Source organism: Cimex lectularius, unplaced genomic scaffold (assembly GCF_000648675.2).
Source record: "Cimex lectularius strain Harlan isolate CLEC.00 unplaced genomic scaffold, Clec_2.1 scaffold388, whole genome shotgun sequence".
Classification (NCBI taxonomy): domain Eukaryota; kingdom Metazoa; phylum Arthropoda; class Insecta; order Hemiptera; family Cimicidae; genus Cimex; species Cimex lectularius.
In genome coordinates this window covers 56,893-267,813 of record NW_019394187.1, presented here as the reverse complement: position 1 = coordinate 267,813, position 210,921 = coordinate 56,893, and the positions used below count along the sequence as shown (strand labels likewise).

At 34.3% G+C, this 210,921-nt stretch overlaps 10 protein-coding genes, 1 long non-coding RNA gene and 2 other non-coding genes across 31 annotated transcripts; 6 read left to right on the top strand and 7 right to left on the bottom strand.

Moving 5' to 3' along the window:
• The first annotated feature begins 12,537 nt into the window (after positions 1-12,537).
• Positions 12,538-100,201, top strand: LOC106669296 (kazrin). Of its 12 annotated transcripts, none has more exons than XM_024230044.1 (20): positions 12,538-12,619; positions 60,607-60,725; positions 72,100-72,232; positions 77,928-78,173; positions 78,300-78,500; positions 86,188-86,327; positions 86,475-86,624; positions 86,771-86,866; positions 87,751-87,925; positions 90,958-91,048; positions 91,106-91,296; positions 91,355-91,566; positions 91,629-91,817; positions 91,877-92,035; positions 92,094-92,217; positions 93,473-93,617; positions 98,456-98,609; positions 99,030-99,053; positions 99,143-99,166; positions 99,242-100,201. In XM_024230044.1, the coding sequence occupies exons 2-20, from the start codon at positions 60,699-60,701 to the stop codon at positions 99,473-99,475; spliced, it is 2,715 nt and encodes a 904-aa protein (XP_024085812.1). In that variant the 5' UTR covers positions 12,538-12,619; positions 60,607-60,698; the 3' UTR covers positions 99,476-100,201. The 12 variants fall into 12 exon arrangements, with proteins under 12 accessions (XP_024085812.1, XP_024085820.1, XP_024085811.1 ...); XM_024230052.1 differs by having other exon boundaries at positions 77,907-78,173; positions 86,188-86,315; positions 90,958-91,021; XM_024230043.1 differs by having other exon boundaries at positions 77,907-78,173; positions 86,188-86,315.
• Positions 46,280-54,346, top strand: LOC112128210 (coiled-coil domain-containing protein 77-like). Of its 2 annotated transcripts, none has more exons than XM_024230055.1 (2): positions 46,280-46,655; positions 53,020-54,346. In XM_024230055.1, exon 2 carries the CDS (start codon positions 53,023-53,025, stop codon positions 54,172-54,174), a length of 1,152 nt encoding a protein of 383 aa, XP_024085823.1. In that variant the 5' UTR covers positions 46,280-46,655; positions 53,020-53,022; the 3' UTR covers positions 54,175-54,346. The 2 variants fall into 2 exon arrangements, with proteins under 2 accessions (XP_024085823.1, XP_024085822.1); XM_024230054.1 differs by lacking the exon at positions 46,280-46,655 and adding an exon at positions 52,435-52,520.
• LOC106669297 (peroxisomal N(1)-acetyl-spermine/spermidine oxidase-like) lies at positions 81,409-83,391 on the bottom strand. Its single transcript, XM_014398668.1, has 3 exons — positions 83,277-83,391; positions 82,833-83,057; positions 81,409-82,772 (listed from the first exon to the last, which is right to left on the bottom strand). The coding sequence occupies exons 1-3, from the start codon at positions 83,330-83,332 to the stop codon at positions 81,437-81,439; spliced, it is 1,617 nt and encodes a 538-aa protein (XP_014254154.1). The 5' UTR covers positions 83,333-83,391; the 3' UTR covers positions 81,409-81,436.
• Positions 100,202-100,421: 220 nt separating the features above from the next.
• On the bottom strand, positions 100,422-105,983 carry LOC106669282. Of its 2 annotated transcripts, none has more exons than XM_024230056.1 (3): positions 105,954-105,983; positions 101,025-101,364; positions 100,422-100,969 (listed from the first exon to the last, which is right to left on the bottom strand). In XM_024230056.1, exons 2-3 carry the CDS (start codon positions 101,362-101,364, stop codon positions 100,659-100,661), a joined length of 651 nt encoding a protein of 216 aa, XP_024085824.1. In that variant the 5' UTR covers positions 105,954-105,983; the 3' UTR covers positions 100,422-100,658. The 2 variants fall into 2 exon arrangements, with proteins under 2 accessions (XP_024085824.1, XP_014254112.1); XM_014398626.2 differs by lacking the exon at positions 105,954-105,983 and adding an exon at positions 103,204-103,796.
• Positions 105,984-110,099: 4,116 nt separating this feature from the next.
• LOC112128209 lies at positions 110,100-138,697 on the top strand. Its single transcript, XR_002910895.1, has 4 exons — positions 110,100-110,249; positions 115,526-115,616; positions 115,712-115,838; positions 138,615-138,697. It is a non-coding gene; the product is annotated as an uncharacterized LOC112128209 (long non-coding RNA).
• LOC106669337 (putative leucine-rich repeat-containing protein DDB_G0290503) lies at positions 116,952-121,643 on the bottom strand. The gene is made up of 15 exons (XM_014398750.2): positions 121,451-121,643; positions 121,252-121,373; positions 121,097-121,180; positions 120,864-120,998; positions 120,683-120,811; positions 120,564-120,611; positions 120,234-120,497; positions 118,403-118,486; positions 118,259-118,336; positions 118,099-118,200; positions 117,929-118,030; positions 117,761-117,874; positions 117,604-117,696; positions 117,364-117,456; positions 116,952-117,296 (listed from the first exon to the last, which is right to left on the bottom strand). Exons 1-15 carry the CDS (start codon positions 121,470-121,472, stop codon positions 117,063-117,065), a joined length of 1,704 nt encoding a protein of 567 aa, XP_014254236.1. The 5' UTR covers positions 121,473-121,643; the 3' UTR covers positions 116,952-117,062.
• LOC106669338 lies at positions 128,267-139,667 on the bottom strand. Its single transcript, XM_014398751.2, has 3 exons — positions 138,621-139,667; positions 128,803-129,112; positions 128,267-128,701 (listed from the first exon to the last, which is right to left on the bottom strand). The coding sequence occupies exons 1-3, from the start codon at positions 138,768-138,770 to the stop codon at positions 128,364-128,366; spliced, it is 798 nt and encodes a 265-aa protein (XP_014254237.1). The 5' UTR covers positions 138,771-139,667; the 3' UTR covers positions 128,267-128,363.
• A 3,597-nt stretch (positions 139,668-143,264) lies between these two features.
• On the top strand, positions 143,265-143,336 carry Trnap-ugg. The gene has a single exon. It is a non-coding gene; the product is annotated as a tRNA-Pro (tRNA).
• Positions 143,337-149,009: 5,673 nt separating this feature from the next.
• On the top strand, positions 149,010-155,122 carry LOC106669330. 4 transcript variants are annotated; one of them, XM_014398738.2, is made up of 7 exons: positions 149,010-149,159; positions 154,197-154,269; positions 154,326-154,402; positions 154,460-154,566; positions 154,614-154,772; positions 154,827-154,930; positions 154,985-155,122. In XM_014398738.2, exons 2-7 carry the CDS (start codon positions 154,203-154,205, stop codon positions 155,056-155,058), a joined length of 588 nt encoding a protein of 195 aa, XP_014254224.1. In that variant the 5' UTR covers positions 149,010-149,159; positions 154,197-154,202; the 3' UTR covers positions 155,059-155,122. The 4 variants fall into 4 exon arrangements, 3 of the variants coding, with proteins under 3 accessions (XP_014254224.1, XP_014254223.1, XP_014254221.1); XM_014398737.2 differs by lacking the exon at positions 149,010-149,159 and adding an exon at positions 150,069-150,306; XM_014398735.2 differs by lacking the exon at positions 149,010-149,159 and adding an exon at positions 152,568-152,755.
• A 51-nt stretch (positions 155,123-155,173) lies between these two features.
• LOC106669331 lies at positions 155,174-162,924 on the top strand. 3 transcript variants are annotated; one of them, XR_001340921.1, is made up of 12 exons: positions 155,174-155,365; positions 157,153-157,225; positions 157,295-157,371; positions 157,431-157,537; positions 157,592-157,839; positions 157,910-157,987; positions 161,507-161,630; positions 161,711-161,783; positions 161,843-161,919; positions 161,975-162,081; positions 162,144-162,364; positions 162,438-162,602. XR_001340921.1 is itself a non-coding variant. In XM_014398739.2 (7 exons), exons 1-6 carry the CDS (start codon positions 160,009-160,011, stop codon positions 162,524-162,526), a joined length of 663 nt encoding a protein of 220 aa, XP_014254225.1. In that variant the 5' UTR covers positions 158,767-160,008; the 3' UTR covers positions 162,527-162,630; positions 162,699-162,924. The 3 variants fall into 3 exon arrangements, 1 of the variants encoding a protein (XP_014254225.1); XR_001340920.1 differs by lacking the exons at positions 155,174-155,365; positions 161,507-161,630 and having other exon boundaries at positions 156,771-157,225; XM_014398739.2 differs by lacking the exons at positions 155,174-155,365; positions 157,153-157,225; positions 157,295-157,371; ... (2 more) ...; positions 157,910-157,987; positions 161,507-161,630 and adding exons at positions 158,767-160,104; positions 162,699-162,924 and having other exon boundaries at positions 162,438-162,630.
• Positions 162,925-176,014: 13,090 nt separating this feature from the next.
• Positions 176,015-184,870, bottom strand: LOC106669275. Its single transcript, XM_014398618.2, has 3 exons — positions 184,810-184,870; positions 179,532-179,624; positions 176,015-176,415 (listed from the first exon to the last, which is right to left on the bottom strand). Exons 1-3 carry the CDS (start codon positions 184,862-184,864, stop codon positions 176,099-176,101), a joined length of 465 nt encoding a protein of 154 aa, XP_014254104.1. The 5' UTR covers positions 184,865-184,870; the 3' UTR covers positions 176,015-176,098.
• A 2,838-nt stretch (positions 184,871-187,708) lies between these two features.
• Positions 187,709-187,780, bottom strand: Trnap-ugg. Its single transcript has one exon. It is a non-coding gene; the product is annotated as a tRNA-Pro (tRNA).
• A 1,835-nt stretch (positions 187,781-189,615) lies between these two features.
• On the bottom strand, positions 189,616-190,701 carry LOC106669281. Its single transcript, XM_014398625.2, has 3 exons — positions 190,269-190,701; positions 189,986-190,200; positions 189,616-189,926 (listed from the first exon to the last, which is right to left on the bottom strand). Exons 1-3 carry the CDS (start codon positions 190,663-190,665, stop codon positions 189,783-189,785), a joined length of 756 nt encoding a protein of 251 aa, XP_014254111.1. The 5' UTR covers positions 190,666-190,701; the 3' UTR covers positions 189,616-189,782.
• Positions 190,702-210,921: the final 20,220 nt, after the last annotated feature.

Here is a 210,921-nt window from a genome sequence, read left to right as displayed (position 1 = left end):
ACTCAGAAAAGAATATACACATAAGATAGATAAGAAGAAAATGCGAGAAGTTTTATATGTGAGGCGCCGGCGATGACCCAGGTAGTTAGCCGGGGGGGGGGAATAAAAAAATTAAAAAAAATAAAAAAATAATAACAATTAAATAGTTAATTTAATTATTTAGACGTTTAATATTATTTATGTACATATTTAAAATTGGAGGTAGATCAAAATCTGTTCTATTATTAATGCATTTCTCACCATGTTCAATTTTACATTTTTTAATTTCATATTTTTCAAACCAAACTAGGTCTCTCCCTTTGATGAAACTATGTAACACTGTTGGATTTAAATTTGAATTGAAATTATGTTTTGTTTCATTTAGATGGTCTTTAAATTCCGAAAATTTGCTCGATTTAGGCAAGTGTTCTTTTACTCTCGTTTTTATTTCTCTACTGCTTTGTCCTATATATTTAATATCACAATCAATACGTATGAGTTGGTAAACCCCGCTTTTTGCCAAGTTGTCTACCTTGTCTTTAGGTTTTGAGAGGATGTTTTTAGGCGAACCCGTACTTCTAAAAGCTATTCTAAAACCTTGTTTAAAAATTTTACTAACTTTTTCCGATATTTGCGATAAAGGAAATAGTATAGTTATCATTGAACATCAAAATTACGTTTCTAAAGTTGAGGAATTCCTAAATAATAACGAGGGTAAAGAAATAGAAAAACATCCCACCTTAAAACTAAAAACTCGAGTTCAAACAGCCATAAAAAATAGTGATTTTGTTTTTCTCAGATGGCCAATATGCCGTTAAAAAACTAATACCAATGAACCCGAAAGCCCCAATGTTATACGGTACAGTCAAAATTCAAAAGGAAAACAAATCTATAAGACCAGTGTCCTTTTATAATTTCCCTTGCCATAAACTTGCAAGTACAATTGACAAAATAATTAAAACTCACGCCAATATCAAACCTACATTCGGTATGAACAAATTGTTCTACTAACATAACACTAATTGTTGTTTCTGTTACTAACATAACACCATGGACTTTATTTTAGTATTGGCTCTTTAGAAGACAAATTGAAAATAATGTTTCTCTACTGAAGAATAATAGAATAGCACTTCATAATTGATTAAATCGAACTAACTTTACTCGTATTGCGTTTGACCACGCTACATCATGACCATGCCTCATGATTTCCAAGATGAGGATTCGGGCGGGTGTTGTCACGCAGGTCTATGCCGGATAGATATCCCACAAAAATATACAGCGAGAACGGGCGGGCCGTGGACTATCAAGATCGTCAGTTTGTTAAATAATAATTATCGTTTTGAATATTTCTTTATTTTCCCCCATTTTGTTGTTTTAAACATACAACAGTTATAAATTGTTTAATTATACTTATAGTATTTTTTTTCTTGATATATACCAAAATTACATGCATTTTCCAATTTGTTTTAACATTTTTTTTATCTGATCGCCTCGCTTGATACTGAAAAATTCAGTATTTTTGCACATTGCAGAGCATGTCCTTTCCATACGTTGAAGTGATCTGAAACTTTCATTTCGCCATGGAATAAAAATAGGTATGGACTAATAAACCCTTTTTGCCCATTCAGCCACTTTTGGGAGCCTAGGGTTTTGCAAATAAAAAAACGCACACATCTAAAAAACAAGTCTAGATACGTTATTTTACAATATTTTTCAGCTATAATGAACGGTTTATCCAATTTGTCTAGAAAAAAAAAACCCTGTTCAAACACAGAAATACTTTTGACAAAAACACAGCGAGAATAAGAGAACCAGGAAAATCCGTAATCTGTTCATTTGACAAAGTTCAAAATTACACTCATTCTTATCTATAATTCTATACTACAGGACACTTTATTATTGGCTTCTTCTTTTTTTTCAAAAAATTGTAACTAATTAATGATTTACCAGGGCTGAAATAACTGCAGTTTCTCCGTTTACGATCATTTTAGTCGGTCGTTAGTCAGACACATTTTGGCTTCTCGCCGTTTACAGCTGTCAGTCTGGGTCATACTCAGGGCGATGTTCCCGTAACAAAAACTGCGAGGATGGGTATACCAAAACGACTAAAACCGAACCACAATCGGAACTAGAATTAGCACAGATCATTACCTTGTTTTTAATAGCCCATTTACACTACCAAGAAATGGTGCTTATTTTTAAAGATAGAATCCGTATTGTGTATATGGACACTGATTCGATATTTTATGAAATACACAGTAAATATTTTTTTTAAATAAATGGTAAAAATTCTGATACTTCTGATTATGAAATTACTCATCCACTTTATTCTACAGAAAACATGAAACAAATTGGGAAATTTAAAAACGAAGCTGGAGGAATACTTATTTTAGAATTTGCAGTATTTTGTTCAAAGATGTACGCTTAAAAGCATACATATTATAACAACGAAGACGAAAAAGATCAATAGTATTTCGAAAATGTCCGTGGATCGAAACATCTCATTCCAATATATCTAAGATCTCTTTATTAATCATTTCAACTTAGTAAGAAAATCCGATTTATTTGATCTTTTATTAGCATGAGGTATTTATTGAAGAAATAAAGAAATTACCATTGAGTCCACAGGATGATAAAAGGTGTCAAATAGAAAATTCACTAGAAAAATTACCCCATGATTACTAATCGATGTACGACATTTAATCGAGTAAATTAATAATCAGCTGGTATTTTTATAAGTGAAATTATTAAGGCTTTATATTTGTATTTGATATAATTTTCATTTATTTTGTTATATATATATATTTTTTTTAATAAATTCATGTACAGTACCATTGGCGAGTTGGTAAAATCTTTCACTCCTCAGAAAAAATTGAAAATATTGGAGAATATAACGAACTTCCTCAACATTCTTCTGTGAGATTTTTTCTAAACCGTTGCTTGAACAAGTGAGTGATGAAATAAAAACTCACGATGGAATAAAAATGGCTTTAGGCTTTCTGGAGAAAGTTGGTGAGAATCCATCAAAGTACGTTATGAAATTTTTAAATAACGACCTAGTAGCGTTGAATGAAATTTAAGGGATACGTTACGATGGAAAGCAATCTACAATAGGAGATAGTATAGTAGTCACTATGGAAGATAATGGATTAGAAATTGATGAAGATCGGTATATCACAACACATGGTCTAATGTAATTTTTATTCATGAAAAACCCGAACTTGACGCTTTTAGATGCTGACCATAGTAAACATAATATAAAAATACACTAGCACATACAAACGCTCACAGAAAAGTATATATTATAGTAGCAGCGTAGAAATAAATATCATAAAACATCCAGTGACTACTGGTATCCTCTGTTCATATACGAGACTTGGAGACGAAAGCCCTCGGAACCGTATAAGAAAACACAGAAGAAACGTGGGCTACAGATTTCAATAAACTGATAGAAAGATTAAAAATTTTATTAAGAAATCGAGACAAAAATAGTAAATTGGAAATTGAATATGTCGAAGCAAATCTTCGATATGCTCGAAAAATAAAATAAAACTGTCAATTCATCTTGTTTTATATTGACCGTTTCATCATTGCTGAGCATATAACAAACATGTCAGGAGTAAAACAGCAAGTCTTAAAAGAAATTCGTAGATCTGCGAGAAAAAATTTCAAAAGGCCTAAAATTTGCAAATTATAATTAAAAAATATAATTAAAAAAAGTGAAAAGAGGTTGAAATAACTGAGACGTTCGGGAAAATAATGCGCTCTTCGCATGTTCGTGTACCACGAAATTGGCAAACCAACCAAGGTAAAAAGTTTTACTACAAAGAAGCAAATTCTGTCTTAAAAAATTTGGTAAAAATCACTATTCGACCTATACTAATGGGTTAGCATCTATAGTCAACGAGCTATTAGAACTTTAAAAACAAGTGTTTTGGAAAAAAAATACCCTCCAAGGATCTTACAACAGGTTACACTGTAAAAATTTTAACTCTTTGAATGTAATCATAAAATCACCGTACTATCGGAAATGAACCAACATCGGTGAAGCCTGGTAAAATCGAAACACATTATGAAATATTTTCGTTTCAAAATATAATTAAAAAGATGTGTAGTATTTAGTAACCGTTAATTAATAATTATTTGGACATCGTGAGATGCAGTCTTATGTGATGTAGGTTTAGAAAAACATTTTCTTGTTGTGCCAATGTTCCGATCTTTATTTAGATCATCGTCAGGGCTGAAAGATTGTGTTTATGTGTAGACACATACTTTGAGCCCTGAAGATGATCTAAATAAAAGATCGAAACGTTGGTACAATAAAGAAAATGTTTTTGTAAACCAACATCACACAAGACCGCATTTCTCGATCTCTAAATAAATATTAAAAAAGTTAACAAAATTCAGAATTGATGATTACGTGAGAATATCGAAATACAGAGGATAATTTAGTAAAGGTTATACTCCGTCATGACCACTGAAATTTTTAAGTTTATTATTTTTTTTTAACCTGTTATATATTCATTGATGGATTCAAATGGGTTGTTTCATGTTTTGGAAGGTCATAACGGAACGCTTGGAAAAGTTATATGACAATTTATTTTTATTTTTTCTGTTTGCGAGTACTCTTGGAATACTATGCTGCTAAATCTTTTTTAAAAAGATAGTTCCTACAAACAGCAAGTTGTTTTGCAATGATCCGGATTTGGAGCTTTTAGAATTTTGCAATTCATGTCGAGAGACGTGGGTGTAGAACTCTTTCAAACTGATGATGAGCTAAAAGCTCGAAATCCGGATCGTTGCAAAACAACTTACTGTGAACAGAAACTATCTTTTTAAAAAGGATTGAACACCGCACTCACTCCATCATTCATCATTTCTACTATGCTGCTATGCTGAATTCAGAGATTCGAACCCGCGACCCTTATAGCGATGCGCTGCCGTGTCACAATCTCTGTTTAACAATGCCCTACAAAGATGGCAATAGGTCCAATCGCATAGGCATTAAAACATAGGCGATAATCAATAATTTTAAATGTAGTTTCTTTTACTAAATCGGCCTTTTTTAATGCTTTTGCTTTTTACTTTTCGCCTAAATTTTTGATTAGGACCTGTTCTCGTAAAAACAAAATATAATAATTCCTACGTTAGGAGATGTTGTACCAGCTGTCACCTAGGTAACTAAGCTACTAACTATGATGTTTGTCATTCTTCGAACATCATGGTTATATTATGAATCTTCTTATACAACTATATAATATATTTTTAATGAATTTCAGTAAATTGGAACTGTCAGTGTTTTTAAAACACAAGGTTAGCTGTTTAGAATGATCACATAGCTCAGACATTGTCACAGAAACAAGCGATAATAGACGGACATAGTAAAGCAATGAGTGTCGATCACTTCAACATAATCCAGTCATCAAATCTCATGTCATTTCATCTTACGTCGAAAAATCCGTTCCGCTCTTGTTTGACGCGTTAGTAAGATGAGGAAAAAAAATCCCACAACAGAAGGAAATTTCTCTCGAGATGAGCTCGGGAATTTTTACGACCGGTTTGACCCAGTGGCGGCCCATTGTCGGACCATAGGAGCGCAGAATATGGGCCGTATCTTCTGAGTGCAACGGTACTAAAACGCCGCGTAACCGCCCGGCCGCTCTCCTTTTTGCCCATGCCTTTTTTTCACCAGGGCGGATTGAATAGTTGCGAGACGGCCAAGTAAATTACCCCTGGCCCGAACCAATTTAACGGGCCGTGATAAATGGCCACGCACAAGAGGTAGCTGTTTCATTGTTCAAATACCATAATAAAACAATGTTGTACAATAAAAATGTTCTCATGCATCGCACAGGCGGCCTAATCGAAAAGATATTTTCATATTCCATCCAAATTTTTTGACGCTTGTGCTTTGTTGCCGGTTTGACAGCCGGGGAACGTATTGATACCCGTTGATACGGGCCGGACGAATTTATCAACGCTTCCGCCTTTTCCGGAACATCTAGGAGTTTTTTTCTGTCTCTCCTCCCACAGAGGCTAGGGAATACTAAAGATTCTATGATTTCGTCCTCAACCCACGCCCTTTATTGTTGGTATTCATTCCGTACAAGCCGGTATAATTACCCGGCCAAAGCTCACCCTCATCAAACGACCTGGATTTTTTTCTCCTTCGGAAGGGATTTAACCTGCAAAAAAACTAAATAATTGGATTTCCGGCTCCGAAATGCGACTTATCGCCGATGGAACGATATTTTTTAACTTGATAAATTATTAAAAATTGAACTTTGAAACTTTATGTTACGATCTGTCAAGAGATAGAAAAACACAATTGTTTTTCTAATTTATTATATTATATAATTAATAATATATACCATCAAGTTAATTTAAATAATATTATCATCATATATGATTTAATCATCATTAGAACCAAAAAATTCGTTATAAAACTGTTTCCTGCGGTTCACCTGCGAAAGGACAAAGTTCGAAACTAGTACTTAATAGGTTTAAATTTTACGGTCAATCTATCTATAAAAATTAAACTTTTTGTAATTCTAAACGTAACAGCTTTAAATAGCAAGCCATTAATCTACCATTATTTGAATTGACTATTTGTAATATTTATGTTAACCTTCGTTTAAAGTTGTTTTAATCTGTTACATTTAATAATTTTACAAACCAGTTAGCATTTGGAGAGGACTCTGTTCGTACTTTTGAACAATATATTCTGTAGCTGCCAGTTGTTCGTGTTATTCAAATTGTTAAACTTAAACGAATTTTCTACTTGCGTATTTTCGCCTCTGAAGAAGAGACTTGAAACGTCAGGATATGAAGTGAATAGTTTTGGTCTTCTTCTCCACCTCGCTCCTAACCGAATCAAACTCCAAATAATTATAAATTCACGGTCAACCTGAACAGACTTAATATATAGCCTTCCAGGTGCAGATTGATAAAGTAAACTGAGTGAGAGAAGACTTACAGAACAGATCCTCAGTACTCTTTCATTTAAGAAATTTATAATGAGAATGATTATATATNATATATATATATAGAGAGAGAGAGAGAGAGAGAGAGAGAGAGTAAGAGAGACAGACAGGCAGATTAAACGAGAAAAAAGGAAAATTGGAGAGAAATACAAAGAGAAGGAAAAAAGTGAGGATGTCATAGGAAAGAGTTTGAGGTGAGCTTGAGAAAGTGAAATAAAAGACGAGAAACAAAGTAAGGTAGAAAAACAAAGAAAGGAGAGAGAGCGAAAAAGAGAGAGGATAGAGAGAGAAAAAAGATACAGACAGACAGACCAAAAGAAAAACAAACACTGAAATTGAAGAGAAATAGAAAGAAAAGGAGTGAAAGAGAAGGTGAGGATGTCATAAGAAAGAGTTTGAGAAGGGCTTAACAAAAGTGAAAGAAGATATAAGAAATAATGAGGGGGAAAACAGAGAAAAGAAAGAGAAGAAGCAGAAAAAAAGCCAAACTGGACGGCCAAGCGCAGAGAGATACATAAAGAAACGTTAGGGATCAAAGGAATACGGAAGAGAGTGTAAATAGTGGGTGAGTTCTTATGTTCTACTCATTAAATTACATTTAATATTACTGACATTGTTTAAGTAATATTATGAAAAGAGTCTTAGCTTTATATACTGAAGTTAGTTTACACAACGTATTTGATTAATTGTAATTTAGGAAAATGTAATTAGCAAATGTCTGTATTTCCGTAAGAATATGATTCAACAAATGTTATTTATTGACTTTATTCATTCTATTTGATAATATAAAGTTTTATTTTAAAAAACGTAGTACTTTTGATTGTATAAAAGTCTGCAATATTTATATTGAATCATCAAAAATAAAATTCTAAACTATGATAATTTGGAGGTCGTGAGATGCGGTCTGGTGTGACGTAGGTTTTATAAAAACATTTTCTTTATCGTGCCAACGTTTCGATCTTTATTGAGATCATCTTCAGGGCTCAAAGTGTTTGTTTTCCGTGTAGATGTGTCATAATTGTCTGTCGTGTTGAGAGTGCCAAACAAACAGTAGCAATCAGCAAAAAAGAGTACAAGGAAAAAATTAACAAAATTATCAACGACACAAACACATACAGCACAATCAAATCAGACGCTACCCCTTCTCTCATCAAATAGACAAACAAAATCCTTCAAGAAACACTTAAACAAAAAGAAATTGACATATACATCTACAAATCACTTAAAAAAATTCTCCAACGCCCCCGAAACTATATGGATCTATAAAAACACATAAACCTGAACACACTCTAAAACCAACAAAATGACAAAATACCTAACCAACATATTCGACTACATCACAGATAACGTCAAAGATTCATTTCATTTCATTGACAAAATTAATAATATTCACATCCCCTCACACCACTCTCTCATATCCCTAGAAGTTTCATCATCGTTCACTAACATTCCAATAGACATAACACTGAACATTGTTAAAGATAAATGGCCCAACATAACACCATACACAAGTCTATCAAAAAAATTCGTTCATAACAATGGTTCGACACTGCTGTATTAAGATATTTTACATATAACAATCAATTGTACAAACAACTATTTGGCATAGCCACGGGTAGGAACCTAGGCCCGATGCTTGCAGACATAATTATGAAACATCTATTAAACAATTATACCACAACTTCCTTTCACATTACCCTTCTTCAATAAATACATAGACGATATATTGACAGCAGTTCCCATAGATCAAATTCAAACTACATTAGATACATTTAATAGCTTCCATCCACGCCTACAATTTACACATTAAATAGAAAACAACAACAACAATACCATTTTTAGATACACTCGTAATAAAACAACCTGATGGCACATTAATCACAGATTGGTATCAAAAACCAAGAAACACAGATCGCTACCTCAACATTACATCACACCATCTTCTTCATACAATAATAAACACGCCAAAGGGCTACTTCAGAGAATTATTACTCTAGGCCGTGAATCATTTCACCACAAGAGCATAATAATATACAAACATATCCTACAAGATGATCACTACCCTAAACACATAATCAACAGAATAATCAACAACTACAACTAACACGAACACCATACACTATTACTAATAATACTACATCAAATCTATCAAATACAGACAAACCAACCTTTCCATGCCATTCATTCACGACCTATCACATAAATTAAACACGTCTCTCTCTTCTCATAACTTTAAAATGGCTTTCAAAATCTATAAAACAATTCACACACTTTTTTCCAAAATTAAAGATCTCACACCAGTAACAAATAAATCTGACGTAATTTATAAAATCATTTGTTTAAAATGTACGGCAACTTACATCGGTATAAAAAATTACACGGAAAACAAACACTTTGAGCCCTGAAGATGATCTCAATAAAGATCGAAACGTTGGCACGATAAAGAAATTGTTTTTTCGACGACCTACGTCACTCCAGACCGCATCTCACGACCTCCAAATAATCATCATGTAATGGTCACAAAACACCTCACATTCTAAACTATAACATTTTCAATAAGTTAGGTTCAACTTGTCCAGCGATGCTTCTTTAAACGTTTTAAGTATGATAGATGCTTTTAGCGAAGAAATAATACGATCTAGTTTATAAAGGGGAAAACTTGTCAAATATCTTTCAGTATATTTTTCGATCACAATATTTATTTTATAAACCAAATATATTTATTTGATGGAGACTTTCAGACAAAAACTAACATCCCGACTAAAAAACAACCAGAGTTATGATAAAATAGGTGGGATAACATTGGTATTGAACAATGAAAGTTGAAAGATAAAATAACCTTTTATGAAAACAGTCAAACATCTAGGTAAGTTTCGTCAAATCTTTTATAAAAAATCTAGATCAAACCAGAACAAATCGTATACACTTATATTTTAAATCTAAATGGAATGCATATTTTCCCGTTTTAATCCCTAATTCGTATCGAATTTTTAGATCAATAGAGGTTTTCCATTGGTATAGAATTTCAGCCTATGGTCCATCATAGCGACACGTTTTGAAGCAAGGCAAACATAGCATATCATGCAAAACATTATCGCTCCAACCGACATCGTTTCAGATGGTTTAAATTAGGACAATATTCCTGTTTTTACCACGTTCTGGCTAATAAACAGTGACGTTTCACACCCTATGCTTTTCCTTTAGCCTTATTACCGAACATAGTTTTCTTCAAATTTCTTTAAGCAGCAAACGAGCATTACAAGACAGGGAGTTCCTCTTTTAGACAATATCTAAAAATTGATTATGAACTCCTTGTCATACAAATTGAATTTTCATCTTCAATAAAATACAAGATTGAAATATTAAAGAGCTATCATAAAATATTGTTAGTTACTTTTTTTCTTATAAAAATGAACGGGTTTGAAATTCGGAACAAATTGAGAAGTGTAAACAAGTCAGACAGACGCAAACCAGGGAGCATAGACAGACCAGAATGAAAAGTGACGACCAAATTACAGGTTCATCATTTTTAATTTTGAATATCTGTATAATAAACCTAATTCAGCCATTTTATAATAAACATTAATATGTCTAACTGGCTGTGTATAATGACGATCACATATCGGACCCTAGCTTGGTGGTCAAATCTCTAGAAAAGAAGACAAGAACGTCAGCAATGGTGTGGCACTAGGATGGTCACCGATGCAAACATCGATCCAGGGAACGTCATTTGAATGTGCAAACAGGCTTTTAGGAAAAAAAGAAACAAACCTAACATAAAGCCACCATAAATGTTTACAATAGTGTGTGACAAAATAAAAACTTTGGCTGACTCTTGTTTACGATTGTGTCTGACAAAATAAATACTGACCTTTCCAAATAAAATAGAAATAAAAATGTAAAAATAAAAGATGTTTGGAAAAATAAAAACACCGAGGTTGTTTTAGGGTATCATTATGGTTTCTAGATGGATCCAAAATAGAACAGAAAGGAAGAAGGTCTACGTATAACCTAGGGAAACCTCTAGGCCTAACATCATCAATTTTCCAGTCTGAGATCCATGTAATGGAACTCAGTACTAATTTTATTCTCAAAAAAGGACTGAAATGTTCACAGATTTTAGTTCGAAAATCTCAAGCAGCCAAACAGCGCTGAAGGCCTAAGTCTCTTTGATCACTCCAATCGGAATGCCTGACCGTAACTCCTGAAAAACAGGTAACTTTGGCAGGCCCTTCAAATAACAATATAAACAAGAGATCGAAAAATAAATACCACGAGGTAGGGCTATAAGGGCTATACTATGGTACACAGATGAATCCAAAATGGAACATGGACTTTCGGCTAGAGTTAAAGATTCATGTTTTAACCTAGCGGAATTTCTAGGCTCCAGACTGAGATCTATGGAATAGAATCTGCACTCTTGTGAACGAGAACTGATAGCCAAGCACTAAGCAGCAGTGAAGGCCAGACACCACCTTCGATTCAAGCTGGTTTTGTAAAACGCTTAACATTTCTAACGGCTTCTGGGAAAAACAACAACCCGGTAACCCTGATAGAGGTACACGAGTGAAAAGACAACGAACATGCTGGAAAACAAGCAAAAGCACGTACAGAGCTTCCCGCCCGCTGGCAACCCCAGCCTGCTTAAATCGGAACGAAACAAATAGATGGAGAAATAAATAATAATTTCAAATATTTTTCTTAGTGATTTTGTATTTTGTTTCGTTAGGATTAAAATAAAAACACAAATGTAAATAATCGAATTGTAATTGTTCTTTCTATTGGTAGAGTTAGATTTACAGTACGATTAACATTTCATGAAATACCAAAGATTTTATGGAATAAAGTTGTAAAAAGTGGAAGTAAACTGAATGAAAATGTCTCGGATACAGATGAAATTCAGTTATTGTACAATACGACGTTTTAGCCCAATTTGGCATGTAGTATATCCTCCTGAAGTATTGATGTCTTTCATGGGAAACCCAGATTATATCTTATTTTCACGTTACTTAACTTTTCATCCCAAAATCAACAATTAAACAATATTTCTGGAAGTATTGTCAGTAAAATATTTCCTTTTTTAGTGATTTACTTTTAAACCTTCTTTTATAATTATAAAATTGAAATAAATTATTTAAAAAATTGTATTTGTTCATTTGTAGTAAAAACCCAACTTTTGGATGGATTTAATATAATAATTATGCATTAACTTTTGATTATAGACGGGAAAAGTAATGTTGTCGATGATGTTTTCATCGCGATCCATCTGGATAAGCTGGATTTAATGGAATGGGATTTTTCCCCATTTATTACCGAACGTTCCGAAGAGAATATCCGTCATTCTCGAAAAACTGATTAACCGTCGACAAATCCTTTTGTACAGGATGATCCCTGGATTAGTACGTACGCTCTTTTATCTAAAACATTATCGATCCGAGTGACGACCAATGGTAGCAAGTGTGACTAAGGGTCACGACGTGGGGGAGAGTCGTACTTAAAGCGAGGACGCGAAGAGGGGAGCCCAGCTCCTCCATATGTCAAAAACGCGTAAACCAGGACGAAAACTCTTTTGTGTCGGAAGACCACGTGAGTTGTACAGTGCTGTGATTTGTGATTCGAAGGGTCTAACACCAGTGACTTTCCCAAGTGGTTCTCAGGTTAGATCGACATTCAGGTTCTTTTCCCTCCTCCTGAGATAACTTGTTTTTAGTCCTTTTTGAAAAATAACAACCTTATTCAACGAATCATCCCTTTTTTATTTGTTTTGTATAAGGGGAAAACAGTATGTTTCAAAAGTTTTTTCTTTTCTTTTAATCAAGTAAAATGGAGACAAATGGGCCGAGACAGCGTTAATGGGACCGAATTGCCAAGTCAGAGATTACAACCGAGAAGTCGTCCTCTAGCCTTTAAAAGTTTTTCTTTTTTTCCCGGAATAATTTGATATTAACGATGATGCTCGACTCGCAAAACAACGACTCCCCCGCTTTAAAGTCTACCGGCTGCAATTTGTCCGAAGGGAAAAAGTTTGGAAATGTCAGTTTTCAGATTGTCCTATTGTTAGTCATGCGACCGTTTCAAATCATTTTCTTTTATCCGGAACAGCATATTGTTTAACTGGTTTGGTAATTAATAACACGTGAAGTATATTATTGTTGTCAGTTTTATGAGTATGACTTCAAATTCCAGACCAACACCAGAACTGATTTTAACTAATGAATTTATTATCTCCGATAGCTTAAACTAAATTTTGAAACAGATTGAACTCATCCTACGACGTTTGTTAACTATAACAAATAACTGTTTAATTAACAGAAAGTTTAACATTTTAACCCTGGTTTTAAATGGACATAGTGTTTAATTAAGCTTAAATTATAATTGCTCGGGCTAAACCTAAATGTTACGTTGACATTTAAACTAGGTAAGGTCTCACCTCAGACATTTATATTTTTATTTTATACATTACATTATAAGAAAATAGAAGCACGCATCGAGGTTGATTTGAGGTAAAGAAAGAGTAAAATGTTCATACAACTTTCCGTCATGTTTATTTATTTTCTAACCCTTTTGAATATTTTCTTTCGGCCATTCCCAAAACCGAGTTTAAAAAAGATAAACATTAAAATTTTCTTTAAATCTCTTTTGGCAGAACAGGATTTTCCGAAAAATCAATAAACCTAAGTAACGTCAATTAAGTCTACAAGTCCCCGAGGGTAAATTGTTCATTCATTATGACAGCAAGGATTTAAAGCCTTTTAGAAACCCCTTAATCTCAAGTATATCAATTAAGTCCGCGATACCCCACGTTTATTACCCGTTATGGAAAATAAATCTGTACCGAAGAGACACAAGCAAAATAAAAATAATCAGCCCGGATGAATTAATTAAAACTCGCCAACGCTTTTATAAATCGTTTGACGCCTCCGGACAACATTCCAGAGTCAACGACATACAAACCCATAAAGTTACGTTACGGTATTTATTAATTCATTCAACTAACGGTTATTCGACTATGCCATGTTTAAATTAATAATTAAACCAATCATTCTTCACGTATCATGTTTACACAAAAAATTGGTCAGAAATTATTAATCCTTTACATCTTAAAAAGAAAAACGTTTTTACTATGTATTATCAAATCACTTCTCCACAAGAATATTCTTTTGATCCTGTCAGTTAAATTCGATGTTTGAAGGAGCCTTTTTAGTATTTCCCCTGTCTTTGCCCTGCAGAGAGTGCCCCTAGGCGCTTTTATAAAATACCGTTTATAAAAGCCTTTAAGCACTTATTTTTTAAGCATTACGCCTTGTCACTGTCAATAATCTTCGTTTTGTTTTTATATTGTAAAAATTCCTTTTAGAATCGGGATTTTTACAATAACTTGAAACATAATTAAAAGTGCTACGTTATTAAAATAATATAAAATAGTTCAATATTTGTATAACATTTGTATTTCTTTTTTAATCAATAATTGAGAACTATTTATAGGACCATGTTACCTATTCACAGAAAGAAAATCTTGTTAATGAAATAAATATGTAAGTGGTACAGTTGGGATTTGGTATATGTAGTATCGTTCACTTTTAGCAACGCATCTTCGTGATGTTAACCCCGTCCGTTGTTGCAACGGAATTGTAAAATGAGGAGATGAGTCTATAAAGAAATTCCTTTCACATAAGCCCGTCGGTGATGGCAAAAGCTGCGAACTTGACCCCAGGGGACTTGGTCTTGACTTTCTATGCCCGTGGGTGAAGCTCAGCAAAGAAGGGTGAGGGTAATGTATCTAAATATCAAACATGCACGGCCTAATTCTTCACACACACAAACTTAGCATATAGAAAAACATTAAAAATGCAAATTGTAATGACCCCTTGTCTTAATTTTCACGTAGGCTTTTTATGTATTTAAGGTGGTACATGGTTTTCCCAGATTAAAAATTAGTGCCATGAAATTTCGGGCTATAGTTTTGGTGTTTCTTACCTTGATGGATTTGCAACTCGCCATGCTTACTCAGTTTGAAGACTTTTATCTTTTTTATTATCTATATTATGCACCATTTATCAACTGTCAGTCATCAACTCTGTATTGCAATAAGAATCGATTTTTACAATTTTCATGGCGTAAATCAACCGTCAACGGGAAAAAATTCAGTCTCAAAGTTTTTTTTTCATTTTTTTCACATTTCTCTTAAACTCGTCATCATAACGATATGATTCTGTTTCTATTTGGTAGAGAAATAATAAGCAAACAATCATACATAAAAAGTATAAAAAAAGAGAATGAGCTGACAAATGCATTTCTTTAATGTGTAAATTTTGAGACAATGTTACCGAAAAATTGAAACTTTTTGGCCTGTTTTTGGCTAGAGAATAGCTGAAGTGCAGTACACTTTTAAACTTTTAATGCTTAAACACAATGTACAGACTGTCCTGAATGAAAATTAAATGGGTATAAAATTAAAAATTTGATTGGAGTAGCCAAAATTCATCAGTTGAGCGATCGCTACTCTTCATAAAAAAATTTCAATTCAATCCTGAAATTCCTGAACCTTATATAACTTCTCCTTTAACAGTGAACTATTTTTCAAACATAATTAGCTAATGTTATAAAAATAGGACATTTGGATTTGATAGGTTATATATCTTTTAAGACCATGTAAACCTTTTTTTTTCTTTTTTTTCGTTTTAGGTTGGTACCAAACATTATCGATTCATTATTTTTAAAAACCACTATTTATCAGAAGAAAAACCAAACCAATAAAGATTGGTTATAATAGATCAAATAGGTTTTGCGAAAATTGAAACGAATAATGCTTTGACCGCTCTTGGAACAACTAAATGACTTTGAAAATACTCAAATGCTGTACAGTTTTAGATTGGGATGCTACAACAAAATTTACAAATCTTCCTGAAAAATAAATGTTTATCAAATTTAAAATCTATGGATTAGAAGTGGAGCAAAAATAGCTGTTCGTTCGAAGAACGGTCGCTAGCCCCTTAATGAAATTTCAATTAATCCCGAAATTGTACAGGTCACCTCATACAACTTCATTCCTTTTAAAAGACACTATTTTTGAGAACAATGAGCTAGATTTTATGAAAATAATACATTTCTTAAATTTTGTAATACTTTTTGTTGTATATGTAAATTGATTTTAACGAACCAAATAGATTTTCAGAAAATCGAACCGAAAAATAGTTTTGATACCTGGTTGAATAACTAAATGGCCTTTAAAAAATGCTGAAATGCAGTACTATTTTAAATTTTGATGCTTCAGTATAATGGACCTAATATAAATAAATATTTAGTAAATTTAAAATCAATTGAGGCGTGGGGTTTAAAAAAACTAAGCATTCATCCGAAAAACAGCCAATGAAATTTTAATTCACTCCTGAAATATGCAGTCACCTCTCACAACTCTGGCTTCTAAAAATGCACTATTTTTCAAGAAAAATCAGCTAGGTTTGATAAAAATAAGAGACAAAAGACGAATACATGATGAAAATGATTATTTGTAATTAAATAGTAAATTATTTGATCCTCATTAGGCAGAATAATTTTTGATCATATACGTTGTTGAAACTTCAGTTCTAATCATTGCTTAAGTTATGTCAACTAGTCAAGGAGATCATTTTAATTTAAACTGACGTTCTACTGTACGTTTTGCCTGAATGTGTGTCTTCCTTTTTAAATTGATAGTATTTTTAAAGTTGAATCATATTCAACTAACTTCCTGTTGATGTTTCTAGAGTAGATGTTGTATAGTGTCAGTAGTTTAGTCGGAGCGAATCAACTCAGCGTATTATCCTTTTAGTCAGAAATAAGACCACTTTCACTTTTCATCAAGCATTAAATTATTATTAAATTATCACTTTATATTGGCGTTTTTTGCTTTCGACGATTGTTAGTCAAACATTAATTATACCTTTCCGAACAGAAGCTGTAGTATTACGAAATTGTGCAAATTAGGCATGTAAAGATAAAAAAATGGCAAAGAGGCCGTTTTAAATAATTGAAGTCGTGCAAGCCATCACGTCGGGAAGAGTTTTCGAGAGGACGTTCATCGATTCTGGGGTTAAAGGAGTTCACCCGATTCGAGGATTGGGAGGCAAAGGTAGGCTCCAAATTCAAGCATACAGGCACTTTTCCGCTCAGGAATAACGGTATAATTTACGGTAGCGAGGGAGGGAAATGCTCTTAACGAGCTTGGCGTGGTAACGATGTCAGCCGAGTATTATCAACCGTGAGAAGGGGATTCTCCGTTGAGGTAATGACTTTAAAGAAAGGGCTTTGTAAGAACTTCAAGCCGATCCTGACAAAAGGCTGGGAAACTGCGTTTTCAAATCCCGCTAATTACATTATTAATGACCAACTAATGATGGAATGATAATGGCTTAAGAAGGTTCCAATATGACAGTCACGACTTGTATGCTGTACCAATAATTGATACTTTAAACACAGAAACCTCGTTTTCAGTGCCTTCTCATGGACTGAAACTTCTTTTGTTTTTTAATTGTGTATTCAGAAAGACATGATTTAACAAAATCCTTGATTTTCCTCGCCATCTTTCTCTATCTCTCCCTCGCACTCTTTCTATCTATTTATCTATTTATATATCTGACTATCGGTTTATCTATTAATGAACTTCTCCCACGCCCTCTCACACTCTCTCCCTCTCTCTCTCTTTATCACTCTATCACTCTGTATCATCTGTGCATTTATTTAACAATATTTTTCTATCAGTATCTCTCTACCAAACAATCCTCCCCTATATTTATCTTTTTCTTCTGTTATCACAAATTTTCAGTCTCGTTCAATTTCTCCCTTTTTTCTCTTCTTCTCCCCCTCTATATCTCTTTTTTACTCTACCCTTCTCTCTCTTACTCTCTCTCTCTCTCTCTCTCTCTCTCTCTCTCTCTCACTCTCTCTCTCTCTATCTATCTATCTATCTATCTATCTATCTATCTATCTATCTATCTATCCATCTCTCTCTCTATCTATCTATCCATATCTCTCTCTCTCTTTCTCTATCTATCTATCCATCTCTCTCTCTCTCTCTCTCTATNTATTATATCCATCCATCTCTCTATCTATCTATCCATCGCTCTCTATCTATCTATCCATCTCTCTCTATCTATCTTTCTAATATATCTTTCTAATATATCTATCTAGCTAATATATCTGTCTATCTAATATATCTTTCTAATATATCTATCTAGCTAATATATCTATCTATCTAATATATCTGTATAATCTATCTATCCATCCATCTAATCTATCTGTGTATCTATCCATCTGTCCATCTGTCTACCTGTCTATCTATCGACCTGTCTACCTACCTTATTTACCTACCTACCTGTCTACTTATGTATCTATCTTTCTATCTATCTCTATCTCTATCTTTGTCTATCTATCTATCACTTCCGTTATATCAGAGTCTCTCTTTTTCCTCTTCTATTTTTCTGTCTCACTTTCTCCTTCTTTCTCTGTTTCTCTTCTCTCGCTCTTTCTCTCTCTTTCTTTCTTCTCGCTCTTTTGCTCTCATTCTTTCTCTCTCTCTCTTTTTCTCTCTCTCTCTCACACTTTCCCTTCTCTCTCTCACTCTTTCTATCTCTCTCTCTCTCTCTCTCTCTCTCTCTCTCTCTCACTTTCCCTTCTCTCTCTCACTCTTTTCAACTTAAATTTGAGAGATATTTTAAATAAAACGATATTCATTCAATAGTTTTTCTAATGGAGACTTTCTGTTTTAATAGCATCTCTCCCTTGTGATCCATTTTTCTTTTTCTTTTTTTTACCTAAGATAAACACATTATATTTGTCCTTTTCTTTATCTCCCTCATTTTTTTCTCTTTTCGTTAATATAACGTTTTGCTAATTTATATTTTGGAATGGGGACCAACATTATTAAAGAAAGACGGATAGAAGTGAATTGCTCGCATCAAGGAGAAAGTCTTGAGGAAACCTAGTTAAATAACAAAAGGCATTGGTTATCCGCATGGATAGCAGAATCTGCAACAAAAGGTTCGTTCTGCCTTTGTGGTCTACAGAGGACAAACCCATGTTGCAAAAGGTAGCACGGAAATTGCTCATCAACCAATGTAAAAATAATGGGATGTAGATATTAAAGTAGACAGTCAAGAGGCAATTCGCTGCCAATAAAATACAAAGAGCCATACGCCACTGGTGAAACAGATCAGACGTCTCTGAGTTGAAATCCACTCCCAGATTTCTTTGCTCACTCAGGACAAGAAGAAAATGAACAGACCACTAGCCAAACCAAAGCATACTTGTACAGGTTTAACAAGTTCAACACCTGTTTCATGCCTGGCAATAGTTTCACTCAAAACAGTATAAATTTGGATGAAGACAGAGCTGCTGTTCAAGTCGGTGGTATCTCGTAGCAACAGTGGCGTCAACAATCACGACCACACGCGCTCTCCACAACTTTTTCAATTTTAACGAATAATCAGAATATATATATTTATCTCTCCTTTTAACAGAACATAAATAGATTGATAGAAAAATATTTATATTCGTTTTTGTGAATAATCCACTGATACTAATTTTTTTCATGATTAAACAATCGTTGCTATTCGCTTTTGGTCTTGTTTAGTTTTTTCCTTATTTTCAGGACCGTATGAATTTGTACAATAAAAGGTCATTGTTTGCCCGAGTGGATTGACAATGATCAATGTGAGAAACAAATAACGAAAATTAATTAACCTGCAATTTCGCTCTCACCCCCTCCCCATGGGAATTATCGTTTAATCCTGATTTTAATCTGGGCTAAGTTGTTGATTTAGTCGTCCGCCGATTTTGTCTGTCCCGCAATTTTGTAGTACAGCCTGAACAGCCAGATTGGCCAACCGGTCGCAAATAAAATAAAACGATGGCCAATTGGCAAATGGAATAATTGGAGGGCTCGACAAACGGGTTGCTTCCGTTTTAGCCAATTGATTCCTCCAGTCGGGTCAGCAAACCATTTGGATTTTAATTCGTGAGGTTAGGACGTAACTCGTACGATTAAAAGTATATTAAAAATAAAATAAAATTGTAAATATAAAACTGAGAGATAAATGCATTGATTATTTCACAGATCGTTTTTAAAGTATGGTTACAACTTGTAAACATTCGTGACATTCTGGTGTCAGATAGGACGATTCGTCTTTTAATATATACATGATCTAATTGATCACATAATGATGATCTCTCTCTCTTTTACATGGACCATCTATTTACACTTCTCATGTCGACACGCTTTCTTGTCCGTGCCGAACAAAACCACCATTGTTGATCGCAGCGCATGTTATCAATTAACAAAATTAACAATTAAAGTTCAATTACACAGACTCGAATGAGCCTTTGGATCATAACATAAATCAAATGTTTAATTGTGACTAGAAAAAAAACGGATTTTAATCTATGGTAAATACGCTCATAGAAATTAAACAAAATTAGGAAACGTTGCTGTTATTTAAATTATTTTAATTCTTTATATGTATATAGTGATAATAAGAAAGCAAAGAAAAGTGTAATTGATATAGAGATGTAGTCTATAAAGAGGGAAAGAAAGAAAGGGGGAGAGAGAAAAGAGAGAGAAATCTCTATAGAGGGGGAGAATAAGTAACAGATAAGGAAAAAGGGAGAAATTGAAAGAAAAAAGGAAAAGAGAGACTGGGATATAACAGAAGAATAAAAGAAACAGGAAGGGGGTTGTTTGGTAGAGAGGAACTGATACAGAAAGACTATTACATAAAATAGATAGAAATAATTGAATAGAGAGAGAGAGAAAGTTGGAGAATGAAACATGATATTTATGACCTTTCTTATTTTTGACTGTTGGTTTTTAAATCATCGATTATTTTTAAAACAGCTACAATTAACCTGCGTAGAAAAAACTATTGCATATGATTGAACAGGATCTCTGTAGATAGCACATAACAAAATTATCCTTGGCTAAATGTGAAATTTTTATGATTCACGACGGTTCATTGAGAACCAGGTTACACCAGAGAGAAAAAAAAGTTTGCTGTTTAAGATATGATTAATTTGAGAAAAGTAGGGAAACCTCGGCTAACAAGAAGTTAACAATTGACAAAGGAAGTTTTTTCTTCTCGATTTACTAATTTGCGATAGTTGTGTATCTTTTTAATGTTTAAAACCGCCACGTTTTGTCGATTTGGCATTCTATTGGGTTGTTTCACATGAAATGTCCGTTTCAAAGGTAAAGATTTTTTAAATAAAATTCCTACATAATAACAAAATACTTTTATTCAAAGTATTTGCCTTCATTTTTTCATTTTCCCAATGAATGACCAACTTTTTTATGCCGGAACTGAAGAATGAAGAGCTATGAAAAGAAACAAATTCTGATAACGCTTTTTGACTTGAACATGATTTTCAAAAATTTTTCCTTTGACGATGTTGTCTAAATTCTTAAACACGTGAAAATCTGTTTGAGACAAATCTGGAGAATAAGGTAGATGCTGAATAACATCGTAGCTAAGCTCTTTCAATTTGTTTACGGTATGTTTTGAAACATGCGGCCTGGCGTTGTCGTGAAGGAGTTATAGGACCTTTGCGATTTACCAATGCAGGTTGCTTTTTAAGTAATTTTTTATATTCCGTCAATTTCTTTGCAGTACGATGTAGAGTTAATGATCTCACCTCAAAAAGGCAAAAAGGAGTAATGAATAATTCCAGCCATGGACCACCATCAATTTTTTGGGTGTAAATTTGGTTTTGGCATGTGTCCTCAATCCTCATTCTTGTGTCGTCGATGTTTAACCACTGCCCTGACCGACGATCCATATTTCAACCCAATTAAATTATTCTTTCATCGAATTTTCTCTTAAGAAAAGGCGGGCGAGCAACGAAACGCATGTCTCAAGGCAAGCTTTGGGGAGCTCATCATTATAAACAAAAGTGGAGGGTTAATAACTACTTAATTATAATATGTAAACAATTGGCTGTAAACAACAGAAAACCGCTATCCTCTCTAATTTTTTGAAACTATTAACGGACGTTTCATGTGAAACAACCCAATAATTTGCTTAACATATAATCATAATATTATCCAAGGTTCAATGTTTTTATTTGTAAGACTCAATGCAATATGTGCCAACGCTGATTTTATTCAGGTGCCGTGGTATTTCGCATCTCTAATCGAGATTGCATCCGATCATCCGACGGGGTGGCGCAGGAGTTCCCAATGGCCGATACCCCCTTTTGAATACAAATACCACAGAACGGAAGCGTTCACGCTACACTTGATTATCTACCATCGAGTTCCGGGTTCGTGAGCCGAATCCGGTATTTATCCCCGGACCGATTTCAAGTGGCACCGACAGCACGTTTCGGATTATCCCACCTAACGGAAAAGGTCTCAACGTTAATCTCCGACATATACGGATTAGCATAATACCGGCGAGGCATCTTAAAGAGGTGGCGGAACGTGGGAATAAACAAAACGTAGGGGTCAAGGCCTAACCTACAAAAACCCAACGCCGAGAGATAGCCCACCCTCTTTGCTCAACTCCTACCTCAAACAAAAACCCCTTAGTCTATCTTTATCTAAATATTTCCTTTCTGCACTTGTGAACAGTTAATAAGAAGGTAGACTGGTAAACAGTGCTCTCTTGGCAGGTCAAACACCAAGAAAACCTTTTAAGAAAAACGTCTAGGATTACTGTCATAATTTAATCCAATGTTCTTCCTATTATTTCATACAAAAAAAATACCTTGTCGATTCCCCAACAATAATGTTGTCTTAAGTTAAGAAAAAAAAAAGTAAAGATTAAACACTTCCATTACATATTACAATTTGTATATGAGGCACGATCGTTGCAGGATTACAAGGCAAAGACTTGAGCAGACAATTTCGTTTCTAATCTGATCTAAAATTTTCCTTCTTTTTCTTTTTTTTCGCGCGTATTTTGTTTTAGACTGAAGTCATTTGAGCGTCTCGATCTGGTTTCTGACTCTCTGCTTTTAAATGTGTATCACGTCAATATCCTAAAATGCTAGCCTCTCGTTTGTATTTCAGGTTGTCAAATACACATTCACTGGTCACATTACCTCCCCCAAAGTACTCAAAATAGTGGCCTGTTTGGGAATAATTTGATAATATGCTTGTTTTTTATATTGATTTTCGAGAAAGTCGAGCTCATGCTGTGTAAATCTCACTTTTAAAAGCTGTCCAATTCGCCCTTAATTATGTCGCCCGCTGGACACTCCTTACATGGCACTTGGGACTTTATAAATCAAATTTGACCCAGATTCGGCAAGTAATGGTTCGGAATAAAATTTTGTATATATTTTTATTTTATTTCTATTTTTATCCCTTCACTTTGTAAATTTTTTTTAAATAAATGTTCTGGATAAAGGCTACAAATGGGCGTAAGCTCAAGCGCCAAAATTAAATTTTGTGTTTTTGCTTTTAAAATAGCTTAACCTTCATCCACTACTAGGTTAAGAACTTCCAATAACTAAACTTTTTTACTGCTACACCCTAATTCAACGTCTCCTAAGGAAAATATTAATTGTTAGAAAAGATTCACATTCTTGCAATATAACAACGGACAAAATTGGAGTTATGTTTTTTGGGACAAACCTGAACCACTGCTCATGTAAGATAAAATCGAATTAATATTCTACTTTGACAAATATAAGCTAATAAAGTGACTAGTAAAAAACTTAAACAGTAGTTTGAAATAATTTTTAACACGATTTTATACACTTATGCCTACAACGTGAACAATTATTTTTGATGTTAACTTGTAACTAAGTGTAGTTACTCAATTGACAAAAAAATTTAACACAAAGCATTAATTAATTATATTGTTTTAAAGTAAAGGTACGAGGCCAATGTTCGTTTGAAGGGTCAACAGAATTGACCGGTACAGCATTTATAATGGCCAATCGTACTTACGTGTTCTCACTTTCCAACCTTTGTAGCAACTATACTACACTGCAGAGCTCACGCCTCACAGCAGGTGAGAAATGTCTGAATAATGTTGACCCCCCCCCCCCACTGACTGATCTTCTGGATGTAAGTACAGACTTGCTAGTAGCGCTGCTGTCAATCAAGAACCCCTGTTTAAAACAACCCGTGATTCAAATTTTTTTCCTTTCCCTCGTCGCATTCAATTACAGCAATGGGGCAATGTCTTGTTTATCTGGTTACTGGGACACTGCGAAATTTTAGGGAATGAAAGCCGCAGACATCGTTGAAGGTGTCCATTTGCATTTGTTTTACCTTTCCATTTGCAATTTTTACCGAAATGATTGCTCATAGGAAGCCACGGCAAAAGGCATGGAACGAAATAAACACTAACAAACTAAGGGAAATAAAACCGTATTGTATAATGAAATACTTATTGTGAGCGACTAAATAGGAAGAAACAATATTGATGTCTGAGAATAGGGCACTGTACGCCCACCCATAAATATCTGATGGTTGCAGAAACGCCTCCTCTTTACGAAATATGTAGGGAGTGTCTCTACTAGAAGTGACACACTGCCTGGCCAACCAATTGTCGGAGATTCTTGGGGACAAATTTCCGAATAGAGACAATCTTCTTACGCCACTGGAATATTGCTCAAAATTACTCTAGCCAGCTGATTTAGCTTCTGGTGGCGTGGTGGCGGGGGGAGTTCGGCGGAGCGCGCCTCTCTGGGAGCCTCGAGCATCCGAAGGACCCCAGATTTGGAGGGGTGTAGACGTTGGCAGTGGCATGCACACCAACACGTAAAAACAAATATGATAAATTTTGGAGTAAAGAGTTCGCCTCCTTGTCCCGACCCGGGGCTATTCGGCCACCCTGCCGTGGGGCTTACTGATTTCTAAGTGTTAAGGCGAAATATACCCGTTGAGGTTGATCTGCTTTCTATTAAAAAAGTAAAGGTTCGCAATATATTTCCTGTACTTTTTCCATAATTATTTTTGCATATTTTTCTAATTCTGCGCAATGTTATACTTGTCCGTACATCAATTTGCAATTTCAATAGCAATTAAAGATTAGTGGTTCCTCCAATAATAGTTTAATATTTTTATGTACCGTCTAGAACTGGTATGGCTGAAGTTTAATTTTCTATCTTTTATTTTAATAAAATTCTTTACATGATTTCTATGATTTATTTTATTATATGTATTTTTTCATATCACGGCTAACACTATCAGAATTTATTGAATCTTAACATCATTGATGATTGTTAAATTTTATTATTATTCTTGTCGTGACTGATCTGCTAATTTTACTGTTTTATATGACCAATATCATGGTAAAATTTGGCTTGAACTAGCCCTGTTCGCGGATCTCACTGTGCTCAACACATCATCATGAAGGGAGAGTGCCTAGTTAACCGATTGAGCAGGCAACGGAGAGGACTGTCGTTTACGAGGTGGAAAATAAGCGGGAGCAAGTCTGAGGAGTAAGTCTGAAGCCATACTCTTCAGGAAAAGACATCCAACTGTAGACTTTAATGTTGAAAAAATTAACTGGTTTCCCTCAAGAAGGAACCTCGGCGATCGGCTAGATGAAAATGTTTAATATCAATCAAAGAGGAAAAAAGCATATAAAATACTTTTTCCACGTCTGTGTCGAGAGTTCCAATTTCATAACAAGTTGCTCATCTACAAAATCATAGTATGGCTAGTGTTGACATATGCGTGCGCTGCCTGAGGCTTAACTTGTAATTATAACAAGCTGCAAACAACTCAAAATAAGTTCCTAAGGTTATGCACTAACAGCCCTTTATCAACCAATATAGATGTACACCACACAAACTCCGGAATGCAATTTCTGCGCGATTTCATAGATGCCAATTGTCAAAATTTTTATGATAGATGTCCTGGTAACGCCATAAGATTAGTTCAAGATATCGAACCAAACTCAAAACCCTATGAAACCTATATATTAACGCCTAACTTATTTATTTCATTTATATATTTATTTTATTTGTTGTATATTATTTATTCATGTATTTATGTACCTATTTATTCTAAGTCTTGATGTAAATATATGAATATGTGTGTTTGCATATATACACACACATATACAGGGTGAATTGCTACTCGTGCTACAAACTTCTCCAGTAGATTCTTCACCCTAAAATGAACAAAAAAGTTCATATTGTCCATGGTCCGATTCTCAACCATTTCAGAGTAATTTCGCTTTTTATCGATTTTGAAAGATATCACGTCCTGGCGTCGGAAAATCGTGATATCTTTTAATCTAAACATTTCTCTGAAAATCTAATAGCACCGTTGAAATTCCCGTTAATTTTTCAATAAGAAGATGACGGTGGCAAAATGTTTGGGCTAATTTTTTGTGTTTTATTTCAGCCAGAACTACAAAAAGAGTGGAAAATTGTGTAAATCGGAAAGTGTATAAAGTAATCCAGAGTTTCTAATTTTAGTCTCAGAAGGCAGCAAATTTGAGGAAAACTACCTGATTTAATAACGCTTCCAACGCACTCGTCATTTTCTTATTTAGTGGTTGTGAGACCAAGATGTTGATGACAAAAAGAGAAAAAATGGTGGTTCAAGGATTGCTAATGTTTGAGAGTGACTTGCTACTCGTGCTACAAACTTCACCAGTAGATTCTTGACCCTAAAATGAACAAAAAAGTTCATATTGACCATGGTCCGATTCTCAACCATTTCAGAGTAATTTCGCTTTTTATCGATTTTGAAAGATATCACGTCCTGGCGTCGGAAAATCGTGATATCTTTTAATCTAAACATTTCTCTTAAAATCTATAAGCACCGTTGAAATCCCCGTTAATTTTTCAATAAGAAGATGAAGGTGGCAAAACGTTTGGGTCTTTCTTCCTTGACCTTCTAGCTGTTTGTAAACTTCTTAAGCATTACATACTAAATGGGCATTAAATTAAATTAAAAAATTTCAATGGAATTATGATTTTGATTCTCTCTAAAAATTAACGGGGATTTCAACGGTGCTTATAGATTTTAAGAGAAATGTTTAGATTAAAAGATATCACGATTTTCCGACGCCAGGACGTGATATCTTTCAAAATCGATAAAAAGCGAAATTACTCTGAAATGGTTGAGAATCGGACCATGGACAATATGAACTTTTTTGTTCATTTTAGGGTGAAGAATCTACTGGAGAAGTTTGTAGCACGAGTAGCAATTCACCCTGTATATATATATTGCCAAGGTTGCCAATTGTCCATATTGCCAGGTTTTTGTTTGTTTTTTTAATTAAGAAAGATATTTTATACGAGCCGGAATAAGTGAAAATCTAAAGGGTTAAGGGTTAATTTGGAGGGTTGGGTTGTATATCCCAGCCAAAGCCCAACAATTTTTTGCAATTATCCAACGTCGGTCGTTTTTAGTCAATTGCCGCCGTTAATAGCGATAATTTTATGCAGTATAACCTGGATAAAACAGTAGTAATAACGAAGAGGTTTTTCTTAAAGCACTTCCTAACAAACCTCCCTAAATACACAACTTTACCTCCTTGGTATGAAATCCAGCTTTTGTACTGATGGGTCCCACTAGAACGGTGGTCCGTTGCGGTTTCTCCGAGATTTTCTTTTTCACAACATGTAGTGAAGGGTCCCCGATAAGAATCGTTTTAAAAAATGGGTAGTTTACATCGCGTTTTAGGAGGGGATCGCAGATAGAGAAGGGTTAAAAATGTGGCAGAGGAACCTGTCCAGCTAGTCTCAGATATCTTGCAATACTTATATGAGATACGTTAAGTGTTGGTAAGGTGTGATTTATTGTTGCAAAAGCTTGAATTTGATCATTATCGGAGGTTGATGCCCGACCAGAGGACTTAAAAAAAGCCGAAGGTCGTCGGTTCGAATCAATCAAAACCTTTCAAAAGAGATTAATAAATTGAAAGAAGTTATTTGGTCAACCGGTCTACGAAATATAAAGGATTTAAACAAAATTCACTATATGTCTATAAAATCAAATTTTTCTTTTCTGAACAGATCAAACTACTTACAAATGCTTTCTCCTAAATCGCCATTGCCATACAAATTGTCTAAGCGGTTTTTACTTTGCCATTGCGATATATTGTATTTTTACTTTGCGAAATCATTAAATTCAAAAATGCACTCTTATTTCCTCCGTTTTCAATTAAAACACCCTATAAAAGATGAGATACCAGATCTGGAACGAAACTGACGAATAAAAACCTTAACTAATTCCTTTCCTTTTCAGAGTATGTAAACAATTAAGACTAAATAAACATTGCTTCAAACCCCAAAAGGAATAAAATCGAATTACTGTAAAATTATTTTGTGTGTCTGACAATGGCCGTTATTCCTCATGTAATATCAGTATTTAACCCTTTAATTGCGGGTATAAATAATTTTCCTACCACTTCTTCATTACTGCAATGCTTTTAATGTCGTTCCGATAGTGTGAATTTTAAATTTCGACTTTTTCCGCCGGGTAATGTCAAAAACCGAACTTCCTGGTGTCAACCTCTACAGTAGTTTCTCATTGGCCTTGGAAAAGTAAACACATGGAAGGGGCGCTTATTGTTTACCCTCGGCCCTTTTCCCCCTTGGGTTAATATTAAATTTTTCCCAACCGAAAGAGTCATGATGAAACGGAACTGCAATCCAGTCTTAATGTTATTCGTTGCGCTAGGTTGCACACTGATGGAAATATGGCGCAGTGCTTTATTTACATATAGATGAGGTGGACCAAATTGGTGCCTCATAGGCCTCCGTATCCATGATTAATAGCAGCCAAATGAGAAGAGGATGGTTTCAACAATTTTACGTGTGTCTGCGTGACGGATCGTCTCCAAAAATCGCGTTGTATGCATAAAGTACAATCAGTACGTTCTTCACAGGCATTTTGGATAATGAATCAATGAAATATTTACTCAAATATTCTGTTAACCTGCCACGGCCCACGATTAAATGGTGTCTATTTATGTAGCCTCGCACAGACTCAATTTGATTAAAAGTCAGTAACTACTGCTAAGTCTGTCTCATGGCCTCGTATTCTTAGTTGTAACATTCTCTAGTCGAAACGAAATGATCCATCCAGGGGAAAAAGAGCGTCATAGATCTGAAATTGAATCTCAACCTAGTCGCAGAAAAAGAAAAAAAATCACTGGTGACTTATCCCGTTTGATCGGCAGGTCACGATTGACTATGTATATCACGACTTCACGGGTTGAGTCACTTTCTGAAAAACATTCCCAAGAAGTTTAACAAACACAATATTGGCTCAATTTGGTTATTAGCCACAAAATAATTTTACAAAACCTTCAGATTCAAATTTTTGTTTTATCTTCTTATTATAATAGCGTGGCACCTTATTAATAAAATTGCATTTACATTTACCACGAGTTACCATAAAGTAAAGGTTAATCTGAGAGAAAGAGAGAGGGAAAAAGGAGAGTGAGATAAAACCAGAGACCGTAGACAAAGAAAGGAAGTGTCACAAAAGAGCCACAAAGAAGTAGAAGAAGAGAGATGGAGAGAGTGAGAATGAAGATGCAGGCAAAAGAAGTCTGATTTTTTAATCTTTCTTAATTATAATAGCGTGGCATTCATAAATTACAATCACATTTGATGACGTACTACTTTAATGTAAAGGTTAAACTAGGTTCAGAGAGAGAGAGAGAGAGAGAGAGAGAGAGAGAGAGAGAGAGAGATTTTATTTTTTTAATTGCTTTGTGTTTTCCATATCAGCCGGAAAACGTTCTTGTGCTAGTTGTGTAAAAATGGGGGGGGGGAGACTGTGATAGCAAGATCCAGGGGAAACAGTGGAAATCGAGCCAACGACTTATGGGGTCTACGAGCCGAGTCACGCTCACCACTCGGTAACCGCATGTGCACGTTTTGTATTTTGTGTATAAATTTAGTCAATAAAACAAAAACGAATAAAATGCCTTCCATTCCATACAGGTATTGAACATTAAAATGCATGACATAAAATTAATCATTCGATTTTTTGTTTTTTATATGTTAAAAGATGTCACGACGTCCTGACCATTCCTGTCGAACCTATTATTCATATTTTATGTTGTCTTTCCTATAAAGCCACTCTGTAAGAAACGTCTGAAACAGGTCTTCACGTCCGCACAAACGTGAGGGCTCGCTTGAGCCTTGAAAGACGTAGGTAATAAACCGCGTTTGATAACCCCTTTTGCTCAGAAGGAGCGGATCGCACCGAGAAAGGAAATTTATGCTAATCGCTACTCAACATATCGGCTTAAATCTGAGGCTCGGTGATTCGTCGTAAAAAATTGATAAGCCCGCAAATAATAATAAATCGGGTTGACAAATTCGGAGTACTGGCGTAAATCTATTATTCAGTGAAGGAAAGCCGCGGTGGAAATCCTGACTTGTTCTCCATTACATGGAATTCTTAAACATTTATTCGTGTGAATTATTCGCCCTGGGACTGCCATGGATTAAAACATCTCCCTACCATTTACGCATTTCCCATCCCTGTACCTTTTCCCATTACTCTGAATAAATAAATTTTTATTGTATAGCTCCCATACCAATAAAAAGCCCATTTGAAATCATGCGGAATTTATCACAGATTCTCCAGAGATAAACTGTTCTAACTAAGAGCAGCTATAAATTTATGCAAACAAAATTCTTAAAATAATAAGTACGTATTGCAAGTGTGATAAAAAAAAACGGTTTTTCACAAGGTCATACTACTAACACTAATGTGATGTTCGATCGAAAGGTTGGTGTGAAACTTTTGGTATCTGGAACGGATCAATTCGTCGATAAAAGGAATGTTGAGATCGTTGTGGATAGTGAAGTTGACGTATTAAAGAGCTTAGACGGTTTGTCTGAGGACCTTGGAATGGAAGGATTGGATGCGCTGGATGTTGGATGGATTGGCCGAACGCCACAGCTCCACTCCGGACGTCGGAAAGTGGTCGTAGTAAAGTCTTGGCGTACAACACAGATTTCGAACTTAAAAGTGTTTGCAGATCTCCAAGTCTTCTGTTAAGTTTGTTCAGTTGTTGTCTCCTAAGTCTTGTGTGAGGATTGGACGTAAGCTTTCTCTCTAGGTATAGACCCATTAGACTTGCAAGGAAATCGGTATCTCTTTGTTGATAATGTATAGAGGAAGAAACTCTTGTTTTTTAGTGTGAATGTACACTGTACTTTTTATTCATTCTCTCTTGTCCGCCATTTTTGAACCAGGCATTCTTGGATGTTGGACGTAGGATTCGACTTAGAAGACAAAATTGCGATATCGACCTCGTAGGTGGTGATGATGTTATTAGGGTGTATTATCAGTATAAATAACATATCGGACGGAACCAAGAATGCTGCTGTGCGGGAAGCCAAATATTATGTACGATTATTTCGTGTTTTACTTACTGTTTCAAAATATACGAATATAAATAAATCTCTATATGTATCTAACTACCTAATTCTTTTTCTCTTTCTCTTTCGCACTATTTCATTAATCAAAACAGTTGAGAATTGTCCAAAATTAGCTACAAGGCTTGAGAGTATCCACCTCATTTTTTACAATAACTCTATCTCAATCTGTCTGACTGTCTGTCTCTGTCTGTCTCTGTCTGTCTCTCTCTCTCTCTCTCTCTCTCTCTCTCTCTCTCTCTCTCTCTCTCTCTCTCTCTCTCTCTCTCTCTCTCTCTCTCTCTCTCTCTCTCTCTCTNCCCACCCTCTCTCTCTCCCACTCCCCTCCCTCCTTCCTCCCTCTCGCTCTCGTTCTACGTTTTCAAATAATCAACTAACTTTACACACACAAAACTGTATTTATAGTATATCTCTATCAATATACTAGATAGTATTCAATTCAATACAATGAAATAAAATCAATTTCAATATACATATCATGTTATTACATTGATTACAAAAATATCATTGTGTCATTAAATCATCGCAAACGAATGTTCTGTTAGTTCGTTATATTCACTTGAAGGCAATAATTCATGCTGTGTTGGTATTCCAGTTTCGTACGTTAATCAATCCATATTAACATTTGTTTCATATCAGAATATTCAGCAATCTACATTTGTTTACATTTACAGCCTGATTTCCTTAAATTAAATCTGAGATGAACGGTTCATTGAAACAAATTATTTTGTTATTTATCATTTCTTTTGAATCAAACTTAACAGAATGAGACCATTCAACGACTGAGTAATTAATTAGTATGAAATAATTTCTTCTTGAGTTAGATTTTATTTTTGCTTTCTACGTCACTTCTAAACTGTTAAAATTGCAGAAATATAGTTAAATTCTAATATTATATTTGTGTATTGTTTGGGAGATAAAGAAATTAATAAAGGAAAGAGAGAAAGAGTGAGAGAGAGAGAGAGAGAGAGAGAGAGAGAGAGAGAGAGAGAGACAGACAGACAGATTGAGATAGAGTTATTGTAAAAAATGAGGCGGATACTCGCATTTTTATTCTCTAGCTCTGTAGCTAATTTTGGAAAATTCGCAACTGTTTTGATGAATGAAATAGTGCGAAAGAGAAAGAGAAAGCGAAAAAGAACTAGGTAGTTAGATACATATAGAGAAATATAGATAGAGGGAATAAAAGAATGTAACAAAGAAAATAAAAACAATAAGATGGATAGCTCTATTTATACACTCAAAATAATTTTTTTGAAACATTTTTAATTCAATTTTTCAACTATTGTAGCAAGAGAAACAGTGCGCAAGAAAGAAAAAGAGAGAACTATAGATAGAATGTGAATGAAAGAGATAGTAAAACATGAAATAAATATTTTTTACACTCCAACTAATTTTTTTAATATTTTGGTATTTTATTCAATTTTTCAACTATTTTAGTGAGTGAAAAATGTGAAAAAGAAAAGACAAAGAGGGGAGAGAGAGAGAGAATGATTGAAAAATATGTGATGGATATTTGTATTTTTATTCAGCGCTTTAAGCTCAATCTAATTTTTTGTCAAATTCTCAACAGTTTTAGTGAATGAAATAGTGTGAAACATATGAGAGAGAGAGAGAGAGAGAGAGAGAGAGAGAGAGAGAGAGTAACTTTTTTACTCTCTATTTGTTAAATTTTCCCTCAATTTTTCAACTATTTTAGTAATAAATGGATGTAATTCGAAAAGATCTAAATCCTGCAAAATCCAATCCATCCAATCGAAAATGCTAAGAAAACTATCCCTTCTACGTTTTAAATCTAGCAATCCACAATTACTTCCAAACGATTTTATTTTTATTTATATATTGTATTGGCAGAGAGTGATTTATTACATTTTTATGGTTTGTTTATTTGTGTTTCTTGACTTTTCGATTTTCCTCATTTGCTTGTTTAGAAGTATTTGGCATATTTGTGCTTTTATCTTGTTTTGAACTTGATAAAATGTTATTATTTAAACTTCTATCTAATAGATGTCTTGTAAAAACATATAAATATATTTTATATTTCACAGTAAGCAATTATCTGCAAAACTCTTAAGTAGTAGATAGGTTATCCCGTTTTTAGAGTTTCGTGTTGGAATTGATTCCCCTGTTCAAAGAGTTTGAATTCAAAACCCTTAATTTGCCGAAGCCTTTTGATCAAAAGCGGCCGTGGATGCCGGTCGTGAATTGCCGGTTTCTCCGTTTGTTATCGGTCGTTATTTATCCATGGCGATGGTAGTGGGAGCCGTGAAGAGAAAATAACCATCGTGTCAAATTCTGACATGATGACCGTTAATAATGCGTCACGTGTCACGTTTTCCGGACGCCCATTCCGGATCCGGCAGACCATACGGACGAGCCGTGTCTGATTCGAAAATATTTTTATCTTAATTTAATCTCAAACAAAATAACGTTTCATTTAAATGGCTGTTTAGGAAGTGTTCATAAACTGAGCATGAACCGAATTTTAGCTCGCTTGTTCAACGGTTCTTAAAAATCATGATTTTACGAACCCATTGTACCTTTTTACCTCCCGGAGAGATAATTTTCAAACGCCTCATTCACGACGGTTATTAAAGAGATGGGTTGTAGCAATCTTCGTAAATGGGCAGTGAAAAACCTCTTTCATTGACATTTCTTAAAATAACTAAGGAGTTTCTTTTTTCACGGCCTCAATCTGGCTTTTAGCTTACATTTATATAAAATGGAGAAAAATAATTTTAAACTTCTGAAGCTGTTGGACACATTTTTAAAAATTCACGAATTGGAACTACAAGCTTAAGTTTTATTTAACTTTGACAATTATGTTGTGTAAATAAGGATTAATGACTATTTATATGTGTTACTTGAATGATCCAACACATCGTAGTTATGTAGAAAAATTGAAACAGAGAAAGATAACCATAAAAAAGAGGAAGAGAGAGATGGACAGAAAGATTTGGCGCAGAATTTGGCCGAAAGGTTTGAAGGAGAAAGATCAATCATAAATAGACAGGCACGTAAAGGGACAGTGAGAGATATACATAGATACACAGCAGAGAAGAAAGATCAATCGATGTATCGATAGATAATCATAGAAAACGCGGAGGAGAGAGGTCTATCAATGAACCGAAAGATATACTCAAAGAAAATTAATAAAGAATAGCCAGATAGAAAACAATACAGACAGATAAGTGTGTGTGTGTGTGTGTGTGTGAGAGAGAGAGAGAGAGAGAGAGAGAGAGAGAGAGAGAGAAAGTGAGAGAGGAAACTAACAGAAATACAGACAGACCGACAGTCAGATATAAAAAGGACAGAAAGATAGGTATAAAAAAGAGGAGGACAGATCAATGGATTGATAGATATACACAGGCACTTTTTAAAAATTGATTACTTTAGCTCTAAGTTTAGCTTTTATTCAACTTTGTCAATGATGTTATGTAGATAAAACATTGATTACTATGTATGTAAGTTAATTGAGACAACCAATAATTTTAGTTACATACTAAGATTGAAATATGGAAAGATATTCATAAAAAAAGAAAGAGTCTTTGGATGGATAGATAAAAGTAAAGAGAAAAAGATAGAAAAGAGGCGAAGTCATTATGCTTTTTTACTTAACCGATCGTATATTGTACGTTTGTTTGATTATGCGTACTCCTTCCATATTAGATTTTTTCATCACTTAATTGCCTATTTGTTCACTTCTTCGTATGAGTAAGTAGGAAGGAAATAGGAAAAGTATAAAAGGACATAAATAGCAACACAGAGCGATAGATAGAAAGAGAAATAGTCATAAAGTCAGAAAACAGGAATAAATCGTACCCATTTCATGTTGTATTTTTACAATGATAAATGGAGTACAATTTTTTAATTTTCTGAGTCTATTGAGTCTGCATGTGGCTGTTTGTATTTTTGTTGTTTTTAAATAGATTTTTCAAAATATATTTTTTTAACGTACAAATGCACAATTAGGAAGAAAAGACTCAGTTCCTTCGCCGGTCTTTGAAGAAGTATATCTCCTTCCTCATATCTTTAAAACTTTAATTAACAATTTAAAAATTCAACTAATTTGAACATAAAATTTGTTAAACCTTTCATTTAATGAAATTAAAAATGAATAACTAATTTTTTCTCTAATCTCAAAGCGTATTTAATATATAATTATTACTGAAGGCTGTCAATATTATATGCGAAACAACTGTAATATCGGAACAAACAATATTTGCTAAATAGAAAATTATCAGAAATAGAATCGAGTATCACGAGAATACGACAACACTGTGTTCATTGTATTATTTTAATTATTGTTTATTAATCAGCATATCAATCTTTGATTTAATACAGTCATAATAAAAAGAACTAAAAGGATGACTAGCACGTACTTTCTTCGCGTACGTTTTCGTATTAATTTCAATCTTTTTTTTTCTTTTGTTAGATGCTTGATAGTTTAAGCTCTTTAAGCTTTAAGATCTCCATATTCATAATATAATGAATTTAAGCTTAATTTATTTAATAATATCTTAAATGAAGAGGATAAGCACCCGGATTATTGAATTATTTGATGTTGGCCTTTAAATCCGATGGAAATATTTAATTTTATGAAGAAAACCGTTTGTGTCGTTGAAGGGGTCGAACTTATCCAGCTTTCTGAACGGATGTAAATCCTGGCATGGCAATCTCCAAACTCGATATGGACCCCCGTCCAAACTGCCGCGTAAGTTTCATCGTTCCTTTATGAAAAATGCATCCCCCCGAATTTCCAATTCAGCCGTGGCTCAACTTTCCTGCAAGAAACTTCCGCGATAAACCTTCCGTTATAAATAATAATGTAATGTAGAAAAATCAATGAAATTTAACCTGCAACTGAATTATCGCCTTCGTTATTACCTGAGCAAACGTTCTGCCTGACGTGCCAGGACAAATGGCTTTTCCACCCCCATCGGCGGCACCACTTCACGAGACATTTCACCGGCCGGAGTTTACCGTTTGTAAATTATGTTAATTCAACCGGCGACCGAACATCGTAGGCTGTTATTTGATGATTATTTTTCACGGAACAAGTTTTTTTTTATATATATATATTGTGGTACGGGGGCTCACTTGGTTCTTTTGTATTTAAACGTAGAATTTCTTCCGAGTTTTGAAAGTCGCGGAGTGGATAATCCCTGAGGTTTTGTACGATTTCAGTTCTAGCAGGGCTTTCAACCTTTAATTACAGCATACGGCCCAATTTGCAATGCTAATCGTGAGAACTGGATTAGCACGGATGTGAGGATTCGAAAAGTCCAGGCCTTCAGCAAACTCCCAGCAGCTCCAAATGGCCTAATTTCAATACATTAGATATTTCAGCAGTTATTTAAACCACCGAAAAAACAAATATAAAATTTTATAGCTCCTTATTTTCCATAGTCATAAATGAAAAACGATAAAAACAGGTTTGATAAAATCATATATTTATTTATATATGTATCAGCAAGCAAACCTGAAGTAATAAAATATACTAGAATACTATCAACCATAAAATAATATTTTGTTTTCTGTTGGTATCTGCGGAGAATCGAAGCTGTATTATAACCGTTAATCCTTTCATATTCTCATCTAAACCAGGATGTTCGGACAAACTACAGCTAATAAGCAGTTTCTTTACAAATCTTACTAACCTTTTAAAATAGTCTTCATTGTAAATTCTCACATAAAAGGTGCTCAGAACAAGAGTTATTTGATTAGCTTTAGCGCGGCAATTTTTACCTTATGAAATATTCATCAAAGGTGAAACTTCAAAAAAGTTCACTCTTCGGACGCGAACTTATTGTAAAAATTGCCATGAGTAATTTTAACAGAATTTTCTTTATCGTACGAAAACGTATTTGCTCTATGGTTATATCGAGTAAAGCGTTTTGTAATTTAAAAAAAAGTGTTTATGTGTTAAATCGGGAAGAAAACATTTTTTGGCAAGTCCATAAGTTATTTGATTATTACGTCATAAAAAATTAAAAGACGGCAAAAGTGCAAAACCAAAATTATACACGAAATACCTAAATATTCCTGAAAAGTCATTAAAGTTTTAAAACCTTACGAATCCAACCTAATTTATCGAAAATATCTGATGTTCAAAATTTAAAACTTATTCCTAACACTTTTTTATAATCCATTTTTTTCGTAATACGTAGTTATTTTGGACTCAGATTTTTATTTTAATCCATATTATTAACAAAACAATTTTAATTCATAGAAGTGATTTTTTCTTAGAATCAAAATTACTATCGCCTGCGGCTTAAAAAAAGGAAAAATGTTTGATTGGCTTGAGAATCCCGATTTTTGGCCAATAGAATTATAACTTGAAATTCAGTTTTTTAGTTTTACACTGTAATTCACTCTTCTAATTTGGTTCTTTGGTTAGTCAAAGTTTGTATTATAAACTGAACTTAAATTTTCTCTTTGGATCAGTTTGGGATCACCGATTTCAATGAAACTATTTTGGTGATACTACGTCGGAAAACGTGTGTTATTGAAAAAAAATTTTAAAGTAATTAAACTTAAAATTAAACAAAAAAACCACAAATACATTTTTTTAAACCAACTGATTTTCATACATTTCAACAGAAAAAGGAAAACATGTAGAATTATATTAAAAGGCCTACACTTCTCCTCCCCACCCCCTGGATTAATAGTTGAAGAATTAAACAACAAAGAGTACGCAGTAGTTAATTGCATTAACGCTCTATCACGCTTTAAACTACCATTAATCATGTTTTTTGTTTGTGAATGGTCATATAGCACAAAACGTAATGGTTTTTATGTGATTTATCTAGCGTGGAAGAATTTCGCCATTCCGGTCTCCTCCACAAAAATGAAAATGCTATTGAAGCAATAGGACATTCTTCAGAAGCACAAGGCCGAAAGCCGGGAAATGCCCCTTCCGGAAGGGGTTCGATAACCCCCGAAGGACGCCGTGGGCGGCTTAACTGTTGCACCCCCGACGACCGCCGATTGGGGGAGCGGGTGAAAAAAGGTAAATCGATCCCGGGGTGGGGTTGCATGGTGCTTCCCATGGTTTTTCAGAACTTAACTCCAGGGTTCTCTCTTCGAACAATCGCAAACAACTGTTCCAAATATCTCACTAACTAACACCCTTGCCCACCCCCAACCGTCCGAACAATGTAACAAGAACAAAAACGTTCTATAAAAAAAGTACGTATCATAACACCGAATTTAACCCTCAAAACATTCTACTAAACAAACGTATTATTTTTTTTAAATGTATCATTTAAGTGATTAACTGTCTCGTTTCGCTTATCTAGTGTTCCTATCCTCGCTGTTTTTACCTTATGGCTCTTTTCGCCATCAGCAGTGCTGTTGTTTGCTCAAATGGACTAATAAGACTGAAAAGACTGCTTGTGTTGAAAATAAGAATAGCTTCACGTATTGCCGAAACCATCAAGATGATTCGAACATGTCCATCGCGTCGCATGCTTCAACAAATCAACACACGATTTATTTATTTACAAGAAATGGCATATAACTTTTTTTCTAAAACCCATGTTTAAGAACTAACCTAAAAACAATAATTATTCAGAAATCGTGATATGTGGTCTGATGTGATGTAGGGTTCAGAAAAACATCTTCTTTATCGTGCCAACGTTTCAATCTTTTTTGAGATCATCTTTAGGGCCTGAGATTTACAAACTAAAAACAATTGTGACAAAAGTACTTAAGATTAATATAAATTCGAAAAATTAAGTTATCTCATTGGTTCAATTATTTTTTAATTAACCATCACGATCAATGGAAGCATCCGGTAACCTGACAACGCAAATAATTATAATTAAATATAAAAGGCCATACTAATTACACAGTCCAAAACTAATTGGAGTTGTGGATGAGCTTTAATCTCGTGACAGTTCAATATTAATGCATCCCTTTTGCTTTAATCAACAATTGAACTAAACTGCTCAAAAATTAATTCGGATATTTGAATACACAAACCAAAAGCAAACAAGAAAGAAGATTATTTATTTTGTGTGGTGATTAGTGACCGTTAATCGATAATTATTCAGAAATCGTGAGATGCGGTCTGGTGTGATGTAGGTTTCAGAAAAACATTTTCGTTATCGTGCCAGCGTTTCGATCTTTATTGAGATCATCTTCAGGGCCTGGGATTTACAAACATTGTTTACATTTAACAATTACATTTAGGATGTGAAAAGGTGAATTTATACAATGCAAAATATATTTTTTATATTCAATCAAAGTATTTCTACTCACTCAAAGTGTTTGTTTTCTGTGTAATTGTGCCATTCTTGCGTGTCGTGTTGAGAGTACAAAAAACAGCAAAATCTCACTGGCACAATAAACAACAATAACAATTATGCAAACACATGTTTATAAATCCCAGGCCCTGAAGATGATCTCAATAAAGATCGAAACGTTGGCACGATAAAGAAAATGTTTTTCTGAAACCTTCATCACACCAGACCGCATCTCACGATTTCTGAATAATTATTTATTTTATAAGCAAACATTTTTCTCGTCTTTTCTCCATTTTAATCCAGTTGTTTTCTCTTTAACTATGGAAAGACGTCATCTTGAAACAGAAGTTCGCAATATCATTGCGACAATGGGACATCTAGGACATCGGCAAGTGGATATCGCAGTGGCAGTTGCCGTTTCTCAGATTGTGGTCCCCCGGGCTTTAGTCCGATTCCGAGGGACTGGATGTGTCAATAGGAGGCCTAGTAGTGGATCTCAGCGCATTACGACGCTAAGCTCCCTTAGAAGGGTCAGAAATATTATCATTGCTGCAAGATGGAACCCTTTCCATAGTGCCCGCCAGATACTAGATAAAGTACAAGATGTTTTGGCAAGGCCTTTATCAACAGAAACGATTTGTAATCGCTTGTAGGAAGTTGGTCTCAGATCGTACGCCTCTTTCAGTCGATGTTCAGCAACATCCCGCCACCAGAAACTCTGGAGCATATGGAACAGCGAGCGCCTAGAAGAAAACACCAATTGGAATGTTGTTATGTTTACTGATGAGTCGTCTGTCCATATAGTGATAGCAGGTGCCCACGAGTCTACCGAGAACATGGGATGCAATGCCCCATTCGTGCTCCCTTCAGTGCAATTTGAAGGAGGCGGTTTAATGTTCTGAGCTGGGATTTGGAGAACTAACTGGACTTCATATTTTTGAAAGCAACCACACCGCGTCCGTTATGTCCGAGAAATTATCGAAGAATACATTCCTCAAACCAGGGATCTCGTTGGCATGGATTTTCGATTTCTGGATTATAATGCCAGACCCGAAAGAGGCAGAGTTGTTCATCAATGTTTAGAAAACCTGGGAATTTCCCATCCGCCCCCTCGCCCATTGCCTTCAGACCTCAGTCCCATTGAGCACATGTGGAATGTGCAGAGAAGGCTTTTCGATCACTGTCCGCAGCCAGTTGACCTGCAAATTCCTTATGAAATGAGTGACAACCATATTAACAGTATGCCTAACAGGTGCACAGAACATTATACACGGTATTAATTGTTTAAAAAAATTATTGTGTTCTAAAAACAAAATTTTATTTTGTTATTTTTCAAAATCCCTTAATTAAATTTTTCTTCAGTAAAAAATAAAATAATGTCTATTAAAGTTTAATGCAATTTATAATAAAAATAATATAAAAATGCTAGGGAAAGTAAATACTACAAAATTGGCAATATCCCTATTATTTTTTAGCAGTGTATTTTGACTAAAAAGCCCTTTATTCATATAATAGTAATACAATAATTAAAAAACAGGAATAAATTTTATATGTAATTTAAAATGGGATTTTTGCATGCGTTTGGCCTTCCAAATTAAGAATTTTAAAAGGATAAATAAAAGCTTTGGATGGCAATAAGATGGATTAGTTAATGAATGAATGTTTGGAGTCAGAGCTTTATAGAACTCAGAAGGGATAAGCTAACCTAAGGTAGAAGGTTTGGATTTAGGGCGTGAAATGACCTTAGCCGCTAAAACGCCCTTAAAAATTAATAATAATAATATCCACCGTGGTCATTACCTACTGCCACAATTATCGAAGATCTGGCCTTATTGAACAAACGAGAAACACCTTCTCTGATGATCAAAGCAGAATTCTTGCGAATTTTAAATAACTATCCCAATTATAACGTTTTTTATACCGATGGATCTAAAAATGAAATTGGTGAAGGGTGTGGGATATTTGCTGATGGGTATAACCTCAGCTGGTCTCTATCGAATGAGGCTAGCGTATACACAGCTGAACTTCACGCAATCAGAAGATACTTGAGCATTATAAAGGAATCGCAAGGAATTTGTAATGCCATTATTTGCTCTGTTCGAAAAGTGGTCTCGAAGCAATCAAAAATAATTTCTCGGTTGACCCATACATCTTAGAAATTCACAAATATCTCTACGAAATCAGAACACTCAACAAACATGTGGTATTCGTTTGGGTTCCTAGTCAAGTCGGCATTTCTCGAAATGAAACATCTGATCAACAGGCAAGGAACGCTGCAAACCATCCATAAAGAACAGATCAATTTCCTCTTCGCCCAGATGATACAGTCGTTTATGTTAAAAACATTATCAAACGAAAGTGGGCGGCAAGATGGAATGTCTGTAGAGATAGTATGAAAGAAATTAAGCCAGTTGTTCATAAATGGCCAACTGAGGAACTTGAGAGAAAATAACTTGTGATTCTCTCTAGATTGCGAATAGGTCACATCAGGCTAATCCATAATAGGCTTTTAATAGGTAACAACCTTCCAACTTGTCCTCGATGTGTGCGAAGTGGAGTACGTTTCATTCTGACAGTAAAACATATTTTGGTCGACTGTCCCACTTTGCAACCCTTTAGTGATTTACAGGAGTTACTGGGTCCCCAGTGTTTCTTTCGAAGAGCACTTTTCAGTTTTCTCACATTTATTGGGATTTCTAATGAGATTTAGGCCTTTTCCCAAATTGTTATACCATTCAACGTTTGACTGCTAATGTTTGAATGAACGTTGTGCGTGCAAGATTTCTTTTTTGCAGAAATTTTTGAGGCTGCCGGAGCGGAAAAATGAAATGGAAGAAAATACAAATTGCGGGGTAATAAAAAAAAAGTGCTATTGTGTTTTGTTTCTTATTATTGTTATGTAGAATTAGTTTATTTATCATATTTGAATGGAAGAATAAAAGGATAAGGATGAGCCTATACTCATGCTGAGACTGTTGCTAGTCTGACTCCATTATTATTAGCCATATAAGCCTATGGGAAATGTTTAAATTTTGGAACAAAAATTCAGAATTCTAATTTTTAAAAAATAAAAAATAAATAAATAAATAAAAAATTTTATATGTAATTTAAAATGTGATTTTTGCATACATTTGCCTTCCAAATTAAGAATTTTAAGAGGATAAATTAAAGTTTGGATGGAATTAGGATAAATTAGTTTACGAGTGAATGTTTGGAGTCAGAGCTTTAAGATCGGGATATAGCTAAACTAAGATAGAAGGTTTGGGATGTTAGGGTGTGAAATTACCTTAGCCGTTAAAACGCCCTTAAAAATTAATAATAGTAATAATGACAGAATTCAATAAAATATATAAATAAATAATTGTATACTCTACAAAATAATATAAACCGCTGATTATAAAACAAAAGTACATATTTTCCTGAAATAAAATAAATAACTAAATAGAAACTAATATAATATATTAGTTAAATGCCAATAAAATAGATTCAGTAAAAGAAATAGATTGTGCAGTCGATGGGTTGATATTTAAATTTCAATTTCTCTCGTGTCGGGCTAATTATTCGCAGGGGAAGTTAATACGTGTATTGACCTCGTTAGCGCCCATCATGACAGAACAGCGAGAGTGAATTTCGTTCCAGTAGAATCAAAATTGATATTTGTTGGTTTTCAAGGGAAATTGTTTATTTACTCGAAAGGGGCAGATATCAACGAAATTAGAATGGTTGTAGAAAACGTTAGATGATGTTCGTGGTCGCATCCGTTTAAAAACGTTCACTACGGACCAAAACTCTCCACTATCATTAGCAGTTCTGAATCGATACTTATTACTTATATTCACTAATTTCGTGGTCCGCTTGACCAATTAAATCATTACAATTAATTAAGGTTTTTAGTTGAGATGAAAAAAAGTTAATGGCATGAGCGGGATTCGAACCCACGATCTTCGGCTAGATACACCGCTGCTCGACCACTTGAGCTATCGTGACCTCGATCCACTCGGACATCAACTTCTTATCTCAACCCCACCTTATGAGTTTTCCCTCCCTTTTGCCATTTTTCAAATGTCGTGTAATCGGTTTGGATTCTCGACGACAATTGAAATGGCCACGGAGAGCTTTAGTGAAGTGTACTTCATATTAATTCTTTTTTTCATCTCAACTAAAAGCCTTAATTAATTGTAATGATTTAATTGATCAAGCGGACCACGAAATTTGTGAATTTAAAGAATTGCCATTAACTTTTTTTCATCTCAACTAAAAACCTTAATTAATTGTACTTATTACAATAAAGATAAACAGGCATGGTGCGTACTGGGATTCCATTTATTTCGACATCAATGATACTGTGATCGTCTAACTTAGACGTTTTCATGATCCTGTTATGGCATTTTTTTGAAACCTATAAGGACACCGCCCTTTGTTCTGCCAAAGCCAGATCTTCTCGCCGGCACCCAACACAGATTAAAACCTAAAAAGAAATCTACTAAAGGATTCAAAAAATTTCTTCCGTAACATGAGTTTCTATTTAAAAAAAAAATTAGTTGCAAAAAAACGCTCATATCCTTCTTACTATTAAGATTATTAAGATATCTTACATTATATGATAAAAAACTAAACTCTTTAACATTAGAATAATTGTACAATTGGTATGAATGCTTTCGGCAGGCCTGCCTTTGTCATTCGCTCTAAGCTTGATTTGGAGATTTCTGAAGATCTTGAAGCGCCGAACGTCCCTGAGTGCGATGATCACCTCGTCCATCTCGGTGTTTTGGGTTCGATGAAATTTGCTCCAAAAGACTTGTGATATCCATTCCCAAAACTTCACCTAACTTGTCCAATCCTGGTACGTTTGTATGTAAGGCCGATAATGTAAGGCCCAGTGAAAACGGCAACCATTTATGTGTAATGAGTCTTTTCTCAGAGTGCAGATACTGTCCGGTTTCATTTGCTTAATGTTCCTTCGTAGCTGTATAAGTTTCCTTATTTCAATGCGTGTGATATAGCAAAGATCTGCTGATATTCTCCATTTCGTGCCTTTTAGTCTAGAGGCACATTTAAATATTTCCCATTTATCCGATGTACGTCAAAGATTGACCAGTAAAGGACCCGGAAAAGTATTCGTGCGGCCTAAAGGCTTCACAGCCGCAATCTCAAAGGATTTTGACAGCTGTAAAACTTCCGCCAAAAAAGTGCGAACAACTTCTTCAAGGTTGTCATCGCTTTTATAAGAGATACAGAAACAAATTAAATTATTTCTTCGGTTAAAATTATTCAAAGCTTCCAGCTGTCTTTCATGCCTTCTATCCACTTCAGTTTGGCGGGCTACTTCGTTCCTCAGCTTCATTTTTTTTTTTTTCGACGTTTTGATTTCTTCAAACATTTTATCAATGTTCTTCTTTAATGTGTTCAAGTCCTGTTTTGTAGGTAAGCATGAGAACTTTTCATCTATCATTACGAACCAAGTCATTACCACGATCACTTACTGACGAGGCAGCCGGTAGAGACATCTTTGAAGCTTTTACACAGGAATGAAAATCCGGGCTTGACGATCCAGGCGAAATCTTGGGTGTTTGGAGGATTTAGGCGTCGTTTGCATTACGTGTTTTGTAGATGTATTGGAGCAGAAATTGTGTTATGCAGTAACGGTAGTCTATCTGGACTATATTTGGAGATTTGAATGTTGACATACAGAAGTCAGCTGAAACCTCCTACCTCCTGGTCTTATCCAAAGACAGGTTGCTTGTTGTTTGTTTTGTTTTTGCTGGCACAGCCCTGAACCCGGGATGTTATCAGACTGACCCTTGTACCTGTTCCACAGTTGGCACGGCAAAGATACAAGTTCAAGAAATTGAATAATTTCACAATTAAAGGACTTACTGTGGGTAATAAAGTAATCCACTCCGGTTAGAGAGGAGTTTATAGGGCGAACCTCTGCTAATTTTGCTCACAGAGATCAATTTTTTCCGCTAGAAAATGCCAAAGCCAACAGAGAGCACATTAACATGTCCGCACACGACGGCACCGTTCCACCACTCACCCCTTTATTCATGCAATTGTATCATTAGTAAATTAATACAATCACAATTATTTTTGCGGCATATAATGAATAAGCAATGACGAAAGCCATGACTTAATAAATTAAACATACTAAATTAAGTTATTAAATGCTTTATATCCTTAAAATGCTTTTTTTTATATACTTAGAATTTTGTAAATCACGTGTGACTTATTTTAATATTTTGCCTAGCCTTTTTATTTGTAAATGTGCAATTCTTAAAGAAATATCGGAATTAAATAAAGACGAACGATATGACAATATATTAAAGAAATTAATAATTGTACCTTAAAATGCTTTCACCTCTTTTACACTTAGAATCCTAGGAATCATTTGTGAGTTACTTCAAAATTGTGCTTACCTTTTTTCCTTAAGTGTGTAACGTGTAAAGAAATATCTGAGAACGTCAAAGGCAACGATTAAAAGAAATTAATTATTATGCCTTGGCTAATGTGGTAGCAGAAAGCAAGAATATTCCTTTTAATGCCTTTAACTTTTTATACTTACCCTTATCTTTACTTAGAAATAAGGGAATCAACTGTGATTTATTTAAGTATTCGAACCCGAATTTTTGATTTTATTGTAGTTTAATTTTAATTTTTAAAAAGGATAATAGAAAGAATTAAGTATGCATTTAAAAAACTGTAGATAATGCGCCTGGAATATTATTACACACCCTGACCTGCTCATTACTTTCTCATCCCGTATCGAAAAATTCTCCAGTTATCTCCAGCCAGGAAATGAATAATCCGTTTGCGTATAATTTAATTCGCGTATTTCCGACCGCCCGGAGGTGAAGTGCGTGCAAGCATTTCTGTCAGAGGTAGCATCCGGTTTCAGGAACAAACGACGAAAGTCAAAATTCGGCCGTTCTCTTTTACCGTTCTTGGAGGGTTTCATAGTTTTCAATCTGCATATGAATGAGGTCCACGAATATAAAGACACGGCCCGGCCGCTGGGAGGAAGCTTTGTTTCAACACTTCCACCGGCCATCAAAAAGGCTTTCATCCATGCCTGCTTTTATCTATTCGAAAGGTAAACTTTTATCCTGTATCAATAGAGTAGAATAATTGCAAAGTCGCCGTTTGCTCTCCGACTCCTTTCAGCAACCCCAACTGAGAACCGAAGTTTTCCTGGTTTGGGTTAAGAGGAAATACGGGAGAAAATTATAAATATCGACCCGTGGAAAGGAATCACCCACGCCTTTTATGTCAGAGGCAGTACCTACGAAATGACACCCGTTTTCCCTTCGGGATATCACGTTAGTCAATATGAAAATTTGACATCGGTCTTTCATCTTCTTCATAAACACCAATTTCTTTTTTACATCTCCGAAAATTTAGCAAGTGAAACGCCAACATTTCTCGTCGGACATAAAACTAACATGTCTACATCTTAAATATAATTCCTTTCTCGTATAATCTGGTCACGTTCGTGGTTCAATTCATCGCCCCCTTGGTATTTTTCTGATCCTCGAAACTAAAAAGGGACCTACAGGAACTTGAAAGGAGCAGAAGTAACCCTGATACTGGGGAAAGCTTCCCCGCCCTGAAAAACTTGATGGAAAGATAGTAAAGTTGAGATAAAGAAAAACTACACTTATAGTTTGAAGTAAAGAAAGTTGGATAGAAAACTCTGACATTTTTCTTTTTTTGATTGTGATAACTTTATTAATCAATTATATACATATCGCATTCCAACAAGAAATGTGTCACAACTCAAAAAAAGAAAATTTCATTGGAGAGACAATTTTTTCATTTATGTGTTAAGTTCATGAACATAATTCCTTTCTTGTACAATCTGGTATAATTACGGTTGTTGGCAATAAAAACTGTCATGATCCACCAATTTTTGACTTGCGTTTTTCTAAGACTTAAGCGATAACAAAAAAAATTTAAAATCCAGTAGTACTACCCTAATAAACTACACCTTTTTGAATTGTGACACTTTTCTTGCATATATTGGCCCTCAGTAATTTAAGTTAGTTTGTGTGCTGTAACGATAATGTTAGTCAATGAACGACTGTAAGAGTATTAATTTTTTTGTGATTGTAACAGGCAACATAGAAACATAACAAACGAGCATAAATATCCATGTAGTAAGTTTTACTAAGATTATTTTTGACTCAAATGTGCTTTCCTTCTGGACTCAGGGCTAATTAGTTATTTAAAATACAAAAATAATTTTTGGAATAAAGGTTTTATTCATTAATAAAAATATTATAATTAAGACATTTCAAAAATCGTTGAAACTGTAAAATAATTCTAATTAATTATTCTTCTTTTTATCTAAGGTTTTTAGCTTAGATGAAAAATTAGTGAACGAGCGGGATTCGAGCCCACCTTCGGCTCACGATAGCTCAAGTAGCAAGAGCATCGGCGTACAGCCGAAGGTCGTAGGTTCGAATCTCGCTCGTGACACTAAGTTTTCATCTCAACCAAAAACCTTACATAAAAAGAATAATTAATTGGAATAAATAATACGGTCGGTTATGACCACTAAGCAAATGTGAATTAATCTATAAAATAATGTTTTCGATTTCGACGAGTTAAAAGACAATATTGTTAAAAAAATTATGAAAAACAATATTATAATTAAGAATGTTATTAAAATGAAAGAAATGAAACTAAAATAATTCACGAATACTCAAGATCAAGGAATGGTCTTCAAGAAAAAAGCAAGTTAATTTGTTAATGCCAAACGTTCGACCTATTTTAAGGTCATCATCAGGCCATTAATGTCACATTATGAAAAACATATTTGTACAATTGTTTTTCATAATGTGAAAATTTGACTCCGGTAAAGCATAAAATCTTTCACTAGAGAAGAAGAAACCGATGTAATTCGAAATGTGCCACTTTTCCTGATGCTTTAAACTCACACTGATGCTTTAAAGCTTAACACAGAACTGAGATATGCCACTTTTCGTGAATGGTGACTGTACGTTCTCGCCAGTACAAAAGTGACACAGAAGTGCTGTAGCACCACACACCGTAACCACTGAACTACGTTGAAAAGGTTGGCTCTGGGAAAAAATTTACAAGCTTCGTACCATTCATTTCGCCTTCTCCACACTCTTTCTCGCCCATCTGGAGATCGTAGAGCAAATCTACACTCATCTGTAGAAAGTACAGCAGACCAATCGTCCCCAGACCAATGGTTGTGTTATCGAGCAATGCGAGCCGTGCAAATCCGTGCGTTCTGGTCCATTCGGGTCCTCTTACGGGGCAAAAAGCCATCAGTCGATACTGATTTAATCTTCTTCGAGCACTGCGTTCAGACATTTAGACACCTTGAACTTCCTGGAGCTGATGAACTGCTTGAACAACAGTAAGGTGCCGATTTCGCAAAATTCTCAAAGTCAAAAAAACGGTCATCCTGTGGTTCTGTCCAGACCGGGCCTTCTATGGTGGAACCCTGTTTCTCAAAAACGTTTAGCAGTTTCGTAGGGAACTCCGATGGCATTAGCCGCATACCTGATGGAACGTCCATCACCAATAAGTGCCACATCACGCGCAACATCCTCAGCACTGAGTGGCATTTTTAAGTTTAATTGATATTCCCAGTTTAAAACATAGCATAAACAAATATTTATTGATAAAAACAATGAGACAAATTAAGCGCAGAAATTTCTTGTATCGAGAAAATGAAAAAAATCAGTTGGGTGGAATTTTTTGCCAGTCAGTGTGTATATATATAATCCATTTATAATAAATATACGTATATATATATATATACATATTTATTCAGTTTCCCTCTCTCGCTTTCTCTCTCATTCACTCACTTTATTTATCTATCTCTCTTTTACATTATTTTACTTAATAAAATAGTTGAAAAAATAATTGTATAGCTTGTTCTCTTCACCCACACTCTTTCACTCACTTCCTTAATTTTCCGTGTCAGTCTATCGCTCGCTCTCTCTCTTTCTCTCTCTCTCTCTCTCTCTCTCTCTCTCTCTCTCTCTCTCTCTCTCTCTCACACACACACACACACACACGCACACACATTCGATCATTTTTAAAAACATAGTTCCTACTGACAGTAAGCAACTACACATTCGTTCCATCTTCTCTTTCTATGCCGCTGTCTCTTTATTTATTTATTTCTCTCTCAATATATTTTATTATTTAAATTGACGTGTAGTTGGTAAATTTACATTTTGGTTTATTTTTTATTTATTTGTTCGAATTTTTACAAGCTCAGCTTAATTGAATAGTTGAATATAGTCGGAAAATGGAAATGCCAGGTTTTATAACAAACCATATAACAAAAAGGTCCACCCTTTCAAAAGAACGATTTAAGTTGATAATTATCGAAAAGCTTTTCTATTTAAAAGGCCCCTCTCCTCGGACGTAAAGGAGCTCATACGTGAAATTCGCTATCTGAGATCGGCCGAAGAAAGGGTCTGAGATAGGGGCATAAAGGAGGATATCACATACGTCAGGTATTGTGTTCCTGTGAGATAGGGCCCGGCCGAGGAGACAGTTTCGTACCCGGATCGATGCGACGGGACGGACTTTCCATTCCGACCATGCGGCCTTCCAATTAGGCAGAGATAGGGCTTTGAATGAAAATCGTGTAAGCAGGGGAAACCGGATGTTTTCTCGGGGATTGTAGCACAAAAAGTAGAGATGGAAGGGTAAAAAACGAAAAACACGTTTATTTGAACAGATCACGAATCTTTGGCTCAGTTAGAAATCGAATATACTCAACGCTTTAAATACTTTTCTCAAGAGGGACAAAAGCCCTGGAGGTTTGACTTAAAGTATTATTGCTTTGTACGAAAAAAAGTCCATCTAATCCAACAGGACACGGGCCTTTTCTTTCAACCAATCCCTTAAACTGTTGACAAACAGCTTGAAAGATAAAAGGTTTTAAAACAATATTCTATTTACTTTGTTATATCTATCATTTAAACATTACGTTGAAAACATCGGTGTGTTTGTTTTGATAATACTGAAAAAATATTCTTAGTATTATTTGATATTATTGTTTTGATACATTAGACGAAACATATAAACATTGTGACAATATCCAAATTTTATATAAATTTTTAGGATAAGGAATGGATAAAATTAAAAATACAATACACATTTAACTAAAATGATTAATTAAGAAAGTAAATTAAAGAAAAATCCGTCTGTTGTCTTCAAAGGGAGCTTTATCTACGAATAATAAAAGTTTCAAAACTAATTAAATCCACCCCCACCCCGGCTCTTTTTTTTCTTCGTCTAATTAATTAAACATTTCTTTTGCAATATGCATATCCGTTGCGTCTAGGTTTTTGAAACGTGGCAATTAACATCAAAGACACAGGGCTGAATCTGTTTTAAAAGGGAATAAATTAACTTCATTATTTACAAGCCTGGGACGTCACAGTCTAAAATGCACAACAGCAGAGCTTTCTCATTTATTAAATCCGCGCGACCGCGGATAGATGGAAAAAACCGCTCCTGTATTAATTGCCGATGTGATAAATGTAGAATAACAAAAGCCCTGTGGCTTTTTTTTCTTTTTTTTTTTAATGTTTGAACTATTTTTGTATCAAGAACCGAGAACGTGGAAAAGTTTCTGAAAAAAAAGAACGGGTTTTTCACCTAGACAAAACAGATTACCTCTGATCAGCTTATCTTCGTTGTTCTTATCGGAAAAGCTTTGCCAATGAGAGCCGAAGAGAAAATGAAAGGATCGGAGCTGATGAAAAGACCATACTTCAGATAAGCTTTCTACAATCGTTATTGCAACAATAAAGAAGAACAAGCTTCACTTTAAGTTCATAATATTTGTTATAAATTAAGGTGTTATATTATTGAATAAAAACATTGTTTTAACTAATCCCAAAACCACCTTATTAGGAAACATTTTGTCAAACATGACCAACTGTCTTTCCCAAATAATCACAACAGTGAAATCTGTACAAATTATCTTCAAAAATCCCAAAGATGTCCGATTTCAAAGTTAAAGAAAAGATGATGGTCTATATATTTGGAAATAAACTGTGAACAATAAGTAAATGTCGAACAAGTTTTGTGTCTCCCTGTTTATACCCTTAACCACCGTGGCCGCAGAATAGTTATGAGGCCATGATATTCGTATTTACCACCTTAGCGTCACGGCTTAAATCTTAGCCTTGCCCGTAAAAATTAAAATAAAAAATATTATTTAAAAGAAATTTTTAAAAAAGTACCTGAACCCTCGTCCGCGACACCCAACCGGTACTCATCTTTGACAGAAATTGCAGTATTTTGCTCTTTTTATATGCCAATTCTGTATTTTATATGCTAATCGTGCCATTAGTTACCTCTAACTAATTTTATTCGAGATGATGTATTATTTTTCCATGAGAAACGTTCATTTTGTATTACCGCGTCAATTTGTGTCAAGGCATAGAGTTTATCTACATTATATATTTACCGGTAGCTAGCCGAACTATTGACAGTTCGTTCTGACTATACAGGATCAATCCAAACTTCTCCCCCAAAGCTTTATTTACGCCTTCTCAAAGGAATAATTTAATCCGAATCCTTCTTTGAGAGAAATCCCAACGAGGCTGCCCGGCGAAGCAATCGTCGTCCCAATTGCAACCTAATTTTACTTTTCCACTATCCCGGACCTTCCCCCGGGCTATTTTTTTTCCTACAGTTAGGTTGTACCCTTTGGGATGAAAGGCTGGAGCGGTCGAGTGATTAGGCTGCAGGAGGTTTTCCTATTTCTTTTGTTTTTTGGTTTAATTTTTGTTTTCTCAAAATACAAGCAATTGATAGACCTAAATGCAATATAAATGATATGTATGTCCGAGTAGAACAAAAAAAACTAAAAACTACAATATTCCTTTTAACATTGAAGTGTGCTTAATGTTGAGACTGAATGACACCACGAAACTTAGAAGACGATTTGAATGTGAGAATATTGCAAACTTTTCACTTTTTGTTTTATGATGTCATGAAATATCTTACTGGCTTGGTTGGTAATGGTCAGTGTGATACCATGATGCCATCTTGAAAATTTATTTATATCATACGTTAAAAAAAAAGTCCAAAAGTCCTGACTCCTTGAAAAGTTATACGATACAAAATATATTACATACATATTTTAAAAAATAAAACTACGTAATACCTTTTTAACAATGAAGTGTTAGTGTTTTATGTTGTGCTGATAGCTTCTTAATTTGAAGGCAATTACACATTTTGCATTTTTATTTTTACCATGATGTACACTACTTCAACGTGCTTTGGAAGATTTTTCAATGGACATCAGTACACTTCTAGAATCAAGCGCTTCTTCTTCCTGCCAGTATTACCTGGCGCACTCCATATTGTCTATTTTGCAATTTATTTTGCACCAGATCTCAACACTTTCTGGAATGCTGAATAATAAAGGAGAATACGATATTTTGCAGGTGATGGCGCGTTGGGTCGATCACTCGGCGCCGACAAATCGCCTGTTGGAATTTTACCAGGGCAAAGTCAGAGAGATGAGGTCTAAATACACGGACCTTTTGCGATTTGTGAACGAAGCTAAAGATCTCGTCGTGAAGAATGCGGACCAGGAGGTGGAATCGATCCACGCGATCAGGTCGACGAGCAAGCTGCAAGATTCGCTCAGCGAACTTCAGAGATACCTCTACAAAGAGAGGGAGACCGTCTTGAGGCTGACTTCTGAGATCGACAGACTCAAGGTGGAAAGAGCGGACGACAAGAGGAAAATCGCGTTTCTCCTCGATCATTGCGGTCTCAAAGAGGCCCAGTTGTATATAAACCCTCTGGACAGACTCGCTAGTCCACTCCAGCGAAGGCAAAAGCCAAAAGTACGATTCAACGACGTCCGCGCCCTCAAAAACAAACTTGCCGAATTTAAACAGTCCGAATACGAGATACTCAACATGAGGATTAAAGCTTTAGAAACCGAGCTGAAGGAGCAAACTGAGCTGCTTCAAGATGAAATATGCATCCTGGAAAATGATTTAGATTTAAAGTCCAAAGAATGGTTAGCCACGAGGCAGCTCCTTGAGCAGAAAGCTTCATGTTTGAACTGTCGCCTTCAGAACGTCCAATTAAGAAAGCTCGACGGGATATCAGAATTTTTTCAGGACTTGGACAAAGAGAGGACAAGAGAAATAAAACTCATGGAGGAAAACGACCGGCTTACTCGATGCGTGAATATCTGCAAGGAACTGCTCGGTGACCAGTTCCCCGGAGACAATAATTGCAAACCTCAAAGGCGAAAGGATGAGACGAGCCTACTTAAAGAACAACTCGTTCAAAAAGACCGACTTATCAGGAGTTTCCAGGGGCAAATCGCTGATTTCGAGACCAGGCTCAATCAAGTGCGGAAAACGCTGGAAGCGGAGCGCGAGACCTGCCAGAAGGTAAAGGAACGCGCTGCCTCAAAGGAGGAACAACTGGCAAAGAAACTCGAAGAGGAGAGAACGAGGAGGATTCTGGATGGAGAGGGTTTTAGAAACGATATAAAGCTCCTACGTTCAAAACTTCAAAGCATCGAAAGGAAATTCAGGCACGAGAGGATAAGAAGAGGGATCAAGGATAACGATTGATGTTGTTTGTTATTTCCTTCTGACCGACTCTGTTTGTTTAATCAGTGCAAATCTTATATATAAAGATTGTTTTTAAACTGTTTCACGTATAACTAGTCACAAGTTGTTTAGAGACAGAAGTATATTTTATATTTTATCTATTGTGTGAATAAACGATACGGTTCTCGTTGAATTAATTTGTTCCTTTCCTTTATCGGTTTATTAAATGAAAGAAACTGTGCCAAAATAAATTACTAATCATGTATAAACTAAAATTAAATTTATTTCGTTTTACTATAGTTGCTCATTCACTTCGACTAGTATTTTGTTTGTTTAAAAGGGGGTTTAAAACAGGGGAGTTACATCAACCACAACGAAACACTCGTAATAAAAATCATTAATATGTTCTGAATCGGAGAAAAATTGAGTGATTTCTACATGGGAGTCTGAGGTGTGATGAACCTGTACTTTTGTCCTTCTTCAATGCTGAGTGCTACTAATTAACATAGGTAGACATACTAAAATGATAGGAAACGACAAAGCTACCGAAAAATTGTCAATGGTTTTTTTACGTACGTGTTGGTGATCAGATAAATTAATATTCAGAAATATAAAGTCTTTATTAAATTAAATTGATTTTAAAAATTGACTCAAATCCATAATAGCATTTAAAAAATATAGTTTGACTAACCTTGGTCTTCCTGGCCCGCTCGTTCTCGCTGTTTTTCTACTTAATGTTATTATATTTTTTCTTTAATTTGATCAAGATATAAACTATCTCAACTTTCAATTTACGTTTTATGATCGTATTTATGAGCAGGGTATCGCTTAGTGGGAATTTTAGGAACTGTACAAAATAATCGAACCCCTAACAAAAACGGACAGTGGTCTGCGGTGTGATGAACCTGAAGTTTGGTCATTTTTCTCTTCTTCTTCAGTACCACGTCTGCGCCAAACCAGCAACGGAAACCAGACCAAAATGACTGAAATAGAATTGTCAATGTTATTTTTATTTAAATCGGTCTTAATGATCAGATAACTAATTAAATAACCCCACAGAAATTTAAGGACTTTTTTAACTTTGATTGATTTTAAAGATGCATATGGAAAAAATAGATCGAACTGGCTAGCATCAGACTGTAAAATGTTATTATACGTTTTATTCCATCAATATACAAATTATCTCAACTTCATGTTTTATTGCCCTATTTAACAACAGAGGGAGTCGCAAAATGGGCCTGATAGAGGTATTTTAGGAAATAAAATAATTACCGAAAAAACAGACAATAAAAGGGCTGCATTACCAATATTTCAATTTTGAGCTCATAATTCAAGAAATGTTATTATTTATTATTATTTTATTGGGCTATAAATGAACCTTTCCGGTTCCATTTTAATTTTTTGTTTTTCATGTAGGATCAAATAATAAATCCATAAGCTATTACAATTTTGCAATATAGAAATATTTCAATTGTTCGGCTCCCTTTTTGCATTTACAATCACGTTTTCATAGAACTACGTGGATTGATCATGTTTAAAAATATATTTACAATATCTGACGTTTAATTAATACATATTTTATGATTTTCCGGAAATATTTTACTTATTTTTCTCTAGGACTAACTTTAATTAAAAAATATTAAACAAATCTGCCCATAAATTTTTTTATTAAAGAAATATTTCAGCTTCAAATAATTAATGGTTTATACAACAGTTTTGTTAAAAGTTTGAGGTTTATTAAAGGAAATTAGTCCAAAATGTTCCGCACAAAATATAACAAATAGCTCGGTGGAACTAGTAAGTAGCCTAGTGGGGTAGACTTAAACTAAAATTATTCATATATATTATGAAGGAATTTTGATACCAAATTGAAAAACATACTATAAACTAAATATGCAAGGTTTGTTGAGATAACAAAGGTAAATGTTTGCTCTTACAAATTTCAAAAGGTAGCAAAACAAAAATAATTCAAGGCAGGGGTCCCGTAGCAAGTGAACTGGAGAGCGTGAAAAACTTTGTGTGTTTTATATGTATGTACCTTCTAGTTCTTTTAATAGCAGTTTGACTACCTGTGGTAACAACGAGAAGTTAGTTAAGAAAAAAGGAGGAAAAATATGAGAGCCCGTGAGAATATGGGTGAAAGTATGAAAAAGCAGAATATTGCGTTTAATGAACAATGGAACGGCGATACTACTAGATGTTGATCGGTTCGTGCATAATTACATAGTCAATCAATTTATTAAAAAATAATTAATTAATTGAATTTTTTGAATATTCATGATTATGATTTGTTTGTTTCTTAATTTTTTTATGGGTCCTTTCAGATTTGGGAAATTTTATTTAATTAAGTTTGGGCTTTTCATTTAGTCATTTACCCTGCTATTTAATGCTTTTTTTAAGATTATGAAAGTTTATAAAAAGTTGAAATATTAATCTTAACAGTGCAGTCATGTGAACTAGATTAATATTTCGGGACAATCTTTTCTTCATTTTTCTACCCTGATTATTCAAAAATTATAATTACTATGTGCTAAATTTTTATAAAGGTGATTAAACTTCTGAATGTTCAAATTTTATGATATATGCAAACTAAGTTTTTTATGGGACATCTGGCTTCCACTGAATGTAACCTAAAGCAGAATTGTACTTACGGAAAGTTTGTAACTTCGTTTTCACCGGCGGCTCTGGTCCGCCTGTGATCCTTCGGGAAAGGGTGGTTTAACATAAATTAAATGCAGTTATTTCATTTTCGCACATTAGGTATGTAAAGCGGTTTGATTCAAAACGATGTTATAAACTGATTGAAAAGTTTACATGTTGAATGAATTTTAAAGCAATCCACTTGTCAATATAGTGGTATTTTATTGTGTAATCTGAATTTACATTTTGTACAAAAATTTAATTCGAATGTTGACGAATGCGATATCAGATTTTTACAGAATGCGACCTAAAGAAGCTTGTATTTTTTATTGTCTTATTTACCTGAATTTTCAGATTTTTAGTAATTACGTTGTCTTAAGCCAAATATTAAAATTGGAAGTTATTGATTCAAAAATCGATAAAAAATATATTTGGATCTAGAGAACGAGAAAATTGGCATCGTGACATAGTTTCAAACTTTCAACGTATTCTTATAGATATGAACAGAAAAAAATGAAAATGTTTTCTTTTAAAAATGTCCGCATCGGACCAGATGTGTAATAAAAATGAAAAACAGGAAGGACGTGACTGGAAGTCGGCCGAGGTCCGTCTAAGCCCAAAGGAAAGAAACAAATCCATTTTTCACACATGTCATCTGTTCGAAATTCACATCTTCTCGGCTCCTATCGGTCCTCCCTGCATACTCCACATCTGAAAGAGTGCAACACGAATCCACTGCCAATCGGTGTTATTCGCCGAACAAAATCCGACGATTACAAGCCATCAAAATTCATTTATTCTTGCGCCCTTTCCTCCCCTAAGCCCATAATGCAAATAAACTTAGGCCCACCGCGCTAATACTTCACGCCTCTTCATTTTTGCATTATAGGTTTAACAACAAAAAAACTCAGGAAAAGCTTCTGGAAGAGCTATTGAAAAATAATTCATCACGTCGAAAGTCCCAGGACAAGAAGGGCGAAAGACCCACGGCATTACCAATACTGCTTCTCAGAGTTTATCCTTAAACTGCGAAGTTCCCTTACATTTTTACTTAACTGTATTTAAACGATTAAATCGCATTGAAAATAATGAATTGCTAAATTATGGATTTTTGGCCTGAAATGTTATTGTAATTAAATGAAAAACATATTCAACGGTTTTTCTTATAGAAAATTTTTGAATATTTCAATTTTTAAGTATTTTTGTGTCTACGTATTTTTCTGATTTTATTTAATTCGTTTCTCATTTGCTATCGTATTTTCGCGGAATCACGTAGATTGATCGTGTGTAAAAATATAATTACAATGTTAAAACTCTTGTTTTATCATCTGACGATTAATAACACTGTTTCATTATTTTCGGGAAATATTTTAGTCTAAATCTCCGATGATTCCCACAAAGATTTACATTATTTTTTGTTCTAGTTGAAACCCAGATCATGTGTGGTTTTATAAATTTAATTTCCTTGTCAAAAGAAATTTCAAACTGCCTAAAATATTCCTATATTTTATGCCTTTTCTATAATGATTTTCTTTATTCGACTTAATTTAAAACTTTACTAAGGTTGATGTACACTTATGTAAGGTTCTGTTTTATTACATCGTACATCCAAAATATCAAACTATTTTTAGAAAACAATTGAGTTAAAATAGAAGTAGTTTTGTAATGTTTATATTTATTAGAAGTAATGCCTAACGGGGGCTTTATTCCAACTACTTTTTGAAAAGAATAAGGTTTGTTTAAGTTATGTCTCTTAGATCCTTTTTCAAACAGTCCAAGATGTTTTAAATATTTTGGTACGATAAATGAAAAGATACTGTTAATCCCAGGCCCTCTGAGAGAGGATGATCTCAATAAAGACCGAAACGTTGGCAAAATAAAGAAAATGTTTTTTCTAAAACCTACGTCACACCAGACCGCATCTCACGATTTCTAAATAATTGTTAAGGTGTGGTGTTTAATGACCATTAGTCAATGATTAATTATTATTTGGATATCGTGAAATGCGGTCTGGTGTGACGTAGGCTGTAGAAAAAACATTTTCTTTATTTTGCCAACGTTTCGGTCTTTATTGAGATCGTCTTCAGAGCTCAAAGTGTGTTGAGAGTAATACGACAGACAAGAATGACACATCTACCCAGAAAACAAACACTTTGAGCCCTGAAGATGATCTCAATCAAGATCGAAACGTTGGCACGATAAAGAAAATGTTTTTCTGAAACCTACATCACACCATACCGTATCTCACGATCTCCAAATAATCATCTACTAACGGTCACTAATCACACCACACATACTGTTAAAATGTGGCTTTTATTCTTTCTTCAGTTTATTATTTTTTTAAATTAACTATTATAGTTTTTTCTATTTCTGTTAAAAGAACTGTCTAAATTTGACTTTATTCCTATGATGGATGACTAGCATTTAAAGTCATCCATCATAGGAATAAAGGTTTATCATATATTCCAAAATGTCTTCTTTATTAAAAAAAAAAAAAAATTCTGTTCATGCTTTATTCATTGACTTGATTCCCATTTCCTCTAGCAATGAATCTTTTCCCTCATGTACGTATACCCGGTGAAAATTTAAAAAATGATATATAAAACTACTAACGGTCACTAATCACACCACACATACTGTTAAAATGTGGCTTTTATTCTTTCTTCAGTTTATTTTTTTTTTTAATTAACTATTATAGTTTTTTCTATTTCTGTTAAAAGAACTGTCTAAATTTGACTTTATTCCTATGATGGATGACTTTAAATGCTGAAGGTTTATCATATATTCCAAAATGTCTTCTTTATTAAAAAAAAAAATTCTGTTCATGCTTTATTCATTGACTTGATTCCCATTTCCTCTAGCAATGAATCTTTTCCCTCATGTACGTATACCCGGTGAAAATTTAAAAAATGATATATAAAACTTTATAATAAAGATTTATTTAAAAAATAATTATTTACAGGTTAAAAATACAAAATGATTAACAGATTTGTAAACATAACCTTTATATTTTAAGGCTTGGTACTATATTTAAAGGAGTAAGCTCAGACTATCGAGGAAAAGTAAGCTTACTTGCTATGATAATCCGTTACACCTTTGCTTGTACAGACGACACTAAGCCCAAAAGAACTTACTCTCGCGACCTTTTTTTTTCCTCCACCCTCTCATCTCATCTCTTCTTAATCTTCTCACATAACAAAATCCAATAATCCTAGTTTCTAACACTTCTCAATTCAATTAACCCAGAATAGTTTAGATTCGTTTATTAATTTTCATCAAGTGCTACTACTTTTAATAGTTTTATTATATGTTTTGTCAAACGTTTCCTGAGGGAAATCTTCAGAATAGAATATTCTTGTTATTAAGTTAGAGAGGAAAAGAACTTGATGATTTTGAAATTATTCATTTTTCTTCATCCCCTTGTATACCAACTCTTTATTTACTCTTTATTATACATTATAATATACTTTAGTACAAAGGTTTTACGAGATGTAAGAGGATAATTACAAATTGGGGAGAAGTTTTTTTTATTATAATTATCTACCATATTTTAAATTTATATTTTATTCTCAATATGGTTCTATTGACATGGGGATTCTTATGTCGAATATTTTAAGGTGTCTTTCTATAATAAACTTTTAAGCTTTTTAAAAAATTGAGTGGATTTTGGGATAGAGAAAGTATGGACGTGAATAAGTGAAAAATACCACAAGATATCACAAATTTATCACAGGAAATTTTTTTTACTAGGATTATTGTTATGTACAACTTATTCACGATTTCTAATGTTATTTCTTTTGTTTTTTATTACAGCTCTCTCCACTCTAAAAGAGCTAAGAACTCACATCTCAGAAGCTACTGAGAATGGCCTGCAGAACGAAGGCGTCAACTCCTCCGTGGCTTTGATGAAACGCCTCCTTGTAGATGCACAGGTAGGCTGGAAGAAGGATAAATATTAGATAGTTATAGTTAGATAGATAGAATGACGGAGACAGACATTCAAACCAGAGCGAAAAAAGGGGCCTGTATATTATACAGGGAAAAAATAAGAGAGGGTGCAAGTGAGAAACAGGAGACATAGACACAAAGATTGAAACCAAAAATATACATACACATACAGTCATATAGAGGCCCAAAGAGAATATAGCAGCCAGGTGAAGAGAATGACAGAGAGAGGTAGATGGAAAGAAAGACAGAGAAACAAAGAGTCAAAAAGAAAGAGGTGATGAGAGAGTGACAAACAGTCAGATAGACTGACGGACAGATGGACACACACAGAGACAGAGACAGACGGTGAGAAAAAAAACGGAGAGCTGTAAGCATAGACAATTAAGAGGTAGGTAGAGAACGAAGTGGAAAACAAGCGAGATTCAGAACGAAGATAGACTGTAAAATAGACAGTATTCTACATTCAGATACACATAAACAAAGAAAGAAAATTTCAGGGCCATGAGAGAGAATGACAGGAAGAGAAAGAGAGAGAAACAGACAGATAAAATATAATATTATACGGTTTAATGTGTGGTGGTTAGTGTCCGTTAGTCGATCATTATTCGGAAAACGTGAGATGCGGTCTGGTGTGATGTTGGTTTCAGAAAAACATTTTCTTTAACGTGCCAACGTTTTGATCTTTATTGATATCATCATCAGGGCTTGGGATTTACAATCATTTTTTAAAAATAACAAATACATGTAGGATATGGAAAAAAGTGAATTTATACAATGCAGAAAACATATATTTGTTATATTTAAACAATGTTTGTAAATCCCAGGCCCTGAAGATGATTTCAATAAAGATCGAAACATTGGCACGATAAAGAAAATGCTTTTCTGAAACCTACATCACACCAGACCGCATTTCACGATTTCCGAATAATCATACGGTTTAATATTTTATTGTTCTGTTATCAATTTGCAATATGCGATTCTGTATGCAACTTAACTGTTTTTGCATTGTTTGTTTCTATTATTTTTAAATTATCGTTGTTCCAATTATTTGAACTCTTGACTGAATCACCTCCCGTGTCGGTTTTCAAAATCTCATAAGCGATAAGAAACGAAAAAGCAATTCTTGTTTATGGCCCGGCTTTCTCCACCGTATGAGGATGCAATTATCCAGTTTCCACGAAGGGGTCACCAGAACCGGAGGATTATGGAATTTTAATAGGGTCGAACGGGCGGTAATGGAATTCCGGACGGTTACAGTTTTCCACTGAGGCCGACACGTGTGCTGCCTGTTTAGCAAGTGAATTTAGTAATAATGCAGACAGCATTTTAAGCATTTGCCTGCCTTGATGAATTTTAATAAAGGGTATAGGAGAGTTTATCGATTGATTTCAATTATTGAAAGCTAATTAACACTGCGAGTTGAATTTTTTGTTTCTCTATTGTTCTGTTTTATTTTATTTACTTACTGTTTCGGCCTTACTTTGTATTGCTTTGTTTTTATGTGCCTACCAGTTTTATTAATTTTTTTAAATTAATTTATTTATTCTTTACATATATTTTTTTATTTAAATAATTTAAAGGCTGAAACCTTATTGGTCATTAAGCCTTGAGTCTGTGCAAGTTAACGGCGCAGCCCGGCCCCCTCAGAGCGAGGCCCCCGCAGACCAGTGGCAGCCCCAGGCCAAGAAAGAACGGAACCCCACGGATCTCTCGCAACTGATGCTTTTAGTCTTAATATTGCGCGCAGGACTTTATCGAGGAGGGGTCGGTGTCTAGTCACCATCGACACCTCCTCTAAGTTCGCTGGAGATTCCTTGACCTCAGAGTCCGGGGAGGCACCCCTCAATCCAGCCCAAGACCGACCAGCACCCGAGGCTCCGCACGGGCGTCGCCAGAAGTCAGCCGCACCACACCGCCAACATGGGGAACCAGCAAAGGAAACAAGAGTTGAGGGGATGGGATATCAGATTTTATCAATTAGTTGGATGTCTGTTAAGAAGTTAAAAATTTTGTTTATTGATGTTGAGTTGTTGCTTAGTATGGATTGGAGGTCTTTGGGAATCTGATGGAGGGATCTTTTAGAAGTGTATAAAGGACAATCTATTAGGATGTGGGATATTGTGATGGTAGTTTTACAGAGGACATATAGGTTTAGGAGTTCTTTCAAGTAGGAATCTATGGGTGAGTCGGGAGTGGCCAATTCGAAGGCGGGTTAGGAGGGTTTCTTCTTTTCGGGAGGGTCTGGAAGAGGATTCCCATTTCATTACATCTTTCTTTATTGCGAGGAGCTTGTTTCCTGTGCAGGCACCCCACTCACACTTCCATGCCCTCCAGATGAGCCGCCTAAAGTGACGGCAGAGGTCACTGAAGGGGACACCTCCGTGAGGAATACCACTCAAGGCTGCCTTTCTCGCCATACGGTCTGCCTTCTCATTTTCAGTTATTCCAGCGTGGCCTGGGATCCATTTGAATATTACTTCTACACGTATGTCTTTATATTGTTTTAACTTTGCAAGAATATTGTAGATGTCTGGGTTTAGGGAGAATGTGTTTTTTAGTGTGGTGAGTGCTGAAAGAGAGTCAGAACAGATAATTAGGGTGGTACGGGGCACATTAATGATATTAATTGCTTTGAGTATGGCTAGGAGTTCAGCAGTATAACTAGAGCAATGGTGATGTAGGCGGAAACGATATACTTGTGACTCACAGACAACAGCAGATCCAGTTCCATCCTCAGACCTGGATCCGTCAGTGAAAACAAAAACTGCTTCTGAATGTGTAGATTTGAACATTAGAAATTCATTCTTAAATATATACAGTGGGGTACGATCCTTATTGTAAGATGAGATTGAATAGCAAATGGAAAGAGTGGGGAGGGTCCACGGGGGAATGGGGGATGTATGCGATTTTTGGACGTGAGGGACCTCAATTTTGTAATTTGTTAGGAGTATGTGGATTCTTAGTGGGAAGGAAAAACGTGGGATGTGCCAGTCAGGAAAGTTTGGAAGAGGGCGCCCATTTGTAAAAGAGGAATGGAGAGGGTGATGGGGGTGGATAGGATTTTGGCAAAATAGAAGAGGTCAGACATACAGCGTCTATGTTTTAGTGGGAGTTCACCTGAGTCAACGTGTATGCTGTTTACAGGGCTAGTACGAAAGGCACCAATAGCCATTCTCAGGCCTTGGTTTTGAATTGGATTGACGATTTCAAGTGTTTTTTCACTTGCTGACCCATATGCGATCGATCCGTACTCAATCTTAGATTGTATAAGAGTTTTGTATAGCCTCAACAAGCTATTTCTGTCTGCTCCCCAACGGGTGGAAGTTAATAGACGGAAGAGATTCAGTGATGTTTGACATGATTGCTTTATATTTTTAAGATGAAGTTTCCAATTTAAATGCTTATCAAACATCAAACCAAGGTAGCGAACAGAGTCTGTGTACCGTATAACTGCATTATGCATTTTAAGATTGGGGAGAAAAGAGGGTTGTCTTTTGGAGAAAAGTACAGCGACCGTTTTAGCTTCAGAGGCTTTGAAACCGTTATTACCGAGCCAACTACTTATTGAGGACAGAGTAGATTGAATTTGTTGTTGAAGTATGGCTATATTTTTGTGTTTGCAGTATATTACAAGATCGTCGGCATATAAAAGAGCTTGCACAGGTGGATCAATTGAAGTAAGGATTTGATTAAAACATATACTGAAAAGCATAGCACTTAGGACACATCCCTGAGGCACACCGTTTTCTTGGGAGAATTCATCAGACATGGCGTTACCACAACGAACCTGAAAACTTCTATTACCCAGAAAGTTGGATATAAAGGTCAGAATGTGACCAGAGACACCGAGACGGATTAAAGAGTCGAGAATTAGTCGTCGCCAAGTGCGGTCAAATGCATTCTCGATATCAAGAAAAACAGCAAGAACTTTTTCTTTGTTGCGGAAGGCCTCCATTATATATGTATCCAAGATAACAAGGTTGTCAATGGTGCTTCGATTTCTTCGAAATCCACTCTGACAAGTTGGTAACAGCAAGTGAGATTCGAGATACCAGTTAAGTCTTTGGGCTAGTATTTTTTCAAGAAGTTTACTCAGAGAGCATGTAAGAGCAATATGTCGATAGCTTGAGGCTAAGAGAGGGGGTTTGTTTTTCTTTAGGATTGGTATGTTTACTGCTTTGCCCCCGATTTTTGGAAATTTATCTTTTAGAAAAATCTCATTGAAAATGTTAAGTATAACTTTTTGATTATTTGTTGAAAGGTTTTGTATCATTCCTACACTGATGTTATCAGGTCCAGGGGCAGTGTCTTTTCTCGAGGACAGAGCAAGAGAGAATTCAGAGAGGGTGAAAGGGAAGTTCAAAGGATCGTTGTCATCAAGGTTTGCAGGAAGTAGAGGGGTAGATTCTTTTGATGATTTTGTATTCTGAAATTTTGGGTCGAAGTTAGAGGTTAGTGTAGAGTCGTGAAGCGACTTTGCAAGGAGGTTTGAAATTTCTTTGGGGTTAGTTATAAAATTATTGCCTGACTGGAGGACGGAAACAGGAGGGGAGTAACCATGTCCCATGATTCTTTTAACAGTGGACCAGAATTCTTTGATGGGTGTGTGCCGATTTACCTTTGTGAGAAAATTAGCCCACGATTGTTTTTTGCTAGTTGTGATTATGCGATTGGCTTGTTTTTTGGCAGAGGAATAGATTTCAAAGTTGGTTGTGGAAGGATTCCGGAGAAATTTTCTCAAGGTTCTTTTACGTTCATATACAGCTTGAGCACATTCAGCAGTCCACCATGGTACTGGTTGTTTAAGGGAGTGGTTGTGTTTGGATTTAGGGGTGGAAATTTCTGCAGCTTTTAGGATCCTACTGTTCAAATTCTCAATTAAGTCATCAATATTTGTTTCTTCTGGTACCAGGTCATCAAGTTGGACATTGTTTTGAAATTTTTCCCAGTCAGCTTTATGGAGTTGCCAGTAGCAAGGTCTAGGGTAAAAATTAGTTTTTAGAGAGGATTTGATAAGGATGGGGAAATGATCACTGCCATGGGAGTCAGTGAGAGCATACCAACTGAGGAAAGGTTGAAGGGTGGGGCTGATGATGGTGAGGTCAATATTTGAAAATTTGCCTGAGCGTGCACAAAAATGTGTGGGGGAGTTGGTATTTAGAATGTTAAGGTTATTCCGGTCAATAAAGGTTTCAAGGTTACGCCCATTGTGATTGGTGTGGTCTCCATACCAAAGGAAATTGTGTGCGTTGAAATCTCCAAGCAAATATACTGGTGAGGGGTGTTGGTATAAGAGATTTTCCATTTCATCAATTGTAAGCTTATGGTGTGGGGGGATGTAGATGGAGCATATAGTGAAGGGTTTTGGGGATAGAATTCTAGCTGCAACGACTTGAAGGGGGGTGGACAATGACAAGGTTTGTTGGACAAGGGAGTTTTTAATTAAAAGGCAAACACCACCACAGGCAATTTGACCTGAGGTACAATCTTTTCGAGCTATTTGATAGTTACGTATTGTAAAATTATCACTGACTTTTAGGTGAGTTTCTTGAATACTAGCAACATATGGGTCGAATTTATTGATTAAGAGTTGTAGGTCGTTACGGTGAAAATTTATACCATTTATATTCCATTGTTCATAGTGGTTAATTATAATTAGAGAAGGGGGATTTTGATATACAGGGTTAAACTTAGTTAAATTAGTTACGGAAAGCGTTTGTTTGTTTCAGTTTTAGGTGTTTTGACTTTGGCTTTGGGAGAGGTACTGGAGGAGTTTGAGCCTTGTGAAAAAGGGCGTTTGGAGCTAATTTTGTCTAAGTTTAGAGATGATTTGGATTTATTTGTGAGTGTGGGCATTGTTTTTGAGATGTTCTTATTACTGTTGGAGACAGGAAGAGTTGTATTTTGGGAGGGGAAACAAGTAGATGGTGTATTTGAACTGGAGGGGATAGATATCATGAGTTCATTTTGTGGGGGAGTAGGTTGAATTTGTGATGGTGGGCATGTGAGGCACTTTCCTGCAAGGAAATGAACAAGTTTTGTAAGCTTGGCTATCTCTTCTGTAAGGGACTCAATTTTATGATTTTGTGAGGTGAGGGTTGAGGAATGGGTAGGTGAGGGCAGAGAGGTTGAAGGATTGATGGAAGATGGAGGAGTGCTAGTGTGATGGGGTGACGCTGGTGGATTTGGTGTGGAGGCTGAGCCTACTTGAGAATAAAGTGGCATATTTAATCTTTCCTGTGGAGAAATACGCTGTTTGTACAGAGTTTCAGCTTGCTTGAAAGACACTTTTTCGCTTTTTCTTATACTTTCTATTTTCTTTTCAGCAATATATACCGGGCACTGTCTAGTGAAGGCAGGATGAGAACCAGAGCAGTTTATGCAATGTGGTGGGTTTGGGCAACTAGATGTTTCGTGACTCATTTCACCACAGTTTCCTCAGTTTTTCGTCTTGCAGTATTTGCTCATGTGTCGATATCTATAGCAGGAGTAGCATTGCATTGGATTAGGTGTGAAGGGGCGTACTTTGATTTGTAGAAAATCGAGATTTACTTTTTCTGGAATATCAGGTCTTTGAAAGGTGAGAAATAAAGTTGGGTTGGGGGCAGTGTCTATTCACGCTTTTCTTCAGTCTTTCGACTTTTACCACGCCTTGGGATTCTAGTTCAGTTTGAATCTCTGTCTCAGAACAGTTTACCAGTTCAGGAACGAACACGACACCTTTTGAGAAATTTAGAGATCGATGGAGAGTAAAAATTTTGTTCGAATTTTCATATGTTTTGATGGTTTGTAGGTTTAGGTAATCATTTTCATTGTTAATATCAAGGAGGATAGATCCATTTCGGAGAAATTTCATGGAGACTTTTGGAGCATAACTCTTTATAAATCTACAGGCTTTAAAAGGACTGAAATTATTAAAGGAACATCCTCGTTCCGACTCCAGTGACATAACTAGAAATTTCCTGCACCATTTTCCTGGTATTTTTAATTTAGAAGTAGGGTCAGGTGGTTTAGCGGTGAGTGATAAATCCATTTCAGGCATGGGCAGCATTATGAAGTAAAATTTAGCTTTAGAGTGTATAAAATATAATGAACAAAAGGGATACTACGAAAGGAGAAGGAAGAAAAAGAGAAAGAAAGATAAAAAATAAAATAGAAACGGGTACTCCCTGAGAGAAAAATAGATGTAGATTAGATAGTTGAGTTAATCCTTTGTGGAAGAGAAAACAATATGATGTTGACTGTTCGAAGGTTTAGACACAACTGACATATTTTTTAAATTTCCACATTGTTATTATGATACCAGTTACAAATCAAACAGATGGTTTTAATCCATGCCTTTTTGTAGTAGTTTTTTGTCATTTGTTGTAAATAAAAGTATTTACCTATCTATAATAGAAAATAGTGAACATATTTATAAAAAATATAATAATTCTTATGTTCTTAATAATCTTAAAACTAGTGAATTTAATAAGTTTAAATGAAGTATACTTCACTAAAGCTCTCCGTGGCCACTTCATTTGTCGCCGAGAATCAAATAGATTACACGACATTTGAAAAATGGCAAAAAGAAGGAAAAATGTTTTAAAAAAGTGGGGTTGAGATGGAAAGTTAGCGTCCGAGAGGGTCGAGGTCACGATAGCTCAAGTGGTAGAGTAGCGGCTATCAAGCCGAAAGTCGTGGGTTCGAATCCCGCTCGTGACACTGACTTTTTTATCTCAACTAAAAACTTTAAAAAGAAAACAAAAATGTGACAATAATAAAGATTTTAAACAAGTAAATTTTTGATGAGGCCCCGACAGTAAAACCAGGCACCAATTTTACTAGATGCAGGCTAGGTTTGTTTTGATAAGGGACTCGATTTTTCTGAGATTTCTGCGCTATCCAGATAAAAAGTGCGAATCTCTGACTAGATTGTATAATTAAAGGTGAGGTTCTTTTAATGTCAACCCTCCAACCTAGTTTCTAACGATCCAAATGGAACACGCAGGGGCACGGCTACGATACACGTACCCATGAAGCTACTTTTCTTTCGAACCTGTCTCCTCTTCAGAAAATAACCTTTGATTTATTGAAATAAACACCCAGGTAACACTGGTCAAAATATAAATATTTCTCAGAATAAAGCGACATTATCGGCAAGCAAGACCACATGATAATGTATTAGGATGTTAATAATAGCCACCAACTCTGAGACCCAAATTTAAAATCTTAGGCAAATAATCGAAAAAAATTTATGTGAAAAGAAGAGATAAGAAGAAACCAATCTGAAATACCCATCTTTCCCCACATTGCTGATTTTTTTTTTTCGTTAAAACACATTATTATATTAATTACATTATTATATAAAAGATACCAATATGATGTTTTATAGTCTACACAGTCAAAAACTGCCTATGAGTTTTAATAAAATGAGCAACCAACCCTGAATCCCGAATCTAAAAACTAGGTAAATCAAAAAGAACAGTGAAAACGAGAAGGGGACTAAGAATACTCCCCTCCGTAAGGCCAGATGCCGCGTGAAACCAATCTGAAATACCCAATTTTCCCTACACTGAAGAAAAGCTCTTTTTATAATTTTTTATAAGACCGCTTTATTACATTAAATTGGAAGAGGTACCGATGGTACAAAGGTTTATAACGAGAGCATTTCAGTCTACACAAGGAAAAACAATGAATTTTAATAAAAAGAGCAACATCCGTGAGACCCAAATCTAAAAAATTCGGCAAATCAGAAAAAAAACAGACAAGAGAAGGAGGCTAAAAACTACACCCCTCTGTAAGGACAAATAGTACATGAAACAAATTTGAAATACCTGCCTTCCCCCCATCGAAAAAAAAGTTTTTAAAAAAACACTTTATTATAACTAATAATTTAGAAGAACCACGGAATTTCTATCTGTTCAATCAAAAGCTGTTGATGAGTTTTAATAAAACTAGAAACCAACTCTGATACTCGAATCTAAAAATAGGTCAATCCAAAAGAAATATTGCAAAGAGAATTCGACCCTCCGAAGACCGTATACCAGAAACCAATGTGATATACCTTCTTTCTCCAAAGTGATAAAAAACCTTTTTCGTCAACATTATTTTTTTTAATTTGGAAGAGATCCTAGTGATATAAAGTTTAAGAATCAGGGCTTTTTTGTCTATACGATCAAAAGCAGTGTATGAGAGTTTCACTATAAGTGTCACCAACATTGAGTCCAAATCTAAAAATAGGTAAATCAAAAAGAATAATGGTAAAGAGAATGGGATTAAGAGTACACGCCACCGTAAGACCACACAAACCAGAAACCAATCTGAAATACTTTTTTCCCTATACTGATGAAAAATGTTTTTCTTAAACATTATTTTTATTCTTCCAATTAATTATTCTTTTTAAGGTTTTTGGTTGACGAAAAATTATTTATTTTATTTATTGCTTAATTTTATTAATTTGGAAGAGATGCTAATGTTACAAAGTTTAAAAATCAGGTCATTTTCGTCTATACAAGCAAAATCGATATATGAGAGTTTCAATAAAAGTGCCACCGACCTTGAATCCGAATCTAACAAATAAGGCCAATCAGAAAGAAAAACAAAAGAAATAGGGACTAAGAAAACACCCCTGCCTAACGCCAGATGACACGTGACCAATCTGAAATATCCGTCTTCCCGCGCTGATAAAATGCTTTTTGCGTATATAAGTGGGAAGTTTATGGGCCGACAAACAGCTGAGTTCATCGCCGGCCCTCTACGTGTTTTCCTTCTTTTTCTTTTCTTTCGCGCATATTTTGTTTTAAACTGCAGCCATTTGAGCTTCTCGATCTGCTTACTGACTCTGAGATTTCAAATATATATTACGTTGGTATCCTAGAATGCTAGTCTCTCGTTTGAACCTCAGGTTATCAAATACAGAAAAGAAACAAAACATATAATACATATATATACATCACCACAAACATAGATGTCTGGTCACATTCTCTCCCCCAGAGTACTCCATTCACGCTAATAAATTACTTTTAATCTCCAGACGTCATACACTCACCCCAGAGTACTCTGATATTCCTCGAGGCGGGGTTATAAGCAACCCCGTCCTTTAACGCTAATAAATTACATTCATTCCGATAAATTAACACAAACACATCACCACAAACATAGATGTCTGGTCACATTCATTCCCCCCAGAGTACTCGATATTCCTCGGGGCGGGGTTATAAGCAATCCCTTCCTTTCACGCTAATAAATTACTTTTACTCTCCAGACGTCATATACTCACTCCAGAGTACTTGATATTCCTCGGGGCGGGGTTATAAGCAACCCCTTCCTTTCACGCTAATAAATTACATTCATTCCGATAAATTAACATAAACGCAACACTCCATAGAAACATACAAGTCTGGCCACATTCACTCCCCCAGAGTACTCAATATTCCTCGGGGCGGGGTTGAACCCTCTCAACTCTTGCTAATAACTTACTTTTACTCTCCAGACGTCATACACTCACCCCAGTTTTTACCTATAAACACTTCATTATATTAATTAATTTGGAAGAGAAGGGGATTATAAAATTTTATAATGGGGTCTTTCTGTCATAAACCAATACAGTTTTACTATCCTATTTAATGACATAAAAAGGTTTTTTTTATTCTGCAATCTTGATTCAGTTTGTAGCTTTACTCAAATAAGATGTGCAAAAGCAGGACTGACATGAAACAGTATTATAAATTTATAAAACTTTACACAATGAACTTTACGCAATATATGCTTAATTTGTATAATTTGTGCCAAAGTTTCGTATCGAAGTGGTAAATCAATAGAATAACAAATAGCATAGATATGATTGAAAGCTGTGCCATTAAAAGGCCCGTCTTTTATTTTTATCTTCAATATCCAAAATTGAACCGATATGTGATAAATATTGGACTTATTGAGTATATTAGTTATATTCAATACCTTATACATACACAAAATCAAACAGTGTCTTTTATTATGGTCCAAACAAGCTCTTTTGTTCATAACATTACAAAAGCTTTTTAATTGATTGTTCTTACAATGTAAATTCGTTGTTTGGTAAAAACAATCAATCAAAAGCAAACAATAATACATCGTTAAATATGAATAAGTCAAAAGTTAGTATGTAAACAATGTTTTATTTGGTCCTGCTCGTTCTTGTTCATACAATTTGGCCACTGAGGTCAGAACAATCTTCCCCCTCTTCAGCCTGACACGTTTTGGTTAATATGATTAATGTGATTCTTGGTCAGAGATACGTTGACAGTACTTATTCTACAGAAGTTGTGTCGTTATTTTAGCAACGCAAGATCGATTGTTTCTAGGTTCTATTTAATAAATTTGTATTTGTGTGTTCAACAGGACAAATTGAGGGGTATGGCGGAAGATACGACGAGAGGAGAAGAAGTGGCTGTACCTCCTTTCACGACAACTCACCGGCCGATCCCCGAGGTCCCTGCAAGAAAAATGCAGCTCACCGTGGCCCAGTCGGAAAGTGAGTATAGTCTTTCGAATTTAATATCCTCCCCTATTTCTACTCGTCCAAGTTTTAATGGGATTTTATGAAAAGGCGATGTAGCCAGCAGATGCGGGGCAATTTACTGCCTTTAACTTTTTTTAATATGGGCCGTTGGGATTATATATTTTCATGATAAAATAACGTCAGGGGTTACGAGAGGGATCTCCGCAAGGTTTTTTTTAAACCCTGCATGACTAAGTACAATGTTATCTATTAAGCCATTATTTTAAATACAATAAGTACTACTTTGCTACGTGCAATACTTAAAACACTTGTGTAACAAAAACCCAGTTTATTTTTCTATATATTCTCTATGTACAAAATATCAACAACAACAACATTACTATGTTTCATCTTGTTTTCCCTTAGCACTAGCCAACTTTTTTATGACAAAAGTTACGCCTGAAATATAAGCACAAAATCTAAACATAGGATTAAACGTGCCATCATTTGTCAAATTACAAACATTGGCATAGACAATTAATTAAGGTTTTTAGTTGAGATAAAAAAGTCAATGGCACGAGCGGGATTCGAACCCACGATCTTCGGCTTGATACGCCGCTGCTCTACCACTTGAGCTATCGTGACCTCGATCCACTCGAACACCAACTTCCCATCTCAACCGCATCTTTTGGATTTTCCCTCCTTTTTGCCATTTTTTTTTTTATCTCAACTAAAAAGCTTAATTAATTGTTATATATTAATTGGTCAAGCGGACCACGAAATTAGTGAATTGGCATAGACTTTTGAAATAAATTAGGCTTTCGACATAACAAGTTTGGAGTTCAAATTTAATTACTTATTGAACGTTATATGTACGAAATGTCAAATAATTTTTAGAATATCTTCTATTTTTTTTTTTTTCAATCTGGCCCGATATAAATTGAGTGCTCGTTGATTTTGTATTTATTTATCTTTTCTCCAGTTTCTCATACAATTAAACAAATCTGGCCTTTTCTGATTCGTCTATGTTGTTCTGGTCTATTCAAAACACTGTCCTTTCAAAAGGGTTACACTGACAGAGAAATATCGTGATTATATTCAGATGGTGTCAGGAATGTAAGCAGGACTAGGCAAAATGCTTACTCCTTCAATTCCTTCATTCGCTTTTTTTTTCGGACAATAAAATAGTTTTCCAATTAACTCCACGTCTTTTTTACAGCCGTTGTAAACCTTAGAATCAATAGGTCAGCCATCTGGAACAACACTTTTTACCAAACTCGCGATTACCATCTTAATCATTTTACTTCTTTGAATTGTAGTTTATTTTTCAATTTAATTTAATTTTTTTTTTGGGGGGGGGGGGGACAAATCAATCGATGCTGGAATATACACACTCGGACATTCCCACACGCACATGAAAATTGACCCAACTCAACAACAACAAAATTTTACAGGAATAATTTTTTTAGCCAGAAAAAATTATTGTTTTTAGACAGATGGACGTTTACTTTTTTTGACTTAGGTATTAAGTACACGCCATTCCGGTTGTTGGAAATAAAAACTGAAATGATCGATCAATATTGCCATTCCCTTGTCTAAATCTTAAGTGAAAACACAATACTTTAAAAATCCAGCAATACTACCAAAAAAACTACGGCTTTTTGAGTTGTGACACTTATCTTGCGTATATTGGCTCTCAGTAATTTAAGTTGGTTTGCTCTAACGATAATGGTGGTGAATGAATGACTGTAAGTTTATAATTTTCTTGATGATAGTAACAGACGACATACAAATATCCGTTAAGAAAAAAATATTTGTATAATTGATTTGAAAAACAATTGTTTTTCATAATTTGAAATTAGTACTGCTATGCTCTCACGATGAAGAGAAAAACGCAGCAAAAGTACTAGGAATGCTGTTAGGTTCAATTAAGGACATCCAATCTTCTTTTTTCGCATAAAATATAATTGTGATAATACAGTATTTACAATATTTCGATTTTCTGTAACAATTTTGCCTGCAACTTGTAAGCTGAGCATTCATGCTTACCAGATTTGTTAGTGACATTTGAAAATCCAAAACTATGAGCACTATAGGTCATACTTTTCTTCTCATTGTCGGTTATGAAAGTGCGACGAGAAGACCCAATATCCCGTTTTGCCCTAAAGCCAATGAAGTGGAATTTGAAAACTGACAAACTTCATTAACATTATTATTGATGGCAGCTTCCTTCTTGGTTTTCAGCGAACTTTTTGTCCACGTGATGTAAAAGTCATTTTTACAAATATTTTTTTTCTTAATAAGGCAGCAGCCACAATGAGGGTTATATTTGCCTTGAATCTGTACTGGGTGGGCCCTGTGGGGGCGGCCCGATCGAGGACCCAGGCAGCACGGAGGGACACAGGGGGCATACGGACAGCATTCTCAAGGATTAGGTATTCAACATTCATAATTTTACTTTATCTCTCTTGAGTACCTTCTATTGACGATGTGCATGGGCTCTGTGACATCCACATCGCCCCCAGGTCTGGGGCTTGCATTGTCGCCCAGAAGTCCTCACACACACACACACCACGTCCAACCACACCACCCGCACCAAACCCGAGCGCCAGCCGCCCCGCCACAGGTCCCACTTCTTTATTTTACCCCTTAAGTCAGATTTCAACTTTTCTTTCGAATCCTGTCTCCTCTTCAGAAAATAACCTTTGATTTGTTGAAATAAACACCCAGGTAACACTGGTCACAGTAATTCGCTAAAACATAAATATTTCTCAGAATAAAGCGACATTATCGGCAAGCAAGACCACATGATCAATGTGTATTAGGATGTTAATAATAGCCACCAACCCTGAGACCCAAATCTAAAATCTTAGGCAAATACAGATTTTACCAATCAGTTCTGTTTCCCTTAAAAATTGAAATAATCTTGACATTGTTTTTTCCCCTGTAGTTTAGCAATTCGGGTAGAGAAGCAAGCACCCTTCTATATATCTTACACTATAACAGTGTGTGCTTGACTATGATTAAACTCCACATGTTAAGCACATAGGCGGAGGTTCGCGTGCCATCAAGTACCCATGAGTAATCCGCGTATGCCCTATCCTGAGTCTCGCAAGTACACATTCTTCTTTTCGTGACATTCTAGCTGAGGTGGTCCATAGTGCAATGTACGCTTTTATGGTTCTTAGCTTGTTTTCTCCAATATTAAGCCATTCTAGTTGCCATTTTTCTTTTGTTTTGGCCCTCACATGAGTAATAAAGTCTTCTTGCGGCACCTCACTTATTTGATGGCCGTCTCTCTGGGCACTTTTTGCCGCTTTGTCCGCCTCAACATTTCCGGATATCTTGTAGTGCCCTGGTATACACATGACAGTGACTTGTACATTTTTGCAGTAAAGGTCTTTTATGGCAGAGTGAATTTCATGTACGATGGGGTTCAGGCTAAAAATATATTTTAAAGCATATACTGCCGAAAGAGAATAAGTACAAAGGATCAGATGATTTCTTGTCAAAGCTGTTATGTTCAGGCATTTATTGATCGCTAGGAGTTCTACACTACATAAGTAGTCGTGAGAGTACGAAAGAATATTTCCTACTGCCTAACACGAATGCGGCAATCCCTTCTGCGCTCTTGGATCCATCTGTGTAAGCGAAGGTTGCATTTTTGAAATAGTTTTTGATTTTAGGAACTCTTGTTGATAGGTGTAAGGATAGGTGTTCACTTTTATGAATTTCTAGAATCTGAAACAAAATTTGTTCTGTAACGTTCAGGGAGGGAGTGACGAGACGCTTGAATGCTGTATTTTTGGGATCTATATTCCTAAAGATTGCAGGGTCAGGGATACTCGCACAGAATAGAGTTTTCGCTTCTGAGTAAGGAGAACTTCATTAGACAACATATTATCCCCGGGAAATAGATCTCTGAGTGGGTGCGATTTATTAGATATGATTTTTGCAAAGAACTTTAGATCCAGGAATGTGCGCCGATGTTTGAGAGGGGGTTCTGCTTCTGCGCTTAAGCTATCAGCTGGACTGGAACGAAAGGCACCGGTAGCAACTTTTTCTATAATTTTATTTGAGCTAATACAGAAAAGTAGCGCGCTTAACACACTTCCATGTGGGACACCGTTTTCTTGCACAAAGTTGTCTGACAGTATGTTACCACGCGAAAGGACCTATTGCTCAGAAAATTTGATAGGAATGCTGGCATGTGGCCATCAATCCCAAATCTTTTTAGTTTAACTAATATCAAATGTCTCCAGGTCTTGTCAAAAACGTTTTCGAGGTCATGAAATATCGCTAATAGTTGTTCTCCATTGTTAAACGCACTAAGGATTGCTGTTTCTAGTTGAACTAGGTTATCACAAGCTCTTCGACCTTTCCTAAATCCACTTTGCCAGGGGGGTAGCAAATTTTTGTATTCTAGAAACCATTGTAATCTGTTAGATACCACTTTTTCCATCAACTTACACATTGAACATGTTAAAGAAATTAATCTATAACTTTTAACGTCGTGTTCGGTCTTTGCCTTTTGAGTTTGGGGATCGCGATCGCATTTGACCGGAGTTCAGGGAAGATCTCATTCGTGAAGAGCTTGTTAATACTTTTTAAGATTATTTCACGGTCTTTGGCCTCAAATTCTTAATCAGATGTTATCGATCAGATTGAGATACAGATGTTATCGGGATCAGGCGCAGTGTCTTTTCTCGAGTTTAGGGCAATGTCAAATTCTGTTTGTGTGAAAAGAAGATTTAAAGGAAGGGGTGTATTTGAGTCTATTGGAATTGGTGTCCTCTCGGTTTTTATTTTAATAGCTCTAAAACTGGAAGTGTAATTTGATGTTGATGAAATTTCGTACTGATGTTGTCTAAGTTTGTTACAGATTTGTTTTGGATCTGTTACAAAGTCATTATTGATTTTAAGGCAAGATACTGGAGGGGAGATGCCGAGCCCTTTAATCTTTCCGATTGTGTTTCAAAAAATAGTTACTGGAGTGATAGAGTTAGTATTTTGAAGGAAATTATGCCATTACTGCTTTTTCCTTTCTTTGATTATGTATCGAGCTCGAATTTTTGCTGTGTTACAGCTTTCCGGGTTGTGATTTGATGGATGGCGTAGGAATTTGATTAAGGCTTTTTTACGATTTTTAACAGCTTCTTGACATTTTTTCGTTTAACTATAATTAATTTTTTATTAACTTTTATTAAGTTTAATTATAACACAATAATAAGTTATTACCGAGCAATGTAAAATGCTTCACTAAACAAGAAGAAAATTGATCTAACTAGAAATGTGCCATTTTTCCTGATAAATACTTACACCGATGCTATTAGGCTGGACATCGAACTATGATATGACACTTTTCACGAATGGAGACAGTGTTCCCGCCAATTCAAAAGTGACCCATGGTGCTGTCTAGAGATATCATTTATCCTGTAGCATCACACACCCGAATACTTTTTTTAAAATAATAATAATAATAATAATCCGGTTTTTGGAATTTTTCGACTTGTATCTCTATTTTTGTGGGTCTACGATTTGAGTAATCAATCTGATATAATTCTAGCCACAACAGTGTTTTAAGACTCTGGTGCTGGTGGATAATCCGGTTTTTCGGCATTAAGCAACACGTCAAAGACCAATTAATTTATTTTCTAAATATGTTAACACGACGATCAAAATGACTTTAAAGTATGTTATCGCCAAGTTGCCAAATTGACTTTTCCAGAGCATAATTCCGTGGTGCCGCCCGAGGGTGACGGAGCGGGTCAGGATAATCCGAAAAGTTCCGAACCCAAGGAAGAGGAACAACAACAACCGCCCAACAGCGTCCATTTGCCCCCGAGGCCGGATTCAAAAAGGCCGACTTCCCTAGCCAAGAGGAGAGAATCCGGTGACGTCCCTCCGGAACCGGAAGTGAGGATTAAAAGGCCACCATCACCGACAGCGGGGCCAAGTCACAAATCGGACTTCGGTAAGTCACAAATCTCGTGATTAAACGTTCTACATGGATTGGATATATTTCACTAACCTCCTATTTAAATACATTTAACATTTAATCTATTTCATTGATTATTTGTTCGTTTTGCCTTTCTTTCAGTACAAGAGTTGGAAAACCTGTCTGGAAATGCCGGCACTCGGCTCAGGCTGGAAAACGAAAAGCTAAAACGCGAAGTTTCCGAGCTTAAAAAGCTCGTCTCCGCCTCCGGGGCAATCGTAGGCACCGCCAACGAAATCGAAGGCCCCTCGAAGATCACCCAGCTCGAGGAAGAGCTTGCCCAAGCCAAAGAGACCATATCTAGTAAGTATAGTAGTAAGACGCTGAATAGTTCATTCTTTTTAGTTATCTGGGGAAAGGGCACGCACCAATCGAATCCAAGTTCGTTCAAGAGAAGATTGTTCTGTAAATATCACAAATATGTATCTTACTAGATGCATTTATTTCTTTATAACTTATAAATAAAACAAAAATTAAATAATTACGAAGAAGGCACTAACCGGATAAGTTATGATTGCATGTTCAGCAGGAATTGCGTTTTTCTTGTATGCTAGCAACTTTAAAACGCATTTTTGTAAATTGTAGTTAAAATGCTATAAAATTAAAATTTGCTATGTCTGACTGAAATGCGAGAAGTTCTATTGAATTTAGAATTTGAATCGGAAAAAGTAGCACAACTCTTAATTGATAAACAGCCTTTCAAAAAAATAATAATAATAATAATAATAATAAAGTTGTGTACGCTCAAGCAGCAAATTTAGCTTCACCCAATATGTCAATTTAATACAGCTAAGCAGCAAAATTGTCATATCTAAACCGCAAATTTAGCCACTCCCAATCAACAAATTTAGCCACATTCAATCAGCAAAATCGCCCGTACCTAAACAATAGTTTAGCTACACCGTACTAGTACATTTAATTACAGCCAATCTGCAAAATTTGGTGCCTCACCCAAGCAAATTAGGTCATAACTCACGACTAAAAGCAATAATCACACCCAATGAGTAAATTTGGTCACGACCAACCAGCAAGCATTGCCACATTCGAAATGAGTAGGCCATAAGAGTAGACTTTTCCTCAACCAATCATCAAATTTATCCACGGCCAACGTACAATTTTCGTCAAGACCAACCGTCAAACATAGACACGACCAACTAGCAACTTAATCCATGGCTAACGAGCAAATTTGATCACTGTTCACGACCAACTAGTAAATGTAATCACACCCGATGAGTAAATTTGGTCACGACCAACCAGCAAGCATTGCCACACTCGAGCAAAATAATGGGTATGCCATAGGAGGAGGCTTGCCCTCACCCAATCATCAAAATAATCCACGGCCAACGTGCAATTTTGATCAAGACCAACTACCACATAAATTCATGGCTACCAAGCAAATTTGATCATGCCCCTCGACCATCCAGCATATTTAGTCACGATCAATCAGAAAAAATGTGCCCGCTATAAGAGCAAACTTTCCCACCCCCAATCAACAAATTTGACCACTACGAACCAGAAAACTTGGCACACACAAACAACAAACTTAGTAATATAAACCGCAAATTCATCCACGCCCAACCAGCAAATTCATGTCCAAGCAGAGAAATTTGTCATAATCACTTAGTTTCATGGACTGTATCCTACAGGTATCCTAAAATTTATAAATACTACTACGATTTTTTGACGTAAATCGGCATCCAAAGTTAAATATCCTTTAAGGACAAATAATAGCACATATTTTTTTGGAAATTATTGTTTCTTATTAACTAACAGTAGTTCGAAACAACATCTGCGGGAAATATGTTTACTACAGCAATAAACTATTATAATTTCTAGATTATTTTCCTGAATTAAGACGGATTTTATGAGACCCACTGTTTCTAAACAACCCCATTACATGACAGTATCCATTAAAAGTACTTTTTGGGGCTCGCATTTGTTAAAAAAAATGATACCATTCGCAACGTGAAAATTAAAAATTCAGACTTGCTACGACGAGGGTTGGAAATACAACGCGTTATTAGGGCAATTCCGAAACACTGTGTCCGTTTTCTCTTCGGCCGTTATCAACAAATGTCACCAAGCCTCTCTTCTCGACCCCATTTGGTGAAAATGGTGTAAGTCCGGGTTAGCTTAAGCCGACGAAAACGACCGGATGGCCTTGCAGAACGTCTATATCCGCGGGTTAACCCCCCAACATCACATTAAATGATAAATTCCAAGTACTTTTCTCAAAATGCAATATTGAAACCCATTTATAGCCGTAAACGCAGACGGGGATGGTAATAACTGAAAACTTCCAGGACTTGTAAGATTTGTAACTGCTGTGCCTATGAGGTTTAATAGACCTCGAGGGTTTCGAGGAAGACCAGAAATAAACTGCTGATCCTTCTGATATATCTGGCCTAGCCGTTCTTTCCAAATCATCCCCTTCAGATCGATACTACTCTTACTCCTTTAAGTATTTCAACTTTATTATATTCGGAAAAACACTCTTCGGACAATCGTTAAATACCTTACAAACCCATTTTATCTGTGATGAAACCCTTGAATATAGGAGCCCAAACTGGATCTTCTAATGATAAGTTATCTTATTTTAAAGTTAAACAGTTGTCATTTGGGTTGTTTATCTTTAATCTATCATATCCCAGATTTGGTCAAAGTAAAGTTGATTTCTTTCAAAACACTTAAATCAAAATCTAATGTTACATTTCTGCAAGATTTTAGTATTTAATAACTTCTTAAACTGGCTGCTATTACTCACGTAAAACATAGTTATCTATTAAATTAACTAACCTATTAAGACTACAGGTATTGCACAACTTTACTTCCTTGGGGTGTGTACGTTCCAGTCTGTTGCCTTAGAAACTGTTGCCATTAATCCCGATCAACCCTTGATAATCACATAATAAGACGTTATAAGGGGTTGGAAGTCCCTAAGAGACTCATTCTGACCAGAATCATCTTTTCCCCTCCACTCGGTCATTAAACATTAGAAACATTTTCTCCTGATCGTTGTGAATTTTCTGCCTTCCCTCACTCACCACCTTTGCCGTTTTTACTACAGTTTGCATAGTACTTTATATATATNATATATATATATTACCATACTTTAACTATAACTTCATAAATGAGTATAATCCATGGTAAAGCGTTAACTGTTGCTCTCATTTTGTATATGCACGAAAAACATAATAAAAATAAAGAGATGTAAGAATAATGGATAACGAGACAATTTATTACAACATACAATGACCGCACGTTTTCGATGAGAGTGTGATGGGCGGACGACCGCAAAAACGTTTCGTCAGTGTGACTATCGTGTCTGCTTCCCGGATTCCGCTGAGTCTCGCTCCATGCACCGTCCCGTGGTTTCCGTAGACAGTCGCCTCTCCTGCGAAGAAGAGGGTCGGAGCCGCGTTCGTACCGATCTCCGGGAGAGGAGTGCTCAAATCTTTGAAGTGCTTCGGAAATGTGTCTTTGGTCATGTAGCTCTTCGCTCCCATGAAGAGGGGGTTGTAGCTCCAGGCAGACTTGACTACCGCCTTCGGCGCGGGAATGGAAACGTTTCCGGTTATATTTCTCATCAGACAAGTCAGCTGTTCAGTGACCTCCTGATCCGACGCCGATTCTAAATACGTGGCTTCTGTCCCGCCTATTTCGAGCATCAAAGTGTTTCCCGGGCAAGGAGCCTCTTCTATCATACCTAAAGAATGGATCCATTGGGTCCTATCCTTCATTTCTTCCGGCGACCAGGCAGGTCTGATGATGCCTTCTCCTTCCACCCAGAACGGCTGCTCGTACTGGAGAAACACTTTGTTGGCATGGCCGTACCCTATAGCTTCTATCGCCTGGCTTTTTTTCTTCGGTATCGGCGGTATCAACAATTGGGAGTGGTTTTCTTTCAAAACGCCTAATGAGACTGTAAGTATGATGTAATCGCCTGAAACGACTGTGCCATCCGTCAAAATGACTTGCGCCCTTGGATCTGTTCCCGTGTACCATCTGACCTTTTTAACGGGCTTGCCAAGCTTGAGAGCTTCTTTCGGTATGTTCGCCATTAACGGTTTAAGTATGCCGGAGAAACCTGACTTGACGCAAACATCGCCACCCACGATCTGGTGGATATGGTTCAGACTCCCAAGAGTGATGTCGCTCAAATCCGCGGCGAACTTCGACTTGAGATCGTTCGTCAGTCCTAAGATAACCCTTTGTGAATAATTCTGCTCATAACGTGTCAATTTTTTCATCTGGTCCATTATCGCCTTTTTGAAGAAATCCCAGAACGTGATGTTAATGTATTCGATCTGCTTTGAGGAGTACAAGAAGGCCTTTTGACTGATGTTGTCGAAGATCCTCTTGGCTTTTTCGTAAACAAAGCTGTCAATAGCTTTGCCATCGGAGGTGTAGAAAAAGCCGCGATTAGGTTCCCTCGGTTTAACAGGCTGCTTAATGAGCCCTTCCTGCGCAGCGATGTTAAATATAGGGTTGCCTATCGTGCTACCGTAAATCCACTGCGCTCCCAGGTCGATATAGCATCCGCCTAAATTGTCCGTGTGAATTCTCCCTCCCGGGCTGAAACGAAACAGTTTATTTACACATTACGAGCAAATTTGACTTATTACAACTGCTTACCGGCTCAAGCCATCGACGATCGTGATATCGGTCAGACCGCATTGCAGAAGCCTTTGCGCTGCAGACAGGCCGGCGACTCCGGCGCCGACTATGACGATTTTCGGCTGGTTTCCTATTTCACCAACATGACAGGAATCGAAAACGCCGCATGGAGGTTCGTTCCTCTTCACTTCATAAGTGCAGATGCTCTTCCGGACCTTGCTAGATGAAAATTTTCGCAGCACGCTGAAATACGTAGGCGATGATTATTCGTTGAATTAGTGCTAACAAAGAGGCTTTAGGCCTTGGGTCAACTCGTAACCGCCGTAAATGGCGAATACGCGTGAATATTGATGTTAACTTCATTCACCGCAGTGATGAACCACACTCCGGATGCGGGTGTTACCGGGATTTTAATTAATCAACCCTCCGGGCTTAATACGACATAATTTTTTCCTTACTCACCATTTTCTCTTCTTTTCTATTCGTAAAAGGTGGATTCGAATTCCATTTAAAAACATTTCACAAAAATTTACATTATTAAAGTTGTAATTGTTAGAAAAAAAAACAGCTGTGCAGGTGAAAACAATTCAAATTGAAGAACGTTTCTCTAACAAACAACGTCAGTGTTTCGTTTTGTACTTCAGTTTGTTATTAGCAATAAATTAGTTAATAATATAAAAAATACCAATGCTTTAACAAAGTCATATAATGTTGCTAGGCTTTAAATCTCCCAATACTTATAAGTTCTGTAGGCTTATAGCAACACTGGAGAAGAGTAACTGTGCACAGTTCATCTAATTGTTAATTGTAACCAAATAAATAAGTGTTTAATGTTGTATATTACATTTTTAAATTAATTTTTTATTCAAAGCGACTACAGTCCAATAATATTTAGTCCTTAAACAACTCTGTTCTAATGCTGAATTTCTTCTCCTGTTTGGTCACCTTACCTTGTCCGACAAAAACATTCTTTATAAACGTTCAAATCCTTTAAATTCATCTCTTTTAAAGATTCCTTACAATCCAGTCAATATTTCCCATATTTACACCTTCGTTAAAATCTCGTCACGTTCATTTTGATTTTGTCTTTATTTATAAACTAATAAATAATTGAAACGATTGTCCTTTAATACTTCCTCGCATAAATTTTCTTGTTCCTCTCCATAATCAAAGACTTTCTGACGTTTTCTTCATTCCTCATAATTATCATCTTCATTCCAGTATCGACCCTCCTAAAAAGAGTTCATATCCTTATTGAGAAGTTTATTTAGAAATCGTGAGATGCGGTCTGGTGTGATGTAGGTTTCAGAAAAACATTTTCTTTATCGTGCCAATGTTTCGATCTTTATTGAGATCATCTTCAGGGCCTGGGATTTACAAACATTGTTTACATATAACAATTACATTGTGGATGTGGAAAAGTGAATTTATACAATGCAAAATATATTTTTTTATATATTCAATCAAAGTATTTCTACTCACTCAAAGTGTTTGTCTTGTGTGTAATTGTGCCATTCTTGCGTGTCGTGTTGAGGGTGCCAGTGAGATTTTGCTATTTATTGAGAAGTTTCCGCAAATAGTAACTCATTTTTTTAAGATCATTAGATAATATCTTACACTAGCTATTCGAAATAATTTAATGTTTATTTATTTTTAATTATTGTTATAATAGAAAGTTGTAGTTTTATCATTGCTTACAGAATATAAGATTTTTTCTGATTGCTTATATATAAAGTGGAAGGTTTATGGGCCGACAAACAGCTGAGGTCATCGCCGGCCCTCCGCGTGTATTCCTTCTATTTCCTGTCTTTCTCGCGTATTTTATATTGAACTGCAGCCATTTGAGCATCTCAATCTGGTTAATGACTCTCTGCTTTTACTTGTATATTACGTCGTTATTTTAAAATGCTAGCCTCTTGTTAGTACCTCAGGTTGTCAATTTAAAAATAGATACACAACATACAATACATAACATATATATCGCTACAACATAGAAGTCTGGTCACTTTCACTCCCCCAGAGTACTTGATATTCCTCGGGGCGGGGTTAAACCCAATCCATTCGCGCTAATAACTTACTTTTACTCTCCAGACGTCACACATTCACCCTAGAGTACTCGATATTCCTCGGGGCGGGGTAGATAACCCCTTCCTTTCATGCTTAAATTACATTCATTCCAACAGAGTAAAATATAAACAACATACAATACTAACATAAAAGTCTGGTCACATTCACTCCCCCAGGGTACTCGATATTTTTCGGGGCGGGGCCGAACCCACTCCATTCGCGCTAACTTACTTTTACTCCCCAGACATCACACACTCACCCCAGAGTACTCGATATTCCTCGGGGCGGGGTAAATAACCCCCCGCAAATAAATTACATTCATCCTAGTGTATTAACATAAACATCACACAAACACGACACCAAAACTTCAGACACAACACAAGCACAGCACAAACACACATAAACTATATACATTTGAAAATCCCTATAGCCCTGAGGTACCGGTACAGCGATTTGTGCCCGCTGCCGTGCCCCAAGACTACGCACAGGTCCGATGATATTCCAAAATAATGCCTATAAACGTCGAGCCTTCTACAATTGAAAAGGTGCTCGACTGTTACGCTATCCTTGCATAATGGGCACCTTTGCGGTCGCTTTCCTGCTAGAAGGTGCCCGGGCGTAATTCTTGTATGACCTATGCGTAGTCTTGTCAGTATGACCTTTTCCCTTTTTGACCCATTTTCCGTGAACCAGGGACCGACGTCTTTCTTTACCTGCCACAGTTTGGCAGGGTTATTCCTATTGCTTATAATACATAATAAATTAATTCCTATGTTTATTTTTATACTTTATAAGTAGGTCTTTAATTAAGAGTTTTTGTTTAGCATTTTTTCAATTGGGCAATTAAATCTCTCACCTCATTTTCTTTTTTATCTATTTCTTCTTTATTGTATAATTTAAAAATACATGTATGTACAAATGTACATTTTAAATTTGTGTTTTTTCATTTGGAAAAATTTGTATTTCTAATTGCAAAATGTCTTGTATGTTTTTAGGAGAACATTTGCCCATTTAAAAGAATTGATTAATTAAAATTAAACAACTAGACACATTTTTTCTTCGAGAAAATTTATATTCAAATGTACTCACAGTTTACAGTTTAATATTTAATAGTTTTTATTGTGACAATTCCGCTCATTCTCTCAGTTACATATTTCACCATTACAAATTCTCATTGTCTCTTTTTTATAAAAGGGGTACAAAAAAATGGCAAAGAAATTAATTGCAGCTTTTATTTTTACGACAAAACAAATTAATCTATGAATTATCTGACTTTTTTTTACATTGTTTTGCTTCATTTTTACAGCCTTGAAGACAGACAGAAAAAAGCTGAAAGCTGAGAAGTTCGATCTGCTGAATCAGATGAAGCAGCTGTATGCTACTCTCGAGGACAAGGAGAAGGAGCTGAGAGATTTCATTCGAACCTTTGAACAGGTATTCAAGCAGGTATTTACATTTAAGACATACTGTTTTGCACATGTTCATCATGTACACCGCTCATCTGCACTAATACCACATACATAAGTATCAGCCATTAAATGTCATTGTGTATTTTCTAGTTACAAAAAATGCTATTGTAGATCTTTGTTTCAGCGAATGCGAGAGAGCGAGGAGAGCCTGACACAAGAGCGTGCAGAAAGAGAAAGAGAGAGATGGAGTTTACTGCGCCATGCAAGAGACGAGGCAGAAAGAAGTTTGAATCTAGCTGCCCAGCTAGATCTAAAGCAGAGGGAACTGTTAGATGTGAGTTATAAATTTATTCAATTAGGCTTGACGTTCTTTGGAAAAAGTTTTGTAAAAAAATTTTAATATAAATTACATACAATATTTTGACAAAAAAAACGAACACTGTGGAATTGCGTGTGGTTGTTTATGTTATGTGTATACAGTGTGCAAGTACACTTTGCCCGGGGGTCACTGATGATGGAAGATCACCAGAAAACGGTTTACCACGAAGGGACCTCCCAAGCAGAGACCATTACAATGTGAGTAAATATGCAAAAAAACCAAAAACTTTTGTCTGGTGTCGCCTTGCCCAGTATTTTGCCCGTTTGTTGTATTTTTGTTTTTCCTATTTAATCCACAGTTTTGATTTTACAGTCTTATTACAAATTTGAAAAGTGGTTTAGTTTATGACAAATTGCACTTGTGTTCCACCCGCTGATGAAAATGGAAGATTAATTTTTGTTTGTTTTTCCTTCTTGGTCAAACCGCCATCATCAGTGTTCCATTGTTGGTTGAGTGTGCAGTTTTATTTTTAATGTAGAGTTATTTGTTTAAAATTAGCTTAGTTGTAGTTTTTACGTAAAATTTCTTTAATGGAATGCTAATAATTGTTAGATGTGTAGTTTTTTTAGAAAGTCCTGTGAAAGTTATAATTTTAGCAGCTCCACTCTTTAAAATATAATTTTTTTTCACAATTATATTAAAAGAAAAAATTAATTTTATATTAAAATTTTGTTAGTCTTTTTTTTAAACTTATTCTTAATTACTGTTGAGGAGTGTAATATATGGAACACATTTATAAATTTTTTTTTTTAATTGCCTAGTTGTTTATGCAAACCTGTAAATATTTCCTGGTATAACAACCGTTCAAATGAACTAATTAACATTTAAACCAGAGATTTAGAAATTTAATTCAATGTTAGGTCAAAAATTCTTTTATGATTAATATAGTGCTAGCGTTTTGTTATTTAAAGGTAATTAAAATTAATATTGAATGTATTTATTATCAGCCAGACTTTGTACTTGCATTCTCTTCTGGCACTTTGCACTTATGCTGTTAATTATTGATTTATTCACTGTCACATTCTGTTTTGTATTAGACATATCCAGTTCTGCTTTTAGTGAAACGTTACGTTATTTATAGGCGAGGCGGCAGTTGTCATCAGGCGGGTGTCTGTCTGATCAAGAGAGTATCAGTGCCGGTTGGCGAGGAGTCAATGGAGGACCAGGGGACAGGACATCAGGAAGCGTCGATTCCGGGCTGCGCGGTTCCTCTGACCGTCAGTCGACAACGAATCTCAGCGATTCGACAACCGATGGTGAAGTCCCTTCTTTTATAATTCACCTTTTCTTATTTTCCTGTAAATTCATAAAAATGTATAAATGGTACATTTATATGTGGATATTTAATTTTCCAATTTGCATTTTATTAACTGTTCAATACAATTATAGTTTAATTATTGATTTTTTAATTTACAATTTTGTTATTCTCATAATCAAAATTTTTTTCTGCCTTTAACCAACTCATGTCATTATTTTTTCATTTGATTCTAGTAGTAAATCAACTCTTAAGCTCTTTTCATTTGGTTTTATTTTTATAAAATGTTTAGCAATAGTTTGCACATAATCAAGCTTATAAGTATACTAATTTTAGCAATTTATAAAGCATTTTTCTCATTTCTTTTGACACTTCTCAACATCTTTTGCTTTCACTTCTTACATCACCATCCACCAGCACAGTTTTATTTTCGTTTTCAATTTGTTTAACTTAATTTTGATTCAATGTGCAATTCTCAATCTGAACAGTTACTATAAATAATAATTTGTTTATGTACAATAGGTATCTCAGAGTCAGTACAGGTATTAACAAAAAGCAAAGGGATGTAGTGAAGTTTATCGCATTTGCCTGTAGTTTTGAAAATATTTTATAAAAAGAAATTCACAGATTTACTACAGTACAATAAGATGATAGAATTTGAAGATAAAATATTTTAATTGGTAATGGAATAATGTTTAAAAATAAATAAAAAACTTTCTTCTTCAAGTAATGTCTACCATTTCATTTTTCATGTTCAGTGCTCAGTTAGATAACTTGACGAATAGTTTCAAAGAGGAAAATTGGATATTTTGTAAATGCGTCTTTTCTCTCTTTTTCTTCCTATGCCACTTGTAATGGATGTTTTTGTTATATTTCATACAAAAAGAGAAACCAGGTTGTCTGATATTCCACCAAAAATAAAACCCACATCCGTAAATGTTTCAAAATAATCTTCTAATTTTATTCAGATGTCTATAAATAAATTATGGGTTCAATTCTTGTAATTCTCACTTTTTGCCTAAACAAATATTTGATTTATTGATTTATATAAGCTCCAGTCCAGGGTCACAACCTCGATCTTATCTGTCCTGTCACTGAAGTTAGGCTCCAGGGGCTGTCAACAGCTGGGTCATTTCAGCCCCAAAGCGCATGCTGTTTTAACTTAGGCACTCTCAAATTCATTCATAAATGTTTTCCTATTTGCATACCATTCACTCAACCCGGGTGGAGCAGAACCCAGTATTACTCAACCTTTACACATAATTTGGATACTCTCCAAAGCCCTCTCACACTAAACCATCACGCATATAAATACATTCCCTTTTAATATTTACAAAACAAGATAATTATCAATAGTAGATGCAATAAAACAGCCCTATTTTCTCCAAAAATCAGAATAGGGGACCCAAATACTCACTGTCATACTTAAACAAAGTCTCGTATTGGGTGACATTCCTACCACCCTTCCTAGCATCCTACATGCTCACTATATGGACCAAAGAATGGACCTTTCAATTAAATGGGATGCATTAAGTTACCTTTTCCTACATGCCGAACATATACACTGGCTTTGGCCCAAAAGTAAGTGTCCTTGTATCAACCTCACATAGGCTATTCTCAATTGGGTGAGGATTATCTCTTTTCTACAGTTCAGATCTTCCTAACTATATTTATTTATATCAATACCAACAACAACCAGCAAAAGAAGACATTAATAAATAATAAAATAAAATATGAACAAGATTTGTTTAGCATCGTCACTAGCTGGACTGAAGTGGATGAGTGGTTAGCGTATCTGACTCATATTTGCCAGGCTAGCAGTTCTGGGTGCGAATCCTGTCATAGCCCATGTCTTTTTAATTAATAATAATATAAAGTATTAAATATTAAGTTAGAAAAATGGTTTAACCTTTCAACCGTGACACCATTTTTTGAGGGTCATTGGACGTTAAGCCCTCCGTACGACAAGAATTACTTTACATAAATCAGCAAAAAAATATAAATTGTAATTTATTTCTGGACATCTTGATATTATTACAAATAGTATATATGATTTTTTTCATAGACAGGTATGACAGTAAGCCATTATAGTGTTAGTATAATATTATTTATATTGAGTCTTTAGAAAAAAAAAACTTTTAATTTACATCATTGCTGATTTCCCCCTCAACTTCGTATGTTATATCAGAGAATCATAATCAAAATTTTCTAAAAATCTAGGTGTTAAGAAAAAATTGAATTGTAGAAATAGAAAGAAAAAATTAAGAAAATTAGACGAGTATATGAAAAAATGTTTTAGGAACACCTACTATCACAATAGAAGGTATTCATGTGGACTATGATTCAGTGTCTCTAGTTTCATCACTTACAACTCCACACATGTACAAATGTGAGTTGGTTGTGATGCAACAACAATTCTGTTTTATTAAAATTACTTACACCCTTTGTACAAGTGATATTGTTTTGATTTGTTTTAATTTTGTTTATTTTGCATTTTTATTATTGCAACATCACACATTGAAATTCATTTTTAGTACGATTCAAGAAACGGTTTTTTTTGTTTTTTTTCAAGACCGTGTCAGCTGAAAATATTTAGATGCAGAAGTTTTGTTACATAGATATTTTTTGTATATTATTTGCAAAATTATATTATTTATATTTGTAATCTATTTATACACCTAGCATGAATGTACAAAAAACAAACGCATGAATTTAAACTGCATGTAATATTATTTTTTAAAAATTAATTGACACCAAATTGTTATAATTTTAATGCACCTATTGAAAAGAGCTGACCTTAAATTTGTTTTTAGATTAGAAATTATATTGAACTTCAAGTCAAATTAGAAATGTATAAATAGTTCATTAAATTTATTTAAAAAAATTATTTAAATCTTAAATAGTCCATTTTTTTACATTGTCTTTATATACATTTTGACTGCATATGAATGGGCTAATTATTTGAAAATATATATTTAATTAATGTTTTTCTTTAATTGTTTTAATTTTTTTATTGTTTTTTGTTTTGTTTAGTAACAACTCCAAAAGAGAGCAGTAGCCCATCCCTTTCGCCTCTCAACGCTCATTCATTTTCAAGGTCTTTGGACAATTCTACTCTGTCAAGGTATCATTGAAATTAAACAATTTAAAACTAAAATGTCCTTATTCGTTGATGCACCAGGTCTGTTGAACAACTCAGCTCTCCTCAGCTGGAGGTCGAGCCTTTACGTAGAGGCAAGTTGAGAGGTAGTGGTGGTAGCACGCCATCAAGTGCCACGACGGCAAGAACTGGCGGAAGCACTTGGGGCAGCATCAGTCGAGTATTTGCCAGGAGTAGGCACAAGAAACATCCAAACCCTAATAACCAAGAAGGTATTTTGAAAAAGTGATCCATTTAATAAATGGATTGTTGATGTTTTTTCTGCTTCAGCACCACTTCCGGAAACACCAAGTGAATCCTGCAACCGTAGCTGGTCGCCTTTGACCGAAGAAGGCTACGCCGAAAAGCTAAGACTGCTCCGAGAGGCCAGCGCCATTCCAATGGAAAGGTGGAGAGCACCTACAGTACTCGCTTGGCTTGAAATAGCTTTAGGGATGCCACAGTATGGTCCGAAATGCACACAAAATATTAAATCCGGAAAGGTATAAAGAAAAACTATAATTTATTAATAATTAAAGATATTAATATTGATTTTATTGAACAGGTATTGCTTGAATTAAGTGATGGAGAGTTGGAAATAGGACTAGGTGTACAGCATCCCATGCACAGAAAGAAATTAAGACTTGCTATTGAGGAGCATAGAAATCCCGGTATGATGAGGTATCCATGCATCGGACAGTTAGGTCATACATGGGTATCTAGTGAATGGCTTCCAGATTTAGGTCTACCACAGGTAAATAGATTTTAAAAATTCACTTCTTTCACTCAAATTTATTCAATTTGTGTTTACAGTATTCTGAGAATTTCGCTACTAACTTAGTCGATGCAAGAATGCTCGATCATCTTAGTAAAAAGGAACTTGAAAAATTTCTAGGCGTAACAAGAAAATTTCACCAGGCGTCAATCGTACACGGCATACATCTTTTACGTATGATGAAATATGACAGACAGGTACATTTAAAGTTATATAAGTACTGAACTTTTTACATCATTGTCACCTTATCTCCAGGCACTTGCTGTCCGAAGGCATCAATGCGAAAATGTAGATGCTGATCCTCTCGTTTGGACCAACCAAAGGTTTATTAGATGGGCTAGGAACATAGATCTTGGCGAATATGCTGATAATTTAAAAGGTAAGGATGTTCAAATATCTTTTCTTCTTATTTCTTTTGCAGAAGTCTGATCCCAACCAAAAGAACTCGATGTTATTATACTTTGCAAAGTGAGCTCCTCCTCCTCTCTTGGCCTATCAGAAGAGTCGTTCAGATTCATCCTGAATCTGACGGCATTATGAGAGTAGTCACTGTAAGCCTCCGAGCTGGCACCTACGCGTGTCCATTGCGCACTCTCTTTTCCCTTCCTCCCACTGAACAATTTCCTTCCCTACCTCCTTTATGTAAATATTGTATATATCACTTAGATGAACGTTTTAATTTATTAAATTCACTATTTTTCGTCGTCCGCTTGACCAATTAATATCTTTCAATTAATTAAGGTTTTTAGTTGAGATAAAAGTCAGTGTCACTAGCGAGATTCGAACCCACGACCTTCAGGTTGATACGCTGCTACTCTACCACTTGAGCTATCGTGACTTCCGGAAATCTGACTTTTTCGTCTCAACTAAAAACCTTAATTAATTGAAAGGTTTTAATTTATTCCCCTCCATTTCATATCCTCATGGCTTTCCATTCCTTTGTATTCTTGATTTTTCATTTAAAAAAATTTCTAAAAATTGGTGAGCAGGACGTTTAGGCCAAGAAACATTTTCTTTTGTAATCAATAAGTCCTTTCGGAATCTTGTTCATTTTCTTCCCTAATCCCAATTTGCCCATCATGTCCCCTTTTTCTTACCTTTTTTAGTTGTGTTATGGTTAAAGCCTAAGCACCACTCTTCTCACATTTCTCTCAAATTAGTTCAAAACTGTGTAAAACCGGTCTTTTGTCCTTTATCTGGACCAACTGTGGGATTTTACAATTGGGAGAAGGTGGACTCAGGTCGAAACTCTATCATCACCCTATCGTCTGCTCGCAGTGATGCCTCGGGGAATCCACTCAACACATATTATAAATACAAGCATTACCTATTATAAATAAATAATTACCTGTTAAAACTATTATATATAATTATTTTATAATTATCTTGTAGGATATTAAGTAAAATATTGATTTTATTATCCTGGGAATCATGAAACTTTTTGTTGTCATGGTGCGGTTGTTAATTTGTGGCATGTGTAACTTGTATATAATATTTAATTTTAGTAAATTGTCCAACTTGATTAAAATGTACTTAATCTTCTATTTAGCTTCAATCAGTGCAGTAGAACGTAAAAAAAAATCTTTTAACCATTCTTAATTTTATTGATTTTACTCATATATCTTTTTATCTAGATTCGGGCGTTCATGGAGCACTGGTCGTACTGGAGCCATCGCTCAATGGTGACACAATGGCGACTGCGCTTGGAATCCCGCCATCGCGAAATATGATCAGGAGACACCTTGCAGCTGAACTCGAAGCTCTTGTTCTTCCTGCCAGGTAAATATGAATAGTTGTTCTTGTAGACACACTAACGACAACATTTTGAACTTTGCGGTGGTGGAGTTTGGTGAAAATTTTTTTGCATAAGTTTGTGAACTTTTGTTTTGCCAGTTTTCTTGAACTCTAACTACACATTTTTTTTTTTCTTTTTATGCTCAATATATACAGATTTTCACGATCTGTTTAACTCAACTCTGTTATTACAGTTTGGTATTGATTTTGATTTTCCACATAAATTGTTTAGATAAAAATTCCAATCTTTGTATTCTGATTGTAAGGGGAAAAATTGTTTAAAAAAAAAAAGAGATATCATGGAACTAATAACTACAAATATTCACTTTACATACAGTATTCAACTTCAATATGAGATTCAGCATGCTCACGAAGGAAATCGATATTAATATTCTGTTTTATGGAATTGCAGACACGAGCTTCTTGCCAATCTTTGAGCCTCAAGGTAGATAGCAGATTAGCCATTTTTTTTTTGTTAGCTATCTCACCAACACAAACACTGACCAACTAAATGAAACACATTTTATATAAAAATCATATCATTGATATGTTCAACAATGATTTGCGGGAAAAAAATTAAAAATAAAATTAATTTTCATGTTTATAATATTCATAAATTTTTGATGTGGTCTACTACTTTTTACGATTACACTTTAAAGTAATTAATTTTTTGGACAAAAATCTAAAACGATTTGTTTTTTCTTTTTATTTTAAATGTTAGGTAATTTTTTTCATATTAAATAGTAAAAGAATCATTGTGCTCTCTAACTGTTTAGATCTGTCTATATGGTTGTTATATGGCTAATAAAGTAAGGTAGTTTAAATTCCTTGGAAACTGTCCAAAAGTGTCCTCGTAGATATGTATAATATATATTTATTGTAACCCTGCCAAAAATAAAAGGAAAAAACTTAATCAAGCCGATGACTCCTTTCCAAGTTGTTTGCTTTTATCAATTAGAGAGAGAAAAAATTAAAGTTAAAAATGTAATTAATGTGCATATTTAATATTATAATATATGAAACGTTTTTAAAATATAGCAACCATATAACAATTTTTAGGAGGCTGTATGTCTTTCTCTAATAAAATAAATGTTCATGTAGTGATAGCTTATTTGTATATATTCCAGAATATGATTTGTAAATAAGAAGTTTTTAAAAAAGTATATGTACAGGATCTTATGTAGATAGGTTGTGGAATACTTCTGTCTATTTTTATGAAAACACAATATTATCATTTTTATACAAAAAAAGTATAATTAGCATTATTTTCTGATATTTTCTATTTGTACAATTATATTTGCATTTTTTTATGTGCCAGAAAGAACGGTAATCAAAATTAATTTGATTAATAACTAAATTAGGTCAGGATATATTTTTTAATGATAGTATGCAACTGAAGTTAATCATTGGAACTCAAACTAAATTAGGTCTTCCAATTTTCAGACTTCGAAACATTTGTCACTGGCATGTTTTTCATTGATAATTTTCTTAATTTTTATCATTTACATAAATTTAAAAATAGCTTGGATAGCTTTTTAATTGTTCTATTGATTTTTCTATTTTAAATATGCCGTTCATTTCTATTTAAAAAAAAGAAAAAATACCTATGAATAACAGAGCATATGATCACAACACATTCATTTTTAAATTTATTATATACCTTATCGATTATTTATAATATTTAAGAACACACTTAAAAATTCTTACCTCCTCAAAAAAAGATTAAAGAGATTTGGCTGAGAATAAACACAATAAAATTCTTACATTCTATTATTCGGTTGCAAAATAAGTCCATAGCATTTTTTAATGGTGAATTCAATGAAAATTTCCAGCATTTGTAATTAAATTTAATCATCACTACACATGCCATGCAATTGGCATGGTTTTTGTGCAATGAACTCCTCAAAGTGTTTTTGACAATCCTCAAGAAATGTCAAAGTTTTTCTCATTAATAGAGTTTTGCAGAGCCTGAAATTAGTAAAAATAGGAAGGGGCAATATCAGACAAATACAGTGAGTGGGGTAACTCAACCCAGCCAAGCTACATCAATTTCTGGTGCATCGGTAAAGACATCAGTAGGGGATGAGCGTCATCCTCCCCTTGTTATTAGCCAATACAGGCCATTTTTGTTCAATTGCAGATTTTAACCTTTCTGTGTGCAGTTTAGAGTAAAATTAATGATTTGGTTGGGCAGAAGAAGCTAATAATAAAACTAATAAAACACCAATTTCCAATCTTACAAAATGCTCAACATTATCTTCTTAGGAAGTAATCCGTCTTTTATTTGCGGGATTTTTCCCAGGACTTTCCTCTGATCTTGTAAAAGACCCACTTTTATACCTATTTATCAAACTTTTAAAAGATGGGTCATTGAGTTTTAGGAGGGAATCACATTCCAATAAAATCCTCTCAGGCAACATGTGAGGAATTCATTTATCACTCTGACAAACATATTCAACATTCTCAGATGTGGTGAAACGTTTCTATGAGATCTGTTAAGAGTCTCTGCACTGTCTCACATCATTTAGTGTGGGTAATGTGGATCAAAAGCTTGAATTTGGTCATCATCAATCATCAGTGGTTGAATACCAGCCAGAGCACATTGCATCTTCTAAATTCAAATTTCTGTTTCTGAACCAGACAAACCATTTACGAACATAATACATAAATATAATACATTTTTCTAGCAGTATAAGCTATGTTTTCCCTTGCGGTAATAAAAAAAAAACCCAATAAATGACAAAAATGCACTATTTTCCTCCATTTTAAATTAGCAAAACACCTTGTAAAAAAGACAAGATCTCAAATAGATTAAAAAAACCTCAACTTTCAGAATGTGTAAAGCAATAACACGTAAATAACAATTGCTTCAAAAACACAAGAGGAATAAAATCTAATTATTGAAAAAGTTTATGGACTTATTTCAGAAGCCCCAATAAAAAATTAGTGTGTCAAAAGTTAAATGTTTACATTTGTTTTACTCAATTCCTCTTCAAATAAAAATAAGACAGTTATAAAACATCTAAATTACTTCCGCATGTAAAGCTTTGACAGAAAAAGTTAAACTATCAAAAGAATATCATTCGACTGTTGAAATGAGTAATAACATCTATTTATTTTCATATTTGACCACGTTTGCTTGTTATAAAATCTTTAAAAACATATTTCAGTTTTAAATGTTTATGTTATTTTATACCTAATTATTTGTACATGATTTACACTAAATGCTTGACAAGTGCATTCATGTCAGGGAACATTTAAGTTTTCAAGTTCCACATTATTTATTTATTTTATTTTTATGGTAAAGCTTAGTCTTATTTTAGATTTTTTTTTTTCATTTTTATTATGTAATTAAAGTTGTGCTACTGTAGCCAAACATTTGAAAGTATATTAGTTTACTCGTATTATATTTATTTGCTGACAGATTTGATTGGCCATAGTTTTATCTTAGACAAAAATCAAATACATTTAGGAAAATCACCTATAAAATTGGTGCAGAAAAAAATTAACGAAAAATATGTATTAGTGAGTATGAGTTAGTCTTGATGGCACGCTCAATTATAAGGCAACTGGTAACAATAACTTTTTAAAAAATTAAGAATGAAACTAATAGCAAACGAAAGTTGAAATCTTTACTATATCTTTTCCTTGATATTTAGAGTTATTTTTTTATAATTGGTAGAAAAAAAGTTTGTACTTTCAAGCAGTCATAGAAAATAAATATTTTTTATAAGATACTATAACGAACTTGTGCGTCTTGCCTATTCTGTAACCTATCTACATTATCCAAAAGCCAAATATATTTATAACGTTTTTGAATTATCGATCACTGTTTTAAAAATGAGAAAAACAAAAGGATTACTGTACAATAATGTAATTATAAGAGGAATTAAAGAGATATTACTGTGGGATAGGTGTTGTTTATTGGAATGCTACTACCATCATACATCATAAAAACACACACAAAACAACAGAACCACTTAGATGTGCTGCATTCTTGTGCTATTTTCATAATTAATGTTTTACCATGTAGAATGGAAGTAGTGGAGTAGTATAGATAGTTTTTTATAACACACAAGCACCTTTTATTATACAACGAAACACACAATTGCTTGTTTTCATTCACAGACAGAAAAGAGCTAGATTTTCTAAAAATAATTTCCCCCTCATACTGTATTATCGTACATATGATCTGCATCATGTTTTGCACGTCTAACTGAGAATTTTCTCGCATGAATATTTTTCAAACTATCATTTCTATCAGAATAGCACTTTTTCAGCACCAACTTGATTATGTTGGCTTGTTGTGTTTATGTTGCTATGAGATTTTAGCTCTTATAAACATCACTTTCTTTCTCTTTGGCACTTATGCCAATTGTTTACGCGGAAGTTTTCTTTTCATTATACCACAATGTTTTCACTTTCATTATTTATTTAAAATAACACGCTTGGACTAAAAACACTGACACAGTCTCATCCAATTAATTTCCCCCAATCTATGATGAATGTTTTAAACAATATAGTTTCTTTTATATATATTTTAGTTATAACAATAATTGTTTAGACTTAGAATTGAAAATTTTCTACGTGCAATCTTTGCTTGATCAATGTTTGTTTGTTTTACTTAGCACTTTTTCTTTTACTTACTTAAAAGTAACTTAAAATATATATTTACTTAAAATATATATATATTTTTTTATTTTTTTTATTTTTTAAAGGAAACTTTCATTTTAATTTATCCTCCTTAGTTCTTTTTATGTCCAGCGTGTCAGAAATTTTACAGCTTCAAATTTTTTTTGAAAAATGAATTTGTGTTGCTTTTGATGGCAAATTAGGGCTGGTTTTGAGGGAGGGTATCGAGGTAGAAGGGCCGGAGGATCTTTGGGAAGGAACGTAGGTCGGATCCAATCCAGGGCCCTTCCCCCACCGCCAATCCAAGAGCAGTCCCCTGACAAAGACAGGCGTCCCAGCTTTAGGGTAAGTGATTAATTTATATATTATAATCCATCCTTATACTGCTTATGCAAAATCGATTTAATAATTAAAATTAATTTATTAACTTTCTCATTTGTACACTGAATTACACAAAAACACACAACATCAAGAATCAATTTAGTCAGAATAAATCATTCAATCCAAAGAAATTTTAAGTAAACTACAATTTTTATGCATAAAATACTTTAACTAAAAATAGTGCATAAACTTAATAATGATTTTATAAGCTGAAGAACTTTTTTTTCTAATTATTGTCTGTTTAATAGTTTTAAAATATATGTTGCCTGTTTGTGTAGTTAGAATATTTTGTAAACATAACTGCCCTTCAAAACAAATCAAACAACACAAGCTAAGTTTTATTAATGCCGTTAATTGTGCCATGCTTACACTATGGATTTGTAGACTTACAGCACAGTTCGTAAAAAGGTAAATTTTATAAGTTAAAAAATGTCTTAAGCTTATAAAGTTAAAGAAAAAATTCTTAATCAACTTTTTTTTTAAATTATATTTTTTAGTTCTCGTCTTGGAGAAGCTCTCAAGTGTGTATCATTTCAATAAATCAAAACAAGTAAATAAGTAGGTGGAATTTTAAATTAACATGTGTAATCTTCCAGGGTTCTTTGTCGAGAGCATTTGGTCTTAAGTCGAGATCGATTAACCACTATGGCGAGATTTCATCCCCTGTTCATGAAGCCATTTCTCCGACTTCAAGCGAAAGTAGCGGGACATTTGGCAGTCAGAGGCCTGAATCGCCGCAGAGCGCTATTGTACGCAGAAGGCCTACACATAGACACAGACGGGTCAAATCGATCGGAGACATTGATGCTATAACAGTAACCCCTGTTTAAACTTATAAGTAAAAAAGTATTAATTTTCCTAATCTCATTTGCTTTTTCTTCTTATACATATCAGTCTAAGAAATCATTAAAATTCAGAAATTATAGGTCAATTTAAAAAAATTCAATAATTGTTTACTACTGTCTAATAAATGATTTGAAATTACTTATCTATGTATGTTTTCTTTTCTTTTTTTAAACTTAGATTTAAGTATTGAAAGTTGTAAAAAATAATATCTGTATAAATATCATTTTAAATAGGCTTGCGAATTGCTTGCTGTTAAAAGTATGATACCTCTGAGTAGAGGTCGATTTCAATGTATTACGAAAATCCAATAATTTATTAAATGTGTAATGTTTGTGGCTCGTAAAGCATTCCTCTTTCCTAAAATGTAAAACTTGAGTGTGATAAGGTAATTTTTTCCCCATTTTAACTTTGACGAGGTATGTACCTGGTATTATGTCTTCATAATATGCGACGTGCAATATGGCTAGGAAATAAATTATTACAATGATATTATACTTGTATTTATTTGGACGTGTAACTACAATTTTTGAAAAGACATGATGGTTGCTTATTATGTTTTTATTTCCCTTTTTGTTATCACTACTATCCATTTGTTTCATTTTTAAATTTTTTGTTGTATTATTTTTCTTTTGTGATATTTTTGTATAAAAAAGTGTTGAATTAGTTGTTTCATACCTGAAAAAATAAACATTTATTTTGTGTCAATTCGACATGACATTGTTTTTTAATTAATTAACCCTTCAACCAACTATACGCTCGATATTCTATTGAAATTACTGCTTCAGAAAAGGATGAAGAAATTAATAAACTACACATAAACTTTATTATCTATTAATAAATTACTATTCATAATAAATAACATGTTCAAGGCCGACTAGTATTACATTTATTCTAGTTTTTAAATAAATATTTAATAAATAAAGACTGGAATCAATTTGTACATAAAATTAGGCGTTGCAGTACAAAAATAAATTTTTAGTAATATAATTTATAAAATAACCTTTCATGAATTACTGTTGAAATTTGATGAATTAAACAAAATTAATGAAAGAATAAATAACAAAGTGAACAGAAAAAAACCACCAATAGACATCATCTTTGAGGTTAACTAAATGTACAAACATTTTGTATTGCCTTATTATTTCCTTATTGAAACAAAAATAGTTTTTAGGAATGAGGTGTGGCTTTTACTATATAACCATCTGTGAAACCCTGCGCCCAGTGTCTGTTTGTGTATTCATCATGGGGCATTGTGTGCGTAATAATTTCGTAAGTTGTTTTTGCATTGCTGCCAGCTGCAGCCCCGCTGTCTCCTCCATTCGCCTTGTTTGTCATCATAGTTAAAGCAAGAGAAAGCAGAGATACCAAAATGGCTTTCCCTGCCATCGCAGATATAGTAGACATTGTCAGAGCGAGGAGTGTACCAGCAGAAATCATACCGCCCATGAGAAGTGCATGGTTGATCTTTTTCTTCCTTCCTGCATAAAAATTCACTTATAAATTATAAAACAAAACTTTATACATGTATTATACCTCTTCCGAAATCATCTTCATATTTTTCTACGCCACTGACAAATGTGTGACCAATGTTGTTCACTCTCTCGGCTACTGCTTTGTCCATCACGTTTACCCGAATAGCAATAGAGTTCATAAAAGCATCAAGACCTTTGATGAGGTACCTATCCAAAACCGGTTCAGCAGCTTCTAATGGCAGTTTTCCTCCAGGCTCTTTGGTTTCAAATCCTCCAAATTCAAGTGTTAGACCAGGCAGCAGTTTGTATTTTCTTGCAACGCTTAAACCTGGCACAAGAGCTGCAAGATCTAACTTTAAGCATGTTATCGAATATTCTTTCCTGCATTGCATGTCCATCATCTGTAAAAGTTAACAATCATCAACTATAATTAATGATGATGATAATTATGAAGAGGAAACTAGGAAGCAGGGTTTGTGTTCCCCAGGCACTACAGCCTTCTGGCTTATTGTACCTTCCTAGCTCCCTAGTTTAGTGCAATCGACTCAATCCTTCTTCTCTAAAGTATTAGGTCATCGATTGTTGATGCTACAATTTCATTCCCTTGGTTTTTTTCTGTATGCTAGGTTAAATCTCCATTGAGCCGTTGCTTCGCATTCAAAGATGAAATGGGTGGCTGTTTCCTCCTCCTAATTACTTAATCTATAGATGAGATCTTCTTTATATATGTCCGTGTTATGTAGATGTTCTCTCTCTCCAGCAAAAATCTTGCATTGTTTGTAGCCTAACTCGTCCCTAACCCTACCTAACCTATTCTTAACCCTAACATAATTTAATCCAACTTAGCCCAATCCATGCACATTCCACAATAGCAAAATTATAGATGCAAAAATTGTGTATATTCATACCAAAAAGGCATCCTTCATCATTGTTAAAATGAGACATTTACATTTAAAGACTTGAAACAAAATAATCTTTGTTCACATGATGAAACTAATTCTAATACTCAAAAGAGTGAGATTGAGACATACTCAAAAACTTTGACAGGAAATGAATGAAACCAACACCTCATCTACACATCATTAGTACAACCATTCTAGACATTGTATGGTTCAACCATGTATTCCAACCTACCAAATTTCCAGGCCAAAATCTTTCAAGCCATTGCCCAAACTCCCTACTTCAAATCCAACCTTAATGTCCACAAAGACCTCCAAATGCCACCAAAACCACAAGAAGTGGATACAAAACCATAGCCCTCATTCCAACCCCCTAATCCAGCACCTTTCTTCCCAAACCCTCCCTAACAATCCAGTGCAGTTGCAAACAAATAAATCAGTATTATTTAATACAATTCTATGAATGTGGTTTTGTTAATTCAGAAAGGATACGCATTCTAAGATTTTTTATTGAAATCCCGATCGGTCATTGAAAATAACAAACTGTGAGTAAGAATTATTTTTTAAAGTAGTTGAACATCATACTCTTTTATCATTTCTAACCTTATCGCTTGTACTTTTTAAGCTTTTAAACTGATTTATTTGTTAAAATGAGTCCTTGTTAGGTAAATTTCACATTGGATTCTCTACACCGCCTACATCGGACAATGTATGTAATGTATATTCAGAGATGTAAATTTAAAATTGAATTTCCATTGAAAATGGATAATCAATATTTAAAAATAGAGCTCCATACCCTTTGCCAAATTAAGGATTAATATAAATATTTTTATCCCAAATGTAGTTGAGATAGTACTTTTACATTCCTTAATTATGACTTCATTAATTAACATTAAAGTTTCTGATTTAAATTAGAGAAAGAAAAGTATATAAAGTACATTGTCAAAAATAGAATGGAGTTGTGAAAAATTGTGTGTTGTCTATTGTAAGAATGAAATTTTTTAAACATGATGATCAAATAAATCCATTTCCGAGGATGACATGTATGCATTTTAATTGTTATTTGCTTTAGTTCAATTTGTTCAAACTGGCGATAATATTTGACCAAATTTTAACTGTCTTTTTTCAAATAGTTCAAAATTAATGGTTAATTAATCAATAAAATAAAAATCAATGAAGTGTTTGTTTTGTTTTTATGTTTGCTTATTTTATTAATTTTTAATCAATTATAGTTTATATAGTCTTATGGTATCTTTCTGGCGTTAATGCTATCTTTTTTTAACTTATTATTTAAATGTGTTGTAGATTTATGCATTCATACATTTAAGGGGGGAAACTTACCCTTTTAACGTCCACAGGCGATGTTGTGGTTTTGGTGTCGTTAGATTCGACCAATCCATTGGCTTCTGGTAGGTGGACGATTTTCCAAGCGAGGAGGACCACGAGAACCGAACAGGAAAACATCTCTGATCGGGTGGAAAAGGCGTCGGGAAACTTATAGTTGGTCGATTATCCATGGTCCCTCCCGCCAAGAGCACCCCTCGGGATAGCCGGGAGAGAGTAATCTGGAAGAATGACATCCCCGGGTGTTGAAAAACAAAATCGTTCCGGCCATCGGGAGAGATACCCCTTCTTAGGGTGCTCGCGGGTAATTTCACTGTTTTTCACGTCTGCTACTGGCCGGCCTATATTAGCGATTCGCCTACATTTTCCCTTTCCTTGATCATGACCCGTGCATTTTTTTCCTAGCTATTTGCTCTTTTTTTCATGTTTTTCTAATTTTAAGAATAGAAAAGCGTTGTATACGTGAATGAGGTGGCCTATTTCACCCACGCTGGATTTTCCGCTCAAAAACATTTAATAGAATTTGCCTTTTTCACATTGTTGATATTTTCATTTTTTTATATTGAATACTTATTATTTTGACAAATAGAATATCTATAATTTTGAAAACTATCCAAATTATTTTTTAAAAAAAGTTTTTTCTTGAGGCAAAATTTTTGAAACATTTAACAAGGGGAGGCAACCGATGTGGGGTCACATATTTCCATTAAATTTAATTAGCGACATTAACGAATGGATGGACCACCTATTGTAATAAAACTTTTTTTGATAATATAGATCCAAAAATATTAGGCACGTATGCCCGTGTACATGTTCGACGGCTGTATGAACCGAGGAAAATATTGTTTTAAGTAATTTACAAAACTTTTAAAACAAGTTTTTCTGCCTTTGTTGTGCACTTCGATGTTTTATCATACAACATTCAATTTGTTTTATTACGAATGATACGAAAATAGAATGTTCGATTTTAATCAGTGGCATTGGATATATGAAAAGTCGCCAACACAAAAATGAGATTTCAATAATTAGGCCAAATTTTTCATTTTAAAAAATGAGATTCGTTTTAAGCACCCATTAAAGACCTTAAATACGAAAAGAAAAAGCAATAAAAACTTAAATTGTGAGATTTCCTCTTGTGATCTGCGGAGATATCTTCTTGGGTCTCTGGTGAGCCAAGGCTCAACAAAAAGTAGCTACTCAATCACTAGGCAGAATACAAAGATTAGCAAACCCATGTATCACAGGAGCAATGAGAAAAACCGTTGCAAGTGTACTAGAAATGCTAAACCTACCTCCGCAAAGAGAGGCTAGGAAAAGCTCCTTTAGGCTCCAAAAACGATCAAATTGGATAGAAACTAAACAATTCAGGCACACAACCATAATTAATAAAATCAGACACCCATCCTTAGAAATGGGGACTGACTATATGATCCAGGAATTTGCAACATACTAATAAAGTCTCAACGGACTATAAAGGAGAAGAAGAACTCAGGGGAGCATCAGATACAATGAATGATACGGTACAAAGATGGCCCCAAAACAAACGAAGGAACTGGATCGGGTGTTTTCTGCACAAGCCAAAATATGAACAATCAAACCGCTTAGGGAAGTACACGTCGGTCTTTCAAGCAGAAATACATGCATCAACGCTTGTGCCCTAGAAATTCTTAAAAGCGGTTACACTGGCAAAAAAAATCCTCAGAAGATCTCATAGCCAAGCAGATAGCATGTAAAAAAATCACATCAAAATTAGTCAGTGAATGATTTCAAAATCTCCAAAACCTGGGGAAACACAACATCCTGATGATATCTTGGGTGCCAGGGCACAAAGGAAATTTTGAGTAACGAAAAAGCACACACACTGGCCAGAGGATCTGCAAGACCATAGACAGGCCCCGAATCTATACTTGGGACAACAAAAACAAATACAGAATCCTCTATCGCAGAATGGATCCAAGTAAAACAAAAGGAGAAATGATTAAACTCTAGCGGCGCTAGACTCAGTAAACTTAAGTTAAAACAACCCTCTCACCAAGACTGGCAAACTCACTGTTGCTTAGACTTTAGACGAGTCGGTTTGATCAGTTGAATATAGTTTTTTTTCTAGTCTTGTCTTTCTATGTGTAGTAAATATAAATGTTCCAATTTAACATGGATACCTTGTTGGTCTGAACATACACCATTTTTGCGTACATAATTTTGTTACTGTGGAATGCACATGGGTTGGGTTAAGTTAGGGTTAGGGTTAGATTAAGTTATGTTAAGGGTAAGAATGGGCTAGATAGGGTTAGGGACGAGTTAGGCTACAAACAATACAAAATTTTTGCTGGAGCTGAGGAAATGTGAAGCAAAATTTAAAAAAAATCTTATTAAAGACAGTTATTCAGAAATCGTGAGATGCGGTCTGGTGTGATGTAGGTTTCAGAAAAACATTTTCTTTATCGTGCCAACGTTTCGATCTTTATTGAGATCATNTGATTCCTTTTTAAAAACTTTATTTGCGAAATACAGTTGACAAAGAATAATTAAGTTTACCAATTACAATGATGTGACTTCACTGGTTTCTAGGCAAGGAATGTTCTTACATTTTAAATTATAAACAATTACGTTTCCCTGGTGGGAGAGAGTGCTGATTGCAATTCTGAGAATGCCACCTGCATCTTAGCATTGCAATCTGATAATATCCGATAACTTATATATGTATTTATATTTTTTTTTATATATTCAATCAAAGTATTTCTACTTACTCAAAGTGTTTGACTTCTGTGTAATTGTGTCATTCTTGCGTGTCGTGTTGAGAGTGCCAGTGAGATATTTCAGTTTTGGGTATTTATACTTTGGATTTTTCATTTTTTTTTCGACCAACGTAGTGTGAAATCAGAGAGTCAGTAACCAGATCGAGACGCTCAAATGGTTGCAGTTTAAAATAAAATATGAGCGAAAGAAGAGAAAAATAAGGAAAACACGCAGAGGGCCGGCGATGACCTCAGCTGTTTGTCGGCCTATAAACTTCCCACTTTATTATTATTAGTAGTAGTAGTACTAGTATTTACTCTAGTGTTATTATTAGTATTATATAATTTCTTTTTACTAATATTAATTATTATATATTATTTTTATTATAATTATCTTATCTTAATACTTGTACGTATTTCTATAAATATATCTGTAATAATAGAATTCAATCTATCTGCAAGGGATGTATTACATATTATATATAAATAAATAAAAAATAAATAACTACATATAATGTAGTTTTCTTTTTCTTGTTAGCTATGTAACTATACAAATATTTTTTCTTAAACGGTGATTAAAAGTAAAACAAAATAATTGTACATAATGCACATACACATTGTACACAATGTGTGGTGATTAGTGACCGTTAATCGATAATTATTCAGAAATCGTGAGATGCGGTCTGGTAGGTTTCAGAAAAACATTTTCTTTATCGTGCCAACGTTTCGATCTTTATTGAGATCATCTTCAGTGCTCAAAGTGTTTGTCTTCTGTGTGATTGTGCCATTCTTGCGTGTCGTTCACTCTCAAGCTGACTATGTAGAAGCTGACTATGTAAGTGGTTAAACTCACCAAATTCTTTTCTTTCTCTCAATATTGGGTGTACCCAATATTTTTGTTTATTTCTTTCCCTCCGTTTGTATGTAAAGTAAGAATTTTCGAGCAGCAACAAGACTTCTACATCCATTTGGGCTGTGTCGTGAACTGACGAAAATCGGCTACAGTGGAAGACGGCGTTCGGCCATATTGCCGGTCTTCTGTTAGGACAAATAGTTCGGCTGTTGAACGGCCGAACTCGGTCGGCCGTACACGGTTCCAGTGGACGGCCTACCTTAAACTAGCATACAGAAAAAACCAAGGGAATGAAATTGTAGCATCAACAATCGATGACCTAATACTTCAGAGAAGAAGGATTGAGTCGATTGCACTAAACTAGGGAGCTAGGAAGGTACAATAAGCCAGAAGACAGTAGCGCCTGAGGAGCACAAACCTCGCTTCCTAGTATCCTCATCACCATCACATTGATGATTATCCTGATTCTGATTATATATCCTGATCCTGTCTGATTATCCTCGCTGATTTTGTTAATTGGATGCGTTTCGGTATTTCGTTCAGGGTTGAGTTTGGCTGATTTAAGCACGCTATAAATAAAAAATTAGACATCCTTAGGCTGTATCCTTCCGAGGATCCTTTTGTCTGGCCTCCTGCTGTTACACTGAAAAATTCATAACTCCTCTGGATTTCATCCTAATTCGACGATGTTACAACCGTTGGAAAGGTGGATTGTTATACTTTCAGGCCATGTCAACGACGTTTATAATTTACGTCATTATAAGTGAGAAAAATAAGGATGAAGTCAACAAAAAGGCATACCAACGTGCGTCTTTAGGGGTGGTCTGCAACATAAAAACAATAAAACATATAAACAAATGTAAAAAATACGCCAAACTATTTATATCTTTAATTATAATTTATTTACGGAGACGACATTAATGCCATTTCATGTAGTTGCCAAAGTTCTAAACCCATGTAAAGATTTCGGTAGATCTGTGAAGTCGGTTCAAAGTTATCTTCAATTAGCTACCTCAACAACACTTAGATTTTATGTCATGACGGAGGCCAAAAGTTAGGCCATTACGTGCAGTTCATAGGGTCCTTAACCCCTCTAAAGTTTCTAATGGATCGTTAGAGACGTTTCAAAGTAATCACGATTTTTGTGATTTTAGAAAAGAAAAATCGTCGGCGTTGAGAACACATAATAAATAAGTCTAGCATTTTTCCCCACAAAGATTTGTATTCAGGGGTTTTAGGGATGCAAAAGGCAATTATCAATTTTGTATCTTCCTAAAAAGAATATGTTAACCTACTTTTCTACATTGCTCGGTCACAAAATAATTATTTATTTTACTTAGTTCGATTCAAAAACACCTGGATACAAATTTTGGAAATTATTTTCTCATTTATAATGATATCAAATCTAAATTAAATAAAAAAATCTAATTGTTGATACAGGCTGAAAGTAGACTAGAAAGTAGTACTAAGCATTACAATGTTTGAAAAATGGCAAAAGGAGGGAAAACTCATAAGGTGGGGTTGAGATGTGGAGTTGATGTCCGAGTGGATCGAGGTCACGATGGCTCAGGTGGTAGAGCAGCAGCGTATCTAGCCGAAGGTCGTGGGTTCGAATCCCTCTCGTGCCATTAACTTTTTTTCATCTCAACTAAAAACCTTAATTAATTGTTTGTAAAAACGTTGAATTTAGAAAATTCAGGATTTATAAATTTTTAAGTGAAAAGCCAGGAAAAAAATTGCTACCGGCCGATCTAGCCCTAACTTGCTACATTGCAAAAACTCCCGAAATGTTTTATTTTGTATCCAAGATTCTAATTTATTTACTGAGACTGAGTTTACCATTATGTGTATTTTATAAAGACCTAAAGCCCTGTGAAGTTTCTTCTGGATTAATACGAAATTTTATCAGCTTCTATTAAATATATAAATAGTCAATTAATTATACACAATTTTTTTTCGAAATGAAAAATCCGTGTCACAGGCGGGATTCGAACCCACGACTTTTTGCTCAATACGCCGCTGCTCTACCACTTGAGCTACCGTGACTTCGATCGCCCATGCCACAAACTTCTCATTTCGACTACCCGATTTTATTCTAATTGTAAGCAAATCGCGGCTTCATATAGAAACACTTTTTATTAACGATTGTACTAGATTAGCGGGACTGTGTACGATTCACAGGTGTGATTCTAGATTAATACTAAATTTTATCAGCTTCTATTAAATATATAAATACTCAATTAATTATACACAATTTTTTCGAAATGAAAAATCCGTGTCACAGGCGGGATTTCTTGTGGATTGTTAAGAGTTATTTCAAAGTTATCACTATTTTTGTGATTTAAAAAAAAATTGAAAGAAATTTGGTAGGATAAAAACTGGATCAAAATAATCATTTTTTTTATTTTCCTGAAAATTTGGTGTACAGAAAACGAATACTCTTTGTTTCTTATTTAAAAAAGTGATGTAACCTACTTTGATATGTCGCTCGGTCATAAAATTATTATATATTTTATTTCAATATATAGGATGAATTTCGCAATGCTTCCAATTTAAAAAAAAAAATCACAAACATGGTTATAATGTTGAAACTCCACCGATCTGCAGGAAAATTTACAGGGGTTTAGAACCCTACAAATTACAGGTAATGGTATAAATTTGGACACCATAATAAAATTAGAATTCGAGATATGAAATAAAACGAGATAGTATTGTTCACTTCAATCTTATTTTTCTCACTATAATGACGTAAAATCTAAACGTTATTGAGTTGAAAGTATAGAAATTAATAATTTAAAGAAGTTTAATTTAGATAAAATTCAAGAGTTATATTGTTAAGTGGAAAGTGCTACATTGCTATTTTTGTTTGCTATAAAAATTCGTATACAAGGGCGATAAAGAGTGCTGAAAATAAATCCGAATTGTAACTAAGGTGCTCATCGATATCTTAAAAATATAAATTCGCTAATTTTTTGTCTGTTTTCAACACATTTTCCTTAGGGACATTGAATCTTAAAATACTTTCACCAGGTTTATTTATGACCAAAGCGACCCTGTTTATTTGAATTTTTTGTCAGTTCGATTGTTTGTTTTCTTTCCAGAAGCCATTGTTAGCCAATGCGCTTTTGAATAAGATAGAGTTCTTTCTTTTTGACCGTTTCCGGCTGAGTTGAGAAAACGGAACGATTTTAATTCCATTTGTCACGGTTTTTAGTGAAAGTGGTGCGGCGGATACGAAATCAATGATGTCCTTCGATGGGGAACATCTCATTATCTTCGCGTTATCATCAAAATCATCCGGTGGAACGTTTGCCATTGATACAAAAGATTGATTAAATTAATGAGACAGCACATTCCCGATAGCGAAATTCGACCGAGCTGATATAGCGGAACCTTCATGTCCTCCAGACCTATCGTCAGTCGGCAAACTACCTCATAGACACAAAAATTGACCGGTCAGTCGTAATAACCGAATTTATTTCAAACCTGTAAAACGTCTATGTTGATTTGTACTACTTTGATGCGCCCATACTTCCTGTTTTGGTTTGTTAGACGCATTTTATCTTCTCGTTATATTCAGAGCTGAATCTGTATAGCCTACAGTGGGTTTACGAACATGAATGACATAATAACACGAATATAAAACACGAAGATGGCGAAAAACCAAGTTTTTTAACGTTTCATAATTGATCTTTGTCTAACAAAAATTTAAAAAAGTGTAAATTGCTAAGGAAAATGAGAAATGAAAAACAAAGACGGACAGATAAAATTTGTTTTAATTAGGATTTTAATTAATATTTCAATATCACGTATTTCTTCCACTTGCCTTAATTGCATCTCGAAAACGCTTCGGCATGCTTTCTACCAGTCTGGAAATGGCTTTTTGCTGGAGGTTAGCCCATTCTTAACGAAGTGTCCATTCAAGATCGTGGAGTGTATCAGTAAGTGACGGACGTGCTCTTATTCTCTTTTGAGGTTATCCCATAAATTTTCGACGGTGTTCAAGTCTTGAGAACGGGCTGGCCAGCTAAGACCCTGAGAATAGGGTTGTCGCTAATTTCATCGAGGATAGGCAACGCATGATGTTCCAAAATTTCATCCACATAGAGAGTGGCCGTAAAAGACCCTCCTCGAACAACAACCAACTCTGCGTGACTCTCCATAGCATAAAAAAATATTTATTGGCAAAAATAAGGAGACAAATTAAGGGCAAAATTTTCTTTTATCGAAAAAATAAAATAAAATATTCATACATACACACTATATGGCCACCAACAATAATGACCTAATAAAAGAAAAGCGCGCTTTCGAAACGCTAAAGGCAATAAGCCAAGCTATTGTAAACTAGGCACCTATTTATTTATTTATTTGTTTAATTATTTATTTATTTATAGCGATAAATTGTAAGATAGGTACACAGTAGACGAATTAAGTAAGGTAGGTTAATAGTGCTTTGTTCTTTTTTTAGATTTTTAAAATTCGGGCTGTTTACTCCTTATTTATTAAGGCTTTAATCAATTATATGTAGTACAATCAATATGTGAATATTTAATTGTCAAAGGAGTAACCAGCAAGGGGAGACCTTTTAGAATAGGAACAAATAATCAGCAAGAAATACAAGAATTTGCCCTTACCCTTACCTTCCTTGGGCCTCCTTCCCTCACAGAGTGAGACCGAAGGAAGGCGTTAACCCCAAGACCCAAAATTAGAAGCAAAACTAGATTAGAGGCCGAGGTCCACCGGTATGGTGTCTCCCTAAGGTACGGCGGGGAGGTGGAGGGAGGGATAAAACACACACACACACACACACACACACACACATACACATACAAGTCCACTAATTGGGAAATGACAATAACTTCGTTATCTTAAATGAGAATTCCATATTTTTGTTGTACAATTCGATTCTAGGGCTTTTTATGCCACTTTTACTGAAAGAAAATTTTGATAGGATCGACCACTGAGTTATGCCTGGCGGAAGAGGCGTGAGAGGGTGTGCTTTTTGTAACAACGAGATGGCCCTACTAAAGAAAAAGTGGGACAAAATCAGGCAAAAATACCTTCGTGAGTGTTTGTATATACAGGGTGTATCAACTTCTATATCCACCCATTTATTTCGAAAACAATTAGCATTAGCAAAAAATGGTCCTATACAAACGCCAAATTAATTTTTAATCGCGTGGGGATAAAAGATTTAACATAACTTTCTCACCTAGCTAGTCTTCCCTCGGGCATAACTCAGAAATGGTTTATCCTATCAAAAACTTTCCTTGCAATAAAGTGGCATAAAATAAGCTCTAGAATCGAACTGTACAATAAAAATATGGGCTTCTCATTCAAACTAACAAAGTTAGTGTCATTTCCCAGCTGGAGATAAGACCATTTTTTGCTAATGTTAATCGTTTCCGAATTAAATGGGTGGATATAGAAGTTGATACACCCTGTACATACGAACACTCATGGAGGTATTTTTGCCCGATTTTGTCCCACTTTTTCGTTAATGAAATTTTTTAATTACTCCAAAAGTTCTGCTTCACTAGTTCATGAACAGCTCCAGAAAAACATACCAACAGTTCTCTATAATTGGTACATTTAATAATCAATACTTGCAGTTTTGGTCTGTAGGGCAAGTTTCATCTTTTCGCCATGTATAAGTGCTGTGTCCGTTTTTAAGATTTATTCCTGGGGTCTAAGGATAATAAACCAGTAACACTGCCGTTTACGACATTAGTGTTTGTGTTGCCTCGCCCTGCTTATATTCCTGGCCAACTACTGAAACTCAAAACGCTTCTGACAGACAAAATATCCAGGAAGAAACGATCAGAAACGATCAAACTACAAGTTCTCAAGTTGAGATCTTGCGGTCGGTCTGGCCAGAGTAAAACCGAAATCCCTTGAAAAATTCTGTTTCTTCTAATTTTTGAGAGAGAGAGAGAGAGAGAGAGAGAGAGAGAGAGAGAGAGAGTTNATAGAAGAATAGTTAATTGAAAGAAGCAATTTGGTCAATTAGACCAATAAACAAAATGGATTTAGTAGTAATAATGAAGAATTCTCTATCTTATGCGAACATAATCACAAACTGTAAACTTAAAAGTTGAGAAAAGGAAGAAAACAAGCTTTATTATGTAGCAAAAAGATCTAATAATATTGTTGGACTATGATGTCTCTGTTTGGTGGGGGATTAGGTGCATGGTAAGGGAAGAAGAGAATTCCAGGGATTTGTGGCTCGAGCTTTGAAGGACATATCAAATGTGGAAGAGATAGGTCATTGGGAAATGAGCGGGTGTTAAGAGAGTGGATAGAGGATGTGAACTGAAGTAGCTTGAAAATATAGTGAGGTCAACGAGAGTTTATGGATTGATAGAGGAAGGCGCCATCCTAACAATTTGGATTCATTTATTTACACAACCCGTTTAATAAGTCACGGTAAGCGAAATTCCAACAAAATGGTGCCGATAGAGTCAAACAAAGTCATTACGTGTGGTGATTAGCTACCGTTAGTCAATAATTATTCAGAAATCTTGAGATGCGGTCTGGTGTGATGTAGGTTACAGAAAAACATTTTCTTTATCGTGCCAACGTTTCGATCTTCCAGACTGGCTCTCTCAACACGACACGCAAGAATGGCACAATTACACAGAAGACAAACACTTTGAGCCCTGAAGATGATCTCAGTAAAGATCGAAAGACCGCATCTCACGATTTCTGAATAATCATTACATTATTTTCATCTAATTTTATTACAGTAGAAATAAAAAAGCAAAACAAAACAAGCCTTTTTGTGAGTGTTGTATATGGTTTGGACATTTTTTCATGTTTCAAATTTCCAAAATTTTCAGTAGACATGATCTATTTTTTATAACTAGTATCTTTTATTTCTATGAAATTCATTCAGTTACTGTATAATAAAATGAAGGAAACGGTTTTTGAACTTTTCTTGAAGAATCACTGCTCGATTTTGTGATTCATCAAACTAGGTGTTTTTACAGGGGTTGAGTCAAATATGACTGGGCCAAATTGTTTTTCCACCTTTGCCTTACTTTAAGCAAACTGTTAAAATAAATACAGTTGTGAAGCTTGATCAGTTGAACCGGCTCTTTAAAGAGTAAAAAAATATTTTTCCGTTAAACTCTTCTTGTAATCAAAGGATCTCGAGTTGGACGGTTTTCAGGTCTCCGATCTGTTTCTCCTTTTTTCCCCTCGTTTTGTTTTTCCCCTTTTCCCGTGTACGCTTCAATTACGACACACTATAGGTATACGTGGAAGGTCGGAAAACCGAAAAGGGTGGCTTTTCCTGTCGCGTTTTATCCGATCTGAAAAAACCAGCGTGAAATGGAGGACGGCCGGTCCAACGGCGAAACTTTCCTTTGAGTCCCTGACCAATGGCTTTTTCTGCCTCTTCCGCCCACCCATTCAGTCCCGTTGATTATTTTCAGTTCAGCTGACAGGATAATTCAATAATGGCAGTAAAATTGGCCATTTATTTTTAACTTTAGAGAATAAACAGAAGTTATATTTTTTTATATAAAATCGCTGGTTCAAAAAAAGAAAAACTGCGTCGGATCTGTAGGAGAGTACTTAAAAAACGAGTAACGTATTTTTCACATTTTAAATATTACTATCGATAGTTACCCACAGATCTTTCCACTTTACCAAATGTTGAGCAATAAGGAGTCTTACATCCATTACAACAGCTAACTGAATATAATTATAATAATTATTTATTTTGATTGATTTATTATATTATGCTCTATTTAAATTCCAACGTGAACATGCCACCCACCAATCCTAACAGGTTTTTACAGGTAAGGAGATCCAAAGGCCTGACTCAACGAGGGATGTGTCAATAATCAAGCAAAGGATTTTGCAATCTACAAGTATTTGAAGAACATATACAAATTCTGTCTTATGCCAGACAGAAAAAACTACATTTAATCAATAATCTACAAAAAAAAATCATTGATTAAAAGAAACATGAATATAGTCAAAATCTCGGTAAAGGGTGGATTAATGATTTTTAATTAAGTCAAAGCATACAGTAGATTAAATAAAAACAGCTCTTAAGCAGGAATTGGCAGATTTGCAACTCATAACTGAGTGCAATAAGCGATTAAAAAGTTATTTTAAATTCAAGAAGATAAAATGCATATTGGAAAAATGGAAAGCAACCTAATAAATTTATCCATGGTCAACAAACTAATTTTTTCCCGACGTAGGTATGACTGAATATTGAGTAGCTCTCAGCTCCGCTAAATTAGTTTATGTAATTATATATTTGTTGTGTAATGTGAGGAACAGGTCACCGCTATCAAGGTTGTAGTAACTACTGAAATGCTGCGACCTCTCCAATATGAATGTATTTATTAGCGTGAATGTTTTGTGTAAATGGACGTGGATGTCGAGGAATATCGAGTACTCCACAAGCCCGTCAAAAGGAAATTAGTCTAATGGATGAATGAAATTCTGTACATACTGTATGAATGTATTTATTAGCACGAATGGAAGGAAGTCGGTAGGATTATGACTATCTTACTGACTTTTTATTTAGTTGTAGGGGCAGGACCTCAGTCGTGCACCTGTACTCTGAGCCCTGCCATCTGTAGATTAGGTAATCATTTTCTTGGCGTGAGTGCGTATTGTTAGTGAGTCTGTAAATATTGAAGTATTTTTAACAAACTATATGTGGGATGGTAGGAACGAGTAACAAAACACTCCTCTGTTTGGTCGGCAGGAAACAAAATTAAAAGAAGAGATATAGTGAATGAGATAGAGATAAAGTTGAAATGAAACAAAGAAAAATGTGAGAAACTTATATACGTGAGGTAAGTAGGCATGAAAGGGTATGTTAAATTTTCAGATAACATCCTATCATACATCTTGTGTACAGTCATTATAACCATTTCATTTTTGACTGTAGATTGCTGGAACTGTGCATAAAAAAATCAAATCCTTTAGGATTCAGCTGGCCAGATGTTGAAAAAATTGTTGGAGCATCTGACAGATGGTTTTCAGCATATCACCAACAATATCAACAGACCAGAGCAGTGAGTTTTTTTAGGAAAACATGTACTTAACTTTTGTGAGTAAATTTAATTAGATATTTGTACAATTAGAATTGAAAGTTGAGAACATCTTCCAATTTTTTTAAAACTTAAACTTGCAAAAAGGTGAAAATGAGACCAAAAAATTGAAATTCTAAGCCGAAAATTAAAAATGGAGCACACTGTACACTGAAATTTCTGACTATCGTCTGAACTATGGGATTTTGGGTGAATAAAAATGCTGAAACTAATATAAGGATTTGATTATGGTAACACCGTGCTCATCACTGAATGTAAGATCCTGGGTTCACTAAGGTCTTGTGTGGAGAGGAGCTGGTCTGGGTGTCTGGTTCTTGCCTGGTCTTGTGGTATCCAGTTCGCTGTGGGGGTGCACTCGCTCTTGATGTCCCTGCCCCTCCTGGCTTATCGTTCTCTGTTTTCTTCTCTCATTGATTAATTCATCATCAAGGCAGTTTTGACCCATCGTGGTTGTATGCCTTTATAATTAAATAAAATTAAAAAAAAAGATCCTGGTTTCAAAGCCAGTGGCCCTGCATTCAAACCCGACATACTTACAAATGGGCTTTTTTTAAACAAAGCATTGACACCCATTTGTTGTGAACTCTCATAAAAAATAAAAATAAAATATAGATGGAACCAAAATGAAAGTCAGTAAAGGCAGGAGTTAAAAACCAAAAAACCTTTCATTTCCACACCATCAATTTGCCATGCTGCGATCCTTGTGATAAAACTCACATGAGAAATGCTCTAAAAGATGTGCAGATATACTTAACAGTTAGCCAAGCAAGACTGAAAGTGTTAGACTCCTCCACATTCAACAAAAACTGGTCTGGGAAAGGCTATCACATCACCAAATCCTGGGAAAATGAAGTGATATGGGTGGCAGGACATAACTGAAAGCATTGAACAGGCTGACAAACTGGCGTTGCCCACGGAGATAATAAAAAGTTTTATCTCTCTTTTTTGTAAATCCTGATGCACATTATTTGTTATATTCCCATTTTATAGTCTCTAAACCTGCCCGGCACTAATAAAAACAAAGTATGATCGGTTCAGTAGCTTTCGTTTTTATGATTAACACACATATAAACAAAATTAAAGTGAAAAACATGTTTTAATTCACAAATATAAAATGTGTATATATGATGTATTTTTTACTATGGTTGTTTAAAGAGGGAAACATTCTATACAACTGGTTGCTTAATTTTATGACTCGTCCATCTCTTGGTTCTTTGTATCACTATTTGCCACATTAGTGTCTTCTGAACTCACGCTTTTGCTGCTACTGGACTTGCTATCGATAATCGTCTGCAGCACTTCATCAATGTCAGGGTCTTTGTTAGTTTCCCTCATTCTCATCAGAGGCTCAAGAATATTTTCAGATTGCGATATGAGGTTAATGTCTTCAAGGGCTCTGTATTCTGACGTGCCATCGCTTAGCTAAATGACAAAAATAATAATTGTACGTGTTTTTTGTTGTCTATAATTGGTTCTAAATCAATTTTACTCTTTTTTGGATTCTTGTCATAATCTGAATGTAGTCCTGTAAAACTTGCTTTTGGTGACAATTATCACATTTTTCAGTAATTTCTATAGAGATCTTTAAAAAAAAATTGAAATTAATGGAGAAATTACATTTAATACACCTAATTTTCTTGGTGGTTCTGAGAACTTACTTTTTTTTTCTTTAAACAAAAAATATTACGGTACAGAATAGTTAACTTTTTAAATGATGCGTTATTACTACCTTAGGTTGTTTGTCATCTGCAAAGACCATTTGCTCATCATTTACAGATTGTTCTTTGCTGCTCGATTGTTGAACAGAAATTTCTTCTTGGGTCTAATAAATAATATTGAAATACTTAAATAGAATATCATATTACAATCACTAACTATAAGTATACCTTGTTCTGTTTGCTTGCCTGTCTCTGAATGTCTTCTTTGATGATTCTCAGTTCATCTAGAATTTGTACGAAACAATTCTGTTCTTGGCTGTAGGCTGAAGTATAATGAGTGGACTGCAATAATCAATCTCTGTATTTTTTAAATGACAACAGCACAACAAAACAGACCTTAGCAGACTCTATACTTGAGCAACTGTCAGTTTTCACACTTTCAGCATCTCCATCATCTGGAGAAGCGATATTTTCATCCCAGAGGCAATATTCACTTTCCTAATGTAAAAAAGTAATATTAATAGTATTAAAATCTATTTAGTATAGGATCATATTGAAGTACTGACACCATCAATGTCTTCAGTTTCATATTCGTATCTATCTGAACTGTAATCTCTGTTGGCTCTATCGCAACAGTACTTTATGTAAATAATAGACTCTGCCCTGTCCTAAAATCCCGTTTCAATTAATATAAAAAATATTTTATTCTTTCTTTTACCTATTTACACTATCCAGATTGTCGTCGTAATCGCTTTCAATTTCACCTCCCTCACTCAGTTCACCAGTTATGGTGACTTCTGTACACTAGAAGAATCTTGAATTATATGTTTATGCAAATTGAAATTATTGCGTATATGAATTCGCACATACCACGGTTGAACTGCTTTCCTCCAACGTGATTTCATCATGTTCCTCCTGGTCTACAATGTAGGTTTGGAGGCTTGTACAGCTTTCCTGACAATGTAAATAATTTGTAATTTTATTTTTGCCTGTGAGATCTAACCTTCAATCTTTATTTAATACTCCAATTAATAGGGTCAATTATGACTACTAAGCACATATGATTAACTTAATTATTTAATTTTTAATGTTATCAGTGTCAATTCTAAGATAAATTAAGAATGAGATGACTCATCTTATTTACTGAGATTGTTATGTGACCATAATTTTATTACAGTTTTATAAAATTATTCATTGATGTTATGTTTTAATAGCTCCATTGGCCATTATTATTTATTGTCTTTTAAGGCCAGTAAACTACATTGATCATCATCAGACCACTATTCTTTTCCTATCTTTTGAACATTTTAATCTTTTTATTTTATTTTAATACAATTAATTAAGGTTTTCAGTTGAGATAAAAAAGTCAATGGTACGAGCGGGATTCGAACCCACAATCTTCGACTAAATACGCAGATGCTCTACCACTTGAGCTATCGTGACCTCGATCCACTCGGACACTAACTTTCCATCACAACCTCAACTTTTGAATTTTCCCTCCAAAAACCAGGTTGAGATGGAAAGTTAGTGTCTGAGTGGACCGAGGTCATGATAGCTCAAGTGGTAGAGCAGCGACGTATCTAGCCGAAGATCGTGGGTTCGAATCACGCTCGTGCCATTGACTTTTTTATCTCAACTGAAAACCCTAATTAATTGTAAGATATTAATTGGTCAAGCGGACCCGAAACTAGTGAATTTTATTTTAATGTTTATATGGGTTTTATGTGTCAAGAAATGTCAAGTGGTCTGTGTGCTTTAAGTGAATATTCTTCGGTTTTCCCCCATGCATCTTTGTCACTGACTCTCTCATATTTCATCTCGTTTTCTTATCTTGCTAATTTTTTTAATATGTCTCTAACCAAATTATAATGTTATATGATGTAACGTTAATTGACTCTACTTTTTCTTTATCCTATTACTAGCCTCTCTATATCTCAATGCTTCATCAATTGTGGATAAAATAACACAAATAATAAAAACATAAACAAAACATAATAATCTGGTTAGTATTCACTCTACCCCAGAATTCTTGATATTCCTCAGTGTAATTGGGGATAAAGCTCTCAACTTATACTAATAAAATACATTCACACATGCTATTCCTTGGGTTAATTAGGGATGAACCCCTTCATTCATGCTAATAAATTAAATTCACACTTTCCACTACTCGATATTCCTCAGGGTAAAGGGATAACCCACACATTTGTGCCAATAAATTATCTTCACACACAACAATTCATTCACATTATCCAAGAGAACATGACATTCCTCAGAGAAAATTAGGGATAAGCTCCTTCATTCATGCAAATAAATACATTCATTCTAATATGTTATATAAATGATCTAGTATAATTTATATTAATTATAGAATAATGTTACATTGTTAAAAAGAAAATTGCGGCAAGTAATTGTTTTTAATTATTATTTCAACACTTAACGTTATATATTTCACTATTGCTACAAAAAAAAAAAATTTTAATTAATATTTACATTTAGATCATATTTTCTTTTGGTTGATATACCTCAACTTCTACTCTTTTAAAAATTCCCTTATTATAACTACTTGAATTTTAACTTGTTTTAACTACTTCACAAATGTTAAACCTTAAAATGGTCTAACCCTCTAATTAAACCTTAAGTTTTTTATATAGATAATTGAATGAATATTAGCTGTCTCAGGACATTTTATTATAATACTTACTTGCATTACATTGTTATTGATTTGATTTTGGTGATTATTAGGTTGTTTATCATCATTATCACCATTTGCACCTATTTCTTGATGAGTTTCATTTTCTTCTTGTGTCTTTTCAGCTTTATTTGGTAGCTCTACGACTATTAATTCTTCACTTTCAGACAATATATCCTCTATTTCCACTTTATTATTTTCCTCAATATTATCATTTTTGCATTGTTCTTTTTGTTCATTTAGAACGTTTGGTGTTTCCGTTATTTTTGGCTGCACCTTAAAAAGTTTATTTTGTCAGCATTGAGTTTTTTTCTCCACTGGCTTTAATACGTTTTAACATACAATTTCATCTTTTTCGGCAATAGTTGTCAACACAGTACTATGCAAGCTCTGCAATAATATGATGCGTTTAAAGCAAATTTGAAAATTAAGGTTATATTACTTATTTTTCACTTACTTACTGCAGGTTCTTCTTTACTCAGTACATCTCCTCCCAACCACTTTGCCAGAAACATTTCATTCTCGGAATAACTCTTCATAAACTCTGATGTGAGCTGCTTGGATATTTTTTTCGCCGATGATTGGGATGACTAAAAGTGTACTTTAATCAACACATTACAAAGTTACATGGTAATATTTTACCTCAATCACTGGGCCGTGATCACCGGAATCTTTGTTGACTTCGATACGGCCTTTTTGTACTTCTTGGGAAAGAGTTGTGTCTCCTGTTTCCTCTATTTCAGTTGCTCCAACATTGATTACTGGTCTTGAGAAAACCTTAATAAATAATAAATAAAAAGCAAATAAAATAAAAATAATGATAAAATAAATTTTCTTTTAAATAAAAAGGTTTACTGAATATGATAAAACATTACTTTTTGAGGTGACTGGAAGAACGGTTTAGCCTTCCATCCGAGATAACATCCCAAGTGGAACAAGTCAATACCATCCGGATCTTCCTTTTCAAACAATTGATTGTCAATTACTGTTCTTTGTACTTATAAACAAAACTAAGTTTGTATTATATTACTAATGTCAGCGGATGTTTTAATGTAAAACCATAATTCAAATCTGGTGTTGTTTGTGCCCAACTATCCTTCAAATTTGCTCGGACATCTTTAGGCGAATTGGGCCCATCTACAGCCTGAAAATCTGTAAAATCAATGGCCATATACAACCGACATACAAATTTCTCTCTTTATTTGCTAAAGAACATTCATTGAAATCACCTTTACTCTGCGATTTGGCCATGGCCAGGGGAAACGTGCAGCAGAATAATCTCCCTCCTGATTCCTTGTTTATGTTTATGCGGATGTGAAGTCTCCTGGTAAAGCAAATTTAAATACATTCATGAAATATGAAGTAGGGTATAGTATGAATGGACAGAATCACATGTAACACGATCATATGTTGAATTTTTCTGTAGAAAAATTCTTTTGTGTTTGTTGAAGTGTTGTTACAGTTTTTAGTTTATTCAATCCTATAATTATTGTAAGATGGATAAGTCACTATACACCAGTCAAAAATAACTTAATACAGACTTCACAGATTATATTTTGATTAAAACTTCAATGAATTGCAAATAATATACATAAATTTGAATTGCTTGTGACATATTTATCAAGATAAAAGTCAACAAGAATAGCCGTTATGTGGTTTCTTTCAAATAATATATAAATCAAAGTAGCTATATCTTTAATGATTGTTTTAAAATGGTACCATCTGGATACTTAAATAAATTATGAGACCCATCACAGTAGATCATAAAGTCCATATAGGATTCATTCCCATAATAAGGCAGTCAGTAAATAGAAACACAATTTTAAACTAAGCTTAAAAGAAATCAGTACCAGTCAACTCCTCCAAGAAGTGCACACATTCTTATAACTTATATCATCAACAAGCAGCATTATACGACTACGAATCATAATGGTGTAAGTAGACGACGGCACGGCGGCCGAATTATCTCTCGATATTCGCTTGCTTTTCTATAAGCGACAAGAGATTAGTCGGCGTAAACGCGACGCTACTTATTCTTGTGTAGGGAAAGGTAAGGTTCCAGAATTCAATAAACCAGAGAGCATATTCAGTAACATTTATTGTACACAATTCCGTCTCTTAATGGTACGCAAACCACAGAATCTTAATCTACAAGTCAGCCACAACTCTAAATCTGGGATGAGTCTATCAACAAAGGGACTTACCCCAAACGATGCTCGCCACGATCAGTGTCCACAGCATCTCTTCTCTCGACCTCTGACTTGGCTCGATTGGTCGCAACAGCTGATCCTCGCTGGCTCTGGCTGGCTGAGTCCTCTTGTTGAATCCCAGACGGAGTGTGGCTGCTTCTCCCTTGGTCCTTGGTCTTGACTCTCTGGGGTGAGTCTCGGATTTTGACTCAGGCAAGTCTTCCGAGGTGACTCCTGAGAGAGTCCCTGGTCTTGACTGCCCGGGGTGAGTCTTGTATCTTGACTGACTGGGGTGAGTCTTGTATCTTGACTCCCTTTTGATTTTCCAGTCATCCCTTTTATACCAGGTCTCTCCCGGAGTAGGGGTGGAAAGGAAACTCAAAAGTTGGGGGAGTTCTCACACCGCGGGTGGGCCGGCAAAGATGGTGGTCTGTCGCTATTGCTATTTTATGTTCTCCAAGGTTCGTGGGAAACAAAATGTGGGTCCAGCCTGGGTCTGCCCCACACTTCGACGTTCTTACCTGTCTACCTGGGTAACCATTTCCAAGCTACATTTGCCAGATGTGTCAGGTCGTTCCCGTCTGGGTCTGCCTCACACTTCGACGTTCGTACCTAACTGTCTACCTGGGTAACCATTTCCAGGCTACATTTGCCAGATGTGTCACGTCGTTCCCGTCTGGGTGGTCGCCCCTTCAGAGTACAACCTTTGTCCCTTTTCATCGTTTACCCTATTTTGTTCTTATTTTAACAATTTAAACTTATCGCTAAGACGGGGACCGGCTTACAATGGCATTAAAAAAGATTAAAAAAAAATAAGATTGGTCCATTATGTGAGCCAAGAGGAATACCTAAATCAATAAGCAAAATATTAAAGAGAAGTCAGATTAAATTCAGTCAAATTAAACCTTTTTATCAACCAAATCAAAACTTTTTCAACTTTTCAACCATATTTAAACCATAATGGGTGCACCTCTCATGGGTATGAAAAGCGCTTATCATTTTGCAAATATAATTTACTAATTATTAGTTACTAGTTCTAGCACAAATTAGTTACTGATTACTAGTTACTAAATTGCTAATATATCAAAATTACATTTTGGACACTATAGCTGATGGCTGTCAAGTGGATTGTGTATATGTAGATTTTTCCAAGGTCTTTGACAAAATTGATCATAATATACTTATTAAGAAGCTAGAAGCGAATGGAATATATGGAAATCTACAGCTTTGGCTGCACAGTTATTTATCTGTACTCACCCAAACAGTTAAAATCAAGTCTTTTCTGTTTTATCTGGTGTGCCACAAGGCTCCCATATTGGTTTCTTTCTCCTCTTCATTAATGATATTCACCTTGCTCTATTTGGTGCCGAGTTTCTTTTATTTGCTGACGACCTAAAAATATATACAAAAATTTATTCTGCCTTAGATTGCATTAATTTATAAAACGCTCTCAATCATCTTTCCAACTTCAAACTAACAAACTATTCTTAAATAATTCTAAATGTTTTACTATCACTTTTTCTTACAAAAAATTTCTTATTTTTCACTTTTATGCCATTAATCACAGCTTGTGAACCAGATTAAATTGTATTAGAAATTTTGGCATCAACTTTGATAGTAATCTTACCTTTAAGCTACATTTACAAGAAATGCAAAATCACTCCTATAAAATGCTTGGCTTCATCATCCGAAGTACCAATCAGTTCAAAAATCCTTCTTGCTATGTCCATGTATATAATTCACTTGTTCGACATATTCTTGAATATGCCTCATTCATCTTGAATCCACACTTTTTCACTGATATCAAACTTCTTCAAACTGTTCAAAATAAATTTCTTCATATGGTATATTTCAAATTAAACTGTCACAATGATAAATCCTCTCATACTTCCATTAATTCTTACTTCAATATTTCTGATCTTAGCTGCAGAAGAAAATATTTTGAGATTATTTGTTTTTTTGTTTTTTTTAAATTAATTAATTCCCCCTGAAATCCTGGGTAAACTCCAATTTTATGTTCCACCTCATAAATCAGGAAATATTTTTTATTGAATATAAAGGAACAAATTTTTCACTGCACTCCCGATATATCGCATCATGATAGAATGTAAAACATATGCAATACAATAATGAAAATGGCAAAAAGAGGTTAAATTCGAACAGTTTTAGGTTGAGATGGAGAGTTGGTATCCTAGTGGATTGAAGTCACGATAGCTCAAGTGGTGAGAAGAGGCTTATTTAGCCGAAGGTCGTGGGTTCGAATCCCGCTCGTGACACTGACTTTTTTATCTCAATCAAGACCTTACATAAAAACTAATTAATTGAAATTTGCAATACTGTTGATTTATTTAATACTTCCGTTTCCTCATTACTTAAAGCAAAATAATTTTATTTAGCTAAAATGTCGAGTTAAGTTATTTAAACTTTAAATTAGTTAAATTTTTAAAGTCTCTTTATTAAAAATAATAAATAAGGAACATATAAATCATAATACAATTTAGAAAAATAAATATTATTACACAATGCTAAAAATTTTTACATTGTATTGTATATACTTTTTTCTCCTTACCTTTGTATATGTTATTTTTAAAAACTGGGTTTTAAAAAAAATAAAACGTAATAAAAAAGATGAGAATATCTCACAACATATAGATACATTATACAGACTTGTACATTTGACTACTTTTAACATTTCGCTTCATGCTTTTTGCCTACTTCATCAGTTTTCTGATTCATACAGTAATAGATTTCATGGAGTCCAGTATAGAAAAATACTCAACCCAAAACTCATTGCCTCATGCCATCATGCAGTATTCATCAATGAATGAATGAATGAAAAAGTACTTTATTAGATAAACAAAAGAGAGTAAAAAAAANCTTAAGAAACTCCTTCGATTGCCTGCATCCGGGGGACATATTCCATTCCTTAAGGAATTGTTTCATGCCCCAGCTACCTATACTCTCTTTTGCTGTGCTTAAAGAGTGGGGTAATACCGGTTGTGGTCCGACGAACTCAGTATTTGATCCTTCCTTGGCCAGGCTGTCCGCCCAAGGGAGGTGATAAATTTTACGGATAAAATAGTGTTGTAGGGATTCAACTGTTTCATAGCGCTGGAAACCCCAAGCCTGGGAAGCGTAGGACACAATCGAGCGGCAAACAGCCAAAAACAGCCTGTATTTGCTGCACACCGGGACAAGATTATTGGAAGTGAATTTAGCCCAAATTGAATTCATTGCATATTTTGCAATATGAGTTTTTGTCATGTTGAGAGCAAAACAGTCGGTTGCAAATTTATAGAACTCGTAGCTAATGCCATCAGGACCCGGAGCTTTATTATTTTTTAAACTAGAGACAACATTTTTCAATTCATTTAACGTAAAAGATTCATCTAAAATGCAGTCAAAAAGAGGAGGTTGAGAAACATGTGCAAAGGTGATCAAGGGGGGTTAAGTAAATTTTTAAAGTGGGTTACCCAGGAACTCATCGAGATATTACTGCTTTTGGAAGGAGACCTATGTTTAAAGTGGTTCGCCAACTTCCAGTATTCTGTGGCATCCTTAACTTTCTCGAAACTGTTCACCACTTTTGTGAAATAGACCTTTTTTTTCAATGCAGAGGGCTTTAAATTTCCGATTAGAGTCTAGATAATCCTTTTTAACCATATCAGAATTAGTTATGCGAAACAATTTAAGTAGAGAAAACGTTTTATTTCGCAGCGAGTGACAATCAAAATCAAGCCAAGGGTTCTTTCGAATTTTATGTAACCCACCTTTGGTCAAGTGGGGCCAAGAAGCTTTTATTACTTTCTCGAACATTAAACTGTATTCATCCAAGTTGCAGGCTGTTGGAACAGAATCGACGGTAGAAAGTAGAAGGGGCCGGGTTAAATTCTTTCTATAAGTGTCAATGTATTTATCTGATCAACCTTTTAAGCGGAGTGGGACTCTCATAATTAGGGGTATTGTCACAAAACATGGAAAACACTATAGGCTGATGATCTGAGAATGTCTCCCCTAAAACCCAAAAATCCTCTTTCAAGGGGCATAAATGAGTTGGTACACATAGTAGGTCACAGACCGAAGCTCCATTTCTAGATATATATGTAGAGTGCCCTTCTGCATCACCAATAGAACGACCGTTAAGTTGACGGTTAGATCTCTGGAGCGGCGATACAAACTAAAATTCCCAATACTTTCGAGTTCAATCTCTTCTAAATTTTGTTCTTCCACTATTCTCACATTGAAGTCGCCCATAACTGTTAGATTTAGATCCCTATGTTCAGACAAAAAATTGGTAAGGTCACTAAAGTCCTGTTCCCAATTATTGCAATTTAAGTATATAGGCAACAGATGGAAAATGATTTTGGGAGTGAAAATTTTAATTAATTCGAAACCATCAATTTGGATATACTTTGCAAACAATGATTTTTTTTTATCCCAATGACTACACCCCCACTTGCACGTCCGAAGGTGGAGGTTTTTTTTTCAGCATTCCAGCGTAGGTCATGCTTGGTAAAGAAATTTGAAAATAAGGAGTCACCCTGGTTGAGCACATGTGTCTCTAGTAAGATGAATATATGAAAAGAGTTTACAAAATTAAAGAAAGAGCAGCTATGTTTTTTATTACTAAGACCTGCTATGTTATAACACATAATTTTTAAAGGAGCACTCCGACAGACTTTCTTATGCTATTCAGTTGTGACAGAGGAAGACGGATCGCCAGCAGTAATTCGCGATCGACCTGAAGCATTCTCAGAGGAACGAAGACCTTGGATAAGAGAAGAAAGTTCCACTCCACTTATATTGTCGACAGGTTTTCCAGAATCTTTCGAACAGAGTCCAGAAGTCTCATCCCAAAAATAGCACTTGTCTTGGAATAACAGTTTGTCAGAGCGCAGGAGACATTTGGCCCCTGGAATACGTCTTCGTATTTCGCCTCGAACGCGAAGAAGGTTAAATCTTTTCTGTCTGATCGATGCTGGAAAGTCTTGAGCGATACTGTAACCCGTCCAACGAAGAATAGGTGAGCTCCTTAGTATTCGCCACTTGTCCTGGAGACAGGTTAGAGACACCAAGAGAGGCCTGCGTGTAGCCCCCTCCCTACCCAGGACTTGTACTGAGTTCATCTGAATAGGTTCGGATATATGGAGGACGCTACTGAAAAAAGTCTGGGCCATTTGGATGGGGTGATCTCCCTGCTTCACTTCTAGGCCGCCGACAATGATATTGTTTTTTCTTAAAGCCATATCCAATGCATCCAAGCGTCGCCTATTCTCCTGGACATCTTTCTTCAATGTAAGAACCTCTTTGCGGAGCGCATTATTTTCTTCTTTTATGCTTAGAAGGTTCTGGTTTAGATCAGTCCTTATCAATTCTATGTCTTTTTTCATCTTTACACTAAAGGATTCAAGTTTTTCGTCTATAATTTTTGCAAATGACTGTAACAGCTCGTTAGAGTCCATGTTTATTTTCTTTTTCGTCGGGGTTTGCAAACTTCCAGGTGAACTTCTGGGTCTTTTGTAGTATTCATCAATCTTCTCTGTAAAGAATTAAATGTTGTAAAGCATTGTAACTGTCCATCTTCTGTTCCCTTATTGTCAGGCATATCATGAAGCTAATTTGTTTTTAACTGTTCTAAATATTTTGGCATAGACAATACCAAGTACCTCATGTGTCTGGGCAGATGTTTTGACCTGTCCAGTCTGATGTATAGGGTCAAATTACTCTGACTGACACTGGATTTCTCTAGGAATATTTGCAGAAAAATTAGCTAAATTTTTAAAGTCTCTTTATTAAAAATAATAAATAAGAAACATATAAATCATAATATAATTTAGAAAAATAAATAGATTATTACACAATGCTAAACATTTTTACATTATAATACAGTCCTTTCATTTTGGTTTAATATCACCTACTATCTGCTAGTAACAGGCTATTCATGATAAACGCATTATGACATTTTGTTATAAGGGATTTGCTTGGCATAAACCAAACTTTCTGGTTCATCAACGCTTCTTCTGTGGTGGTGACCACCGTGGATGACTTCGCTCGAGTGAGAATGCTGGTGGCTTACGATCGGTTTTGCGACAATTTCATAAGTTGTTTTGCCCTCCTCACCGCCTCCTTTGCTTAGAGATGCAACTGCTGCAAGCATGAGCGCCAGCAATGATGCCATAAGCGCTTTGCCGGCCATTGCTGCAAGAGCCGCCATACCAACAGCTAGCATGGTGCCTACAGACATAAGACCAGCAGCAGCCAAAGCACCTCCATTTTTGTCCCTCTTCCTTCCTGCTCCAACAAAAAGAAGGCAGACAAACAATAAAAAATGTACATTACAACTCCTTAAATTATTGTACATTACATATTTAATTTTTAGAGTTAAACAATACCTGTAATAGGGTTGTTGCCAAAATATGCCTTTGCAAAATACAGTGGCATTGATTTGTCCAGGATATTAACGCTGATGGACAGAGAACCTAGGTAGTCGGTAAGACGCTTGAGCAGGAGTGAATCTAGAAGTTCTGGCTCCTTGGCCAGCTTAGAGGGCGAAGTCAAAGGTCCCTGAGGGAGTTCTGGAGAAGTCAGTCTGACACCCGGTACAATTGGGATAGTAAATCCACCCCCTCTGCCCATAAGTCTCATTAGACCGAGTTTAAGGCAAAAAGGTGAATAACCACCTCGGCATTCTTTGCCCATAATCTACAGACATGAAAACCAGTGTTATTCTTTTTAAATAAATAAATAAATAANATATAATTTGAAGCTTTTGCAAACTAAAACTATTTAGACTGAAAATATGTAATAAAAAAATCATGGCCTGGTAAATTCATTTAACGCTTTTAAAAGATCATAATTCACTTTAAACTAGAATAACTTATTAATGACTGGACTTACAATTCTATGGACTTTTTAAATACTTTGTGAGCCTGCTTACATTTTTTTATATTATTAATAAACAGCTAGTGTGGCAAATATGAGCTGGTCGCTCTAACAATTGTCATCACGGGATTAGGAATTAAAAACAAATATATTTTATATATTTCAATTAATTATTCTTTTTATCTATAGTCTTGGCTGAAATGAAAAAGCTAGTCATGAGCTTGATTTGAACACATAACCTTCGGCTCTCCACTTCGAAGATAAATAGTTCAAGTGGTTAAAGCAGCGGCGTATTGAGCCGAAAAAAATTTTTCATCTAAACCAAGACCATAGATAAAAATAAAAATTAATTGAAATAATTAATATGGCCAATTATGGCAAAAAATATATGGATTAATATTTCACATATTTATATAATCAATAATATATAATTTAATTAACTTATATATAATATTCTCGAGGCTTGCAGGTTATGATCTAGTAGCTTTGCTGTTTTTGGTCATTTTTGGTTTGCTTATCCATGATGTTTTGGTCTGTCTGATCAAGCAAGAAAAAAAATTGTTATCTAATTTTCAGTTAAACAGAAGGGCTTAAAATCCACCACATGGATTATATAACAATGTTGAAAATACAAGATTCATTATACAGGTAAAAGTACATATAATTTAGTCATTACTGATTATTTTTTGTCCACCTAGTTTCAACGAGTTGGTCAGTCAGAGATGTTTTGGTATTTTACCATCTTCAGTGTGTCTGTGTTAACAGTCCAAAATGATTTGTAACCACCAAATTATAGGTTCATCACCCTACAGACCAAAAAAAAAAAAACTTAGAATTACAAATATTAATAAATAAGGTTGTGCATAAATGAAAAAATTCAAATTTTATGGGTACAAAACTATTTACATGCAAAATATCACTATCTAAATTTTTTTGTCCATATCTATGAGAAAAGTTTGAAAGTTTTCAGACTGTCTGTTTTGCCTCATTGTTCGATGAATAGGACTTGAACTTGCAACCAGTTGATCATAAAGTTAATTATTTCTTTTTTTAATTTCTATATATATAAAAGAATCTAGCATAATTTCAAAAATATAACATGATTTTATCTCACTTTATAAGAATGTCATACATTCTACAGCAATAAATTTTAATTCAACAAAATTTAATTAATACAATAATTATTCAGAAATCGTGAGATGCGGTCTGGTGTGATGTAGGTTTCAGAAAAACATTTTCTTTATCGTGCCAACGTTTCGATCTTTATTGAGCCCTGAAGATGATCTCAATAAAGATGGAAACGTTGGCACGATAAAGAAAATGTTTTCCTGAAACCTACATCACACCAGACCTCATCTCACGATTTCTGAATAATTATCGATTAACGGTCACTAATCACCACACATAATACAATAATGCGCGCTTTTTGGGATCGGTATTGGCTAGGTGATCATTAAAACCCTCGATAGGTCTAGTAAGTAAAAAATAAAAAAAGGAAAAAAGTCCGTCATTTGTTATGTGGTTTTCGCCTGTCTTAGGTATACCATATCATTCAGTGTGAGCCATTGGGATTAATATCAATGCAGAAAATGACCCAATTGGTTGATGGCCTTTATTTATTTAAATTTAAAAATAAAACATTGGTCACTCCCTAATTTATTTTTTTGTATTGGAGACGTTGATTTGTATGAGCCTATGTCAGATTATATCCCATTGATCTGTTATTGATAGCAGAAAATATCAGTTATTTAGAAAAAAATGTATGTTGACAATATAAACAAATTCAACAATAAAGATAATTTTGTGTGATTTTCATTATAATTCAGAAGAAAGTAGAAGTTTTTTCGTGTGTCGACCTACTTTTTAAGGTAATTTTTTCAATGACCTCAAAACAATTGCAATTTCGATAGTTTTTGCGTTTTACGATTTCGCCGTGGTAGAGGCAAATAAAGAGGTGCTTTTTCAATACGGAACTACTATTACAGTTAGAACTGGCATTGGGAAGAAACGCCTCAGTTGCATCAACCGCAGAAAGAATACATTGAAATGACGGGTGCAGTGGGACTGCGGTTTGTTTTTTTACACATGTAATTTTCTCGGTCGAAGTTTCAGAACGTCAGAAAAAAAACCCGGTTAAGCACAAAAAGCCGATCATCGTCGGATGAATGTCATTGTGAGATGGCCGATGGATTTTTAGTTTTGTTCAACAATCTGTATTCTTGTCTGTCAAGTCGCTTTCTAGACTCAGCCAGACAGGAAAAAATAGCTGATTAGTGGACGTGGGTGGTCTGCTAACCGATCATATTTGATACGCCTATTTTATCGGTTCTTGGTCACTTTTGTCGTATCAAAGTGCAACAAGACGGACCATTGGCAGCTATTGACAATTTTCTACCTTTCAAAACGTAGAAAGTCATCACGCTAATTTTACGTCGAAATAGTTTGATAGTTTGGGGACATTTTGGCCCACCGGTCTGGCGTCTCGCCTTATTTGATGGACAATGATGGCAACTGATGGCAAAATAACTCACTGATCAATCGCTGAATCAATGAAACGGCGAGAATAGGCGGACCAAAATGATCCTAAACGATCAAACAAGTTCAAGCAAATTTCACAAGAAATATATCGATCAGGAACTATCGTACTGTCATACCGACTGTCATGTGCTATTCTTCCAAATACACGCCGCTGTTATATTACAAACATTTAACGACAATTAATTCTCTCATACCCGACCTCGCTCCTTCGGATTATCATTCCGGCCCTTGGCTCACTTTTTGAGGGGCAAAACATTCAAAGCATGGGACAACAAAAAAAGGTGGTTGTTTCTGTTTTGAAGCCTACTATTAGAATTAGTACTTACGTTTAAAAACAAATTTACGTTGACATTTTCCATGTACTTATTTCTCTGTGGTTTTTCATCCCAACGTGAAACAAATTAACAAACAATAAGATAAAATGTCACCAAAACGAAGCGAAATATTCTACAGGAATTGGCCAAATGTAGACCAACGGCGTTGATTTACAGCCAGAAGTGAAACAGTAGGCCAAGTTCTTTTTAAATGCTTCCTTTTCACAAAAATTAACCTGTTATATTCATGCCAGTGACTGTATTAATAAAAAACCTTTTTCATTCTTCAACATTTGTTCAGTACGCCACGTGGAAACTGAAATTAAGGACGTTGTTCAGTTATTTGGAACAAGCCGACCAGGAAAATCACCGCCAAGGAAAATCGTTTGATGTACGACCCTTAAAATTACTTATTATTTCTGTTCCACATTCTAATTTCATACCATTGTATTATATATGATTAAGACTATGTATGTATATTAAATATATATGTGTTTATGTTTTTATCTTTATTTTATTTCATAAATGGAGATAAAATTTTTGAAAGAAAAAGAGAGAGAATACTTAATTTTGGCACTAGAGCCATCTAAGGATAACAAAAGAAAGGACAAATTTTTTTTACAAATCTGGCACTTGAATTAATGGATGTTTGACTTAGCATAAAGTACAATAAGTTGAACTGAATCACATAAAAATAAAATTAGCAATAGCCTTTTCTCAAACTCTTATACCTTTGAATGTATGTCTGATTATCTTTGTTAAATGAGGGTTGCACAAAAGAAAGGACAAATTTTTTTACAAATCTGGCACTTGAATTAATGGATGTTTGACTTAACATAAAGTACAATAAGTTGAACTGAATCACATAAAAATAATATTAGCAATAAATAGCCTTTTCTCCAACTCTTATACCTTTGAATGTTTGTCTGATTGTCTTTGTTGAATGAGAGTTGCGCGTGCAAGATTTCTATCTTTTTTCAGGAATTTTTGAGGCTGCCGGAGTGGCAAAATGAAATAAAAGAAAACACAAATTACGGGGTAATAAACTACAATGCCCAAAATCGCAAGGAAAGATATGTCCCTCCCCAAAAAAAGTAATTGTGTTTTTTGTTTTTTTATTATTGTTAAGTAGCATTAATTTATTGTAGTATTTGTATGGAAGAATAAAAGAATAACGATGAGCCTATGCTCATGCTGAGAAGGTTGCTAGTCTAACTACATTATTATCCATTATTATTATTTTATTATTGGCCATACTATGGGAAATGTTTAAATTATGGAACAAAAATTAGAAAATTATATTTAAAGAACAGAAATAAATTTTTATAATATAAAATGGGGTTTTGCATACATTTGGCCTTCCAAATTAAATATTTTAAAAGGATAAATTAAAGATATGGATGACAATAGGATTAGTTTATGAGTGAATGTTTGGAGTCAGAGGTTTGTAGCACTCAGAAGGATAGCTTAAGATAGAAGGTTTAAATGTTAGGGGTGAAAACAAGTTTTCTGATGTATCAAAAGCACCTGATAATATTGTGATGTTGTCTCTGTTTGGTGGGAGGTGAGGTATTGGTACAGGATTTAAAAGGGGTAAGGGAGGCAGCTTTGCGGATTGGAAAAGGAAGAGAATTCCAGAGATTTGTCGCTAGAGCTAGGAAGGACCTCTCAAATGTTGAGGTTTTATGGCGAGGATGATATAGGTCATTTAGAAACGAGCCGGTCTTAAGAGAGTGGGTAGAAGTTTTGAATTGAACTAGCTAGTGTAGTGAGGTCGACGAGAGTTTACGGATTGGTAAAGGAAAGAGAATATGAAATACTTCCTCCGGAAGGAGGGATAGAGCCAGTATAGATCTGTGAAACCCTAGTCATTTGGAGGAAAAATATAAGCAATAAAATTAAAAAAAGATACACGTACATATTTAATTAACACTAATACCAACATTTTTGGTTGTCTCTGTCTTGGAATAAAATAAGAAATATGATAAAAAAATTAATTAAAAACCAACCTAATGAAGAGAATATGACAATACCAATATTATCAATTTATGATAATATAGTTTTTATGAGTATAACTTTTTTTAAAAATCTTTAGTTGTGAAAGTGAGGTAAGGCAAAACTGAGAGCTTCGTTTTTGTGTTTGGAGTAACTATTATGACCCATTTTTGCTTAGTTTATACCTCTTTTCATTATATGCGAACCAGTTTGTTTGCGTGTGAATTATATAAATCTGTGATTATATGTTTCATTGATTTTTGTCTACCCATGTGCGGTGTTTCTTTTTTAATAATTATGTGTGTGTATACATTATGGTCTTTATTTAGTAAGTTTCAATATTTCAAACACTTTTTTTTACCAATAACAATATCATTGCACGTTTGTGTAAAAAATCTTTGCATGTATGTATATTTTCACTTGTCTCAGAACTCTCTAGGAGCAGTATTTTTTCTTTCCTAGGTCATCCTTGTATATTATCAATAGTGACATATTTGAAACGTTTCTAAAATGATGTTATGTATTTACTTTGCGTATTTTAACAACGGTTGTCATGTGCCGAGGTTTTGCTAGGTTTAGGTTATATACATTACGCACACTATTTGTCTGTTTGCATTTGATTTCTTTGCTTGCTTTTGCTTGGTGCGTGTTATTTTGGAACGTTTGTGTGTTTTCGGCTAGTTTACTGTATATAAGTGATGTTTAAAATTTGTAAGAAATGTTTAGAAAATAAAAACCGTAATTTTGGTTGATAATGGGTAAAACAGAAGGTGGGCAATAATATAGAATATTATAAAATTCTTGTTGTTTTTATTCATAAATTATCAAACAATAATTATGTTCCGCTAACAAAAAATAGGAAATTATAGCGTTTAATTTATTATTTATACTAATCCGATCTGCACTTTTCCCGAGGAAAGCGACAAAAATGTAGCGTTAAAATTACTAGGCACGTTGCCAATCGGAGGTGGTCGGCTTTAATCCTCCTAACACGGACAAAACGTGTCTGCTATAAAATTTTTAAGCGGTTTTCTCTTTGATTTTATACTGTAATTGTTATTTAATTTTTATTTCACAATAGCTGCAGGGCTGCCGGATTTAATTTTAAGAAAAATTATCAACGATCAAATTTACTTTGTATGTTTTTAACCCAATTAGTGTGTTAAGTATAGTTTTTAAGTCTTGTTGACAACACGGTTTGCATAATTCAATATAATTCAGGTCAATTTTGATTGTCAGTTTTTTGTATGTTTGTAAAATATGAAGGAGGGAAATGGAGTGTTATTCACCTTTTTGTACTGGAATTATATTCAATATTCACAAAATCGTACTATAAAATTCTGTGAATAGAACCATCATTTACAAAAAGTGAATCTACATGGTCACATCACCTTTACTATTTCTATCGAGTGTAATTCGTTTTTTTTACTAAACAGTCATAAGAAATAATTGGTATTTGGAAAAAAATATGTTCCGGGGAAATATAAAATCAATAAAGAACCGCATTAAAACTTCTTCGATTTCATTCAATGTCAAAAAACCAACGAGAACAGGCGGATCGTGACAACCTGAACGATAAACTACCTTCATATTCATCACCTCGCAGACTTCAAAAAAGTTCAAGCGTAAAACTTATAAAACTGTCTATGCTTCGTTCTATGTAATTGCTCTCAAATCCGGTTATGAATTTACAAGTGGACAATATTTACGGTTTTCAATGAAACTCTTTTTGGTGATACAAGGTCAAAAAAGACTAAACTCGTCTCGGGTTTCAATGTTATTATATTATATTAATTCATATATGTTTAACGGTCATAATTGATAGACTTGATCTATCGTAACATTTCAATCAGTTCGTGAAGTGGTTAGAGCAGCGGCTTATTGAGCCGAAGGTCGTGGGTTCGAATCCCGCTCGTGACACTGACATTTTCATCTCAATCAAGACCTTAGATAAAAATAACAATTCATTGAAGTTATTATATCAGTTGATTTGTTCTATTTTAGGATAATAAACGATCGTATTAAATTTCAAATATAAAAAAGTTACAAAAACGGAAAGAGACTTCCAGTAAATTAGGTCAAAAAAATTATTTTTTAAAAACAAAATCGTTTTGAGCCCCTTTCAAAATCTTTAAATACTAATTTTATAGCAAAAAAAATTTTTTTGGGGGCTGTATTAGTCAGAGGTATATAGGTGTTCCATTTCAAAAATCCATAGCTCTTCTGGATTTTATCCAAATTCAACATTACTATAACTGCTAGAGAGCTTAATTTTTTTTTATGTAAAGAAAGTTTAGCTTTTATGCCATTCTAAATTTGACAAATAAGGATGAAATCTAAATCCTTCCAAACTTCATTTCATATTTCAGGTTCTAATTTATTTACTGAGACCGAGTTTGTACTATTATGTGCACTACATAGAGATTTTAAGCCCTGCAATGTTTCCTGTGGATAATTAGAGTTGTTTCAAAGTTATCACTATTTTTGTCATTTTCGAAAAAAATTGGAAGCAATGAGATAGGCGAATTAAAATTAAAAAATCATATTTTGATTTTCCCAAAAAATTGTATTAAGACGTTTTTGTAGGTAAGAAAACGAATATCAGTTTTGTCTCTCATTGAAAATATTTGTACTTATTTTGGTAGTTTCTTCTTATAAACTATTTACTTTGTAAACTATGTAATGACACAAACACACTTGCGTTATTAGAATCAGTGATATAAAGTAAAACGTTTGAGATGGTTTTGAAGATTTCATCCTTATTTGTCTCACTTATTAAGACATATACCCTAAACCTTATTGAAATAGTCAAATTATGTCTATTTTTCTTTGCTCTAAAAATTCTTAATGTATTTTTGTTCAAATTTTTATCACAGTAACTATCAAATACTGCAGCTAACTAACTAGTACCTAGTAACTATGTATAGAAATAATAGAAATATTAAGTATTTGAGGAGCACGACATTCATAACATGCATGCGTTGACATCTCGTCATTTGTCAGGAAATTTCGATAAGCCATTCTCCCAAAAGCTTTTGCAACTGTGATCACTGATAGGAAAGATTAAGCTTTGCAGGAGTTGTAATCACAAATTTGGAGTAATAAATTTTTAATTAGAACACCGGATACCGGAGAAAAACAATTACTCCCAATCCAAAATGTCTATTTTTTGTTTGTTACAAAAATTCGTATTTGAAGGCTTTATATAGTGCTTAAAACAAATCCGAATTGTTTTTTGTCTTTTTAAAAACAAATTTTGGCCCTCTTTACTGGAAGCGACTTTTCGTCTTTGTAACTTTTGTATATCTGAACTCATTTAATACAATCCTGCACATTATTTTCTTACGCTAAGTTAAAAAAAATCGTTGTACATAAATAACCATGATATATGTGCACAAACCAAGGCAGACAACCAATTTTAAAAAAAATATGTTTGTATTGGTTGATTTTCCAAAGGTTTTTCAAACATGGTTTTAACGTTTTGTTTTATTAATTTTTGTAACAATACCAATCATTACATGTTGAAATTGGATTACATTTGTACGTTTAAAGCTAATTATTCCACTCTCAGCTTCTACAATATTTTTTATTCAATTTTTACGAGAACAATGTCACAAGAGTAACCTACCATATTTTAATTTTTAAAAAAGACAACAAGCGTAAAATTGGGTACAAATTACGAAGAGGTATGGTTAAACTTGTAGTAAATTAAAATGTTATTTACCTAAGATGGGTTATTCCTATGAAATCGCTCTTGTAAAAATTATAAATGCTGAAGAAAGGAAATTAGCCCAAAACGCCATATACAATTCTCATAGAATTTTTTAATTCTCGGCTCCTAGCATTCATTGGCAAGAAGTTTTGGACTAGCTGAAATATTTAATTAAAAATCCCCCGGATCACACGATTCTGTACCCTCTAGTTTGTAATTCCTGCAGGCGAATTTGAGTTATTAAAAAAAAGTTAAAGAAAATCGTAAGAGTTTGGCTGATTTAGAAAAAAAAACGATCATACAAATCAATACGAAAAACAAAAACCGGCTTAGCGAACGAAGTAAATTCTTAAACCCCAAATTGGTAAAAAAAATTGTATAATTATCAATAGAGATTTCTAATCAAAAGTATTTTTTTAGATTAAAATATAAACATAATTTGGATTATTATGTGTGTGAATCATATTTTGACAAAATTGACTTAATAATCTATTTTTTAAGCATCAAATACTGCAGAAAATATCTTTTAACTTTTTTTTATAAATAATTGTCTTAAAAAATTTAAACTATCTTGTGTTAATATTTGTAATATATAAGAAGGAACCGAAAAAATTTTGAAAGAAAAAAAAATTGTTGTATGTAACGATTAAATAGGCTAATCATTAGTTTATTGAGTCTTGTTTAAACAGGAGAGTAAAATATTTTTTTTATGTTTTATTTTTTGTAATATCATAAATTTATTGAATTTATTTATTGAACACAGACTTACTTCTTTGAGGGCATCGTCCGTCGTTAAGTTGACGGAATTGTACGAGTCGACGTCTACGTCCGGGTCCTGGAATGAAGCCGCTGTTGCAAAACTCACCACTAAACAAAGGACGTTGATAGACTTCAAGATCATCTTTTTTGCAATGATCATCGTTACTGAATGGAGTGATCTTGTAGGGTCGGAGTGCCTTTTATTGGAGCCTGGGGGGAAAATGGAACGGCCCGTGGAAGGGAGTAGCAACTTGCGGGAGTTTAACGTCTGCCAGCGGTCATTTCACACCATTTTCTTCATTTTATCATGCAACCATGAGGAAAATTTTACCTTCGCGTGATATTTACTTTTTTTCTTTTTTCTCTCTATCTATCTCTCTTTCCCATTTAACAATTTTATGGTATAGACCTTCAAAGAGTTCTGTTCTATACTGACAAAACTCAAAAGTAATTTTAGCCCAATTTATTTTGAACACACCGCTCCATCTCGCTGTTTGGTTAAAGCTGAAAAAGAACGCTTAAAAAAATAATAAGACTACGTATAACCTGAAATTTATACTATTTTCTCTAGTAAAAAAAAGGAAGAATCAATTGTTTAACAAGTGGCGGGTTTTATTACAAGTTTTATTTTTAATAAATTAAACAGACTAATAACGACGTCAGAAAACTACGGTTTTAGGTGGGGAAATGTTAAAACAAACTAGCCACTATATTATTTATTTCTATTGATTCATACAGAAAATGTTTGATATAACTTATGTTATACTTTTTGTCTGTTAATTAAATGAATTTTAAGTTATTTATCAAACATTGCAGCTTATTTTTACATAATAACACACATACACCACACACACCACCCAAACATTAACTCGTTGTTGTGAGTTTTAAAAGTAGCAAATAGATTTAACAACGATCTAAAATATATCAATAGTAATGTAATAATTGTGCTTCAAAACATTAACGTCATATGTGATTATAGATTTTCTTGAAGTCACTAATGTACCCGTCTAAGACACGGATTTAAAAATTAAATATACAACATTTATATTTATAACTTTACATCTTTATGAAATATTTTTTTAAAAACAATTTTGAAAAATTACAATTTTTTCCTTTCATTTAAAAATGTGCTAATGTCATCATAACTTCGGCCCTATTTTAACATTGAACAATTAATAGATTCTCACACCGGACAATTATTTACGCTTTCAGGAGGAAAACATACAAAAGAAGGAAGATACGCTGTTTTATTTATATATTATTTTTTTAGAGGGAGGGGGAGAGAGAGAGAGAGAGAGAGAGGGAATGAGAAAGAAAGAAAAAAGAGAAAGAGGAAAGACAGAGAGAGAGAGAGAGAGAGAGAGAGAGAGAGAGAGAGAGAGAGAGAGGAAAGACAGAGAGAGAGAGAGAGAGAGAGAGAGAGAGAGAGAGAGAGAGAGAGAGAATGAGATTGAAAGGAAGAAAGAGGAAGAAAGAGAAAGAAAGGAAGTAAGAGAGTCAGAGAGAGAGAGAGAGAGAATGAGAGAGAGAGAGAGGAGGAGAGAGAGAGAGAGAAATAGGGAGAGAGAGAGCGAGAGTGAGAGAGAGAGCGAGAGAGAGAGAGATAGATAGATAGATAGAGAGAGAGAGAAAGAGAGAGAGAATGAGATAGAAAGAAAAAAGAGAAAGAGGAAAGACAGAGAGAGAGAGAGAGAAAGAGAGAGAGAGAGGAAAGACAGAGACAGAGAGAAAAAGAGAAAGAGAATGAGATAGAAAGGAAGAAAGAAGAAAGTAAGAGAGTCAGAGAGAGAGAGAGAGATAGATAGAGAGAGTGAGAGGCAGACAGACAGAGATTCATTTCTTACTTCAAAAACGTTGTATGCTTCTGTTCAGTTCTCTCTCTCTCTCTCTCTCTCTCTCTCTCTCTCTCTCTNCCCTCCCTCTCCCCCTCCATCTCAGCCCCCTCCCTCCCTCCTTCCCTCCCAACGAATACAAAGGAAGTAACGTAAACGCTCAACAGCCTCCAATGTCTGCAACAGACTTTCGGCAACCCGCAACGGATGGTGATGGTCAGAGGAACAGCGTTTACCTCCAATGATTTTAATCAATTTTGCGACGAGCAGGAAATACGACATGTTGAAGTGACCACGGGAGTACCTAGAGGTAATGATCAGGTAGAGGGTCTAAATTCAACAAGCTTATCGGTCTTAACGAAATTTTCAACAGTGGTACAAGAATATTCACAAGATACAGAATGCTATCAACAGAACATGGCACAGAATAACTGATGCAACACCTTTGAAATGTGACGTCATATATTCATATATATATATATATTGGAGTTGACTGCTACCTATGAAAGAAGCCATTAAATGACGGTTCCGTAGTGAGGTAAGAGCAATAAGCCGATCGTCTCTAGCTGACATACATCGCGTTCAACCACTCAACCACTACCTTCTCTTCGATGGAGATTTCCACTGACCATAAAACGCTGTAGACCATCGGACCTGGGTATGTATCGAATGCCTGTCTTTAACCAAAGCCTGGGCGAGATCTTGTCGACCTAAAATCATATTTTTAAGAAAAAAATTATTAATTAATTTTGTACTCAAATTGATTGTTTCATCAAATAAAACCATTACAACAAAAAAAACAATTAATTCACTCGATATGTTGGCCCTGGAAAGGATGAAATTGACCGATTTAGTTTATTTTTAATTTTAAAATTGATCTTTATACACTGACAGGCAAAAAATTCCACCCACTTGATTTTTTCATTTTCTCGATAAAAGAAAATTCTGCCCTTAATTTGTCTCATTGGTTTTATTATTAAATATTTGTTTATGGTATGTTTTGAATTGGGAATATCAATTAGGGGTAAACACACTGAATCCTAAATCCAAAATAAGAATAAATGATTTTTCAATATTTATTTCTCACGGAATTTAAAATGCTTATTTAGTCTCATTTGAATTCTGAAGCAATAAACGGTTCAGCTTCACTTAGTTCTGAGGTTGTTGTGCGTGGTGTGGCATTATTGATGATGGACGTTCCATCAGGTATGCGGCTAATGCCATCGGAGTTCCCTACGGAACACTGCGAGACGCCGTTAGACGTTTGTGAGAAGCTGGGTCCTACCATAGAAGGCCTGATTCTTGACAACCTAGGGAAATCACAGGATGACCGTTTTTGACTTTGAGAATTTTACGAAACCGGCACCTTACTGTTGTTCAAGCGATTCATCAGCTCAAGGAAGTTCGAGGTTTCAAATTTCTGAACTGCTCGAAGAAGATTAAATCAGTATGGACTGATGGCTTTTCTCTTCGTAAGAGGACCAGAATTGACCAGAACACACAGAGTTGCACGACTCGCATTTGCTCGAGAACACAGCCATTGGTCTTTGAACGATGGCCTGAACATTTTACAGATGAGTGTAGATTTACTCTACGATCTCCAGATGGACGTGAAAGAGAATGGAGAAGGCGAAATGAAAGATGTGTAGCTTGAAATTTTTCCAGAGCCAACCTTTTCAACGTAGGTCAGTGATGGTGTGGGCGGGAATTTCAACGGAGAGTGACACAGAGTTGGTTGTTGTTCGTGGAGGGTCTTTGACGCCAATTCTCTATGTAGATGAAATTTTGTAACATCATTCATTGCCTATCCTCGAAAAATCAGCGATAATCCTATTCTAATGCAAGATATTGCCCGTCCACATGTCACTTGCATAATACAAACGTACCTTCAACATCATCACATCGGGGTCTTAGCCTGGCAAGCCCGTTCTCCGGACTTGAACCCCATCGAATATTTATGGGATAACCTCAAAAGGCGAACTTCCTGATAAACTCCACGATCTTGAAAGGACTCTTCGTGAAGAATCAGCTAACCTCAAGCAAAGAGACAATTCCAGACTGGTAGAAAGTATACCGAAATGTAATTAAGGTAAGTGGAGGAAATACGCGATATTGAAATGTTAATTAAAACTCCAAAACAAATTAATCAAAATTAAAATAAAATAAAACAAAATTGTTTAAATTTTTTTATTCTGCATTTTTCTTAGCTATAATTTTTTTTTTGCTTTTTTAGACAAAGACTCAATTATTAATCGTATAAAAATGTGAAACTTTGATATATGTATATTCAGACGGTTTTAAACCATGAGGATCGTGTTTCTTGCTCTGTAATACATACTGCCGATCTGTAAACTTTGTATATATATATTAAACAATAAAGACATATAGTAGTAGTAGTATTCATATATGTATCAATAAATATATACAGCTCAAGGTATATTACAAATGGGTAGAATTTTTTGCCTGTCAGTGCACTTAGTTATATGTATGTATCTTCAACGTAAGTACTTCATTCTTGTCACTTGCCTATTATTTTGAAAATTGATTCTGGAAAGTATGCTTCTCTTTTACGTTTTATTTTAGATTAAAAATTTCTTTTTGTATGCCAGATGCACTTAAATTGTCGTCAGCCTAGAAATATAAAAAAAGGCAAAATATAATTTTAAAAAATGCAGTTTTTATTTTATTAAAATGGCATAACTGGAAGCAAATGCGGAATAGATTTCGAAGCGAAATCTTAATATTTCCAGAAACCGACAATCTAAATGAATACAGTAAAATCATTGACCGGTGTGTCTTCAGTGGGCTCATCGTGAACGGGCGGCCGCTTGGTCTAGGGGTATGATTCCTGCTTTGGGTGCAGGAGGTCCCGGGTTCAAATCCCGGAGCGGCCCTAATTTTTAATCTGTTCTACATTTTTTTTACGTTTTTCTTTTTTTCCTTTTAAAAATCGCTAATTAAAACTCCACCATTTAATTAGAACTTTAAATATGGAGTTAAAATAACATAAAACATTCTGATGAAATTCGATGGCAATTTAAAAACATTTTAAAATAATTAATACGGTCAATTATAGCTACTAAACATGGATTAATTTAAAAAGAGATTTAATTTTTCGATATTCTAAATGAAAATGACTTATGGTTGACATTTCTCTCTCTCTCTTTCTTTCTCTCTTTCTCTCTCTCTCTTTCTCTCTCTCTCTTTCTCTCTCTCTCTCTATCTATCTATCTCCCTCTCTCTCTCTCTCATTCTCTCTTTCTCTCTCTCTCTTTCTCTCTCTCTCTCTTCCCCCCTCTCTCTATCTATCTCTCTATCTNCTCTCTATCTTTCTTTCTCTCTCTCTTTCCCCCCTCTCTCTCTATCTATCTCTCTATCTCTCTCTCTCATTCTCCATTCTCTCTTTCTCTCTCTCTTTCTCTCTCTCTCTTTCCCTCTCTCTCTCTCTCTTTCCCTCTCTCTTTCTCTCTCTCTCTCTCACATTCTCTCTTTCTCTCTCTCTCGTTCTCTCTCTCTTTCCCTCTCTCTCTCTCTATCTATCTATCTCTCTCCCTCTCTCTCTCTCTCTTTCTCTCATTCTCTCTTTCTCTCACTCTCTCTTTCGCACACTCTCCTGTGTGTGAGCATGTTTTTTTTAAATTCTTGACCATGGAAAAGGAGTGCCTTTGCCCATATTAATTACGAGTTATTAAAAATTACAATATCATCATTACCTACAAAACATATTTTTTCTTGATTATTTATAACACATTTATTTTACGTAATGTTATCTGTACATAACAAACCTGTAGAAAACGAATAAATTTGTTAATTCTATCATAGTTTTTTTCAAGAGAGAGAGAACCTAGGCAACTATGCTATAGTTTTCCAGTCTGAAATCGTATCGATTGAACACTGCGGCAGGGAAATAAAAAGACTAGGAATACACTCCCAGATTATCTTCTCTGACAGTCAGGCAATACCACAGGCATGAGGGACGCGAAGAGATTCAGGGCCATCCGCAAAACTTACAAAGGAATTACTGGAAGGCAACCGAAATCGTACCAGGATTCTGGCCGGTCTCCTGACAGGGCACTGCCACTTAAAAAAGCACATGCGCTGGTCAAGAGAAACACTGTGCAGATACTGTCATGAACAGAAGACCGCACAACACATTTTATGTTTTTGTGAAGGACTATGTACGTGCTTGTTTTTGCAACAAGAACAGGAAAAGCCACAAGCAAGATCCTACACTGAGGAGCCGCTGGCAAGGCTAGGGTGATTAACAACCTGAAGTTGGCCAATAAGTTATAAAATACGGGAGAGAACAATAGATCTCAGATCGATGGGATTTCTAATCCTTATCCCCTGTAGGTTTAATTAATATTATGAGCACCAAAAAAATTATAAGGTTAAAATGGTTGATTAATAATTAAACGACTTCATAATTGTGACTTGACTTGATATATGAACTTCCTCAGTGTTAAGGGCCCGCCGCAATATCGCTTTCGCTTCCCGTCTCTTCGCCTCCTCGCGTTTATACGGAATGGTCAACACGATTAAAGTAAAGTATTTTTTCATCTAAGAATTTAATGACCGACATTTTCAAAAGTGAAATCACTGCAGTTCCTTGATTAGCCCGCTTTCCTTTTAAAATCGGCGTTCATCCGTCCGTTAACGGATCGCCGGAAAAAGTTTTATTTGAGGGTGAAAAATCTCCGGGATCGAGCGGTCCAGGGTCCCGATGCACTTTCGCCTGCTCTGCGGCTATGTTCGCCCATGTGTCTCAAAGGGTGAAAAATCCGACCGACTTGAGTAGCGTAGCGATTTGTCCAGGTTGAAATTTCTAAAAATTTCCTGAAAAACTTCATACTTCTTCAAAGGAGAACGAAATCGAAACGAGTGCCCCTATTTGGCCAGTTTAGTTTGATTTGAATTTATGCTAAACTGGCTAAAAAGTTCATTCACTACATGAGCACAGGTTTTTCTTTCAACGCAGAGTTAACACGTCATATATAGCATTTTTCAGTCAAATGAAACTTTTTTTCAACCAAATGAAACTTTTTTCAATCAAAAGAAACTTTTTTCAATCAAACCTTTTTTCAATGAAACCTTCTTTTGTTTTTTTGTTTTTCAATGAAAACTTTTTTCAATCAAATGAAACCTTTTTTTCAATCAAATGATACCATTTTTCAAGCAACTGAAACTTTTTTCAAGCAAATGAAACCCAAAACCTAATGATAATAATTATGTAGAGGAATAAATAAATGATTTTATCGTACTAACAATAATTTTTATGATGATTGAATATTAATATTACAATAATTGAATCGTAAGGCTTAGGTACAAGAACGTTTCTTCTGAAGATCCGTTTTCGCGTTGGCGGGGGTATCAGCGGGTTCACTTTTGCATTTCATGTCGATAGACGTGGTTGTAGAAGTCCTTCAACCTGATGATGAGCTAAAGGGCTCGAAATCCGGATTATTGCGAAACGAGTTATTGTGAGTAGGAACCATCTTTCTAAAAAGGATTGATCTCCACACCCACTCCATCATTCATAATTTCTATCACAGAAAGTTGTTGCTCGTTCAAAAACACTTTTCTATCCTACTTAATTAAACTTCGACGAGGTGGATGTAGAAAAGTTTGATGAATACGGATCTTCACAAGAAACCTTCTTGTACCTAAGCCTTTTGATTCAATTATTGTAATATTAATATTCAATCATCGTAAAAATTGTTGTTAGTACTATAATGTCATTTATTTATTCCTCTACATAATTATTATCATTAGGGTTTAGGTTTCATTTGCTTGAAAAATGGTATCATTTGATTGAAAAAAAGGTTTCATTTGGTTGAAAAAAAGTTTCATTTGATTGAAAAAAAGTTTCATTTCGTTGAAAAAAAGTTTCATTTGACTGAAAAATGCTATATTAAACAAAACCTGTTGTAAAATAACGTCTTCTCGCTATCCTTTTGCTTTTTTGAATATTATGTCAACTTTCAAAGAATACAATAGGGCTACGATAACGTGAATTGTAACTTATTTATTATTAATTTTTTAATAGTAAATATCGTAAATTATATCGAATCATTTTTATGACTACTCTATTTATTTCTGTAATATTTTTTTAAATTTATTTGTATACGCAATTTTTAATTTGAGCATTTTTACGCTTGTTTCCGTCATATTTATTTTAAAGAATAACAATTGACTGATAAGCATTTGAGTTAGTCGTCGCTTTGAAAACGGATCAGCGACAGATCAACAAACGATCCAAGGGAAAATAAAACAAAACAGCCAGTCATTCCAATTAATTTGTTGTTCTCCATTGATTCTGGTTCGTCGGGAAACAGAAAGTTTTCCCAGGCCGGGGACAAACGGGCAAAATAAACGTCGAAGCCTATGGAGGAAAAACGACAGTTTCGGTACACTAAGTAGGAGGGCATTTTTAGGAAGACGAAAAACTTTTTTCCCACAGCGTCGGTGGCGTTTGATCACTTAATTTGACGAAATAAAAACAAGCTAACCATTCGAGGCACGCACGTGATTTCTAGCTGGCGGGAAAAAGTTATATAATCAAGGATTCTTCCTTTCCGGAAAGAATAATCTACATCTTTCTGGGTGAATTTGTAATTTTAAATAAACATAGAATATAATAATATTTATTGGCAATATGGCAAGGCAAATCACAAATTATGTGTACATTTGCGTACAGCTCTGAAAAGAACTTCTTATGACGAAAGCTGGAGTCGCTTGCTTATCTACATCATTGTCATAATTATTTGTCTCTATGAAAAAACAAACTTAAGTTTAAGTATTAACTACTTAGTACTTTACTGCTACTATTACTATTACAACACTTAAATTACCATTAAATAACAATAAGCTAATGACTAACAAAATGCAATACTAAATAGTACTAAATGCTTTAAGTTTTTGCAAAAAGTTTTTTAATATTAAAATTAATTACTAAAATTATTAATTAATAATTTTTTTAAAATCAACAATTATATTCTTAATCGGTAAAGTGTCACTAAGCAGCAGATATTTTTTTAAACATTTTTTAATTTGAGTAATATTTTTAAATGAATATAATAAAATTTGAATTTTTTAGCTATTTTTAATGATATAATACAAGAATGTTTAGATAAAAGAAAAAACAGAATTAATATTTGATGAAACAATGTTGGTAGAATGAGTAATTCTTGTTGAGTAGCTATGGTGAAAATAGATTCTCCTATTGCAGTTTTATACTGATGCAGACAACTTTCCATCAGATATATTTTTTTCTTTCCAAAAGATAGATTGGGGATGAGGCCAGGTCTGTCAGGGAAGACAGAAACAACATTTATTTTCTTGTCGAGCTTTCGGCAGAATATATCGCCTTCATCAGGACTCTGTATTCCCAGTTAGTAATTAAGGAAAATTTTAAAAATTGTATATTTGAAAATTTACTTATGTTAATTTGTTAATACAGAGTCCTGATGAAGGCGATATATTCTGCCGAAAGCTTGACAAGAAAATAAATATTGTTTCTGTCTTCCTGGCCTCATCCCCAATCTACCTTTTGGAAAGAAAAAAAAATATTTAAACTGAGAAGGCTGATCAATCACCAAAGAAAATTTCCATCAGATAAATATATCTTTCCAAATTGTAGGGACTTTGCTCTTCAAATTGTTTGGTGCGAAATCTAGACGGATAGTTTACAGTAATTTTAATAATAATAATAATAAAACATTTAATTTATGTGAGATAAAATTTGATGGGTTGCAACAATTCCATATAACACAAGGTAATTCTGCACTATTTTCTAAATTCTAATTTCTAAATTCTGCACCAATTCCCTCCCCTTCATTCTCACTCATTCTCTCTCTCTCCCTCCCTCCCTCTCTCCCACTCTCTCTCTCTCGCTCTCGCTCTTTTTCTTTTTTCTTCTTACTTTTTAGCTCTCTTTATCTTTCTCTACTCTCTCTTCTTCATTATCTTTCTTACTTTCCCTATCTCTCTATCATCCTCTCTCTCATTCTTATTCTATTTTTATCTCTCTCTTTCTCCCTCTTTTCTTCTCCCTCTCTTTCATCTTTCATTCTTTTTTCACTCTCTCTTTCTTTCTGTTTGGCTGTCTCTCGCTCCCTCACTTTCACTCTCTCCATCTTTCCTTCGCTCTGCTTCATATTTCATTATATTTCTCTCTCTCTCTCTCTCTCTCTCTCTCTCTCTCTCTCTCTCTCTCTCTTTCTCTCTCTTTTTCTCTCTTTTTCACTTCATATATTTCCCTACTTATGAGCGTTTTTCCATGATATTCTTGAGTTTTCTCAACATGTTCTCCTGAGTTGCTGGTGGTAGGATGTTGCCGCAGGTCGTTTGAAAGGGTCATACGATGTGAGGTCAACTCTTAAGAATGGTAAGCATGAAGATTACTCATTTTGTAAACCAACACCTTTTCTCCATTCTCCAAGAATATATCGGTTAATTTAATTAAAATGAATAGAATAAGAATAAATTACAAATATCCCTATTCATTTTTGAGCAGTTTATATTAATAGTATACGGTCAGCCGGTTTTCTCTGCTAGCCGTTTGTTGATTTTTCCGTTGTTTATAGATACAAAGATACAAAAGTTTTATTGTGTTAAGTAAACAAAATACAAGTTTATTACATTCGTCAAGAATAGAACAAATGAATTCTTTTTTATCCCGCGATTAACATATGGAAAACTCTTCTGAGCCATAAAAGGTATTAACAGTGAGGAATTTTGTTACTTTAAGTTTAAATTTTTTTCAGTTAACAGTGTGACATCATATGGTATTTTATTTAAAAAATTTATAGCCCAATATTTACAAGAGTTTTTACACCGTATATATTCCTAGTTATGACAATACGTTATTATCTTGACCAGACAATCCATTAACACAAATATAAAAATACTGTGGAAAAAATTTTCATTCTAATTTCATTATAAACCCGTTCCGGGATGCACTTCGGGCCTAATTCTGATACATTGTGGCCGCGGTCTCTTTTTCCCGCCAGTAAAAGCATTGCCTGAACAGCACCCCGTGTCCCGTCGGAGAGAAAATTATGCGGTTACATTCAGACCCCCGTTCTTCTTGGTCACACCGACCGAAGTCTGGAGGATTTTTTCCCTTACAAATAAATTTAATTCAAAAGAAAAAGCCGAGCTTTTCCATCAAGTCGGTCGCCTCAGAAAGAACTATATTACAGTGGTAAAACAGACAACTGTTGGAATTCAGTGAAAAAAACTATTTATTTTATACTCACAAATTGTATGGGGCGTGGCACAGTGGGACAAGTCGGCAAAAAATAGATTTCCTAAAAACTCAAAACCCGTTCAGTTTCCTTACAGTATTTGGTCAAGAGAATAAGGTTGTAATAATGGTTTTACAGTTTAAAATTGATCAAAACAATCACTGCCGAATCCTAAAAATTATAAATTTTTCAAGATATACAGCTATTTTCTGAACATTCCTCCTCACTCAGCTTCTGTAAAAACACGTTCACCCGAATTTCCTGTTATATACCCAAATGTATGAGACAAAGACAAAAAATCAACGTTGGGATGGAATCAGGTGGGCTAATTGAAGGGTCAAAGAATATTCGGTTTTTTAGATGTTCCAAAAAAGTTTAGTGGTTCTTTGCTTTGACACCATTTTTTCTCTCTAATATACACATCTCTGTGGTTTTCAGCTGCCTATTCCTGCCTATCTGATTGCAGCACTGTTTTATATAAAATTTTGAAAATAATAAATTTGGCAACTTTCTGTTTAGTTGAAGGATTGTGCTTTAAATGTTACTGTTTTTGTCTATGTAGAATCCGAATCAGATGTCATAAGTATTGTATCTCGAAAAAAAATTTAATAAAAAGGTAAGTGATCCCACTCTTTCTTTTCATTGCGGACGAAGTGCAAAAATTTGTTGACTTGTGTAGTCACATAATTATAATTATTATAGTTTGTGTTTCTTAATAATTTGTTGAAGTCGTGAGAAGCGATTAACAATGAGGTAGTTTAGAAAAAACGCGTTTTTCATTTTTTGCTTTCGTACGTTTCGACCTTATTCGGGTCATCTTCAGAGCATGAAAGAGTACTATTCTTGTGGTGTCATCTTGATTTTGTGTGCAAGTTTTAATTATTATACAACATTCTTGGAATAAAAAATCATTGTAATCGATCAGTGTGCCGATTCTAATATTGTTTTCAATTAAAACAGACAGAGAAGTGCAATATCGTATCGTTCACTGCAGAAAGTCTTTCACTGATTGTTTTTAAATTTTGAAAGTATGCAATTTTAATGAAAATCAAAAGTTTTAATAATTTCATTTAAAAAAGCCAGTTTACTACTCTAACAGAAATAGTAAAGACAATTAAAAATATGACCATCCCAAAACTAAGGAAATATCAAAGTCTAAAAAAACATTTGAAAATTATCTTTTTTTTTTCGATTTATCCAAATTGAAGCCTCGGTTGCGAGTTAGCGACTTTGGCCTGTTGTACTTCAAATTGATTTCGTGTATTAATCTTCTTAAAATTTGGTCAAAATATCCACAAAAACTTTATAAAAATAAGGAAATATCAATCGTCTAAAAAACATTTGAAAAGTATCTTTTTTTTCGATTTATCCAAATTGAAGCCTCGGTTGAGTCGAGAGTTGGGGAAGCTCTTGAGATTAGCTTTTAATTTAAACGCAATTTTACAATTTTTAGTCAAAAATTTATTCAGCAAAACTTAGGCAAGATTCATTTTGGTTATCTCAAAACAGGATTTTTGATTATTTATCTGCGAAAAAGCAACTTAATTAAGGTAAATTTCCTATAAGGATAGAGGTTTTCTGAATTTGCTCGTACCTTCTTTACATTTCCTGTTTCAACAGTCTGTGAATAATTGTGAGTGAGTCCATCTGAGTGAGCCCTATTATTTTTTCAACATGCAGGAGTGATTCGTCCACTGTCCACAATTCTGGGCCGTTTTGCTGTAGTCCAGTCGATTCGAGAACAGTTTCATTGAATTCGGCGTGTAGAAAAAAAGAAAACGATACCCATGATGATTATTGGTTATATTTGATCCATTTTTGGATTTTGGACGGTTTGCTGTGCCCCAATCGATTCGAAAAAAGTTTCTTTGGATTTAACGCACCTAAAAACACCTAAACATACAAAATTTGGGGAACTTGCCTCAAATAGTTTGGGTGTTAGTGAAATTTTCCGCTTTTTTGCTTTTGGCCCCACTGTGCGGCTGTTGAAACGGCGCTCATCACGGAAAGGTAAAGGGTCCGGGTTCATTCAATTTCAGGGCCGCTGGTTTTGATCTTAATGAAGCGATGCTTATATGTACATAAACTAAATTTTAAATGAAGAAATACCATAAATAATAGTTGAATAATTAGTAATCTGGTAATAAAAACAATGAAAAAATACGTCTCTCTGTCTAACAGGTCGTGAGGGTCTGTCTAGCCGAAGATCGTGGGTTCGAATCCCGCTCGTGCCATTAACTTTTTTTCATCTCAACTAAAAACCTTAATTAATTGTAAATTATTAGGAATTTTTCCCCAACGACAGTAACTCTGTCGTTGGGTTGTTTATTTACTTATTCCCCTATTTAATCAACAGTTGTTTGCAAATTGCTACATGTTATAGCAATTGACATAAAAAATGTACGCTCATAAATCCATTTCAAACAGTCAAAACTAGCGTTATGATAGAATTCACAATTTCTGATAAATCTAAACAATAAACAAATGTTCCACACATATTATGTATTTTATTTTCTTCTTGCATGTTCGTCATACAGATCCGAATGGTTTATTATGATTTTCCAACGGTTGGAACGTTTGCCTGACCTCGCTATATTGGTCTGTTTTGGGAATTCCAATACTGAAGATGGCAAAATGCCGAAACCCATCTGACCGACCAACACATCGAGGAAAGGCAGACTAAGATCTGTAACGTCCAAATTATGTACAAGAAATACACCAACACAAAGTTTAAAAATACACTTTAAATGTATTTATTTTATTTCAATATTGTTAAATAAATTACAATTATATTACTGATAGTACGTTTTAACTGTTTTTCTCGATTTTAAAAGTAGGAATTGCAGATTTTTCATGCGTCCAGCTGTTCCCATCGGTTTATACAGTTCTTAACGTTAATATATTATTATTGATTAATTAATAATTAAAAGTGTGAAATGCAAGCCTGTGGGAGAATGACATCGATTGAAAAAAAGCCTTCGATTGACACAGTAAATTCGTCTGAGAACGTTTTTACTTTTCTTACCGCAAGAGCAAGCTCGGCCACTTCTAGTGTTATTACAGTTGTAAGTAAACATGAAAAATTACAAACCTATTATAAACATCTAGAAAAGACACAATATATTCGTGCTAAATTGAGGGAGAATCGGACGACATCCTGATTAATAAAACAGGGGTGGAATCAGAAAGCTTGATTTTCTTACAGTTGATTTACACCTGTTTAAAATAAGTTTAAAATCGATTTAAATTTGTAATGATTATCAAAACATAAAAAAACTCTATTGAACAAAATATAAAATGCGGAAAAATTATAGTCTTTTTACAGGCTATGATTCGTTTACATTATAATTTTTTCCAGTTTTTTAATAATTGAATTACAAAATATATAAATGTAATATATAATATTTAAATAAATACATGTTAAATATAAATTAAGTCATATAATATAAATCGCTGTTATGTCATATCGGTGTCTTTACAATAAAGAATAAAATAAATTAATACAATTTGAAAATTTAAAAAATAATAGCCCCTTAACCACTTAAGCAGAAACAATAATAACATGGAATTTCCGATTTTCATGAACTTTTATTGGTTTTACCTTGTAGAATTCATTCTTACTACTCTTACGTTGGCATAAAATGTAAGCCTTTTTGACAAAACATAAAAGTTGATATAAACAACTTTCAAACGATCTTAATAAAGTTGGATTTGAATAAAATTCAGAAGTCCAATTTAAGTGGAACAACGGACATTGCCGTGTAAAACCTTCAGTGAATCCCGCCAACAAATGTCGATTTTTAAAAAAAATCGTTTTTAACGGTTTTAGAGGGGGCTTAAAGCGATTTTTTTTTACCAACAAAAATAGTTTTTGACCTAATTTACTGTCTTGGTTTTTGTAAATTTTTACACGTCTAATCTTTTTAATACCTTACATATTACATTACATATACTGACTTATCCTAAGTAAAAAAATCGACTGATATATAATAATTTTGAAATACGTGCATGACAAATTTAGAGAAACTTATTTAAAAAAATATATATTACTTAAAAAAGTATTCTACACAATTATAACAATAAAAAATGTGTTTAAAATCGGTGATACCACGTCCATAGCCTCCCATTGTAGTCAAAAACTAATCTAAATCACGTACGATGAAAAATTTAAATATAATATCGGATTGTTATTTTAGTATATTTAAAAGTAATTTATAATTTTGTTGAAACTTTTATCTTATATAGTTGATAAGAATCAATACTATGAATACAGAGCAGTTAGCAGCAGCATTTTATGACTTTTATGATGAAGCATTTTATGATTGAAGGTTTTTGCCACGCTGCACTGAAATGTCTTTTCTCTTTACCATTTATACAATATANTCTTTATTTATTTATTTATTTATTTATTCCTACACACTTTTATACATCTTCATTTTCATATTTTTATGCCAATTGCAAAACATGTTAAAAAATGTTTTATTGTTTATTATGTTCGTTTTTCAGACTTTGATGATCACTGCGATGTTGCATATCCCACTCACTGATAATTTTTTGATCGAGCGAAAATATATACCGCGTAATTAAATTTTCTTTACAGTCTGCGGTATTATATTTAATCGCAATTTTTTCCAGTCCAGTATGTACTCACGTACAGTTATTTAGGGCCCAATCTAATTGCCAATATAGTCGTTCTGATCGCCGTTGGGACGGTACGTCGATAGGTTTAAAATAATTAAACAATTTGATAATAGAATAATATCTTTCAGAAAAATACAAATCACCTTAAATGGGGCTTAAACGTTGCGTTCGTCTGTTTTTTCTATTGGTTATTCCTTTCAACCATAAGTTATATATCGGTTCATGACTTATTCAGGTAAAGTAGTAAAATTATATTTTATGATACATATAAATGTTCTCAAGGTTTGTCTGTTTTGAAAATCACTGCCCTGAGATCCATTGGATGTTTAATACAAAATGGAGAGATTACGGAATCAAATGCCCCTATCACATGACTTACCCCAACGGGACTGGGGACCTTGATAATAAAGATGGCCTCGTTCTACGAATATCTTACGGCAGGTAGAATTTGTAAACTATTTATTTATTTATTTTGTACAATTGTTGTCTTGATAGTCCAAAAGGAAGCCAGAACGATTTAAAAGCTTACTACACTGGCTGCGAAAGCTACACATCCGGGCCGATGGCGATCTCGACCGTGTTGGGGCTAGTTTGGCTTCGTGAGTATTTCCGACCTGAGAACCCGACAACTTGATCGGCGTTCTTATTTTCAGTGTTCGCCATCCATTCGTTCAAAACGATAAGAAAGCTTCATGTAATTTTATCTCAAGAGGAACAGTCGAAATGAGTACAAATAAATTCAAGAAAGATGGGATCCTTGAAATAAAACAAACCACTCAACGATTTAATAAATTGGATGTTTCATTTTTTTTTAACAAAGATCAGCTGTCATATATAACATTATTTTGTAATGTAATATACTTATTAACAATTCACTTTGGTTCACTATCATTTATTACAAAATGAGTACCTGTTCTTCCTTTGAAGAAGAAGTAGAAAAGTGTACAGATTTGTCGGACAGTGGGAAGAGCAAGTTCTTCGCTAAAATATTTTCACTTCAAACCTGGACATGCGTCCTTACTGTCATCGGTATCGTAAGTATACAATGAAAGAATGAGGTATGAGTTTTTAAGTGGCTTTGTCCTAGCTCCGGTGATATTGAAATTTGAACCAATTATTTAATTTAATGTAAAAAGTCGTACTTGGTTTATAAAAATTTGGTTTATATTTTGTTGCCCACTCCAAGCTATGTTCGTGTAAAAGCTATGGATCAACCAGTAAGTCCAGAAAAAGTGCAATAAGAAATCCCGTAAAATAGGATGTACCCAATGTTTTCTTTTTACTCGTCGTCTAAAATACCACCATAACACAACAATTTCGTCGCCCACTGTGCACTCAGGTCTGAGGTGAGGACTTGTGTCTCTGGTTTTCTTCCCGAATCCCGTCTAATGTGAACAGGTAAGTCCTGGCGCCTATTTCCGTCTTTAATCTTTCGATTTAAAACATTAAGTTACATGAAAATCTTCTGATTTTATTTATAAAAGCCCTAATTTGTTGAAAAATTTGTTTAAATTTTTCGAATAATGCAACCTCTTTTCCTTTAGCTGATAAAGTGTGTTAAAGCATGTCATGCTCGGACGGGTGAAGAATCTGGAGCAGTAGAAGTGTTGGCAATTGCAATTTCTCTAAAAGCGACTGGCGATTTTTGTTCCGAGTTTGAATTTTTGCCTAGTCATTAATAAAGCAATAAACGATTGCATTTCGTTTGAACGATTAAAAAAGTGAAATTTTTCCATGACGGGATGGATCGGCAATCATTACCGATCATTTTTGACTTGTCTATCCTCTTTCGAATTGATTGATTTCTTTATAAATTGCCATGATTATATTTTTAATAAAACTGAAAGCTTGGGGTTAAAATTATGTCCTTCTGTTAAACAACCGTAGAAAAATTTTGGGTACTAAAACCACAAATGGCCACACGGCGGTAATTAGACCTAAGATTATGTCACGTTAATCTGTTGGACTTAAGTTCAACATAAATAGCCCATCTGAAAGGTATACATACATCTGTACACAAAAGAGGGAATAAAAACCTTATCGGCTGCCATAGAAATGGCATAAACCTATCATCCACTGGAAATAATTGTACAAGGGAAAATGTTGGAAAAGTTCATATTAAAATTAATAATTATTCAGAAATCGTGAGATGCGGTCTGGTGTGATGTAGGTTTCAGAAAAACATTTTCTTTATCGTACCAACGTTTCGATCTTTATTGAGATCATCTTCAGGGCTCAAAGTGTTTGTCTTCTGTGTAATTGTGCCATTCTTGCGTGTCGTGTTGAGAGTGCCCACGACACGCAAGAATGGCACAATTACACAGAAGACAAACACTTTGAGCCCTGAAGATGATCTCAATAAAGATCGAAACGTTGGCACGATAAAGAAAATGTTTTTCTGAAACCTACATCACACCAGACCGCATCTCACGATTTCTGAATAATTATCGATTAACGGTCACTAATCACCACACATTAAAATTAATTATATGCTATTTTAAGCAAATAAATTGGGTGGGTACTAAAAGTTTCTGGCCATAAATGTACTTAATTTTAACCAAGTCCAATTCAGTCGCTGTTTGTATGTCTGTCTCTATATTTACGTCTTCATGTCGTTCACATTGTTCTGTTGCATAAACACATTAACACGCTTTTACTCGTTCTTCCTGATTCTGTCAGTGGCAATGTTCTTTCATCACTATCATCTATTTAACCATTATTAATAAAATGTAGCATTTAAAATGTCAGTTTCTTTTGAGTTACTTGAGTCTTATGTAAAATGATGTTTTATCACAAATAAATTAAAATTGATTTTTTTCAGGCATTAATGATCACAGTAATATTGTATAATTTTTATGCACGCAATTTATTCGGAGATTTTTTCATGATGTTTGGTATAGACTTTTGTCTTTTTAAATTAGTTAATAGGGAAGAACTTTGTTTTATATTTGTATTATTTTTAGTTCAATATTTGGTTATATATTCTTACGCGTCGACCATGTTGATTGGTTTTTCTTTAGTATCATTTGCATCGTTTATGGTAAGACGAGGGAGGAAAGTAAATTTTTGTTTGAGGTATTTTTTAATTGTGAATTTCAGGGTAGTAATATACATTTGCGCGTCGGTCTGTTTCTTCTTTTAGGAGGGTTTATTTTTTGGGTATTCATCGTCGTTTTAAGCTTCATACCGGATGGGGACTTGTTCAAGTAAGTGTTAGTTTATCAATTTAAAAAGGCAATAGGTACAAACGAATCCTTCAGGTTTGTCTGCGTGGACAACAGATGCCCGGAGACTCATTGGATGTACAACACAAGGTGGAGGAACTATGGAATAGAATGCCCTTTTCCCGCAGAAGAAGGTCCCTACGCCTCGGACATACAAGTCAGGGACGACAACGGATTTGGTGACAATCCGTCGGAAATAAACTTGACGGCTTTCTACGCGGGCTGTGAGAATTACAAAACTGCGCCAGTCGTCGTTTCGGGAGTTTTGTGCGCGGGCTGGACAAGTCTGTTTTCAGTCAAGCAAACGACTTGACTATATTGAATTCTTATGTTTGTTTTATTTTTTTTTTTTAGTTTTCATGCTGCTTTGTTTTCGAGTCTTCACCAAGTTCATAGCGCAAATACCAAAATAAGATGACGAAATTCATTATTGTACGTATGAGGCATATTTACACAATACACGACAAATCCTGCACATATTTCAACCCATATTTTAAACGTAAAATTATCCATACTTTGAACTACTTTAAATTGTTTTCGTTGATATATAGATACTCTCGAAATGAATATGTTTCCCTTCTGCTTGTCATTGTGTTCTTATTCTCAATACATAATATATGACAGAATGGGTCCGCTTGGGCGGGCATTTTCAAGCCATAGAAGTGGATCCTTATAAAGTCTAGCTTTCTAATTCTTTCCAAATGCACTACATTATTTTTAAGTGTATTAGCAATTCTCACGATAAACTTGACAAGGGATTTCATCAAGAAAAGCCTTTCAACGTATTACTCTATGTACTTACCAAACTCTAAGAAATTTTCGCAGTAGTCTTCCAAATTTTCTATATTTATTTTTTTTTTTAACGAGGGTTCGCGACAGCAGAGGTCATACAAACCCTCAGGGTACCGGTGTTTTTGAAAAAAAAACATTTGTAAGTATGTCGGGTTCGAATGCAGGGCCGTTGGATTCGAACCCGCGACTTTACCTTACAGTGATGAGCGCCGTGTCAACGCCTAAACCGTTGCGCCCACCGACGCCCCCTATTTATTATTATGTTATTATATTTATTATTATTTTATTATATTTATTAATATTATTTATTATGTTATTATATTCATATATTATGTTACAAAAGCGCTAGAAGCTTATAAGGAACTTTCTTGTCCTTATGAATTTTATATTATATAATTATAAAAGAGTAGAAGTGATACATCAATTTTCATGCGGAGGACATTGTGAAGACATTGGCCCTTTAGTCGTCTAGATTGGATGGAAGGGTTCGGGGTTTTAAGAAAGAGTCGGTTTCCACTTATTGCGATTTCGAGGAGAATGGGATTTGCAATTCCGTGGGGAATAGAAATAGTTACCCTGTGACTTTAATGGCTTCAATGACTTTGGAGGTTAAAACGCTTGGTTATTTCCCACAGTTTCATATGTTCATGTTAGCTGCAGTGATAGTTTTGATCTGTTGTCAAGTAGTATGTTAATCGGCTGTTCAGTTCTAGTTTATTGAACCGAGTGTGGGGTTTCTAAATAAGTCTTTTGTTGAGGTAAAGTACAAAATAGTGGATGACATTGCTGGCTGGAAGAGGAAAAGTGTTGTTGATTAGAAAAGAAGTGATACGCCGAAAAGGTGAAGGTTATTTGGGGGATTCGGTTTCATTGAGTCTGATCCTCCATTTCTTAAGCAATTCCTTCATATAAGACAGATCGTCCTGGAGGATTCTGAAGGCCACTATTGGGCCTCGGTTTGCTGAAAAGATTGTATTGTTAGCATACATGAGGAGTACTGTATTGGGATTGATGGGAATGCAATGTATACTGAATAGAAAATTGGACCAGGAGCTACATTGCGGAACATTCGCTTAGGCATAGTGGATAGAGGAGAGGAATGTACTGACCTATTTGAAAGTAATTGTCAGATAGGATGCGATAATGATTGATTGAAAGGACGTCCTTTGGGTGAAGATTGTTTGCTGCGTTTTGGTTTCGTTGAGTGAAAAATAAGCTATTTTTCGAACCATTCGTCCAAACTGAAGAGATTGTCCTGGAGGATTTTAAAGGCCACTACTACTGGGTCTCGGTTTGCTACAAGGCACCCAGGCAGCTTCCTTCCCACTGAAGGAAGGATGCAATGTTGTTGTATACCACCCAGTGGTTGGTGTTGTATCCGAAGTGACATTGGAGCTTCCAAGGATGACATATAGATAGTTCTCAATTAATGGCACCATTACTGAGGTTTTTTCATATTATACATAGAAATAGGGATGTAGAATGTTTGTGGTGATTAGGTCAAAGGTGATTTTTAAACTGGGAGGTGGTTAAGGACGTATATGACCTATGATGGATTCTTTTATTTGAAATTATTTTGCCATTTTGTTCCAAATCGAGGTGGAAAACATATGGAAAAAAGTTCTATTTACAAATGCGTGTGACTTTCAGATTTGAGAAAAATGTCTACGGTGTCAAAAGAATCGGATCAGGATGAAACCCTTGTCAATCTTTATCGTAGGCAGACAAGAGTAGTTGCGTCATTTTTTGTAGGAAAAGTACGTAAACCGTTCATGTATGTGTGGGATTGAAATGATGGAATTGTTATTAGTATTAATAGTACTCTTTAGAGCGAGCTGGGGTTATTTTTCCATAACACACAAGGAAGACTGTTTTTTATGTACACAATGTGTAAAGAAGCCCTTTTTCGATTTTGATAGCATTTGCAATGTTAAACTTACTTACGTTTGGAAAGTTAGTCATCTATCACAAACTATAAGTTCATGTTCTTTCTTTTAAAATTCACTCGATATAAGAAGTAAGAAGTTAGTTGATTTTTAACTTTATTTAGTAATTATTATTTTACTAAATAGACAATTTTCATCTGTATACCAAATTTGTTCAAAAGAATAATCATTCATTCTTATATATTTACATTAAACTATATAACTATAGTGAATAAATTAGTTTTGCACATTTTTCCATATGTGCCGTTAGCACAAATTACAATCATATGACAATTCACTTATTTTAACAATCTGACATTATACAAATAATTTTGACGTTATGATTTTATTGATAGCATATTATTAAAATAGCATTTCATTAACAACTACTGGTACGTAATGAATTTTTAATACCGGTCGATCCTAGTTTGTTCAATTGGATTATATTTGTTGCTTGAACCGGTATATTTGTTGGTTTCATATTTGCTAGTAAAGAGCATCCATCAGGTAGGACGTGTTATCAGAGAGGACTTTCCAATTTTTATAACCATGTTATAAAAAGAGTTAAAAACGGTTTTCAAGTTGAAAATTGATGATTGTAAAATATTTTTACCTACACATAATTATAAAACAATTATAGAATTTAAACAGTTTTTTAAAACAAGGATCGATTATTCCCAAATAATTTAAATAGGGTCGCACATTCTCTTTAACAATGTGTTATCACTGAATACTGTGCGGTGCCTAGGATGACAAGGTGTGGCTTATCCATGTTATCCATTATTGAGTGAATGTATTTATTAGCTTGAATTTTTTGAGTTGTGTTGCTAAATTTGTGGCGAAATATAACGAAACGTTCGTTTTTGTTTTAATGTATTAATTAGTGTTAGTGTTTGAGTATGTGTTGGTGAGCTTGGGTCCGGCATATAAAGTACTTTACAGTCCTATTAAAGTAGATTAGTTACTACATGTTTATAGGGTGATTAGCTTATTATCGTGTGTTGGGGCGAGACACCATATTAATATGAAATGTGGTACCAATTGTTTAACTGAATACCGTGCGAAAGATTAGGTTTTGTTTGAATATATTTATTAGCGCGAATGATGATCGGATCTTATAGAATATTGGGTACCCTGAGGCCTAACCTAGTTTAGATATATATTGGTATGAATGTACATGTTTCAAATATGTTATTATGCCTTATCACTACTGTGAAGGGGTTAACTATTTTAGGAAAGAAAACACGTCCCACCATTGGATATAAAAAATCATACGGAAGTGCTAATATGCTAGCTTCCAGCAAGAAATTGTGTTTTTACAACTTTTTTAGCATAATTTTAAACAAGACACAGCTGAAGTACGAAACACTTAAGCATGATATATATAGTTTTTTGTTTTAATTGATTTTGTTATGTGCTTACAATGGCTAATTTCCAGGCTCTCATGATAACTGTGATTCTTTTCGAGATTTTTGCCGATGATTTATTCTCAAATATAGGTCTTTTTACAAGTAAGGATGCTTTTAAGATCATTTAGAAAATCCGGGCATTGCATAACTTTTTTTTTTAGTCCATGTCGGTGTGGTATTCTTATACTGTGCATGCAATCTTGTCGGATATTTCCTATTGTCTTTCTCAGCGTTCTTGGTAACTATGGCGTTCGTTTTTAACACGTTAATTTATTATTTGAAAGTTCTTCCAGTTGGATGTAAAGTACTACTTTTACGGCTATATGACGATATTAGGTGGGTTTGCATATTGGTGTGCCGCAACGACAGTCGGATTCATCTCCGCTTCGGACATTTTCATGTACGATCTTGGGTTTTACAGCTGAAATATTATGCAATTTTAACCGAGTTTTTGTTTTACAGTTTTGTTTGTGTAGACCAGCGTTGTCCAGAATCTCACTGGTTGATAAACATGAGGTGGAGGAATTACGGGATCAAATGTCCCAAGGATCCATTGGAAAAACCGAGACCGGAAGAAGCTAAAGGCGGGCCAGGGAAATCTTTGGCAGCTTTATATTTCAATTGCGAAAGGGCAGACGTATTTTTAATAATAATCTCTTCTCTTCTGGCTCTGTCGTATTTCGGTAAGGCCCGATCACCTATTCATCGGTCATTCGGATGATTTTTGAACAGGTTAAAAAAATCTTCTTTTTACAGTTTTTATGTTAGTAACTCTAGTCAGAACGCACAGATTCTACAAGATGTTGAAAGGTCAACTTGAAAGAATAGAAGAAGAAATGCACTAGAGAAAATTTCCCAAAGAATTGCCAGACATGGAATTTTAAATTATTGATTTCAATTTGAAATAATTTTAATTTTAACCAACTTTTTTTTAAATTGAACCAAAAAAGTTGGCATTACAGTAAAATGTTTTAACTATGTGTTATCTATAAAATTATGGTAATTTTAACGTTTTAGACAATTTTATTCTCGACCCAGTACACCCTTGAATCGAAACGTTTATTCTATATGCTCTTAAAATGCAATACATTTGTTTAAAGACGATGATGATGATGATGATAATGGAATACTAGGACTTATGATTAAATATATTCTTTCTTCCCCCTGTCTGTGCAACTATACAGGGCGTCCTTTTTAGACGGCCCGCCTGAATTCCTCTTGAACCATAAACGCTAACAAAAACAAAAACTACCTGTTTAATATTTTTTAGTCTAGTTTCAAATTTTTACCTTTTTTGTAGAAAAATTATACCGGGACGTCAGGCCCAGTTCAACTTCCAAATTTCAAATACGACCCTATACATCCGTCACATCATTTTAAATGATTTTTTACGTTGAAAACAATGGTACAATCGTATTTCAAATCATCGATATTTTTTTTACGAGGGTTCGCACAGCAGAGGTTATATCAACCCTCGGGGTGCAGGGCCGCTGGATTCGAACCGGGGACCATTACCTTACAGTGATGAGGGCCGTGTCAACGCCTAAACCGTTGCGGCCATCGACGCTCCCATTTCGTTTGTTATTTATTAATCCACATTTCATGTTCGAATTGTCTGCCTTCAGTAAAGATGCAAAAATTAGTTCTTTTTAACCACTCTTCACCGGTGCTCAGAGCGATGGGGCCAGGGGAAATGGATGACAAGCATTTTATATCCTTTGCCGCTGTTCTTCAATTGAGGTTGCTGGGTTATGATTGGCTTAAACACTTTTTTTTAATGGCCCCACAGAAAATGAAATGTGATTAATAAATGGCAAACCAAATGAGTGTTTTTTTTCAAATTTTTTGTGATAACATTTTTGATCAATTTAAAATCCAATTGCACGTAAAAAATCCATTGAAATTATGTGTCTAGGGTCGTATCCTTTCCAGTGATAAGTCTTCTGCTTTTCTTTTTTCTTTTTTTTTCAACTCTCTTCTGGACAAGTACACTGACTAATTTAGGATATGTAGTTCTAGCGTCACCATATTCATCATCCTTTGGTGATGCAAGGTCCGCTCTTTTCCTCTTTGAGGAGGTAAGCTCCTATTCATCATGTCTAATCGTAAGTCCTTGTCCAGTCTCAGCGTACTTTTTTTTACAATTTTGTGTACACCACGCTATTGGAGGGCTGTTGACTTACCGAGGCTGTTGCACATGGCCTTCTATTTGTGTGTGTGCTGTTTGGTTGTTTAGTAGAGAAAAAAATGAAATTTACTAACATTAATACACATTATTATATGGTCAAACTTTACAAACACAATGAAATTGAGCTTATTAAGATTCACCAAACACGAAAATTATTTTAACAAAAACCGAGTCTAAAATACTACAAGACCTCGCGAAAAAATCTTGACCAAATTGAATTTTGTGATGTTTAATCATAATTATTCTAATTAAAATTTATTGCACAGTTTTCACGCATTTTATAGCATTTCCTTTAAGGTCAATTTGGTAACTCAAAAAAATGTAATACGCTCGATAATACGAAAGATTTTCCGTAGTAGGGCTTCAAGAGGAAAAAGAGCAGTCTCTAAATTGAAATGGAGCCACTCGAACATCTTGATAAACCAAATTATTTTTATAGTCTCTTGGATTTAATTATCAAGAGTTGACTGTATTTAGTTTCGATTTATTGGCGAACGCACAGGAAAAAACCGTACTTTTAGGATTCAATCTCTACCTAGTTGTTACAACTATTATTCAAACAGACGGCTGCGAAATCTCATTTAGAATGTTTAGAAGTCTTTTCTTGTTGGGGGACTGAGTTCGATGATTTATGTTGAACTTTGAAATAATCGCTGGCGAGTGAGTCCGTGTGAACGGCTTTCAGGAAGTCCGAAAGGTTGCATCCGACGAGTAAATTCAGCTGGGAGATACCATGTTCATGTCAGAAGCGTGTCCGTCATCCAACGATCAGAAGAATTTTTTTCCGTCCACTAGAATATGGTTTGGACGAATTTTAACTTTTAAACGGGGGTTCAGTCTCTGAATTTCTCTCCTTAAGTTTCATTTTTTCCTTAGTTTCATTTTTTCTTTCGTGCGGAGACTGGAAGATCCTGAAAGATGACGAAGCCTGAGCCCTTGAGCATATGAGAAGATTTTATAATGTTGAATTTATGTTTTGGTTGTAAAACGTAACTAGTAACGGAGAATTTGTCGATCCATTAGCTCCTAAATGACGCACCTGGAGTTTTTCCGGAGAGATGTCGACATTGAACACTTGCTTGACTGGGTTTGTTTATCAAACAAGAATGCAGTTGGAGACCTCAACGAAAACACCGAATATCTCGTCCGTTGGGCCACAACAAAGGGGCCTGAACCTTGCCCTTACCGAGTACAAATTAACTTTGAAAAAGTTCAATGAAACTTACGAAAAAGTCTCGTAGCGAAGAATGCATCAACTGTACTCGGAAGCTGACACTCTGATTAAAAAAACTTCAAAAAATCAAAGTAAGCGGCTACTTATAAACCACAAAAATAGAAGTAAATAACAGAGCCGATCTGTACCCTGCCAATGCTAGCAGCAAAAAAATTTTTATATTTTTTTATATATTTTTTTTAATATTTAATATTTGCATTTGTAAGCTTTTAAGCAGTAGACTCAGCAGACGGCTATTAGCCTTGTATCAGAATTTCTATTCTTTTTTTTTATCAATTCTAATAAAGTATTGTGCATTGTATTGTAATTGTACTCTACCTAGTTGTAACGGACAAAGGATCACCCTTATAGACAAGCTATTATCGATAACGAGATAACATCCTCACCGATAAAACCAGAGATAATCGTGTGGTTTTAAACGAAATGGTCAGATCCGGAGAGTCCATGATCAAAGCATTCAACAAGGTTGTTAAGCGGTCACGTTTCAACCGTTCGCCTGTGGTCCTGGCGAACTAGAGCAAGAGAAGATAGATGGACTCTGAAGAAGATCCACGATCGGATTTTCTTTCACAGAGAATAATAATAATTACACTAGACAATATAGACAATAATCTTACCATTGATAAATGGACAAAACAGTCACCAGTAGACAGAGGTAAAAAGAAGAATTGAATCAAAAATGAAATTGTAAATTGATAAATGATTTGACCTAAAGAAGAGCATTCAGGCAATAGTCCAGAACGATAAACCATCACAAATAATAATCTAATAATCAACAATTACATTTATTCATATAATATATTGTCCGTATGTTGTACGCTCCACCATAGCTGACTACTCGCGTTCAACACTCAAAAAATTGAATTCCAAAAAAATTCCCATTATTCTGTGCTTATATCTCAGCTATCAACAAAATTTTTCGATCGGCATTTTATGGCGGAAATTTAAAATTAAGCGAATTTTGTCTGATTTCTTGATTTCTTTATCTAAAATCATAAACTTAAAGCAAAGTCTTTTTTTTATTAATTGGATCCGCCTATCCTTGCTGTTTTCGCCTTTCGTTTCACTTCCATATCCAACATCTTTATTTTTGCATAATAACCAAATGCGGGATGAATAAAAAGTTTCATTTTTTTTATAAAATAAAACTCACATGCCTAGTAGTCTTCTAGGTAGTAAAATGTTTCAAGTTCTAGTTCTGTATAGAATAATAAGTTTTTTCAAGCGATCTTATCAACGTTTGTAAAATGTTTCTATGCTTTTTCAAAAATATTTATTGGCTTTATGATTTTTTACTGTAAAATGACTCTCCGTTCGGGTCAGTGAACCCATTCTTGCTATTTCATTTCATGTGAACTTTTATGAAAATGATCTTTAGAGCTTTTATTGTAAATGACCCGTCGCCGCGTAATAGCTCTAATAAAACTTTGTTTTCTGTTTACACTACAGTTGGTCTTCTGGAGGGGGGGGGAGTAATTAGAAATTGTCGATCTTTGAGCTTTAACGAGCCACTTTCGAGAAAGCGGGCTGACGTGTGACAAAGGTTTCTCGGTTGCGGCAAGAATGCCGGCTGTTGGTGGACCGCGACGGGACAAACTTCGTCGCGGTGAAAAAATATTAAAACAGCAAGACAATATAAAAACCGTTTTAATAATAAAACTCGAAAAATAAAGTTTTATTCATTTAAGGCATAAAAATTCTTTACGGTCAAATACCAACACCCACTGAAAACAATAAAGAAGATATTTTTAAAATCTGGTTCTTTGGTTCGATGCAGATTAACATAATAACAAGTGAACAACTCAGCATAAATTTGGGTTTAGCCACTTATGGTGAAGAGTCACAAATTTTGAAATATGAAGCAATTTTCCAACAAAACAATTTATTGGTCTTGCTGGTATGTTACTATTTATGCTGTTTACTCAAGGTGAGACGTGGGATCACCTATTTTAGTGGAACTTTTTTGGTGATATTAGTTCAAAACGTGTAAGCCATGTGTCCAGTGTTCTTACAAATGAATTCAAGGAGCCTAGGAAAAAAATTTCTAAGTACTTTTTTAAATATGGTTTTCTGCCTTTTTTGTGTATATATTTTAGTATTATTTTAAAACTTTGATATGTTGGCTTGTTCGATTTTTTTAAAACTACAATAAGAAAATAACATGCAACATTTTATTGCAGATAAATAAGCACCATTTTAAACCATTAAAAACTAATTATTCAGAAATCGTGAGATGCGGTCTGGTTTGGATTCTTGCGTCGCAGAGGGCACTCTCAACACGACACGCAAGAATGGCACAATTACACAGAAGACAAACACTTTGAGCTCTGAAGATGATCTCAATAAAAATCGAAACGTTGACACGATAAAGAAAATGTTTTTCTTGACCGCATCTCACGATTTCTGAATAATTATCGATTAACGGTCACTAATCACCACACATTAAAAACTAATTTTCATAGTAATAAAAATGTTTTGGCTGGATTCGCCGGTGGCAAATTTTTTCCTCGCTGATGTCCGGTGATCTACTTAAAAATTCATCACACCTCTGGATTTTTTTTCAAGTACAACCGTTGGAAAGGATAATAGCTTTTAACAAGCTTTAAATTTTATGTCATTAAACGTGAAAATGAAAAGTTTGAAATCCACAAAAACTCCCCAAATGTTTGATTTTATATCCACGTCATAAAATTAGAGTTTGAGATTTACATATAGTTTACATAGTTCTAACCCCCTGTACAGTTTACTGTGGATCGGCAGAATCGTTCAATTGTCACTATTTTATAATTTTCGAAAAAATAGGGCTATTACAGAAATTAAGAAATGGCTGGAATTTTCCATTCTTCAGAAGAGGAACTGCCAGGCCAGCATAAACACATCTTTGTGCACTATCGTCAAAATGGTTCAAAGTTAATTTCTGTCAAAGCCTCCCATCCCATGTTGTTTCCACTGATCTATCCCTATGTTGAGCAAGGATGGGACTACAAAATGACACATAAAAGCATAAGAAAACAAAATCGTCGCGGACGACTAACAATGTTACAGTATGCTTGCTAGCGACTTGCTCCTGGCAATCCGTTTTCACATATTCATAAATCATATCGTTACATGATTCCGACTGTAGAATCGGGAGGCTATTAGGAAAATATATGCTTAAAAATGACACGGGAACTCCGAACAGTTGCAAAATCATCATTTTTTTAACCCTCTAAAATAAGGCCTACTAAAAAGAACTGTTTTATCTATAAAAGAAATAGAAAGACAATATCGAAAAAAGAAGAATGCAAAGGTATTTAGGTAATGTAAATAATTTTTTTTTCAACATGGTTTTCTGCCTTTTTTTGCATGTACTTCACGATTATTATATCTAATACTTTATAACCAATATTAGTCAATACTTTTATTATCTAGGATAAGAAAATAATATGCAGAATTGCATTAAATGGCATCAGATGCATTAAAAATTAAAAGTACAAATAAATATGCTATGCAACTAACAATAGTTGGCGAATGTAGCCCGGGTTACAGATGAAGATCGACCTCTAGCGATTAAATCCTGGACTTCAATATAGTTTTTTTTTCACAGACTTATGTTACTTCATAATTCTTTATTCAATTATCATTTAGTTTATATTTTATAGCTGTAAAAAAATTAGGTTTAAATTTGAATGAACTATATTTGTTAGTTCAACGATAGTTCAATAATTTGAGACTATTTGATTTTTATAATTTTGCATTCAAAAGTAAAACTGGTCTCATATTGCTGTATAAATTATGAAATTAAACATTGACTTTTTGTACAATGCTTACTTAGCAAATTATACAGAAAATAAGTCAGGTATTTGTCATTACTACGAGACAACAATTAATTTTACTTCTTAACGGCAAGCTTGTGTAACATTTTAATCTTAGTATTATTATTCTATTAATAGATATCATTGTAGGAATACCAGGTGGAATAAATATAAATTTGTATTATAAAAGTAGTAAACAACATAGAAGTAGTGGTCGTAAGCACGAGATGGCGAAGGATGCCTCTCCATGGAGGTGAAGGTCGGCCTCTGACGAGGGTTTCTAGAACTTGAATTATGTATCTAGATATTATATGATATTAACTACATATTATGCAATAAAATTTTACTTTTAGATATCACCTTATTGTTTTTTTTTTAAATATTGTCCTTTGACCATTGGACTAGTGTTTTAATAACTACTGCTACCGACCTCCTCTCTCACTCACTCTCTCTCTCTCTCACTTTCTCTCTCTCTCTTCCCATTTATCCTTCTATCTATTGTAACTACATATCACCTTTTTGTCTTTTTCATACATCGTACTTTGCCCAGTGCACCAGATTTTTCAAAACTATTTTTACTTCCCTCCTCTCAGTCATTGTCTATCTGTCTGTCTCTCTCTGTCTCTCTCTCTCTCTCTCTCTCTCTCTCTCTTTCTCTCTCTCTCTCTCACTCTCACTCTCACTCTCACTCTCTCTCATTTCTATTTCTTTTTCCCTCACTTGTCATTTCTCTCTCCTNAGAGAGAGAGAGAGAGAGAGAGAGAGAGAGAGAGAGAGAGAGAGAGAGAGAGATTTGATTATTTATAAAGTTTGATTATTCGTATGTAAATCTTTTCGTTCTTAATGATGAACAGTTTGTTTGCATGTTTTGCATTTCTTATCAGTTTTAGAGTATTACTGTACAAATCTATATGTACGTGCTTGTTTGTTTTATTTGTGTTTTTCTTTTTTTTCGTTTTTTATTACCTAAGTGTTAGAGTATTTGTTAGTAAATGGTTAATCTTTATGTAAGGTATTGGTTGAAATGAAAAAGTTATGTTACGAGCGGTACACTAACTTTTTCATTTCAACCAATACCTTACATAAAGATTAATTCATTGAAAGATATTTGGTCAATAAATGCAGGAAATATAATGGAGTTAGAAAATAGATTATTCCTGTGCTTGGATTTTGCATGGCTGTCTATGATTGTATTAAAATTATATTTTTATTTTTATTATCCTATTAAGTTTGAGGATAGAAAAATTAGTTTTTCGCATGTTTTTTTTTTTTTATAAGCGTTTGGGGATTTATGCGTTATATATGGGCTTTGAAAATTGAAAAGAATTTTAGTATTTTCGATTGTTTATACGCTTTATCTTGATGTGTTGATATGTTATTATGTATTACAATTATATGTAGGAATGATCGGGGATAAGATAAATTTAAATAGAAGAAAAAATTTGAACATTCAGTGACGAAACTCTCATTGATGAAGAGGATATATTCCCCGAAAGCATGACGAATGAAATGGGTGTCTTTTCTCAACTTTGCCTTATCCCCGGCCTTTTTATATAAAACTTATTCTTGTTATTGGTGTTTGTTATACGTTCGTTTGTGTTATACGTTCTTTTAATAAATTTGTGTAAATGAATTGTTATATATGTTTGTGTTCTATGCGTCTGTACTTTGTTATTGAGCGAGTATTTGACATATTTTTTTATATCTATGAATATTTCAGTGTGAATGTTGTGTGTGTGTGGGGAGGGCGTGGCTTGGGCTTTTTAGTAATACATCTTTTTTTTATTAATTATTTTATTTAACTCTTGTGTACATACACATTATGTTTTGCTAATAAATACTGATATACAGCACACTCAAAAAGTGTGATTAACATGGCATTTGAGGGTGGGTCTTGCCCTATGGCAGTCCACACAACAATTCACTGGAGTATAATAATTTGAGATAAATAAATATCTCATTAATAAATAAATTAACCTACTTTTTTGTTTTTATCTATAATTATATAACGCCAGGCGCACGTTTACACTAGCACTTATTTACATTAACACATATTTACAATCTGTAGTCCGTATGATGCTTTCTTTTTAGCCGTCTTTGTTGGCGGGGTGGAGGCATATTCCCTGGAATTTGTGCAATTGCCGGATTCGGGTGGGAGTCAGCTTTGGCAAGCAGCATCGGGTATATCTTCTTTAGTTCGTCTTCTACCGATGTCAACGATATTTCATGATGGAGCTGTTCATTCCTTACGAACCNTCACTATTCACTTATAACTACACAAGTTCATATGGCTTTGTTCTTTTTAATCTTCTGATCGTGTTTCGGTAATGTAAGAGTTTAGTTGCTTCCACATTCTTGGAAAGTCATGCTCGTACAGAATGTAAAAGAGGGGTCCCAGAACACTTCCTTGAGGAACACCCGCTGAGATGTTGTGTACTTCAGAGTCCGCTCCTTTTTAGCTGACAGAAGCTTTGGAAATATTAGTCGCTCGAGGATCTTCGATAGTGCAGCATAGCAACTTATTTGCATAGCAAACTTATTGGTCGATAACTGGTCGGTATATCCCATTCTTTTTTGGCTTTATTTATAGGTATCACTGTAGCAATTTTCCATTTTTTTGGAAAGTATGCCGTTCGAAGGATGCCATTGTATATTTGTGTTAACAGTACGAGACATTTTCTAGGCATATGTATCAATAGTGGCCTTACGATCATGTCCATACCTGGTGCTTTTTTTGTTTTAATTTTCTGAATTACACGGTGAACCTGAGAACTGTGAGATGGAGTGAATAAATCATAAAACGGTGACAATTGCAAGGGAGCTTGAAGAGATTCCTGTACCATTTCCGTTGTTTGAGGATTGTCAATGACATTTGGCTGAAACTGCTCTCTGAAAAGATGCCCGAAAATTTTAACTTTTTCCTCAGGACTGGTCGCCCAGCCAGCTTGAGTTTTAAGAGGAGGTATATTGGAGGATTCTTTTGTTACATATTTCATTTTCCTCCATAATGATCCATCTTGTGTGTCTAGCTTAGCAAATTCCATTTCCCTGTAGAGCGCCTTTTCCTCCAGTAATGCATTCTTAAGATCTTCAGTGGCTTTGTTTAACAATTTTTTGCCAAGTGGAGATCTAGTATTCATATAACGAGTTCAGGCACGCTTCTTCGTTTCATGAAGACATCTGATATTAAAAGAGAAATGCTCTTGATTTATCTTTATTTATTTTTTTGATTGCATGCGGATTTTGCATTTCTACGTAAGAGCTAACAAGCTAATTAGATTTTTTTTATTTGGTAAACTTTTTATTGGTCGTAATTTAAAAAAATGCAAGGAATACTTATATTTTACCGAATGTGTTATGTTTGTTGTTGAATATGGAAACTTTTTTTTAACTAAAACAAGTAAGAATTTATTGAAAATGCAAATGAATGTTCATGAGCAAAATAAAAACAAAGATTATAACTTCCATATATGACTTGTATTGAACCTGTGAACGATCCCACTTTGGAAGCGAAATACAAATAGTGTTACGCTGCATGGAAGCATAATCTATTTTCAAACATCATTTTAGCAATTGTATACCGTTTTAAATTCTATAAATACACATAAACAAAACTTTATGTTGGCCAGTTGGCAAGAATTCATTCATCCGAGTGTGTAAAGAAGGTTGTTGGCCCTGCTCCAGCTAGGCGGGGAGTGGTAAAATATCCCGCGGAGCGTGCCTTCTTGGAGGCCAAGGCCCCACCACTGGAATGCTACTGGTGAAAGTCTCGTTGCCCCCTTCTCCAATGGATGTCCGACAGGATCCAGGATCATGGCCAGTAGGTCATCTCCGGGAGAAAGTATTGTAGGAAAGAAGATTTTATACAGTCTTTCACTTCCCCACCAAAATTGAAATGACTTTTTTTTCACAGGCTTGTGACAAAGATTCCAACAGCCTACTAACGAAATCTAAAAACAATTACAATATTTAATTGAACTATTTTAATTATGGCCTTTCGGCTGTAACCAACCGATAAAATTAAAAAAAAAAATTTTAACTGGAAAGTTCAACATGGCATAGTTTTAAGCCCAATATTGTTGTTTACATGTTATTTATCGTTTAGATTTACTTATTACTTTGTAATAATATAGAAAAGTGAGATCATTTAGATAGATATAAATGTTAGAATTTAAATAAAAAAAACAAATACAACAAAAATTAGGAATATCTGTCTGTCCGAAGGGTTTAAGGCTCCCATCAATAATTACTCTCTGAATACTACAAATTTTTATCTTGAAACATTTTTATTCAATCAATTTATTAATAGTAAACGTTGTGAATAATTATTCAATTTTCATGACATAATTAACACAATTAATTCACAATAAAATTAATTATTATTTATGGGTATTTTTGTAGTCATATTGTTATTTTTTTATATAGTAAGGGGAGAGATAGACAAACATAACCAACAAGAGAACAAAGAAAAGATAAAAGGGACGAACAAAGATAAAAAGATATATAGAAAGAAATATGTAAAATAAAACAGAAGAATAAAGGGGGAGAGAGATTCTGTAGTCAAAATGATATATAAGTATGAGGAAGAAAAAAAAGAAGGGGAAGAGACAGTGGGAGAGAGAGAAGATGAAAACAGCGGAAAGAGATACCTAGACAGACAGTGAGTGAAAAAAAGGAAAAACAGAGAAACAGGTAGAAAGAAAGAAATACGGAAAATAAAGTTGAGAAAAATAGGTAGCGATCGGGCTATCTAGACAAAAATCATTACATACTTAGATAAGTAGATAGTTCGAGGAAAAGAAGTGAAATACAAATGAAGAAGACTAGACAAATATCGCCCAGAAAGGAATGGACAGGGAGATAAGAAAAGATAGATTGAAAGAAATATGGAATACAAATATTAGGAAATAGAGAGCAATGTGGATAGTTTAAAAACTTCTATAAAAAATAGATCGATAGTTTGAGAGAGAGAGAGAGAGAGAGAGAGAGAGAGAGAGAGAGAGAGAGAGGAGTAAAATAAAATTCTTCACTTATTGAAACAGAGAACTATGAACTACTTACAGTTGCAGGAAAACATCGTGAAAACTTGTATACATATTATGAAGAGGAAAAAACTGGATTGCAAAGTATCCACTATAACTCTTACAACAAAAATAGTGATATTAATTTTTTTTTTTTAATTAAATTTATTTATTAAAACTGGTCTTATTAGACCAACCATTAATTTTACAATAATATTATACAATAAATAAATGTTTACATTCTTATAAACCCATTGGTACAATAAGATTTACATTTCACTATTCACTATTCACTTATAACTACACAAGTTCATATGGCTTTGTTCTTTTTAATCTTCTGATCGTGTTTCGGTAATGTAAGAGTTTAGTTGCTTCCACATTCTCGTGCTGGCTGAGGCGAGCCTGGTGTTTGGCGGCAAATCTTTGTATTTCCGCCGTGACTNGGAGCTTGGCTATGAAACTTTGCCTCACCCACCCTACTCTCCGGACCTCTCGCCTACTGACTACCATTTTTTTAGACACCTGGACCACTACTTACAACACATAATATTCAAAAATCAAACGGAACTGGAAAATGCATTTATTGACTTTATCAATTCTAAAAATTCTGAATTCTACTCAGACGGAATTAATAAGTTACCAACACGTTGGGAGAAATGTATTGAGAGTATGGGAAATTATTTTGATTAAAGAACATTGCTTTAAAGTAACTAGTTTCTTTTTTTTTGTTTAATACCAAAATCCTGCATTATTTTCCGGACAACCCAATATTTATATTAGGAGTACATACTTGAAAGATATTCTTTTAGGGATTTTTTATACGAGAGAGAGATAGAGAGAGAGAGAGAGAGAGAGAGAGAGAGAGAGAAAGAGAGAGAGTGAAAAGAGAGGAGACGAGAGAGATTGATGAATAATAGATAGATAGAAATTTGATAGATGGATAGAAAGATGGATAGGTAGATAGAGAAATAGATGGATGGAAAGATAGGTAGGTAGGTAGAGAGAGAGAGAGAGAGAGAGAATGAATGATGCATTTGTATTTGTGAAAAAAAGTGAAAAAAAACCCAATACAGACAAACACAATGGAAACAGTGACTGAGTTGGACAATGCTAAAAGTAGGTAATAAAAAGGGAGATAATGTTTTAATTAATTAAAATATGGCAATGTTTTTTAAGGGCATATGCTTAGCTTAAATGCTATTTTAATAATGCTAGAATGTGACCGATGATGATGTGACCGAAGCTACGAGGAGAATTATACCAGGGAGGTTTGGTTGGTACCCCAAGCTCTCCTGTTTTAAGGCTTGTTGTGTTTTTCCTAGTCCAGTTGAATCGATGAGATCTTTCTGTGAAGAAGTAGAAGGTGTGTTGTATTGTAGAAGGTATAAAAGGGTGTTATTGCCATCATTCTTTTCCCTGTCTTCTTCTCCACTAAGCTGTTGTTTTGCTTTCGAACATAATATGAATGGTAGGTTCTTCATCCTCATTGAATGGCCTAGAGATGAGATCATTATGCAATATACCCTTGTTGTGCCTTTTGTGAGTTAACTACTTTAGTTGTAACAATGTGTGTGCTAGTTTTGTCGAAATTTCTTCAACCATGGGTTGGTTACCCCTATCGTTTGTCCATTGCTATTTTTGTTTTATGTACTATTATGAAATTCACGATGTTTATCTTGTTGCCCATATATATTGGGTATTACGGGTATTCGGTGGTAAGCTTGATTATGCCCTTGGTATAGGTTAGCTCGTAACCTTGCTAGACAACTCCACTCACCAGATTGTCTACTTTTTCATTACCCAGAACCCATTTGTGTCTTGGCACCCAAGATATTGTCTTGTTTTTGCGTTTCCCTAGGTTTGATATGCATCCGACTATTTTGAATGTACGTGTTAATACTTTTAGAAGCAAATGTAATATATACACGCATAATAATTGTTTTTGCATGTTCAACATTATAGTTTTATTGTAATTGTGTTTATTAACATTTTTTCAGCGGCATAAGCTAACAAAAATGTTAATGAGAAATAAAAAACTGCGTTTTCTAAGAGGTATGAAAAAGTGAAACACTGAAGTTGGATAAAAGAAAGGGTTTAATAAATAATTTGTGTTTGTTATAAAAAAATAAATACTTTGGTACATTTTAATACTGGGTAAAACTTCCGTAATTAGATGATCCTTATCGATATCCGTATCTGTAGTCGTCGTGTCTTGAGATGTCGTCGGCCCGCCTGTAATCGGTGTAGTAGTCGGTGACGAGCGCATGGTGCGGATGGGCCGGCGGAAGCTGGACGATCCTCGGCGGTGGGATGAGACCCCTGACAGCGAGGGCAGCTGCGACTGCCAGGGCCGTCATCCCTGACCAGAGACCCTTGAAAGCTACCAAGGCGACGATGCCGAACAGGGCTGGCACCGTGACTCCTGCCTTAAGTTTCAGCAGTAACAGCAGCGGAAGGGCGAGCCTGCGAAGGAGGCCCTTTTTCAGTCGACCTCTCCCTGAAAAAAAAATTTACGACAAACGTCAAAATCCATATTTTGAAAGTAGCTTGATTTTTAAACTGATCTTGCTGCGTTGCTTACTGCTAGAACACACAAAGAATTTTTAGAAACGTCTATTAATCAAAAGAATCAACTGAATAAGAAAAAATAATTTATTTAAATATTCATTGTGTTTCTAAAAAAGACTAGAAACACTGATCAATGGCCTAGATTAGTTTTTCTGTGTCATAGATGAGAAAGGCCTTTTATTCCTTTGATCATCACACGACCCAGTAGCCTTGAAAGATTAATGGCTCATCAGAGCCGTTGTATTGGAATTCAAATGTTTTCGTTTCTAACCTGGCATATTTGTTTTATGAAACTTGTTATGGGTTTAAAAATAAATTTTTACATTTAACGCAAATAGTCGATTGTTTTGTAAATTTTGCAAACAAACCTTAGATGAAAAAATATCCCGAAGCACTGTTTTCAAACGAAAAATACAGATATTAAGGTGTTTCTTTATTTTTAATTTTGCCCAAAGGCCAGGAAAATGACAAAAAAATGAATTTCTGTCTTTTATCGTCAGAATGGTAGGTGAAGCTGAAAAAGTGGCCCATTTTGAAAGTGGGACAGGTTGAGGACCAGTCCAGGAGGGAGAGAGAACGATGCATATAAATGCTGAGCTTTCTGTAGGAAATCGCCATTCGTTCGTCAACACTTTGCGGACTCACTGAAGGATTTTATCTTGGATTATAAAGTTCAATAATTCGTAGAATTATTTATAATTGGGATATTTTTATCAATAATCTCTGTATTTGTGTAGAAATAAAACAAAATAGTTTCACAGTAGCCTTGTAAAATATAACTTCATTTTGTTTATCAATACGATTTTCTTTTGAAAAACCGCATTGCCATTTCACAAGGAAATTTTCTAATGTAAATTTTGTTCCTCTGTATTGTGATACTGTAAAATAAAGCATCATTTTTGTACTAATTAGGTTTCCTTTCCGTTGTATTGTAGTTGTAAAAACCTAGTTGACATTTCATACAGACAATTTTGCTAATCAGATCTTTTATGTAGATTTTGCTGTGGAAAACAATGTTGAACCCCTCAAAATCACAACATATCACCTTTACTTTCGGTCGTACACGTACGATAAACTTAATCCGACAAAGTTAACAATATAAGACTTTGGTAGGAGACTAACCTCGAATCCACACACACGATTGAAAAAGCAGACACTTAACAAACGATTTGAAATGCTTTATTAACTACTGAACCGACAATTAAAATTTCCATTAAAATCAAAATTGTTGACATATACATACTTACTCAAACGTATTTGGATGTACACCAGCCAAGGTTACGGATGGGCCAAATATTCCAATATTCAAAGATTACACATTTTTCAAGCTATGATTTCACGACTAATTGTTTTTGCCCCTTCTTATACAAAAATACGCACTACACAGATATCTCTTTACATGCCAATTGTTTTTACATCTATCAAAACCTATTACAAACGTTTTCACAGTAAATTGCAATATCACATTAACACACAAATATACAACAATTACTCTATGCCTCACAATTACACCGTCGACGGCTGAAAAGTGGATAAAACTTCATAGATGACTAATCAAGAACAGCAGCCAATGGTATGATGTAGATCCCTCTATAATGCCGATGTCAAAATTAATTCTAGCCTGTTTTTTTTTTTTTTTTTTGCGAACAATAATTTTATATTATTACTGCCCATGGACTTCTTGTATTATTTAATTGTTCTTTAATTGCCTTTTTAATTATTAATATTTTATTTTTATTTACATTTTTTTTTTGTCAAGTCCCAAGGAAGACCACTTAGTTCCACAGGGGTTAGGGCACTGGGAAGTTGTGTAAGCAAGTCATGATTCTGTTTTTTTTTCTCTCGCAGGCCGAGTTATATACATACCGTTGTACATATAACTAAACGAAGTACAAAAAAGGGTTAATTATACGGTAAAGTATAGTTGAATGTTAAAATCAATTGGTTTCAATTTTCATACAATGAGGCCCAACTAAGATAAGTTTGATTTTTTTTTTAAGAAGTACAGAAAGTGAGAGAAGAGAGACAGGTAGGAATGAAATTAGAGAGAAAATAAAGGTTAAACAGACAAATTAGAAAAACGATAAATAGAAAAATAATAAAGAATAAAAGAATAGAGAGAGATATGGATCACTGGGAAAAAATCTACAGATAGATAGATAGTATACAGGGAAAAGAGAGAGAGAGAAAGAGAGAGAGAGAGAGAGAGAGAGAGAGAGGGAGAGAGAGTGGGAGCGAACGGGCGAGATGAAGGGACCGAGAGAGATAGAGATATTGATAGAGTGTGGGGATTATAGAGAACAAAATTGTATTGTAAGAAACACCCCACACTCCGTATGATTGTACGACTGCACAAAAATCATGAGAAAAATGATAAATGGATAGAAAAATAGAAAGAGAGAAAGGGAATGAGAAAGAGAGAGGTAGAGAGAGAGAGAGAGAAAGAGAGAGAGTGAGATTAGTGAAAATTAGTGATATTAGTGAAATTCTTATATTATTGTATATATGTTTTTGTTCGCCGTTCAAATCCCACACTCTGCATGGCAGGACAACAACCAACAGAAACAGGATAAATATATAAAAGATAGAACGAGGGAGGGAGAGAATGTTAGATTTGTAGAATGTGATGTTTTAGCGAACAAAACCAATCAGCCACTTAGAATGTTGTTCACTAAAATATTTGTAAGAAGTAGTTTTGTTAAAATATTTGTAAGGTTTGTAAAAGCCTGTTTTTTTTTCCAAACGGCACACTTTTCATGATTGTCCAGCAAAGAAAAAATGAAAGAGAAAGAGAAAAAAATAGAAAGATGGATAAATAGAGAAAGAAAGAAAGAGAGGGAGCGAGAGAGAGAGAGAGAGAGAGAAATTTAAAAAATTGTCGTTATAAGATCTACATAAATTGAGAAGATCAACAAAAAATTATTATTTATATGAAAGAAAAAGAGATTTATATGAGGGCAACAGTTCATTTTTCGGCATACTTGATTAATAAAATTCCTCAAATTCTTTTATGAATACTGCAATAAAATAGTAATTTAAATTTACCTTCCTCGACGGACTTAACCGACTTAAGTGGTACATCATGCTCCAAGGCTGTCCTCTGTACGTTTACTTTGGCATTTGTTTCACCTCTAACTCCTGTAACAAAAACGCTGTCTATCTGTAAAACTCACGCACATAAAAGTCTTAAAAAGCACTTGGAAATAAATTGAACAAGAAGTAGTTTTCAAATGATGATATTAGGATTATAATTTTTCAAGTTTCTTAACAATTCATTTTAATTAACCAACAAGATAGAAAATATATATACAAGTATTTGAAACCAATCGAACTGTTCAATGGGTGAAATTCAAACAAAAGGATTAAAGTTAAAAAAGTTCGCTTTTAATTTATATAAGAGTCACGCTGATAATTCTGAGTTTATTGGCATTTAGTATAGTAGTTCTGGATTTCGGTTTGGCACGCATTACCACACACGTACATAACGACACAATTAACACGGACATGAACAGACGTGGAATGGGAGTCAACTGTACTAATCCACTAACCCTGGTCGGCCGGTTACACTCGACGAATTTCAATTGGCACCGGCACGATTTGAAATTTTGGCCATGAACCAAAGAGAAAATAAAATGTGTAATGGCGTCCATAAATAACGAACAACATAGCTATTGTGATAAAGACACGCTGGAATATTTGCTAACAAAATTACAATAACAATTAAGTACTGTTTTGAGTGGTCTGTTTTGTGAATATTTGCAACCTTTTTGTTTTTAAACAACAGTCATCCATTAATATAAGTTAATAAAAATAGGTAAATTAAAAGAAAATAAATTTCTACCTATCGACGACTCTCTGATATATCAAAATATTTATATTATTTAGAGTAAAGAAATGGTTTTCTTTAGATTAATGAAACGTTGTATTTTTGTTACATTTATTTTAATTGTTGAGATGAATTTGTAGTTTGGTCGTTTCTGTATTACTACCCGCTGGCCATTAACCAGCGAGAATAGGAGGACCAGAATAATCCAAAAGGTAGTCTTCAGTAAACGAGTAAATCACAATTAAACTTAATTGTAAACATTTCGCTTTATGCGCAAATAAGTAATTTTTTACCAGCATGACTTATATTTACGAATCTCCGATATAATTTGTGACCAACCGTCACCATTAAAATTTGTATTAGCCTCATTTCTGAACCTTTTAAAATAAAATTTTAAAAAAATTTAAATTTATTTGCACAATCGACACAAATTGTACAAAACGATTCTCATACAGTTAGGTTTTAGAAAATTAAATATTTCAATTATCTTATAAATGCCAATTTTTTTTTATTTGATAAACAATTTGTCTTACATGTTATTCTTTGGAAATTAGCCTGTATTTTGTTTTACAGTTGTTGACCAGACGATTAAAAAACTATTATTTTGTTAAAATTGCACAGAATATACAATTTTTGCCTTAAATTTTACTTGGTAAATTCAACTTACTTTATAACAAAATAGTAATTAATATAACATATAATTATTCATAATTTGTCGGTTTTGTGTTCAAATAACTTTACATCCATGTAAACATGTCGAGGAAAATGAGGAAAAATCAATATATTATACAAATATTAATCATCGATAATTTATCCGTTATAAAAATTTCTCCTTTTAACAAATCAAACCTTATTTTCATATTATAACGTTTATTTCACAAAAATGTGAGTAATAAGTAGCGTGACATTGCTAACGACAAAATTCGGATGGGGCAATTACCAAGTTAGCAGTACAAAAATAGTTTCATCAAAACATTAAAATCCTACTACTTTCCGACTTCTAGAAACATTGTTATTAAGTTTTTAAACATTAATACATTAAGGTTTAACTTGGCACGTTTGCACTGACCACGGCCGAAATGCAAGTATGCAACGTAAACCTGATGATGGAGGGCCAATGATGGTTATTATTTATAATTTATTTATACATATTATAAAAGTTGTTAATTTGTTGCTGGTATTTATATTTAAAATCTTCTTCAATAATTGACTAATTAATAAAAGTGATTAATTAAAGCTGTATAAGGAACATACATACATCTTTTTAATTCTCAGAACACCGCTGGATACTCTTAAAGAAGAATACAAATAAAAACTTCTTAAAAGTTTTCTTATATCATTTCTTTTTATTTTTATTATTTTATTTTTATTTTATTTTCTTATATTTTTTTATATTATTTCTTAGTTTTTCACTTTGATCGATATTAGAAGTACCGCACCTCACGATCTCCATATAATCATTAGAAGTTGCCTCAGTGTTATTTTAATAAGTTGAAATAATATATTTATATTTGCTTCATTTTATTACAATATTTTAAATCATTGATCTTGTCATTGTCTAAAAGTTGAACAAAATAATTTCAAAATTTATGTTATGCATATATGTTTTGAAATATTATGTAAAAATAAATGAATTACATGTAATTTGTTACCTATTGCGATGGTGAAACCGATTTACAATCCACAACAATGTTTAAATTATGTTTTCTACTTCGTTTATGTCGAGATATATCATTTATCAGTTTCTTGGCTCTTTTGTTCCCCATAGAGATCTTTCGTTTTCAGATAATAAGAATAGGTGTTAGTGTGTATGTTTGAAAGTGACTGAGAGAAAAAGTATGAGAGAGAGAGAGAGAGAGAGAGAGAGAGAGTGATAAAGAGAGCGAGAGATTTATAATTTTAAGGGTCAGGATCCGTGCAAAAATGACGCCGTCCAAGGCCGTTTATGCTAAACCATCAAGACGCTGAGGGTTTGCAGAATGTATAATGACGTCGCCGTTTTATTATATCAATTTATTAAGATTTTACAATATTTATTGCTGTATTTTTTTATTTTTTTTACTTTTTATTGATGTTGTGGAGTGAAATAAAGTTATATAATTATTTTTTAATCTAGACGTAACGAATTACTTTTTATTTCAATTTGAACAATTATATTCTTATCCTCACTGCTTTTTATGTTATTTTCTTGTAACGGTTTAACGATGTTGTGCCAACCAGTAAAATCAAATGTAAATTTGACTAACTTTTACAGGATAATTTAAAATTTTTTAAATGAATTGCGGTACTGTAATAAAAAGCATGAAATAATACAAGCTGACTTTATTCCATGATGCAGAACATCTTACAAATTCTTCAATTATTATAATAGTTTTTACATTAATTTTCCATTATTTATTCACTATATTATTGGTGTGCGGATATTAAAATATAATTTAAAAGGTTTATTTTCTTATTTTTTCTTATTTGGTTTATTTAACCTACGTTGGGGCATCAACTGCATATTGTCATCCTAGGATATTTTATAGTGTATAGTATTGTAATATACATCTTTTTTAGAATTGATCAGTAAATTCAAGGCAAATGTGATGACAAATAAAGTGAACAGAAGTATTGAGATTGTTATTATTTCATGATTTTGTATGTTTTACTTTTAAATTGAAAGAAGAAATGAAAAGCAAGCCTACCTTCTTTACTATTTAAAACCAAATGTAGTACTTGTAGTACACATTACAATGCAAATTGGGTTTTAAGTGCTAGTTTTCTTATGTTTTCTTTTATAAGTTTCAAACGCTTGAGTGACAATGGGAATATAAACGTATGGGGCAATAGAAAGCAAAATATTCCAATATTTTTGCCCAATCATTAATACCTGAAAAATAATGTTATAAACGTACAGATTATATGTTATTTATGATTTAATATGAATTATTGTGTTACTTCTCGATGTAAGTCAGGGCATCTGGCTAACAGGAAAGTTAATAACTTAAAATGTCATAAACATTACTTTGTTCTTTACTAGCAATATTTGGTTAAGACATATTCAAATTGAGAAGATAAATGCCACAGTTTCCATGCTCTTTTTTACAATAAACATGGGTGAATAAGTAATATCAGGGTAATAGTGCTTTCTTTCTTTTATTTGTCTTTCTACCTAGTTAAAAGAGGTGAGATTTTTTTTTAAGTTTTCACAAATAAAAGTTATAAAATTTATTTAACTTGCGTTACTCATCATTATTTACTTCAAAGATTAAATTAGTATATTTGTAAGTTTAAAAAAACAAATCAGGTGTAGCTCATTTGTTACTTATTTAAATAAAGTAACAAGATAAATTTTAAAAAGTTCATTCAGGAATATTAAATATTATGAATAGTCTTATGAACAATACTAAAGACTGTTGAATTTATTTAAAGATTTTGCCTTTGTGAACTACTGTATACTTTAGTCAAACATTCTTAGATTTTATCAAACCCTATCATTTGGTTGCAAACTTATAAAAATTACTGATTTTTCCAATTAGATTATTACATTTATCAATATATACGCATTTAGCATCTGTAACTGAAAATACTAATTATTTAAATTAATTATAAATTTTATCTAAGGCTCGTGACACTACACATTAAATTGTTGTAAATTATTCACATTTAGAAGACCTACAATGTTCACAAGTTACTTCAATATAATGTGAATTTTTTTACTTTTTTGAATAATAATTTTTAAACCTACAATTGTGTAATGAGAAAATAAAATGTTAGGTTTCAAATATATGCTAGTTTGATTGAGCATGGAAGTGTGGATTGAGTTGAAATATCTCTGATAAATTTGATTATATAATACTTAATAATACCTCTCAAAAAACTTTAGCTTAGATTGACGCTTTCCTTAAATTGTCAGTTAATTATATGTTACTTAAGAGTAGTTTGAATTAGTTTTGTTGGTATTCATCATTCAATAAAGTAGTTGGCAACTTTTGGTTTGCATAACTGTCAGGCAAAATCGTATATTTGTTCAGAAAAACACATAATATTAGTAACACAAGACGAAGGAAAATTTAATTAAAAGAATGGAATGTTAATTCATGTTAGTGAGTTTTTCAATTTACGTACGGTTATAAATCACTTTTGGCAATTTCACTAACATTTTCCAACTTGAAAATATGTATTTTTTTATTGAATTTTTAAATTATTGTTATTTAGATTTTATCTGTGTGTTCTTTCGTGAGTGATGTTACTTAATTAAAAGGCAATATGTCACCGGTGGAATATTTCGAAAACTTTTATATCAACACTACATCAATTTTAAGGGCACTTTGTTAATTTTTGGACGATCAGATTGTTAATTTGAAATTTAAAGTTTTTCCTTAAGAACTCAGTTATTAATGATATGTTGAGTTGAAGTTTCTGTTGACATAAAACGGTTCGTAGTTGTCTTCTTGTAGCTCTAGCCTAATCAAAGTTGTCGAAGTTTTTTATCATTAAGAAATTAACACTTACCTCTTTCCGCCAAGAGAAATAGAGTGATAACAAGCAGTACGAGTGTCGGACGCATGACTGACGAACAGAAGTCAAATGAAACCGTGATATACCAGCAATTTTGGCTGGGAGCCATCGGGCCAGTTCACGTATAGGCTGTTCCCACACCTTTACCCAATGCGGCTGGACAGCCTACTTCTGGACGTTATCACGGTTCCGGCAGCGTACCGACAGGAAAATTTGACCGGACGTGTGTAAATTTAACTATTAGGCCAATAAGGAACGCTAAAAAAAGTAAGGATTTGGAAAACTGTCAATATGAAAATTATGGTTTTTCTGACGTATATTTTTTTCTGTCAGTACGACTAAAAACTGTCAGTTTTTCCTTTTGAAAAGTGGACAATTTTTTTAAAAAGATAGTTCCTACTCACAGTTAGTTGTTTCAAACGATCTGGCTTTCAAGCTTATAGCTCATCATCAAGTTGTAGAATTCCTTCAACTTTATGATGAGCTAAAAGCTTGAAAACAACTGTCTGTGAGTAGGAATTATCTTTTTAAAAAGAACGAACAACCCACCATTTATCATTACTAATAGAACAATTGGTGTATTTACTAAATTTTATAACAGTATCCCTAGCCCACATGCAACCTGATTCACATAAAAATCTTACTTTTCCAGATGCCCTATTGTCTGGCTTTCATCGTAGGATGATTGTACCTCGTTATAATTTGTTAAAAGTATGAGATTAAAGATTTCATTTGCATCAATTATCATAACAAATATTATGTCCTACGACATTTTTTAATGTTGAACTCGATTATTTTTAAAAGGAGGGAGAGAGATTTGGGATAGTGATTAAATTCCAGTGAAAGAAATCAGTTAAAAGAGACGTGCCGCCGCTTTTCACCGTCGTGCATGTAAATTGTTCTAATATATGCCATCTTTTAAACACCCATAAAATATACCGATATTTGTCTAATTTAACAAAATGTAAATAAAAACTCTAAATATTAAAATAATTATATAAACAACAAGTGTCCTTTTTGTTCAATCACATTCAAAACGAAGTAAATATAATTAAGAAGCATAGTTTTAAATTTTCAAAGTAGCAAATACGATTCTACTTAATTTAATTAAAAATTTTAAAAGAAATATAAATATCCTGCTTAATTGAATTTAAAAAATAAAGTTGTATTTTCCGAACGTTAGTAATGTGTAATTAAAAATTACCTGAGGCACTCACTCATTTAACCCATTAACTAGGAATGTTTCAATAAAATAATTTGCATTTTGTGCTTATATATATATGAATCAGTCGGTTTTCAAGGGTAAAGAAAATTGTAAAAATTATATCGTTTTGAGTTTACACATTTCGGAAAACTTCTTTTCTAGGTTTTTCTACTCTGTTCTCCTGACCCCGATTAGAATAAGAAACGTGTGCTGAAGGCATTTTTGTGCCAGTGTATTAATGAGCCTGTGACCCAGATCCGTCGTGTCAACTTAGAGAGTGATAAGTCTCATTGTCCGAATGCAAAATCCGAGCCTCCACCGCGCTCAGCATCTATCTGACTCATTCGGTGAAACCGGCTCCTCATCGAATTTCGACTGAAAGCGGGACTCAGAAATTTTTTCATAATTAAAACTTTAAAATCCGAAAGGAACAATCTCTAAAAGTTTTTATGTTTACATTAAATCAAAAAATAATGTGAACTATGAATGTATCTATTTTTAATACATATTTTTTGTTTTACACAATGATTGTTCTGAGAAAACTAATAACAATCAGTAAAAACTGAATAATTTATAAAACCTTAACAACTAGACTTTGTCTTTTAAGTAATAGCTAAACTTTGCGGACCTTAAGAATGTTGTAATTTCCAAAGAAGCAAATTTGAGGTCGAATTTACATTAAGCAAATAGTTATATTATTTCCTAAATCCAGCATATTATAGACAATAGAAAAGAAAAATAATATGAGAAATTTAGAATTTTTTACAAACCTTAGAGACCAGACTTTCATAATAAATGAGAATCGGAAGGTTGCAGGCTTTATTCATTTAAAATTTTTACAAAACATTTATAAACAGCTTCACATTTATCTTAAACAAAATAGTTAAACTTGACTAAACAAATGGAAAATAAAAAACAAAGCGGATTTTCCCTAATTGGCAATACTTTTCAATTAATTAATCTTTAATTATGGTTTTGGTTGAGATAAAAAGTCAGTGTCACGAGCAGGATTCGAACCCACGACCTTCGGCTAAATACGCCGTTGCTCTATCACTTGAGCTATCGTGACTTTGATCCACTCGGACATCGAAGTCGATAGCTCAAGTGGTAGAGCATCGGCGTATTTAGCCGAAGGTCGTGGGTTCAAATCCTGGTTGTGACTCTTTTATCTCAACCGAAACCTTAATTAATTGAAAAGAATTAATTTTGTCAAGGACCACGAAACCTAATAGATGTAATTGGCAATACTGTTGGAGTTACATTAGAGCATGAATATAAATAATTGTAGTTTTCTGGATATCCTTGAAAATTAGGATGAAAGTCATGTTGGCCGCTTGGTCCAGGGTATGATTCCTGCTTTGTGCTTTATAATGACCTCCCAAAACCCTTCTTTAAAACAGAATATCCAACAAATTCACGTTCCATAAGATACTATTGTCATACCCAATCACTCAATTAATGTGCTCAATCAACTCAATTCATGTTTAACACATACCACCCCTACAATCTCGTCAGGAGACTGAATCGAAGATGGCCCCTGGACTTTCTAATCAATGGTACAGCTCGGAGAGTAACAACGGTTGAATGAAAAAATATTGCAAATAGAATAGATGGTAAAAAAAGATCAAAGACAAATTTTTGTATTCTAGTAAATGGAAATAATCAGAGCTGCATACACATAAAAATAAAGAGCCGCTCCGGGATTTGAACACGGGACCTCCTGCACCCAAAGCGGGAATCATACCCCTAAACCAAGCGGCCATGCGTTCATGAACAGCCCACCGAGTACACACCGATCATTGATTAATTTAAATCATTTACGGTAAGTACAAATATCCTATTTTTAAGAAAAATCGTACAAATACATAAATGTAAATATTTGCTGAATTAATTTCAAATTTCATCATAAAATTGCTCTTAGTACAACAGTTATCGATTCAAACACTATCAGAAAATTGTCCAAAAAGATTGAACGATTCGCTATTAGAAAATATTTAAATAATACAATATTGTTGTAGATGTTGATGACAAAATAATTAACGTATTTATAAATAAATAATCTATTTTATTCTCTCTCACGATTTAGCTCTTTTGTTTTACTCTGCTTCAATTTCTCACAAAATTTTTTATGACACGATATAAGGCATCGACGCCTCTTTTAGGAATGTAAATAAACAAGGAACAAAAAACAAACACTTATATACAAAACACACAACTACAAAACGGAAAATAATTAGGCAAAAGTAAAATTAAGGCCGCTCTGGGACCTCCTACACCCAAAGGAAGAAGCCTTTTAAAATTGTTTTTTAGATAATTTCAAAGATTAACGGAACTTTTATAAATGAAAATAATATTTCGAATTATTTATGTTTTGGAAAAATTCAAAATCTATTAATATTGTTCTATTTTATGGATTACAAAATTATTTTCTTATTGGATAACTATCAGCGTCAACTGTCAACCATGGAGCGTACAGTTTTATAATTTTATTTTCCACACATTCAGTGTTAAATTTCACAGTTCACAATAAGCAACGAGGTTGACATTTTTCTTGGGTGTAACAAAGCAGCCTTTTATGTGTTATCAAGAAGTCTTTAAAAAAATCTCTGTACCGTGTCATAACATGTTGACGTATTTCCTACATTTGTCTGTATTTTTACAACTTCTACCATTGTAAAAAATATTTTGTTTGCTTAGAAGTTGACCTTATGACCTAAATTAATAATTATAATTGAGAAAAACATGTTTTATATTTTTTTTAAATAAATTGTGCAAAAAAAGTGTTTTTAAATATCTTTAATACACGTTCTGGAAAATGTACATGAAAAGAGCCGGACTTTTAACCCTCTTAAACCCACTTTTCAAAACTTCTGTAATTATTGATTTTATTTTTTCGATATAATATTATAGAATAAACAAAAGTAATTATAAGGAATAAAATAAAAAAGAATCAAACGGATATGTTCCATAGTTAGGGAGAAAAAAAGTTCGGATGCGGTTTCCCCTTAAGTCGATTGAAATAAATATTAATTGAGGTTTTTATTTATATATTTTTATTTTGTTTAGAACAATGTTTGTTCATGAAAAGCTCAATCTTTTATTATTCCTTCTTTTAGAGAAAATTATGAATTTCGTATTGCATAATTTTTAGAATTAGTGGATTAGGGTTATTTTTTTAACAAGTCCAAAAAACGTCTAGATGTTAGTTAGTATCTTTAGTTATCTGTATTCTCCCACGATTTTCAAATGTATTTTGTTTGCTTTGTGCTTTATTACCACAACTATTCTATATTTAGAAGGAAATGTGTTTTAGAAATTGTTTTTTAGATAATTTCAAGTTTTTATAAATGTTGATAGTATTTATAATTGTTTATGTTCTGAAAAAATACAAAACATTAATATTTTTCTGTTTTATAGATTAAAAAATAAGAATTTACCATTGCATAATTATCACAATCTACTGTTAACCTTTGAGCGTATTGTTTTATAATTTTACATTGAAAAGTTGACTAAAATAGTTTTGAATAATGTCACTTGGATATATTTAATTTTGCAGGTTAAATCAATAAATGGAGCAAACAAAAGAACTAAACATATAAAACAATGGTAATATTTTATTATCGAATAAATAGTACAGTCGCGTAATGTTTTTCACACTATTCAACAACTCTTAGAGTTTACACAGGCGTCATTTCAGACGAGAATAAATTAGGTAGAAAAAAATAAATTAGTTGTTTTCTTGGAATTTGGCAATTTTTGGGGCCTATTGGCTGTTTGACTCGACAGCCGGAATTTGAGCGGAGTAGGCTAGGTCGTGAGCATGTTCCATGCTTCTTCTGTAGGGTCCAGTGCCGCCTCCGTAGGACGAGGACCAGCCTGAAGAACCGGAGTTCCAGTCGGGTTGGACCTGCAAGTTTCGTTTCATTTAATTATATTTAAATGTTATTAATTTTTTTTTAATTTTACCTTTCCGAAACTGCTGAGCCCACCGCCACTGCTGCCAGATGCGAAGAATTTCTGGAATGCTAGAACGGCCGCTAGAACGAAAGCGAGTTTTCCAACGAAAAGTGCTTTAAGAGCCATGAGGCCGACGGCTCCGAGGGCGAGGGGCAGAAGAGTGACCAATTTGGCACCGACGAGCATAAGTAACGGAAGGACCTTCTTCTTGAGTTTGGCACGTCCTGGTTAGCAAACAACGTTAAAAATTTCAGTTTTTTTTTTTTTTAACTTTAAGTTCAAATAGTTTTACCTTCATCAAGAGCGCGTTGGAACGATTCTGGAGCGTCTTGGGGCATCCTCAACTGGAGGGAGTGCGATTGCAAAAATCTCAGCGCCGAGTCGTAAGCCAAGTCGATAAGTTTGGAGCTCCTCTCTTCAGCGTTGGCCGGAAGTGATTCCTCGAGTTGCTGCGGTGTCAGAAGAGCCCTTCCTGCTCTGAAGTCGTTTTCCTTTACAAGGGTGATCCCGGAGGCGAGCTGGATGTCGGCCATCCTGGACGCCCTGTCCATGGCCGCGATGGCCCTCACTCCCAAACAACTCACGACATCTTCCCTCGAACTACAATCACCAGCGTCTTCGACCCGGTTGTCGAGGACGGCACCGATCGCAAGTGCGGGAAGAAGAACGAACAGGCTGAATGTGTACATGACTCGGACTTGTGAACGACTGATGGCCAACCCTCCTACTCTGCAGCTTTTATACCCCGCTCCATCCGTCAAGCGAAAGCTGGTAAACAAAGACTCACCCTCTGTACCCCTCCACTGGCCCCGGTCTTTTCGGCCATCAATCATTAACATTAATAGAATAAATTCACTTTTATTTCGTTATACTCTTATTTTACGCAATTGTCTTCACGGTAAATTGCATTAAAAATATAAAAACTAAATTATCTCTTCTCATATTCAACGTTTTTGGTAAATTGTTCTCCCGGATAGGCTAAATTAACCAATCTTTATGAAAATAACCAAATTTGTATAATAAATTAATAATTTGAAAACATTTAATCAACTACATATTTTGATACAAAATAATTAAAAACTCAACTTTTAGGATTTTTCTTGACAGGATAAAAGGAGAAAGATATTACCTGAAGTGTTACAAGTAAGGAAATAGACCTATTTTTATTTCAATTAGTTCCAAAGTCAGTTATTTGTTAATTATGACAATTCTGATGCATTTTATCTCAGCGCAGTCATCGTTAGCCATGCGCCAATATTGTGTTTGTGATGACATGATTAACATGGTCCACGCTTGATTAAATTTTTTATAGATTGTTTTCTTTTAATGACGTTTTTGTACACAGATTACCACCAACTGTTAAAATGTGAAAAATGCTGTAGATTTTTGGATTTTTCTTGGCAGGTTAAAATAAGAAAGATATTACTTTAAGTGTTACAAGTAATGATATGGACATCTTTTTATTTCAATTAGTTCCAAAGTCAGTTATTTGTTAATTATGACAATTCTGATGCATTTTATCTCAGTGCAGTTATCGTTAGCCCAAGCCAATATTATATTTGTGTGTAATGACATGATTAACATGATCCACGGTTGATTAAATTTTTTATAGGTTGTTTTCATATAATGACGTTTTTGTACACAGATTACCCTAACTGTTAAAATGCTTTAGATTTTTGGATTTTTCTTCGCAGGGTAAAAGAAGAAAGATATTACCTTAAGTGTTACAAGTAATGAAATGGGCATATTTTTATTGGATTTAGTTACAAATTTAGTTATTAGTTAATTATTACAAATCTGATGCATTTTATCTCAGTGCAGTTATCGTTAGCCATACGCCAATATTGTGTTTGTTTCTAATGACATTATTAACATGGTCCACGTTTGATTAACTTTTTTGTAGATGTTTCCGAGTAATGACGTTGTTGTACATAGATTACCCCAACTGTTAAAACTCTATAGATTTTTATTCGGAAAATAGAAAATAGAACTTAGAAATCATACTAAACTCTGTGGTATTTTTTCGGCAATTTTTAAAATATTGACTCTTTACGTCTTGCAAGGTAATCTGCCATCACTTTGGACTAGTGTTCACGGATGGTGGAAAGCCGCACAAGTGATCGTCGTTTATCTTTTTTTCAAAGTCATTTTCAACAGACGAATCAAGAAATATCTTGTGTTAAACAAGCATGGGCCAAAGTACCAAGAAGTGGCAAAAGAGAAATTTTTCTTTTCCTTTTTGGACTAATAATTTTCTATACAAGTTCAGTAATATTGAATCAAGAATTCTATCACGATTTTTCGATTACATTTTTAAATTGTTGAAGAACATAAGATCAATGTTCAATGGTAAATGTTTTATTTTTATTATGAATATCATTAATTTTTTCCTGTTTGTTGGTTCTATGTGGAGACATACACATTAAAGTCCTGTTCATCCAATATATGAAAATTACAAAATATTCCTCTACCTCCTCCCTTTTAACCTTTCTTATTCTCTCTCCCTCTCTCTCTCACTCCCTCTCACCCGCTCTCTATTTCTCCCTCCCACTCTCTTTCTCACCCTCTCTCCCTCCCTCTCCCTCACACTCTCTTTCTCTTTCTCCCCTCCACTCTCTTTCTCTCCCTCTCTCTCCCTCTCACTCTCTTTCTCTCCCTCTCTCTCACTCCCTCTATCTTTCCCTCTCTCCCTCTCACTCTCTTTCTCTCCCTCCCTCTCTCCCTCTCTCTTTTCTCACTCTCTCACTCACTTACTTTTTCTCTCTATATCTTTTCTTTACCATAAATCTTCACTTTAACGTAGTCAACCGACAATACAATTGAATGATCTAGTTTTGATTTTTTGTCATGTCAAAGTATGATGTATTGCGGGATGAAATATTTTCTGTAAATTTCTGTTTTGTTCCTTGCCCTTACTTCCCTGTTATTGTGGGTCAGTTATTTGTACACCTATTTTTAACAGAAGTACAACTCAAACCGGCCGGCCGACAGGAGGGCATCGACTGTACCGAAGAATTACACCTTTAATGGGCTGAGACTGTGTCAGGGTTGAGGGCCTAACGGTTCAAGGGCTCTTCCCTCTCGAATTATAACATGCTTTCATCTGAAAGTCGATAGAGATTAAAGGAAAAAAAATAAGAAGAAAGAAGAAATAGAAGGAAAAAATGAGAAGAAGATTTGACCGACGTGGGCTTTCGGTTTTTAATTCTACATTATGAAGCCGTTAATTCACTCTGGCTTCAAAAGATATTGTAAAACCTGAAGTATACTATTCATTTCTTTTTTTTTTCTTTTTAGCTGACATCGTACAGTATTAGATACAATGGGTTTTGAACGGAATGACGGTTACAATGGGTAATCCTAAACTTGGGAAAGTTCTGTGTCCAGTCCTACGCTTCTCATTAAAATTCGTTAAATTATTGCTTTAAAAAAAGCAAAACCGAAAGCTCTCACTGTATACGTGATCATTGCGCCTAAAAAAGGCTATTTATCCCCTATCTTAAATTTAGGTTGACGCTGTCCATTTCATTATTCAAATATGGATAATAGATTGTTTCTCATTGAGATTTCATTTATAATGTATAATTAATAAAGTGGAGTTGAATTTAAATGTGGTTCCTCCTGTTTAGTTATTACGGAGGAATACATTAAAATCCCTAACTAGAAAAACAGGCTGATTTGTATGGATTTGCACTGCATTTATAAAGTCAAATTACTAGAAATTGAGTACAACAAATATTAAATTGCTGTTTTTATAGGTCCTATTATTTACTAATACATATCATATTAAAAGTGAAAAAAAGTTCAATAAGAAATGGAAAAGATACAGAAAGTAAAAATGTAAAATGGAGAGATAGAATGAGAAAGAGAAAAAGAGGTACATTTTCTATTTATTCATTCGATATATACTAACATTTTAAAAGTATTAACAGTATTACAGGTGATAAAAAGAGAGGTTCATAAAGAAGAAAATACCAAATGTAGAAACGGACAGAGAGAGAATGAGAGTGAGAGAAGGGGAAAGAGAGAGAGAAAAAAAATAAAGAGGATGTTTAATTTTGTTTGCACAACCAATATACAAAAACATTTTATAATGATTTACTGTGTCGTATCAAATGTGATTAAAAAGGAGTTGATAAGGACAAAATTTCAAAATATAGAAAGTTACAGAGAGCGAAAGAGAAGAAAGAGAGTAAGATCGGGAGAGTGTAAAAGAGATAGAAGATTGATTTATTTGTTTTTACAATCGATTTTTAGTAACATTTTACATATATTTGCAAAGACTTATCAAATCTGAAAAAAATATTTGTGAACAACAATAAAATGGAAAAGTGAGAAAAATCCTCTAAGAGTGGACAAGGCAATATATGATAACATTTAAAAGCATTTGCTAGATCCTATCAAAAGAGATAAAAAGAAAGATTAATAAAGAGCAAATAAAAATACAGAGACAAGATGAGAGAGAAAGAGAGTGAAAGAGAGAACGGGAGGGTAGTGAGAAGAAGCAAGAAGGAGACAGAAAATTAGCCACTTTATGTATATTTACAATTTTTAGAACTGCTATATTTAAAAATAGATATTTTTATGAATAATAGCTATCAAATGTAATTACGTTTTATAGGTTTTTACAATAATATAACATATCACTAATTTAATGAAATAAACTCTTTATTTGGTAATTGTAGCGTTTTATAATTTTATTTTCTGAGGATGGCTGAAGATGAGGTTTATAGCTCGAAATCTCTAAATAAATTAAACTACCGCGGAATGCCTGGTATCTTTCAAACTTAAGTTTAAAAAAATCGTTTTGTGTTTGTTTGAGTATTACAACTTTTGCAATATTCTTAATAATATATTGTATATGTTTATATGATTTCATCTGTGAATATATAAATGGAAAACCGTCATAGAAATCCTCTCATCAATACAAAAAACTCATATTATCTAAATCAAAGTTCAAAGGGACTTGATTTCTCAAAAGGCAAGGCTTATATGTTATCATTGTATTGTTTAAAGCCTTAAGTATGTACATATATTAACGGGTCACACCCTCAGATGAGACCTTTTGACCTCGTTTTCCTTCTGTTTGCATATTTTCGTAATCAATTTAATAGATGGGTCGTAAAAAGAACTACTTATTGGCTCTTTTAGCACAATGAATCTAAAAAAACCTAGGCCTTAGGACGCATTTTGGTCGTTGATCTTTAGTACATTTTTTGGTGAAAGTTATCAATATAAATTGCTCTATTTTACCCCGTCTAAATTGAATTTTTTTAGTTTTTCATCTATTTCGTACTGTGTATGTTTATAATTTGACGTATTTTATAGTGTAGTGTTAAGTATGTCTTGTACGTTATGTGATATGTTAACGTTTGTATGTGTATGTGTAAACTTTATAGGATCTTATATCTCTTTATGGCTCGTGTATAATCAGTTTATTTTTAAATCCGATTTCCTCCTTAGTGAGAATGGGCTGTGAGTAATCGTAACACGGGGCTTTTTACGGTCTTCAACTTGCGCAACCTGGCCCCGTTATGGGTCGTCCTGGAGATCCTTTTCGTCACAACTTTCTTCAATGGACACTCACGACTTTCGTAGATAAAGGACGGATGAAGAGAAAAATATCAGCGTGTTAATGAGACCGTCTAACGTTGTTTTTGAGATAGGAATAAGAGCCGAGATCGAGGACATAGCCGAGAGATGAGTAAGTACATAGAAGAGACAAAAGGTATCGAACGCTCCTACTCGCTAACTTCTCATTAACGTACCACACCCTCAGATGGGTCCGTTTGACCCCGTTTGCTCTCTGTTTGCATATGTTTATAATAACTTTACTACTTAGTAACAGTCGTTTAACATTAAGTAAAAGTCAATTATCTCTTCCTATCTTTTTTATGTTTTGATAATCTATTAGAGAGATTTCCTTAAAAATCACTTCTTTATTATAATCGCTATATTAAAAAAAATCCCACTAAAACTAATGAAAATTAAATAGAATTGATCAACCTGTTGTCAGGGCAAAAACATATTTCCTAATTCTACTATTTTTCGTGGTCCGCTTGACCAATATCATTCAAATAATTAAGATTTTTAGTTGAGATAAAAAAGTCAGTGTCACGATCGGGATTTGAACCCACGACCTTCGGTTTGATACGCCTTGATGTCACGATAGCTCAAGTGATAGAGTAGCGGAGTATCAAGCCCAAGGTCGTGGGTTCGAATCCCGCTCGTGACACTGACTTTTTTATCTCAAATAAAAACCTTAATTAATTGAATGATATTTCCTAATCCTTTACATTTCAATTTTTTTAATCCATTTTTAATTAAACATAAAATACATAAAATTACACGTAGTTAATTAGATAATAAATTAACTACGTTGTTGTTTTACTTCATATTTTCAGCTTACCGTAGTGAAGTAAATCCTGTCAAGAAGGCTTGACGTCCAACTACTCATTGAAAGTAGCGGCCGAGGCTCAAATCACTTTATAATACATTTTTCATACAATTTTGAGTTCAAAAAAGAATTCACTAATTTCGTGGTCTGCTTGACCAATTAATATATTACAATTAATTTAGGTATTTAGTTGAGATAAAAAAGTCAATGGCACGAGCGGGATTCGAACCCACGATCTTCGGCTAGATACGCCGCTGCTCTACCACTTAAGCTATCGTGACCTCGATCCACTCGGACACTAACTTCCCATCTAAACCGCACCTTTTGAATTTTCCCTCCTTTTCGCCATTTTTCAACATCATTTTTTATCTCAACTAAAAGCCTAAATTAATTGTAATATATTAATTGGTCAAGCAAACCACGAAATTAGTGAATTTAATGAATTAAAATGAAGTATACTTCACTAAAGCTCTCCGTGGCCATTTCATTTGTCGTCGAGAATCCAATCAGATTACACGACATTTGAAAAATGGCAAAAAGGAGGGAAAATTCAAAGTTATATTTTTCACGTATCAGTAAACCTTTCTTCAAAACCCATTTCCATATGGAAGTTATTCCTTTTTTGTTTGGAGGTACGGTGATAGGCAGACAATAGTAGCAAACGTTGGTTTTCAAAATTCACTCAGAGAGTTTTTTTAAATAAAAATTATTTCTAATAATAAAATGTTACAATTTTAGGTTGTTGCCAAAAATTCCCTAGTGTAAAATGCCCTGGCCTGGTAATCCTTAGTAAATTAAGACAAATTTAATGGATTAATGTCTGGTTGGAATAGACCTAATAGGTTTTGAGAAAATAGCATTGAAAAATGACAAATTTTGAGTCTCTCTTAGAAAAACCAAATGACCTTAAGGAATTGTCGAAATAGGTGAAGATTTGATGTTTGATGCTTAAATAAAAAGTGTTAACTGAAAAAGAAATTTTTCTCAAAATTAAAATTCATCGGGTAGAAATAGAGTTAAGAAACAACAAGAAAAAACTTACAGATCTTTGTCTGTAAAACGGTCGCTATCTCCCTTGATTATTTAATATGTCGGAGTATAACTATTAACTACAGTATTGCACATGAAATTAATTAATTATTAGATATTTTTATAAACTTGAATGCTTCAATGCTTATTGGTTGAGGCGGCTCAATATTGAAATGAATGGGAATGAATATGGGTAGTCCATGAAAATGAATTTGGAAAAGGATAAAGGTAGTGGTCACAAGAATGACAGGAACTGTGGTTGATGTAGGCTACTGGTGTATTCGGTAAATTTCATTTTTCAAATTGTCTTAAGTAATAAGTAGAGTTAATTTGCATATTTTTTAATTTTTATTATCTGTGATTTTCCATTGTTTATATTGTCTGTTGTGCTTTGTGAATAACTTTCGTCGTCTAATGATTAAATTAATTAAAGAATAAGTTGTCGAATTCTTTTTTTTTACCATTTGTCATTTCTATTAATTTGTTGGCGTCGTGAGGAGCGGAAAAAAATAAGGTAGTTTAGAAAGACACCTTTTTCATTTATTTTTTCTGAGAAAAAGATGTTTTTCTAGGTCTTGATCGATCATCCTCACGACCACAAAAAAATATTTAAATAACCGGTCACTAAAAAAACACAGATTAGTTAAAGATTTTTTTTTTAATGTTAAAAAGAACAGTGTTATTTCAGTATGGCTAACATAGAACTCCAGCATCTATTTTCAATTTGAAATTTCCAACATACAGATTTTTATTTGTAATTATTTAATATAATATAATTTTTTTCACTTTTTTAGTTGAGAGTTACTCGTAAAAATGGAACTTTTTACCTCTGTAATATTTAACTTGGAAATATATCCCTGAAATCTTTATATAGCTTTAGAATAGGAAATATAATTAAGATTATCGTCTTTGTTAATTTATTAAAAATAACACTGAAACCAAATTAGTATAATCCAATTTGATAATAATGCCACCGTAAGATAAAGATCTTGGGTTCGAGTCCAGCGGCCCCGCATTCGAACCCGGCATGCTTACAAATGGGTTTTTGTGGAAAGCCAGGCACCCCGGATCGGTAGGACCTCTGCTTTGCCTCCGAAACAATAAAAAATAAAATAAAATAAAAATGTAGGAGGAGGGCCTTAGATGTTTGTCGGCCCTAAACTTCCACCATTACAGGGTGGTTCGTTACAGGATGAAAAAATAAAATTGGGTCATTGTAGACTTGAAAATCTAGGTTAAATTTTCTAAAGAATAAGACATCTACCGAATCTGTTTTAAAATTGAAAGGTTTTTGAAGAACTTCGAAAATTTGCGACCTCCTAAAGAAAGAAGAAGAAAGAGAAGAAGAAAACGTCCTAGATAAAGGCGAATTTCAAAAAAATCGTTTCATTTAATAAGTTTTGGGTTATGCAAGATGTATGAAGATTAATTCATATTGATGACTAATGTTTTAATTACATGAATTACATGAAATATTGAACACTACAGATTAAAACTAGAATAACGACTGATATTTTTTTGTAAACAAAATAAAATATATCCACTAAATCACATAGGTCACCTTACGAGTCCCGGCATTCAAATTTTGTTATCTTAAATGCCATTGGGCTTGTTTTACTCGTTAATAAGTCAACCTTAATCCATTATGTTTAGTGGTCTGATTGACCAAATTACTTCTTTCAAATAATGAACCTTTTTATGTAAGGTTTTGGTTGAAATGAAAAAGTATCACGAGCGGGATTTGAACCCACAACCTTCGGCACAATACGCCGCTGCTCTAACCACTTGAGATGGTCGTGGGTTCAAATCCCGCTCATGACACTAACTTTTTCATTGCAACCAAAATCTATATGTTAATTTTAATCTGTATTTTTTATGAGGGTTCGAAATAGCAGAGATCAAAACAACCCTCGGTCATTTTATTTTTTCAATTTTTTATGCAAGAAAATCTGAGTTGGAGTTGTTCTTCCAACAAAAAAAATTCAAAAATTATATCTTAACGAAGTGAATTAGAAAATCCATTTTGGTGTCATTCTGCTTCAGTCTGCCCAAGTTTTTTGTGCACCCTATAATAAAGTAAGCTGAGAACTACAGCAAATTCAAAATGAGTTTCATGCAGTAATATTTTGTACCAAATTATCACAGAAATGCAAATATTAGCTCCATATTAAAGATAATAAAAACAAATCGTCTGACCTAGAAATTATTCCTAATGAGCCTACCATATGTTAGTTATTAAGGTTCATTGGGTCTGATTCGATTTGAAAACGCATTAAAGCTTCTCAGTTGTGAACATCCGAGGATCATCTGTTATTGTATGTTTCAGGAAGATAAATTGAAAGAACGATCGGTACTTTCTTTGCCCAATGATCTTCAACGACTTGTCCGCCGATGATCGATGGTTAAAATGAGAATGACAGTTAATTTCGTCTTTTCCGCTGGCTCTTGGAATGGTTCCTGTTTGTAATAATCGATTTATCACCCGGAACCGAACAAAATAATAGGATGGTCCGCTTAGTTTTCTCCCGGCCGCTCTTAACGGGCAGCTTTTCGATGCGGTCCGCAACTAGACGTTATGCAAGAGGGCATAATCGCGTGAAAGTGGCTCTCGGTCAAGTTCGCTCTCGGTACTTCGAAGTATAAGCGGTCACTTCTATAAATATATAAATTACTCTGAAATAAAAAAATTCAATAAGGAAATAATTTATGGCCGATCGTTCAATGGCTATTCATCATCAAATCAGGTCTATAAAAGACTGTAAGCCCTTTAGACATCTTTCAGCGTATAAAAAGAAACCACCTTAACACAACACACAGAATAATAAAATACGACATAAATAAAATATTTATGATTTTGGTAAATGTTACAATGTCGGATACATAACAAAAACTGCAGTAAAGTGGATTTGTTTGGATAGTGAAGGAAATTATTAAAAATAATAATTTAAATAATTAAAGTTACTATCAATGAGGATGTTATGGGACCCGACTGAGTAAAGTAAATCACCATTGAAAATAAGAAAATACTGCTATGGCTGTCAGGAAAAATACCACAATGACCAGAATTGATAACTACACTTCCTCTAATGTATTTTTAACGGTTGATCAGTAGTGTTTTGTGTTTTTCACTAACTTCTCCTTAAGCATTGCTTTTCCCCAGTTTACTTTTTGTTCAAAGCAAATCTCCTGAAAAAAATTGTCATTGTTTGGTAAAATTTCACTCTCAGAGGTTCACCAATTTGAGGCCGGATCCGGAAGAACAAGAAGTCGTCGACATTGGCCATGGCCTGGGGTCAAACGCGTTCAGCAGACGGGACGAAAAGAGCCAAGGTCCGGGTTGTGAATGGACCATTGAGCCGCGGAGAAAGTGGCCATCTCTCTGATGCAACAAGTTTTCACTCGCTGACTCAACATTCGTTCCCGGATCCCGGAGGATAACGCCCGGGAATATTAGATCACACCGCATCAGCGAAAGCTCGACGGTCGTCGCCCCTGATCCGCCGAATGATTTTTAAGTTCCTAGCGCTTAGTAAACAAAGAGTTTTTCAGAACGATAAAATAAGCTCAGCTTTTTCAACGAGTGTGGGACAAGTTCTACAACATAAGGGCCTTGTTGAAGCACATCCTACCTGTGATAAAAAGTAACTTAGAAGCTTAGAATAAACCAAAAGAAAAAAAACATTATTAGGTGTTTGACGGTTTAACAATATTTTATTAATTTAGAAAAGTGTTGATGTAGCTAACAGCATTGGTCTCTTTATTTATTTATGTGTAATCTATCTCTATCTCTCTTTCTATCCATCAAACTCCTTTCTATCATACACGCTCTGCCTCTCTCTGCTTCTGTCTCTACTTTTCTTCTTCCCCTCTCTCTCTCTCTCTCTCTCTCTCTCTCTCTCTCTCTCTCTCTCTCTCTCTCTCTCTCTCACTCTCTATCTCTCTCTCTCTCTTTTTTCCTTTTCTTTTAAAAGTCATTAGACACATGTTCTAACAATATTTTGATAATTTAGTTGATGTAGCTAAAACTGTGGTCACTTTACCGATCTCTCTCTCTCTCTCTCTCTCTCTCTCTCTCTCTCTCTCTCTCTCTCTCTCTCTCTCTCTCTCTCTCTCTCTCTCTCTCTCTCTCTCTCTATCTATCTATCTATCTATCTATCTATCTATCTATCTATCTATCTATCTATCTATCTATCTCTCTCTCTCGCTCTCTCGCTCTCTCTCTCACTCTCGCTCTCTCTCCCTATCTCTCTCTCGCTCTCTCGCTCTCTCTCTCACTCTCGCTCTCTCTTCCTATCTCTCTCTCTCTTTCTCTCTCTCTCTCTCTCTCTCTCTCTCTCTCTCTCTCTCTCTCTCTCTCTCTCTCTCTCTCTGTTGTTTTGATTCAGCTTTTAAAAAACATCTTTTTACATTCCACCATCTTATTTGTTCAATATCTAGTTTATCTAATTTTAATACTCGTATTCTGAAGGTTACGGTGCTAATGTACACGTTACCACGATTTGGGCGGTCATGGTTCGCATTAATTCCCTTAAGGGCACATAATTGTTTTTTACTTTCTCCCAAATGAGCCCGGACGCAGGATTGTTCTGCTTCAGCTGCCTTTGACTCTATGAGTCAGAGGTGAAAGTAAAAGCCGGAAACATTTTAAATATCTTCAACCAACGTTATATCGTTCACCAAATTTTTAATTCGACGAATTAAAATAGTGTTGACACAAATTTTCTCTCGGCTGTATAAAACAAAGTTATACATAAATCAGGAATGTTAGTACATTTGGTATTTAGTGAAATGAATATAAGTTTCTTAGATACGTTTATTAATTAAATATTTACAGGTGTTACTAGACGAATTACAAAATACTTTTTGTACCTATTTCTAAGCCTAGATCATCAAAACTTACTTACGATTCTTTTCCATCTTCATTTGGATATTTTCTCTTCATATAATAACAATACTGTTGTCAAACTATAAAGAGAAAAAAGCTTTGAAAACACATTTCTCCGATTATGAACGTCCACTAGGTCAAGAACCCTTAAGAGAAACTAACGGTTGTAGCATGTGAACAATGGTGATCCATGTCATTTCACTTTCATTTATAAATAAAGGTTTTCTTTTAAAACCTGAAATGAGATTTTTTTGTTTAATATATTAAAAATTTGTTTTTAAATAACCTAGTTTTGAAAAAAGATGTTTTTATGCTTAGGAATTCTGATCCGACAGCACATGAACGATTTTTTGGTCACTTTGATTTCTTGTATTAATTTGTATCTTAGTCTTTGTGTCCGTGTGTGTCGGTTCCAGGTTAGACGTAAGCCAGGATAGACCTCCAAGGGAGCATACGTCAATTTTAGGGGGTATCATTAACGGACATTTTTTCGGCGGGTAAAAATAAATGGGCTTAATTCAATACTTTGAAGTTATTGCGGCATCAAGACCAGAGGATTGTACAGCTCTTTCGTCGGCAAAGGAAGCAAGGCGGTGGTGGGTGTAGTCGAGATTTATGAGGTGTAGATGAGGAGCAGGATTGGTGGGAACCTTGTCGAACTCCGAAGAATATTTCCATTAGGCAGGAGAAAAGGATAAGATATTTAAAAGGACACGTTTTCCTCCTCATTCCGCGCGTGATCAAAATTTGTTGCAAGACAAGAGAAGATCTCATCAATATTCTTTAAATTCGCTCTGGGTATGGGTCTTTGGAAATTCGCTAAGAACCAGCTCCGTTGTGCTGGTTCCGCTAAAATTCAGTTAAACGATCAGGCTCAGAGAATAGTGAAGCCGGAATATGTGAGGTATAGATGAGGTACAGGATGGGTGCACTGTATCACGCCCAATACCAGAGCACAATATTCTGAATCGTTTGATATGAAGAATTATTCCGTTAGGTTAAGGCAAAGGATTAGGTACAAGGTATTTTTGGAAGGAAATGTTTTAGTTTGTATAGAAGACCACCATACTAACGCTTGTGTCAAGTAAGTGAACAGAGTATTGCTTAAGGATGAAAATATGAAGAAATTTTTGAGGTAGTTTAGTAAAGGTTCAATCATTTAAGTAGAGAGGAAGTCGTTCGATGGGTTGGTATGAATAACTTCATGGATGAGTTTGCCGGGTTTTGGCAAAAGAATGGTATTGAAGTATTGCCAGAACAATCGTTGAACACTTACGCTACTAAAAAAATCAGAAACTAATCTGATCTGTCCCGTACTCAGAGGCTTTCTGTATTATTTCAGGCTGTATAAAGACGATTGAATGTAGGAGTACTGAAGTTTTTTTATCTTTTATTTAGAGAGTCCCCTAAGTAGAGGTGTTAAATCTGTAGAAAATGAATCTCTCATGCCATTGTATCCGTAACTCTCCTGCCGAAGGAATTCCCAAAATAGAGCAGTCCCTTATCGGAGATTTCACTGTATTTGAAAGGTGGAAAACACCTGACACTTACATAGTTACAATTATTTCAGAATAATAAATGAGCCTGATTTTGTGCGGATAACTGTTATAACAGGAGAGTTTGCTTTAGAAGTTGGCCTTTCTGGGGGTAGGGCCACAGCAGTAATGTAGGAAGAAGGGGAATAGTTTCTGCAAATGAATCACATTTCACATAGCCCGCAATGGCAACAATTAGTGTTTGATTAATCTTTAATTTTTCTACTATGTGAGCTTTATTGCTAGCAACTACAGAAACTGTCCTGTTGTTGGAGAAGTTTTGTCAAAAGTGGGAGAGAGATCGACCACAAGAACAGAAGACGTTCCTGTCTGAAGGCTTTAGAAACAGGTACTGGAACAGTAAGTGGAGGAGCTTTCGACAGTAATTTGACTTTGGGGTGTTCTAAGCCAATAAGAGGATATCGCTTATAGATTTGAGACCCGATGCTTCAGCCTCCTCGGCTCTGAGTTTCTTCTTATTTCCACCTACGACTTTATCAGTCTGCATCAAATCTTTATCAGTTGATACGGGTGTCTATGCCCAACTTCGCGGTCAGACGAGGTGATGACAGTGAATTTAGGTTTCTGATAGATTCGTTCCTCTAGCATTCATTTAGTCATTTCACATTAATTCTCCTTTAATTGTATTTTATTATTTTATCGCGTTGGCTTAATAAAAAGTAATTAATAATCTAAATCGGAAAATTAATGTACTTTACATTGCCATAGACTTTGATAACTATTTGATAACTTGTAAGTTAACATACCATGAAATGGTTTGTGTCCATCTTTGGTTTTGCCTCTCACAACATCGAAATGACGGGCTATTTCATAGAAAATTAGTTACGGGTAATAAAAAGAAGATTGTATATAAAATCGGAAGAAGTGAAAACATTATTAGTAATTTTTCTATCAATAGAAGAAAAACCGTTTTAGAGAGGGTAGACATGAAGAAATTCGAAAAAAGAAAAAGACTGCATGGATAAATGTGTTGCCGACGTCGTCAAAATACCAGAAGAAAACGTTATAAACAATGATGATAACTTTTATGCTAAAATTATTTATGCTTTCATACCTCGGTCACACGAGCGAAAGTGATTTTTTGGGTTCGTAAAATTATTACATTTCTTGGAATAGAAAGCTCGGACGACGCAATGCTGATAGGAAAAGTTCCCAATTGCTTACGTACATTGTTTTAAGTATTCACTTTCACTGCTTGTCCAAGGCATAATCGAGCCGGATCTTCCAGTTGAGATTTCTGTGCTGACCCAGAACAAATGAAGAACGACAATGAAGCCTAACTCAATTAGATCCAGCATTTTCTTTCCCGTTAAAATTTTGAATAGCGTCTTTAATTTCGACGAGCCTCTTGCGAATCGTGATTGAACCGTCAGAGTTTTGAAAACTATTTGTTTTTTATTTTTCTTAAAGATTCGTCTAAAATAGCTCAGATTCGTGGCAATGTACAAACCGTTATACGTCCGGTGTAGAAAAAAAATCTGACGACCCTGCGTGTAGAAAGTGGAGCTAACCCATAGCGCAAACATCTTTGCTCGTGCGTCTTTGAAAACAAATAGAACCCAGTAACACACAAAGGCGACGGGAAAGTATGTATCAATAGAGAGCTTACAATGAGTCCCCTAATGAGAAAGTTTAAGAACATAAGAAGCTGGTTCTGGAATTTTTCGTCTTTGAAACGTTATTTTGCATAAAGAAGAATCAATATTTACCAAGAAAGACGACTAAACTGAAATACCGACCAACATTTAAAAGGCATTTTCAAGAAATAAACGGCTATTTAGGTATGTATTAGTTAAATAATATTTATAGTGTGAAATACACATTGTTGACAGTAAATCATTAAGTATTTTTTATAAAATTAGAATCCAGTCGATCAATTCTTTGGTTTTTAACCGTCTAGTCCTTCTTCTTCAGTTCTAAGAAATCAATGATTTTAAAGCCACTAATAAAAATGGCAAATCTAGCTAACAAAGAAGCAATGATAATAACCCAAACAGCTGCCCTAGAAACAATAATATTACCTCCATTGAAAAAGAAAGAAATTAGATGGGAACTAAAAATCAGACACCCACTATTGAAACAAGGGAACTGACCATAAATGACCCCAAAACATTTGTAACATCCTTCAAAGTTTGAACAGGCTACAAAGGGGAAAAGTCAGTACAAAATCAAATACAGTCATACTGTATATATATANGTGCCAAGCGTGTGTGTGTGTGTGTGTGTGTGCAGTATGACTGTATTTGATTTTGTACTGACTTTTCCCCTTTGTAGCATGTTCAAACTTCAAACTAAAAAAAAAATATATATATATACACAAGGTGGCCCCAATCGATTCAGCCACACTTCCAGATCTTATAGGAAATCGAACGCTTAGTAAAAAAGGTCCTATGAGCCCGTGTCCGAAAACCCTTCAGTTCCGAGCTACAGGCAAAAAACCATGAAAAACCACGTTTTTTTAATCTTATTCGTGAAATTGTTTGTAAACCGTTAGCCTGACCGCAAAACAGCTCGAAACAACATCTGTAGAGATTAAAACCAGCCTGATCGGCCGAAAATTTCATTTTTGGCGATTTTTCGAAGCTAGCAGGTGAAGGGGTACACAAAATTCACCATTTCTGACATTTTTATCGAAATTCACAACTTGAACACCCTATCAAAAAATTCTCCGTTACAAACCTCGTTTGTTGGTGATCGAATTCTCCGTCACATTAGAAAAGCAGTAAAATTAGCCAAAATTCGAAAGTTTCATGAATCGGACTGGCGTTGGTTTAATGTGACGGAGAATTCGATCACCAACAAATGAGGTTTGTAAGTTTTCTTTTTAGTTTTTAAAAAGAAAAAAAAAGTAATATTTATTACACAGCAAGGAAATACAAAACTGAAATAACAACTTCCAATTAGGGAATCTTCGGTCTATACTCGATGAAAGCCCGGAACAGATAAAAAATATTAATATTAGCAAAGGCTTAGGGAATGTAAAGAAAGAGGGGTTTCTTGGAAGTGAACACGTGCAGGTGTGATGAGGGAGGAATGTGAAGGGTTGCAACATTAATGGTCAAGCGAGTATGTAACACCTCCCCCTTTAAAAAAATAAACTTCCTCCTGGACGTTGGACCTTAAGATCCCCTATTACAATATTGCCATACAATAATACAATAAACTACATAATGCCTTCATGACATACATTGTTTCTAATTCCCATTATTCAAGTCATATTCATAATACAATAAAATTCAATAATATATGATTATGAAACATTAATTTTATTTAAGTCTATTTAATTTTATTTATTACATGGTTATAAAACATTAATTTTATTTAATTCGATTTCTTCCATATTTGAATCTGTTTTAACATCTTTTGATTCTATTTATTTTATTTCGACAAATTTCAAACTTAAGCATACAATATATAATAATAAAAATAATAATTAATACAATGATTGTCATCATACAATACAATATAAAAGTTGAACCTGTATTTTCGTCATTAATATTCTTGCGGATATTTACAGGGATTAGAAGATTCAAGGGTATATCTTGTACAGAAAATTTCCTTAGATGAATTTCCATTTGAGTCTGTTGGTTCGCCGTTGAATTTATTAAGTCGATTTTAGGCAGAATTATTGGATGTCCACTAGATGTCGATTCGTATACCAGATGTTGTCCTTTGTAGTAGATCGTCGCGGACTCCGTCTGCATTAGGTAGATTCCGTGAAGTGTTTTCGTTTCGCTTTCTTTACGTGTGACAATAGTTAATTTGTCAGGCGTAATAGAGACGATTAAATATTTATTTATCTCTTTTATCAGTTCGATATGATTATTTGTCGTTTGAAGGAAAATCCGGCCCTTAATTTGTCTCATTGTTTTTATTAATAAATATTTGTTTATGCTATGTTTTAAATTGGGAATACCAATTAGGGGTAAACACACTTAACCCTTGTTTTGTCCAGCCGCAACCGACAAGCCCCGGGAAGAGGAAGGATTACCTTTTATTGTCATCATAATCACATGCCTTTTATCATCTCTTTTACGGAGGTCCATCCCGAGATGCGAATAAAAACCACTACATCGAGATACATGGCAAAGTCCACATCTCCTAGACCTACGGAGCCTAATATGCTCAGGAAACCCTCCGTTTGCACCCGCCGAACCGATCACCCCAGTATGCCCGCCCTGCACCCGCCGTACGATGATGCCTTAAATTCGTACCTTACCAGCCCGAAGATACTCCAGAATCGCCTCATAAACTTCTAAACTTTCAGAGCCCAAGAGGGACTTGTAATTTACTGGTTTTTCCGAGCCCTTAATATCGTAAACTGTATCCATTAAACGTCTTTCTATGATTTACATATTTGGTGCAAGTCATAAATGAAGTGCTCAAGATCCTCTGAAATTCCACATGTTTCGCAAAGATCATCATCACGCACATGGATTTTGTGAAGATATACTCCACATATCCCAAGGTTACTCCTAAGTCTGTTGGTTGCCCTTGAGTCCTGCCTATTCATGTTTGTCATTGTAAAACACGGCTTTTTCCTGAGGTTTGGGTTTATAGAGAAGTAAAATTTCCCAGTCGGAACGGAGTCACTGTAGGCCTGCCATTCTTTATTCTTGCGCATTTTCATTTGGCAATTAAAATCTGAGACTGGGGTCGGAAGCTCCAGACCTATACCATCCTGTGTGGCTCGGTTTGCATAGTTACTACAACATTACCATGGATTCCGGTGTGACCACGAATCCAACAAAAATATGTAACAATACCCTTATCAGTTTGCAGTTTATACGCTGTTTCAACCACCCGAGCTACCAAGTAATTTGGTTTTGATTGAAGGTAAACATTTACTTAGAATTTGATGATGTGGCTGTTTCTTCCTCCTCATTGCGTAACCTACAAATGGGGTCATTATTTAATATATCCTTATATATATATATGTGCAGGAAGTCGACGTCCCGTTTAGCATAATTTCTTCGATGGAACTGGATCGGTGATAAGATACGTCGTCTTCGTAGCATTGGAATCCTCAATTTAAATGTTTACATTTATTGTTTAATCAAATTAAAGAATTACTTTTTGTTGTTTTCAGTACAAATTTATTTTCGGGAATTACAGTTACATAAATGTGGTCTAATTTAGAAGGTATTGAATAGAAGTTATAAATATCGTATTCTACTTTTGAAATAAGAGGTATTGACAAGCTATAAATGATTTCGTTATCATGGATTTTACAATTGACTCTTATTAAATTTCATACTCTGAAATATTTTCCAATTTTACTTCTATAAGCATCTGGGTAGCATAATGAAGAGACATTTTTGAAAGTTCTTCGTAATATAGTTCGATTTGTTTTAATTGTTGTATTGTTTAATTCAACGGCGAACCAACAGCCTCAAATGGAAATTCATTTAAGGAAATTTTCTCTACAAGATATAACCTTGAATCCTCTAATCCCTGTAAATAATCATAAGATTATTAATAACTAAAATACAGGTTCAACTCTTATATTGCATTGTATGATTATAATCATAGTATTAATTATTATTTTTATAATTATATATTGTATGCTCAAGTTTGAAATTTGTCGAAACAAAATAAATAGCATAAATTCAAAAGATGTTAAAACAGATTCGAATATGGAAGAAATCGAATTAAATAAAATTAATGTTTTATAATCATATATTATTGAATTATATTGCATTATGAATACGAGTTGAATCGTGGGAATTAGAAACAATGTATGTAATGAAGGTATTATGTAGCTTATTGTACTATTGTATGATAATATTGTAATAGGGGATCTTAAGGTCCAACTTCCAGGAGGAAGTTTATTTTTTTTAAAGGGGGAGGTGTTACATACACACGCTTGACCCTTATCTGTTGCAACCTTTCACATTCCTCCCTTATCACACCCGCACGTGTTTACTTCCAAGAAACCCCTCCTTCGTTGCATCCCCAAGCCTTTGCTAATATTAATATTTTTTAATGAATCCGTTCCGGGCTTTCATCGAGTAAAGACCTAATTGGAATTGGTTATTCCAGTTTTGTATTGCCTTGCTGTGTAATAAATAGTATTCTTTTTAAAAACTAATTTATATAAGTAATATATAAGTTATGGTTTTGCGTGTATTAAATTAGTTATATATATAATGCAGGGTGGGCGACGAAGACCCGAGGAGTTAAATGCCTGGGTAGACTCGTACCCCATCCCTACAAGGTCCGGGACTTGGTCGGCTCACGTGTCCTGCATAAACCTCTTGGACTGGTTCACAAACCCGAGGATTTTGGGCCATTTTATCTCGGGGAGTGATTTGGTGATGTCCTCTCCTTCAAAGATTTCAAATCTAGACCTAGCATACCTATCACATTCTGCGAGGTAGTGCTTTGCCGTTTCTTCTTTTNTAAAGAACACATAAACAAAAGTAAAAGGATAACTAGTTAACATTAAAATACATTAGCGTAAAAAGAAACGTGTTCGTAGGACCGCGTGGTGGTAACAACTCAAACTGTCAGCTGGGGCCCAGATAGAGGGGAGAGACAGGGTTCCCGCCATGTAGGGCCTCCGTTGACGTAGTGGCGGTGAACATCCTACATATATATATATATATATAACTAATTTAATACACGCAAAACCATAACTTATATATTACTTATATAAATTGGTTTTTAAAAAGAATACTATTTATTACACAGCAAGGCAATACAAAACTGGAATAACTAATTCCAATTAGGTCTTTACTCGATGAAAGCCCGGAACGGATTCATTAAAAAATATTAATATTAGCAAAGGCTTGGGGATGCAACGAAGGAGGGGTTTCTTGGAAGTGAACACGTGCGGGTGTGATAAGGGAGGAATGTGAAAGGTTGCAACAGATAAGGGTCAAGCGTGTGTATGTAACACCTCCCCCTTTAAAAAAAATAAACTTCCTCCTGGAAGTTGGACCTTAAGATCCCCTATTACAATATTATCATACAATAGTACAATAAGCTACATAATACCTTCATTACATACATTGTTTCTAATTCCCACGATTCAACTCGTATTCATAATGCAATATAATTCAATAATATATGATTA

Coding starts and splice junctions, on each gene's coding strand:
- LOC106669331 (XM_014398739.2), top strand. CDS start 160,009: ATGTCTACGGTGTCAAAAGAATCGGATCAGGATGAAACCCTTGTCAAT. Junction 161,920..161,974: donor TGTCTTTCTCAGCGTTCTTG/GTAACTATGGCG, acceptor AAGTTCTTCCAG/TTGGATGTAAAGTACTACTT. Junction 162,082..162,143: donor TCCGCTTCGGACATTTTCAT/GTACGATCTTGG, acceptor TTTGTTTTACAG/TTTTGTTTGTGTAGACCAGC.
- LOC106669282 (XM_014398626.2), bottom strand. CDS start 103,326: ATGTTTTCCTGTTCGGTTCTCGTGGTCCTCCTCGCTTGGAAAATCGTC. Junction 101,365..103,203: donor CGCCTGTGGACGTTAAAAGG/GTAAGTTTCCCC, acceptor TAACTTTTACAG/ATGATGGACATGCAATGCAG. Junction 100,970..101,024: donor TGAAGATGATTTCGGAAGAG/GTATAATACATG, acceptor ATTTTTATGCAG/GAAGGAAGAAAAAGATCAAC.
- LOC106669296 (XM_024230041.1), top strand. CDS start 60,699: ATGAAACGCCTCCTTGTAGATGCACAG. Junction 91,567..91,628: donor AAAATATTAAATCCGGAAAG/GTATAAAGAAAA, acceptor TTTATTGAACAG/GTATTGCTTGAATTAAGTGA. Junction 91,818..91,876: donor CAGATTTAGGTCTACCACAG/GTAAATAGATTT, acceptor TTGTGTTTACAG/TATTCTGAGAATTTCGCTAC.
- LOC106669297 (XM_014398668.1), bottom strand. CDS start 83,332: ATGTTTTTAAATGGAATTCGAATCCACCTTTTACGAATAGAAAAGAAG. Junction 83,058..83,276: donor ATAGAAAAGAAGAGAAAATG/GTGAGTAAGGAA, acceptor TACGTATTTCAG/CGTGCTGCGAAAATTTTCAT. Junction 82,773..82,832: donor ATCGTCGATGGCTTGAGCCG/GTAAGCAGTTGT, acceptor GTTTCGTTTCAG/CCCGGGAGGGAGAATTCACA.
- LOC112128210 (XM_024230054.1), top strand. CDS start 52,488: ATGACACCACGAAACTTAGAAGACGATTTGAAT. Junction 52,521..53,019: donor ACTTAGAAGACGATTTGAAT/GTGAGAATATTG, acceptor GATATTTTGCAG/GTGATGGCGCGTTGGGTCGA.
- LOC106669281 (XM_014398625.2), bottom strand. CDS start 190,665: ATGTACACATTCAGCCTGTTCGTTCTTCTTCCCGCACTTGCGATCGGT. Junction 190,201..190,268: donor CCAACGCGCTCTTGATGAAG/GTAAAACTATTT, acceptor TTTGCTAACCAG/GACGTGCCAAACTCAAGAAG. Junction 189,927..189,985: donor GGCTCAGCAGTTTCGGAAAG/GTAAAATTAAAA, acceptor CGAAACTTGCAG/GTCCAACCCGACTGGAACTC.
- LOC106669330 (XM_014398735.2), top strand. CDS start 152,627: ATGCAAGCCTGTGGGAGAATGACATCGATTGAAAAAAAGCCTTCGATT. Junction 154,270..154,325: donor CGAGCGAAAATATATACCGC/GTAATTAAATTT, acceptor AATTTTTTCCAG/TCCAGTATGTACTCACGTAC. Junction 154,567..154,613: donor TCGGTTCATGACTTATTCAG/GTAAAGTAGTAA, acceptor AATGTTCTCAAG/GTTTGTCTGTTTTGAAAATC.
- LOC106669275 (XM_014398618.2), bottom strand. CDS start 184,864: ATGCGTCCGACACTCGTACTGCTTGTTATCACTCTATTTCTCTTGGCG. Junction 179,625..184,809: donor ATTTCTCTTGGCGGAAAGAG/GTAAGTGTTAAT, acceptor TTTTTGTTACAG/GAGTTAGAGGTGAAACAAAT. Junction 176,416..179,531: donor GGTTAAGTCCGTCGAGGAAG/GTAAATTTAAAT, acceptor TTTTTTTTTCAG/GGAGAGGTCGACTGAAAAAG.
- LOC106669338 (XM_014398751.2), bottom strand. CDS start 138,770: ATGATCATTGCAAAAAAGATGATCTTGAAGTCTATCAACGTCCTTTGT. Junction 129,113..138,620: donor CGGACGATGCCCTCAAAGAA/GTAAGTCTGTGT, acceptor TCATGTCTGTAG/ATTATGGGCAAAGAATGCCG. Junction 128,702..128,802: donor TGGCAACAACCCTATTACAG/GTATTGTTTAAC, acceptor TTGTTGGAGCAG/GAAGGAAGAGGGACAAAAAT.
- LOC106669337 (XM_014398750.2), bottom strand. CDS start 121,472: ATGGCCAAATCGCAGAGTAAAG. Junction 120,999..121,096: donor TCTTCCAGTCACCTCAAAAA/GTAATGTTTTAT, acceptor TTATTTATTAAG/GTTTTCTCAAGACCAGTAAT. Junction 117,875..117,928: donor CAAGTATAGAGTCTGCTAAG/GTCTGTTTTGTT, acceptor TGATTATTGCAG/TCCACTCATTATACTTCAGC.